This window comes from Thermothelomyces heterothallicus (assembly GCF_042370625.1).
Source record: "Thermothelomyces heterothallicus CBS 202.75 unplaced genomic scaffold P884_scaffold_15, whole genome shotgun sequence".
NCBI classification, from domain to species: domain Eukaryota; kingdom Fungi; phylum Ascomycota; class Sordariomycetes; order Sordariales; family Chaetomiaceae; genus Thermothelomyces; species Thermothelomyces heterothallicus.
In genome coordinates this window covers 602717-807183 of record NW_027192576.1, presented here as the reverse complement: position 1 = coordinate 807183, position 204467 = coordinate 602717, and the positions used below count along the sequence as shown (strand labels likewise).

General features: G+C 47.9%; 42 protein-coding genes and 1 non-coding gene across 43 annotated transcripts; 25 read left to right on the top strand and 18 right to left on the bottom strand.

Annotated features, from left to right (window-relative positions):
• Positions 1–12530: 12530 nt before the first annotated feature.
• Positions 12531–14066, top strand: P884DRAFT_203370 (S-adenosylmethionine decarboxylase; the record flags this gene model as incomplete). Its single annotated transcript, XM_069438496.1, has 1 exon — positions 12531–14066. One exon carries the CDS (start codon positions 12531–12533, stop codon positions 14064–14066), a length of 1536 nt encoding a protein of 511 aa, XP_069296677.1.
• A 609-nt stretch (positions 14067–14675) lies between these two features.
• P884DRAFT_292955 (uncharacterized protein) lies at positions 14676–15226 on the bottom strand (the record flags this gene model as incomplete). The annotated part of the gene is made up of 2 exons (XM_069444191.1): positions 14862–15226; positions 14676–14718 (listed from the first exon to the last, which is right to left on the bottom strand). The coding sequence occupies exons 1-2, from the start codon at positions 15125–15127 to the stop codon at positions 14676–14678; spliced, it is 309 nt and encodes a 102-aa protein (XP_069296676.1). The 5' UTR covers positions 15128–15226.
• An 842-nt stretch (positions 15227–16068) lies between these two features.
• P884DRAFT_202868 (uncharacterized protein) lies at positions 16069–16571 on the bottom strand (the record flags this gene model as incomplete). Its single annotated transcript, XM_069438464.1, has 3 exons — positions 16069–16241; positions 16394–16443; positions 16519–16571. The coding sequence occupies 3 exons, from the start codon at positions 16569–16571 to the stop codon at positions 16069–16071; spliced, it is 276 nt and encodes a 91-aa protein (XP_069296675.1).
• Positions 16572–25278: 8707 nt separating this feature from the next.
• Positions 25279–26120, bottom strand: P884DRAFT_203246 (carbonic anhydrase-like protein; the record flags this gene model as incomplete). Its single annotated transcript, XM_069438491.1, has 3 exons — positions 25279–25459; positions 25609–25760; positions 25941–26120. 3 exons carry the CDS (start codon positions 26118–26120, stop codon positions 25279–25281), a joined length of 513 nt encoding a protein of 170 aa, XP_069296674.1.
• A 776-nt stretch (positions 26121–26896) lies between these two features.
• Positions 26897–29466, bottom strand: P884DRAFT_278561 (60Kd inner membrane protein-domain-containing protein; the record flags this gene model as incomplete). Its single annotated transcript, XM_069443198.1, has 5 exons — positions 26897–27406; positions 27486–28243; positions 28377–28447; positions 28529–28572; positions 29188–29466. 5 exons carry the CDS (start codon positions 29464–29466, stop codon positions 26897–26899), a joined length of 1662 nt encoding a protein of 553 aa, XP_069296673.1.
• A 370-nt stretch (positions 29467–29836) lies between these two features.
• On the top strand, positions 29837–31190 carry P884DRAFT_300785 (uncharacterized protein; the record flags this gene model as incomplete). The annotated part of the gene is made up of 3 exons (XM_069444803.1): positions 29837–29899; positions 29958–30385; positions 30449–31190. The coding sequence occupies 3 exons, from the start codon at positions 29837–29839 to the stop codon at positions 31188–31190; spliced, it is 1233 nt and encodes a 410-aa protein (XP_069296672.1).
• Positions 31191–31667: 477 nt separating this feature from the next.
• P884DRAFT_203151 (Gtr1/RagA G protein conserved region-domain-containing protein) lies at positions 31668–33014 on the bottom strand (the record flags this gene model as incomplete). Its single annotated transcript, XM_069438482.1, has 2 exons — positions 31668–32748; positions 32839–33014. The coding sequence occupies 2 exons, from the start codon at positions 33012–33014 to the stop codon at positions 31668–31670; spliced, it is 1257 nt and encodes a 418-aa protein (XP_069296671.1).
• Positions 33008–36561, bottom strand: P884DRAFT_309661 (pectin lyase fold/virulence factor; the record flags this gene model as incomplete). Its single annotated transcript, XM_069445173.1, has 11 exons — positions 33008–33505; positions 34174–34326; positions 34430–34542; positions 34583–34787; positions 34916–35127; positions 35186–35340; positions 35406–35595; positions 35688–36156; positions 36226–36311; positions 36390–36455; positions 36522–36561. 11 exons carry the CDS (start codon positions 36559–36561, stop codon positions 33443–33445), a joined length of 1752 nt encoding a protein of 583 aa, XP_069296670.1. The 3' UTR covers positions 33008–33442.
• Positions 36562–37131: 570 nt separating this feature from the next.
• Positions 37132–37413, top strand: P884DRAFT_300782 (uncharacterized protein; the record flags this gene model as incomplete). Its single annotated transcript, XM_069444802.1, has 3 exons — positions 37132–37187; positions 37247–37337; positions 37381–37413. 3 exons carry the CDS (start codon positions 37132–37134, stop codon positions 37411–37413), a joined length of 180 nt encoding a protein of 59 aa, XP_069296669.1.
• A 1836-nt stretch (positions 37414–39249) lies between these two features.
• Positions 39250–40145, bottom strand: P884DRAFT_261050 (uncharacterized protein). The gene is made up of 3 exons (XM_069441518.1): positions 40066–40145; positions 39501–40004; positions 39250–39450 (listed from the first exon to the last, which is right to left on the bottom strand). Exons 2-3 carry the CDS (start codon positions 39725–39727, stop codon positions 39285–39287), a joined length of 393 nt encoding a protein of 130 aa, XP_069296668.1. The 5' UTR covers positions 39728–40004; positions 40066–40145; the 3' UTR covers positions 39250–39284.
• Positions 40146–41181: 1036 nt separating this feature from the next.
• Positions 41182–42998, top strand: P884DRAFT_245718 (carboxypeptidase; the record flags this gene model as incomplete). Its single annotated transcript, XM_069440438.1, has 5 exons — positions 41182–41677; positions 41765–41997; positions 42080–42188; positions 42265–42546; positions 42688–42998. The coding sequence occupies exons 1-5, from the start codon at positions 41347–41349 to the stop codon at positions 42996–42998; spliced, it is 1266 nt and encodes a 421-aa protein (XP_069296667.1). The 5' UTR covers positions 41182–41346.
• A 406-nt stretch (positions 42999–43404) lies between these two features.
• Positions 43405–43793, bottom strand: P884DRAFT_270721 (uncharacterized protein; the record flags this gene model as incomplete). The annotated part of the gene is made up of 2 exons (XM_069442374.1): positions 43405–43635; positions 43677–43793. The coding sequence occupies 2 exons, from the start codon at positions 43791–43793 to the stop codon at positions 43405–43407; spliced, it is 348 nt and encodes a 115-aa protein (XP_069296666.1).
• A 734-nt stretch (positions 43794–44527) lies between these two features.
• P884DRAFT_309655 (ASST-domain-containing protein) lies at positions 44528–46695 on the bottom strand. The gene is made up of 2 exons (XM_069445172.1): positions 46023–46695; positions 44528–45906 (listed from the first exon to the last, which is right to left on the bottom strand). Exons 1-2 carry the CDS (start codon positions 46591–46593, stop codon positions 44759–44761), a joined length of 1719 nt encoding a protein of 572 aa, XP_069296665.1. The 5' UTR covers positions 46594–46695; the 3' UTR covers positions 44528–44758.
• Positions 46696–47695: 1000 nt separating this feature from the next.
• On the top strand, positions 47696–49853 carry P884DRAFT_292947 (major facilitator superfamily domain-containing protein; the record flags this gene model as incomplete). The annotated part of the gene is made up of 5 exons (XM_069444190.1): positions 47696–48131; positions 48201–48718; positions 48787–49108; positions 49174–49316; positions 49455–49853. 5 exons carry the CDS (start codon positions 47696–47698, stop codon positions 49638–49640), a joined length of 1605 nt encoding a protein of 534 aa, XP_069296664.1. The 3' UTR covers positions 49641–49853.
• A 369-nt stretch (positions 49854–50222) lies between these two features.
• Positions 50223–51538, bottom strand: P884DRAFT_226156 (kinase-like domain-containing protein). Its single transcript, XM_069439644.1, has 3 exons — positions 50985–51538; positions 50393–50919; positions 50223–50337 (listed from the first exon to the last, which is right to left on the bottom strand). The coding sequence occupies exons 1-2, from the start codon at positions 51457–51459 to the stop codon at positions 50507–50509; spliced, it is 888 nt and encodes a 295-aa protein (XP_069296663.1). The 5' UTR covers positions 51460–51538; the 3' UTR covers positions 50223–50337; positions 50393–50506.
• Positions 51539–53433: 1895 nt separating this feature from the next.
• P884DRAFT_226153 (uncharacterized protein) lies at positions 53434–54556 on the top strand. The gene is made up of 2 exons (XM_069439643.1): positions 53434–54127; positions 54260–54556. Exons 1-2 carry the CDS (start codon positions 53570–53572, stop codon positions 54392–54394), a joined length of 693 nt encoding a protein of 230 aa, XP_069296662.1. The 5' UTR covers positions 53434–53569; the 3' UTR covers positions 54395–54556.
• A 1357-nt stretch (positions 54557–55913) lies between these two features.
• P884DRAFT_245704 (uncharacterized protein) lies at positions 55914–60608 on the top strand. The gene is made up of 4 exons (XM_069440437.1): positions 55914–55997; positions 56075–57666; positions 57743–58839; positions 58900–60608. Exons 2-4 carry the CDS (start codon positions 56168–56170, stop codon positions 60327–60329), a joined length of 4026 nt encoding a protein of 1341 aa, XP_069296661.1. The 5' UTR covers positions 55914–55997; positions 56075–56167; the 3' UTR covers positions 60330–60608.
• On the bottom strand, positions 60609–64338 carry P884DRAFT_285865 (uncharacterized protein; the record flags this gene model as incomplete). The annotated part of the gene is made up of 8 exons (XM_069443792.1): positions 60609–61622; positions 61752–62181; positions 62346–62391; positions 62460–62526; positions 62622–62745; positions 62958–63472; positions 63663–63850; positions 64147–64338. The coding sequence occupies 8 exons, from the start codon at positions 64336–64338 to the stop codon at positions 60956–60958; spliced, it is 2229 nt and encodes a 742-aa protein (XP_069296660.1). The 3' UTR covers positions 60609–60955.
• Positions 64339–66870: 2532 nt separating this feature from the next.
• On the top strand, positions 66871–68573 carry P884DRAFT_202902 (uncharacterized protein; the record flags this gene model as incomplete). The annotated part of the gene is made up of 4 exons (XM_069438468.1): positions 66871–67161; positions 67213–67679; positions 67811–68098; positions 68165–68573. 4 exons carry the CDS (start codon positions 66871–66873, stop codon positions 68571–68573), a joined length of 1455 nt encoding a protein of 484 aa, XP_069296659.1.
• Positions 68574–68945: 372 nt separating this feature from the next.
• Positions 68946–69471, top strand: P884DRAFT_300772 (GTP cyclohydrolase I; the record flags this gene model as incomplete). Its single annotated transcript, XM_069444801.1, has 2 exons — positions 68946–69095; positions 69163–69471. The coding sequence occupies 2 exons, from the start codon at positions 68946–68948 to the stop codon at positions 69469–69471; spliced, it is 459 nt and encodes a 152-aa protein (XP_069296658.1).
• P884DRAFT_261035 (uncharacterized protein) lies at positions 69434–70538 on the bottom strand. The gene has a single exon (XM_069441517.1). It carries the CDS (start codon positions 70332–70334, stop codon positions 69522–69524), a length of 813 nt encoding a protein of 270 aa, XP_069296657.1. The 5' UTR covers positions 70335–70538; the 3' UTR covers positions 69434–69521.
• Positions 70539–73586: 3048 nt separating this feature from the next.
• On the top strand, positions 73587–74195 carry P884DRAFT_300770 (uncharacterized protein; the record flags this gene model as incomplete). Its single annotated transcript, XM_069444800.1, has 2 exons — positions 73587–73975; positions 74093–74195. 2 exons carry the CDS (start codon positions 73587–73589, stop codon positions 74193–74195), a joined length of 492 nt encoding a protein of 163 aa, XP_069296656.1.
• Positions 74196–74902: 707 nt separating this feature from the next.
• P884DRAFT_300769 (uncharacterized protein) lies at positions 74903–75328 on the top strand (the record flags this gene model as incomplete). The annotated part of the gene is made up of 2 exons (XM_069444799.1): positions 74903–75066; positions 75130–75328. 2 exons carry the CDS (start codon positions 74903–74905, stop codon positions 75326–75328), a joined length of 363 nt encoding a protein of 120 aa, XP_069296655.1.
• A 34000-nt stretch (positions 75329–109328) lies between these two features.
• On the top strand, positions 109329–110841 carry P884DRAFT_261034 (uncharacterized protein). The gene has a single exon (XM_069441516.1). It carries the CDS (start codon positions 109415–109417, stop codon positions 110744–110746), a length of 1332 nt encoding a protein of 443 aa, XP_069296654.1. The 5' UTR covers positions 109329–109414; the 3' UTR covers positions 110747–110841.
• A 1634-nt stretch (positions 110842–112475) lies between these two features.
• P884DRAFT_203296 (kinase-like domain-containing protein) lies at positions 112476–113625 on the top strand (the record flags this gene model as incomplete). The annotated part of the gene is made up of 3 exons (XM_069438494.1): positions 112476–112565; positions 112711–113370; positions 113440–113625. The coding sequence occupies 3 exons, from the start codon at positions 112476–112478 to the stop codon at positions 113623–113625; spliced, it is 936 nt and encodes a 311-aa protein (XP_069296653.1).
• Positions 113626–115515: 1890 nt separating this feature from the next.
• Positions 115516–116104, bottom strand: P884DRAFT_300766 (uncharacterized protein; the record flags this gene model as incomplete). Its single annotated transcript, XM_069444798.1, has 2 exons — positions 115516–115835; positions 115894–116104. 2 exons carry the CDS (start codon positions 116102–116104, stop codon positions 115516–115518), a joined length of 531 nt encoding a protein of 176 aa, XP_069296652.1.
• Positions 116105–120260: 4156 nt separating this feature from the next.
• P884DRAFT_309617 (uncharacterized protein) lies at positions 120261–121963 on the top strand (the record flags this gene model as incomplete). The annotated part of the gene is made up of 5 exons (XM_069445171.1): positions 120261–120437; positions 120544–120580; positions 120645–120712; positions 120767–121140; positions 121270–121963. 5 exons carry the CDS (start codon positions 120261–120263, stop codon positions 121961–121963), a joined length of 1350 nt encoding a protein of 449 aa, XP_069296651.1.
• A 1720-nt stretch (positions 121964–123683) lies between these two features.
• Positions 123684–125508, top strand: P884DRAFT_245691 (P-loop containing nucleoside triphosphate hydrolase protein; the record flags this gene model as incomplete). The annotated part of the gene is made up of 2 exons (XM_069440436.1): positions 123684–124888; positions 125001–125508. The coding sequence occupies 2 exons, from the start codon at positions 123684–123686 to the stop codon at positions 125506–125508; spliced, it is 1713 nt and encodes a 570-aa protein (XP_069296650.1).
• A 1698-nt stretch (positions 125509–127206) lies between these two features.
• On the top strand, positions 127207–127725 carry P884DRAFT_203390 (uncharacterized protein; the record flags this gene model as incomplete). Its single annotated transcript, XM_069438500.1, has 1 exon — positions 127207–127725. One exon carries the CDS (start codon positions 127207–127209, stop codon positions 127723–127725), a length of 519 nt encoding a protein of 172 aa, XP_069296649.1.
• A 248-nt stretch (positions 127726–127973) lies between these two features.
• On the top strand, positions 127974–128834 carry P884DRAFT_278545 (uncharacterized protein; the record flags this gene model as incomplete). Its single annotated transcript, XM_069443197.1, has 1 exon — positions 127974–128834. One exon carries the CDS (start codon positions 127974–127976, stop codon positions 128832–128834), a length of 861 nt encoding a protein of 286 aa, XP_069296648.1.
• Positions 128835–129711: 877 nt separating this feature from the next.
• P884DRAFT_t113 lies at positions 129712–129806 on the top strand. The gene has a single exon. It is a non-coding gene; the product is annotated as a tRNA-Ile (tRNA).
• A 1660-nt stretch (positions 129807–131466) lies between these two features.
• On the top strand, positions 131467–132598 carry P884DRAFT_278544 (uncharacterized protein; the record flags this gene model as incomplete). The annotated part of the gene is made up of 3 exons (XM_069443196.1): positions 131467–131711; positions 131754–132183; positions 132230–132598. The coding sequence occupies 3 exons, from the start codon at positions 131467–131469 to the stop codon at positions 132596–132598; spliced, it is 1044 nt and encodes a 347-aa protein (XP_069296647.1).
• Positions 132599–133720: 1122 nt separating this feature from the next.
• On the bottom strand, positions 133721–136514 carry P884DRAFT_203030 (fungal-specific transcription factor domain-containing protein; the record flags this gene model as incomplete). Its single annotated transcript, XM_069438473.1, has 3 exons — positions 133721–136111; positions 136249–136286; positions 136352–136514. 3 exons carry the CDS (start codon positions 136512–136514, stop codon positions 133721–133723), a joined length of 2592 nt encoding a protein of 863 aa, XP_069296646.1.
• Positions 136515–139077: 2563 nt separating this feature from the next.
• P884DRAFT_203169 (uncharacterized protein) lies at positions 139078–142354 on the top strand (the record flags this gene model as incomplete). Its single annotated transcript, XM_069438483.1, has 2 exons — positions 139078–139287; positions 139364–142354. The coding sequence occupies 2 exons, from the start codon at positions 139078–139080 to the stop codon at positions 142352–142354; spliced, it is 3201 nt and encodes a 1066-aa protein (XP_069296645.1).
• Positions 142355–142657: 303 nt separating this feature from the next.
• P884DRAFT_203292 (P-loop containing nucleoside triphosphate hydrolase protein) lies at positions 142658–143774 on the top strand (the record flags this gene model as incomplete). The annotated part of the gene is made up of 2 exons (XM_069438493.1): positions 142658–142956; positions 143042–143774. 2 exons carry the CDS (start codon positions 142658–142660, stop codon positions 143772–143774), a joined length of 1032 nt encoding a protein of 343 aa, XP_069296644.1.
• A 191-nt stretch (positions 143775–143965) lies between these two features.
• On the bottom strand, positions 143966–146035 carry P884DRAFT_270702 (uncharacterized protein; the record flags this gene model as incomplete). Its single annotated transcript, XM_069442373.1, has 1 exon — positions 143966–146035. The coding sequence occupies one exon, from the start codon at positions 146033–146035 to the stop codon at positions 143966–143968; it is 2070 nt and encodes a 689-aa protein (XP_069296643.1).
• An 860-nt stretch (positions 146036–146895) lies between these two features.
• P884DRAFT_226128 (glycosyltransferase family 21 protein) lies at positions 146896–148886 on the top strand. The gene is made up of 2 exons (XM_069439642.1): positions 146896–147287; positions 147350–148886. Exons 1-2 carry the CDS (start codon positions 147178–147180, stop codon positions 148842–148844), a joined length of 1605 nt encoding a protein of 534 aa, XP_069296642.1. The 5' UTR covers positions 146896–147177; the 3' UTR covers positions 148845–148886.
• Positions 148887–149201: 315 nt separating this feature from the next.
• P884DRAFT_278539 (SGS domain-containing protein) lies at positions 149202–150680 on the bottom strand (the record flags this gene model as incomplete). Its single annotated transcript, XM_069443195.1, has 1 exon — positions 149202–150680. One exon carries the CDS (start codon positions 150678–150680, stop codon positions 149202–149204), a length of 1479 nt encoding a protein of 492 aa, XP_069296641.1.
• Positions 150681–151146: 466 nt separating this feature from the next.
• On the top strand, positions 151147–152246 carry P884DRAFT_226123 (NO signaling/Golgi transport ligand-binding domain-containing protein). The gene is made up of 2 exons (XM_069439641.1): positions 151147–151512; positions 151611–152246. The coding sequence occupies exons 1-2, from the start codon at positions 151304–151306 to the stop codon at positions 152059–152061; spliced, it is 660 nt and encodes a 219-aa protein (XP_069296640.1). The 5' UTR covers positions 151147–151303; the 3' UTR covers positions 152062–152246.
• Positions 152247–152473: 227 nt separating this feature from the next.
• Positions 152474–152900, bottom strand: P884DRAFT_278537 (Apc13p protein-domain-containing protein; the record flags this gene model as incomplete). Its single annotated transcript, XM_069443194.1, has 2 exons — positions 152474–152815; positions 152898–152900. 2 exons carry the CDS (start codon positions 152898–152900, stop codon positions 152474–152476), a joined length of 345 nt encoding a protein of 114 aa, XP_069296639.1.
• Positions 152901–156632: 3732 nt separating this feature from the next.
• Positions 156633–157795, top strand: P884DRAFT_35134 (uncharacterized protein). The gene is made up of 2 exons (XM_069445850.1): positions 156633–156652; positions 156942–157795. The coding sequence occupies exon 2, from the start codon at positions 157102–157104 to the stop codon at positions 157588–157590; it is 489 nt and encodes a 162-aa protein (XP_069296638.1). The 5' UTR covers positions 156633–156652; positions 156942–157101; the 3' UTR covers positions 157591–157795.
• Positions 157796–199661: 41866 nt separating this feature from the next.
• P884DRAFT_270696 (uncharacterized protein) lies at positions 199662–200466 on the top strand (the record flags this gene model as incomplete). Its single annotated transcript, XM_069442372.1, has 2 exons — positions 199662–199805; positions 200005–200466. The coding sequence occupies 2 exons, from the start codon at positions 199662–199664 to the stop codon at positions 200464–200466; spliced, it is 606 nt and encodes a 201-aa protein (XP_069296637.1).
• Positions 200467–201148: 682 nt separating this feature from the next.
• On the bottom strand, positions 201149–201598 carry P884DRAFT_203391 (uncharacterized protein; the record flags this gene model as incomplete). Its single annotated transcript, XM_069438501.1, has 1 exon — positions 201149–201598. One exon carries the CDS (start codon positions 201596–201598, stop codon positions 201149–201151), a length of 450 nt encoding a protein of 149 aa, XP_069296636.1.
• Between the last annotated feature and the right edge of the window lie 2869 nt (positions 201599–204467).

Below are 204467 nucleotides of genomic sequence, written 5' to 3'. Positions count from 1 at the left end.
ACCGAATCCCTCAGACGGCCTGCCTGCCTGTCCCGCTCAATCCACCTTCGTCTGAACCCTTTCAGAAGAAGTCTGAGCTGGGTTCGTCACATCTAGTGACTTTGTCATTAGGAGGAAAGGGAAGAGCTTCCTACTATACGCGTCAATAATTATAAGTAGCCATTACAATCTATTAATCGATTTAGGATAGTTAAATAAATCCTAGGCTACTTACCAGAACAGGTATATAGACTTCTGCTCTAATAGTCTTCTTAAAATGACCTTAGTAGTATAAATATAAGCGTAGCTCTTGTACTCGATATACACTATCCCCTTGATATAGACGTTTCTAGCGTTATTAATAAGTGCTTTTAACGCTTCTAGTCCAAGGTAGCTAGCTCTTAAGTGCTAAAGATCCTTAGTATCCTCTCTTATAGTAGGTATTATATATATATATAACCTTCTACTATATATAGTAAATATATTCTATAAGGATATATAAACGTTTATAATACCTACCTTATTAATAGAGATATAGTCTAGGAAGCTCGAGTAATAGGAAAGTAGCTTATATTTAAGGAAGGTAAGATTATACTTATATTCTAATATAACGAACCTAACTTAGACTTCTTCTAAAAGGGTTCAGACAAAGGTAGGTAAAGCGGGACAAGTGTACAGGTCGCCTAAAGGATTCGGTAAAGCCAAAGGGTTTACGATAACACTAGAGTTATCTCTCTTACAATAACCAACGATACTAGTATAAGTACTATAATTATAAGGTAGGTTACTATCACTAGTGAACTCCTAGAGTCTACTATAACAAGTAACTATCTATATATATATATAACCTTCCTAGATCATCCCGATTAGTCCTTGGTTAGTGATCCTAGTAAGCCGCTTACCGCGATTAGTGACTTTACACTAATCTTAGTGATCGTAAGTCAGTATACGGTAGAGATCGTAATGCTTCCTTCGTTATAATTAGTTCCTTCTGTCCTTACGGCTTGATTAGCCTGTCCGTACCGGTGGCCTAGGTAGCATCTACATATATATTTCTATAACATGATGCCCTCCCTCTAAGGCTTTCGACCCGAAAGCCCTCTTAGGCCATTTTAAATAGTACTAACACCCTCTTATAACTTGCTTCTATGAGTTCCCCCCCCTTATTCCCTTCCGCCGTTCACTATGGCTGACCGTGTAAAGAAACGCTATCGTGATATAACGTATAAACGTCGTGTCTTAGTTGCTATGATTAAGCGAGACGGTTCTAAAACCATGCCGTGTTCTAATTGTTAGCGTGTAACGCCTAAGAAGTGTTATATCATGTTAGGAAATTCTAAGAGGTATTTAAATTGTATATGTAAAGGAAAGTCTTGTAATAGGCCGAACGTAGTAGATTCCTATAAGTGGCTTCTATTTGTCTTCTTGTTTCCATTCTAACTTGTTATAATGTTATATAACTAGTATAAGCAGGATAGGCTAGAGGAGGAAATTTTGGTAGTAGAGGATCTGCTTTAGTAGACTTTAAGCTACCTTATACGTCTATATCGTCAAAAACGAATATTATATAACCAAAGTGACAAGTTCGTTTGTCAAGGTATATAAGGTTTAGATAAGGAGGATAAGGTAGTAGCCCTGATATCGGAAGAATAGGATTTAATAGGTTAGGTATAGGCGTCGGATACCTTTAGTATGATTAACTAGGAAGTAGTTAGCTTGTCCCTAGGGTTGGCTCCTACTGGTACTTCTTCCTTTTTAGACGCTGGTTAGGTTCCTAAGTCGGCCCCTATAGTTAGTTAGGGTTCCTCTAGTAGAACTATTCTAATTTCTTAGGGTAGTTCAGGTTCTTAACCGGCTCCTATAAGTTATCTTCTAGTCTAAAATCGAGCTATTTAACTAGATACTATAGTTCCTTATTAATAATATATAAATCTAGAATTTCTTCGACGTCCTATTCTTCCTCTTTATCTTCTACTTCGATGTTTATAGCGATCTTGGCATTCTTTGGTACTAGTTCGAGAAGTGAAATATAAAAAACATCTATTTATAGTTATATAGATGACGGTAACGATAGTTAGTAGTTAGATGTCAAAATTCGTTCTTTGATAATGAAGGGTCTGATCTTCTTAAAGTCTAGCTTTGTACTTGGTCGTTTGGTTCGTAAATTTCGTAAAATCAAGTAGACTTTGTCTCCCCTCTCTAGGCGAGGTCCCTCGAGCCTATATTTGTCGTAGTAGGTCTTTATTCTGGTTCTAACAAACTCGAGTTCCTTTTTAAGCTTCTTATATAGTATATACATTTGTTCTACTTTGACTACTACTCTTGGCATTATAACCTCTGGTCCTTACCTTAGGTCTGCTTTATATCTATAGTTTGTAAAGAACGGTGTAACTTTGGTCGTTTCTATTGGTATCGTATTATAGGCGAGTTATACCGTTAGTAATAGTATAACCTAGTTATCTTACTAGTAGTTAACGTAAGAATAGAGGTACTATTCGATAACTTGGTTTAGTCGTTCCGTTTGTCTGTCCGTTTATAGGTGATACGCCGTTAATAGTTTGCTATTGACGCCTAATCGTTATATTAATGCTTACCAGAACTTCGATACGAACTTCGTATCTCTATCGGTGATCTATTCTTTTGGCCAAGCATATACTAATGTAACTTGCTAATAGACTACGTCTACCAGTTATTTAGCTATCTAGGATTCCTTATATAGGAAGAAATATACCTATTTAGTCAGGCAATCTACTATAGTAAGAATACTATCGTAGATTACTCCTATAGCCGTGTCCTTAGATTCTAGTAGTTTTATAATAAAGTCTATCGTAACTAAACTCTATAGTTTGTTAGCTGTTAGCAGTGGCTAAAGTAGCCTATACGGCTTATATCGTGCCATTTTACTCTGATTACAAATGTCGTAGTTCCGTATAACTTCCTTAACTCGTACCATTAGCTATAGAAAGTCGTAATGTTTTTTAACCTATATAATAGTCTTCGTAACTCCTTTATATCCTCCGAGTTTCGACTTATAAAGCTCTCGAATTATTTGTAGCTACTAATCCTTATTATAGATATATACTTTGCCTTAGTACCAGAGTTTCCTATCTTTTTCTTCTACTCTGTCAGGTACTACTAGTCTAGGTGCTGCCTAATATTGTGCCTCGTTGATCCTTTCTTCTCGAAAGATTGTATAACATTCTAGGAACAAGTTAAGTAGATCATCTTCTATAGGTGTTTACGTTTTGTAATATAGCGTTCTGTCTATTCATTCCTTGAATAACGGTGGCGTTATTTCCATTTGTCCTTCCATATAATCCATTCGTTGGCTTAAAGTGTCCACTTGTACGTTCTCTTTGCCCTCCTTATAGTGGATCTTAAAGTCGAATTCTATAAGGAATTCTACCTATCGTATTTGTCGTCTATTAAGTTCTTTTGTCGTTATAAAGTACCGTAAATTTTTGTAATCTATATATACTTATACTAGTTTAATTATACCACTGAGGTATGGTTACTATTCCTTAAAAGCTTTGATAATTGTAAGTAATTCCTTATTATAGATTAGGTAATTGAGATAGGGACTATCGAGCTTTTTTAAGAAGAAGGCTATAGGATATAGCTTCCCTTGTTTGTCTTATTATCCTAACTATCCTCCGATAGCGTAGTCTAAAGCGTCCGTTTCTACCTCGAATAGCTTCTTAGGGTCTAGTAATACTAGTACTAGATCTTTAGTAATAGTATTGTAGATCTATATAAATGCCTATTCGTGTTACTCTTCCTATTAGAATTCGGCGTTCTTCTTGGTAAGTTCGTATAATAGTCGTATAATCGCTTTAAAGTTCCTAATAAACATCTGGTAGAAGTTTATAAACCTGATGAAACTTTGTACTTCTATAATTGACGTCGGTTATAGCTAGTTCTTGATAGCTTTAACCTTTGAAGGTTCTATCTAGATTTGTCCTAGGGATATCTTATATCCTAAAAATACTATCTTCCTAATATAGAATTCGCTCTTTTCCTTATTAACTAATAGCTTGTATATATATAACGCGTCTAGTATTACTTTCATATATTTCCGGTGTTTGTCTATTATCTTAGAGAAGATAAGTATATTATCGAGATAATATACTATAAATTTGTCAAGAAAGAGTCGGATAGCTTGATTAATTAGGGCTTGGAACGTTGCTAGCGTGTTCGTAAGTCTAAATGGCATGATAAGGTACTTGTAGTAGCTATAGGGTATCCTAAAGGCCATTTTCTACTCGTCGCCTTCTTTGATCTGTATATAGTTATAGGCCGATAGCAAGTCAAGACGTGTAAAATATTAGGCTCCTACTAACTAATCTCAGAGCTATAAGATTAGCGATAATAGGTATCGGTTTTTTACAGTCTGTTCGTTAAGTTACTAATAGTCGATATATAACTATAGCTTTCTATCTTTCTTAGGTATAAATAGGATTAGGTAGCCTGCTAGCGATGTCAATAGGTAGATATATCCTCTTCGAAGGTTCTCTTCTAAATATCGCTTAAGTTCTTTATTCTACGTCTAGCTTGTATAGTAGATCTTGAAGAACTTTAGTCACGCTCCTTCCTTAAGCTTGATCTCGTGATCCTATAGGCTATATACTAGTAATCCTTCTAGATGTTTTAGTTCGAATGCTAGGTGTCCTTTATACTCCTTTGGTACTTCCCTAGTCTTATCTTATTTCTCGGTTTTCTAATAGTATATAAACTTGGTTCTATCTATAGCGATACTAGCGATTTCCCCTATTTCAATCTACTATTTTAATTATAATGTTCTATATTTGTCAATAGAGAGAACAGCTATTAGCGGTTTAGCTCGTTCCTCCTATTATAATGTCGATATCGTTATACCGCTTCTTCTAGAGTCTGTAGTGGTCTATCTGCTACTACCCGTCTCTTACGGTAGATCTATAGAATATACCTCTTCCTAGGCACCTGTCTGTTACGATCCTTGTATACTTCCTATTACGCTGGTCGAATATAACTCCGTTCGGGGTCGTAGGTAGTTACTATTCTTCTAGCTAATGTCCGGGTCGTAATCTTCATACTATAATAGTCCTAGTATTATATCTTTATTATTACCTATATCTATAATGTCGAATGTGACCGCTATGGTCTTCCCTACTATAGTAATATCGATCGGTTCTGTCTCCCTATATACCTATTACGTTAGGAACGGCCCCCTAACTATACCATGTTTCTGTTTTACCTTCTAGGGTATCCGTAGTCGATTTACTAGTGCTGGTAAGATCAGGTTTATTTCCGCTCTACTATCTACTAGTACAAGCGTTTCGTGCTACTTCTATTATACCGTTATCTATAGTCGCTTGTCTTGCTATTATAGTCCTAAAATTGTAGCAATTTCCTATATTTCTGCTAGGAGGTCTCAGTATAGTAGTCTCTTGTACTAGTTCCTCCTATACTATATTACCACTTGCCATTATACTAGTGTCAATGGTTTTCGGGCCCCTTGAAGGGCCCTGACCCGTTTCCTAGGTCGGTGCTAATTTCTTCGAGCGTTCGTCTAGTAGCAGCTTTGTCAATCATGCTTATTTCTATAAGCTATTACATACTAGCGGTTTCCTACTATTAGGTCTGTTCTATTTTCCGTTGTATATACTATAGCTTTATCTAAAGCTCCCGAATCTGCGATTTCTTTTCGTCCGTATGATAGAGATAGTCGTTATTCTAGTATAAGTCCTATACGTCTCGTCCTATTCTGTAGTGCCTAGGCTAGGCTCGTTTTGGAACTACTATAATGCCTTCTAGATCGCGGGCTTCGATCTTCTAGAGTAAGTTGGCTACTCTATTTCCTATATCGTAGACCTATTCTATAGGGCGGAGGCTTCTATCCTTATTTCCTCGTTAGGTTAGCTAGTGATTGTTCTTAAACTTGTTATAGAAATGATATCGGCATTTATATACTATATATTAAAACTAGGGCACCTATATATATGCCTTATATCGCGGGTGTAGTCGTATAGCATTACCTAGAAGGTATTAGAATTCTTTCCTAAACCCTTCCTACTATATATAGACTATAGGTACCCTAGTGCTAAGGTAGGAATATTTCTTCTAATAGTTTTCCTATATACGTTTATCTTTTCTACGGTTCATACGTATAAACTAGTACTCTAGGTTCTATGTATTATAGCTAAGTTACTAGTCATCAAAATACTTAACGTAGCTATTAGGTCTATTATATATCATAGGCTATTCTCCTTTGATGGTTTCTATAATACGTCAGAGTTCCCTTATCTCGTCCCTTATCTTATCGCTCTACTAGGCAAGTCAAGTTAGGCATTTATCCTGTTCGTATAGTTCTATATTAAGCCGGAAAACTTCATTACAGTACTATTCGATTCATTCCTAGAGGAATAGAATATTAGGTCTAGGTCTTTTGATTCCTTAGGTATCGGTTGTCTATAATCTATCCCGCCTCTATATAACTATAAAACCCTATTACCTTAAGGCTAGGAGAATCGAAATCGATAGTATATACTCTCCTACTATATCCTATTTGGTAATACCTGTTTCTGGATCTATAGTAACTAGCTTAGAGTATAGTATCTGTTCGTCTTTGCTATCGTTGTCCGTGTCATTGTCCCTGTTTTCGTAGCTCGTAGCCGCTATTTCGATGACATCCTTAGTTTCGTCGATAACCGTAGTTTCCTTTCCTAGGACTAGTTTCTAGCCTCTCTTTGGGCTTTGGTATTCCTGCTTATAGTGTCCTTTCTTTCTATAGTTATAGTAGGTAACGTTAGTCTTGTCTTTAATTGTCTTCTTCTTGTCCTACTTTTATGCTATATCTATATCTATAGCTCCGGGATATATCCTATATATAGTACTGACGTATACTCGCTTTTTCTTGTTATTAGCCCTGACTAGGGTTCCGCTTACTTGACCTTGTTTCTACTACTCCTGTATATAGAGTCGATTATCAATCCTAATAGCCTATATAATATATTTGTCTAGAGTTTTAGGCCAATTATACTTATATAGCTTGTCTTTGACCTTTTCCTTTAAGCTATTATAGAATAGTTATATTAATACCTTGTTATTAAGCTAAGACTTAAGTATATCTTACCTAAACTATATAGTATAGGAAGCTATTAACTTAGTCTACTAGAGATTAGTAAGCCTTTCTTATATATAAATCTTCTTGTCTTTATCGCTAAAAACCTTCTAAAGCTCTTCTTTAAAACGGTTATAGGATTGAAAGACTACCTATATAAACGTGTCTTAGTCGTCTTTATCCTCTTTAGTAAGATAATTATTCTATATAGGCTTAAACTATCTAAGTGCCTTGCCCTCTAGTCTTATAGCTATATAGAGGACTTTAGCTTTGTCGTCCGGAAATTTATTATCGTTAAGTCAGAAGTAGGATCAGAGGTTTGTCAAAAACCTTATAAGATCCTCCTTAGTTCCTCTATATTTGCTAGGTAGCTCGATCTTAATACGGCTTACTTTGGCGGTCTCGAGTGCCTTGATTTTGGTATAGGCCTCGTTAACCAGTTTCTACGAGTGTTTTTCGCCGTTTTCGAGTTCCTTGATTTAAGCTTAAGTAGCCTTGTCTCTCTAGTCTAATTCCTAGATTCGCTACTAGAGTTGACTAAGCTAGGTAAGTAGCTATTTGGCCGTGACGTTAGTAGCTATATCGATATCAAGGTCGAAGTTACCTTCGTCCTAAACCATAATAGAATAAAGGGAGTAATAGTAACGTATAACAAACCTAACTTAGACTTCTTCTAAAAGGGTTTAGACGAAGGTAGGTAAAGCGGGATAAGTATATAGGTTGCCTAAGGGATTTGGTAAAGCTAAAGGGTTTATAATAATATTAGAGTTATCTCTCTTATAATAACTAACAATGCTAGTATAAGTATTATAATTATAAGGTAGGTTATTATCACTAGTAAACTCCTAGAGTCTACTATAATAAGTAACTATCTATATATATATATAACCTTCCTAGATCATCCTAATTAGTCCTTGGTTAGTGATCCTGGTAAGCCGCTTACCGTGATCAGTGACTTTACACTGATCTTGGTGATCGTAAGTCAGTGTACGGTAGGGATCGTAGTGCTTCCTTTGTTATGATTGGTTCCTTCCGTCCTTACAGCTTGATTGGCCTGTCCGTGCCGGTGGCCTAGGTAGCATCTGTATATATATTTCCGTAACATCTAACTCACGAAGAATAACGTTATTTTCTAGTATTCCGAAATATAAAGAGTAATCTAAGCTATAGTACTAAGCGCCTACCTTAAGTAATAGAGCTTCTAAGATAATATTAATATAGAACCCTTCGACGATAGCGATATCCTTAAGCGTTAGGCTCTCGATATACAGTCTATATAGTCTATCTAGAACGTTCTCGATTACCTAAGTACCCTTCCTACTAATAGGAAAGGTCGTCGTACCTGCTTTAACGAACTTAGGATCTTCTACTTTAATAAACGTCTCGGATAAAAGGAACTTCTTATCATTAACCAAATAGATTGTACTATATAAGTCTAGTAGAGTACTTTCCAAAAGAGGATAGTACTATAGAGTAATTATATTAAACATCCTATAGTAAGTTAAGTGCTTACTAAGTAGCTGAAGGCTAATAATTAACATATTAAAGGAACTAGGGTATCTTACCCCTAATTACCTAGAATAGGATAGCTCCTCCTACTTAGCGATAAGTTAGTTTTTTAGTCTAGCCTACTTCGGCTTATTAAGCTCCTAGCAAATCCTCTTATACTCCTTATTAGAAAGGTATAAGCGTTACTTATTACTATAGATAGCTTACTTAAGCATATAGTAGTCTACTAGATCCTATAGATATCTTAGACGCTTATAGGGATATTTTATATTATGCCATTAACCACTATAAGAGTCTCTATACGAGTCTCTATCTCTCTCCTTACCGCTCTTCTAAGCTATAGGAAGTATTAGTATATAGGTTATTAAGAAGATTCTATACTTCCGAGAGACTTTAGGTTATATATTATTATTAATTAGGATCTCGGCTATTATAACAAAGGAGCTAAGCTCTAGAAGTAGCTTTCCTAGGCTATTAGTAACCTCGATTTTTATCCTTTTATATATTACCTAAGCTAGTAAGATATATATAGTAATAGTATTAAGAAAGGTATAAAGTCCTTATATACCCTATACTTCTAGGATATTATATTAGATAGCTTACTAAAAGGCGATATTAAAGTTATAAATCTAATATTATAGATTAACTCTTAAACGCTTAGCTATATTAAGACTAGCTATATATTATACTATAACTATCGTATAAAGCATTATAATAAATAGTATAAGTATAATACAAAGCGCCTAGATAATTCTCCTAATAAGGTTAATATCCTTCTTCCTATATACTTTTATAGCTTTATAAAGTTTAGGATCTATAGTATATACTAGCTAGCGTTATAGCTATCCTATCTACTTACTAATGTCTAAGGTATATACGATATTCTTATAAAAGGAGTCTTCTAGCTATACGAATTTAGCTATAACGGCTATATCTAAAGGCATCAAGTCTCTAGATATTAAAGGTAATAATCCTCCTTCTTAGAGTTACTCCTAGGTCGCTAGGATGAGGTTATACCTAGCTTATTTACGAGTCAGGCGCTCCGGAACTTCTAGATCTAGCTCGTAGTCGCTATCAGGGTCAACAAATCCCTATATACCGGCGAATTTAGCCTACGACTATAGTTCGATATACTATAAGTTCTAGGAACTAGGCCTGGTAAGGTATATAGAAGTCTTAACTAGGATCTCGGACATGATAGACGCGTCGTCAAATGCGTATAGAAGCAGGGTATAAGTGTTTATAATAGAGGAAGCTACTACTAATATTAAAGATATGTCGGCAGAGGAGTAGTCAAGGCGCCGGGCTTATAACTGCCGAACGTAGTGGGAGCTCCGGGAGCATTGAAAGTAGTCTGTAGTAGGTGGCTGTACGAAGGAAAAGAGTGCCTTGTTGAACTATCTACAAAGGAGACAAAAACGACTGATATTTATAGACAAAGGAACTGGCCAATGCGTTGGCGACGACGCCTCATATGCTGTGGCACGTATGTGGCTAATACTCTTAGAAGCTCCATAGCTTCTGACAGTATTGAAGCAAGAGCACGGCACAACAGTAGTCGTAGAATCGCAGGTATCGCCTTGTAGCCCCCATTGATTATACAATATTCTTCCCTCAGCATAAAAGTCCGAGAGAGGAGGCTACTGTAGGTGTACAAAAGCTTGTGACCCCAAGGACGCCCCGATAAACAGAACAGAGATTAGGGCAAAATACTCCTTTCCTCGCCGTACAGCTTTTTGTCAAGGGACCGTCACATGTCAATCGCCCCCTCGGGTTGCTTACGGCCCTAACTGCCTGGGTCTGTATCCCGAAGGATGGCTCTGTTCCAAGACGTCACCATGGTATCCTGGAAATGGGAGACTACGCAAACTCGTCCTTGTTCCGCCGGAGCTACAAGAGTGTGTACCAGACAGTGCCTAGAAGAATACCATTGACATACTCTGGGACAATGAAGCGTGGTCTATCTCTAGAGGTGACGGAGAACAGCATAGACAGTTAAACATAGGTACATTGCGCTGGAAGGCAGGGTTTTGGCGTCCTTAAGACTTACGTTTCCTCCATTCTTGATGAGGTGGTCGCCACGACGGGTGCCTCTTCGTGCCGCGCTAGAAACCGATTACTGTCAGAGGGACAGGGCTTGCTCAATTGTGCGAAACGGAAGATTAGCTGTGATGTCATGAAGACGAAACCAGAACGGTCGCTGTGTAGATGGGTCCCGGGAAGGGAAAGGGGGGGTGGGTGGGTGGTAAGGGAGACAAAGGCACCGTAGGTCATGTTGTCTGTTATTCGTGGACCTCTTCTAATAAGTCAAGGAAACAACTCCTCCTCGCAATTGAACCCACTGGCATCCTATGTGCCGTCTAAAATCACACTCTCTCAACTTTTATTGTTTCCACGGCGTTTCCCGACCATGGGTGCACATACACTACTTAGAAACTATTCCGATTGCTGTTTCGTCGGGGTCGGCAGGAGCACAGAGAGGCAAATGCTGTGTAATCTGCATTTACAGTATATACGGATTACATACACCGACATGTAGGGACTTCTTCAGGCGCCTCTGCAAGGCACCAACGGTTTGAATCCCGCATCGCCTGAGTCGTCAATTGAACATCCCTGTCTGACGTTGGCCAAGGCTGGGGCTTTCCACTTGCAGGTGTTCGGGCCCGGAACCCGTTGACCAGTTAGGGCGGCTACCTGCGCGAGATTTGCTGGAGCCCGGCCCTTGCTGTTGGGGCGGTGAGAGAGCTGTGGAAGTCAGCTGCCTTAGGCAGAAGTCGCTCAGAAGCGTATTCCGTACAGTATCTGCGCAAGAACGGAAGCTTTGTGAATAGTAAAAAGAAAAAACAGGGTTTCCGAGGTAAAAATCAGAAGTAATGTAGCGCATCACACGTCGCGTGACTTCTGTCGAGACCGCCTCTTGAACGATGGGACGAGGTCCCGGATACCCCACCATGCCGTCTTCCCGAAGTTGTCGCACACAACACTACCGTACTCTTCTGTAGATCCACTTGCCGCCCGATTCAACCAAGTGTGGAACGAACCCAAAAGCCCCGCCACACCCTTGGCCCACGATTTTTCTTGCCCCGCGAACGAAGCCTTTCCAACCTCGATCATAAAAATTGTCAAATCGCGATTTTTCTCGGCCTGTAACTGTTTTCTTCAATCTTCGTCAGACCCCCCATTCTGCCGATAGCCGAGTACGACTGTTTCCACCGCATCAGCTAACCAATTCGAGCGACGGCTCCCACCAAGGTGCGTTTCGAACCATCACTTCGGCCGCACACTGCCTCTCGCGGCCCAACTGGCTGTCAAAAGCCGCGCTCAGACGACCAAGGGCCCGCTACTGCCATGCTGAGCGCCTTTTGACCAACACCTCTCCCGCCGTGCATTGTCTCGTGCTGGATTTTGTGCGTCATTTTGCTTGCTCTCTCGGTCAATGACCGCAATTGATCTCCTGCGCTTTCTATCCAAGCCAGCAAAGTGGGTTCCCAAACGAAGCCCCCAAAACAACTGCCGTGATGCTGACCATCGAATCTGCAGGCCTCGATAACACCACCCACAAGCCAGATCTTGCTCCCAATACAAATACCCTCGCTTAGCGACCGCCCAGCGCAATCCACCTCGGGCTGCACTCCTCGCCGATACGCGACTAGAGCTGTCGCCGCAACCGTAACCACGGCTCAGTCGAAGCGCAAGCCCAACATACCGTTCACAAAGATTTACCCCTTCACCGTCCGCGGCCGACCCCCCTAACGTCCCCTTGGAGACGTTTGACCACTACACCTGCGCATTGTAGCTGGCGGCGCCAGCATTCCTAAGGACACCACATCCTGTGGGCCTACTCTCTCAAACGAACGCCGCAAGGTTCGTTTGAGCGGCAGCTAGTGTCCCGCGGACGCTCCCATAACGATCGGCACGTTTCAAGCTTGTCCTCGAATCGACGATGGTTAACCACGAGATCCCCGACAACAGCACCTTCTCGCCCGCCCCGGGAAGCCTCCAGCTGACCATCAACCACGATGTCGCCGCTGACCTAGACTCGAGCAACGCCTTCGAGGGTCCCGAAAAGCTGCTCGAAGTCTGGTTCGCCCCAGGACCCGATGCTTTGCCGCCTAGCGTCAAGGAAAGCGGTCTGAAGGCCGTCACCCCGTCCACATGGGAGGGGATGCTTGACATGGTCAACTGCAAGGTCCTCTCCATCGTCAAGTCCGACCATGTTGACGCCTACCTCCTCTCCGAGTCCAGCATGTTTGTCTTCCCCCACAAGCTCATCCTCAAGACTTGCGGTACCACGACTCTACTGCTTGGCCTGCGACGCCTCCTGCGCATCGCGGCTGTGGATGCGGGTTTCCCCTTCCACAACGCCGCATCCATCGATGACATTCATGCCGCTGCGACCCCGCTCCGTGTCTTCTATAGTCGCAAGAATTTCTTGTTCCCTGACCGCCAGCAGGGACCGCACACGAGCTGGAAGGAGGAGGTCAAGTTCCTTGACGACACCTTTGAGAACGGCAGTGCCTACTTAGTTGGGCGCATGAACGCCGATCACTGGTATCTGTACATGACGGGGCCCCCGAGTGCCACGCTGACGCCGCCGTTGACCCCCCGTTCGAGCAACAATGGCAGCCCCACTCGTAGCTCCAAGATCCCGACCGGCATTGTGTCGCCGTTCAACGGCATCAGCGATGCCCAGACGGACGAGACGCTCGAGATCCTGATGATGGATCTGGACCCTGAGCTTGCGAAGCAGTTCTACCTGGAACAGGCGAGTGCGGTCGCCGGTGAGCGGGTGTCTGCACAGGCTCAGGAGGCTCGTCGCGCCGCCCATGAGAGCTTGGGGGACATTGATTCGACTGTCGATGTCTTTGCCAACTGTGGGGAATCCGACATCTCGGGACGGCAGGCAGCCGATTCTGACGTCACCGCTGCCGAGGCCATGACCACCGAAGGGCATGCCCTCGGCACCGTTGTTTCCGAAACCTGCGGTCTTGCTCAGATCTACCCGGTTTCGGACTATCCCGATGCGCGCATCGACGCCTATCTCTTCACGCCATGCGGTTATTCCGCGAACGGTGTAGTTCCTGCACCCACCGCCAGCGCCGATGAGCAGGGCAACAAGGCCGCGCATTACTGGACTGTTCATGTGACGCCTGAGCCCAACTGTTCGTATGCATCGTTCGAGACGAATGTTCCGAGCCGTCAGAATGGGCGCCGGGCTTCGGACACGATCCATCAGGTTGTCGACATCTTCAAGCCTGGTCGCTTCACCGTGACGTTCTTCGAGACCAAGAACAAGGTCGCGGAGGAGGGAGGTGGCGCCAATGGAGTAGGTGTTGACAAGCGCATGGACGACGTCAAGGGATACCGCCGCATGGACCGCATTGTCCACGAGTTTGACGACTACTATCTGGTTTTCCGTTACTTCGAGCGTGAGGGGTGGGCTGGCAACAAGAACGCCCGAGTGGGCGAGGACTACTAGTTTTGGCCCCAGGGATAAGGGGTGCGCTGGCGACAGGTGTCACGAGCCACGATATCGTTCGCTTTAACGTCGAATTTCCCGCTTTCTATCGTTCAGCTCCATTTCGCTATATTCTCCGCCCCACTCCTTTCGTCTCTGTCCTCAGCTCACTTTTGCAGTTCCTGATCGCTCAGTAGTTTTTAATATCCGCTCTTTGGTATCATGAAATGAAGTATCTCTATCACGACATTTTTGGCTTGGCGATCCTCAAAATTGTCATATTGAGTTTGCATCCAGTCGATATCTCACTACCGCGCCTTGCTCGGGCGTCCGGCCTCTGATTGCAAACCTTAGAGGGACCTACCCTTCGGCTGTAGCGATGAAGATGGTTCTCCACTGAAAGTGGCGAGGCAATTTTCACCTGGAAATCATTTACGCTGTTTTCTCTAGCTGGCTGTCCGGGGTTGGTCGGACCTTTCTGACCGTATCACGTTAATCTTGGTATAATTATATGTTAAGAATTCCGCCTCAACGTTCGGTATCTGCTTTGCTGCTCCTTTGTGATCAGCTCGCCTTCGTCTCCTCGCTTTAAATATTGAGCAGTCATCATCAGGAAACAAATATAAGAGCCTATGTCGTTGTCGAAAACCGGTACTCCTTGGTTCCTGCTCGGCTAATTATCCCATGTCGCTATTATTTGACGAAATCAGTGGAAGAGAACATAATTAGCAGATTTGGCGGCAAGGAACCGTTTTCAGCGTTGGCCGGCACTATGTTGAGGGGCGCGACGGACACAGTGGCAGGTTTCCAACGTACCCTCTCCAGTTGATGCTTGCCCCGTGAGCGAGAGCCAGCTCCATGCTCCTGATCCGACCGACCGCTGCACCCCACAACATTGCTAGCGATCCCTTGGGGTGCACGGCGTCGGCGTCGTAGAGCTGATCGTTGAAAATCCAGTTATGTATCCGGCAGGTGCGGGACAAAGCAGCAAGGGTGGTAACCGCCCGTTCATGGCCAAACCCGGATATGTGGTAACCGATTTTTCGCAGAAGTACTGGGGGTAGGGTCGTGAACGAAGCCATCGGCAGTGTGGTTAATGTAGGTCAGAGGTCACAACGCTTTGTCGAGGTAATAGATTTGCAGACAGCTGTGATCCGCAGCGGCGGACGAAGGTACGGATAGGACTTTCGAAGTCGGGACGTAATTACTACAGCAAGTAGGATCGAAGACGCGTCTGCTCTAGAAGCATCACCTCATTAATTAGCGGCTGTCAGCTCTGTCGTTGCCGGCGCGTTCGGGTTGCGGGCGTCGCGGTTGCTCTTGCTAATTAATTACCTAAAAGAGTGGGAGAGGTTGCTTTTTCAGACCACCATGATAGCTCCTTATTATAGGGTAAGCAATATTGCCTGAACAGGAAGATACAGTACATTTGGTCCTAACCTTGGACCGAGTTTCGTGTTCTATGGTCTCCTGCCAGACTCGCAACAAAACTTCTGACTCGTAATCGTTAAACCTCAGTATTTCACAACTCCTCAATAGCCGAAATCATTTGAGCAGGAATTGCATCGCGATGGGCATCTACTACAACACACCCACTGTCGGGTCACGGGCCTTATGGGAGGCCACGTCTCTCCATAGCTTACTGTCCAGCATGCTGGAGTAAATCGCGATAGCAATCCTTGGCTGCAGGACGGTGACAAGAATCCGGGAGGTCGGTCACATTCCTACCTTGTTGACTAATTACAACAAGTGTGAGGGGAGCAGAAGGGGAGCGGGTATTACCAAGTAGGCCGTAAATTCAGGATCTGTCTGTGCCGGTCACAACGCCTTCCCGAGAATTCCTCGGTTTCTTTCCGCTCAATGGATATGGATGGCTCGCGTTGATCTCGCGACAACAGGCAATTAACTATTATGCCAAACAACTCCCAGATGAATGGCCCAAGATTCCGCCAACGCCACCAACCGCCACCTCTGGTGTTAAACTACTAAGACGGGATATCATAAAAATCAAGACAGGAAACTTTCACCAATTCAGAATATTGAACAAGGTCTTCTTCGGATCTCCCTCGGTGTCGATATGGAAGTTGCGATTCCTCCTCGCCATCGTCTCTGGTGTATTTTGTTGTGAGAAGGAGCGGTTGATTGCATCCGATTGCTTCCGGAGCTGGGTTCGGACAAAAGCGGCAATGCCCGTAGCTGTTTTGCAGCTTGGGTTAGTCTTCTGTACTTGTATTTTTTTCCTCTTCAATCTGGACAGAGATCTACCCCGGGACCGGAGAATGGTACAGCGAGTAGACTCGGGGTTTGGATAGGCAAATTAATCACAGCAAGACACGTGGGGCACTCACCCACTGCGCCAACGAGGATCAACCTCGGGACGATACCGGGAGGTGTTCCTCTGCGGTGCTGGTCAGAACTCTTATTTTCTTGAGATCGGAAAAAGGGCCGAGGTCCGGAATGGAATGGCACTCACTTCGCCACTGAGACGCCTGGGTTGTTCTTTTGCACTGCGGCAGCCAGCCGCATTGTTGGAGAGAAAGGACGCCGAAGTGACATGGTCTTTGCGGTTTAGAAACTTGGATTAAGGTAGGTCTTGCTCAGTTGCGTCGACCTGCAGTGATACAGACGAAAGAGAGCGTTTAATTAATAATATTTGAGTTCTGAGTTGTCTGACAGTTCGTGAAGCAGTTCGGCACGCCAAACTGGACGATTTGGGTCCTTAAGTAGGAACGGTATGCTACGAGCTTCAATCACTGGACCCTGGAACTTGGATTTCGCCAAGACAGCACTTTGTTGGTCGATCTCAGTTGTTGGATGATTGAAGGCCAAGAATCGAGTGACCATCGCGGCGCCTCGGGTAGAATCGCACGATGGTGGTGCGATCTGACCTAATTATCCTTAACCTCTTGGTCGACCCGAACAAAAACCGCCATCGCTTACAGTTCCGGTCCACGCCTGGGCCCGGAAGACGTTATGGACGCCATCACAGCTGATGGAATGCAATTTTGATCACCCAGCCTCCCTGGTCCCACCAGGAAATCTAGCCCCCTAAAAAAAACGATTACCTCACTCCAGCCACGGCCGCCGCGACTTCGGAAAAGTCTTAATTATATTTTAGGATACCTGAAGCTTTTGATTATTTGATTAAGTTTTACTTACAGTTTCCGCACCCTTGATTTTTTTTTTGATTTTGTTTTACTGCCAGGCCATGTTCTTTCAATCAAGCTCGAAGCCACCGCGCGGGTGTTAATTACATTCTAAATCATTATTATAATAAGATGCCCGAATTAATTACGCTGCGACCTTTCCACGAACCTAAACTCCCGCCGCAACCAAAATACCTTTTGAACGATAATGTAGTCATAATTTTGAAGGGAAGATTGCGCCCTCGCGCGCATGGCTCCGGCGGGCCATGGGTGAGCTGGGTGAGTACAAAATACTCGCCGCTTGTTGATGGCGCAAACTCCCCTTATGCATTGTGAGGGTGATTAATTAGAACAAAGCAATCAGGACATTCCCTAATCTAGCAGAGTCATTTTTACAGAAATCCTGTTTCTGCGCTGCACTTGCAACTGACGGCAACGACAACATGGAGACTGCCGCGATTGTAATCGACTCTTCGGAAAATCTCGGATTGTGTCTGTATCAGCGGTAATAATCGCCGACTCAAGAAAACCACGACAGATAGTGCCGAACGCAGTGATGAGCTTCCGGGAGCGTTAAAAGCAGTCTGTAGTAGGTAGCTGTACGAAGGAAAAGAGTGCCTTGTTGAAACTATCTACAAAGGAGACAAAACAACTGATATTTATAGACAAAGGGACTGGCCAATGCGTTGGCAACGACACCTCATACGCTGTGGCACGTATGTAGCTAATACTCTTAGAAGCTCTATATAATGTGCTAGCCTTATAGCAACTATAGATAAGCGTATAATGTTTTATTTAACTACCTTAAGGGAAGAAAGAGGAGAAAGTAAGTACAGGTGCCGAAAGGGGTTCCGTTTCCTAATATAGGGGGTACGTACATACTCCGGTTAGGGCCCGGTTAGGTGTCAGGTTAGAGCCTAACCAGGTCCTAAGCACGTGCCCCACGAACGCCCCACAAACGTATATAGGTCCGGTCCGAAACCGGGCATAGCCTGTTATCGATTAGCCCAGGTAGAGCCTAGGCCCGTGACATACCCCCCCTCTTTTTCTGGTCGGATGCTCGGGCGTATAGGCATCCGTAAGATTGTATACTATTATGATGAGGGCATAGCCCTAGAGACTCCCCCCCGGCCGAAGACCGCGAACCGTAGTACATGTAAGGCAGTCCTTACGCCTATATTCGCCGCCCTGGTGCGTTCCTTTACCACGATCATAGAGGCCGTACAGGCTAACCGTTCCCCCGCCCGGCTTGCCTTCTCCCCTGCCTAAGCCACCAACTCCCGTCGCTATAGCGACGACCACGCTATAGTTACGCTCCCCTATACCCCCTCCTGCCGCGGTAACGCCCTCCCCGCCGCCTCTGACCCCGCCCCTGCCCTATAAGCTGCTAGGTAGCTTATATACTATACTATAGTGTAAAATAATAATATACTATACTAGATATAGTATATAAATAAGAATATATCGACCTTAGTCAATACTAATACTACCCTTGTTACCTATATCTTAGGTATACCTTTGCCTACGTCCTAGGCCTATTATACTACTGTTATATGCCTTATACCTGTCCCTATCGACTTTAACCGTGCCTATACCTAGCGTTCTAGCTCCCTAACCAAGCGTGTACTACGCCTGGTCTATGACCGTAAGGAGCCTACCCTTATAGCTCCTAAAGATATAGTAGAGGAGGAGGAGGAGGTTAAGTATTTAGGGGAGGATAAGGAGTAAATGCGTAGCAAGTTATTATTATATATATTTATTTTATAGTTAGCTTAGTTAGTATATTTATAACGTGGTTATTACCTATCTACCCTAGGTTTGCCTATATATATAGAAATTTTAGATTATTTGCTTATATATTCCTCTATATTTTCTCTTTATAACCGGCCTATTATTTAGGTATATATCCCCCTATTCCTATTTAAAAGTATTAAGCGCTTTGGTATTCTCTAAGTTTTCTAGTAGTTCTTAAGTTAGGGTATTATATCCCTTCTACTTTATTAATATATTATAGCGGTTTCCCCTCCCCCTTATATTCTTAGTTATAAGAATCGCTTTTACTTTATATTTCTCTTATAGTAATCTATCTTATAAAAGTTCTAATACTAGGCTAGGGTAAGTATCTAATATATATTATAAGGGGAGTAAGTTAGATATAATACGCTTAACTAAATTAATATAAAAGGTAAGGTATAAGCCTTAGGGGATATCTAAAGTAATAGTTAGTAATATTAATATTACTATTACTCTATATTTAGCATTAACCTAATCGAGTTTCTAACTTAGGTAGTTAGTTTTAATATTATATAGGGATAATTATACTTTATCCCTTACCTTAAACCTTTTAGCTAGACGTTAAGATCGATTAGCGTTTTCTTATTAGTATTACTATATATATACGATAGTAGCTTAGGTCTATTCTATACCTTCTTTTAGGTAGTATAAGAAGTTAATAGCTTTCCTCTATAAGGTCAAAGTAAGAGTATCTAGGAGATTAGTAAACTAGATAGGACTTATATTATAGCTATAGAGGAGGTAACTTACGCTTGTTCTAGTTATTAATAAGTTACGGTTATTAATTATAAGCTAGTATACTAGAAGATATTTAGGCTAATTATACTAGGCAAAGGAAATAATAGTTTATAGGATAATCTATACCTCCTAGTTTATATATTCTATACCTCTGTCTATCTAGGGGTAATATACTATCGATAGTAACTATTTGATCCTAATAATCTTATAGAGAGAAGTCTAGAACTAGCTAAGCTAGTCTAAGCTACGGTTAGTAATAATCTATATTAGAAAGCTATAAAACCGCTACTATATATCCTAGAACCGGAGGGCGTATACCTTAGCCCCTATTAAAGATATAGCCTCAAGCTAGATATATTTCGATAGTCGATTAGTAATTATTATAAGGTAATAGGGTAAGTTCTTATCTTATACTAAGAGGTTAACTATAAAGTCGATAGAAATCTATTTCTAGAAGCGGTCGGTAATAGGTAGGGGTTAGAGGAGTCCTTATTATAGTTATTATAATATCTTAGCCCTTTAGTATATATAATAGTTCGTTATAAACCGCTTTGTATTAGAGGATATAAGATCCTAATAATAATCCTATTAGAGTATCTTAAATAACCTATTCCTCCCTAGGTAACCTAATATAGGAGAGTTATAAACTTACTAGAGGATAATAGTAATAAATGATTCCTATATAAGGAGCTAGAGTCTCCCTTAAAACTAAAGAGTACCTTATATACTTAGGGAGTAGTCTATAATCTAGGTTTACACTATATTTACCTCTTTAGGGAACTTCCGGGCCTTATCTTAGATAGCCTAGAGTTGGTATATATAGTATTTGTCCTTAAGAACCCCCTCGTCCTAGAGGGATATAAGCGAACTATCTATAAAAATACTACTCCCCTTAGGTAGGTTAGACGCTTTTGGTAACTCTAAGATAGTAGAGGTATCTAATTAGATAGTAGGAAGGAGTTATATAGTATACTATATATCTTTAGGGAAATCTTACTTATAATAGGAGAGGGTATTTAGATAGGACGCCTATAATCTAGGGTAGTAGTAGAGCTTAAAGTTAAAGTAAGAGAGTATCTTAGCCTATTAGGCTTATCATTTACTAATTAGGCAGGGCTAGGTAAAGTACTTAAGATTCTTATAGTTAGTTAGGATTTAGAAAGGGGTTAAAATACTATAAAGTTCTACTAACTAGGCCTTTAAGTAGGAGATAATTATAAGTAATTCCTTATTATAGATCGTATAATTCCTTTTAACTAGGGTTAATTTTATAGAATAATAGGCTATAGGATATAGAATCCCGTCTTCTCCCTATTAGAAGAGGCATCTATTAAGGGCCGTTCTAGAATAGTCTACCTTAAGAACTATCTCCTGCTTAGGGTCCTATTATACTAAGATAGGTTCTAAGATAAAGGCTACCTTAAGGGTATCAAAGGCCTCCTACTCCTCCCTTCCCTACCGAAACGGGGTATTCTTATAAGTTAACTATATTAAGGGTATAGTTATCTTAGAGAAGTTAGGGATAAAGTTATAGTAGAAGTTAGCGAACCCTAAGAAACTCTATACCCCTCGAACTTTCTATAGTACCTCCTAATCGCAAATAGTAATAAGCTTCTCGGGGTTAGGACAAACTTAGGTACCGGCCTTAATAATATAGCTAAGGTATTTGACTTCTTTTATAGTAAATATATACTTCTTAAGGTCAAGAGCTAACCTTACTACCTATAGCCTCCAGAGAACTTCCCTAACTCGTTTTATATAGTCCTTTCTACTACCTACTATATATATTAAGATATTATCGAGGTATACCGTTATAAAGTCTCCGAGTATTAGGCTAAGAGCGTTATTAATATATCGCTAGAAAGTTATAGGTATACCTACTAATCTAAAGGGGTAGACTAGCTACTTAAAGAGTCTAAACTAGGTTCGAAATGCTATTAAATGCTTATCTCCCTCTATAATCCGGATATAGTAGAAGGCCGCCCTAATATCTAGCTTTGTAAACCACTAAGCCCTAGCTAAGGAGTAGAGAGTCTCCTTGATTAGTAGAAGTAGGTATCGATCCTACTTTGTAATCTTATTTAGGGCTTGGTAGTCTATATAGAATCTATATCCCCTATCTACCTTCTTTACTAAGAGGATAGGAGTAGCGGCTAAAGAGGAACTCGCTTAAATCTATCCCTTATCTAGTAGATTAATAACCTATTTCTAGACCTCTAATAGATAATCTTATAGTATATTATAAAGGGGTCCCTAGGGGAGTTTAGGAATCTTCCTATTAGGACCCTCTTTTAACTTGATATAATAGTTGGTAGCGCTATAATATAGGGGTAATCTACTAGCCTTCTCCTTATTAAAGAGGTTAGCGAAGTTACAAAGCTCCTCTAGTAGGGTTATCTCTAGTTCTAAGCAGTTATTCCCTTTTTCTATTATACCCCTATCGAGTTTATACCTTAATTCTAAGATAATTATCATTTCCTAGATACTTATAACTAGGAAGGTATTAGAGGTCTTCCTTTTCCGTGCTCTCTAGACTAAGCCTATAAAAACTATACCTATAATTTAGGAGATTCCTATATTTCTAATCTATAAAGAGACTTCCTAGACAAATAGTCCTAGCTATACCCTAATCTCTAGGATACTAGTACTTATATCTAGTTTAACTTCCTAATATTATATCTATAGAAGACCTAATATAATGTCCTATACTAATCTAGGGACTATATAGAATATAGCCTAACTCTCCTATCTATTAATATTTATTATAATATAGACTATTTAAGTGATCTTCTAGTTAGGATATACCCCTATTATAATACTAAAGGTATAAGGGGTTAGTAGATTAATTTACTTAAGTCTAAGCTTCTAATATACTTTTTTATTAATAATATTATAACTAGAATATCTACTATCTACCTAAGTATTTATAAAGCTAATAGAGTTAAGGAAGACTAGGATAAGAAAAGGGGGTCTATCTATTTTTCTATTAATCTCTATAAACTCGCTTTTATAGTAGTTATAGTCTTCTAGCCCCCTTATAAGACTTTGCTTAGGGGCTATTCTTTTCCCTACTCCCTATCTTCCTCGTTAGATAGGTTACTATCCTCTCTTTCTTCCTTAGCCTCTAGGGAATAAACATTAGCCCTTGGCTAGTCCTACTATACTAGTCTTCTAGTAGGGGTATATTTATACTTAGTAATAAAGTAGCCCCTCTATCCGTACTAGATATATACTCCGGCTACCTATCGTACTATATATACCTCCTAGCTAACCTATTTCGCCTATAGGACGTCTCCTCTATATCCTCTTAGTTAGTCCTTATTAAGACCCTTCTTCTATAGGTTAGTTCGTGCCAAGTTAATACCTATTATTGGTATATCCCTATTAATATCCTTCTCTCTCTATAGCTTAGAGGTTACCTATCGTCTTTATATCTACTAGTATCTATTACCTAGGTAGAGAGCCTTAAGGTCTATTATAATTTTATAGTATCTCTCTACTATTACTATATAGTTATCTTAGGGAATTCCTTATCTAATAGCTATATACTTAAGTCTTAAAGAGAGATATTGCTATAGTTTAATTAGGCGTATCTTGTCATTCTAAAGGAGACTACCTACCTTTAAGAGTTTTACCTTAAATTAAATAATAAAGGTAGAGAATAGCTTATTATCTCTCTATTGTAGGAACTCGAGCTCTAATAGGGTAACTATCTTCTTATAGGGGTTAGAAAAGACGCTCTTAAGGTATTAAAGGAACTAGGCTAGGTTATATCTAGTCTTTAGGCTAGTAGATTTATAGTATACTATAACCTAAGTCTAGACCTATCGTATTAAGTTTCCCTAGATAAAAACCTACTAGTTATAGTTAGAACTAATAAAGTCTTTGTCTACTATAAGGATATATTCTATTATACTCTTCTAGGCTATAAAAAGTTCCTTCTTATTATTAAAAGGTTCTCCGGTTAGGAGGCGCTTCCTTTAAGGCCGCTATCTCTCTAGGGACATTCCGACCAAGTCAGGGGTTAGTATAGGTTAAGTCCGAGACGCCTAGAGGGAGTCAATCACAGCGTTCTACTATACTACCGCCGCTTAGAGGGAGTAGACAAGTTCCTATAACTCTACTAAGCTTAAAGGTATATATACTCTAGATTCTACTATAACTAAATCGTCGGTCGTTTGCTTAGGAGGGTTACTATTAACAGAAGGTAGTTAAAATGTAATATACTAGCCTTATAGTAACTATAGATAAGCGTATAATGTTTTATTTAACTACCTTAAGGGAAGAAAGAGGAGAAAGTAAGTATAGGTGCCGAAAGGGGTTCTATTTCCTAATATAGGGGGTACGTATATACTCCGGTTAGGGCCTGGTTGGGTGTTAGGTTGGAGCCTAACCGGGTCCTGAGCGCGTGCCCTATAAACGCCCTACAAACGTATATAGGTCTGGTCCGAAACCGGGCGTAGCCTGTTATTGATTAGCCTAGGTGGAGCCTAGGCCTATAACACTCTATAGCTTCTGATAGATAGGATGGAAACTAGAAGGAGAAACTATTAGTAAGCTATTTGAGTAATAGGTAATGATATATAGATATATATTATGTAGAATTGTGCTAATAAGCCCCTTTTTTCATGGTAGGGAGTTTATAATTGTTATAAGATACCTAGACTTTCGAGGGAACCTTGTAACTAAATAGTACTCCGTAGTTAGACTTCTAATAGGTAGCTATACAACAGGTAGCTCTTTGTATAACTCTCAAAATAACTAGAATACCTAGGAAACTGTTCTATATACCAGAACCCGATGTATATTAGGTACCTGTAAAGCAAAAGCGACGCCACAATTGCCCGCCAGCAATTGTACCTTAAGTATAGCCATAGGTATTCTGACACACCCCCCAGATCGAGGAAAGTGAGGCTTGACTTGATCTGCCTCATACGACTCTTCGTTCGTGACCTACTAGTACTCCCCATCGGATGTGCCCCGGCTTTGCACTCCATTCATTGAGGACCGTACCCACTAGTTATAGCACTATACTCTTCTAGGATATACCCGCGCCTCAGTATTCCTAGAGTGCTAAACTTGGTCTTCGAGTATGATTCGAACCTGGGGCCTCGCGTGCAATCCTGGCTTGTGTACGCCGAGGAATTGCGATGCTCAGACCGCTACGCCAACCGGGCCCATAACTGTGAAGCAAAAGCGACGGCGCAATTGCCCGCCAGCAATTGCACCTTAAGTATGGCCGTAGGTATTCTGACAGTGCCTCATCGATCGCATTGCATTTTGAATTGACTTGAAAATCTTCTAGGCTGAGCTCATTAAATCCGTAACCTGTGTGTTTGCGCCGGCATTGGAGCGGTTTGCCTAATGACTTGGTAGTACATTCCTACTCCTCTAATGGGGCGGACCATTCGATGGGAATAGAGTGCGGTTTGCAGTGTTGTTACTATATTATGGCACGAGACCTGGCGCGGAAGCCAGTCTTTCAAAAAGATAAATCTTCCCCCCAACCAAAACTCCTCGCCGAAACTCAAATAAGCCACTGCAATCCAACTTAATTAGACCACACGCCTCGTCTTCCCAGTCTCGACCTCGTAAATCCACCCGCTGATGGTCACCGACTCCGGCACCAGCTTGGACGCCTTCAGAAACTCAACATCGTTCTTGACTGCCTGCTCGAGCTCGGGGAAGGGCAAGAAATCGATCTTCCTTTCCCTGAGTTCCTCAACCGCCGCTTGTCTGAAATTCCCATCGTTAATTAGCCCGAGGGTTTCTTACCGAAACTCAGAAGTGTGACACGAGTTTGCACAGGGCACTCGGAGCGGCAGAGCCCTGAAATCATAGCAGAAGAGAAAAGTATACAAAAAAGAAAAAGAAAAGAAACACACCCGAGGTTCTTCTCCACGATGCCATAGGCATCCTCGTTCTTGAACGTCAGCATGCCGCAACCGGTGTGCTTGACGAGCACAATCTCATTGGTGCCCAGCAGCTGCTCGCTGATGATAATGGACCGGAGCCCCTCGACCGCTGACGCACCCGCCTGTTAAACTGTCAGTCACAAACCCTTTCCCGTCAGCGTAGATATGCACATGCTCCAGGCCTTGCCCTGTGCTCGCAACCGGCGCAGGCGGGTGCGCGCGCGTGTAACCACCGGGAGACCGGTAGAACAACAATGTATATTAACCGAGAGAAGAATACAAGGGAGGGGACATCATCTCACATTGCGGATGACGTGGGCGTCGCCCAGCTCAATGCCAAAGGCTCGGGCGGGATCGATGCGAGCGTCCATGCAGGTGAGGACGAGGTACTTCTTGGCCGGCGGCAGGGCGAGGTGGCCCTTGTCGAAGGAGGCCGAGTAGCTGGCCGAGGCGGCCTCGACGTTCTGCTGGATGGCGCTCATTTCTTTGAAAACAAAAGAAGGGGAGTGGGAACTTGTTGGCGTGGTGTACGTATTATAGGACAGCACAGTACGGCGGCTATGAAGGCGCAGATACTCGTAGGCTGAGCTGATGCAGCTAGTGAAGCATGGATATACTTGTCACGGTGATGGTAATAAAAGATAAGTCGGACGAAGACGAAGGATGGGAGAGACTGGTTGAAAAGGAAAGTACAGCTGAGGAATTCAGCAGCCAGGTTTATATTATATAATTATCCGGATCAAAAACCCGCCGTCGTCGCCACCTTTCCCTTGAAGCCGTCCAATCCCATGTCGTTTCGATACAGGAAGGTAGGTTGGCTAAGGAGGTTTGTTACTTTGATCTGGAGACGCAGCTCGCTACCTAGTACCGTAAACGAGATGACGTGATCGGAAGATCCCCCCATCTCCCCTCCTATCACTCGCGCGCTAGAATCGTCTCACAAAGCCACCCCATGTCATCATTTACTAATCGGTTAATGCGCCTTGCATCCGGATGCTGGGTTCGGTTTCTCGCCGTGGGTTTAAGAGAGATGGGAAAGAGGATAGGAAAAGGAATACACAACCCTCCTAGCGTGGGGACGAGAAACCCGCCGGTTTGGTGTTCGCATAATATACAGACTACAGTACAGATGGGTGGGGGGCCGTATCCCTGCTGCAGGCTCGGCCAGGAACGGATGCCGCCCCGTGACGCCGTGACTCCCCCAGATGCAATCAGTGTAGCAGCACAGATTAGGCCTTTTCGTTTTGAACACTACTACTCAGTGCCGCTCTCCCTTGTTGCGCTTCTGCAGGATGCGCGCGACGATCTTCTCCTTCTCCTCGAGGGCCCGCCTCTCCTCGTACTCCCGCGCCGCCCTGAGGGAACGCTCCGCCGAGTCCTTGTTTGCGCGCTCGTTGAGCTTCTCCTTGGCGTCTGCGAGCGTAGACTTGAGGCTCGCAAACATGGTCTCGGGAGCAGGCGGCGGGGTAGCGTGCTGCGCTGCGGCGATCCTCGGGGCCCTCGCGTCGAGGACGCGCGGCGCTTGCCAGGCCGCGGTGGGGCGCGACGGAGGGCCCGGCGCGGTCAGCGGCCGCAGGCCGACTAGCCGCCGGAACCACGGTTGGTGCATAAAGTATGCCTGAATCGTGTGCAGGAGAGACGAGAGGAAGAAGTACCAGGTGAGGCCGGACGGCAGGAACAGGGCCACCACGGTAGAGATGGGCATGACGACGAGGCTCATGATCTTCATCATCTTCTGCTGCTGGGCGGCCATATAGGGCAGGGGTATCTACGTATCTCGCGCGGTTAGTAAAGGGCTTTCATCCTTGGGTTGCTGTACCAAACGGGGTTCTTAAGAGTTGACAAACCCTCATGCCCATGGCAACGATGATGCCCGTGGCGATGGGCAGAATAAACAGCGGATCGGAAGCTGTAAGGTCGGTGAACCAGAGAATGCCCCCGGTCTCGAACGAGGGAACCGGAAGCGCGGACATGCCCTTGATGAGGCGGAACATGCCGATACCGATCGGAAGCTGGATCATCGGAACAAAGTTCTTCCACAGCGAGTAGCCCGCTGCCTTGTTCATCAAGGCGATCTTGGCCCTGGCCTCGGCGCCGGCGAGATGGTTGCCAGTGACCAGCACCCGCTTCATCTCCTCGGTGGCGGCCTGGTACCGCGGGTCCTTGAGCAGCTCCTGGTACTTGATCGAGTTCTCCGACGCGTCAAGGGCCGGCTTGAGCAGGGCCAGCCTGATGCCAACGGCGACCACGGCGATGGAGGCCCACCAGGGGAGACCGGTGTAGACGTAGACCGACTCCAGGATTGTCTGCATTATCGAGGTTGGGCCCCAGCCGTACTCCAGCCCGAGCGTCTTGAGGAAGCCGATCTGCTCGGGAATGTCGAGTAGGTCGCTCCCCGTGAGGTTGACCGGCGTTCCAGTGAGGTCGGAAAGGCTCGAAGCATCGGGCGTGGTCGTCGGGGCAGCTGTTGTCGACTGGGTGGAGGCATTGCGGGCTTGATGGCGGGTATAGATAAGGTGTTGAGAAGCAGCAGCGAGAGGCATCGGACCGCCTATCCTCCTCGCCGTTGTTGGTGCATGCAGGGTCGTTCCGTTATTGCGCAACGCTGTCCCGAATTGACGGGAGAGAAGCCGGGTCGAAGTCTTGGGAGCCGCCTGAGTCCGCTGTGTCAGTGTGCAGTTTGTTGGAAAACAAATCGCTGAAGAAAAGAATGGAACAGGAAGAAGAGTGAGACTCACGGCCCTCGCAAGGCCCAGCGCCGGGTTCGAATTTGAACGGAGAAGGCCCCTGCTGGAAAGCATCTTGTCTGCTGTTGCTGTGTTGGCAGGTGCGCGGTCGCAAAGGGTCCCGTCGCGGGCCAAAATTTCCGCGTTCCTGGGCGCCGGTCAACCGGGCACGTTGGAAAGTTTTAAGCGGGTCTCGTCCCGGCTGGCCCTTGGCTGGCCCTTGGCTGGCCCGAGCCCGCCAAGCATGAAGGTGGGGCACTCCGAGGGTAGTGTAGTCATTGCACTTGACCTCTGGGGAAGCTTAGGGTCCAATTGCAACTGTTGTGAAGGTTGGCAGATCCGATTCCGCAGCGATAGTAAATAGGTATTTTATGGCCCTCGGGGTTATGTACTGTACTTGTACAGAGAAGGAGTGCAACCCAAAACACCGGCCGCCTACCACCCTTCACTACCTGCAAATTGCTATGTGTGATTACAAGTATCTGCAAGTACGGAGTACTCGCTCGGCAAGAGTCCCGTCCAGTGCATCCATAGGACCCACAAGAAGCGCTGGTTGTCTTCTTATTGCTGTGGACTAAAGGGTGTGTGATGCCGGGTGCATCCATCAGAGTCGTGGTGACGGCACACTCCTCAAACATGCCTGCCCTTCATTCTAAGGTTGTCAGGTCATCAAGTTCGTTTCTCCGCCTTGGTTTCTCCACAGCTTCGATTCCAGGACCGATGGAATGTGCCTGTCGCCTCGAGACCGGGAAGACCTAGAGGGATATTAGCCATGATGTCTTTTTGAGGCTGGTGCCTGGGGACGGTTGCAGGCTTGACGCACCCTCGTGTTGCTCCACCCTAACCTGAACGCGGCCTCGTGCGCAAAGAGCTCGCCGAACCCCAGCATCATGCCGTTGATGAATGGAAGGAGGAGATTGATGGCGGCGCCGCGGATGATGGACCATATCGTGGGTGGCTGGTAGAGAATAACGGCGGGGGACGGGGACGAGGACGAGGGCGGCGAGACCGACTGCTCTTCGTGACGCGAGTACTGCTCGCTATCGGACCGTATCGTCACTCCGGATTCGGCCATGGGATTCGGCGGCTCATCGGATGCCATGTTTGGGGCTGTAGTGTCAATGCGCGACACTCAATTTGTTGGTGTTGCTGGTGACGGGATGTTTCACGCCGACCCCCAGTGCTCTGACGACGAGATGCAGGTCACACCGAAACTTGAGCTAGCGTTAAGTGGTCCAGGCGTCTCGGAACCTTTGCAGTCCCTGGATTACGTAATGGTTCTGGCGTGCGCCGGTTGGCGGGGCTCCCGACAGCAATGACGCGGGGCAGCCTTGCTGCATTCGTCGCCCTGAGCTGCCTGATCTCGAACCAAACTGGACAACAAATCAAGTCGGAAGTTCGTGCTTTCCCAAAATCTTCACTTTTTTGATCGGCATCCTGAACAGCTCAAGACCCTTAACGCCACTCTCGAAATGGCAGACCATGATACGTTGATCAGCAATTTTTGTGAGCTGACGGGCGCCTCGACGGAGCAGGTAAGCTCGTCAGCTTCGGCGATTGCGCGCATCTCTGGGCACCCGCTGACTATCGCAGGCCACAGAATATCTGAGTGGCAGCAAGTGGGACATTGACTCGGCGGTGACTGCGTACTACACAGACTTGGAGGAGGGCGAGCAGGCCCGGAATTCCACCGCCGCGGCCGCGGCACCCGAGCCTGCATATACCGGTCCCCGAACGTTAGACGGCCGTCCGGCGCCTGAGTACGCCACTGCCTCTTCGTCTTCGACCTCAAAGAAGCCACAAAAGCGCACTGGCGTGGCAACGCTCAGCTCTATTGGCGGTGGTAACAGCCACGACGATTCCGAGGAGGACGACGATTATGACGACGAGGACGACGAGCGGCGTGGGCCGAGGGACCTGTTCGCTGGCGGAGAGAAATCCGGCTTGGCCGTACAAGATCCAGCTCAGCGCTCGTCTGACCCGCGGAAGCTGATTAGTGACATTGTTGCCAAGGCTCGATCGTAAGCATTGCTGATTCTCCTCGCTCTTTCCGTAGTTTGCGCGCTAACGGTGAGCTTGCACAGAAACGCCCGGCAGTCTAGCGAAGAACCCGCCGGTCCGTCGAGAAGCAGGTTTCGCGGCGTGGGACATACACTTGGCGGAGATGGCGTCGAGAGCCGCGTGATTCCCGACCCGCAGGGCAGCCCGATCCCCACAGCGACCAGCGAAGGTCCAGTGCAGGAGCGCGTCCTGCACATCTGGAACGACGGCTTCAGCATCGACGATGGAGAGCTGCGGCGTTTCGATGACCCCCAGAACCGGGCGGACCTGCAAATGATTCGGGAAGGGCGGGCGCCGATCCATCTCATGAACGTGCGGCTCGACCAGCGTGTGGACGTCAAGCTCCAGCAGCACAACGAGAATTACCGGCCTCTGCCCAAGGTTTACCGCCCATTCAGCGGCACGGGGCGGCGGTTGGGAAGCCCCGTTCCGGGCGAGGCCGCGCCAGCTCCGCAACCGGTATCCACCACCGCAGCGACGGCGAGTACGAGCCAGGCCCCTTCCACCGGTGCGGACGAGTCCCAGCCGACCGTCACGCTGCGCATCCAGCTTCCGGACGGAACCCGTCTCCCGGCGCGCTTCAACACGACTCAGACGGTGGGCGATGTCTACGACTTCATCCAACGTTCCTCCCCTTCCCTCGGCGGCCGAGCGTGGGTCCTCTCCACTACATTCCCAAACAAGGAGCACGACGATAAGAGCCTAGTGCTGGGCGAAATGGCCGAGTTCAAGCGGGGCGGTGCCGCGGTTGTTAAGTGGAAGTAGGCGTGTGAGGGAGGCATGGAACACTTTGCCTTTTTGGTGGCAGGAATGTCTTTCTGTTTCTCTGGGCCGTGGCGTTGGGATGGTTTACCGATAAGTAATAGATGAGACAACCTTACACATTGATCTCTGGCGTGGGGCGAGAACGCTCCTGCTCATGGCACCATCAGCAGATATGAGAAGATTTTGACCGAATGACGTAACGATACATCGAGAGAGAGAGAGAGAGAGAGGGAGAGGGAGAGAAAGAATCATGCCGAGAGATGACGGTGATGACCATCGTGGCTACCTCAGCCGCATCACCTAATATACGCTAAGAACCCTTTAAAACACCAGGAACGCCGACACCGTGGTATCACAGCCCGCCGTGGCAAAGACAGAAGCGTACATACGTATCCCCCAGGCCAGCATCCCCTATTCTTCATCTTCATCTTCTCTCTTCCCGTCTTCCTCCCTGCCGGAATCCGAGCCGAATCTGTCTCAGCTCTCCTGGGCCCCCACTGCCGCCTCCGCCCCGTAGCTCGACGGGACTCCTCCCACCGGGGCGGGCGCTCCGGTGGTGGTGGTGGCCACCTGCTGCGGCGCGACGACGGGCCCGTCGAGGAACCTGAACCAGGAGCGGGCGGCGGCGACGTTGAGCTTGGCGCTGTTGAAGCGGGCCTCGCCGGGGGGCATGCAGACGAGGATGTAGGTGTTCGTGGTGAACTTGGTGGCGAACATGCTGAAGGTGGCGCCCATCTTGTACTCAAAGTCGGAGAACTGCTCGGCGTTGCGCGGGGTGCCCGTGTACTTGGAGCACGTGTGCTTCCAGCTCTTGAGGATGTTGCTCATGCGCTCGAACCGGTCCCCGTACGGGTTCCGCTCCCCCTCGGGCGACGTCCAGCGCGAGACGACCAGGAACGAGGTCCGCTCGAACAGGAGGATCTCGTCGGCGTCGATGGCCAGCCCCAGCGACGCCAGCTGCGTCTCGATCACCGCCAGGTTGGGCACCAGGTCGTGGATGATGGAGGCCCAGGCCTTGTACAGGGACTGGTCCCAGATGGAGGTGGCGAACAGCTGGAGGCTGACGGGTGGTTCTAGCTGGGTGGAAGCGGAGGGGGAAGGGGATGTCTGTTGTTGTTGTTGTTGCTGCTGCTCCTGTTGTTGTTGTTTTTGTTGTTGTTGTTGACCGCCGGCGCCCTGTTCGGGTCTTTGCTTGTGCATGATGGCGAGGGCCTCGCTCGTCTTACGACGGACGAGGGCGGCGCGGTGCTCAAAGACGTCCTCGCGCGTCATTGGCTGGATCAGGTCCATCTTGTGGATGAGCACAAAGACCTTGGCCTCGCGCGAGTACTGGATGAGGGCGCTGATGATGTTGACGTAGGTGGCCAGGTCGCGCTCGATGTCGCGGCTCTCAATGTCGAAGACGTAGATGAGCACGCCGACGTTGCTGAAGACGTGGGCGCGCTGCTGGGAGAGGTAGTTCTCCATGAACGCTTCCTGGCCACCGCAGTCCCACAGGTTCAACGTCAGGTTTCCCAGGAACTTAACGTGCGACAGGTCAATGTCGATCGTGGCGCCCCTGTTGTTTGACGTTAGCGAGCCGTTGCCGGTGCCTTTACGCTCGAATTGTTACGGCAACGACAGGAGAACATAAGAGAGTGCGGCTCACAGTCGCCGGGTGTCCCGGGCCAGGTAGTTGCTGAAGATGATGCTGCGCATACTGGACTTCCCGGACCCGCTCTTCCCCATGAGCAGCACCTTCTGCTTCTTGACCTTCTTGAGCTGCGCTTGAGCAGGCGAGGGGCGCATCGGGTCGACGCCAGCCACCGCCGGCGAGGCGCCCATGTTGTTCTCGTATTCCGACATGGTGGCTGGTCAACTCATCGGGACAGAGATTGGCTGGGGAAAGAAAAGTGGGGATGATTTTTTGTTTTAAAAATGGTGCAGCGTATGTGTGAGGCCGGCGAGTGTGGTTGTGATGTTGAGAGATGGCCGTGTGTTGAGATAACCGACCAACCGACCCTGGAAGCCAGGTCGGGTTGACGAAGTATCAGGCCCACAGCGGGGCACCAACTCCCCAGTTCCACGGACCACCTGGGGCACCAAGGCCGTCACTCAGCGATTGGGAGTTCACTTGCGGAAAGAACTGCCAGGTGAGTCGGCTCACGTGATTCCCTGAACGGATGCCTTATGTTAAATGACCTGGCACTCGCGTATTGCCATTATCATCCGTCAAGCAAAAACCAAGGAAATGGAAGCATTGAGGTTTTGGGCTACAAATCCAGTGAGTCGTCTTCCAGTTCGGGGAGCTGGCTGCCGAACAGGGTTAGGGTCAGCTGTTTCCAAGCAGTGTCTAGGTAATTTACCTTTGCCCTTAGGGTCCATTGCAAGTACCCTCTCGCGCTGAAAAGCATATTAATTAAGTCGGACCCCCTGTTTTTAGGCCACCCCCCCTTTGGGCCACTTAGCAAGTCTTGGCACCTACACCTACCTATCATCTTCAACCTTCCATACAACAGTCTGTTCAACCCACCACAATATAGGAAGCCTCTGAATCTATACTTTTTGACCTGCTCTCTTTAGCTATAGAGCCCTCTATACGGCCAGCTTTAACCTGGGCCTGGTAGATCTATTCAATCGTAGCAAACTACTTATTTAGATCCCTAACTACTCTCCTGCTCTTTGACAGCTAGGCTACCTCTAATTATACCTTTAGGCCTTTGTTTTCTTATTATAACTAGGCTAGTTAAAAGTCCTTCTAGTTAAATGCTTTTCTAACCTTCCTAAATAGGAGCCTATATTAGACTAGGGTAGGAAGCTCTTAGTATAACTAGAGGGCTATAGGATATAGATTTGTTTTTCTAGTTCTAATAAGTTATACTATATATACTAGATATAAATAAGGGTACCTATCTAAGGGGTATAAGGGGAGATAACAAGGTAGAAAAGAAATATAATAAAATAATAATAATAATAATAATAGTAACAAGTACTCTTATAACACGGAGATCTGGCTCCAATAAGGATGGAAGTCGACAGCAAGGTTATCCGCCGACTTGGTCTTATAGCCGTCCGACTCAATCATGTTGGTCGCCCCGATGGTGATGAGGTTGTGGATCCGGACGTGCTCAAAGTTGTCGTTGACGAGGACCAAGCTCTGCTGACAATTCATTGTATCGACTAAGGGGGGGGGGCGCGCCGGGTGTTGTTAGATAGAGGCTATGGCCGTCATGAACCGAATCCAAAAGGGAACAACGTACCACAGTCCTGAGTGTATGTCGTGAACCAAGAATAGAGGCCCGCGCCGGCGATGAAGACGTCGGTCGAGTTTCGGACGAGAAGAGCCCATGAGGCATCACAGCCAGAAGCGCCACTGTTCTGGCAGTCATATCCCCAGTCACCGGCGAACTTACCAACCGTGTCAGCAAACGGTGCCGGTGGCTTGGGGGTGGGCTGGTAGTAGGGCGACTCCGTCTGGATCATGCCGGCAAACACATTCCGAGCCTTCCAGAAGTTGTACTGGTACATGACGGCGTGTTCCGAAGACGTTCCGTAGAGCCAGGTTGCATCAGTGCTCTCCACAAGCAGGCCGCGAGCCACATAGACAGACATTTGCACCTGCGTAGCGACGGAGTAGTCAGCCTCAACTCTTTTTTGTTGCCTTCTGCGTAGAGCCGGAGAAGCAAGATAGGGTGAAATTGGAAGAGGGGGGTAGATAGACGCGGGTTCGCCGCGAGGGACTTTACCATGTTGTTGTTGTCATCCTCCCAGCTCGGGTCGTCGATATCATGGTCCGCCAACCAAAGCCAGACGTTATCCAGCAAAGCAGATGAGGCCGGGGTGATATGCATCATCAGACTGCCCACGCTGCAACCGCTGTTCGTCCCGGAGGTGGAAGGGGGGCACTGCTTTGAGGTGAGTTCTGTGCCCTCACCACCACCGAGACGGACGTGACTATCTGTTTCAGGTGTCAGTCAGCAAATCGTCACGGCCGTTGAGGAATCCAAATGGCCTACCCCACATGGCGGCAGCTCCAGGCGAGCTGGCCTTGATGTTCCACTCTACGAACACGGCACCGGGGGTTGGTCCCTTGGAAGTGAATAGGAGATCCTGTATCTCAACACTCCCCACGTCGCCACGTTTGCCCACTCGAACAAGGGGGCGCGGGTTCCTGCCGTAGGGTAGCAACCACGTCAGCGCAGACTGGGGATGAGGGGCGAGGAACAGTTTGCGCACGAAGCATCACCGAAGTTGTTTCCCGAGGCCACCAGTTGAGACCAGGCCTCCCCCACAATTCTCGCGCCCGCCGGGATGGTGATTGTGTCGGTAAGGATGTAGGAGCCCGCATCCACAAAGATGATCTTTGAACCCGCATTGTCATCAAGCGCCTTTTGGAAAGCCGCCGTGTCACCAGTAGATCCGTCGCCTGAGGTCGCGTCAGTTCCCAGAACAAGATGGCCACATCGTTAGAGGTAAGAATGGAAGAAACTGTAGGGTGGTTAGTGCCTGGCTGCATACCCCTGGCGTAGTCCTTCATGTGAACAAAGGAAGCGGCTCCCTCGTTTTCATATTGAGGTCTTGCCCTCTCAAAGAATGGCAGTTTCGGAAGACCCGAGCTCGAAGAGCCAAGGAGAGACTTTTCGCGGTCGGTGGTGAAAGTCATGGAAAGGGAGTCGCCCCTGACTCGCCCGTCCGAGTAGACGGGCCCGAGAACCCATGTGTCGACGCTGCCCACGCTGGCCGAGAGGTACACCTTGCCCTGAGTGTCCACGACCGGATTCTGGACATTGTCGAAGGCAACATTGTCAAGCGTAATACCAGTAGTTCCCTTAGCCAGCTCCTTGGTGGCCGGGAATGTCAGGATCGCGGTCCCCGTGTTGGTGAATTTTGAATCCAGCAGTAGAATGGACCCCGTATGATGGACGCCATCCTCCGAGACGAGTTTGAATCCAGTCGTACAACCGGAGATGTCGATGCTCTTCCAGGCCTAGTCAAACGGAGGGGAGTAAGTAAGCCAGCGTCCCGAAACCTTAGTCCACGGTGGATGGCCACTCACCCAGGCCCAGTCCCAAATGAGCTGCACAGCGGTTGCGCAGTTTCTGAACTTCAGCCGCTGGGCCGTGAATTGCTGGCTGCCACCATCTGTAAACGCTGGTTAGTACCTTCACACTGAAGTGAGACATGTTCGGGCAGCCCGAGCTGAGGCAGGGGCAAGCGTACAGATGCCAAAGTTGCCACCGTTGAACGTCAAGTCACTCATGACGCCGCCGCTCCCATTTTCGGCAACTGAGAGGCTCGTTGGTCACTCACTGCTCCAGACCAATTTAACAGGTGCTAACTCGGAAGACTCACAAATGGCCTGCTGAGTGGTCGGGGGAGCGCCGGGGGTCATTCGGCTGTGTCATGACTCGATGGGTGAGCTTGCAGGTCATGTCGGATATTTAATTATTAATTAGGGGTGCTCGTACGTTGCCAATCATTTGTGTCCCAAAAAGAGCGTATATTGTGCTGGAAACCAGGTACGTGCCTTTTCAAGAGAATGTTCAGTTACTAATGCGTAACCCCTCACACATCCCGAGTTTTGCGAGTTCGCATCAAAACTTTGCATGCACACTGTCAAAATCCTCCTTCATGACCGCCGCCCGAGTGCGCCGTCCCTCAGAAACCAAATCCCTCCGCCAGTTTCTTTCACGCGTCGCGACTTGCGGCCAAACTTGCCTGATTACACAATGCCGCGCAGGCGGTTAGCCAACCCGGCGACCCGATTCACCTTTTCTGCAGGGCGCTGGCACTTCTCTTTAAGCTCGCTGTCTTGATCTTCCTCATTTATATCAGCAAAACGCTGGGCTACTCGAACGGCGTCAGATTCGCCGGTGTAGGTCCGCTTCCGCCGCTGTTTCTCCGTCCGCGCCGGCTAACATGATCCCTCTCAACGCGTAGGTCGTCTGCGCAATCTTGCACGATGCCAGTCAAGTGGTGGCCCTCACTGATCGTCATCATCATCATCGGCTGCGCCATGTCCCCCCTCCGTGTGTCGTCATCTTCGATATTGTCATCCTAATCCTCCTGGGCGCGAGCATTGGGTACGACTTTGCCGAGGCCTTGTCTCACCTTGACAAGCGCGCCGGTCCCTTCTACCGTGCTCTCCTCGACGACCAGCACTACATGGTATATACGATGCTGTGAGCTCTCCATTCTAACGCACTTCCAGTTGCGCCACCAAGCCACTAATGCCATCTCCTAGGGCGGTACACGGAATTCTTATAGGTGTCTCCCTACGGGACTTTCGCCTTCAGGCCCGCCTTGAGGATCGCCTGCCGTCCGCCGATAGCTCTGTCTGTCAATGCCACAGCAGGCGATGATATGCGCGACGAACCGGCGAGGCGGGGCGATATGGAAGGAGTTGAACTGCGAATGAGGTAGCTAAGTTGCTTCCCGACGGACTTGTGTTATTATACGCTTCGCAAAACGGATCCTTTCACCTCGGCTTGCTCTCTTTCTTGCTCGAACCTCGTGTGAAGTACATTGCTTCCCCCCAGCCCCGTGGCCGTCTATCAGACGTTGTGAATGTCGTGTATCATCCTCCATATAATGCGAACCCCGAATCCCATTCTTGATCAACTCAGTCGCCGCCCGGGACAAACGCGGAGAACAGCGAAGAAAGGGGTAGGAGACAAAGAAGGACAACAGGACAGTGCTACACGGCCACTTTGAAGCCGGGAAATTGGAAAAGCCAGCAGACAACAGGTCAATAATACAGCCTAGATGATGGAAGTTATATATCACCGACAGTGGCGGGCTCAGATGCTACCCCAGAGCGTCCATTCGACAGGAAAACTCCCGGCCCAGATACAACGACCGTTTATACCCACACACACCATCCCCACGTCACCATCCTCTCACTCCTCTCCCTCTCATATACCCCAATCAGTTTCCACACAACCCAAGCAAACCCAACCAGGACGGCGACCGCCGTCCTCCCGCCCACCCACTCTGCCCTCTCCAAGTCCAGCGCCGACACCCTCACGACATTCACCAGCGACGTTCCTGTCGCCGGCCGCGGCTCGACATGCCAGAACACGGTGCCGTCCTCAAACAAGCCGTCATACCCCAGCTTGACCTTCTCAAACGGATTCGGCGGGAACTAGAAGGCTCCCCCGCGCTCGGGCTCGGGCTCACAGGCCCAGAACACGGCCGGGTAGGGCACGGATATGGACGAGTAGCCGCCCTCCGCGGGGGCGAGGTAGCGCAGGTAGAGGGGGATCTGGGCGGTCCATTCCTTGTTCTCCTCCTTAACCCTAAGAGCCCCACTGCGGCATGACATACTCGGGCGCTTCGAGGTCGACGGGCTGGGTCATGTAGCACAGGGCGGTGAGGTTCTTGGAGGCGAGGAAGAGCGGATCCGAGAGCTGGTACCTGTTAGCGAAGATGGCGCGGGGCAGGGTGAGGTAAGCGCAAGGGGTGCGACTTATAGCCATAGTCGAGGAGGGCGTTGTAGGGGACCTTGTACTCGTCGATATATGCATTAACCTACACGAAGGTCTAATTAGTTGGCGAGCGGGTTGATCTTGACGATGCCGCGCTCGTCGACAGACCTCGATGACGCTAATGTCGCCGCGCTACCCGCCCTGTCACGGCACGGCCTGCGGGCGCTGCCTTCCATGATGTGACAGCTCTATAGTGCAGCCAGTGGTTCGATCTGTCGGATTGAATCATTCGTACCCTTTTGACGGGAACATGGCGTAGTGGTATGGCTGCACATTGCGTGCCGTGACAAGAGCCATCCTTGGGCTTCTTTGTCTCGTTGTCCACAATCTCGGCAGGTCGACATCCGGTGCACGCAAGAAAGAGGTAACATCCCCACAGATTAATACGATGCCGCTCCCGAGGGAAAATCCTCGTGTCATAAGCGATATTATACGTGAGGAGAACCAGCAGATCGTTCCAATCGGCTACTTCCTTGCCGAGCACGTTAGGCGGTCGGAGGCCGTGTTTGCGTATAAGTTCGGTATCGTAGAACTGCAGCGTGCTAGTACGGTAGCCGTAGAAACATACATAAGTTTGCTCTAACTTTTTTTACCTCCTTACTATTATTAATATCTATATACTACCTAGCTATCTAAACGTATAGTTACTTATACTTATGGAAATACTGCCAGGATATACCCTACAAAGTATATTCAATCTCTTATATAGGTGGTCAAGGAAGTCTATCGCAGTCGCTCGGTCTGCTATTTTGATTACGTCGAGCCATAGCCCTAACCTAGCAAAGTTGCAGTACCTTGCTCTTGGTTAGCGACCTACCCGGCGATAGTAGAGAAGGATACCTACCTCTTCCACTTCCGTAGTACGCCAGCAATGTTAGATTTCGTATAGTCGGCATCCGTAGGCTTGATGAAGCGAATCTTTCGTAATCTCTCGCGGCGCGCGGTGCGCTGCGTAGCCGTGAGCGGGACCTTCTGCTGCTTGGCCTCTCGCCGCTGAGCCTCTTGCTCGGTGAAGCGTTTGATGAAATCAGCATGATGGCGAGCTCCTCCGCTAGGGCGGGCGGATGCCATGCTGTCGGCTGGGCTCGTCGCGGGGGAGGAGCAGGAGAAGAGCTGGCTCCGAGAAGTAAGAGAACAGGGGCAAGAGAGTCTGTCGCTTTGGCGGGAAGAGTCGAGCAACTCGCGGAATCCCCGGGAGACGAGCGAGCCATTTTAACTCGGTGGCTATGGGAGCTATTTTTGGCTCTCTCGAGGCCGGCGGTTCGGATTCTGGGTGAAGGAAACGGAGAGTTGGAATCTGAATATTGCCCTTTCTGGCTGTCTCTGATCTGGTGATGCTCTTCCCTGGCTAACTAATTAATACTCCTTATGATCACGCAATACCTCGCTACCGTAGGCCCTTGACTTACATATAGGACGATAGAGCCTTGTGCGACTGACTGCACCTAGGTAACTGAGTACGTAGCGATCGCATCCGTAATGATACGGGTCTGCCGTTGATGGCTAATTATTAGATAGGTTTCGGCCTAGGGCAAGATTGATCCTGAATGCAAAGTAGTAATTACTTAAGTAATGGAGGTCTAGTCCTACGTAGTGTATTATCAACCCCATGTCTTGACTATTCCTTTCGCAGGCAATTGTAGAGTGAACTATGTTACCAGCGCATGTATGTAATCCGTACATACATACAAATCATTATACCTAATTACCTCGGGAATCGATACCTCTCATGGCCACAGTTCAGCTGGCACTGGTCCGTAATTCCCTACAGAACCAAACGTCACCTGAACTCTTATATGCTCGATAAAATCAGTTGCCATGAAAAAAAAAGTTTGATACTTTGATATTCACGTTGTGAACTCGAGGGTTAATTAATTATGGCCGTACTTTCTCTGGCTGCTACCCCCTCCCCCAGGTAGTACTGCTGTCTGCTATTGGCACCCTAGATAAAACCAAAGTACGGTAGCGTGGTTGATTACGGGAGGTAAAATCAAGCGCGTATGGAAGTACCTAGCTAAAGCGGCAGCTGCTGACATGCCCAATCTCACTCTGTTATATACGGTGAAACGGCGGGCTGCGCCCCATGCGGAAGGTCACCCCTGAATTGTCACCCGGGCGGGAAGAACGGTACTCCGTACTTGGCATGTAGTACATTGCATGTGCTACATGCAGGCAGTGTTGTGCGAATAGTGATGGGCAGTATTTTGCAGTGAGCCGCTTGTCCCTCATAGAGCGCGCATCATGCCTGACGGGGGAGGGGGGGACCACTGAGATCTTCATCCTGTCGGGAAGGTTACAGCGATCACATGGCGTGTACCACGGCTGAATTCCCCGAAACGGCAGTTCATCTGATGCGCTCAACCCTGCTCGAATCTGCCGCGGCAATTCGCCAGATGATCATTCCCTTCACCTATTAGTACTCCGGTATCCGCTCGGCGATTGGTTCCCGCGATCGCCCGTGTTGCAGTCCGGAATCTGTATCTGCGGCGTGACTACCAGGGTGTAGTATAGGTACACTACGCAATAGAAATATAAAAGAGAAGCGTATTTTGAGGCGGGATGCCGTGTCACACAGAAGCCGTGGTGATCTCATCTTCCACTTCCGCCAACACGCAAAAGAAAAGGGGCGAAAAGAAGAAAGAAAGAAGGGAAGAAGCTACCAGGAGAGACGGGACCGTCTTGCTGCCAAGATGAAGTTGAACTTGCTCGTTTCGTCCGCCCTTCTGGCACTTGCTTCGGCCGCGGCCGTGCAATCGCCACAGCAGCGAAAGTCCTACGACGGGTACAAGGTCGTCCGTCTCACGGTCGGGAAAGATGCGGCCAAGGTCAACAGCATCATCGACCGCCTCGGCCTTTCTACGTGGAAGGGGAAGGTCCGGGCCGGTGCCGTGGCCGACATTGTGATCCCGCCCTCCCAGGTCGACGCATTCGCCGCCGAGACGGCCGGCATGGAGGCCGTCACGATGCACGAGGACCTGGGCGCGTCCATCGCGGCCGAGTCGACATTCCAAGTCTATGCCGGTACGTGACCGTCACACAGCAACCAATCTTTTATTTTCTTTTTCTTCTTGTTCGTTTCCGTATGCCCGCTCACAAGTCGCTTCTCAGCCGGGTCCGCCAACGCCACTTGGTTCCAGTCATACCACAGCTTCGACGACCACGTCCAGTTTCTGAACGACCTCCAGCAGCAGTTCTCGACGCAGGCCGAGATCGTCTCGTCCGGCAAGTCTCTGAACGGAAGGGACATCACCGGCATCCACTTCTGGGGCAAGTCGGGCAAGGGGAAGCCCGCCGTCGTCTTCCACGGGACCGTCCACGCGCGCGAGTGGATCTCGACCATGGTGAGCTAACATAATTACGTTCATCCAAGGCACCGATGAGAGATGAATGATTTGCTAATATAAATATCATATCATAACCTAGGTCGTTGAATACCTTGCCTACTACCTGCTCAACAACCAAGACTCTGCCGAGGTCGCGGGCTTCCTCGACAAGTACGACTTTTTCTTCTTTCCATTTGTCAACCCTGACGGTAAGTAAACCTTGCCTGTCTTGCGTCGTTGAAAATCTTATCTTCTTGGTCAGTCGGCTGATGGTCTCCATGCCAGGCTTCGTCTACACCCAGACCAACGACCGGCTGTGGCGCAAGAACCGGCAGAGCACCTCCGGTAGCAGCTGCATCGGCCACGACATCAACCGCAACTGGCCCTACAAGTGGGACGTCAGCGGCGGCGCCTCGACCAACCCCTGCGCCGAGGACTTTAAGGGAACCAAGGAGGCCGACGCCCCGGAGACCCAGGCCCTCTCCGCCTGGCTGAAGAAGACCAAGGAGAGCCAGGGAATCAAGCTGTTTATCGATTGGCACTCGTACTCGCAGCTCTTCATGACTCGTAAGACTCCCCCCACACCTCCGCCCCCCTCCCCCCAATTTTTTTTTTTTTTTTTTTCAGTTGTTGTACGCTCTATTATTCTAGGGAACCTTTAGGCAGCTAACATGATGAACCCTTTTCTTCCTTCCCTTCCCTTCCCAGCCTACGGATACTCGTGCACGGCCGTGGCGCCCAACAACTCCGAGCTGCAGTCCCTGGCCCAGGGCGCCGCGGCGGCCATCAAGGCGGTGCACGGCACCAGCTTCAAGACGGGCCCCATCTGCTCGACCATCTACAAGGCCACCGGCAGCAGCGTCGACTACGCCAACGACGTCGTCGGCGCCGACTACGTCTTCACCGCCGAGCTGCGCGACACCGGCAACTACGGCTTCGTCCTCCCCGCCAGCCAGATCCTGCCCAGCGGCGAGGAGACCTACGCCGGTGTGCGCTACCTGCTCCAGAACATGAAGTAATTAATAATGAATGGGCGCGGCCGGGAGTGCCATTTCCGTGTCCCCGGGGCAGATAATGTCCGGAGTCCCGCCAGCGTCCCCTTCCCTCCCCCCTTTTTTTTGTCACCTTCCCTGGCAAGCCCGGGAATTGAGTTACAAATATCTGTGCCGAAGAAAGGGGGGAGGGAATCTGGCCGTCCGCTTGCTGGATGGCTCCATGGCCGAGATTTAACCAATCATTTATGGATATTCTAGCTTCTACAACAACAAGAGAGGTTTCAGGACTGATATGACCGCCCTTCCTGCAATTATTATCCGCTGTTCCATGATCTTGTCTACCAAATCTTCTCTTCTTTACAAACCCACTCCCCACCCTCTCCAGGAAGTCAAACGTGGCCCGCGTCGGCGTCAGTGTTGCTGTTGCTAATTATTGCTTCGGGTCCTGGTCGCGGCAGTGGCTGGAGTTGGCCGTGCGGTCGAGGTCGCCGGACCGGGCCAGCTCCGTCAGGGGGCGGAGGACCTCGGTCTGCACGTTCGTCTGCACGACGTCGTACGCGTCCGGCTTGTCCGGCGCTCCGTCAGGTTGGGAGAAGTCCGCGCCGTCAGGTCCGCCAGCCCAGTCCACGGCGTCGATGTTGCGGTCCACCCTGAGCTGCAGCTGAGCCACTTGGTGGCCGCGGTGTCGATGCTCATGCTCACGCGGATATCGAGCTGGATGCATGGGCGTGGCTCCGTCGTCGTAGGAGATGCTCTCCTCTTCCGGAATGCCGAAGCCGCGAGCGGTGTGCCGCTATCATAATAATTATACGACGCCATGATCTTCCCTTGCGGCCGATTTGCGTTTTGGCTCCTTCAATTGAACTCCCAAGGTAATAGCTCGACCTCACGGATCACAGCAACATGACTCCGGGCGCCATACACCATTATATTTATAGGCGCTAGAATGTCAATATCCCGTGGGCCACGCGTCTTGCTTCGCGGATAGGCCGGATGTAGGTCAACAAATATCCTATAGCCCTCCGTGACAGTAATGGAACTAATACATAATTACAAAGGTATTATCCAACGTAGGAAGCGGCCGGATATAACTCACAGGCTCGACTAGCAAGTGAAAAGTCAAGGGTCATCTCCTGGAGGATTGACTGCTGTTACTGTAGTAATTACACTTCGTGCACCCTCTCAGTGTCCTGTTACATCTCGTCCGTTGGTTTAGTCTCCTAACTGGGTAATTAATTATCGTAATAACCAACGCAGGGGTGTCAGCATGCTTATAGAGTGGAGCAAATCGGTGTCGTTGAGCGTATTCAGGTGGCAGGAAAAGCTAATACGCTAGAGCGGCCATGATTTGTAATACCTCCTCAGGACGGCTACTTAGAAAAAAAGGCTGATGATATAAAATCATGTATTAATTAAGCAGATTCATATCGGGCGTTGCGCGCCGCCGATCTTTGTGCCAATTGCTCCGAGCTGCCGGCTACGGTGGACCTTAACTAGCATAATTAATTAAGCAAAACGAAAACGAGCGTGGTATTGTTGAAACACTATGCTAAGTACTATCCTTTGTTTGCTGCGGTGAGAGGTGAATGAGTGACGAAGAGCTTATCGAGAGGCTTTCGGGAAATAATAATAATAATAATACGGTGCAGAGGGCGAGGAAGTCAGGGTAATAATCCAGAGATGAAGGAGATGTTTCCTCCTTGAGAACCCGCGCCTGGATGTCACTGCAAGAGTTGGACACCCGCGCTTCGCCTTTTCCAGATGAAAGAGAGGGTTGCGGCGATCTAGAGCTCTTTGGGGAAGCGGAAGCGGAAGACCTTGAGAATTGCATACTCCTCCCAGCGGCTCCGGAAGGGGCTAGCGGCCAGGGTCTTTTGCTCGTCAGACATGTCAGGATGCTCGTGCGAGCCGGCGCCGGATCCCGGCCTGTCCGAGGAAGCAGGGAGGACCTCCGGCTCGACGGCCACCTCGCGCGTCGCCCGCAGCACCCTTCCTTGCTTGTCAACTGCCTCGGCCGCGACGCGTCCGGCTACCCTCTTCCCGCGGGGGAGATCCAGCCGCGTCTCGAAGCTCGTCCGCTCGGCCTCGCCGAGGAACGAGCGGGAGCCCAGCTCGTCCACCACCTCGAAGAAGCGCCAGACCGCCGTCTCGGTGTCGCCGTTCCAGCTCACGTAGACCGAAGTGCCCTCGTCGCCCTCGAGCGCGACGACCGCCGGCTCCTCGCTCGGCAGGCCCGTCCAGTTGAACCGGAACGCGCGGTAGTTCTCCACGCCCACGCCCAGCTCGCCGCTGTCCATGGCCGCGTGGAAGATAGGCTCGCCCTCGGCCGTGTACTCGGTCACGGCCCCCTCGGAGCCCCAGTTGACCAGCACGTTCCCGTTGGGCAGCACCTGCGCCGACCCCTGGCTCTTGGACAGCAGGTCGTATCCACTGGGCGGGTAGTAGACGTGCACCAGCTCGGCCGTCCACGCGCGCGTGTCGAGCCGCAGGATCTTGGCGCTGCTCCGGTCGGCCGTGTGCACCTCGTGCCCGCCGCCGTGCTCGGTGCCGTGCGCCGAGTTGTCGTACAGGCTGATGACCTCGACGCCGTCGTCGCCGTCGCCGGCCTGCTGGAGCCAGCGGGCGTGGTGCTGAAAGCAGAAGGTGGTCCCCTCGCCCATGGTAAAGTCGGACCGCTTGCCGTTGAGCCGCCAGATGATCTCGCCCGTGGTGCCGTTGATCTTGTGCACCGCGCACGCGTCCCGCGCCGAGATGAGGTAGTTGCCCTCCCGGTCCTTGTCCACGCTGTTGATGTGGAAGTAGTCCCACGCGTCCGACGAGTTGTACCCACCGCCCGCCTGGCCCGGGTTAATCGGGAGCACGGCTTCCGAGGGCGGCACGTGGTCGAGGCTGTGCCATTCGAACAAGAGGCGGCCAGTGGCAATGTCCAGTTCTGAAGTTGGGAGTTTTGAAGTCAGTAACTTTGTGTTGATTTTTGGGAGCAAGACCTTCAGTTGTTAGGGTCCGGCTTGGAGGAAGCAAGTGAGTAATTAGGAGTAATTAACTGACCCTGAAACATGGCGTCGACAATCCATTGTTGTCCGGGGCCCGCTCCCCAGGCGGTCAGGTCGCGGGGCACGGGCTGGTAGATCTGGATCAGACCGGTCTCCTCGTTGATAACGTGAAACTCGTGCTTGTCAACCAGCTTGTGGTTACCGGCGCGTAGCTCGCGGATGGTCTCGTAGTGCTGATCCATAATGGTGATGTGGCCGTGGCCGTGGCCGTACCCGGCGTTGTGGTCGCCCTCGAAGCTAAAGAGCACATCTTTGCCCTTCCATCGAGCCGCCTGGAAGTTGGTGGACCAGATGCTGTAGATGCCGTAACCGGACCAGACCAAGTCCCCGTTGTCGCGGAAGATGTAGGGTCCCGCTTGGCGCGGACCGTGCTGCTCGGTGGGGGTGTCGGGGAACCCGGCAAAAGGAGCCACAAAGAGATATCCCTTCTCGACATCCTTGGTTGCCGGGATGGTAATGTTGAGTCGGGGTGGCGCAAGGTCCGGCCGGGAGCGGAACTGCCAATCGGCACATGCCGGTCCCAGGAGCAGGGACGCCACAGCAAGACGGGCCGCTGTTCTCATCATGATGCCGCTCGGTGAGTTGCGCTACGTGCGTCAGCCCGCCATTGCCTCCATCTTGTTGAACAATAGGTACATTCACCTTTGTCTAGCACACGCCCCTAAAACCAAATAATCCACAGTCCAGTTTCCTCCACTTTCCTGTCACAGATAGATCGTTGGTTGTGTTGGAATGTGCTCGATTGCTCGGTCGGCTCTGGGGAACGAGAAATGAGTGCGGGTGAAGGGATGCTCAAGAGATCTGGGAAGGACCGCGTCCTTTTAAGCTTCAAAAGCCGCTGGGGTGCCGTATTCCGAACCAGGAGGGCTGAATCTGGAGCAAGAGCACGCCATATGAGGCTCATATGGTCAACACACGATGCTTCGTCCTTCTTCGTGCTAAGATGTTCATGTCAGACGTCATCGGTGTGTGACACGGGATGATCTGGGTAATAGTATTGGACAGGGTTGGCCTTCCTTCTGAATGTCCGAGAGGGGCACCAGGCTTGCCCAAACCATTCATTCTCGGAGAAACAACGCCTGAAGCTATTCGTCTCCTGTGTAACAAGCCTCACGTCCACCAAGAAACAATGAATTGCTTCTCCTTGCAACTGGCCAACAGAAAACAGTAAGCGACAACCCCTGAAGTCGCCATTGGAGATGATGATGGCGACAAGACGGTCGTGTCAACACCCCGTTGGTTGACCCAGAAGGGCTTCATTGTCGAGCGGCTTCCGGCAAGAATGTCAGAGGCAGACCGCCGTGCGGGGTGAGTGCCGGAACCGGAGCAGACAGACGGCATAGGGCCCGCAACAGCACTGGCGATCCTGTTAGCGGCCGATATGTCCTCCGGAGTGCTGGGGGTGAACTCGGCGTGAGTCAGGGGTAAAGACTGCAGTGGCGGGGTTATGCATCTAGCAAGTATTGACCCTGACCGCTCGACGGCACCAAGCAACCGATGCAACGTTCGCCCCCAAGCAAAAAAAAAATTGAAAAATGATGTTGAAGAAAGGGGAGAAAAGAGCCTGCCTCTGCTTTGCTGTCGAGCATTTTCTGTTAGTTCTTGTTTTTCTTTTGGGCTCCTCCCAAATTCTCCGTCGTCTTCTATCGAGTCGAGACAACGGGAAATATGCCATCTTCTGACGCCGATGATTCGGTCCCGGTTCCTCGCGTGCGAGAGGATCAGCCGCTCCTCCGGGCACCAGAGGAGGATTGTTGGAAGCCACCGAGAGGGTTCATATGGATCCAAGTGGCGATCATGTCCAACGTCTTCCTCTATGGCTTTGACGGAACCATCACGGCAGCGACGTACGCGGTCATCAGCTCTGAGTTTGATGCGGCCAATACGGCGTCGTGGTTGACAACCTCATACCTGGTAACGAGCACGGCTTTTCAACCTCTGTACGGCCGGGTGTCGGATATTTTTGGGCGCCGGCTCTGCTTCTTCATTTCCACGACTACCTTTGCCCTCGGGTGTCTTGGTTGTGGCCTGGCCGGCAACATTGTGCTGCTCAACTGGATGCGCGCGCTGACTGGGTTCGGGGGCGGAGGGTTGATGACAATGGGTACGTGACGCCCTATATAACTTGCTGAGTCCAGCGAACCGCCGAACGAAATCCCTAACGCGGTCCAAGCCACGATCGTGAACTCGGACATGATTCCGTTCCGCAAGCGCGGAATGTACCAAGCGTTGCAAAACGGCATGTTTGGCTTCGGCGCCATCTGCGGCGCCTCGTTTGGGGGGTCGATCGCTGACGGCGTCGGCTGGCGGTGGTGCTTCAACCTCCAGGTTCCGATTTCCATCTTTGCCCTGTTTGTCGGTGCCTTGGTCATCAATAACCCCGAGGGAGGCTTTCACTTGGGCCAGGGTTTCAAAGATACCTGGGCGAGGGTGGACTTCACTGGTGCCTTGTTGCTGGTGATGGCCATCTCGCTGCAGCTTGTCGGTCTGAGTTTGGGTGGCAATGAGCTTCCATGGGCCAGTCCGTGGGTCATTGGCTCGCTCGTGGCCAGTTGCGTGCTCCTTGGCCTCTTCTTGGTGGTGGAAGCAAAGACTCGGGCCATCCCAATCATTCCCCTCCGACTGCTGAATGGAAAGCTGCCTGCTCTGACCCAGTTCTCCAACATTTGCGTTGGCATGTCCGCGTACGCAGTAAGTACCTATTAGGCGTCCGTTGCCGAACAAAGTCGTTCTGGGCAGACGTTCTCATGCTGGCACAGTACCTGTTCAATCTGCCCCTGTTTTTCCAAGTCGTGCTCCTCGACTCTGCGACGACCGCAGGGGCGCGCCTTGCAATCCCGTCCATGGCGACACCAATCGGTGGCCTCATTGCCGGCATTGTCATGTCGAGGTGGGGAAAGCTGTTGACACTGGTCAGGGCCGGGGCCGCCCTCATGGTGTTTGGAAATGCTCTAGTGACCTCGCTTGGGTTTCAAGATTCTGCCTGGAAGTACTATGTGTACATCTTCCCGGCAAACCTAGGCCAGGGAATCGTATATCCTGGCATTCTCTTCACCTCGCTTGCCACTTTTGATCACGCAGGTGAGAGGCACTGGATTCGACGAGAACGGGAACCTGGAAAGTGCAGGCTGCTGACTGGTTTGCAGACCACGCCGTTAGTGCGTCGACCGTCTACCTGATCCGGTCGTTGGGAACTGTATACGGCGTCGCCATCACTTCTGCCATCGTGCAGACCACGCTCAGCGTCCGGCTTCCGGATGCTTTGGGCGAAATCTCGGATAAATGGAGAGTACGCCCTTTTTCCTTTCAGCGCGATCCAGTTTTTTTTTTTTTTTTTTTTTTTTTTTTTTTTTCGCCTTCCTTGGCTTATCGAGCAATTTGAGAAAAGGTGAGAAACTGACTGAAGGGTACAACACACGGCGATTAGGTTATCGACGAAATCCGTCACTCGGTTTCAGCCATCAGGACACTTCCTCCGGATGTGCAGCTCAAGGCGCGGCTCGTCTACTACGACGGGCTTCGGTACTCGTTCGCGACATCAACAGCTGTTGCCGCCGCCGCCGTGTGCACTGCCCTCTTCGCCAAGGCAAGGGGACTTCGAAGCACAAAATGATGGTTCCGACGGGTGAGGCGAACAACGGTGAGGAGATGATGTCCTGATCCCGCTGGATCGAGAGCGAAAACCAGAGTGCCTTGCCTAAGTGGTAATTAATTATGTAGCGAAGTATGCAATTCAGCAAATTTAGATAAAAATGGGTTAAGCTCCCAAACTTTGTGCTTCTGGTTGCAGCGGTGCCTGCCTGGTCACCAGTGAAACTGATGACGGGGAGCGGAACCTGCTACGTTTAGATTGGTTGCTTTGTTGGAAGGAAGGATGCTGTTGTCCGATTCCGGGTTCTAGTAAGTTCGATTATTAGTAGAGCAGCTTTGGGCTTCGGCGTTCGCTCGGGCCGAGAGGAAACAGCCGCACACTATGGATGAACGAAGAGTTCCAAAGAGAAAGAGTCCCGCTTTGCTCCACGGAAGCTGTCCAAGCAATGATGTTCCGTGCACAGCCACCATCCAGCTGAGCGGTGGTCCTCTGGCGCGGCCAACTTAACCCTCAATTACTGAGACACCTACGGGCGGTTAGGTGTAATTATGAGGTACGTGTGTACATACCTCCGTATAACTATACTGTATGTCCATACTTTCCCTGTCTTTGGATTCTGCCTGGCCGTCTTTTGGGTCGCGTTGTGGTGGCGGTCACGTTCGTCATTTCGGTCGCGTAATCCATTTAGTGGGCATCTTGACCAGCTACAGGTCATTTCCTTACGCAGTAATTAGCGCTTAACGTTAACTTTACCGTGGTGGCCGCCAACGTACAGTTTCGTCCCATGCATCAAGTAGCCAGGCGCATCTCCTCAAAACAGCCACATGAATTACGCATCCTCAATATCATCGCCTCCATCCACAGTGATCACCGACGTTGGTTTACCATCAGAGATTAGCAAGTTGAAACCGCAGCCAGGGGAAGTAAACGGCTTCGTCGGACAGCGGTTCGATAATATCTGGCAGGTAATGCTGCCGCCATTGCTGTTGATCCGTGCCGCTCATGCCAAGGTTCGATGCCATATCGACCCACTTTGCTTTGCACCATTCCCAGTACGACGGATACCATCCAGCCTGAGCCCAGTCAATGACGGCGGCGACTCTGGGATTCGACCCCTCGGTTACGAGGATGTTGCAGGGAACTAGGTCGCCATGGGTGAACACGATGGATATCTGTCCGGAAATATCTATACCACATTTGGACTGGAAGGCGTGCACAGGATTGGGGTCTTGCCAAGGACCGCGCAGCGTTTTCCTGTCTTTGACAGTAATGTCGTTGAGCGGCAGTCCGCCAACCGCGCCTTGAAGAGGTCATCAATATATTAGCCATGACCTGACCTAAGCCAACTTGTGTCGTCCTGCTTACCAATATAAATGTCTCGTGGGTCTTGTTTCAGACCTCTCCACGCCTTCACCATGCCCTTTAACTCCTTACAGAGAGCACGTTTCTCCCCTTCGTTCAGGTGTCTCCAGCGCGTAGCCAGGGTCGGAGCGTCGACCAACGCCATGTAAATGAAGCCCTGGCCATCATCCTCCGCCCACCCAAATACCTCGGGCACGGGTACGCGGCCTTGCAGGTGCTTGAAGACGTATCGCTGGGCTTCAAGCTCGGCTTGGGTAACGAAGCGGCCGTATTTGACGAGCAGGCCCAGTTCCGGAATCTTGACAGGGGGAGGTCCGTTCGGGTCAGTTGCATCGGGGTGGCCAGTTTTTCTGTTGCGTTCTCGGATGCTCGCCGGCGAGGGAAGCGGCTGCTTAGGATGGGTTTTTGTGAATTGTGTCTCGCGAAAGAGTTTAACCTGAGCCGAGGCGGCCGAAGTGGGAGTGCGTATTACCGTCATGGATGCGGGACTTGGTGAAAACACCAAACGGTACGAATAATTACTCGCAAGTTGCACGCGCGACCTGGGAGGTCAACTAGTCTTGATTGACGCACAAGTGAAGACGTGCAGCAAAGGATAAGTACTAGAGGCATCGATGTGGGTAAATATCAATCCCTGGTCTTTCGTTAGTGCAATGTGCCTCAGGCACAGGCAAAAGGCATCAAAGGATTGCCACACACATTTAGCGCCCCACCCCGATGCGGCTTACCGGCACAGGGAGCTTCTGTACGTACAGTCCCTAGGTACATAGGTATGCACGATATAGGGACAACCTGTACGGATCACAAGCCTCAGTAATACCAGGCAATCGATACTTACATCCGCAACCCATAGATATGAACATTGTATGTACGGATTACTTGCAGGGGTTGTGCTGATTTGACGGGAACCCCCGGTTGGTTGTTGTGGTGGACCGGGCCCCACTAATGTTCCCGGCCCCACCAGGGTTGCAGCCACCCACATTTTCTCTACAGGGTGGCCCTTGGTCCTCAATCAACCAACTCCAGAGCAGAAGATACGAAGATCGTTGATTTACGCATCCATCCATCCATCCATCCATCCATCTACCACAGTTGTTGATGCCATGGCCTTAAATCGCTGTATTTCGTTCATAATCAGCCGTTAAACTGACCAAACTCACTTAGTAAGGGACGACATTAGGCAACCACTATCTGTAACCACTTCGAAAATAGGTAGTTACATATTAGCGCAGGTGGCTCAGCCGACCGCACCCCCAGACTTGGACCCAACATTGTAGATGCCTTGCATCCATTAGTAACCTCAAACAAGCCGCCAATCCATGTAGTCGCTACACGAGGTACCTTTTACGAGAGAACAGATAATTAACATTACCTGTCTAACTTACCACAATATACATAATTCGGGTAATAAATGATATGTGATCCGTAATTACACAACGTAGGTACCAAACAAGGTGCTTCACCTAATTTAAGGTACGGTACCTAGGTAACTTACTTGTACCATAGCCGCCCAGGAACGTGTTTCGCTACGAATCCCCCACATACCACTTCGTAAAGTGTTGGATAAGAGGCAAAGATTAGAGGCAGAGACGCCACCAACAAGTGGTTATTGCTGGCTGTTTCCGATGCTTTGTGTTTAGGCAGCTGACAGAGCTCCCTAGCCGTATCAGGTTTGGGGCTGAACTCAGCATTCGGGGGCTGAGAGGATTCCATGTAGATTAACTCATAGCACCTTATCAAGAGGACATGTGCTTGACTCAAGGTGAGGTAGGCAGTCTGTCTCAGTTGAATGGAGACGGAGCTTGTTACAGGAGTTGACTAACAGTGGGTCAGATTCGACTGACCCACCAACAGGAAGAACGGACCAGGGTTCGACATGTATGAGCATCAACACATTTTATCACCACTTCTGAGGCTCATACGAGAGTTCCAGGAGTGCCTGCCACAGCGCTCATACCGCTGTGGATAGTTGACCATTGCAGCACATCTGACCGTGCTGTAGCAGAGCTTTGCCAGTGTCAAATACCCCAGGGTACATGGAAACAACCGGACCCAACAGTGGAATGCTTCCATATAGGATCATGTGGGTTCATATCTAATGACTGTGCCTCAAGCCGCAAATTTCGGCAAGTTGATGGTGGCACTACCACAAATCTGTGGTCACAGGCAAGTCTCAGGCGTAATCCCTCGAGAATTGCGGCCCCCCGTCAGGTCAAGCACTTCTATTTCGGGCACGAGTGACCATGGTCGCAGGAACATTCAAGGGCCGGCCAGGTTGCCTCAGACAGCTTGTTGGTGCCACAACATGTAGTAGATGGCTCTGTTATCTGGCTCGGTGGGCTCTCCGTCAGAGCGGCGGGGGCCATGATCAGCAAGTTTTCTATATAATTAAAGGCGGTATTCTCTGTCTTTCCGAGTCGTCAATCACATTATCTCAGCTGCTTTCCATCAGTGCTTATCGAACAAATTCCCACTTGTCCCTTCATTCAGAGCATCGGAATCACGGTCCGGGACTTGCTCCTTCTCCTGCATACCCAAGAGATCCCTCGTCGTCCGCTCGCAACCTGCTCTACGTAATTTACTTAATCATGCCCGTCAATCAACGTACTCACAGCGGGAACAACAGCCGTTCCAACAGTCCGCCCAAGACGACAACCCACACGAAACCTGGTACGGGAGGTGGCGCACGCCCTCCTCCGCCTCCACCTCCACCGGCTCCGGCTCCGGGGCCAGCTCGCAACATTTCCAGGACCGTGGAGCCCCTGGATGTTAAAGATGCAGGACCTGCCGGCTCTCTCCTTTTATCTCTTGCGATATTCAGTGGCTACCCGTTCAAGGACCACTGGGGCTTTTTCATTCATACGTCCGCTGCTTCTAAGAAAGGTATCTTTCTGCACGCAGCTGGCGACGTGAGGCACGGATTCACATTTGAGATCAAACGCAACCTCGACTTCACCAAGACCTCCAACCAACCAACGCTCATCAAGCTTCAATGGGTCAAAGGCGAATACTTCAGCACTGACATGTGGAACCGTGGGGAATACGTCGTTGAAACTCCCGGCAGTCACAAGTGCGAATTCGAGAGAATCGCCAAGGGGGTTGCCCCGCCGGGCAAGACTCTGAATGCTGTTGACGACCTGGCTCCGGTTTGTCTTCCCCGCTTTTAAACCGCCTCCTTTCCTTCTCTCCCCGTTCTTTTCTTCCCCTGATGCGTTGTCCAGTATGACTGTGGGATTATGAAAACTGACCTTCTTTTTCTTACCCCTTTTACCTTCTAGAGTGCGACGAATCCGCCCAAAAGAATCACGCAGGAGAACTGCCAGACTTGGGTCGTTAAGGCTGCCGAGGAACTCTGTAAAAAGGACGTCTTGAAGCGGGATGTTGTGAACTACCTCCAGCAAATTAAGCAGTAGAGCACATTCGTTGGAAATAGTCGGAAGAGAAGCCCATGGCGGGACCATGGTATCGAATATTGGGTGTAGATTCCCTTAAGCGGCTGGGCAGTTACCTACCTAGGATGTGTCGGCAGATTGGCTGGGCTGGTCGACGCCTGAAATGAACTTGATTCATTTAAGTCCATTTTTTTGCTTCTTCGAGGTGCAATCAGAACGCCATGCATAATTAGGTACTCCTTTGATCTGTATTCCGTCTGCCGTACGAATATCGAGCATATCGTTCATAGTGATATCCACGATCCCCCAGCCTATTCACAACCTTCTCAGGCACTCAGCAAGTTGGCTGCGCATTGCAAGCCGCCTGACCTATTCCCTGGCCCGGTGTCGAGGTCTCGAAACGATTTGGGACGTAATTACGGGCCCACGGGCCCTGTAAAACAAGGTCCAGGTCCCTCTGCGACCGTATTTCCCAAGGATCCCAGGTCCAGCTTCTCGGTGGGTATATATGTAGTGTATATATATATATATATATATATCCAGTCTCTAAACTCCCATTCCTATTTCGGAAGCCGCAGTTCGAACAGTGGCCCCTTCACCATTCGCCCGCGTTCAGTCTGGCGTGCTCAAGAAGCTCGGAAGGCTCTAACCTAATTAAGCCCCACATGCGTCGTGACTTTTCCTAACAGCTCTTCTCTCTAGGATGCATGCACGAGATTCGTCTGCTGTAGCTGGCGGCCAGGCCCCAATGTAGGGGCTGACAACATCAAGGTTGAGAACAATATGGAAGACTTTGGTTGACGACGTTGTTGTTTAAATATAGTACCCATATATATACCCGTTGCGCGGCTCGGACTACCAAGACTAAAACACTGATGAGCGACTAAGGTAATTTTGCGCGGGCATGCAGCTAACAAGGAGTACCCGCAGGCCAGCCAACTCTCCGTCATCGAGGACCCGATGTAGGTTGGTGAGGGGGCTTCGCGACGGCCACAGTAGCCGGAATGCCAGCGTACTGTCAATACTGTCAATACATACATACGGTGCCTTACCTGCCCGCGGTCCAGGAGGTGCCATACTCGAAACAACCAACCCGCACCTCCCAATTGGTGGTACCTGAGCCAATTGCTGCCTGCCTGCCTCGTTCCTGCTGCTCGGGGACACCAGTTGCCCAGTGGAACATTGGCGGCCCACCTACATAGTGTAAGGTCCCCAGCGCTTGCAAGCACTCCAAGTCCAGTTTGGTGGGTGCCTCCTTTCCAATTCGGTCGCTCCAGCGGTTAGTGAGGCAGAGGCGGCAGCGTCATAGCCAACCAAATAAAAAACGAATGGCCGCCATCGCTCCAGGCCGACGCAAGGGAATTGGCCCCTCAGCGCAACAACCCCACCGATACCCAATGGGACGGGTGCGCAATCGCCCATTCGGCGCGACGGCGGCGCAGCTCGTGCCACTGCCTCGACACATGAAATATGCGGGGCCAAGCGGATTGACTCGTCTTCACTTCTTTCTTGATTGTTGCTGGCTGCTGGTGCCTCTTTCCACGTCGAGAGATTTGCACGGTGCAGAATGCCTTGCGCTCGAATGGTCGGTTGGTTCCGAGACCTGAGAAGGTGTTTTACTGTGGTAAGCAAAGAAAGAAGAAAAAAAAAAAAAGCCCCGGCCCTGTAGGCCATTTGAAAGGAGTCATTGACCCCATCCAGTCCTTCTCATCACCTTAACAATGACGGACACACAACTGCCGGCAACTGGCCTCGCTTGAGCCTTCCCCAGTTCTTCATCCCGGCGGCGATGAGATGGAGATGGAGCACGAGATCAAGCAGGCCACACAACTCCTCCAAGCCCAGCGGGCGGTCGACCGCGATGAACAGCCTCTCGCCTGGATTCGGAACCGCTTGTCATCCCAGGCTGGCACGGTATACACTCCCCGCGAGGTGAACAAGGTCCTCGCCGAAGTCGTCGAAGCCGATGGCTCGGTCGGCGTCGTCAAGGCTCTCCTGGCTCTGGGCGCCGACGTCAATTTCGTCAGGAAACGGCATTCCAGCACCTGGAATAAGCTCACCCACCGCAACCAGCCGAGCGAGAGGAACAACATCCTCATCCGAGCTGTTACTCGATGTCGGCCCGAAACCGTCCACGCGATCGCCGCCCACGCCGACCAGGCCAATTTGGACAGCGCCCTTCACCACGCGATCGCTAGGGGTAACCTGGCCGTCGTGGCCGCCCTGATGGAGCATGGTGCCAGCCCCGTCCATCTCCATGATGACTTCCAAGAGGTCGTCTTCCACGATCAGCTGCCGCTCCTCAAGGTGCTCTTATCAGGTCATCATCTACCCTGCCTGGCCTGCCGCTCAACAGGTCTTCGAATCGCCGTCGAGAACCGTTCCGTGGAGGCCGTACGCCTGCTTCTCGAGCACTGGGCCGACGTCAACTACGGCGACGCCGTCGCACTGACCCGGGCTGTTGAGCTGTTGCGCCCTGATCTGGTCTCTCTGCTCCTCTCCGGTCCAGTCCAACCCTCATCTCGCTCTCTCGATGCTGCCGTTGGGAAACTCCACCCTTTGCTTGGAGACCACGAGACTGGGCCGAATCGCGAGATGCTCGAGTTATGTCTGGCCGCGGGCGCCACCGGACCCGAAACCATCCGTCTAGTCACCGAGGGTCTTATCGACCTCGTGAGGAGGCGGCAGACGCATCTCATCGGCATCATTTTGCGGTACAAGAGAGCGCCGGGCCAGTTTGAGGCTGCTGCCCTCATCGAAGCGATTCGGGCCGAACACATGGATGTTGTGGCGAAACTGCTCGAGTTCAAACCATCCTCGACCAGCCTGGCCATCGCCATCTCGCAAACCGTGGGGGTAGGCGGACCACAGTTTCGTTACGAAGCAACTCACCTCCTGATCCAGTCTGGTGCCCGGGGCCCCTGTGCCGGCGAGGCCCTCGCCAAGACGGTTCATTGCCTCGTTGCCAACATGAAGCGCGGCGACAAGGCGAGCATCGAGCGGGATACGCGCCTATTTCATCTCCTCCTTCACGAGGGGAAGGCAGACGTAGATTGGGGAAAAGGGGAGGCTCTCCAGGTTGCGGTCCGATCGGCCTCCGTGGGACTCGTCGAGGAGATCTTGGCCAAAGAGCCCTCGCCCGAGTCGCTGGGCACCGCACTAAAGTGGGCTATGGATATCCGGGATGGGAACAAGAAACAGGTGCTCGTTGAAATGCTTGTTCGCCGCCGAATCGACGAGGATGCCGCGGGAAACGCGCTCGTAACCATATTTAAAACAGAACCTGGCAACGCGTGAGTGTTCCCCAAGCACTTTCAGCCCCTCAACCGAAACCGGCCACTACACTTAGCATGGCTGACAAACAGATAGGCCTGTCGCCGAGCTCCTCCTCACGCGCGCATCGGTCAACTATAATGATGGCGAGGTCTTCATTCACGCCATTCGGAACTTCCGACCAGAGACCTTCCATCTGCTCCTTGGTCAGGGCATCGGCTATAAGGCACTATTCACTGCAGTCACGGAGGGATTGAAAGCGCCGAGGCCGGATCGAAAGCTTCTTTTCGGAGACCTTGTGGCGCGGATGCAGCTCGATCACCTCAACATAGCGCTTAAGCACATCGTGTTGGAGCACGACAGCGATCTGGACGTGGCGAGGATGCTTCTCGACTCGGGCGCAGAGCCCGCGTACGAGGATGGACTATGCATCAAGCACGCTGCTTCAATGCTCAATCACGACCTGCTCAGTCTCCTTTCGGCGTACTTGGCTCAGCACAGCAGCATCTACACGCAAGCGCTCGCGGCCATCATCAGCCGTGGCAAGCAATGGATCGCCTTCGAGCACGTCGAGGTGATCAACATCCTGCTCCAACATGGCGCATCTGGGCACATTGCGGGCAAAGCCATGATCGATGTCGTTGACCAACTTGTCTGTCAACCGTCCCGAGCGGACCTCGCCGATACCTTTCTGCGCAAAATGTTCGCCGCCAACGTTGACGTGAACCACGAGAACGGAAAGGCCATCAGCATTGCTGCTAGCCGCGGAGACCTCTTCCTCCTTCGCCTGCTGCTGGCCAACGGTGCTACTCCGTCATCCGCCACCCTTGCACTCACGGCGGCCATCATGGCCCATCATGACGAGCCACTGCTGCTCCAAATCGTAGGCGTTCTCTCGGAACAGGAGACGGCCGTACCGGACTTCAACAGATCCATTCCCGGATTGCCGCCCCCCATCTTTCAGTGCCTGAAAGCATACGGGCACTCTGTAGTTGTGCTCGACAGCTTGGTTCGAGCCGGATGCCGGCTAGAGACGACCGTCCCCATGCAAGTATTTTCACACCATGCCCGAGACAGGAAGGACAGGTCGGTTAGTTCGGAGATGGAACCTGTATCGGTTCTCATGTGGGCCTTGCTCCAAGAAGAGGGCCTTATCAGCTTGCCTGTCATAGCGGCTCTCATTCGTCACGGGGGTAAGTCCGCCGTTGCAACAAGCACCTCTCTCTCTCTCTTGGCCCAGCTAAACATCGCAGCTGATCTCTCGTACACTACACCACTGTCACGGACGACACCGCTTCTAGTGGCAGCAAAGTCTGGCCGAATCGACATCGTGCGGTTGCTTCTGGAGTCGGGAGCAAGAATCTCGGTCAAGGACGCCCTTGGTCACTCGGCGCTCTTCTATGCCTCACGTTCCGGGAATGCGAAGCTAGTGGAACTTTTGCTGGGAAGCAAGCCGCCATTAAATGACGGCAGCTTACACGAGGCCTGCCGCGGGTTCCACGTTCGGGTGATGCAACTTCTCCTCGAGGCCGGTCACGACGCCAACTTTAGGTCGATCAAGCACGGCGGACGCACGGCTCTGGGAGAAATTGCCCTACGGGCCGCTCCCCCAGCCGACGTCGCGATTGCGGAAGAAGCGCTCGACCTCCTCGCGGCCGCAGAAGCCAGCCCACTTCTAAAAGTGGACGGGAAAACGGTCATCTTCCTCGCTCTCGACAACGAACATAACGAAACCATCACCAAATTGCTTCTTGAACGGATGCTCTACCGGACACTTAACAGCCTGGAAAACACGTACCAGCACGGTACCCTCCACTACTCGCCAACCATGTACATCGCCAAGGGTATCCTCCTCGGACCTCCGTCGGAGATCCTCCTGCAACTGCTCAAGGCGCACGGCTGCGAAGACCGTTACTACGCCACAATCGAAGAGACGCAGCCGCACGATGCGGTCGGGCTCCCCGAGGAGATCCGGGACTACGAACGCGAGAGACGCGCCCGCGAGCGCCAGAGGCGGCTCGTGGAAGAAGAGCACGCAAGCGCGATCCGCCGCGAGCGCGAGAAGGCGGCCGCGGTCGCCCAGCTCGAGGCCGACAAGCACCACCACACCGTCCAACAGCGCGAGGAGCTGTCGCAACAACAGCGGCGGCACCGCGGGCTCGACCACCATCAGGCGATCCAGATGAAGGCCGAGAAGCATCACGCCGAGGCCCAGATCAAGCTCAGTGCGGCCGGGGTGCACTCGAGCATCCGGTGGCAGAAGCACGCCGACGACCTGGCCATGCAGGCCCAAAAGCGCGACGCAGACCTCGCGCACCGCCAGGCGTCGCACCAGCAGCGGGTCGAGCGGCAGCGCGACGAGGCGGCGCTGGAAGCCGGGGCGGACGAGCTCCGGCGGGCGCGCGAGGAGCAGCGGCAGCGGCTGACGTACGAGAACCAGAAGATGGTGCAGGAGTACGAGATGCTCTGCCGGCGCAGGCAGCTCGAGCGCGAGGCGCTCGACGCCCGCGTGGCCGGGGCGCGGGAGAAGCACGAGATGAAGATGACGGAGCTGCGGTCCCACCGGGGCAACATCATCGGGCAGGTCAACCTCGAGGAGCTCAGGCGGTGGCACGAGATCGAGCGGCGGATGAAGTTGGGAGCGGCACCGATTGCCGTCGAAGGCAAGAAACTGTTGGCTTGAATTTCTTTCTTTTTTTCTTCCTTTTTTGCCTCTCTTCTCCTTTCCTTCTCTATTATCATTTCTACTTTTTTGTTATGTTTTGAGCATTTTCAACTTTCAAGATGGCTACGATGATGAATATTTCTGATGAATGTCCGTAAAGAATGGAGGCTTGGAGTTCTCGGTGATTTACCAGGAGAGTTTTCGGAAACCAGGCGTTGGATACCAAGGAGGTAATGAGATGATAAGGATTGGCTTTACAAGAGCGGAATGGAATTCTGGTTGCAAACCATCTACATCGGTACTTTCAATTGGATTACCTCTGCCAATAGCAAATCGATCCTCCGCCTCGTGTCACGATGCGCAGCATTGTGCTCCCCTCCAGCGCCACGACCAACGACCGCTTTCTTCTCAAGACTCGGAAGGGACCGCAACTGTGCGTCCCTGAGCACCTTGGGCAAGTAAAGTAGCCTGAGGTGATACCCTGGATTCCTTCTTAGGCCATTTGTAGCCAAAATCTGGCCGACATGGGTAACTGAAGAATCTCCAAATAATCTCCAGATCTGCGTTTCTTTACGACACACGCAAGCGCAAACGGGGCACTAATTAATTAATTACCTCCGACCTCGGGTCAGTCTCGTCGTGTCTCAACCATCCACCTCAATATCCTCAGCCCTCTTCCACCCGCTGGGCGCGTCGCTGTCGAGGAAGCAGCTGGTCCCGACGACCTCGCCGGCGCCGCAGAGCATGGGGCCCATGCTGCCCGTGTCCCAGCGGAAGGGCGTGATCTTTTCAAAGTCCCACTCGAGCTTGTCCAACATCATCTGCTGCTTCGTCCGCTGGTCGGCACCTCCTCCCGCCGCCGCCGAGAAGGAGGAGCTGTTGACGTCGACGTCCATCGGCCCGTTGGGCCCCACCGTGTTCAGCCAGCCCGGGTCGCTCCATGGCCGGCAGAGGGCGAAAAGCAGAGTCAGGGAGAGGTCGGACAGGTCCGGTGGCGGAGTGGTCGGCGGCGCGGTGAAGAGGTACTCGATCGGGTGCGGCTCCGGCTGCTGCTGGTTTTGTTGTCGGCCGTCGTCGACATCTGTTGGCTGGGGAGCTCCGGCGGCGGCGGACAGCAGGCTGTCGTAGATGCCCGAGAGGCGGACGCGGAAGCGCAGGGCGACGGGGTCGATATTGCCGCAGTAGCCGAGCACCTCGATGCACTGGCGGGCGCGCTCCATGTCCTCGGCCCACGGGGACGGGGGGAAACCGCGCAGCTGTCTCTGGGCGACCGAGTGCAGGATGACGACGCAGGCCGTGTGGGCTTGGAAGCTGCGGGGGAAAAGACAAAAGGGAGGAAAGCAGGTCTAATTAGCGAGGAAAAGAAAGAAGAAGGAAAATGGGAATGAGAAAAGAAAGAAAAAACGACAACAAAAAGGACGGGTAATTAGACGTAATTACATGACGATCCAGCAGCGGCGAAAGACGCCCTGCTCTCCGAGGAGCAGGCTGACGATACGGGCGGTGTCGCGGGCCGAGGTGACGCCCTGCTCGACCAGGCTGACCAGGTTGGGCTCCTGGGCGGCCGAGGAGGCGAGGTCGCGGCCGGTGCGCCGCAGGCGGACGCAGTGGGCGGCGATGCGGCGGTAGACGAGCATGAAGGCGCCGTGGTAGAGCAGGTGCAGGTGGTAGATGGACCAGCGGACCGGCGGGGGCCAGTCGGTGCGGCACAGGCTGCGCAGCTTCACGGGCTCGGGCAGCTGCTCGTGCCACTCCTGGAGCTCCCGGATGATGCCGTCCATGCCGAGCGCCGTCAGCTCCGGGACCGCCAGGTGGTTGCGCAGGATGCCGGCCTTGAGCAGCACGATCTTGGGCATCTCGCCCTGGACGACTGCGCACACGGGGACCCCGGGGAGGGGGGGGGACGGGCCGGGGGAGAGCTGGTGGTTAGCAACCCTGTCCTGTCTGCCTGTCTGTCCGACTCGCTCGCTGACCGGGAAGAGAGAGATGTGGAACGGGTTCCGGAGGGTGTAGGGTGTAGGTAGGATCACTCACGCTCGCCCAGCTCGGCGCTATAACTGTCTTCATCCTCCCCGGCGACCTTGAAGCAATCAAGATTGTTATTATTAATTAGCGAGCCCCAACTTCTGTGTGATGTGTGCCACCTACCGGAAGCCGTCTCGTAAACTCGCCGTCGTCGGCTCCCGAGATGTATCCGAGCGTCGAAGAGAGCCAACTAGGGGCACAGATCGTTAGCACAGGGAGGAGGAGGTTTCTGCGAAGTGAAAAGAGGAAGAGAGAAGAGAAAGGGGGGGGGGGGAAGGGACTTGCTTGGAGAGGAAGACGAGGACTCTCCAGGTTCTCCGAAAGTCGATCCACTCCTCCGACGAGACCTTGGAAGGGTGACAAACTCCGGTGTTCTGGCTTTGTCTCTTGGACATTCCGAGACCGACCTCTTTTGAACATTAATTAATTATTAATAGCGACCGGAACACTCCGCCCGCCAATCCCCCCCGGGTCACCCTATATCAGCCCTTCTGGTCTAATAATATTTGCGTATGATGGAGATGGGCTTTTTTGAATAAGAAAAAGAATCAATAAGAAAAAGAAGAAAGGGAGGAGGAAGAACAAAGAGGTAGGCAAAAAAAAAGAAAAAAAAGTACTCACCAACATAAGCCAGGGCGACGGTGGCGTTGTCAAGGACGTTGTACATTGCGTAAAGGGTGCAGACCTTGATGGTGTCGAGGGGCCTCTCCTCCATGAGGTCGGAGAAGAAGCGGCGGCTGACGTGGTGGAAGATGTTCTCGAGCCCGCGCTGGAAGGTGCCGGCGTTGTAGAGGATGCCGACGGCGGCGACGGCGTAGAGGCAGCAGAGCTCGAGCCGGCGCGAGGTGTCGGGAGGCTTGCCGTCGTCGACGCCGAAGACGGCCGTGTGGTAGGCCTCCATCTGCCTCTGCGTGTAGACGTGGAACAGCTTGCCCGTGGACCCGAAGAAGCTCCGGACCCCGGCCCAGATCGTCTTGGCCCCCGGGAGCGGGAGGTCGAGGTGCAGCAGCAGCGAGGCCGAGTCGTCGCTATTAGGCAGTGGCCGCTGCTGCTGCTGCGACTGGGACAGGCACCCGCTGCTGTTGCCGCTATTAGTGGAGGAGGAGGATCCGGAGGCGGCGGCGGGAGAGGTGCTACTGTCAGACGACGAGTTGGGCGACCGACCCGGAAACGAGGATTCGGAGGCGTCAGATGGGGGGGCAGTCGTTATCGTCATCGTCGTCGCCGTCGTCGTCGCCGTCGTCGTCATCGTCGCCGCCTGCCGTGCGGAGCGGTCCTCGCTCTCCCGCCCAAGTGGCCAGCAGAGGGGTCGGGTCGTGGGCCGACGCGCGGATGCGGTCCAGCAGCCGCTTGGCCTCGGTGTAGTCGGGCGCGACCAGGTCGCCAAACAGCTTCTCGAGTTCCTCGAGCCGAGCTCGTAGGGCAGCCTGGCGGGACTGGCCGGCCTCGCCGTCGTACCCACAAGGGGAGTTCCGAGCAGAGCAGCTCCCGCACTTGGGCCGGACGCCGTCGCACTGGTCGAGGTGGAAGAGAGTCAACAACACCCCCCCATCCCGTACTCGGCACATTGGGAAACGGGGGGAAAAAGGGGGGGGGGGGGGGAGGGAAACGAAAAGCAAGACAAAGCGAGGCCGACTGGGCGTGTATGTAGGTTATTTATGTCTGTATGTAAGCATGTATGCACATGTACACACATGCACGGGCATACACGTACATAGATACGACAAACATACCCTACATAAATATGTTTACGCCCACGTGTGTCCCTCGTCCTGGAGTGGGACTGGACTATTATGGTGTATCCTGCAACGTGTGACTTTCTACATACCTTGGCCTTGTTGCGGCGGCATGTATGGCATGCCTGGATCACTGCTTTGAGCCTCTTTGTCAGGCCCTTCGAACCCAACCACGGCGGACCCGTGGGCCCGGAAGACAAGGCGCCGGTTCTCGGTCCCTTGACGGGGGCCGGTTGGATGGTACGATAAGCCGGCGGGGGAGCCATGATGAAGCTCGGAAATGCCCAACCGTCTTCGAACTGGTGCCTTTCCTCCTCTTTTCTTGGAATGTGGTCTGTTATTAATTATGGTTGCTGTGATGTGGTGGTGTGGTGTGGTGTGATAAAGTGTGCGTAAGATGGCTAATTGTGCGGCGGATGGGACGTGCGGCGGTTGAGAGTCTGGTAGTGAAGGAAGCGTGTTGTCCTAGGTAATTAATAATAATGTAGAGCCTCGGTGCTTTGCTGTCAGGCGCGTTGGCGGGCATCTTCACACCCACCAACAAGTCGGGGAGCCGCGAGTGAGAACAGAGAGATTTGGGTCAAATAATATGCAAAATAAGCTCGGAGGCGGGAACACCCCCTCTTAATCCTCCCGGGGGAGGGGGGCAAGGAGAAGCGGAAGGGAAGGGGGTTGACAGGGCTGAACCAGGGGGAATGTGTGTCCCGTACGCTAATGTGCTCGCAGTGGTGTATGCACCTATGTATGTACGTGTATGTATGTCTTCGTCTTCGGGTGACGGCTCCGTGTCGGTGGGACCGGGGAATGGAGCGGAGAGCTTGGGGGAGAGCTCGGGGGAGGGGCTGACCCAAATCTGACTTGACTGCGGGAGCTGGGGGAGAGGGGGTGGGGGGAGCAAAAGCAATTAAGGGAAAAAGTCACCGACACGGCAGCCGAGACCTGGCTCTTCGTCCCAGCATCCAGAAAAGGGAAAATGGCAGTGGGACATGCATGAGCAGACCGGGCAACCCTAGACGAGGTGAGTGTGTGTGTGTGTGTGTGTGTGTGTGCGTTCTGGTGTCCGAGTAGGGCAGGTGCTGTAATTATGGATAATCCTCCCTAATCCTTCGCCCGGTTACAGAACGATAATTGGCGCCCAACACCAAAAAACTTCGGCCCTTCATGGACCACAACCTAGCGGTCTGCGATGGGGATGACGCCCAATTACAGGGCGCATACGAAGTAGAAGCACAGGGTCTGGCACATCCACGGTGGAAAGCGCTAGTACTGTAAATATGTAATACGTACAGAGAGAGAGGGTATGTTCGAATACCCAGCGTATGTATTCTGTAATTCGTATGGTCTGTACTCTGTACCACAAGCCGGGCGAGCAGTGATTCTCGCGCAACCTTGGAAGTGCCGGGCGGTCTCCGAGTGTGTTTGCCTGGTGCCTCATGTCAGATACTCGGTAGCATCATCGCGGGAGGTAGCGATTTGGATTATATTATGGCTCTTCCCTGTTCCGCTGAGGTGACAATTCTGTGTGGCGTACGGATTATATATGTACAATACACAATTACATACATACACAGGCTACGGAGTACTACGGACGTGAAATATCATGTCGCTGTTCCATCCTATCACACCAGATACAGACAGAAGCAAAGTCCTACTCTCGCGTACGGATGGATTGCACTAGTCGAGAATAGGATTCGTCAAAGAAAAAGAAAAAGCAGATGAAAAGAAAAAGCAAAACAGAACAGAATTCGATAGAATTCAAAACAAGTCGCAATTTTCAAAGGAAAGGACAGAACTGAAACGGAAACCGGCGAACCGGACTCGCCCACCGGCGCCACCCCGTTCTCGGCTGCCCACTCCCGCGCCCGGGTCCGCGTCGGCAGCAGACCCGTCCCCGTTACCGTCGCCGTCAATAACCGGTTCTCCAAGTGGGCTCCGTGAATAGCAGCAAGCGATCAATAATTATTACGGTAGCGCAGACCTGATATCGCCAGCGCTGTCACCAGTCAAAGTGGATTGGATATGTTCTTAGTTAATTAACCCCCTTAAGCGGGCTTCTTGCTCCGCTACTGCATAGGAGTGGCCTCATTGCTAATGCTCAATGGTAGAAGACATGTATAATTAACTCCTAGTGTTTACCCCTTAGGAGTTATAATTATTGATTAATTAGGGGATTTCTTAGAGCGCCATATAGATGTCGACAGCATAATTAATTACGGCTTCGATTTTGTAGATATAGATACTAGTTGCACTTGGCCGAATGTTAACAGGGTAATTAATTAATTATTAACTAAACCCAGGCCGATCTCTCCGCACATCATTTTGTCCCCGACGTCAGGCCATCCCAAGTGGTCCCTAACCGGCGCGACCGCTTTCGTCATGCTGATCGAATGGAAGACCCTGAATGGGGCTACAAACACGGGCCACTTATTCAATTATCACTGCATTACTTTACCTAGCTAGGTACCTAAGGGGGGCAGACTTGTCCATCTAAACGGAAAGTAGCATTACTCGGTAGATTGTCCGTGTTGGAGAAACAGTTTCCCAGTGTGGGGGACCCGAATATTAATATGCCAATGAACCTGCTCGCCACAGTTCAAGACCGAGCACCGCGAATAGTCTACGGAATATCCGCACGTTTGCCTTCGTCGATTGTGAAACCCTCCTTCACACTACGGCGACGACGAGTATTAATACAGCAGTCCATCCGACGGCAGCAACAGCAACAACAACGAAGTATTCGCACGACAGCTACCGCCAGCGCCACCAAGAGATTGTCCTTGCTCTTCCGCATTCCCGTCATGGCCCCTCCCGTCGAGCGGGACCAGGCCGTGCCGCTGCTGCGCGCCCATCTCACGCCGCTCCCGCCCTTGTCGGAGTCGACGGCGGCGCTCACCGACTTCGTGTCCCACCTCCTCCGCACCGGCGGACGGGAGGAGCCGAGGATCGTGCTGATCGGCGACGCCTCCCACGGGACGTCCGAGTTCTACGAGGCGCGGGCGGTGCTGACGCAGCACCTGATCGAGCACCACGGCTTCGCCATCGTGGCCGTGGAGGCGGACTGGCCCGACGCCGAGGCGGTCGACCGGTACGTGCGGTACCGGCCCGAGCCCGGGCGCGGGCCCGGACTCGGGGCGAGCGAGGGAAAGGGGGCGGGGCCGGAGGGGGAGACGGGCAAGGCCGGGCGCGAGCCCGCCTTCCTGCGGTTCCCGACCTGGATGTGGCGCAATCAGGAGGTGCAGCGGTTCACCGAGTGGCTGCGGCGGCACAACCTCGGCCGGGACCCGCGGGCGCCCGACGCCGTCGGCTTCTACGGGCTGGACCTCTACTCGCTCCGCGCGTCCATGAGCGCCGTGGTCGAGTACCTGGACCGCGTCGACCCGGCCATGGCCGACGCCGCGCGCGAGCGCTACGCCCGCATGAGCGTCTGGGCCGAGGACCCGCACGAGTACGGCCTCGAGGCCCTGGCCGCCGGCTTCCAGGGCTGCGAGAAGGACGTGGTGCGCGTGCTCCGGGACCTGCTGGCCAGGCGGCTCGAGTACGCGGCCGAGGGCCCGGACGGCGACGAGTTTCACAGCGGCGAGCAGAACGCCCGCGTGGTCAAGGGTGAGTGTGTGTGCTTTGTTATTACCTATTAGTTAAATCCCATGACGGAACACGGACAGGAAACCATAAGAGGCAAAAGAACATAAACAAACACAAGGAGGGAGAGAAACGGGGAGGGGGTTTGGTTCTAGCAAGACCAGTACTACTAACAACAGCAATTATAAAAAAAAAAAAAATCAAACCACATTTCGCAGATGCCGAGCAGTACTACAAGGCCATGTATTACGGCCGCGACGAGTCCTGGAACCTGCGGGACCGGCACATGTTCGAGACGCTCGTGCGCGTGCTCAAGCATAGGAGCCGGGACGGGCGGCCGGCCAAGGCGGTGGTGTGGGCGCACAACAGTCACCTGGGGGACGCGCGGGCGACGAGCATGGGGTGGTCGCGCGACGAGCTCAACGTGGGCCAGCTCTGCCGGGAGGCGTTCGGCAGCGCCGGGGGGCAGCAGCAGGAAGGGGGAGGGGGCCGGAGCGGGAGCGGGAGCGGGAGCGGCGGCGGGTTGGTGCTCAGCATCGGCTGCAGCGGGAACACGGGCACCGTCGCCGCCGCCCGCCGGTGGGACGGCGACATGGAGGTGATGCAGGTCCGCCCGGGTCTCCCGGGCAGCTACGAGGAGCTCCTGCACGCGACCGGGATCGAGCGGTTCGCCCTGGACCTGCGCCGCGGCCACTGCGACGACGAGCTGCGCGAGGCCCTGGCGCGCAGGCGCCTCGAGCGCTTCATCGGCGTCATCTACTCCCCCCGCACCGAGCGCCAGTCGCACTACTCCTCCGCCGTCCTGCCCGACCAGTTCGACGCCCTCCTCTGGTTCGACAAGACCAGACACGTCGGCGCCCTCGAGGTCCACCAGCCTCACGTGCCCCTCGAGTACGACGAGACCTGGCCGTTTGGCTTGTGACAGGCCGTAATTATTCATCGACTCGGGAAAGCAAAAATAACCATAAGAAGGAATTTTGTTTTTTTTTTTTTTTTCGCTGCTTACGTGAGTTGACGTATCATGAATGCTTTCATCTCTTCCCCCTCGATGTATCGCGTTCAATTACAGCGGGAGAGATATGGAATTTCCCTTCCAAAACTCAAGGGTTGAAATTGTATCGAATATTACAGTCTAGGTACAGAACTTCCATAGCGCGACACCAGGGGTTTGTGAAATAATTATTAGTCACTGTTCTCCTTTAGGCAGTGGTACGCGAGCAGGACTTGACGAGTCTTCTGCGCAAGCAGCAGAACGACTCAACAAGATGCACAACGGCGTGAGAACCATCCTCGAATGTGTCGTGAGAATCCCACTCGATCTGGACTCCTCGACACGCCCGACCGATACGCCAAGGCGCTCCTGTTCTTCCCCAAAGGCTACGGGGTGAACCTCAGGGATATCGTCAACGACGCCATCTTCCAAGAGGACCACAACGAGATGGTCGTTGGCAAAGACATTGACATCTTCGGTATGTGCGAGCACCATAATTATGCTGCCGTTCACCGGAAAGATGCACATCGGCTACATCCCCCACCACTCCGTCATTGGCCTGTCGAAGCTGGCCCGAATCGCCGAAATATTCAGCCGTCACCTCCAGATCCAAGAGAGGCTGACCAAGGAAGTCGCGAATGCCCTCATGGAGGTTTTCAACCCGCGAGGCGTGGCTGTGGTCATGGATTCCAGCCATCTATGCATGGTCATACGGGGCGTGGGGAAGTCGACGGCGACAACCATCACTAGTTGCGTGACGGGCTGTTTGCAGGCGGAAGAGAAGACGAGGAGTGAGTTTCTGAGTTTGGCTGGCGTCAACCACAAGTGAAGACGGATGTTTGCTTGAGAAGGTTCATATACTTATCCCAGAGGACAGAACTATCTACCTCGAAGTTTCTGCCCAATTCCAACGACGAGCTTGTTAGTCTTGCCATAGGCACGCAGCCAATAGAGCCTAAGCGCAGTGACGACAACCATAAGAGTCCAACGGTCACCCATCTCCCCCGAACCACCGGCCCGCTTCAGCTCTAGTGTGAACAAGTGGTTCAAGGACATCACGTTGCGAAATAGAAGCTTGGCGAGTATTTCGGTCTCCTCTTGTGCCGAAGGAGTGGGCGAAGGCGAAGCGGACTGTGGGTCCGGCCGAACGAGGATGAAGCCACTGTGGGCGTCACCCGTCCCAACCTTCCTCCACTCAAATTGCTCACGGCATTTCATCTTGGGGCCAACCTCGATGGTGAAGCGAAACGAAACGGCGCCGTCGCTAGTCTTTGTGGCATACATGATCTCGGTGATCAGGTCGCGAGGGTTCGCTTCAAGGTCCAGCGGCGGCAGCATGATGTAACTCTTAACGCTGAAGGTCGCTATGAGAAGTGGTTCTCGAGCTTCGTCGCCCGCGGCCGCCAGGATAGGGGCGTCGGTGCCCGTTCCGTTACGTAGGTACAAGCCGGGTCTGAAATGAAGCGGTCCTCTAGGGGTGAAGCCATGATGTACATCGACGAGATATAGGAGATCGTTCTTGGCCGCGCCGCAAAGCTTGAACGTATTCAGTGCGTCGAGGACACCAGAGGGATTTCCGTAGAGGTTGAGGACTGGAGGGAACGGGCGATATCCAACAAAGGCCGCTGGTAGCCTGCTCGATACCCGATGAAGGTCGTCATCTACCGATGCTCTGGCTTCGTCGTCGCTCATAATGTGCACTCTCAATGCGCGACCTGGCCGTGTAAAAAGATGTGGGAAAATGAAGCAGCCAAATCGCTAATTAAACGTCGCTCCTGGTGCTAAGATGTCTCTGAACCCAGTCAAAGCAAACGTGAGAACAGGTTGAGGAGAAATCGAGCAGCACGCCGAATTAATACTTCTTCGTGGGAGGGGGGCCGAGACGGCGCTCGGAGGCATCAGATGATCGCACCCAAACCTGGTTGCCGCTGCAGGGAGAAACTGCAGTTGGTGCTATGTATGTACATACATACAATATAAGCGATAATTAGTAACACCGGCGAAATTGGCCTTCCCTCTTTAGAAACCCGAGCTCGGCAACGGGCAACCCCGCCCGCGAGTTCCGTAACGGGGAATATTCGAACACGGCCCGTTTACGCCGTTGAACCAACAGACCTAGACCACTTCAACCCAGGCCAGTTGGAGGAGCCAATACAGATATCTACCTTACCCGCCCCCACCCACAATAACTAATGGAAGTTAACTACCCGCCCTGCGGCCAGGCGTTAACCCCCTGCTCGCGTCCTGAGGGTGGTGGTAGTAGATGGTTTCTCGTCTATTAGCTACCCTCCAAGCGGGTCTCAGACGTGCCTACGACGACGGTAAGGCATAGGTACATTTTGGTGACCAGGGAAACCATAACGATGCTTTAGGCAAGGCTTAGATGAAAACCCAGTCGTTTGGTAATCCATTTCCATCCCCCGATTAGGACTACTCCCTAACCGGCCCATTTCCTCTACACCCCTGCCCCATTTTCCCTCCATGGTTGCCTCGAGGGCCCTTTCCTCCCGAGGTTGTCCCGCCGCCGGATTCGTCCTGAGGGTGTTCAGGACTCCTGACCAATGTACACTTGGGGACAATGCAGGCACATGGGTAGAAATCACAACTCTTAGCGATAGATCTCGCTTTGTGAGAGGTGGTAAGAAACCCTGCTTGTCTGGCCCGAAGTCTCGGCGAGTGAGGTGGAGCCCATGTAGGATGTTGGTAGTAAAGGCGGCTGTGAGATGACGGATGGCTAAGAGGAGTAGGGCATATCCCCATCGGTGAAGAGCAAAGGTAACCCTGTTCGAAGTGCTGGGGCTCGGACTGTTGTCCGCAAGACGTAGCCTGCGAGGATTGCCCTAATTAGATACGGAAGATGGCACGCAGTCGCTGGGCAAACGGAGTAGAGCTCGGGAGCTTGACCACTTTTCTTTCCCAAAAAAGGACTGCTGTTGTGTGATGTGTAATAATAAGTGCTGAGGGAACTAAGAAGTGGTTGAAAGAAAGGCACAGAACACTCCTTAGCCCAAGGGCAAGAATGACGCTGGCCAAGTGTAGAATGGATAAGATGCACCGAGTGGCATCGAGCTGCTGTTAAACAGCTAGGTAGAAGAAAACGGTGGCAAGGCAGAAAACAATCAAGGGACAAGAAGCATAAGCTGCTAAAATCAACCAGAACGGTAGGCGGAGGGCAAGGAAGGCGAGCATTTTGATTTAGAGACGTGTTGAAGCGGTGGTGGGATTTGAATTCGTGCTCGGGGACCACATGTTCGCTGATTGCGCATAGAGTTGACGGAGTATTTCCTTCATGAATCCGGATGTATCTTCGTATGTGAAGTCGCTGAATTCTTCTCACTCTGGGCGAACCGGGGATGACCGGCCTCTGGTCGCAGCTTGCTGGTCCAGTTTGCAAAGGTCCAATCGCCGATGCGGCGGTTGAAAGGCTCGTTAATCTTTTCTCTGTCAAGACAAAGTGGTTCGAGCAGAAGAGGGCATACGGGCGTTGGTACTTAGAAGCAGCTGTCTATGGAAGCCGATCTCCCTATAACGCAGTTTCGTTGCAGGTAGAAGTCGAGCCATCTCTTTGGACAGGGGGAAAGGAAATGATAGTTCTGACAATATTGTGCTGCAACTTGCGATTACGGTGGTGGATATTAGGCGCGGGGATTGGCTTTGATGGGACTCCGAGTTTCTACGAGTTGTCCCTCTTTCTTGCTCGGGATTCCCGACATCAACTGCTGGCTGAGCCCCCCCCCGGTCCTAACCCAGATGATTCTCCAGCTACTACCCCTTGCGGCCTTGCCTAAGACCTTGCCACGATGCAGTCTGAGATGTCGAGACTTTCCGCAATACGGGAAAGTTGTCGTATAGACCGAGGGGGATTTTCAGAGTCGGTCGTGACTACAGATTCACCATTCGCTCCATCGCTGATCCCGCTTGGAGGTTTGATATCATGGCGCTTCAGGATCGTGCCGAAACCCTGAGAACCTCACTACGGGCACTACAACACCACTAGTCTGAGCCTCCGTTGGATTGTGGCTACACAGTACGGCACAGGCACGAAAGCGAAGCTTCAGGGAGTCAAGCGCACCGGGTCACCTCCCAAGCTACGCTGACGTAGCCTCGGAGCCGAGACGGAGATTGAAGGAGACCGGAGAAATCGGAGGAAGCGGACGGTCCCCTCAAGCTTGTGCTGTCCTCGTACCTCTCCACTCCGGGAACACTACCCCTGGGACCTTTGGTCCTGACAACTCAAAAGCGAACCTAAAATCCTATCATCGTACCAACGTGGTGCTTGGTGGAGGTTGCGGATGTTCCGCGGAACGGCTCATAAAATCAAGGGGCGGAGAGCATTTATGACCTCCCGTTGTATCTATAGCTATATAGCGTCCTTATATCAACCACTGCTTGAGCTAATTAATTGGCTCGTAGTAGTCGGCATACACGGCGGCACCTACGATTGTCACAACTTCGATGCAAACGCAACAAAGGGTGATCGTGTGAGCGGCCGACTCAACGTCACCTAAAGTTGGAGGGTTCAGTAATTATGCATCGTTGCCTAATTAGTGGTGCCCCTTCATCTCCACCTTTGGCCACACCCAGTCAGGGGAGAATCAAACAAGGGTCCGGCGTTGGTCATTAGCTTGCATTCTACGATACTACTAGTAATCACTGTATGTAGTAAAGCGGGCGACTAATGAGAAGCAAAAGTCTTGACGACGAGATTGCACGGCCGGTACGTCATGCTCCCGTAGTCAGTCCGCTACCCCTCAGCTAGAGAAGGTGAGGACGTGCCACAATGCCTGTGCGGTATTATTATATCACATAAGCCCACTCTCATCCCTGACCTTCTTGCTCGGTCTTGTTCTATTATTCCGTACTCTTGTCTCTTACTACTCGTCTCCCCTGAGAGGAGAGGAACCGGAAAGCGAAGACAAAAAGAATAAAAATATCATTCAGCAAATGGCCGACTCCAGAAACCGCGAGCGCGGCCTCAGGGCCGCCCTCAACAACCCCCGAGTGTCCGAGGAAGCCAAGCAGCACGACCGCGAGCTCCTAGAGAGCGAGTTTGGTGAGCACATCGAGCCGTCCCAGCCGGCGGAGCCGCAGCCCCGACGGCCGTCCGCCGGTGCCGGCAAGAAGAGCTCCTCGACCGGGCCGCCCTCGCACCCGCACGCGGCTCCCGCTCACCACGAGGGCGGCCCGCCGTCGTCGACGGGGACCGAGAGAGGCCACCCCGCCGGCGGGAGGAAGGCAAGGAGGGCCTCGATCGGGGAACCCGGCAGCGGCGACACGGGCGGCGGCACCAGCGGCCTGCAGCAGATGGTCGACGAGAAAGAAAGGGGAAACGTGTGAGCAGCGCCCTCTTCCGGCCCAAACACCCTGGCGTGCGATGGTGCGAGAGAAAAGAGACACGGGGAGAGAGCGAGGGAGACATGAAAGCCGTGCTAACAGTCTCGTGTGTGTAGGATCCGCGGGCTAAAGGCTGCGCTCAAGAACCCGCATGTCTCGGAAAAGGCCAAAGAGGCGGATCGGGAGAAGCTGAGGGCCTTGGGAGAAACGGTTGAGTAGTGTGGTTGGGTATTTCTGGGTATAATTACGTGACTTGTCTGCCTGGTCATAATGTCCCGTGTAAATATGCCCAGTTTGTGCGTGAATAACTGTATTGTTGTGTCAAAGCTGGGGGGGGGAGTTTTTGGTATAATTATTATTTGTATTTACGTATTTTTTCTTTTTGTCATACTAACTAGTCCACACTGTAATCAACTCAGTCTTTACAACATAGGACATCCACAGGAGCATGCGGGCAGTGTGCCCGGCAACGTGGGTCCAGCCGGATCGGACCGACCGGACCCGCGAGATCGGCGCCGGCTCCGCCTCGCTAATGGCCGCCGAGCATATTCGAATGGTTTTTGTGGTACCTCCCAAGAGAAGACGAGATTTAGAAGCGAATGCGCGACGAAGTGCTCTACAAATTTGGGTTCTGGTGACCGGGACATTGGCTGCCTGGGGGACTGTGTAGGTCCCTCAGCACGTCAAGCCGGACGATGCAGTCAATCCAAGGATAGAAGACCCACACTAAACGTCAATTGGACTGGACGATCGGGCGATCCAACGGGATGATATCATAGAGGCGCGAGAGAGAAGCCCACCTCATCAATATGCCACAAGTGCATATAATAATAAACGTGCGACAAGGCGGCACTATGTACATAGATAATTGATCCACAACCGTTTAGTTGCAACGACGGTGCGACAGATAAGAGTTCCAAAGTAAAATGCAGCACGTCGAAGTCTTCCATCTCTGGTCCGAGTCCGACCGCCCGTCCTCGTCCACCTCGTCCTCCACCACCAACACTCCGCCACCGCGGACGCCGTCACCACCACAACAGAGATCCAGCGAGCGAAGAAGCAGCAGCGTCGACAGCGGCAACACCCTCTCGTCCCCCGCCCGCTCCCCTCGTCACTAATATTACCTACCCGCCGACACCACCCGCCCCGTGAGGATACCGCTCCCGGCCCTGGTCGCGGCCGCCGCCCACCACCAGCACCAGGACGGGCACCAGCACCAGCAGCCGCAGCCCTCCTTCCTATCGCAATGGAGTCGGAACTTCCCCCCAAAGAGCAGCTCGCTGCCCAGGCCGCCGAGGGCCGCCCAATCACCCAGTCCGAAGCCTCCACCATCGCCTATTATGGTAGACTAGGCTTACTAGGGTTCCAGCCCTACCAGAGTTACAGCCACCCATATCTTCCTACAGACCAGCCCTATTAGACTTCTTCCTTCTTCTACAATCGCCTATCGCCAACATCGTCAACGATAGCAGAGATATAAAGACCGCTCAATATATCTATTTCCCCACCAATAAGTTATAAGCCCTCTTCGGAGGCTCTTACAGTTCTTTAATACTCTTCGAATTATAGCTACTTCTAACCATCAATAGCTTATAGATTTACGGTTGTCGAAGGGAATTCTAACGGCTCGTGTGTACTATAGCCATTTCTAACCACCTGTAGATTTGCAGCTGTCGAAGAGAATTCCGACAGCTCGAGCGAACTATAGTGAAAACTATTAAATCTATTTATTACTTTCTTCCTTTACAAAAGCTCTGCTAATTATTTAATTCTACTAATAGATCTTTATCTAATAGGCGATCATAAAGGTCATCTCTATTAAGGAACGGCTTCCCTTTAAAATAATTAAAGGAAACCTTATTAAGAATATAAAGAATGTTAAGGAGTACCTATAATATAATATCTTAAGCAAGTCACTAGATATAGCTTCCTAATAGGCTTAGGCTATTACTTAAGAAGTAGTTAAGAGTAGTAAGTCTCTCCTTACTACTTATACTAGTCTTTACCTAGATAGCTTTTAATCTAAGTCTTTATCTAATTCTTAGAGAGAGAGGTAACAAGCCTTATACTACCTTCATTACCTAAGCGTAGCCAGACTTTCTACTAATATAAACCCTTTACTAATAGACCCTTGCTCTAACAGACTAGTATAAGAGTCTAGGCATAACATTTTAAAAGCTCTTATTTAGACGGTTATCCTATACTACTAGGCAATATCTTATAAACAACTATAACGATGTCAAACATCCCTATAATGACGGAAGAAGAAGCCGCCTATTACAGCATACGGCTGTCAGTAGGTCAGATCCGACGGACCTACCAACAGGGATAATGAGCCAGGGGTCATAGATATATATTTAGACAGCATCCCTAAGTGCCTCTGACACTTAGAAGAATCAACACATCTTATCACCACTTCTATAGACCTATACTAGTAGGTCTAGGAGTGCCGCCCACGGCGTAAATACCGCTATAATGTCGTATCTTATAGCTAGTCCGAGCTATAGTCATTTATAGCTATCGAGCTATAGCAAGTAGTACCTACTACCGGTTCGAATCTACGATCTTTGTTACTATTCGCGTTTGAACGCTATAGGAGACTATTTACCTAAGTCAAGCGATTATATCCTTCTGCTCCGAGTAGACGCCTAAATGGTCAAAAACGATAGTAATACTAATACTATTAAGAATTAATAAACGAGTCTAAACTATAGTAAGTATATTAGACCTATTACTTTATTATTAGGAACGCCTACTAGTGTTAGGTTTAGAAGCTTTCTCTAATAGACCTTTGACTCCTTAAGCTAGTAGTATCTCTCGAGGAGGCTAATAGCTACTTGGTATATACCTAGGATTTTTATAACTACCTAATAGATAAGGATTACCTAGAATCGTAGACTCTTAATAACTATACCCTAAGAGGACTTGTTAGGTACTTTATAAAACTCCTTCCTTGCCTCTCGAACGAAGCTCTTATTCTACTATTACTACTAGTAGTAAGAACTATAGTAGAAGTATAAGTTTAGGAGGAAAGCTAGTATAGGAGACCTTTAGAGACCCCGAAAACGTTAAGTCCTAAAGACCTAGTTTAATAATTTACTATACTATTAGAAACCGCCTTATAAAGGATAACTCTACCTATAGGCCTACTAGATCTACTAGAGACCCTAAGGCTTAAGCTAAACCTAATAGGTCTAAGTAGACAAGGTAACTAGATATTAAGTAGACCTATTAGGGCTACTTAGTCTATAATTATAACCGATATACTAAGGGAACTTCTAGAAAGGGAAGAACCCTAGTAGGGACCTTTATAAAACCCCTAGCTAATAGTCTAACCAATAGGAGGATCGCTAATAATAATACCGATATTAGTAGGGGATAACCCTATAAGGGGATATATACCCCTCTTATTGCTAGACCTAATAGAGGAAACGATTATAAGACTGCTCTAAAGGGCGATAGTCAGACTTCTTTGGAATGCTATAACTAACTAAGTAGATATTGGTTCCCCTTAGCTATAGCTAATATATATAGCGCTATAACTAGCGATAGACTAAGCCTAGAAGATTACCAATATTAGCTTACTTTAGCTAGATACCGACTAAAAGATTACTAATGGCTAGCTAATCTTCTATTATAAAAAGATCTATTGCTATACTAATATTAATCTCTAGATCGAGTATATCTATAATATAGTTAGAGGAAACGTTTCTAAGGAGCTTCTTTTATAAAATAACCTATAGGTATTATTTTATAGGTTAGCCTTATAATAGTATAAGTAATAACTGTCACTAACTAAGAAGGAGACCCTATACTTAAGTATAGAGATATAGCTCTAGAGGATTAAGGAACGATTCGGCATCTAGTTTAACTAGGCAGGTCAATAGCTAGTTTAGAATAGCTATACCAAAGACGACCTAGCCTTAGGCAATTCTATCTATAAATTCGCTATAGACCTCTTCTACTATACCTAAGTCTAGGGAGATAAGATAAACTACTAGCTCTTAACTAGACTCTAGTTAGTAATGACTCCCTTACTTTATAAGCTCTACCCTAAGCTATACGAGATAGACACTATTAACTAATACCTCCTTTATACCTCTAAAAAACAGGAAGCCCTTTTAGAGGAACTTAGAGCCGAAAAGAGGTTAAGGAAGGTAGCTATATTTAATGTTAATAATACCTTAGATAGGACTAGCGGTAATAATAGTAATAATACTAATAAGGAATAAGCTAATTAGTTATATACTAACCCCTAAAAGGGTAGTCAAAGTTAGCAGTACCAAACTAACCGTTATAGGAGAAGGGAGGAATAGAAATATAGGTATCTCCTATAAGAGGAGCGATTCCAAAGCTATAACTAAGAGTCTTGACCAAAGGAGTATAACGACCAAGTCAGAAATAGCTGCCTATAAGGCACCAGAGCTTAGGAAAAGGGTAGATATAGTGACTAGAATCCCTGCTTTAGACGGTTCTATCACTATAACTAGAAGCGTATTAATAAAGATAGTACCTACTACTACTATAACACCATGGTAGTATCTAGCAAGGATAAGAAAGCCGAAGCTAAATACAAGGAGCTTAAAGCCGCTAGCTATCTCCTAATTAGCGACTATAAATCTAAGACTAACGGAGATAATAGTGATAGAGAGGCATACTTCCTTAGTACCACTAAGGAAGATTATATCTAGGAAGACGGTAATGTCTATAGGCTTTACAAATAGTCATTCGCAAGCCAAGGAACGTTATATCGCCACTTATATCAGGATTACGGAAAGAAACTATACCTACCTAAACTATCGAAAGAGGACCTTCCCTAGGTAGAGCAGGACTTCGCAAAAGGAGCGGCTATACCGTTAGAATTAACCAAGGAACCGTAATAATAGGAAACCATACTCCTTTCCTTCGAACCTAGCCAAGTAGTAGAAGCTAACCCGAGTATAGAAATACCCTTCTACCGGCTAAAGAAGACGTCTTACCTATATATTCTGGTTTAAGCTAACCTAGGAGACCAGACTATAGACATCTGTTTCGATATAGGTAGTTTAACCAACCTAGTTAACTAGATATAGATTACCTAATAGGTAAAGAATCCCTAATAGATTAAGGGCAAACCCTATACCCTTAAGGGAGTTAATTCAAAGACTAGGATTAGTAAATAGGTCGAATTTGACTTCTATATCCTAGGGGAGGCTAGGAATATATCTATTAACAGGTATATCTATATTATAGCCGATGTCATTAATAAACTTGCTCCGAAGATACTACTAGGTACTAATTTTATAACCGTTTATAGTATTAAGATTGACTTTGTTAAGGGTATCTATACCTTTAGATTATTAGCTAATATAAAGGTCTATAGGGATGTTATAAAAAAGAACCCTAAGCCTATCTCTTAGAAAGTTACCGCCACCTAGCATACTATCGTACCTATATACTCTACCTAGCTACTTAAGATATACTTCATTCTACTACCTATAACCTCCTAGAGGATAAGTACTTTTATTTTACCACTAGCTAAGAAGGAATCTAGGATGCTATAGTCACCTAGTATACCCCTAGGGTAGTAATCGTCTGAAATGACACTAATACCCCTATAATCATCCGAAAAGGGGATAAGGTTAGCTATCTATTAGAATACTTAGGAGAGGACACTGCTATATAGATTAGTATGACGGATATAGAAGATATATAGGCTAAGGTTTAGGATAGAATTACCGAGTAAGAGCTAAAGAGGAGGCTAGAAGAAACCTAGTACGTATATTACTAGGAAAAAGCCGATAGTGACTAGGAACTTCTATTACCAAACAGGACAAGTTTTTATACCCCGTTATATAGTATTGAGAAACCTGACGACATCTCGGCTATTAAAAGCAAGGATAGCGTTAGTATTACTAATGTAAACCCCGAATTTATACTTAAGGTAAAGAAACTTCTGGACAAATATAACCTTTACTAGGACAGGGGAATTGTACTAATGCTGGAAAACCAGAAGATATAGATCAATCTGGTTAATAGATGGTAAAAGCAAGTCTGTATAGTTAGACTATACCCGATAGGGCTTGAAAACTATAAAGCCCTTGATAAGCATTACGATTAACTTTAGGCATCTGGAAGATTCACTTTTATAGATAAACCTACCCTAATTATATGCCTAGCCTTTATTATATAGAAGAAAGTTTCCGAAAAGCCTAGGGTAGAGGTTAAGAAAAGCCGAAGTATAGTTAACCTATAACCGTTAAATGTAATCACGGTCCTAGATATTTATCCCCTACCTGACTAGGATAACATTATAGCTACTATAGTCAGTAACAAATTCTTTATAGCCTTAGATATATTAGGATTTTTCTACTAGCTCCCTATAGCCAAGGAGTATAGCGACTATATAGTCGTTATAAGCTACTATAGCCTAGAAAAATCAAATATAGTACTTATAGGTTTTGAGAATATACTAGCCTTTATATAATACTATATAGATAGACTTTTCCTAAAATATTACTATTTTATTAGGGTATATATTGACAATATTATTATCTTTAGTAAAACCAAGGAAGAACACCTTAAATACCTATATACCATTTACGAAATCCTTGATAAGGCTTATATTCATATTAGGGTGCCTAAATCATTTATAGGCTACCTGGCTATAAGGCTCCTTAGGTATATTATAAATAGCAAAGGCATCGCCAAAACCAACGACCGTATCGCCACTTTCAAGAAGCTAAAGTTCCTAGATACACTTGATAGTCTAGAGCACTACCTTAGAATAGCTAGTTAGCTTAGGAAGGGCATTCCGTGGTTTGATACAAAAGCAAGGCTACTTTAGGCGCGAAAGACGGCTCTAATAGCTATAGCACGGAAAGAAGGAAAGCTTGAGCCCGGAAAAGCTAAAAGGGCCTAGAAAGTGGTCACTTCTACTATCAAGTTTACCCTAACTAAGGAAGAACTTAAATCCTTTAGGTTACTTCAGGAGCACTTATATAACTAGGAGTTTCTCTATTACTACCGCCTAGAAAAACTACTATTCCTTAAGTTAGATACCTACTATAATAGCTATAGTATTATTGCTTTCTAGCTTAAGGGCGACTAGGATAGTAAGAAAATCCCTAGTAAGGACATTCCTTTAAGCGAAGTATAGCCTATCCTATTTATATTAAAAGCGACCACTAATGTAGAAAAGCGCTATAGATCTATAGAGGTAGAAATTACTATACTTATCTAGGTGATTAGGAAACTCTAGAAGATAGTATAATAAAATATTATTATTATTATTATTATTAGTCCTACACCGCTATGCTAATAAGCATGCCGGAGCCTCTCTAGTTATATACAAAGGAAACCGTGCCTAATAGGCTGGATAAAAACCTCTGTCCCTCCTTTAACGCCCGATCTGGAATACTAATACACTACAATGAAAAGGAGAAGTGGCTAGAACAGCCCTAAAGAGGCCTTCCCTCCCGGTCTAGCCTCCTCGCAAGGCGGTATTCCGGAAGCCTCCCTAGGTCCATTAGCCACTGTAGAACCCTCCTTGCCAAACGATGGTTACGGGCCCCTATACCTCGTAAAACGAGGTCTAGGTCCCTTTGCGACCGTATTTCCTAGGATTCCTACGTTCGGCTTCTTGGTAGGTTCAGTATAATTAAATAGGCATCTAGTTAATGTCCTTACTAACTATACCCTAATAAAAGGGATAGTAAAGTATATATCCCTAATTACGATAGATCTAGCTAAGGCTAACCTGAAACCAGTAAACATAGCTAATTATCTGTTAGGATTTAACCTTAATATCTTTTATATCCCTAGGATACTAAATATAGTACCTAATACGCTGTCAAGGTTACCTACCTAGGAGTAGGATAATCCAAAGGTTAAGAATAGCCTAGTAGACAAGCTTAGAGATATTTAGAGCGATTACTAGGACACTAATACCTTTATAATAGATATAACTATCATAGAACCGGTACTTAGCGATAAATTCAGGGCTAGAATTATCGCTAGCTATCCTAAGGACCGGAGGTATAGACCTATCTACTAAGCCCTCTACGAAAACAAGAAAGACTTGGTTAGAAATGACTATATTAGAGCTAGAAACCATAAACAGCTAAAGCTACCTATAGGACCGTTCAAACTTACAAACGGGCTGCTCTTCTATATAGACTTTAATAGCATTAGAAGACTTTATTTACCAGAAAACTATATTAACTAAGTCCTTTAGATGGTTTATAATAATATATACCATTTCGGTGAAAATAAGATAATAAATGAGCTTATAGCTATTCATTTCTATAAGAAGGCCTAGAAGGTTTTAAAGTTTATATAGCATTACAAGGTATATTAGGCAAACTTAACTAACTATAACCTATCACCAGGGGAACTCTAGCTAATTCGTACCTAGCTAATACCATTCTATACGGTAGCTATAGACTTTATTACCGATTTATTACTAGCGCTAACTACTAGCACCCTCTGGTCACTCGAAGGCTATACCCTAGCAGACACCCTCTATACCGTGACCTATAAGTTTAGTAAGAAGAAGCTTCTCGTAGCCGGCCGCCGGACGTATATAGCCAAAGAATAGGTAACGGTTCTTCTAAGGACCTAGATATTTACCGACTAGGGAATACTAGCCTAAATCATTAGTGATCGTAACCCTAAATTTATATCTGACCTATAGAAGGAAATCTTCTTATTGCTAGGAACCAAGCTACTATTTTCTATAGCCTACTACCCTTAGATTAATAGATAGTCCGAACGGATAAACCAAACTATAGAAATCGCCTTACGGATAAACTTTATAGTAAATTCTAACTGCTTATAGGTTAAAATCCTACCGGCCTTATAATATTACCTTAATAATACGCTAGTCACTAGTATTAGGAGGTCCCTAAATAAGCTAGTATATAGATTTAAACTATACTTAGTACTAGATATCCTAAGCAAGAAAACCGCTAGAACTAGCAGGTGTAAAGCCCTAGAAATCCTACGTAAGTAGTACTAGGCCAAAGCTAGTGAAATGATTAATCGGGCTATAGTACTAGCTAAACTATAGTATAACTAGAGATATATACCTACTAAATTCGAAGTTAGGGACACCGTTTGGCTACGGCTATATAAAGGATACTATCTGCCTAGTAAACCTAATAGGAAATGGTTAGCCTAGAGAGTAGGACCATTTAAAATCAAGCGAAGGGTAGGAAAACTAGCTTACGAGCTGGATTTTCCTGAATCCTAGAAGGTCTATCCGGTTATATCCGTCGCCTAACTCTACCACGTTAAACAAGGTCCTGATCCGTTCAAAAGAACTATACTACCGCTATAGCCAATCCTAGTTAATAGTAAGGAGTACTAGAGGATCGAGAAGATTATCGACCACCGTATATATGGAAAGAAGCGCCCGAGGGTTAAATACCTTATTTGCTAGCTCGGATTTGACGTAAAGGACGATTAGTAGCTTCCCTAGAGTAAACTAGAGGCTACTTCTAGCGAATTGATCTAGGAATATATAAATTACTATTAGATTTAACCGCTACCTAGAAAGAAACGAGGCTGACCCCCGAAGTAGAAGACTTCTAGCTAGACCTAAGGTATTATACCTAGCTAGGAAGAAGCTAAATAATACCTAGAGATATATACCTTTAATAGGCTACCCTAAATCTATTTTAATACTAGAAAACCCGTTACTATTCCTTATACTATTGTCTTTATTACTACTTTTATTTCAAACTCTACTATTTACTATATATAGGCTACTTTAAACCATATATCTAGCTTAGTTAACTACTAAACAACCTGACTATTTAGTAAACAGGGCTAAATAGCCTACCTATTTAGTATAATAGGGCTAAATACTAATAGTTTAAGCCTTCTTTTATCCTATCTTTAAAAGCCCTGCCTAAAAACTATAAAAACCCTAGATTTCCTACTATTTTCTAGTTTTTCGAACCTCTTTAATTCTTCTATAATTTCTTTAATAACTACCTTCTTTTCTAACCTTCAAACCCTCTAACGCCAGCCTTTTCTATCAATGTAACTATATAGCCATCGCCTATAGCTTATATACCTCTATTTCTATCAAAAGGAGGCCCTAGAGAGTATTTTCCTACTACCTTTTGCTTTATCCTATCGTATATATAAGAAAACCACTCACTTTCGCGACTTTTACTAAGTTTTGTCGACCTAGAATAGCTTAGTTTCATTAGTTATAATAGCTAAGTCTAGAAGCAAGGCTAGAAAAAGCGACAAACAGGCTACTAAAGGTACCTAGGGTTCTATAGCAGCGGTAGTAGCTATAGTAACAAGCCTAGCCACTAGAAACGAGCCTCTGGTTAGCTAGTAAGATATACCTGTATTATAGTCGGTAATAGCGACCGAAGTAGCTAATACCCTGGCTACTACGTTTATACCTATTAATCGGCGGAAGAAGTAGATAGCTATAGAGGCGTCTAACTAGGTATAGGCTATACCTACGCCTATACTAGGTATATACTCTAGCCCTATAAGCGAAAATAATACCCCGGCAGATAGTAATGTCTAAGATCTCCTTAAGAACCTAGATATAATATTAGAAAGCAGTATAGGCTTTACAGCCAACCTAGGTACCAAGGAGAAATTCCGTAATAACCTAATAATAGGTAGCCTAGTCCGAGTATGCTATAAAGAGGCGGCTATAGCCTTTAAGGGCAAAGATCCTAATATACCATAGTATAACCTATAGTATATACCCCCTTAAGTCACCAATGCCCCTTGTAGTATCACCTATAACACTTTTAGCCCTCTATACCTATAGTTTTTAGAGGATATTATAATCAAATGATATTATTATTATTAATCCTACACCGCTATGCTAATAAGTATACTAGAGCCTCTCTAGTTATATACAAAGGAAACCATGCCTAATAGGCCAGATAAAAAACCTCTGTCCCTCCTTTAACGCCCGATCCGGAATACTAATACACTACAAAGAAAAGGAGAAGTAGCTAGGACAGCCCTATAGAGGCCTTCCCTCCCGGTCTAGCCTCCTTACGAGGCGGTATTCCGGGAGCCTCCCTAGGTCTATTAGCCACTATAGAACCCTCCTTGCCAAACGATGGTTACGGGTCCCTATGCCCTGTAAAACGAGGTCTAGGTCCCTTTGCGACCGTATTTCCTAGGATTCCTACGTTCGGCTTCTCGGTAGGTTCAGGCACTAGATAACCAGGTGCTCCATAGTCTCCCTCCCTTGGCTGTAGGCATAGTAAGGGGTACTAACCCCCAGGACTTAAACCCTAAAAAGGAAGTCACGGAGGCTAATAGCCCCTGTACAGGCCTATACTAGTAGGGAGCTCTGGGCCTTCGTTAGGCCCTGGTGCCTTTATAGGCCTTTCCCTGTAAAAACTAGGCGCGGGGGGTCCTTGTCCGATACACGCTATATCCTCTTACTGGCTTAATCGGCCCTGTAACGGTTACTCTAGCTAGCTATTATAGCTAGTTCCGTAGCCTATAACCTTCTTTATAGGGTTTATAGGGGGGGGTAACCCTCTCTATAGCCTTCCTAAACCTACTACCGGACTATCGACCTTGCTACCTCTAGGGCTATAGGCTTTGGCTCCTAGCCCCTTGCCCTAGTCCTTCTCTTCTAGAACCTCTAGCTAAGCCTATTATAGGCCTATTAGATAAGAGCCCTCGCGGGGACCTAGGAGGCCCCTAGGCCTACTCCGGCCTATAGGAGTAGCTAGTCGAGTTTAGCTTCGAAGTTAGCTAGCCTCTTGTTAAGATAGAGGTCGAGGGGTAGTACCTAGGCTTCTATCTCAAGGCACCAGGTAGGGGTAGCCTTATAGACCCTAGTAACTACTTGGAAGGCCTTATATTAGGCCTTTAATAGTTCTCTAGTAGGGCCTTCTAGCTTGCCCCCTGGCTTAGTAGGCTTGTAGAAGTTTAAGGCCTTATAAGCTAGGGCGCTACGGATATACTTAGTATAGACCTTGTAGGCCTATAGTAGGCTAGGGCCCTAGGTCTTCGTAGCAAGCCTAGTGAGAGCAAACTCCTAGGTTTCCAGCTTCTTGGCTACCTTTGCGTAGTAGGGGCCCTACTATAGCCTCTAATCTAGCTAGACCCCTAGGAATCTAGCCGACTTCGAAGGGGCTATAGTAGTAATACCCCCTCTAGGCTATAGGAGCTCTAGTGGTCGCGATTACTATTTCCGGCCCCTGTTGAAGTAGATAAGTTCGTACTTTTCCAGGGTAAAGGCTATACCCTAGGTCCTTACCTACTATAGGTAAGCCTCCTAAGCCCTCTATAGCTAATCATTATAGGCCTCCTTAGCCCTCCTAAAGGCTAGAAGGTTAGTATTATCGGCAAAGCCTACCAAACTGACCATAGGGCTGGCCTAGTAAATAGCCTAGTAGAGGGAGGCTATATAGAGGATAAATAGTATAGGGGAGAGGGGTAACCCCTAGGGGACCCCGGCCCTTACTACTATATCCTCTATTTTCTAGCTATCGAAGTAAAGGATAGCTACCCTATCCTATAGCTACTCCCTAACCTAGACTATTAACTACTTCGGGAAGCCCTAGCTCTGTAAAGTGGTTAGTAGCTAGGTATGGTTAATAGTATCGAAAGCCCCTAAGATATCGAGCTATAGGAGGGAGGTAGCTACCTTGTACCTCTAAGCCTCCTAAACCTAGGCCATAACAAGCTAGATAGCTAGTTTGGTAGACCTATATTCCTAGTTACCTATCTGCTTGGCTAGGAGAAGCCTATAGGCCTCTACAACGGCCGTTACCTTCTAGGTAACTATAGCCTCTAGTACCTTACCTACTATTAGTAAGAGCGTTATAGGCCTATAGCTACTCGGGGTAAAGTAGGCCTATAGGGGTTTGCTAGGCTTATAGAGGACTACTATCTTAGCCCTTTTAAACTGGGCTAGGAAATAGCCGAGCCGTAAGCTCTCCGAGGCTAGTATAGCTAGTATCTGGTAGAGCGGCCGCCTATAGGCCTTTAGTAGGCCTATAGGGAGGAGGTTCTCCCCTAGGGCCTTCCATAGGGCCGCTCTAGCTAGTACTACCCTAATATCGCCTACTATAACCTCCTAGCTCATTTTAAACTTCGGCTCCTAGTGGTCGTTTAGATCTGGGTTATTAATATCCGATAGGTCTACTTCCAGGTTTGGAAAGAACTTATCGGCTAGGGCCCTAGCCTTCTGTTAGTAGGTTGTAAGCCCTCCTTTAAAGGCTAGGAGCTTTAGAGGGTCGACCGGTAGGTAGCTTTATAGCCTTGCCTACTACTCTAGTCTCTATAACAGGTCCGGCCGGTTGGTTGCCTCCTATAACGTAGCTCTCTAGCTCTTGGTCTTTGCGGCCGTAATAGTCTTAGCCTGGTCCCGTAGGGCCTGCCGAAGTGCCTCCTATATATAGGGGTTTAGGGTGTCCCTATAGGCCCTCTCTACCTCCTTAGCCCTCTTCCGGGCCTCCCGAACCTCCTTCGTCTACTATCGAGCTCGTTTACTACCTATACTAGCCTTCTTTACCGGAGCCAAGACTATAGCTATCTCCTTAAGGGCCTCTATAAGCCTATCGAAGGCCTATAGAAGCTCCTCTAGGCCCTAGAAGATAGGCCTGGCCGGGGTCGATGCCTACCTACCAAGCCAGAGTAGGAGGTAGGCTACCTCGGCCTGTATAACCTCCTTGTCTAGGCTCTTCTAGTCCTACCCTTTACTAGCCGGTACGGGCCTGTTAGTCCTCTAGAGGGAGACATTTAGGGCCTATAGGTAGTGGTTAGACTTCCTACGTTCTACGATATCCCTATAGGTTGCTTCTAGCCTAGCCAAGGCCTAGAATAGGTCTATTATAGAAGGCCGGCTGCGTTGGTCCCCTTAGGGGGCCCTAGTGACCTAGCTATATAGCATTTATAGGTCGAGGTCCTACTAGTCCGTAAGGCTAAGGAGGTCCCTAGCCCCTAGGCTAAGCCTATTAAACAGGTCCTAGACCGGGTGGTAGAGGTTGAAGTTACCTATAGGAACTAGGGGGTAGATTGGCTAAGGTAGGGCTAATAGGTCCCATAAGAGGGCCTACTCCCCCTTGTTATTATAGACTAACTAGAGCTCGAACCCCCTCTCTCCTAGGGTCAGAAAGGTTACCCTATACTAGTTCTCCTCTACCGAATAGTCCTACTAGCCGACTAGGAACCGTTTAGCTACTAGAATAGCCGCCTTACCCTTTAGCTTATGGACTAGGTAGTATTTCGAAGCCCGGAGGCAGTATGTTAACCCTATAGACCGGTTAATCTACGGTTCCTAGATAGCTAGTAGGTTGTATTTAGCCTCCTCTAGTAGGACCTTAAGGGCCTATTTGTTACTTTAGGTATTCTACTAAAGGACCTTAATTTACATTTAAGGTAGCTAGGGTAAAGGGCGAAGGCATAGTAGTAATAGGCTTTATAGCTATTGCCCCCTTAGCTGGTTATAAGAGGGAGGGGGCTCTAGGCTATAGAAAGGAGATACAGGTCTGTTAGGCATCGAATAAGGCATTCCTAGCCGCCTATTAGGCTAGGGTAGGCCTCTTATAAGGGCGTTTAGCCCCGGTTTAGTAGTGGTTATCGTCCTCTAGCTAGCTATTAAACTTAAAGGTTACCTTCTAGTATAGTTGCTCTAGTGGCTAGAAGGTTCGAGGTCTATACTAGTAGGCCTCCCTAGCCCTCTCCTAGGCCTTGACTTTCTTCGGGCAGCCCCTATACCAGGCTATATAGGGGCCCCTATAGGCCGTATACCTATAAGGGAGTTAGTTAGAGTAGGTAGGGTACTAGGCCTCCCTAGTCTTCCCTCCCTCACTATAGGCCTTTACGCCGTAACGGCTATAACAGGCTAGCCACTAGCAGTACCATTAGGTATAGCTAAAGCTCTAATACCTATAACACTACCTTAGCTCTAGAGCATCCTAATAGGGTTCGTAATCTAGCACCCGGGCATCCTAGACTATACCCTTATTATAGGCCTTCCAGGCCTCCTCGAGGTCCTATAAGCCTAGGAGTACCATAGCCTACTTCCTTTATAGGCTCTTTAATAGCTGGAACTTAACCGTTTTGATCGAGTATAGGCCTACGGCCCCCTTAAAGTCTTATTCGCTAACCCCCTATAGCTCCTCCTTCTAGACTCCTTTAGCTAGGACTATAAAGGCCCTACCGACCTCTCTAGCCTCCTCTCCAAAGGCTATAGCTATCTATCGCTTGTTAGTTAAATACTAATCCTTGGTAGCCTTATCTTTAAAGACTACTACTATATCCCTACTTAGGAGCTTCCTAGCTACAACAGCTCCCTAACGGCTAGAGGCTCCGTTAACTACTTAGACTATCTCAGCCAGGGTTTAGGCCTTAAGGTCCTCCTATAGGCTTACATTCTATATCGTAACCTCCTACAATATAACGAACCTAACTCAGACCTCTTCTAAAAGGGTTCAGATAAAGGTAAGTGACGCAGGACAAGTGTACAGGTCGTCTAAGGGATTTGGTAAAGCCAAAGGGTTTATAATAACAGAGTTATCTCTTCATAGTAATACGATGCTATTAGGGGTACTATAACTATAAGTTACTATCACTAGTAAACTCTAGAGTCCACTATAACGAGTGACTATCTACATATATATATAACCCTAGTGATCACTCCTAATCACGGTAATCGTAAGTGATCGTATAGTGGTGATCACCCTGATTACTGGTAAGCGCAGTAATCATAGCGCTTCTCATGTTATAATTGGCCCTTCCGTTCCTTCGGCTTGATTGGTCTGTCTGTACCGGTGGCCTAGGCGGCATCTGCATATATATTTCTGTGACACGATGCCCCTCCTTTAAGGCTTTCGACCCGAAAGCCCTCTTTAGGCCGTTTCAAATAGCGCCAACATCCCTCGCGATCCTTATATATGTTTTTCTCCTTAGCTCCTTATTGTCCTTTGTATTGTTAATTATACTATCTAACGTGTATAGGTCCTAAGTGTCTATTCGTCGTAAGCGTCTAGCTTAGTTTATTTCTAATCACGGGTTTATAGTAATAGTATGTTCCTATTATGTAGAATATAACCGAGTATATAAAATAATTAAAAAATCTTGTTATTACGAGGCTTACGTACGTTAGGGTTATACTTATAATGGTTCTAGTGTTCTAGCTTCTTCTTATAAGTTCTCGTCCCCTTACAAAGGTATATTACTAATTATAATATAGTAGATTATATTATATGTAAGTAACATCATTTAAAGGCTAAAGAGAAAGAGGCTAAAGCCTTGCTATAAGAATATTAATGTAAAGCTTCTAAGGTATTAGCCTATTTAACTCAGGTTCGTAAGTAAGGAGAGTTTTTAGTAAAGAAAGGGGCAGACATAGTTACATAGGGTTTGTCGAATCTAGACAAATTAGAGGCGGTAGAGCAACAGGAATCGGAGGTCGTTCTGGACATATAGCTTAATGGTAGCGTCGACGTTGTTAACTAGGGCGCCGTCTTCGATTCTATCCTAGGTTTGCCTTTAGCCGATCTAGGTTCTATTAATAGAACTGTTCGAGTTTCTTAAGGCAGTTCAAGTTCTTAACTAGTTCCTATAAGTTATCTTCTAGTCTAAAATTAAGCTATTTAACTAGGTACTATAGTTCCTTATTAATAATATATGAATCTAGGATTTCTTTGACGTCCTATTCTTCCTCTTCGTCCTCTGTTTCGATATTTATAGCGATCTTGGCGTTTTTTAATGCTAGTTCGAGAAGTGAAATATAAAAAACATCTATCTATAGTTGTATAGATAACAATAACGATAGTCGGTAGTTAGATATCGAAATTCGTTCTTTGATAACGAAGGGTCTGACCTTCTTAAAGTCTAGCTTTGTACTTGGTCGTTTGGTTTGTAGGTTTTATATAATCAGATAGACTTTGTCTCCCCTCTCTAGGCGAGGTCCCTTAAGCCTATGTTTGTCGTAGTAGTTCTTTATTCTAGCTCTGATAAACTCGAGTTCCTTTTTAAGCTTCTCGTATAGTACGTATATTTGTTCTACTTTGACTACTGCTCTTAGCACTATAACCTCTGGTCCTTGCCTAAGGTCCGCTTTATATCTGTAGTTCGCGAAGAACGGTATAACTTTGGTCGTTTCTATTAGCGTTGTATTATAAGCGAGTTATACTATTAGTAATAGTATAACCTAGTTATCTTACTAGTAATTAATGTAAGAATAGAGGTACTACTTAATAACTTAGTTTAGTTACTCCGTTTGTCTATTAGTCTATAGGTAATATACCATTAATAACTTACTATTAACGCCTAATTATTATATTAACGCTTGCCAGAACTTCGATACGAACTTGGTGTCTCTATTAGTAATCTATTCTTATAGCTAAGCGTATACTAATATAACTTGCCGATAGATTACATCTACTAGCTATTTAGCTATCTAGGACTCCTTATAGGGAAAGAAGTATACCTATTTAGTTAGGCGATCTACTATAATGAGAATACTATCGTAGATTACTCCTATAGCCATATCCTTAGATTCTAGTAGTTTCGTGATAAAGTCTATTATAACTAAACTCTATAGTTTGTCAGCTGTTAGCAGTAGCTAAAGTAGCCTGTACAGCTTATATCGTGCCGTCTTACTTCGATTATAGATGTCGTAGCTCCGTACGACTTCCTTAACTCGTACCGTTAACTATAGAAAGTTATAGTATTTCTTAACTTGTACGACAGTCTTCGTAACCCCTTTATATCCTCCGAGTTTCGACTTATAAAGCTCTCGAATCATTCGTAGCTACTAATCCTCGTTATAGATATATACTTTGCCTCGGTACTAGAGTTTTCTATCTTTTTCTTCTACTCTGCTAGGTACTACTAGTCTAGGTATTACTTAATACTATACCTCGTTAATCCTTTCTTCTTAAAAGATTACATAACATTCTAGGAACGAGTCAAGTAGATCATTATCTACGGGTGTCTATATTTCGTAATATAGCGTTCCGTCTATTCGTTCCTTGAATAATAGTAACGTTATTTCCGTTTATCCTTTTATATAATCCGTTCGTCGACTTAAGGGGTCTATTTATATATTCTCTTCGCCCTTCTTATAGCGGATCTCAAAGTTAAATTCTATAAGGAATTCTACCTATCGTATTTACCGTCCGTTAAGCTCTTTTATCATCGTAAAGTACCACAAATTCTTATAATCCGTGTACACTTATACTAGTTCGATCGTGCCACTAAGGTATAGTTGCCATTCCTTAAAAGCTTCGACAATCGTAAGTAGTTCCTTATCGTAGATTAGATAGTTAAGATATAGTCTATCGAGCTTCTTTAAAAAGAAGGCTACAGGATATAACTTCCCTTGTTCGTCTTGTTATCCTAACTATCCTCTGATAGCGTAATCTAAAGCGTCCGTTTCCACCTCGAATAGCTTCTTAGGGTCTAGTAGTACTAGTACTAGATCCTCGGTAATGGTATTACAAATCTACGTAAATGCTTACTTGTATCGCTCTTCCTATTAGAACTTAGTATTCTTCTTGGTAAGCTTATACAATGGTCATGTAATCGCTCTAAAGTTCCTAATAAATATCCGGTAGAAGTTCGTAAATCTGATAAAACTTCGTACTTCTGTAACTAACGTTAATCGTAGCCAATTCTTAATAGCTTTAACCTTTAAGGGTTCTATCTAAATTTATCCTAGGGATATCCTATATCCTAAGAATACCGTCTTCTTAACGTAGAATTTACTCTTTTCCTTATTAACTAATAGCTTATATACGTATAATATATCTAGTACTACTCTTATATACTTCTAGTATTCGTCTATTATCTTAGAGAAGATAAGTATATCGTCAAGATAATATACTGTAAATTTGTCGAGAAAGGGGTAGATAGCTTAATTAATCAGGGCTTAGAACATTACTAGCGCGTTTATAAGTCCAAATAGTATAATAAGGTACTTGTAATAGCTATAGGGTATCCTAAAGGCCATTTTCCACTTATCGCCTTCTTTAATCTATATATAGTTATAGGCCGATAGCAAGTTAAGACGCGTAAAATATTAGGCTCCTATTAACTGATCTTAGAGCTATAAGATTAGTAGTAATAGGTATCGATTCTTTACGGTCTGTTTGTTAAGTTACCAATAGTTAATATATAACCGTAGCTTTCTATCTTTCTTAGGTATAAATAGGATTAGGTAGCCTACTAGTAATATTAACAGGCAGATATATCCTCTTTAAAGGTTCTCCTCTAGATATTACTTAAGTTCTTCATTCTATGTCTAGCTTGTATAGTAGATCTTAAAGAACTTTAGTCATGCTCCTTCCTTAAGCTTAATCTTGTGATCCTATAGGCCGTGTTCTAGTAGTCCTTCCAGGTGTTTCGGTTCGAATGCTAGGTGTCCTTCGTACTCCTCCGGTACTTCCTTAGTCTTGTCTCGTTTCTCGGTTTTCTAATAGTATACGAATTTGGTTCCATCTATAGCGATGCTAGCGATTTCTCCTATCTCGATCTACTATTCTAGTTATAGTGTTCTACATACATCAACGGAGAGAACAGCTATTAGTGGTTCGGCTCGTTCCTCCTATCGTAATGTCGATATTGTTATACCGCTTCTTCTGGAGTCTATAGTGGTCTGCCTACTACTACCTATCTCTTGTGGTAGATCTATAGGATATGCCTTCCCTTAAGCATCGTCTATTCGTGATCCTTATACGCTCCCTATCTCGCTAGTCGAATACGACTCCATTTAGGGTTATAGGTAGCTACTATTCTTCTAGCTAATGTCTAGGTTATAGTCTTTATACTATAGTAGTCCTAGTATTATATCTTTATCGTTGCCTATATCTATAATACTAAATATAACTACTATGGTCTTCCCTACTATAGTGATATCGATCGGTTTAGTCTCCCTACGTACCTATTACGTTAGGAATAGCCCTTTAACTATACTATGCTTCCGTTTTATTCTCTAGGGTATCTATAGCTAATTTACAAGTGTTGGCGAAATCAGGTTTATCTCTGCTCTACTATCTACTAATACGAGCATTTCGTACTGCTTCTATTACGCTATTATCTATAGTTGCTTGTCTTGCCGTCATCGTCTAAAGATTACGGCGATTTCCTATGTTTCTACTAGGAGGTCTCGATATAGTAGTCTCTTACGCCAGTTCCTCCTATACTACATTACCACTCGCCGCTATATAGGCATTAATGGTTTTCAGGCCCCTCGAAGGGCCCTAACCCGTTTCCTAGGTTAGTATTAACCTCTTCGATTGTTTGGCTAATAGCGGCTTTATCAATCGTACTTATTTCTACGAGCCATTAAGTGCTTATAGCTTCCTACCATTAGGTCTATTCTACTTTCTATCGTACGTATTATAGCTTTATCTAAAGCTCCCGAATTCGCGATTTCTTTTTATCCTCGTAATAAAGACAATCGTTACTCTAGTATAAGTCCTATATATCTCGTCCTATTCTATGGTACCTAGGCTAGGCTTATCTTGGAACTACTATAATGCCTTCTAGACTCTAGGTTTTGATCTTCTAGAGTAATTCGGCTACTCTATTTCCCGCGTTATAGACCTATTCTATAGGGTGTAAACTTCTATCCCCGTTTTCCTATTAGGTTGGCTAGTAATTGTTTTCGAATTTATTATAGAAGTAATATTAGCATTTGTATACTATATACTAAAACTAGGGCACTTATACGTATACCTTATATCAAGGGTATAGTTATATAACATTACCTAGAAGATATTAGAATTCTTTTCCGAATCCTTCCTACTATATATAGACTATAGGTACCCTAATACTAAGGTAGGAATATTTCTTCTAGTAGCTTTCCTATATATATTTATCTTTTCTACGGTTCGTATATATAAACTAGTACTTAGGGTTCCGTACGTTATAGCTAAGTTACTAATCATTAAAGTGCTTAGTATAATTATTAGGTCTATTATACGTCATAAGCTATTCCCCTTTGATAGTTTCTACGATACGTCAAAGTTCCCTTATTTTGTCCCTTATCTTATCACTCTACTAGGCAAGTCGAGTCAGGCATCTATCTCGTTCACGTAACTCCATATTAAGCTAGAAAACTTCGTTACGGTACCATTCGATCCGTTCCTAAAGGAACAGGATATTTAGTCTAGGTCGGTCGACTCCTTAGGTGTCGGTTATCCACGATCTATCCTGCCTCTATATAATTATAAAACCCTATTACCTCAAGACTAGGAGAATCGAAATCGGTAGCGTATACTCCCCTGCTATATCCTATTTAGTAATACCTATTTCTAGGTCTATAGTGACTAGTTCGGAGTACGGTGTCTATTTGTCTTTGCCGTTATTATTATATTCGAGCCTGTCTATGTCGCTATCCCTATCTTTATAGCTTATAGCTACTACTTCGACGATGTCCTTAGTCTTGTCAATAACCGTAGTTTCCTTTCCTAGGACTAGTTTCTAGTTTTTCTTTAGGCTTTGACATTCTCGCTTATAATGTCCTTTCTTTCTATAGTTATAGTAGGTAACGTTAGACTTATCTTTGACTATCTTCTTCTTATCCTATTTCTATACTATATCTATATCTATAGCTCTAGAATATATCCTATATAAGGTACTAATATATGTTTACTTTCTCTTGTTATTAGCCTTAACTATAATTCTATTTGTTCGACCTCGTTTCTATTACTCCTATATATAAAGCTAATCGTCGATTCTAATAGCCTATATAATATATTTGTCTAGAGTTTTAGGCTAGTTATACTTATATAACTTGTCTTTGACCTTTTCCTTCAAGCTATTATAAAATAGTTATATTAACGCCTTGTTATTAAGCTAAGACTTAAGTATATCCTATCTAAACTATATAGTATAGGAGGCTACTAACTTAGTTTATTAGAGATTAGCAAGCCTTTCTTATATATAAATCTTCTTGTCTTTATTACTAAAAACCTTCTAAAGCTCTTCTTCAAAACGGTTATAGGATCAAAAGACTACCTATATAAATATGTCTTAGTCGTCTTTATCCTCTTTAGTAAGATAATCGTTCTATATAAGCTTAAACCATCTAAGTACCTTGCCCTCTAGTCTTATAGCTATATAAAGGACTTTGGCTTTATTATCTGGAAACTTATCGTCATTAAGCCGGAAGTAGGATCGGAGGTTAGTCAAAAACCCTATAAGGTCCTCCTTGGTTCCTCTGTACTTGCTAGGCGGTTTGATCTTGATACGGCTTACTTTAGCGTTCTCGAGCGCCTTGATTTTAGTATAGGCCTTGTTAACCAGTTTCTACGAGTACTTTTCGCCGTTCTCGAGTTCCTTGATTTAAGCTTAAGTAGCCTTATCTCTCTAGTCTAACTCCTAGATTTGCTATTAGAGTTGACTAAGCTAGGCAAGCAGCTGTTCGGCCGTAACGCTAGTAGCTATATTGATATCGAGGTCAAAGTCACCTCCGTTCTAAACTATAATAGAACAAAGGGAGTGATAGTAACGTGTGACAAACCTAACTCAGACCTCTTCTAAAAGGGTTTAGACGAAGGTAAGTGACGTAGGACAAGTGTATAGGTCGTCTAAGGGATTTGGTGAAGCTAAAGGGTTTATAATAATAGAGTTGTCTCTTTATAGTAGTATGATGCTGTTAAGAGTACTATAATTATAAGTTACTATTACTAGTAAACTCTAGAGTCTATTGTAATAAGTGACTATCTATATATATATATAACCTTGGTGATTACTCCTAATTATAGTAATTGTAAGTGATCGTATAGTAGTGATTACCTTGATTACTGGTAAGTGTAGTAATTATAGCGCTTCTTATGTTATGATTGGCCTTTCTGTTCCTTTGGTTTGATTAGTCTATCTATATCGGTAGCCTAGGCGGTATCTATATATATATTTCTGTAATATATAAGGCCTATAGTAGCACTACCTTAGCTAATAGTAGGCCTCCTTAGGGGCCTGTTGCCCCCTGTTATAGCCCTATGGCTACCTACGCCTAGGTAGGGCGAGGGGTAGCCTTAAGGGCCTCTTTAAGCCCCTTTTTGACTTCCTTGGCTACGAGTTCCTATAGGTTTAGAACTAGGCCTATAATAGCGGTTATAAGGCCCTATAAGAGCCTATCGGCGAGGTCTAATGCCTTGCCCTGTTTAGGGCTTGGTATAAGGTTGACTAGTTACGTGACAAGACCCCTTAGCTCCTTGATATCCGGGGTAGGGCAGGCCTATAGTAGGCCCCCCTTTGATTGGCCTGAAGCTATAGGCCTCCCTACTTAGTGGCTTGGCGGTAGGCTTTAAATCGACGTTACGTTTAGGGGCGCTAGGTAGTCTGTATAGTGAAAATTTTGATAGTCGTGTAAGGTGTAGTCGGATTGTAGTTAGGTCTGGTTCCTATGCCTGTGATGCCTGTTATATACCTGTAATGGCTTGCGCGCGGTTGAAAGTGGTGCCGTTGGATAGCGTTTTTCGAGAGCTTTCTAGCGATGGTAGTTTCGTATGTTTTGGTAGGGTGTCCGCGAAGATACAGGAGAGGCATTCCCTAAGGATATATTTCCTATCGAATAATATTACGATAGTAAGACAGGCACTATAGCCTAAGTCTCTAGAAGTGTAATTAATATAGTCTATATAAGTAAGAGTAAGTATAAGGTAGTTTGCCTACTAGCTATATACTACTTTATTAATAGCTATTAGTTATAAGGAGAGTAAATAATAATAACTAACTATAAGACCTTCTATAGTATAGATAAGTGTCACGATTTAACCGTATAAGGTAACCCGACAAGGTATATAGAACCAATTAGGAAACCATAAGACCTAAGGACCAATCAGAAAGTAATCGCAATAATCGTACTTCGATCAAGGTAAGCACCTAAATAATGATTAAAGGATCGTAGCAACGATTATACGATCAGAATCTAAGGGAAACACTTAGGAATAAGAGAACTAGACAAGTATATTAGATAGCTAGTCACTTGTTCTAGTAGACTCTAGAGTTCACTAGTAATAGTAACTTATAATTATAATACTCTTAATAGCATCATACTACTATAAGAGACAACTCTATTATTATAAACCCTTTGGCTTTACCAAATCCCTTAGACGACCTATACGCTTGTCCCGCGCCACTTACCTTTGTCTAAACCCTTTTAGAAGAAGTCTAAGTTAGGTTTGTCACACATTGCTATCACTCCCTTTGTTCTATTATAGTTCAGAACAGAGGTAACTTCGACCTTAACATCGATATAGCTACTAGCGTTACGGCTAAATAGCTACTTACCTAGCTTAGTTAACTCTAGTAGCAAATCTAAGAGTTAGACTAGAGAGATAAGGCTACTTAAGCTCGAATTAAGGAACTCGAGAACGGCGAAAAGCACTTATAGAAACTAGTTAACGAGGCCTATACTAAAATCAAGACGCTCGAGAACGCCAAAGCAAGCCGTATCAAGATCAAACTGCCTAGCAAGTATAGAGGAACCAAGGAGGACCTTATAAGGTTTTTAACCAACCTCCGATCCTACTTCCGGCTCAATAATAACAAATTTCCAGACAATAAAGCCAAAGTCCTCTACGTAGCTACAAGACTAGAGGGCAAGGCACTTAGATAGTTTGAACCTATATAGAATGACTATCTTACTAAAGAAGACGAAGACGACCGAGACGCGTTTATATAGGTAGTCTTTCGATCTTACGACCGTTTTAAAGAAGAGCTTTAGAAGGTTTTTAACGACAAAGATAAAAAGATTTATATATAAGAGAGACTTGCTAATCTCCAATGGACTAAGTTAGTAGCCTCCTATACTATATAGTTTAGATAGGATATACTTAAGTCTTAGCTTAACGATAAGGCATTAATATAACTATTCTATAACGGCTTAAAGGAAAAGGTTAAAGATAAGCTATATAAGTATAACTAGCCTAAAACTCTAGACAAATATATTATATAGGCTATTAGAATCGACGATCGGCTCTATATATAGGAGTAATAGAAATAAGGTCGAATGAACGGAACTATAGTTAAGGCTAATGATAAGAGAAAGCGAGCGTACGTCAATACCTTATATAAAATATATCCTAGAGCGATAGATATAGACGTAGTATAGAAGTAGGATAAGAAGAAGACGGCTAAAGACAAGTCTAACGCTACCTACTATAACTACGGAAAGAAAGGACACTATAGGCAAGAATGTCGAAGCCTGAAGAAAGACTAGAAACTAGTCCTAGGAAAGGAAACTATAGTTATTGACGAGACTAAGGATATTGTCGAAGTAGTAGCTACGAGCTACAAAGACAGGGATAGCAATATAGACAGTCTCGAACATGATAATAATGGCGAAAGCGAATAGACGCTGTACTCCGAACTGGTTACTATAGACCCGGAAATAGGTATTGCTAAATAGGATATAGTAGGGGAGTATATACTACTAATTTTAATTCTCCTAGCCTTAAGGTAGTAGGGTTTTATAGTTATATAGAGGCAGGATAGATTATAGATAACCGATACCTAAGGAGTTAACCGACCTAGACTGAATATCTTATTCCTTTAGGAACGGATCGAATAGTACTATAACGAAGTTTTCCGGCTTAATATAGAGTTATATAAACGAGATAGACGCCTAACTTGACTTACCTAGTAGAGCGATAAGATAAGGGACGAAATAAGGGAACTCTAACGTATTATAGAAACTATTAAAGGGGAACAGCCTATAATATACGATAGACCTGATAATTATATCGAGTACTTTAACGATTAGCAACTTAGTCATGACGTATAGGACCCTAAGTACTAGTTTATATATATAAACTACGGAAAAGACGAACGTATATAGGAAAGCTATTAGAAGAAATATCCTTACCTTAGTATTAGGGTACCTATAGTCTATATATAATAGGAAGGATTCGGAAAAGAATTCTAATATCTTCTAGGCAATGTCATATAACTATACCCCTAATACGAGGCATATATATAAGTGCCCTAGTTCTAGTATATAGCATACGAATACCGATATTACTTCCGTAACAAATTTAAAAACAATTATTAGCCGACCTGATAAGAAAACGGGGACAGAAGTTTATACCCTATAGAATAGGTCTACGACGTAGGAAATAGAGCGGCCGAATTACTCTAGAAGATCGAAACCCGGAGTCTAGAAGGCATTACGGTAGTTCCAAGACGAGCCTAGCCGAGGCACTACGGAATAGGACGAGACATATAGGACTTATACTAGAGTAACGATTATCTTTATTACGAGGACGAAAAGAAATCGCGAATTCGGGAGCTTTAGATGAAGCTATAGACTATACGACGAAAAGCAGAACAGACCTAATAGTAGGAAGCTATAAGTACTTAATAGCTTACGGAAATGAGTACGATCGACGAAGCCGCTATTAGCCGAATAATCGAAGAGGTTAGCACTAACCTAGGAAACGGGTTAGGGCCCTTCGAGGGGCCCGAAAATCATTAACGCCTATATAGCGGCAAGTGGTAGTGTAGTATAGGAGGAACTAGCGTAAGAGACTACTATATTAAGACCTCCCGGTAGAAATATAGGAAATCGCTATAATCTTTAGACGACGACGGCAAGATAAATGACTATAGATAACGGCATAATAGAAGTAGTATAAAATGCTTATATTAGTAGATAGTAGAGTAGAGATAAATCTGATCTCGCCAATACTTATAAATTAGCTATAGATACCCTAGAGAATGAAACGGAAGCATGGTATAGTTAAAGGGCTATTCCTAATATAATAGGTATATAAGGAGACCAAACCGATCGACATCACTATAGTAGGGAAGACTATAGCAATTATATTTAGCATTATAGATATAGGTAACGACAAAGATATAATATTAGGGTTACTATAGTATAAAGATTATAACCTAGATATTAGCTAGAAGAATGGTAACTACCTATAACCCTAGATAGAGTTATATTCGACTAGTATGATAGGGAGCATGTAAGGATTACGAGCAGATAATGCTTAAGGAAAGGCATATCCTACGGATCTACTGTAAGAGACAGGCAATGGCAGATAGACTACTACAGACTCTAGAAGAAGCAGTATAATGATACCAATATTACGATAGGAGGAACGAGCTAAACCGCCGATAGCTATTCTCTCTATTAATAAATATAGAGCACTATAATTAGAGTAGTAGGTTAAGATAGGAGAAATCGCTAGCATCGCTATAGACGGAACCAAGTTCGTATACTATCAGAAAACAGAGAAACGAGACAAGACTAGGGAAGTACCGAAGGAGTACGAGGGATACCTAGCATTCGAACCGAAGTATCTAGAAGGATTACTAGAATACGGCCTATAGGATTACGAGATCAAGCTTAAGGAAGGAGTATGACTAAAGTTCTTTAAGATCTACTATATAAGCTAGACATAGAACGAAGAACTCAAGCGATATCTAGAAGAGAATCTTCGAAGAGGATATATCTGCCTGTCGACATTGCTAGTAGGCTACCTAATCCTATTTATACCTAAGAAAGACGGAAAGCTATAATTATACGTCGACTATTGGTAACTTAACGAACAGACCGTGAAAAACCGATACCTGTTACCGCTAATCTTACGGCTCCGAGATTAGTTAGTAGGAGCCTAATATTTTATATATCTTGACTTGCCATCGGCCTATAACTATATATAGATTAAAGAAGGCAACAAGTGGAAAACGGCCTTTAGGATACCCTATAGCTACTACAAGTACCTCGTTATACTATTCGGACTTATAAATATGCTGGTAACGTTCTAAGCCCTAATTGATCAAGCTATCCGACCCTTTCTTGACAAATTTACAATATATTATCTTAATAATATACTTATCTTCTCTAAGACGATAAACGAATACTAGAAGTATATAAGAGCAGTGCTAGACATATTATATATATATAAGCTATTAGTTAATAAGGAGAAAAGCGAATTCTACGTTAAGCAGATGGTGTTTTTAGGATACGAGATATCCCTAGGACAAATTCGGATAGAACCTTTAAAGGTTAAAGCTATTAAGAACTAGCTATAACCGACGTTAGTTACAGAAGTATGAAGTTTTATCAGGTTTATAAACTTCTACCGGATATTTATTAGGAACTTTAGAGCGATTATATAACTATTACACGAACTTACCAAGAAGAACGCTAAGTTCTAATAGGAAGAGCGATATAAGTAAGTATTTATATAGATTCGTGACGCTATTACCAAGGACCTAGTACTAGTACTACTAGACCCTAAGAAGCCATTCGAGGTAGAAACGGACGCTTTAGACTATACCATTAGAGGATAGTTAGGATAATAAGACGAACAAGGGAAGCTACATCCTATAGCCTTCTTTTTAAAGAAACTTGACAGATTATATCTTAACTATCTAATCTATAATAAGGAACTACTTGCGATTGTTAAAGCTTTTAAGGAATGGCAATTATACCTTAGTGGTATAATCGAACCAGTATAAGTATATATAGATTATAAGAACTTGTAATACTTTATAACAATAAAGGAGCTTAACGGACGACAAATACGATAGGTAGAATTCCTCGCGGAATTCAACTTTGAGATCCGCTATAAGAAAGGCAAAGAGAACGTACGAGCGGACGCTTTAAGCCGACGGACGGATCATATAGAAGGACGAACGGAAATAACGCTACCGTTGTTCAAGGAACGAATAGATGGAACGCTATATTACGAAACGTAGACACCCGTAGAAGATGATCTACTCGACTTGTTCCTAGAATGTTACGTAATCTTTCGAGAAGAAAGGATTAACGAGGCACGATATCAAGTAGCACCTAGATTAGTAGTACCTAGTAGAGTGGAAGAAAAAGATAGAAAACTCTAGTACCAAGGTAAAGTATATATCTATGATAAGGATTAGTAGCTATAAATGATTTAAGAACTCTACGAGTCGAAACTTAGAGGATATAAAGGAGTTACGAAGACTATTGTACAAGTTAAGAAATATTATAACTTTCTATAGTTAATGATATGAGTTAAGGAAGTCGTATGGAGCTATAATATCCATAATCGAAGTAAGATAGTATAATATAAGCCGTATAGGCTACTTTAGCTATTGCTAATAGCTAATAAACTATAGAATTTAGTTACAATAGACTTTATTATAAAGCTACTAAAATCTAAGGATATAGCTATAGGAGTAATCTATAATAGTATTCTTACTATAATAGATTACCTAACTAAATAGGTATACTTCTTTCCCTATAAGGAGTCCTAGATAGCTAAATAGCTAGTAGACGTAATCTATTAGCAAGTTATATTAGTATATACTTAGCTATAAAAATAGATTATTAATAGAGATACCAAGTTTATATCGAAGTTCTAGTAAGCGTTAATATAATAATTAGGCATTAATAGTAAGCTATTAACGGTATATTACCTATAAACTAACAGATAAACAGAGTAACTAAACTAGGTTATTAAGTAATATCTCTACTCTTATATTAACTACTAACAAGATAACTAGGTTATACTATTACTAATAGTATAACTCGCTTATAATATAATACTAATAGAAACGACCAAAGTTACACCGTTCTTTACGAACTATAGATATAAAGCAGACCTTAGGCAAGGATTAGAGGTTATAGTGCCAAGAGCGGTAGTCAAAGTAAAACAAATATACACATTATATAAGAAGCTCAAAAAGGAGCTCGAGTTTATCAGAACCAGAATAAAGAACTACTACGACAAACATAGGCTCGAGGGACCTCGCCTAGAGAGGGGAGACAAAGTCTATCTAATCGTATGAAACCTACGAACCAAATAACTAAGCACAAAGCTAGACTTTAAGAAGGTCAGACCCTTTATTATCAAAGAACGAATTTCGATATCTAATTACCGACTATCGTTACTATCATCTATACGACTATAGACGGATGTTTTTTATATTTCACTTCTCAAACTAGCGCCAAAGAACGCCAAAATCGCTACGAATATCAAAGCAGAAGATAAAGAGGAAGAATAGGACGTCGAAGAAATTCTAGATTTATATATTATCAATAGGGAACTATAGTATCTAGTCAAATAGCTTGATTTTAGACTAGAAGATAACTTATAAGAACTAGTTAAGAACCTAAATTGCCCCGAGAAACTTTAGCAGTTCTACCAAAGGAACCCTAATCGACCGAAAGCGACAGACCCGAAACTAACCCGAAATTGGCTAGTAAGGATAGATCTAAAGGAACTTCTAGATATATAGAATCCTAAAGCTATCCGAAATCGGCAGATAAGCGAGACGGGGTCAAAGAAGACATAGTAACCCTAGAAGCCTCTATTACCACCGCCGCTTTAGCCTCCTTACGTTCCACTCGCTCTAACTCCTCTACACTATCAATACCCTAAGCAATAGCTCTTATTATCTTCTCAAGAATCGCGGCTAGAAGATAGTTAGCACAAAGAGTCGATATAGTAGGCTTAGACTTCGACTTCTTTCTTATACAATTAGTTATCTTGACAACATCATAGAAGAAGAAAGGAGGGGGATAGAGGAAATATAACTACCTATAAGAAGGAGGGGGGTATTAACGCTATTTAAAATAGACCTAAGTCTTTCAAGGACAAAAGACCTAGGGGAGGGGCATCGTATTACGATTTAACCATATAAGGCAACCCGACAAGGCACACAGAACTAATTAGGAAACTACAAGACCTAAGGACCAATCAGAAAGTGATCATAGTAATCGCACTTCGATCAAGGCAAGCACCTAAATAATGATCGAAGGATCGTAGCAGCGATCACACGATCGGAATCTAAGGGGAACACTCAGGAATAAGAGAACCAGACAAGTATATTAGATAGCTAGTCATTCGTTCTGGTGGACTCTGGAGTTTACTAGTGATAGTAACTCATAATTATAGTACTCCTAATAGCATCGTACTACTGTGAGAGACAACTCTGTTGTTGTGAACCCTTTGGCTTTACCGAATCCCTTAGACGACCTGTATGCTTGTCCTACGCCACTTACCTTCGTCTGAACCCTTTTAGAAGAAGTCTGAGTTGGGTTCGTCATAATAAGGATAATACTACTAAGATTCCCTATTTAGAGGCCAAATTTGCCTTTATCAAGATCAAGGGCAATATAAAGGTAATATTATTTAATGTTATTGTAGGTACCTCTATTATAGTTAACCTATATAAAGCTATTAATAATGATAATGACTATATTATACTAGCGCTATTTTTCGCTAAGTATTATAAGACCTTAAACCTATAGGGAGGATTCTAGCCTTGTACTATTAACGGCAATATAATATATAAGATAGGGGGTACCTATATAGTTATATATACCTAATATATTAGTGAAACTAGGTAGGTCCCTGTCGATATAATTAACGTATATTAGTATAAGTAGCTAGCTAACGCCTTCCCTAATATTCCTATAGATAAGGATACTATACCAACTCTATTATCGTTAATCAAGGTTACTATTACCAAGGTATAGGATATAGTAAATAAGAAGAGGCCTCTAATACTACTAACCACAGGCTAGGCAATTCTAACGCTTAAGCTAACCAACTTCCTATCCTACAAATCAGATATAACTTAACTAGAGTAAGACTACCAAGAGTCCGGCCCTACTAACGCTATCTAAGATATGACTATGTACCTATATATATATACTAGCTTACCTATAGCTATACTATAGGGTACCAAGTAATATAACGAAGAAAGTATATCGGTCGTTAATAAGACTACAGCTAATACTACTACTAGCCCGACGGCTTAGGCCTTGTTACGGCTAGACTCGACGCTCTAACCACCCGAGCCTACGCCTTAGCCTACTATACCTATCAGGCACGTATAGTATAGGGCACCTATTGGTAGATTTGCCTATAGGACTAAAAGGGATCCTAAGGACAAAGAGGAGGAGGCCGAGTCCTAGGGCAGGCTTAATAATACATACGTTACCTTTAATAGCCTTGGGGAGGCCGAAAATACCCTTGTAGGTATAGAGTTTAACCCTTTCACTAGTACTAATATCATTAAGTCTAGCCTGCTACATCTGTCTATAGCTATAACGATCAGACCTATCAAGGACTACCTTACCTATACCTACTAGGAATGCTATAGTAATAAGGAAATACTTATCTATACCTACTACTAGATCTACCATTTCTACTAGAAGGCTAATAATAATTTATATAAGGCTAATATAGCTATATATAGCCTTAAGAAAAAGCTAGAGAATGTGTATAAGGCCTACTATACTATTAGTATAATATCTACTAGTATACTAGAGCCTAAGGAACTACTAGTAGCCTATATCTATATATTAAAGGGAGATAATAATACCTTAGTTAATAGTTACCTATTTAAACTTAGCTACCTTTACTATAACCTAACTAGTTACTAGGGCCTATACTTAGTACCTATATATATTATTATAGCCTATAGTACTACTAAGGATAATAAGACTAATAAGGACTTTACTAAATACTAGTACCTAGCTACTAAGGCTAACCTTCTTAATATAAGTCAGGCTATAGTCTAAAGGCAGGATAAGGCTATTAATAACGTCAAAAAGGACCTTAACTAAGTTAAGGAGGAGCTTAGGCAACTAAAGGAGGCTTCTACGGTTATAAATAATAACTATATAGCTACCCTTAACTAGAGGAAGGGAGTAGATAAGAAGATATAGCAGCTAGAAGAAACGATCGCCCGGCTTACCAAGCATACTATAGTAATTACTATACTATAGAAGGCTTCTAAGAGCTAGGAGCCTATAACTTGCCTACTTCCGCCGGCTACCACTAGACGCGGTACTCCCCTAAGCTCGATTACTAGGCTAGTAGCATACCTACCGCCGCCCGTAGCTACTGGCTAGAAACGCCTATGCTCGGATATACTAGTATAGGAGAGCCCCTCGTATAAGAGGGCCACTAGTACGGTCTATAGTAACTATACCCTGGTTAGGGACACCTAGGCTAGGGCTAGAACACTTATACGGCCCCCTTAGGAGCTTCTGTCTATAGTGTCGGCATTTATCGCAAATTTGGGAACTACTAGGAAGAAGGACTAAGGGATAGATGGATTTAACAATAGGAAGGATAAATAGGACACTTACTAGGATTATTACTATAGATAAATGACTAATATATTTACTAAGTTATAATAGGTCGTTATATTTTCCTTTTAAACCCTAGTACCTATTATAGTATATAGCTATTAGTAGGTTAGATCTAACGGACCTACTAATAGGGATAATAAGCCAGGGGTTATAGATATATATTTAGATAGTATCCCTAAGTACCTCTGGTACTTGGAAGAATTAACGCATCTTATCACCACTTCTGCAGACCGTACCAGTTGGTCCAGGAGTGCCGCCTACGGTGCGAATACCGCTGTGGTGTCGTATCTTGTAGCTAGTCCGAGCTGTAGTCATTAGCAGCCATCGAGCTGTAGCACCGCCTACGAGATTAGGCGACTCTAGAAAGAGAATGAGAAACTCTATAAGGCGGTCACCGTAACTGCAAACGATAACCGACGGCTCAAGTTCCCGGAACCACCCCGATATGACGGCACGAAGGGAACCCTACGGGGTTACCTCACCCAGATGAGGGCTTACATCCTCTATTACGGCAGTGACTTGCCTGAGGAAGCAGACAAGGTCATGTGCGTAGCAGCCTTCTTGACTAGGGATGCCCTCATCTGGTTTTAACCTTTCCAGAGGGATTACCTTGAGAAGGGGCCCAACGGTTGCGACCCTGATACGAAGGATATCTTTTCGAGTTTTGCTACCTTCGAGAAGAAGCTTAAGGCAGCCTTCGGAGATCCCGACGAGGAACGCATTGCAGAGCAGCAGTTGTACAACCTCCGCCAGAAGGGATCAGCATCTGACTACGCCGCGAAGTTTCAGCAGATCAGCTCACGACTGAACTGGGCGGATGGACCTAAGATGGTCGCATTCTACCACGGGCTGAGAGACGAGATCAAGGACGAACTCGCTAAGCAAGACCGACCTAAAGAGTTCATGGTCTATATCGCAATGGCAGTCCGCATCGACAATCGACTGTTCGAGAGACGCATGGAGAAGCGAACTGGACCAGTTCGACCTCATCGAGCTAACATGGGTAAATGAGTTCCTCCACGCCAAGGAAACACCTCTTGGGGAACCCATCGTGGACCCATGGAACTCGACGCGACACAGCACCAATCCACGAAGAAAGGGATTGAGTGCTTCAACTGCGGAAAGCTAGGGCACTATTCCAGAGAGTGCACCAAACCACGACAGCAGCAGAAAAAGACTCTGGCTACGATTAATCGAGCCCCCGGCAACGGTAAGCCGCAGGGCCAGACCGGGCATAAATCGCCAGAGCAAGGACCCGGCACCCTGGATACGAAACCCATCCTCGGAACGGTTGCACTGTTGGGACGAGACGAGTACCCAACCGAGAAAGAGGAGGGAGAGCACGAACAAGCTCTGAAGCACCTGGCGGGCGCAAAGGGCGCTGAACCCTCGGGAGAAGTATGCGGCAGCGAGAAAAGCATCGCCCGCATGGTCGCAGCAACGAGACCGCTGACGACGGATCATCTACACGTCACGGTAGAGATCAACGGAAAGTTCGCTGAAGCGCTCCTAGACAGTGGAGCACAGGGAGACTACGTGTCCCCAGAGTTCGCAACTTGGACAACGAGACGAGGAAGGACGACTTCACCCCGTCGCTTTCTACTCGAAGAAGGTCAATGGACCTGAGCTTAATTACCAAATCCGTGATAAGGAACTAGAACAGTACCTCCGATGCTATGTCAACTACCTACAGAACGACTGGGTACAGCTGTTGCCGTTAGCGCAATTCGCATACAATAGTGCATTCAACGAATCTACGAAGAAAACACCAATGTACGCCAACTATGGGTACACGCCTACGGTATACGGCGAAGCTAGGGAAGCAAAGGATGCCCCTGCAGCCACGAAGGCGGCCGAACAACTCAAACAGCTGCATGAAGAACTCAAAACAGACCTCCAATTCATCCAGCGACGCATGACAAGATACGCTGACAAACGAAGGATGATGGGACCATCCTTCAAGGAGGGAGATAAAGTCTACCTCGCTCGTAAAAACATCAAAACAAAGCGACCAAGCGACAAACTTGACTACAAACAGATTGGACCATTCAAAGTCAAGCGAAAGATTTCAGACACTAACTACGAGCTGTCACTGCCACGATCAATGCAGATCCACCCCGTTTTTCATATCTCGCTTTTGGAGCCAGCACCACCACCACGGGCACAAAACGGTCAAAGAACAGGCCGAGGTTGCCCCGTGCCAAGTGGATTCATCGGAACCTAATCATTTGCCGCCCCCACGACTGCCTAAACCGCCCCAAATTTCGTCGCGTCCAACCACCACTTCACCGAAAACAAATCACGCGACAGAAGGAGTTGCTGTTGTTATTAGACCCTTTTGGCCGGCCAGCCTGGCCAGCACAAGGAAATTTCCTTTTTCTTCTTCATGATGGACGAACCCTCGCAGTCCATGAAAAGGCGGCTCGACACGAATCTCGAGACCTCTTCATTACCTGCCGCGAAACGAGCACGACTATTCGAGACGAACCTGCAGCAACCCGCGCCGAAGCGCCCTAGAGCCTCGTTTCTCGAACACCACGTCGGACCGACCGACACCATTTCCGAGTGGCTCGAGTCTGTCGGATCAGACCGAGAAAAACGCTGCCGGTCAGACAGCTACCTTCACCACTCGAGCGACGACCCCATCTCGAGAAACCTCACGAGATCAGCACCGCAGATGGCCTACAACCGGGATGCCGATGGGTATGCTCTACCACCGACGCCTCGTCCATCCTCCGGATCAGTTGCTCTGTCAGACGCCGGCTCGAGTCGATCGTCAAGAGCTCTCGTTGAGGGCCCTCTGTACCGAGACCTGAACTTGGCGTCGAACCGTGTTTACATGCGCGAACGATACGAGCAATTCCCCGAACATGTTTCCAGCCTCATTGATCACGTCCGCCGGGATCGTGAATCCCCGGGACCATCACTCGAACAGGTGTGGCAAGACCAGGACCTCACTGCCCTCGAAACAAGGGGGCTCGACGAGCCAGAAGTAGAAGACTACTTCAGGGACAGAATGTTCCCCAAACCCAAGCAAGGAGACAGCCTACAGCGCACCGACAGACAGCCGATGTTAAGGCACGCTGTCCCTAACTACGGATCATCACTCCGAATCAGCAACCCGACACCTGACATGCTGTACGGATACAGTCGTCATCACGCATTTCCCGACCAGCAGACGCAACTCATCTCGATGGGAGAAGAGCCAGTGGCCAACAACCAGGGATTGATGTACCCATTCCTCGTCATTGAATTTAAGGGCAACGGCGGAGATCTCTGGGTAGCGACAAACCAATGTCTTGGAGGATCCGCATCTTGCGTCAACATTGCCGAACGCCTCAACGATCGACTAAGGAAGTGCAAGAACAGCAAGGTCAAACCAATTGACAGCACTGCATTCAGCATTGCTATGAACGGTACTGAAGCACGACTCTATGTCTCATGGAAGGACAGCGACTTGAACTACTACATGCAGAAAGTCGACAGCTTTCTACTCCAGAAACCCCAGGACTACATCGAATTCCGCAAGCACGTCAAGAATGTCATAGACTGGGGGAAGGACAAGCGTTTGAAGGAGATTCGAGAATCATTGGACACTCTTTTGGAAGAAAGCCGGAAGCGAGCTCTCTATATAGCCGGCTTTAACCTAGGCCTAGTAGATCTGTTTAATCGTAGCGAACTGCTCATTAGGATCCCTAACTACCCTCTTCCTCTTTGACGGCCGGGCTGCCTCTAACTATGCCTTTAGAGCTTCGTTTTGTTGTTATCACTAAGCTAGTTAAAAGTCTTTCTAGTCAAACGCTTTTTTAACCTTCCTAAATAGGAGCCTATATATAAAGAGATACTAAGTCTTAGTAGACTAAGGTAAGAAGCTCTTAGTATAAGTAGAGGGCTATAAGATATAGTTTTATTTTTCTAGTTATAATAAGTTAACTAACCATGCCTGCCGTCAGCAGGGTTATACCTATTAGTACCCGGTATAGGCCCTCTATAGTTCGCCACCGGCGTGTTTAGGTTACATTTGTAATAGTAGATTATAAACAGGCCTCTTAGGGTACTATAGATTAGATACTAACCTGCCAAGCTTAGAGGTCGGGTAACGACTTAGGTATCTTACTTTACATACCTACCTAAGGTACCTAGTTACCGTATGTGTTTCGCTAGGTCGTGCTATAGTCCCCGTCTGCTTAAACACCTTGAATACCAGCCCAAACACGTTCGGGGCAGGTCATGTTGTCAATCAGTCAAGATTCCTAGGGCCTTGGGCCTCCAGTGTTGGAGAATCCAGGACCTTAAAACATCGACCTGAGACAAAGTCGGACAAACGTGGGGATGGCGTGGAGAAGTGCGGCCATGCTAGGTACCTATAGCGTGCACGAGCATTTATATGAGGTACCTTACTGTATATACATACTTTACCAACGCATGTAATCCGTACTGTACATACATACATACTTACGCTATGTACCGAGCACGCTAGGGACCCGCCCCGACCCGGCGGCACAGCAGCACTAACAGCCTCATAGGCGATCCATGTCAGACCAGCGCTGGTTACTGACTACTGCTAAACTTTTAAGGGAGAATAACTCAAGCACGGCACAAACTACGAGACCATGTTTCGAAAACATTACTTCCAGAGGCACTTGTTCACTTATTGCTCCAGTTATATAATGCAAGGTGTGTAACCCGAAGATACTATACGTATAGTAAGGTAGGTATACAGATTTTGCGGTATGTATGGTACATTACATACAGTACAAGGTGCACTCGTGGATATGCGATGTCTATTGGCATCATGCACAAACGTGTTTGTACCTTATGTAGACATAGTCCCATCTCAGCTTCACCAACCTGAGCTGAGGATTGCTCCTAGGGCCACACAAGCTGGTGGACGTGGGGAATGTGGCCTTGACAAGAGGCCCGGCCAGCAGCGGCCTCGTTCCACAAATGTTTCGCATAATCGCTCCCGGCCGAAGCTGGAGAAGTTTTCGTGATCCACGCCATTTCACACCACTCTCTGGGACCTGCCTGCATACATCCCTAGCCACCTGAACTCCGTATGGCTGGTGTAGAAGCCCAGGCGGCATGGCGGGTTGAGCGGGTATAAATGCAATAAACATGTAGTCCGAACAACCCTCTTTTCCCGTCTTACCAGATCATCACAACCTCATCCTACCTTCGCGTCCTTGCTTCCAGTGAGAGCTTTGCGGGCTGGCACCGCAGTGGCTCATTTCCTTTCGCTTTCTCTCTCTCTCTCTCTCTCTCTCTCTCTCACCCTCTGTTTTTCTGTCTGGCTGTTTGCGTGTCTGTCTCTGACCGCTGCTCCCTGCCTGTCTCTCTCTAATCTTATATCTCAAACCGCTCCCTGCTACGTCATACATCTTAGCGCGTTGTGATTACCCGTCCTCCTATTCCCAATGTCCCGATCCAAGAACGAGAACGAGACGATGTCGCTCAGGCTCATCAACGACGATGACGCGAATCTCTATCAACTCGACAAAAAGCTAGGCAGTGGAGGGTATGGTACAGTTTACCGGGTGATCGACCGTAGAACTGGCGAGGTAATTAACATTGAACTACCGCCTCCCCCCCCCCCCCCCCCCCGGGGGCCTTCCCACCTAATTGCAGTGCTGATCCCCCCAGCCGGACATGAGTAGTACTAACATACCTCGCCTGCCTTAGAAACTGGCTTGTAAGGTGCAAAAAGTGGAAACCGACCACCAAGCAGGCATGAGAGGACGGGAGCTGGTAGTCTGGTTGGAGGCGAGTCGCGGAACACAACACGTTGCTCGCCTGCGCGACGCCTCGTACAACAGGGAAACGAAGTTGCTTTTCGTCTACATGGATCTTCTCCGCGGCGGGGATCTCTACGATTTTACGTATGGTATTCTAGATAAGAAAGACCGGCATAATATCGTCCATCCGTTCCTCGTTTTCCATCTAGCCTGCGAGGTGGCCTTTGGGCTCAACGAGATTCACGCAAAGGGCATCATGCATCGGGACCTCAAGCTCGACAACGTCTTGCTTACCCACAAGCTTACCCCGCGCATGAACACTGCCCTGTGTCGATTGTCATGCGGGGAGATGCTGGACACCAAGGACGAAAAGAATATCCAGGAGCTGTTCGACATCGTGTTTCGGAAATCTGACCGGGACGACCCGTTAGCCCTCTTGACTGATTTCGGCCTCTCACGAAATCTCAACGACGAGAACCTGAGGTCAAATTACACCGTGGTTGGGATGAAACCCAAATGGACCAAAGGCATCAGCGCTCCCGAACTGGTTCACCACAATCATCAGTCACTCATGGCCGATATCTACAGCTTCGGCGTCCTCGTCTACGTCATGTGCACAGGGGATTGGCCCAGGGAAGAAGACCCATTGAAGCAGGAGTTTAAAGATATATCCAAGTTTTACGGCCATGAATTGCAGAACCTCGTCCATAGCTGCCTAAACCACGATCCCTTGCAGCGCCCAGATTCAGAGGAGCTGATCCAAAAGCTCTGGCCCCTGAGGATTGCGGCCGCAAATAGGGTCAAGTATCATCTGAAGAACCTATCAAACTACAAACAACACCTGCAGCAAATCATAGAGTGAGCAACAGTGTGGCACGAACAAAACGAGAATGGGCCGCTGACATGGTTGGCAGTGATCAAGAGTATTCGAATCAGGTGAGAGAGACGGTCAAGAAACGTCACGATGATGCAATCAAGGCATGGCGGCACGATATTGCTATATGGAAGAAATATCAAGAGGAACAGAAACGCCTCGACCAGCTCCGCGAGCAACATCTCCAGCAAGCCAGGTACGGCGGCGGCGTTCCGCAGCCCGCTGTACAGGCACGAGACTACCAAGGCGACAGGGACGCACGTGAGGAACGGCCGAGGTATCCGGATCCTCGGGACGCACGTCCTCGAGACGCACGTGAGGAGCGGACGAAGTATCGGGATCCTCGGGATGCACGTGAGGAACGAACGAAGTATCGGGATCCTCGGGATGCACGTGAGGAACGCACGAAGTATCGGGATCCTCGGGATGCACGTGAGGAAGGGACGAGGTATCCGGATCCTCGGGACGCACGTCCTCGGGACGCACGTCCTCGGGACGCACGTGAGGAACGGACGAAGTATCGGGATCCTCGGGACACACGTGAGGAACGGACGAAGTATCCGGATCCTCGGGACGCACGTGAGGAACGGACGAAGTATCGGGATCCTCGGGACGTACGTGAGGAAGGGACGAGGTATCGGGATCCTCGGGACGCACGTGAGGAACGGACGAAGTATCAGGATCCTTCACGAGCCCCAAGAGATCGTTCGAGAGGCCCGAGGGACCCAAAGAGGGATCGGTCAAAAACCCGGAGGAGTCCTTCGAGAGGGCCCACAAAGGGTCGCACCAAGGCGGTGTACGTCGACGATTTGGACACGAGGATGGCCGAGATGCATGTGGACGACAGGCACACCAGGACTAGGCGGGAAAAGCGTGCCGACGACATTGACAAGTATTATACCTATATTACCCCCGGCGAAACGTCTCATCATGCCGGCAGAGCGCGTGATGACCGCAGAGGGAATGCTGGCTATGTTTACGACGACGAGACGTATCATCATGCCGACAGAGGGCGAGGTCGCCGTTGATGACCTTGGTGCCTTTGCGCGCGGGACCAAAGAATGATGAACGCCAAGGAGCAGTTTGCGAGCGAGCTATTAAATCGAGGCGGGAAGACGAAGGTTCAGGCATCCTAGCAGTGCTACAACGGAAAGACGCAGCGGTTGTGGGTTCGTGGGCTTGGGTCTCAGGGGCCCCCCAGGGCTTCTAACAACGCTCCCACCGCCGATCCAAAGTTGTAACTAGTATATCCTTCCGTGAAGCTAGCAAAAATAGGACCTGCACCGCTTCCTACCCTCTTAGACTCTTGGTTATCGTGCTGTGGTGGAGATGTTTTCTGTGGAGCGGCCAGGTTGTACAGTAATTAATTACTTGTGCAAGGGTCCAAGTGATCACATTGTGTCAGCTTCGCTTTCACCACCTCGTCTAGATTGCTCATCAGCACGCAGAGCAGATATGGACATATTAGTCAGAATCCAGCTGCGTTCAAGCTTCAGGGATTTCATGGGAGTCTAGACACGTTAAAGCGAGTCTTTGGCTCAGACAAGTAAGGTTTCCCATTAATAGCGCAAACCTCCTCATTGAAACCCAGTGATGATGGGCAGAAGATGATGCGAATCCGCGACATAATATGGGCTGGTCTTTCTTGTTCACAGACTTGATGGGATTAAATGTAAGGTGGACTTCGTAAAGAATGGCAGGAATCTGCCAGGAATGACAGGCTTTCTCGGAGCCCCTTGGGTTGGTTTAGGGGTGCCCAGGTACTCGAGGTAGGTACATACATTTGGTGATCGGTTCCGTGCTTCCTACAGCAAGCTGCAGGCCTCGGGAACGCCAACTACTTCTTCTTTCCCTGGGCGTTCTCGATTAATTACAGTTTCATCCAGTATATTGCGCAGCAATGCCGTCATGATTCTGGACCTTGTCCGACGTCAGGGCCCACGGGGCGCTGTCCCAGCTCCTGCCGCTCCGCCGCCGGACAGCTTGGCCGTCTTGCGCGGCAGCGGCCACGGCAGGTTGACGACGTAGAACTGGCCGAGCAAAGTTGACGTCAAAGTGCCGGTCGATGCCGTCGCGGTCGAGGCCGAACTCGTTGGTGTTGATGCCCGCCGACAGCAACCAGGTAGGTAGTCGAGCCGGCCCCGTCGTCGTCCCCCCCGGAGTCGCTCCTCCCGCAGGCGCGCGAAGACCTCGCAGACCTGCGCCAGGTCGCCCATGTCGCATTCGTGCCCGCTCGACCTGCGCCCCCCCGGCGACTCGGCCTCGATCGTCGCCCGCGCATCCTCCCCTCCTGCTCCTGCTTCTGGTTGACCATGAGCATGCGGCAGCCCTCGCCAGCCAGCGCTCGCGACACATCGAAGCCAATGCCGAAGGCGCCGCCTACCGCCACGGCAGTGCGCCCCGACTGGCCGTCCGGCTGCACGGGTTTCGGGCCGAGCCCGGTGGTGAACTGAAGGACGGACTGCATTTTCGTTTTTTTTTTGTTCATTCTTTGCTTTTCTTCAATTGTATTTTTTTTGTTTTATTAACTATCTTCCCTTCTTATTTTATCGGGGAGTCTGCCTTGTGTCCGTTCGGGAACACTCTCTGAGTGTTGTGGTTCTAGAACGAAATAGTACCAGTAGGATATTTGCTTGCGCCGGTTCTGATGTCCACGACTCAGGAGTAATGTACAACCCTTCCGTCAGGGGCATGGTTTTAAGGAATAATCAGCATTGGTTTTTATCGGAACCAAAACGGAGAACCGGCTCCCGTTAGGGAACCACGGCCAGGATGGTAGGCTATAAGGGCGCCCAAACCCGGCCACAGTTTTCAATGCCAGGAACAAGCGCGGCCATGGTGACCTTCACTGGCCGTGAAGGTGTAACAGTCGCTGACCGGTTTTCAGGGCCCCGTTTATGACATCACCAATCACCTTTGATAATCCTTGTGGCGACGCTCTAATCAGCAAATTCGTCGGGACAGCATAGGAAGCTTCCAAGAATCTGCTGCGTTTGGGGTTATGACAAAATAAAGAAAATATTCCTTTTGTCCTTATATGTGGGTGGTTCGATGCCTATTAATAATATGATTCAGCATCCATTGCCAGTGGGTCAGATCTGACTGACCCACCAACAGGGATGATAGACCAGGGTTCGACATGTATTTACTTGTAGACAGCACCTCCAAGTGCCTCCGGCACTCGGAACAATCAACACATTTTATCACCACTCCTGAAGGCCCATACCACTGGTTCAGGAGTGCCGGCCACGGCGCGAATACCGCTGTGGTGTCGTACTATTGCAGCCTTCTGAGCTGTAGCGATTGCAGCCACCGAGCTGTAGCAGTTGTGCTGCTTTACGGTTGTTCTCGCTATTGGCCAACTCGTATTTCCTGGCAGCCCAGTGAAATTCACACGTGGGACCTCTAAGCTGGCTTACTGGATAATGGCGACCGTTAAGGTAGTGGAGAGGTAATGGAGAGCAAGAATCATCGCATTGGCTGGTTTCTGATGGAGTTCATGGAGATAACGATCCATGGATATACTTCCAAACAGGGAACTTCCCAACATCTCAGCAAGTGACTTGTCTATCTGGAGATTGTAGTAATTATATATGCGAAATCGGGGGTTTCAAGGCTGGAGGTTTCAACTCAGCTGACGACTTCTCTGCTGCAGCCGGCACTCACCTGAATGTTGCGGCGTAGCAACAAAGCACGCGTACCAGTCCTCGAAGCTGCTGCACTCGTTTCGACTCTGGTAAATCCTCGAAGAGCACTTCGCAGTTGGCAATGTGGCATAATTAGCTCTCCAACAAAGGGCGCGGTAAAGCCCCCGAGTCTTGTACTACAACAGCCAGGCAGTGTGGGGCAAAACTCCACTACTAGTACCTTAGGTGTGTAACTCCGTATGTACGAGGTTACTTCGTACTGGAGATCGCGTTGCATAGTTTCCGCAACGATGTCACGGCGATAGGATACACAGAGGTCAAAGGATGCATGATGGAGATGCATATAAGCGTTGTAACATGCAGGACCTTCAAGCAATTGGCGGCTTTTGTCACGCAACATGATTTGTTTCTACTCAGTACTTTATATATGAACTATATGAATAAGGTAGGTACATACACACATACCTTAGGTACCTAGTATACCACGGAGCACTGAACTTAGAACGAAGTAGCGCAGTTAGGAAAAATGGAACGCGCTAACGAGCGACCGGTTAGGAACCTGACATGATCGTGTGCTCCACCGATGTGTGTTCTTGCGTACGGAATACACTACTCAGTGCCCCTGGCAACATGTTGCGCATTAGCAGGTTAGGAGCAGTCGCGGTGACCTCTCCCAGGGCCCTTGGAGACCGAATGTAGCATCGCTCTTTGGTACATGACATGAACCACATAATACTGCGGAGTATATAATTACATGGATTTTTGGAAAAGCCGAAGCAAACTCTAGTAACGAAGGCGGGCTCTCATATTTGAGTTGCCATCAGGACACACTTTCTCAAATCTAGCAAAGTTTTGGGTCTTTCTACGAAGTACCAACTCCATAGTCGCGAACGGAACAATGCCGTTCATCACCTCCGCCACGGCTTCGTTCGGCGCACCACGGCGCTCGGTGGGGCCTCGGGCGGCTGGAGCGTGATGATCCTGGTGACTGGCAGGAGCAAGATGGGGCAGCAAGGCATTGGCATACGTGCTATTTACATGGCGCGGCTATCGAGGAGAAGAGGGGACAGGTTATATCTTTGATATTTTTGTATATCCGTACTTCATCGGATTGATCTGGAGACGATCCGCACAGACTTCGCAGATCCTGTATACCTAGTTCTTGTGATCGACGATAGCAAAGAGGAAGAGCAGGGTCCACTGCAGACCCGAAGTGCTGCCCGTACTAGTACGGATTATATAATCCGTACTATGTTGTCTCGGGTAAATCAGAGCAGGGTCCACACTACACTACAACCGAGACACATGTGTAACCGCGGTTACACAGTAGGTGCCTCAAACAGGGTATCCGTGGGTAAAACGTTGTGTACTCCAAGATACCAACACGCCATACTCTGTATAGGGTGCACTGATATACAGGACTATGTACGGATTACTTCCTTGAGCCTGGACGGCACTTCTCGAGATGGCGTGGTGCAAAGTAATAGTAGAAACCAAAAAACCGATAACGTTAATCCTCGCGCAAAACTTTCCGCGATTAGTATTCGGTACAGTACATATACTACACATGTTCTGAGATTCGCGGTCGCCAGGCACTGCTGCTGATCGTTTCCAGCTTTGGTCAAAGCCCGGCGCTCTGGCCCCACAAGGGCAGAATCGTTGCACACACAACCTGCAAACTCCTTTTTCTTGCAACTGCAGGTACGGATTACAAGAAACGCGCTAACACTCCGAAGCACCGGAGTACTGCACTACTGTACATTGTTACACGCAACCCAAATTCTCACAGGCTTGGCGATACATTTCTTACTACGGCCCTGAGCGGCAACATGACGATGTGCACCTTAGATCCACCTCGCTCCTCACGCACAGATTGCCGATCGCCTTTGAGTAGTGTACACTACACTAGTGTAGTTAACCCGGAGGCTCGGACATGTGGGCAGGTGAGACACTACTAACTGCCTTGTCAAACCAGGCATGCAGGCCCCTCCTATCGGCTACACTATTGAGCCTCGACGTCGAAGATCCCCCGCAACGCCCAGACGGTGGGACAGCCGAGTGTCCAAAGCAGCCGTGGCAAGCTCGGTAGGACAAAGGAAACCTCTTGTGATCGAAGCGTGCACGAAATACATATACCAAGGGACATAGCCGGCAATGCCAGCGACAAAGCAAGTTAAGGGGCACTGACCTCTCGGCTCTCCGCCGATAGCGCGCTGTAAGCCTTTGCAATACCACGTGGTTGAGGAGCAAAAACAATAGCCGCCGGCAAGCTGTTGCATCATCGGAGGTCCACTATCGGTGTGGACCGTGACTGGGTCTACCGCAAAGGAACAGTAAGCTAAAGCTCGGCGAAACTTGTCACGATCTCCTCCCCTCCCCCCCAAAGCGAAGAAATCTCCAGGAGGCTCCGCAATGGCTCCGCAATGGCTTCGACGTCTGCGGGCCTCGTTCTGTCTTAGCCTGGCCCATGTCTCCAGACAGCGGACCTCGGGGGTCCAGAAGCCTCAAATTCATGGCAAATTGTCAAAGACCATTCGCCCTGACCTCATCAAAATGCTTGCGAGGGGTTCCCTGGCGATCGGCATACCAGTTCGCCCGGTCATCGCGTGTTTTTAAAGTGCTACTGTGGGTAGACATCCCACATGGGCGTTTGATGTCAGGTTCTTGGTCGTTGTGGATTCCAGCACGGCACTAAGCAGTAGTTGTACAGTACATCACTTTGCCATTTCCTCGGGCAAGGCAGTAAAAAAAAGAGGCGTGATCCGGTGGTGAAAACCTCTCGCGCCTGGTCGCGCGACCTCGTGATTTTCCTTATCCGTCAGCTTCCGCCCGTTCCATCACCTCAGCTGGGGTTCAGACCAACGCCGTTCCCTATGTTCCGTCTTTGCAGATATTTTCGCCGACTCGCACCCGCCGCATCCCTTCCCAGGATTCGCGCCCGCATTGAACTCAGAACGTTGGCGGACCGATCACAACATGGCAGGGTCAAGTCCGCATCCCGAGCTGGATGACGAGGCGAGAGTCGTCGAGATCATCGCCATCCTGTCCGTGACGAGCATCCTCTCAACCCTGGTCGTCGCCTTGCGCTGCTACTCCCGCGCCGTCATCCTCAGATCTTTTGGGTTGGATGACGCCATCATGGTTCCGGCACAGGTATGGAGCTGTTCATGTTGGGTTTTGGCCGAGGAACATTTGTATCTTTTTTTTTTTTTTTTTTGGTTGTTGTTGTTGTTGTTGCTAACTGGCGTGATCCATCAAGATCTTGACGCTCGCATCTGCCGTGGCAATCGGACTTGGTACATACACCCAAACATGATTCCCAGCTATGCCAAAGCCTTCAGAGAAACTGATCGCCGCTAGAAACCAAATACGGCCTCGGCCGCCACCGCTGGGTGATATCTGACGAAGACTTCATCTCTTATATGAAGGCAAGACGCACCAGCGGATATCCGGTGGGATCGACCACACTAACCCGCCCGCAGTCGTTTTACACCTCCATCATCGTCTACAACGTCGCGGTCTGCCTGACCAAGATTTCCATCTTGCTACAGTATAAGCGCATCTTCAACAATACCATGCTCCGCAAGATCATCGCCGCTGGCCTTGTCTTCCTGACGTGTTGGGGTGTCATGCTTTGCTTCCTGCTACCCATGGTCTGCATGCCCGTCGCGAAATTTTGGCGCCCTGAAATCGACGGGTTCTGCCTCGACAGCGGTACCATTTGGTACGTCATGGCGGGCGTCAACGTGGTGACCGACTTCTCCCTCTTCACCATGCCCATCCCGGTCATCAGCTCGCTGCAGCTGCCCAGGAAACAAAAAGGCATCCTTTTGATCGTCTTCACCCTCGGCATCTTGTAAGATTCCTTTCCGTTCTTGAGAGCCCTCCCCTCCCCCCCCCCCCCCCCCCCCCCCCTTCTTTCTTGTGGATCCCACGAAGGCAGCCGAAACTGACTTGGGAAAAAAAAAAAAAAACCGCCCCTCAGCCCCTGTGCCGTCTCCATCTACCGCATCACGACGCTCCACGCCGCCGCAAAGTCCACCGACGTCACCTGGGACAACGTCAATGCCGCGACCTTCTCCTTCCTCGAGCTGACCGTCGGCGTCATCACCATCTGTCTGCCCACGCTGCGGCCCGTCCTCGTGCACGCCATGCCGCACATCTTCGGCTCGCTGCTGCGGTCCGCCGGCCACACGGACCCCACGGGCCCCACGGGCGGCCGTGCCAGCCGCACCCCGTTCGGAGGGGGCAGCAGCGTGCTCGCAACCATCCGCGGGACCGCCGGCGGCGGTGGTGGCGGCGCCGCCGCCGCGGCCACCGCCGCGTCGTCGTCATCCGGCGGGCCCAACTCGCTGTTGAAGAGCAACACGCTGCGCGGGTCGGAGAGCACCGAGGGGCTGCGGCTGTCGGACGAAGAGACGGTGCTGCCGCGCAGCCGGCTGGACAACGACATCGAGTTCGGGGTGCTCGACAAGAAGCTGCACGGCCCGGGCAGCAAGAGGTACAGCGTGAGCGTGGTGGGAGGAGGGTGGGGGCCGCCGGCGAGCAACGGCCAGCCGGGCGCGAGCGACGTGGAGCTCAGCGGGATCAAGACGACGACGGTGGTCACGCAGCAGGTGACGTTGGCGGCCCCGGAGGAGGAAGAGGGGAAGAGGCACAGGGTGACGGAGACTGTCTGAGGAGGAGGGGAAGTGTGTGTGGACTGACTCGGACAAGATCTACGGACCGATCCTTGTGCATAATTACTTTTTGTTTTGAGACATTCTAGAGATACCCAGGCTTCAATGTATGTCTTGTAATCATCATTTTTCTCATGACAAAGGAGAGCTGTGCGCCAGTCTGAGCTCGGCCCCTACCCCTTCTTTAATTGCGGCTGAGCGGCGGCCTTGCGTCGAATGCAGTGCGAGGTTCACTGTCCTCGATGTTGCCGCTTCTGCTGCTATGCTGGATGACGCAGTCCATTTGCTTCGAGCGACATGTTTGCGAACAGTTTTCCCTTTAAGGGTACCCTGGGCAAAAACCCCTGATCATCATGTCCTCCCCCGGCCCGATAACACTACCAGTTCCTGTCCAAACGGCTTAGAATTGTCGAGGTGGACATGAGTCCAGAGTCAAACGTTGGAAAAGGTCTGATTGAGCATGCATGGTCCAAGCTAGTGCCGCCTGGCACACAGCTGGTGCCGCTGTCATCCCGTCGCAACTCTATACTGGCGGAGAAGGGCTCCGTTGTGCAACGTTGATTCACGTACCTCGAGAGTTCGGATGGGCGGGGTAGGACGGAAAGCAGATCGGAAGGTCAGGAACACAAAGACAGGCAGAGGCTCATTGGTCGAAATTGCAAAGAGAAGGAGCGAGAGAACTCCCAAAGCGCCATGTGGCCAAAGCAAGGTCCTTCCTTCCTGGCAACTTACCAAACACAAATCGCTTAATTCGTCGTTGCTTCCATAATCAGCAGTAACTCATTTGGGCTCGAACTTGGGTGCACATCATACGATTTGCAGGGGCTTGGGGCTCGTAACGTGACTCATTCTACAACAATAGTAGAAAATGCGGCTTACAGTTGGCAGGCAAACGGATTGCATTTAATTGCTTCATCACAAACTGCGTATTTTCTCTCCTATTTTTGTCTCTTTCTCTTGTTCTTCGTTTTATCTTATTATCTTACACATTGTGTAACTGCTGCCGTTTCCATCCCATGATTTAACGCGGTGCCTCTTGTGCCGAGCATGTTGCCGTCTTTCAGTGAGGCAATACCTATCAAGTTACGAAACGTAAATGCCATCAGACGCGGTAGGAAGGCCGCTCTCCGACTTGAGCCTTGCTAGCATTGACGAGTTGTTTTAGTTAACGAGTGCCTCCTTCTATGCTATGGACAGATCCTAGGCTAGAGTGGCAGGCATCTGCAGCCGCTTACCCGTCTACCCTGCGCACTGCGAGTGTAGGTTTATCTCGTGCTCACTGCTACTCAGTCTCTTTGGCAAGTTGATGTACAATGTTGTTACACAACAGAGTTAAGAGAATGAAGTCGCTTGTGAGCGGCTTGATCCGCGAGCCAAGCCTTGCCCCACTTGCGATAGCAGCCTAATCGGCCGCAGAGCGAGGGCCTTCGGCCATGCAATCAATTCCCCAAGTGGAAATTTCAAAGAAAGTTGCAGCCAAAAGGTTGCATATCTTTTTTCTGCACGTACGCCTCCAGACTGCAGCAAACCTCAAGACAAGGCCTGCTTTTGAATTCGCAGGCCAGATTTCGATCGGGCACGACTCCGGCCCTTCTTTATGTTTTCATTATCTCGCACATTCTGGGTTGCAGTGTACTTCCCGATTCGTTGCCAAAGCGCCGCCACATTCCGAGTCAGAGTCAGAATCAGCAAGCCACTCTTCGCTCGCACCATCGCAACCATGGCTGCCGACGAGGGCGGTCGCGTTGCATACGCGGAGTTGGAGGGCCGTTTGAACTCGCAGCTGCTGCAGGCGCTCTCAAAACACGGCTTCCACTACATGACCCCGGTGCAGGAGAAGGTTCTCCAGCGGCCCGTATTCACACAGGACGCCCTCGTGCAGGCCAAGACGGGAACCGGAAAGACGCTCGCCTTCCTACTGCCGGCCCTGCAGACCCTGCTCGAGGCGAAGGATCTGGACGTTTCGTGCGTCGGCCTCCTCGTGCTGGCTCCGACCCGCGAGCTGGCCCAACAGATCAAGGGCGAATGCGACAAGCTGACCGGCGAGTGCTCCCGGCCGCTGGAATGCCATATCGCGGTCGGCGGAAGCAGCCGCCACTCGCACCTTACCAGATTTCTGAGGGGAAAACCCGCCATCCTGGTCGCCACCCCGGGCCGCCTGCTCGACTATCTGGGCGAGGAAGCGGCCCGGCAGAAGCTGGCCAAGATTCGCTGCGTCGTGCTCGACGAGGCCGACCGCATGCTCGACGCCGGCTTCGCGCCAGCCCTGAAGCAGATCCTCGAGAAGATCCCGCCCAAGGCCCAGCTCGGGTGGCAGGGCATGTGCTTCAGCGCGACGGTGCCGCCGGAGATCAAGAAGATGCTGCCCATGGTGCTGAGCAAGGACCACGTGCGCATCTCGACCATCGACGAGAACGAGGCGCCGACCATCGACACGGTTCCCCAGACCGTTCACCCGGTCGGCTCGGTCGCGGACGTCCTGCCGACCCTGCACTCGGTTCTCTCGTGCGCCCGCGCCGACAACCCGCGGCTCAAGGCCGTCATCTTCTGCCCGACCGCCCGCCACGCGGGGCTGCTCTACCACGTCTTTGGCCACACGGGCGGCGCTGCCCCGCCCAAGTTGCCCGTCTTCCAGATGCAGTCGCGCATGTCGCAGCCCCAGCGCACCCGCACGGTCCAGGAGTTCAAGGAGACGGACCGCGGCCTGCTGTTCGCGTCGGACGTGGTCGGTCGCGGCATGGATTTCCCCGACATCGACCTGGTCGTCCAGGTCGGCGTGCCGAGCGAGACGGACCAATACGTTCACCGGGTCGGCAGGACCGGCCGCGCGGGTAAGAGCGGCGAGGCCGTCATGATCCTCGCCCCGGAGGAGATGTGGTTCGTCCGGCAGAACCCGCAGTTCCCCATCGAGGACGGGGGTAAATTGTATGTCTTTCCCCAAGCTATTTTTTTTTTTTCGTTCCTTTAATTTACTCGTCCCCACTAACATTCTTCTTCTCCTTCTTCTTTCTTCCTCCTTCTCTTCCCATTACAACAGCACCCACCCCAAAGCGCATCTCTACCCGTCGGCAGAGATCATCCAGTCCGCCCTCGCCAAGGTGCCGCAGCAGACCAAGATCCAGGCCTACGTGGCCAACCTGGGCTTCATCAACTCGCTCATGCGGCGCTACGGGCTCGACCAGGCCGGCGTCGTCGCCCTGGCCAACCGCTTCGCCGCCGCGTTCGGCTGCGGCGACGCCCCGCCCGCCCTCAGCCCCGCCACCGTCGGCAAGATGGGCCTCCGCGGCGTGCCCGGGCTGGTCGTCGAGGGCAAGGGGCTCGTGGTCGCCGGGAACGCCAACCCCGCCGGCAACGCCGGGAAGGGAGGAGGCAGGGGAGGGAGGGGCGGCGGCTCCTCGTCGTTGTTGTCTACGTCGTCGCGCGGCGGCGGCGGCGGGAGGGGGGGTGGTGGTAGGGGTGGCCAGCGCAGGAGGCAGCCGCAGGGGGCGGCGGCGGGTTCAGGAGCCAACGGTGAGGAACCTAGCCGGAAGAGGGTGCGGAGGTGACGGTCGTCATGTTGATCGTCGGGCCATTCAGGCGTCGCTTGATTGTTTTTTTTTTTTTTTTTTTTTTTTTTTTTTTTTTTTTTTTGTGGTTGGGCTAATCTCAAGTGTGTCTGTTAGGTGACGGTCGTGTCTAAGGGTCCATGGGCATCCTATGATGGTTAGCTGAGGTACGGTGTATGATACGTGGACGACTCCGATGGACTTTGCTGGGAACCAGCTGGGCATTATGGGTTGGATTGTGTCATGTTAATTATAGAACTGTTTTTTTTTTTTTTTTTTGGAGTTTGAGGCTCTCAGGATGATTGTCGAGCACTACGCCTTGTGCTGACCGGCGTAAGGACACACAGGTCTTTCGGTTGTTCAGCCAGTACCTTGGTCCGCTGAGAGGGGTTTGCGGAAGAGCCTCAATACCTCAAGGTCACGACCCCGCATTGGGGCGCCGAATCTTAGGCTCTGAGGTTTCCGTCAATCGTGGCCAGCGCGATAATTAAGCATCTTGCGGCTCTCAACACTCTGGACCCTTCAATCAACAACCACGAGGCCTCTCGAACGGCAGCTGAGGCTCTGTAGCTACCAAGCCTCTCCGTTTCTCCTTTCTGACTCAATCACGTGTAGATCTAGGCTCGGAATGCCAATGAGACAAGGGACGGTTGGTGCTGTCATACCCGTGGGCTCTGTATGCCTGGCTCATGGCCATGACGTTGATTATTCTTTTAGGCCCCACTTTTAGCCAAAGATGCTGGCGGGGATACCTGGGTACATTACCTGCTCCACGTATACACATCCACAGCCTCTCTTCGTTGCCCAAGGTCGATCAGGTAGAAAGGGAAGGGGAATTACCCCCCCGCCCCCCCCACGGGGGGGGGCCTAAGGGTTTGGGCTGCTGCGGAGTTGGAGTAATAATCGGTAGGGGAACACTGGGTGTTGGATGGAGAGAGGCGTGAATACAGAGGTAAAGTGGGGGGAAGAGAGAGAGGAAGACAGGAATTATTTTGTTGGTTCGTTTTGTAGATCTCTTCCCGCAGTCTGCAGGACACGCTGACACTGCTCCATGAAGCGGGAACAGCGACAGTCTTGTCCTGCACCTCGCCTCACTTACCCACTGCTACGCAATGACGTATCTACGTATGTACCTCGATCACGGAAAGAGACAGGGGTTGGGCAGGGTTTGGTGATACTGACCTGCCTAGGTTCTGACAAGAACTGTTTTAGGTACTTAATTAGTTGCGGTACCTCGCGCGAAGCGAACTACGGCCCGTCGGGCTATCCGAGCGTTTTGAGCCGCCTTTTTGCCAAAGCTCCCCCTCGAGGTTGCACAAAACGATAGTTCACGCGCGGGAAGCCCACCACTCACAGCGTGCCGATACCCTGTGTCATCGGCGGCAGTGCGCCATAGCGAGGACGTGGCGTATCATGAGGGGTAATGAGGCTCGGGAATGAGGCTCTCAGACGACCCTTCAACTGAGACAATCGAGAAAAAAATTTTGGGCGCTTGCCTTGATGGCATCTCGTCGCTGAGTACCTAGGGAGCGAGGGCTAGATGATAAATAATTAGTTATTATCTCGGCCATGGCGCACAACGGAAGATAGTAACAATCTCCCCAACCCACTCTGCCTCCTGCCTCCCGCCTCCCAAGACAGCACGATCACGCCGACATCAGCACCCGATATAGCGAGATATTAATTTGCTTCAACACAATGGCCGATCCCCTGACCGTGATAGGGGGCATAGCGGCCGTCGTCCAGCTCGCCCAGGCCGGGAGAGACTTTTTCAAGGTCCTCCGCCAGTTCGCTCGCGATGCCGGCGGTGCCGCCCCCGCCGTCAAGCGTTTCGCAGGCCAAGTCCGAGCCTTCTCAGGCGCCATCGAAGTTGCCGAACGGACCTTGGCTTGCTACTGCATGGAGAACCCCGGGTCTCCGCTGGTGTCTTACATCCGACGCCACAAGGTGCTCCAAGATGTCGACAGCGAAGCAAAGTCCGTCCGGGCCCATCTCTTCATTCTCCGGGACAAGGTCTCGGACATGCATACCATGCCGTTGATACTGGCGAGCATTCAGTGGACCTTCAAGAAGGCCGAGATCCTGCAACTGATTCCGGAGATGGAGAATGTCAAGACGACGTTGGACTTGTTGATAACCACTTCGCTGCTCGAGACCATGAATCGGAAGCTCGACAGCGCCTTAGACACCAACCACGAACTTCGGAGGCAAATGTGAGTCCCACTGGATCCGCCGTGTCTGCCCCTCCGTCCGATCAAGGCAGTGTAATAACTAACATGTTTAAACGACGCAATAATCACAGACGCCAGCTGCGGCGTATCATTCGACGCCAAGCCAAAGCCCTGCGAGAACTGCGCTCACAGCTGCAACAACAGAGGTCTCGCGCCCGGGGCTCCGCGTCCTACCGCTCGGCTGGATATAATAGTTCCAAGCCGGGAGGGCCGTTGATGGAGCTGGCTCACAGCATGTACACACAAGGAGCCGTTCCCGACTCCCCTCCCGAATCTCCCAGACCGTCGCCGCCGTCGTCTGGTGCCGATGGCCAGTTGCTGGAGCCACGCGGACTCCACAGCCCGCCAGGGCAGCCGAGGATGGCGAGGAACAGCAACAGCAACAGCAACAGCAGCGGCGGCGGCGGCGGCGGCGGCAGTGGCGACAGCAGCGATACTACCGCGCCCAGATCCAGTCCCGGCGGCACGGGGGGGCCGCAATCTCGCGAACCCCCCACCCGGGCCCGTAGTGATAGCCCCGTCACCGCCCTCGACCACCCGGCACCGTCCTCTGATGGGACGCCGCCGTCGCCGCCACGTCGGAGCAGCCCCCCCAGACAACGGGGCGGCGCGGCGTCGAGCGTCGTCGTCGCCGTTCCGGAGCATCAGCAGCAGCAGCAGCGGCCGGCGGCCGCGGGCGCGGGCAGAGTTCTCCGGTACCGCGACGGGCTGGTGGACGGGAGCATCTACGGGTACGCGAAGAGCGCGCGGAGCAGCTCGCCGCGGCACTGGCACGACGTGGCGGCGGTGCTGGCGGGGCGGCTGGAGGCCAACGTCATCTCGCTCCGGCGGGCGCGGGAGCTCGACCTGGAGGTGGAGCCGCTGCGGGCGGGCGAGGAGGGCGCGGCGTTCGACTTCGGCACGGGGGCGCCGCCCGGGCGGAGCATCGGCAGGGCCGTCTTCGTCTTCAAGACCCTGAGCCACTTCCACCCGCGCCATCCCGTCATCACCGTCACCTGCGACGTCTGCGAGGACTCGCCCGTCGGTCTGATCCTCGGAAAGCCGTTTGTGGAGGAGCGGGAGCGCCGATGGCCCAACGATCCGTCGGAGGGTTGATTCAATCTTATTAGGTACCTTGAGCTCACAGCTCAGTTAACTATGGGGAATGCTCCCTACACGCATTCGCAATTTCCTTTGTGTACGGATGTATATATATAACCCTCTTTTTCCTCTTTCTTATGTAGTCTATTTAAAATGCATGTTTATTCTCTTCTCTGATCGAGTCTTACACCTAAATTACCTTCCATACTAATTAGGTCTGCACGCTTTTGCGGCTGGGATGGGAGATGCCTAGGTAGGTATACCTGTACGAATCGTATGTAGAATAAAGCTACATCTGATATCACTTGCCTCTGCCGGATGAAACCCTTCGGTTTTCTCCGCTCAGAGCTTACGACACAGCCTAGTTCCGGTCTCGATCTGCTCTGCGTTCGTCAGTGCTTTCGACGGTCAGGCGGCGGTTTCTCGGAGTACAACCGTTTCGTGCACTACCCGCTTTTAGTCTCACACCTCGGCGCCTGGCAGCTCGCCCGCGAGTGGGTGTGTTAGAACCGTTTCGACTCCGGCTCGGCGGCGGGCCGCCTACCGCCATGATCCATTTCACCATGCGCTGGCTTTGCCCCTGCGATGAATTGCCGGGCGTTGTCGGCTTTCTCTCGCCGAACTGGCGGGAACGGCGGCGGAAGAAGAAGAGCAAAGGAGGAAGAAGGGGTAGCAAGTTAGATCAGATCTATGCACCGCTCTGTACTGTTAAAATTCTTTACTCTAGTGTATTTCGTTCTTTTTTGCGCATTTGTTTTTCCTTTTTTTTTTTTTTTTTTTCCTTTGAGCTGTTTCAATATACTCCGTATCATGTTGCTCCTCTAAGCAAACATCCATGTTGCAGGGACCTAGTAGGTGGTGTAAGGAAAGAACCCATCGCCCAATCAGGAAAGCCCGGTTAGCTCAGCTGGTTAGAGCGTCGTACTAATATAGCTCCTGCTATATTAAGTGATGCGAAGGTCAACAGTTCAATCCTGTTACTGGGCACTCTCTTTTACTGGGTAATATTCTTTTGCCCTGGGTGCTTCGTGTTTAGCCTTCAATTTTGTTATTGACGAGGATGTAAACTAGAGACCACCATACTAATCGGAATTTCATGCCTCTCTGCAGTCTCAAACAAGTTGAAGATGGCTCTCTTCCCAGCGGCGAGGATATGTGACCTGAGGAGCCCCAAAGAGACTGAAGTGGAGTGGAATTCGCACGAAGGCTGAAGATGACACGCAATAAGCGCCTGAATTGTCCGGAATGATGAAACAGGCCATCTGTACCGTTGGAAAGGATACACTGTACGGATTAGAGTTTAAGACATGCCCGAGATCCAAGGTATGGCTCGGACGTTGGCGGCCAGGGACGGTAAAAAACCGAGGCTCTAATCTAGTGTGGCGTAACAGGCTTGTTTCACATGAGGGAGAGATAGAGGAGTAATTAATGAATGAGTTCAATAGCTCAAGTTCATATCCATCTGGGCAATTAGACACAACCATGATGTAGGGTACTTGCGCAAGTTTCGAACTGAAGACAAAGTGAGGCTGAGTGCCTCCTTGAAACCGTATGAAAATGTTAGATTCAAGAGCGCCATGCAAGGAAGCTGCAGGGGGAGCGTGGGAACAAAGGAAACCATGTCATGGCTCAGTCACAGGTTCCGGCACCCTCCAACGTCAATGGCGGCGCCGAGCAAGAGATGCCTTCTTAATAATACGACACACCGCTTCCAACCTTGGCAGTCAATCCTCCTGCTCGTTAAGTTCAACACCCACTCTCCGCTTTGTCAGCTCACTCGCGTTATTTATACTCGGATTTACAAAGCGTGATGGAGAGCATAATACACCACGCCCCATCCCCGCGCCGTCGAGCCATCTCTGGTAGGCGTCTCAGTACATCCTCCCATTGGTCGATTTCCTTTTCCATCGAATCCCATGAGAACAAGAAGTCAGATCTGGAACGAGTTACCAAGAAGCCCGATTTCTCTGGATTCTCCTGGGAGCCTCGGGTGGCCTCCGCGAATGCGTGCTTCTTGGTGCCCGAGTCGCCTGCATCACCTGTTTCACCCCGAACGGTCCCGTTGCTGCCGCAGACGCAGACCGAGTTGAGCAACAAAGCGTTAATTAAGCTTTCATCTCGGCTCGACTGACTTGATGGATAATTAATAGTACGTGTCAGAGCTAGCCCGACCCTTTGCATGTCGCGTGGTCCTATATTAATTATCGTCTTGTTTTCATTTTTCTTGCCTTTGCATGTCTCGTTCCATGGATTTATCTGGATCGAAAGCTAACTTGTTATCAACAAACTATGTCTTTGGGGTTATTTAGCTTTCTTGATCAGTTATCCAGCCGTACCGTTCACGGCACCATCCGTTGTTCTTCCTCGGCTTGCACACAACACACGAACAACGCGGTTGTTGAAGATGCCACAAAGGAGGCTGCTTCGCAGAACGCCCACATTTGTCCATAGCCATTCCTTTGATCAGAGTAGATGGCGGGTCATGTACATATATAATCCGTTCGTCTTGAACTCCAATCTGAATACCTCGCTCAACCCGCAAACGGGACTCAGCAAAACTATCGGCACCAACTGCGACCTCTGACATACTAGGTACCTAGGTAGCATTACCTCTATCCACTACTTACTTACCAGGTGCCTCCTTGCCATGACCATGCCCACCATCTACAGCAGAGGAAGCAGGAGCAGGAACGGCGGTATCGCCACCAGCCCGCCCGCGGGCTTCTCGTTCGACCGGGCCGAGGTCATCTACCAGCACGCCGACCGGGTCGTCTGGAAGGTCGGGCGCAGGTACATCCTCAAGCGCACCGACTTTGTCGACGACTCCGAGGCGGCCACGCACCGGTTCATGTGGAAGCACACTCCGATTCCGCTGCCCAGGCTCTACGGCGAGTGGGTGTCGCCGCCGCCGCCGCCGCCGCCGCCGTTGTTCAGGGGCCCGGGCGGCCCCTCCCGCCAACGCCGCTCCCACCAACACTACTACTACTACCTTCTGGAGGAGCGCATCCCGGGCCAGACGCTCAAGGACTGCTGGGGCCGGCTGAGCCGGGCGGACGCGGAGGCGATCGCGGAGCAGGTAGCTGGCTACATGGAGGAGCTGGCACGGTTCCGGGGCCGGCGCATGGAGACCGTGACCGGGGCTCGGCTGCCCAACAACGGCTTCAACCCGCGGCCCGAAGACGCGCGCGAGCGGCTGGCCGGGCGGTGGGCGACCGACGACGACGTGTTCGACGGCACCTTTGCCCCCGCGCTGCGGCGCCGGGGCCTGGGCGAGGCGGTGGTGCGGGCGTGCCGGCGCACGATGCCGCGGTGCGAGGGGCAGCTGGTCCTGACGCACGGGGACCTGTACGTCGGCAACGTCGTGGTCGACCCGGACCGGGCGCAGGTCACGGGCCTGATCGACTGGGGAGATGGCCGGCTTCTGGCCCGAGTGGTTCCAGTACGCCCGCATCACGCACGGCTGCGGCCGCGACGACGGCGAGTGGAAGCGCGTGCTCAGCCGGGCCTCGCGCCCCCGCATCCGCCAGGCCGACCACGGCCGCGTCTGGCTCGACGCCGTCATGCTGCTGCTCTACCAGCCCGACAGCCTCCGCGCCCGCGCCTGGCTGCGCCTGCTCTTCCGCTACCAGCGCGGCGAGGTCGGCCGCGCCGCCCTGCGGAACTACCAGAACATCGACGGGAGCGACATCGGGAACCACCTTGCCGTCTACGAGGCCATCCTGAACAACCGAGGCGGGTTGGGAGATCAGGGGTACTACAGTTCGGCTTTGCGCTGCTAAGTAGCATAGGGTGGAGCAGAAGCAATCATAACTAAGCTCATCACCTAGAGAGTGACATATGTCTTCTGCCAAGGTAGGCCTTCTTTTACGCGGTTAATTATATTTACAGAATAGATTACCACACACGAACAACGCGGGTATGTGCATCCATGCTTTTCAAACTCTCACCAATATAATGTACAAGAGCTAGTACTCCACCAGCCCCCATAGTTGTCCAGCGAGGTAATAGGGAATGACTCGCCGAGGGTGGATGCCGATCTGTACTGGGCCTTGCGCGATGGTGGTATCTGGCCAAGCTAGGCGGGTAATTATGTGACGCTCGGTGGTCGGTACCACGACGTACGCTCGGATGTTGGGTCCTCGTCGGCTGTATTTGCCGCTGTTCACAACACGCCACTTAGTGTCAACACCAGGACGTCCAATATCTCCATTATATCGCGCGACATTGAACAGACCTGGAAGGGAGTGGCACACATGGTGGGGCATGACCGATAACATCGTCCCAACCGAGGAGAAACTTTTGGCGCATCTCCCCGAACCGGCAGCCGCTGAAGGTCTCAGTGTGACGCCCTACGTCATATACCAGTCTATACCATCCAACATTCCGAATGGGTTGAGGTTGAATGGCGGTAGCGCACTAGACCCGAAGCGGGAAGATGGGCAAATCATGATCGTGTACAACTCACTATGAGCAGGGCCAGTGCGGTGCTCGATGAGTTCAGCGAAGGTTCCAGAGAGTTAGTAGCAAGGCTCAACGCGCTTGCGGCGTCGCACAGCGCGAAGCCCACGAACGGCTACATCTACATGCACCATGTGGCCATGACTGCTGTGGTCGAGATCCTGCTGAATTAGCTTGATCGAACTCTTTCAGAAACTTTGACAGGTGACAGTGAAACCTTCCCAACGCCTTACTTACCTCATCATATTCAGGGTGCAGAGGGCGGGCGAGCTCACTTGTTGCCTCAGCGGGGTAGCACAGCGACTACTCGTGAGGGACACAAAACGGCCTGCTTGATTACTGGGTTCGCAGCCCTATTAGGCTTAAAAGGTCGATACCGCAGCCGACCAACAAAGCTACACTGCCTGGTCATCCATCGAGGTTCCTGGGCAAGGAACGGTTGATCATCCCGCGGAGTTGAGGAGCATCTCTTTGCACATCCTCAGCCGCACTTGCGCTTCCTGCAGTAGCTCGGAATGCGCCTCGGCAAACACCGATCTTAAAGCATCAAGCAGGTCCGGAAGGCCATTTCGCAGGCTTGTTACTGCATTTTCTGTGAGCTCTGGGAGACTGGCAATCTCGGACAGATAGGCAGCCAGACGTTGATGATCGACAGGTAAAGGTTTGCCAGGCCGGAATGAGGTCCCCGATTGGCTTCTGGGCTCGTGAAGCGAGTCCTGGCGACTGACAGCCCTCACAAAGGACCAGATGCTCAAAGCTGCGTAGTACATAACCCAGGGGCGGTGCGGGTCCGGGTCGTTGCGGCAGGAATAAATGTGAACCTCGGGAGGCGGAATGATGACGGCTCCCGATCCAATATCCGACCGATCGCGGTCGACCGCGCTCGCACCGCGTCGTGGATCAACCAATACTCGGTGAAGAAGCCGAAAAGCGTGCAGGACAGCGTGGCTGGTCGACGGCAGAGAGGTCCAGACTCTCGTGCGAGCGACGACATTGGTGTAATCTCTCACCGAAACCTTCCTCCCCAGTAACCGCTTTGCGCCGGCATAAACCTGACAGTCGACGATATCAACGTGCAAGCTGATGTGAGCGAGGTGGTAAAGAACAGCTGCGCTGTGAACGGGTCCATTCGCACCCTGGGCATCGATAAGATTAGGGTTTCCCGTTGCTCCCTGAGCAGCGTCGAAGCTGTGCTTCCAATCGTCAAATGCTTTCAAGAGGATCTTCTTCCAAGTCTCGTGGGTTTCAGTAGACGGCGCGCTCAGGTCTAGCCACTGAAGATGCGTCTCCCTGTGGCTGAGATGCCAGCCGACACTGAGGAGGCCAGACATGATGATCATGCGGCCAAATGAATGGGTCTTGACCTCCTTGCCATGCAGAGCACGCTTCAGGCCATCAAGAAATGATATTGGCTTGATTCCATACATGCGCAAGTTTTGATCGAGCTGCCGTACCGTGTCTGGATTCGAAGCTGTCCACATATTGTCGTCGCAAGGTAGTGGAAGTCGAATCTCGTGTGGCGCCATGTCTGCTGTGTGTCCGAACATGGCGGCATGGATGATGTCCATCATAAACGCAGCAAAAACAACCCGGTGCATCGCCTCGGTCTCAGCCCATCGACACCACCAGGTGTGAGAATCCAGCGCACCACCCTGCGGCTGATCGGCTGACGGCGCCTCGGGGGGTGACTCGCTCCCGGAACGGCCAATGAGGGGACTTCCACGGCGGAGGAGCGTGAGTGCAACGGTATGGTAGATGTGGGCTCGCTCATGAAGTCTTCGAGACGAGTACATTTTTTCGTAAAACTCCAGCAGCAGTAATGCTTGGGAAACCCACAATGAGACCGGAGGTTGTGCTTCCTCAGCAGTCAGGATTTCGGACCTAACTCCAAGTATGATCATGTCCGCGAAGCCTCCATAATCAGCCAAGTTCCCTGTCGAGTCCCTGGTTCTCAGCGAGACGGCGCCCAAGGAGACCATGACCATGAGCAGGAATATGGAGCATCGGTTGCACGAGAAAGTCGGCTTGTGCACAATAGGGAGGCGAGGGGATACGCGGTCCCAGTATTCCTGCAGGCAGTCACGCATCATCTCCAGGCCTAGGGCCGGGATATCCCCGTTGCTGTCATGCACGAGGTTCGCAACGAGGGGCTCGGCTTTGGGTTGTTTCTGGCGAAAGACCCGGAACCAGCGAAGTATCTCCTGCCGGCGAAACTCGGAGAGGAGCTCGTCGGTTTCGGCAAGGCGGGTAGGAGTCTCGAGCTGAGACTGTCCGCTTGTCAACGATTCATAATCGTAATGGATGTTGTTGTTGAGCGTTGACTCTAAACCGCCGTCGATAAAGGGAACATGAGAAACGTTGAACTCGCCGTATGGCGCGTGTGGGTTGAACAACCACACGGCGAAGTTCTCACGGGACATGTCATCGGACTGGAACTCGGAGTTATGGTAAGGCACGGAAGCCGACTGCTCCGTGATCCTCTGCTCCTGCTGGGGATAATAACCGGGCTTGGGTCGGATAATGTTGCAGGCCCCAACATCGGGAAGCTGGGCCTGCCAGCTGGAGTGTTGGTGCATCTTTCGCGGATCAGGGTTCGGCAGGGACGGAGATGGCTGCGAGCTGGTATCCGGGCCAAGCAGGATGGCGGCGTCATGCGGAGCACGAGGAAGGAATGGGCGGGCTTCGGTGACGGGGGTTGGCGACAAGACGGTAGCCGGCGGCGAAGAATCCGTTGTCGCACTGAAGCTGGGCATGCGGTTTCTAGGTATGTAGGAGGCGGAATGCCGTTTCCTATGCCGCGCTAGCAAGTCTGCTCTCACAAACTTTTGTTCACACTGCTCCCCGGCGTCAGCGAGTCCTACGCCTCGTGGGTGGGATGGATGTTGGGAACGGAAGATGGTGACAGAGCGGGGCAGCCATGGCATCTGAGCAACCCATCCGGATTTGAAACAGGAGGAAAGAGAGCGCGTACCCCGTCAATGTCGCAACGGTAGATCTCCTTGGGCGCATCTATATAAGTGGGGTTAGTTGCGGGTCCGTAATCCTCAATGCATTGACAAAGAGGCAGACCATACGGTTCAACTGATGTCGCTGGAGGTGTTCGGCCCTCGAATAAAGCTTGTCGCAACCTGGATAGTCGCAGGCAAAGCGGCGCGGGGCTCCCTTCCTGCTTGCGCGCTTGTATGTGCCCGATCCAGCAGGTCGGATTGGGGCCTGCGCCGTCTGCTGAGACTCCATGATTCTTGAAAATCTGGGCGTGATGCGCGTGCGTGTGCGTATGTGTGTGAGTGCGCGTGTGTGAGAACGTGCCGCGCCTGTCTCGGGGGATGCGGATGTCTCTCGGGCTCGTACGTCCCGTGTGGGCGGGAAGGAGCGAGAGAGCACCTATGTAGGCCGCGATGCGCGCCTATCTGCAGAGGTCAAAAGACATTGGGAGAAAAGTTCTTGCTAGGCGGACCAAAGCAAATTGGGCAACGTGAGGTGTCGAAGGTTCAATCATTCCGCATGAAGCAAAGAGCTCAGAAAGAGGTCAACTTCCCCAGAATGCGCGATGGGGGCCAAGCAACAGGATCCCCCCACGCTCATCTCCACACCCCACTGTGCTCAAGAGGGCCCCCTTCCGCGCTTGGACATGGGAAAGCGCGGCTGTCTCGTCGAAACAGGAAAAATCTTACGGATAGAAAGAAAGCACCCCTGTCGCGGGTGCCAAAGCTCGAAGGACGCTGCAGAAGACAGCACTAGCTTGGAAGGTGCACGGTCTTGGGTGGTCGCTGATAGTAACACTGGCAGTCGGTGGATGGCGAGATTGAAGGCTAACCAAGAAGGCTTCATTCCGTCCAAGAGGGGTAGTGCATTGGAAAGAGAGCTCAACCACTCGCTCCGAACCCCAGATCTCACCCTTTGTTAGCCGATTAGGTCTGGCGATTGGTAACAACCCGTACACTATCCAGAGCCCTCGCGTAGGGTAGGAGTATACTACTTACAGTATACACTAATTAGTACCATGAACTGAGCACTTCATCCACATGTCACCAGGGAGGAAAGCGCTTACTTCTGGCAGCAGCCGCTGTCCCGCGTGGGGGTTGCCAGGGGTCGCGCCATGGGAGGTAATTTTGGCCAGAACGTGGATCGAAGACATTAATATCTGCGGGGGTCGATTCCTCCCGCTGCGTGTCACTTTCTTTCACACAACCCAAGGCGAACTTGAAATTCCGCGGAGCAACCTCTGCCGTTGTATATCAATCACACGGTTTGCACGAGCAGAAGCAAGAGTCAACCGCAGCCGCAACAGCAAACTTCACCGAACCGGACAAACTCGCGATGACCCAACTCACAACGCATCCGACTAGCCACAGAATAATTAGTCGGTAATCCGGACTGAATACATATTAACTACACCACTTGAAGTCTCCGATGTTCAGCCAACAATAGCCTGCAAGCTCGATCCTAACCCTTGGCTACGCTTACGATGTCAAGTTGCTGTATGAATTACGAATTAATATCGTTGGCAACCATGCCTAATTAATCTACAGAATACTTTGCACTTGTATAATTATTTGCAAGTGAAACCGGCCGACCATGCGAGTGCCTTTCATCGTCAGCGTGTTAAAATATTCAGCAATACTGGTATTTCCTCACCCAAGGTGACATTACTCTTCAAAACCGAATAACATTCTCTTAACGATGCCATCCAGATTTCCAGAGCCCGAGTTCTCGCTTGAGTTCCTTGTATTTTAGGCTCGACTGGTAAATTAAAGACACGACCAGCACGAGGTTTCTGACATCTTGAACTATAGAAGACTATTATCCGCCACTGTGGCGCGGCTTGGAAGACGGCATCACGTTATTATAGGCCATTGTGCATAAGATCCTCGACTCTCTGTTGTCTTTGATTCTTCCAGTACGTTGATTGACTTCCGAATGTTTGAGTGGACGCCGAACCAAAGGTGGATTTCTGGGGCACTCAAGGGGGATAGATGCCGTTCGTCCGCAAGTTATGTTTCGCTCATCAGCTTCGGCTCACACTTTTGCACTCAGCAAGAGGTAAACAGACGGTTTCAAAAAGTTGAAGCTCCTCTTCCTGTGCAATGCTCTTGTTCCGCAGTAGCCTCTCATCGTTTTCTCTCTCTTTTGCCCCAGCGTTACTATCACAGCACTTCATCGTCCATGCCCATACGCAGTTAGCAATGACAAGAAATAACTGGGGAAGTCCTGCATCAAGTCTTTTAGTGGTTTTAGCTCTACCGCGTACCTGAGCTTACGTCGACAGTCGTCGGCCTCATTGGTTGCCGTTGCATTCCTTCAATGCCAAGGTTGTTTAGTGCCTGTCTTCATGGTTTCACCTTCCTCTTCAAGCAAGAACTCTCGATGAACCGCGCGCGGTTGGGGGGCCATATCCCCGCTTTCGTTGGCTTTCGGCGGGCTCTGGACCTTGTGCCTCTTACGCGCAGTAGACTTTTTTGGGCCACTGACTCTCACGGCAACCCTGACAACCACGCGGCTCACCCACGGCAGCCACGAAGCTTGTCTGCTGCTGACGCCGACAAATCTAGTGACTGGCCGAATAGGTTCTGCGTTTCTTTCATTGAACGCTGCTTACACTAGCTGCTTTCTAGATATGACTCCTAATTAGCTTCCTTCCGTGGTACCCCATCATGCACACCCACATCCCCAAATCGCAACGAACCAACATCGCGAATGGCATAAAACCCCAAGCCCATCCACCACTGAGCTTTAAAGTCCTCTGCCCAAAGAAAGCATACCCTAGCGAATCGTGCGTGCACAAGCTGCACAAACGGCAATGGACTTCTCTGGATGCCCCGACGACGCCTCGTTCGGCCCTGCTGATCACGGCTGTCGGGGCGACTTCGACTTCACCATCAAGTTCGAGAAGATCTTCTTCTCCATTATTCCCCCGCCCGTATTCGTCGCATTTTCTCTGGCTCGCATTGTCTATCTCGCCCGAAAACCAGCGACAGTGGGCGGTGCGCTTTTACGGACGGTAAAGCTTGTGAGTTTGAATCGGCCGGCGGCTGGCTTCGGATCTCCAAATGCCGATGAATGAACTGATCACTAACATCGTACAGGCCGCCATCTGCGTCTTCGGCGTCCTCCAACTAGCCCTTCTCATTTTGAGCAGCACACAGTCTGGCAGATTTGGCGCCTTTTTCATCCCTGCGGATGCGCTGACTCTACTGTCCGTGGTTTGCACGCTCCCGCTGTCGTACTTGGAGCACTCCCGCTCGCCTAGACCATCCATCCTCCTGAGCGCCTACCTCTTCGTTACCATCCTCCTCGACATTGCCCAGGCGCGCACATTATGGCTAGCTTCGACAAACTCAGATGAATTTGCCTACTCTCGCGTCTTCACCAGCTGCGTGGCATTCAAAGCACTCATCATCATTCTGGAATCACATTCAAAGTCTCGCTGGATCCGCTGGGATGTTAAGGAGCACAGTCCGGAAGAGACCACTGGTTTGTACGGTCTCGGTGCATATGTTTGGCTCAACAAACTCTTCCTCGCCGGCTACCGCAAGATCCTCCGAATCGACGATCTGTTCCCTCTCGACAAGGCCATGACCTCTGAAACGCTACATACCAAGCTGTCTCACCACATTGATATTTCCCGGTTTCGTGGCAAAAAGCACGGTCTCGCTCAAGCCACGGCAAGAGCTTTAGCGGTACCACTGTTGCTTCCGGTTGGGCCACGCATCGCTCTCGGCGCCTTCCAGTTCTGCCAGCCCTTTCTCATCAATACGCTGCTGGAGTACCTCAAGCAGCCAGCTGGCCAGTCACCCACGAATATTGGTTATGGGCTAATCGGTGCGACCGCCATCATCTATGTTGGAATTGCGGCTTCAAACGCCTTATACTGGTATTTTCAGGGGCGCGCCATGTACATGGCCCGCGGCCTCTTGGCCACCGCTATCTACCGCAAGACAACAGAGTCGCGGTCCACGGACTCCGACGATTCTGCTGCCCTGACATTGATGAGCGCAGACATTGAGCGCATCATTATCGGATGCCTGAACCTCCATGAGTTCTGGGCCAACACGATCGAGGTCGCACTGGCATGTTGGCTGCTCTCCCGCCAGATCGGCCCCGCCTCCGTCGCTCCGCTGATCGTTGTCTCCGGCTGCGTCGTCTGCTCCGCCATACTGGCCCGGTTTACCGGGGCCCGACAGAAGCGCTGGATGGAGAAGATCCAGAAACGCGTTGGCTTGACCTCTACCGTCATTGGCCAGATGAAGCACCTCAAAATCTCGGGACTCGCTGAGACGGTTCAGGACGCCATTCAGTCGATGAGAATCGACGAGCTTGAAGCGGGCTCAAGCTTTCGAAGGGTGATTGTCTTCGCCGCCACTGTTGGGTACACCCCTCTGTTCTTGTCACCCGTCATGGCTTTCGCCTTCGCCTCCCGGACCCTGGACGTTACCACCATCTTTACGTCCATGTCCTTTATCATGTTGCTCGCCGCTCCCCTGGGCGTTCTCTTCCAGATGATCCCAAACCTCCTCGCAGCCTTCGCTTGTCTAAACCGCATCCAGACGTTCCTCGAGCAAGAACCCCGCTTTGACTTCCGTTCATTCTCAGGCGTAGCTGGGGAGAAGAAACCCTTGGCCGAAGAGAAATCCTGCCAAACGGTACCCGAGCAGCCGACAGCAAAAGTCTCGATCACCGACGGAAGCTTTGGATGGGAAGTTGGCAAAAAGGGTCTACGCAACATCAACCTCGAAGTACCTGCCTCTCGCCTTACCATCGTTGTGGGGCCCGTCGCGTCCGGAAAGTCCACACTCTGCAAAACTCTCCTTGGCGAAGTCCCAGTGTTTCAGGGACGAGTGACGACGGCATCCAGCTATCGCAAGATTGGGTACTGCGATCAGAATCCTTACTTATTCAACGCCACCATCCGCGAAAACATTCTTGGGTTTTCACCTTTCAACCAGGAACGCTATGACGAGGTCATTGAAGCAACCATGCTGCGGCCGGATCTGGACCTTCTCCCAGAGGGCGACAACACCAACATTGGCAGCAATGGAATCACACTTAGCGGTGGTCAGAAACAGCGCGTGTCCATGGCAAGGGCCCTCTACCTTGACACAGATTTCTGCATATTTGACGATATCCTAAGCGGTCTGGACGCCGACACCGAGGAGGAGGTGTTCCTCCGCGTATTCTCGCCCGCCGGGCTTCTCCGCCGCCGAGGTGCCACGGCGCTTCTCTGCACACATTCGGTTCGACACCTTCCGCTGGCGGACCATATCGTCGCCCTTGGTGCAGATGGGACTATCGTCGAGCAGGGTTCCTTCAACGAGTTGATGGCAAATGAGAGGTATGTCACTGCCCTTGGCGTGGAACATATCGACAGATCACGTCTTCTGGGAAGATCTTCCCTCATCGAACGTGCCTCGCCGAAGCAAGACCCTCCCAAACCGATATCTGCAAAGCTGCCCGCTGTCTCTGAAGAGGCGGAAGGGGCAAGAATGACAGGCGACTGGGCAGTGTACCGCCACTACTACGCACGTATCAACGTGCTTCACCGGATAGGCCTCTTGATCTTTAGCATTGGCTGGGGCAGTCTGCAGAACGCTGGCACGGTTTGGCTCACGTTCTGGTCCGAGGGCGTGTCAGCTGCCAATCCGCCTCACTCCAACTCCTTTTATAACGGGATATATGCCGTCTTCCAGGTCGGAACCCTCGCTTCGCTGTTCGCGATTGCATATCTATGCTTCACCTCGATGATCACTGTGTCTGGGGCGAAGATGCATCAGGAGGCCCTAAAGACCGTCATCAGTGCGCCGCTCCGTTTTTTTGCAACGACCGACGCCGGCATCATTGTCAATCTCTTCTCCCAGGACATGACCCTCGTCGACGGCCAGCTCCCTCAGGCTTTGCTCAATCTGCTTCTTGGAATCTTTGAAACCCTCGGCTTAGCTGCTGTGATTGCCACATCGTCCCCTTACGTTGCTATCACCTATCCATTCTTGGCCATGATACTTTATGTTTTGCAAAAGTTCTATCTTCGCACCTCTCGCCAGATCCGGTTGTTGGATCTCGAGGCGAAGAGCCCTCTTTAGTAAGTTTCAACGCCTATCCGCTGCCCGTGAAAGAGCTGGAGCTAACCGTCCAGCTCCCACTTCATCGACACCATCAAGGGCATTGCCACATTTCGCGCCTTCGGCTGGGTCCAGGACGGCATCAGTCAGACTTCTCGGCTGCTAGATACGTCTCAAAGACCAGCATATCTGCTCGCAATGATCCAGCGCTGGCTGGCTCTTGTCCTGCAGCTCGTAGTAGCCGTCCTGGCCCTCTGCGTAGTGACACTCGCGACACAGCTACGCTCTAATACCGCTCTTACTGGCGCCAGCTTGGTCGCGCTCATGTCGTTTGGGGAACAGCTGGCGCTTATCATCAGGTTCTACACGGATCTGGAGACGTCCATCGGCGCTGTCAGTCGGCTAAAGGCGTTCAGTGAGAATGTCAAACCGGAAAGCCGGGAAGGCGAGACTCTAGTGCCGCCAGCAGAGTGGCCGTTGCATGGCGCCATCGAGATCAACGCCGTGTCAGCAGCCTACGGTGACAGTGGGGATGAGGACACAGCCAAAGACCTCGCGCTGGACAACTTGAACTTGACCATCGCTCCGGGGGAGAAAGTTGCCATCTGTGGTCGCAGCGGCAGGTTCGTTCCCACTTCCCCCCTCCTTGTTGTCCCCCTCCTTAAACCCACCCACGAACCTTTCATTTCTCGAACTGACACCCTCCAGCGGCAAGTCTTCTCTCCTCCTCCTCCTCCTCCGCCTCCTTGACCCCTTGGCCTCAACGACGACAGTCCCCACACCGGACGAAGAAGAGGGAAAAACGATCCAGCCCAAACTGGCCCCCCTGACGATAGACGGCCTCCCCCTCCACGCCGTGTCCCGCCCGCACCTCCGCCGGCGCGTTATCGCCCTGCCGCAGGAGCCCGTCTTCCTGCCCTCAGGCACGCCGGTCCAGACGAACCTCGACCCCGACCACAGCGCCACAGCGGCCGACTGCCGCGCCGCGCTGGAGGCCGTCTCCCTCTGGCCGTTCATCGCCTCACGCGGGGGCCTCGACGCGCCGCTGGCACCTGACACACTCTCGCAGGGGCAGAAGCAGCTGTTTAGCCTCGCGCGGGCCATTGTGCGGCGGCGGGTTCGGGCACGGGAGAGTGCGGCCGAGTTCGGGAGCGACTACTGTGGCGATCTCAGAGACGGCGGCGTCTTGCTGCTGGACGAGGTCAGCTCGAGTGTGGACCAAGAGACCGACGAGGAGATGCAGCGCGTGATAAGGGCCGAGTTTGCGGCGTACACTATCGTCATGGTCAGTCATCGGCTGGGAATGGTGATGGGGTTTGATCGGGTGGTGGTAATGGATGCTGGGAGAATTGTGGAGAGTGGGCGGCCTGGCGAGCTGGTTGAGAGGGAGGGATCCAGGTTTAGAGAGCTGTGGATGGTCGGGAATGGAGGCAAGGGATAGCGATGGCGCTCTGGGCAAAAAGATAACGGGTGAAACGTGACGGGGAACTCAAACGAAAACCGATTCCTATCGTTTTGGATCAACGAACGCCGTGATACCCCATGATATACTTTTATACAAAACAAATACAAAACAATAGAGCATTTCGACCCCAACGCCACCTATGCACCCCGCGCTTTCTCTTTTTTTCATCAGCGGTTTCTGTTGACAGAGAAACGCCGAACCATAACCTCCCGAATGGTGTATTTCTTGAGCGCCGCTGCGATGCCGCCCCGCTGCATCTCCTTCTCAAACACGGCGGGCGGGGGCAAGTCCACATAAACGAGCACCAGGCTCTTGAGCACATGTGAGAGGACCCGGTTGACACCCATCAACCACGACCAGGACCGCTTCGGCTCCTCATGGCTATATCCCTCCCAAGCCGGATCCGAATACGCAGGCATGACCATGACGCCAAACTCGCTATGGTCGAAGACAGGCCCGCGCTGATAGAGGATCCAGTCGACGCCAAACTTGATGCCGTGGCGGGGAACCCAACCCAGAGAGCGGAAGTGGTGGTACACGGCGTAGTTCACCAAGAACGGGTCGTCAGGTCTGAGGTCGGAACTAGCCAATCGAGGGGGGAAGTAAGAGTGTGCCCGGAAGAGTTGTAAAAGGTGCTCGGTGGAAATCGGAGAGCCTGTCACAGGGTCCACCACTTTGAGGGCGCCGAGGGAAAAGGCCAAGAAGAAGGCTTCCTCGGGTGCGAGCTGAAAGTGTTCTCTGTTGACAACACTGGTAGAGGTATCCTGGGACACGTCGGAGGTGCTACTCTTGCCAGGCGCGGCAGCAGGAGGAATAGGAGAGGGTACCTCCGGCTCAAGAGTCGCCACTCCACCACCGTTAGGTAGTGCTGAAGAAACGATTTTCGACGAAAGATCAGCCGAGCGACCCGGACTTGGCGGGTCAGAGCGCAGGGACGCAGCAGACTTAACCGTCGGCGAGAAGCGAACACTCTTGCGGCGCTCCTGGGGTTGTGAGACATCGCCTTCCAAGCCTGGAGCTGATGAATCCGAGGTGGGCCCATCTGAAAGCATCGAAGGAGGCGAGCTCCGTTCTTCGACAGACTCATTTTCGGCGGTGCCATTGATGAACATCTCGTCCACGTCTTGACTGGCAACCGAGGCACTCGCCTTAGATACAACCCCGTCAGCGATCCCGTTGGTAGAAGGCTGGCTATCAAAAGCCTTTGCATGGCCATTCGGGTCTAGAGCTGTCTGCAACACGCGTTGGTCTGGAGCACTGGTTTCCGACTCAGAGACGGCAAGCCCTCCAACGGGCCTTGACACCGGTCCTATCAGCTCCGCGTTAGAATTAGGAAGCATAAGAAGTTCAGCCGGGCCAACTGGCGGCTTTGGGTCAAGCGGGTGCTTGCGAAGTCGATCAGATATTGATCCGTCTTCTGGACACTTTGGTTTTGCAAGAGAGTTAGGGAGGGCGAGCAGTTCTGCCGGGCCAACAGGCGGTTTGAAGTCCCAATTGCGGGCATGGCTGGCGGGCTGGGCACCCACATGTGGAGACCGAGCAGCTTCAGCGGGCGCGGCCTCTGCCGAGGTTCCTTCCACAGTGCCTGCCGGTTCTACAACAGTAGAGTGGGCAGAATTGGCAGATGTATCTGCTACCTCGGCGGGCTTGCTAAGCCCTCCGGCCAACTTGCTCGATCCGCTATCAGAGGCCTGAGAGGCGGCCTCTGCCAACCTCTGCCTCTCAATAGCTTCCAATTCGGCTTTCGCTCTCTCCCACTTGGCCAGACGGCGCTCCTCTCGCCGCATCTCCGTGCGTGCCTCGCTGACGGTCTTGCCTTCCGGCGAGCCCCGTCGGGCCAGCTCTCGCTTGAGCCAGTTTGGCTCACTTCGACTGAGGCTCCCCTTTCCGTAAAAGCCTTGCTCCCAGAGCGCGCGTATCGACGATTCGTCTCTGACATGCACCGAGCGCGTTTCCGGGTCCCACACGCCAGTGTGTATAACCGACGGCTCGCGTGGCGGAGGTCGCAAGACATGGCTCAGCCAAGTATAGACCGAATGCAGCAGCGAGATCGGATTACTCGGGTAAAATGTGGGGAGGGGAAAGGTCCGGATTGGAGCAGGGAGAGCGTAGATCTGGTGTAGTGCCGGTTTGGTGGGTGACGCACGCTCCCCAGCGGCTACGCCAGAACTCTGGTTGCTGGCCATCGAGGCCCCTTCGCTGATCTTGGCGGCGACGGTGCCATTGGCGGCAGCCATTGTCGTGACTGTTACGGTTTCAGTCATGGCTATTGCGGTTCATGTCGACCTAAGGAGCGCGATGTTAGCTGCCTCACGCCACGCATCCGAGCCAAACAAACAGATGCCGACTTTAAGAGTAATTGCTCAGATACCGTTGTAGTCTATATAAATAAAGGACTTTCATCGAGCGTACAATGAAGTACATTGCTCTAAGTACCAGTATTCGGTGTCATCATCGCAATTAGGGTGGTGGGGAGGGAGGGAGGGAAGGAAGGGAGGAGGAGTCATGGGCGCGTGGCGAGCCTTTCGTCAAATTTGAGAGATACACGAGGGGCATCTCTCAATCCCACTTTGGCCAATGTGCTTATACTACCGCAGAGGCCGTGCGTGCCCCTCACTTGATGGCATCGCTTCCATCGAAAAAAGCGTGCCAATGAGGCTTCCGCCGGAGACTCAAAAGATATCATCGAGAGACCATGATGAGGAGAGCTCTACTTACTCGAGAGAGCAACACCCCCATTTGCTGAGAGAAGGTAAAATCCGGCCGTCCTGCGTGCCGGGAAAGCCAGCTGGAGGTGCGGAAAAGGCCGAGGTGTGGTCCAAAGGATCCTGCTCACATTTGGAAGGTGTTGCTGGTTGTGCTCCAAAAGCTTGCCAGAAGCTTGAAAAGTGGGTGATCCAGGTTTCGCAGATTTTTGAAGCGGCAGAAATCTCTCGCTTGGCCTGATGACTGAGGCACTGCCTCCACAGCTCCCAGAACGGCGGGATAAGTGGGGCAACGAAAACGGCAAACGGCACAAGCATAACTGGCTCGTCCCCAAGGTTCTTGTCAAGGGCGCGACGGGTGACTGTGCATTTCTCCAACTTTAACAGCAGAACGTCCCGGAGCGAACCCAACCCACCATTTCGACCCCTCTTCACCTCGTGGATGAAAGCTAGTAACCTTCCCGAGGGTCTTCCTTTCGGGAATTCGGTTCCATCGGAATAGAAAATCTTAATTCACGATTTGCGTTCCGAATTTGCCGCAGCGTGCTTGGACTCTCATCAGCGCCCCACATGGATTTGCGGTCAATCCTATTTCTTATTTCTCGCACGTCGCCGAACTTTCCGTCGTGCCAGATCCTTCCGGTCCGCGACCTGTTTCCCTCGCCCAAACAGCGATGACTGCTGGCAATGATCCGATGTCCATAGCAGTCCAAGGCGCAGCCTTGGTCAGCTTGATCTGGAGCTGTGCCGTCTTCCTCGTCCAGACCATCGGGATCACCCAGCTGTACGGGCCACTACTACTACCCCTACGCACCGGCTCCCAATTGCTGACATTGTCCGCTTCAGCTACCGTAGTCACTCTTCTCCGCGTCCAAAACCCGTGTCGCCTTCCCTAGGAGATGGAGAGGCACCTCACGTCACGATAATCAGGCCTGTCAAGGGCCTCGAGCCTTGTCTCTACGATTGCCTCGCGTCGACCTTTCTGCTCGCCTACCCGAGGTCCAAGCTGACTATCTACCTCTGTGTCGCATCCACAAAGGATCCGGCATATCCGCTCCTCCGTAAAGTGGTGTCAGACTTTCCAGAGTTCGACGCGAAGGTGCTGGTCGAGGAGGATGACCCCGTGCTTCATGGCACAGATGGCCATGTCAACAACCTGGGTCCGAACCCTAAGATTCGCAACATGAGCCGTGCCTATCGCGAGGCAAAAGGCGACCTCATATGGATAGTGGACTGCAATGTCTGGCTTGGGACCGGCTCTGCCGGGAGGATGGTCGACAAGCTCTGCGGCTTCGGGCCCAACGGCACGCGAACAACCCCCTACAAGTTCGTGCACCAACTGCCGCTCGTTGTCGACATTGACACACCCAGAACCGCAGAGCAGCAAAGCCTGTTGCCGAAAGACGCCAGCCTACCTCAGGCGCCCAGAAGCCCGCTCGACTACGGCGGTCGCCTCGAAGAGATGTTCATGTCGACCAGCCACGCCAAGTTCTACAGCGCCATCAACACCGTCTGCGTCGCCCCCTGCATCGTCGGCAAGAGCAACATGTTCCGCAAGTCGCACCTCGACTTCATGACGGACCCGTCCCGCAACCCGGTCCTCTCCGCGTCTGACGCCGGGCGCGGCCGCGGGCTCGACTTCTTCTCGTCCTACATCTGCGAAGACCACCTGATCGGCGACCTGATCTGGCGCTCGCCCGCTCCGGACGCCGCCGCCGTCACCTACAGGAACCACGGCCTCGTCTTCGGCGAGGTCGCCATCCAGCCGACGTCGGGCATGTCGGTGGCGGCCTACGTGGCGCGCCGCGTCCGCTGGCTGCGCGTGCGCAAGTGGACCGTCCTCCTCGCCACGCTCGTCGAGCCGGGCATCGAGCCGTTCCTCTGCGCCCTGCACCTGTCGTTCGCGCTAACCACGCTCCCGTGGGTCCACGAGAGGCTCGGCGTGCCCCGGACGTGGGGCGCCATGGCGGTGATCTGGGCGTCGACGGTCACGGCGTGGATGGCGCTCGATCGCTGGTTCAGCAGCATGCTGCACAGGCTGCAGAGCGTCGAGGTGGACGCGAACACGCCCTGGTTTGCGCTCGGCTCGGCCCGCAGAGGCGGCATCCCGCGGCGACCCTTTCGTGAGTGGTTGGTGGCTTGGCTGGGAAGGGAGACGCTCGCCTTGCCCATCTGGACGTGGGCGGTGCTGCTGGGCACGACTGTGAACTGGAGAGGCAAGCAGTTCAGGGTCCGCATGGATATGAGCGTCGTGGAGATTGAGGGCCAAAGGGCCCCGCCTTCGGCGCCGTCCGGGGACGCCAGCCGTCCCGACTCTCGTAGTAAACACCGCATAGACTAAGCTAGACCCTGCGATCTTAGTAATATACCCATAATTGTAGCTCTTTAAAAGACTTGCATACTGCGTACATGACAATCTCCCAACATGCCACATCACGGAGTCGGATGACTCCTCACCACCATTATCACATTCCGGGAAATATGAACTTCGCGCTTAGCAACCTCTGAAATTGTCCATCTAAAAGGTAGAGGCATAGACTTCGTAATTTCTCTCTCCAACAACGCCTTAAAGGACCCCCGAACCCCATGCAAGCCCAATTAAATACAGCAAACAGCAGCAGCCAGCGCCTTTCCCCCTAAAATGTGAAACCCCGTTAAGTGATGAGAGGGAGAAAAGAGAAAGATCAACAGTCCGGCTTCACTCCCACTTCTTGGCCTCAACGCCCTCGGGCGGGACGGTCTCGACTTTGCGATCCTTGACATCGTTCCAATCGGTGCTGAGCGCCGTCCCGTTGCTCTCGATGAAGCTCTTCATCATAGCCCGCTGTTGCTCTGGCGTCGCGCCCTTGTAGAGCTGCTTAAAGAAGTAGTTGACGTCCTGCTTGTCAACATCGTCCTCGGCCTCGGCTTCACCCAGCTTATCCCAGTTCTTAGGGCCCGAACGGCTGCTCGTGGGGTAGGCTGGGGCGGCGGAGGTAGTGGCGGTCGTCGGTGGCTGAGCAGCAGGTGGTGAAGAGACTGAGGCCCGAGATGCGCTCTCCGGCTGGTTGGCTGAAGCGGTCGTCGATCCCGGACCAGCGCTGGTAGTGAGTTCTTCCGAAGCGGGGCCGATCTCCTCCCGACCCCAGGAACCCCATTTGACACCGGGTGTCACCTTCTGGAGGACTAGCTCGATTTTCCGAGGTGTAACGGCATAACGAGACTTGGAAGGATCGATTCGTCCGCCGAGGATAATCGTCGACGTGGCTTCGCGGTCTCCGGGCTTCACGTAGGGAGCCGCTGCTCGAGGAAGCGGCGAGATCTGGATATAGTTGTCGGAGAACTTGACGTCTAGCTCGTCCTTATTGGCATCCTTCACAAACAGAGAAACTGTGACGTTGTTGTTGGACTGATAGAAATCGACCCTGAGCTTGAGCTTCTCGTCGGGGACGATTCCTGGGGCGGGCCCGGCGGGCTCGGCCTTATCAACATCCATGGCATCATCCGCCAACTCGACTTCTGGCTCCGGCTTCTGTTCCGTCTTCTTCTCCGCCTTCTTCTGAGGTCTGTCCGGGATCTTCTTCACACTGACTTTCCGACCGGCGTGGTCATTCGGCAACTTCTCCATGGCCCCAAGAACCTGGCTCCTCCAAGTATATGCCCTCTTCCAGTCATTCTCAAAACCCGTCTTTGGGGTGCCCGCCGAACCCCCTTCGCTTCCGCCCGCAATCCCAGCAATCCAAGTTGCCTTGTTGTCCTGGCCTGGTTGGCCCTTCTTATCGGCCACGGCGGCCTCGTAGGTCACGGTGTAGTTGCCATTCTCATCAACATTCTTCTCGACGCCGTCATCCTCGCGCGCCGGACGGCCCTCGGCCAGAAGCATGGCCCACCTGGCGCAGCAGTCGGCATCTGCGTAACGGCCGAGCTTGAAGTAGAGGACGGAACGACGATATTGCGCTTCGATCATCTGCTTCCGAGAATTTCCAGAGCCGCGCTCCGCTGCGATGTGGTATGCGAGCGCGGCATCGTCGAGCGCGGCGTCGTAGTTCTTCAGTTGCTGGTGTGCCTGAGCTCGGGCAAGCAGCCAGGCAGGAGAACTAGAGGACTCGAGGGCCTTATCCAACAGTGGTATGGCACCTGCAAAGTCCCTGTTCTGGACGGCTTCCATGCCCTTGTGGCCGAACGTTGTTGCCGACATTGTGCGTTCCGCTTGTGGAAGTTGTTCTAATGGTGGTCGGAATCCTGCGGGGTTATCCGACGATAACCTCACGATTCAAAAAGTGCGGAGGAGAGTGCTCAGCGGCTGAACAACTGATGGATAACACAAGATGTTGTAGACTCGAGCAGATCAGGACCTCATGGGGCAGTTTGCTCTCTACCAATCGGAGGCAGGAGCGGAATAATACTCAGTCACAGCTCGAACAACTTTGGCTGGGGCTAATCAAAGGTACTGTATGTAGAAAGTTGGTGGAAATCAGCAGAAGGCGGGGTAGCTCTTTCTGCCACTTCCATGCTGGACTTCAAGGATAAGCATTGAGCATCCGTGTGCCTGGGGCATTGACCGCCTTCCCGAATTAGATAACTAGCATGCTACCACGCCCGGCTAGTCTTGCTCCTCTTCGTTCGGCCTTGTGAACGCACAGCGCACTCTAGCGGAAGGAGGTGGGTACCGTGTGTTTCCGCCCGGCATTCAGGTCTCTCCCTGCCAAAACGCCAAGCTACATTCCGCGACATCAGCCCCGAGTAGCACGGTCGACGGCACCACTCGAACTGGCGGTCTCTGGTTGAGCAGCTGCAGCAGCAACAGTAGCGGCAGCAGCAATGTCGCATTTAGTAGGCTCCGGCAAGACCGCAAGCAGCAAAGAGCAGGCGGGCCTGCGCTACCCGTCCAATGGGAAGACTATTTATCACCGGCCGCTCAACCGCACCAAGAACGCCGAGCTCAGCCAGGCGAGCTTCGCGTACCTCTTTTCTGAGATGGTAAATTATGCACAGCGGCGGGTAACAGGCATTCAGGAGCTCGAGAAGCGGTACGCCGACCCCTCTGCGTCCCCCCTCCCTTTTTTTTTTCGCCCATCCCCATCCCCTCTTGCTCCTGCAAAGCTAACAAAACTCAAACGCCATCCAGCCTCAACCTCCAAGGCCACCCCATCGGCCTCAAGCTACTCGACCTCCTCCTGACCCGCGAGCCGCCACGGTCCCAGACGCGCCCGCTGACCATCATCGCGCTGCTGCACTTCATCAAGATCAACCTGTGGACGCACCTGTTCGGGCGGCAGGCGGACCGGCTCGAGAAGAGCTCGGACCCGGCGGCGCCCGACGAGTACATGATTGTGGACAACGAGCCGCTCGTCAACGCCTACATCAGCGTGCCGCGCGAGATGAGCCAGCTCAACTGCGCCGCGTTCGTCGCGGGCATCGTCGAGGGCGTGTGCGACGGCGCCATGTTCCCCGCCCGCGTCACGGCGCACAGTGTCGGCGGCAAGGAGGAGGGCGAGATGTGGCCGGGGAAGACGGTGTTTCTGGTCAAGTTCCAGCCCGAGGTCCTGGAGAGGGAGGCGCTGATTGGGAAGGGTTGAGTGAGGACGACGGCGATCAAGTGCATTACACCTTGATTAGACTCGGGTGGTTCTGGGCATGATTCTATTCCTTGGCGTTTGGGGTTTGGGGGAGCAAGCTCGGTTTTGGTTACTTTAAAATGGCCCATTGATATCATGTTGCAAGAGGGAAATTGAGACAGAAGTAGAAGGCAATGATGAATATTCCCGGACTAGCCCGCCTAACAGAGAGTGCGCCCTTGTCCCTTGATCCCCCAATGATGCTAAGTCCCTAACTGCGAGTGACACCGAAAACCCGAAAAAAAACAAAAAAAAAAAAAAATATTACTTGACCAAACTCCTAGCAATGCACGATGCACCCCACCAATGAAGAAACAAACGACGAGAACAAACCGATCGCTCTGCCTCCTCTCTCTCTTTCTCTCTCTCTCTCTCAACGCGGCAGGCCTTGGTACTGACTCCCACCCCCACCGCCCCTCTGCTTTGCCCCGGGTCGCCGCTTCGGCAGCACGCCCTGTGCGGGACCACGCGCCATCAGCTCGGAAAGCCCCAGGTCCTTCCAGGCGGGCTCGCGCGCCTTCTGCGTGGCCTTCTGGACCCCGTAGGCGGCGTGCTGGTCCGGCACCACGTCGTCTTCCTCCTCCGGGTTGATGGGCTGCAGATCCGGAGGCACGAAGACGTCGTCCTTGGGCAGCTTGTCCTTGCAGAACTCCTCAAACAGGTCCGCGTGCTGCGACTGGTGCATGTGCACGTACGTGAAGCAGGCGTCTTTATTCTGCGGAGGATGTAAGCGCGGTACGTGAGAGAAAAAAAAAAGGGGGGGGGTGTATTTATCCGGTGTTGTGGAAATAGGTTACCATTGTGGAGGCAATGGGCGCGTGAGAGAACGAGTCAGGCGGAGTGATGTTCTTGGAAAAGTCGTCGCTGATGAAGGTCGCTGGGACGGAGTTCGTGCTTGAGCTCAGTGGGATCCGCGAGTGTGGAGGCGTCAGGGAGCGGCTTGATACGCTGGGACGCGAGCTGTTAGCGTCCTCCATCTTGGCACAAATCAATAAGGTTTTGTGGGGAAATGTTGTGGCGTTAGTGGCTTGTTGTTCGGGATTGAGGCGTTGCAAGTGTCTCAATTCAGAGCACAACGACGAATCCCACAATCCCTACTCCACGTGTGCGATTCTCTTCGATTTCTCTCACTTCTAAAATGTTAAACACTAAGTGACGTTTTGTCTGAAATGCTAGCATCATATCAGAAACTAACAGCCTAACAGCCCTTTCCCATCTCCGTATCACGACGGGGCTCAAGTTCTTATTTAACTCTGATTTCCATGAGGTTATATGTTTTTGCGATTGTATTTACTCTGCACTCCGGTTGCCGATTTAGTTCCGTCTCTTAAACACTCGAGGTTTGGAGACTAGAGAGGGAGAGAATACTGTGAAGCAGCTCGATGGCGTAATGCAAACCTCGCCGATCTCGCTTCTCGAGGACCGAGGGATGTTATTCCTCGTACTCTAGGTCTTCTTCGGTTCCATGCTTCCAATCCCTGGCCCAGTTCAGGACCGTCCAATTGGCAGGACTTGTATCTTTAAGCTATCCGCGGCACGGATTTTGACCTGTAATATCTGATCCTTTCTGCCAAAACCAGATGCGGATCAGGATCCGTCTCCAGTTTTCCAATTTCAGGCGGATAGATAATACACGGTTCGCATCGACCAGCATGCCCCGCCATGTCACACGTCTCAGGTAACCTGATGTTTTTTGGCGAAAAGATTCCCGTGTCGGAGCAGCCGGCATGTGCGTGTCGTCTAGAGGACGATCCGTGTCTGATAAGATGTTATGAAGAGCTTTGTCAACAGGGCGAGGACCACTTTGCCTCCAGAGTGCATCTCAGAATGGCATCACTCTGAGCTGTTGTGAGCAATTGAGTGATTTACTACCGTAATTTATTAGGTCCAGCTAGTTATTCTCATCCTCGCTTCCGATTCTAGCATGAACGCCTCTATGTTCCACCCCGTTCTCTAGGTAACGTACCCTCTCAGTGCTGATTTTGTTTAATTTCACAATCATTACCATAGTTTACGATTGAACGGATTAAGAATCTTTTTTTTGTGAGATACGTTTTCCGCTTGTTGTCCATGCGCTATTATCTAAATCGGAAGAACCCAAGTATTAGGAGCTTCCGACTGGTACATTGCACGGTAGCTACCGTATCTGTAGTTACCGTCCGATTGAGGTCAACGTGCGCCAGCCAAACATCGGATCTCCCCTGAAAATGTGCGAGGGTGGCAAAGGCGGCCTTGGCCGAGAACCAAACACAAAAAGGCTTAGCGGGGAAATAGAGATGATGGTAGCTTCGAGCCATACGTGGGCTCGTCCCTTAATCCCATCTATCGTCCATAGTTAGAGAGCGCGGAGCGTTTACTCCTGACGCGGAGGCCTCAACGCGCCTGCAGCCTCTTCCTATACCGAGCTCTAATCTAGCATTGGGGTAGGCACACGCTACTACTTAGAAAGGACGCTAAAAATTGCGCCAAGACGCTCTGGAAGTCCCCTGGCTCAGATCTTGCCACCACTGCGTAATCCGCGCGTAACCCCCCGCCGCGCTTCAAAGAGTTGCACCTTAGCTCTCAGTCGAATGGGCCACGAAAAAGGTGAAGCTCGTTAATTAGCGCGCCTTTTCGTGTGCGGTGCTTCCCGCCCTTTCTGCCAGGGATCTCGACGGCTAACCCCGCAGCGCTACAAAACCAACCGAACCCAAAAAGGAACAGCGCGAGCATACAGACGAAGCCGCCAGGGCTGCTTGGTAACTCACTATTCCCAGATGAGATTTGATGGTGAGGGGGCGGAGGGGCTCTGCGGGATCGAAGGGGCTGGAGGGGGGGAGAATCCTTCAGTTTTGGTGGCAATGGCAGGGCAAGTTGAGAGTACTACCTACCTATATATAACGTTATACGGACCGCATAGTAGTAAAACACTGCAACGCACTGCAACGGTCGGATTAGGGTTTTATACAGAGTCCTACTCCGTATGCTTGGTTCACGCATGTCTGTGCCCGTACAAATGTATGTACTGTATATATACGTAGCATGCAGATACATCCCTTCCTTCAGTACCTATCCCTTGGCCCCGCTGGTGGATGCGAGGCTAAATGGAGCCGGGGAGCCCAGTAGTTACACTAGCATTTGGAAGCCTGCTACGGGGAGACGACTTGCGACGATCCAACTAGTTAACTAGCTTAGCAATCTCAACAGAGTTCAGGATACATGGCGATTCGTTTTGTACCCTTATCCGTACCTCGCCCCAGTCGACAGATGTTCGGGTCATAGACTGCTCTCACGTTGAACTGACCGCCAAATCATACCAGATCTGCGTCTTACAGCACCCCTAGCACACACTAAGCTATGGAGGTGCTTGGCATAACAAGCTGCCGGAATTGATCCGAACAGGACTGGAATCACCCAGCTTGTCTGCACTTGGCACAACAGCACTAGCAGGCGGGGTTCAGTTGGAGTTGCGCCGCAATGGAGCTACATGCATGGCATACCATGTTGTTACGTACATAACTGTGCGTTGTGTTGTACCCGTGCTTTACTAGTACGTACATAAGTATTTCCCGTAAAGCTCATACACACAGAAGGGTCATTTGGTATATGCGTTTATCAGCAGCACCGTTGTTGGCGGATACAATGCATCCTTCGCCACCTACACGATAAGGATGTCGAGTCCAAGATTTGGTCGCTAAGGTTGGAGGAATTACGGCTTGTTTGCGCCTCTTAAGCAGTCAGGTGTCACCGCCGAAAAATCAGTCCAGTATTCCGGGACAATGGGCGGCCCAAACTCGTGGCCAATCCCATCTTGGCTCGTGCTTAGAAGGAACGTTAATTAAGTTACGGAGTATTCCGTATAGCAGCCAAAAAAGAAGCGACCGGAGGCTGGGCCCGCTTGGCCCGCCTGGCCCCCAGGGCTGTGTTGGAAGCCATCCGTCCGGTGGGGTTCAATCGCGGTCCGCGTATTATCTGTGGCCGCTCGTCACAGCCTGATATGTTGATGTGCGCATCATTCTAAGGCCTCACTGGGCCCAAGCTAACGGGTTGCAAGGAGCCGCCCTGGCGCGTCGCAAGCTTGGTTGATCTCCCAGCGATCTTCGTTAAGCTCTTGCTGTTGTCAAAAGGAGGGCTCCGTCCGGCTCAGCTCGCCAAGCCAATCAAGCTCTCGCAGCGCAGCCGAGAAAAGAAAGTGGACCGCGCGCTACACTAAGCTCGTCTTTCGCATTGCATGCTCCAGGGGTAAGTGGGTACGAGCCCAACTGCGGGCCACGGCTAATGCAGCTCTCAACCCAGTTTCTGGAGCGGATTGGCTGCGCGTCTGGGCCTCCACAACCTTGATTTCCCAGGGTACGTACCGGGTCAAACTGTGCTCCCTCTTCCTTTTTCACTCCTCAGTGACCCAGGCGTTCTTCCTTCTGCGATCAGTCCGCCGCTCTGATTCACCGCTCCATCTCTTTCGGGGGACCGAACCAGAAGGCGCCGATCGTCACAACAGCTTGGGTCTTTCGCACCTGCAGTGTGCGGATTTCCGCAACCTTTGACATATACTAATTGCTCAATCTGTTCGGCTGTCCGTTGTTCATTTCTCACCGAGTCTGCTCGACTCCTTCTGGAAAGGGGTTTCGAGCCCACCAGCTTTCTATTCATCATCCACCGCGGATTGGTCTGAAACCTGCTTGCCGTGCGCCCACCGCGTGGCTACGTCCGCTGTTATTTCTTAAGGCACACAGGAACACGAAGCACAGCCATTGTACATGTGGTCAGTGGTTGGTCCGATGGTTCCTGCCCTACACCAACGGCGATGGTCATTTTTGGCGGCGTTTGTTCCACACATTGGCTGACGCTTCCAGGTGTTGCAGGTTTACGAATCCATCTTAGAGGACTCATTTTCAAAGGGCATTGCTTTTGGACCGACGTATCGGTCTTTTGCTCATACGGCCATTGCTTTGATATAATTACTTCCTGGCGCGGAGATTACACTGTTCGTCGCTACGCGTGAGCGCGCCATCTCTCGGCACCATGGCTTCAGGCTCCGCGCAGGACCCGGCTTCTCAGCCGGGCATGGCCATTGAAACCAACACTCTCCAGCACAAGCCCTCCCAAGACACGCTCTCCCAACCATTCCCCGCTTTCGATGAGAAGGAGGCGCGATATCCACGGCGCTCAGATATCTCAACGCCCGCCACGGTCCGCGCAAACCCGTTCGACACCGACGTCGAGGCATTGCCGGTTGCGACAAACGACTCGAAGCGGAAGTCGGTCGAGTGCACCAAGGGAGGGACCGACTGCCAGGTCTGGCCCGGCAAAGACTACTGGAAGCGGAAGGCCAAGGCAGCCAAGAAGAAGCGGACGAGCTGCAACTGTCTGGCCAGTCTGAGCAAGCGCAACCGCATTGCCGTCAAGATCCTCATCATCGTGTTCATTGTCGGCATCGCGGTGTCCGTGGGCTTCGGCGTCAGCAAGCCGCTTGGCGCGGGCATCTGGCGCAGTGAGACGCAAAACAACTGAGCCGCCCCCGCTTCACTCCGCGCGGCACTGACTCGAAGGGGGGTTGAGGTCCGGATCACCTCTGTACCGATCGCGGGAGGTTTCTCCTCCCCCTCGAGGGCGCCCTGTCTTCCACGGTCAGTTCCGGTTCATTATCCTTCCATGTCCTCGAACACTGCGTTCTGCGACACAACAATACGAAACCGCTGCCCCATTGTTTGTGCGCCGGACACGCACACAAGATCGCCCCCCCGCTGCACCATTCTCGCGCTCCCCGGGAGCACTAACTATACCTTCGCAACACCGGCCGGTTTGTTGCATCGCTCGATGTCCGGGGCACGCAGCCCTGTGTTTCCTAATGTGTTCCCCCTCTTTTTTCCCTCTTTTTTTCTTGGTCTACGGAGCATCTTCAAGGCGTTTACGGGTTCCATTCATGACATGACGAGGACAAACTCTGATTTCGTTATCCGGAGCCGCCACACAACAGCAGCTGGGCGGTAGGCAGCTTCAGGTCCAATAGCTACATAATAATCACATGCCAGAGATGGGAGATTCCGGGACATCCGTTGAGAGTATAGCAGATAGTAGAGGGGTTTGTTTGCGGGACTCGAATGCATGATTGTGTGACGGCGCAACAGAACTGTGCTAGGTCGCCAGTGTCAACAGAATCAAACTTGTTTACTCTGAGGCGATGACAGGCTTGTCACGCCTCGGTTCTACGCGCCTTGTAGTCCCGACGTTTTGCTACGCGCAGGTTGTTGTGTCTCAGGTGCCGCGCTACCAGTGGAGAGGTTTAGGTTCGAGCATTGGCAACCCATTGGCGCGACTACTGCAATCCAAGACATGCAAGCACCGAGACATGCTCAAATTGACAGATGAGCTTGGTACGTGATATTTGCCAGCGAGACTCCGGGGGACTCTCTGCCGGGTCGATCCTCTGGGCCCGCAACGTTGCCATCTCACTGGGCCAAGCTTCACAGTAACACATGCTTCACTGCCGAACGCAGTGATGAGCTTCTGGGAGCATTGAAAGCAGTCTACAGTGGGTGGCTGTACGAAGGAAAAGAGTGCCTTGTTGAAACTATCTACAAAGGAGACAAAAAGAGTGGTATTTATAGACAAAGGGACTGGCCAATGCGTTGAACAGCCTCATACAGCTGTGGCAAACGCGTGGCTAATACGCTTAGAAGCTCCACAGCTTCTGACACACCCCCCAGTTGAACGCGGTAGTCGTTTAACTACACTTTGTGGTAATACTATTCCTGGTGTTATATCCTTTGTCGCTCTTACCTCGATAGCTCCTTTAGGGGGCCTGCCTTCCGTATTCGGAAGTCTAAAAGAGTCGAGTATGGTGGAGCGATTCCTTTGAAGCTATAGTTTAAATATAGCCATCGTAACCGTAGTAGCGATAGTATTACTAGTTTTAATCGTAATAATAATAAGATGACGCCTCCTACGCTTGAATCAACGGATGACTTATTAGATACGCCTATCGTGAATATTACGATAGCTAGTAGGTCGACTTCTACTCCTATAATGCCTCGAAAGCGTAAGTGTGCTAAAGCTTCTATACTATGAGTACTCCTTTGTTCTATTACTAATTTTGTAGTGTTTTAGCAATCCTAGTAGATCTAGTGTTTTTAAGCGAATTCGTATGGTTTAGTTCCTTCTAATTGATTTAATAGCGACTCTATTATAGTTTTTAACACTCTACTAGTTATATTAAGATCGTTCGGGCTAACTAAATATAATAATATTAAAGCTAGTAAGCTTTGTAAGGTGCCCTATAGAATATATATATGGTTAGCTCTAATAGGATGTTCCTTTAGTAAATATTATAATTATTCTAGTATTAGCTCTTACTATTATTACTATACCTATAGTTACTATAAGTATAAGAATATATATATTAATTACTTATATATCTAATAGCTCTTATAATACTTATATTAATTAGAATAATCCTATTTCTTATATTAGGTTAGTAAAGGATTTAACGAAAGCTCTATTAGATGGTACTAAGGCTTCTATAAGTCCCTAGATCCTACCCTCTACCCCTAATATATAGGTAAGACAGAAGTGCTAATAGTTATACATAGGATCTTAAGAAGTTATATATAGTTCTCTGGAATGACCTTAAATGTGCTAGTATTTCCTCTAAGTAAGTTAAGGATAATACAGAGGAGTACGAGCTTGATAAGGCTAAACTCGTACGTTTTATAAAGATTGCCTACTCTATATATAATATTTTCTATTAGTTAAGCAAAATCAAGGAGGGTTGTAAGGCTTGAGTTAGCGTTTCTAATGACGCGTTAGGTATTATATCATTGCCTGGTAAGGATAAAGGCAAGGGCAAAGCTATTAATCCTAGTAATAGCTAATAATAGAAGGTTATATAGATATATTTAGGAGTACTAGGTGGAGTACTAGATAGTATCTTAGGTACTTATATATATGCCCTAGTCTATTTTCTTAAATTTAACTTATTTGCTACCCCCTAGTTACGTAAGCCTATAACTAACATCCTAAAGATTAAGGAGTACTCTCTAGCGCTTAAAAGCTTATTAGCTAAGTCGTTTTATAAGCCTATCTACTAGTATCTAATTAGTTAGTAGATATACTACTTTGAACGTTCCTTTTGCTATTTCCTAGTGTAACTATATATTATAGATATCTATATACTATAGGCGAGTATTGATATATTCGTTCTTAGCTATCACTAGTCTAATCGTTTGCTAATTATCGTAATAGATATTCTAGGGTTCTCTAAGCTTAAGATCGATATCTGTAAATAGCCTCTTAAGCGCTATAGCCTCTCTTGCCATAAGGGAGAGCGTTAGAAGTTCTGCTTTAGTGCTTAACGTTATAATGGTATCCTAGCATAATGCCTTCTATATAATAGGACTGCCAAATAGGAAGAAGATATATCCTTATAACGAATACTATATATCTAGATCATCTATATACGAAGCGTCCCCTATAATTATAAGTATTAGACTATCTAGCGCTTACTTAGCTCTATACTAAATTAATAAGTAAGAGCTCCTAAATAGATATCTTACTACTCGCTACACCTCTAACAAGTAGTCTAGCCCTAGGTTAGTCAGGTATTAGGATAGTACTAAATAGGCACATACGACATCTAGATATTATTATTATTATTAATCCTATACCGCTATGCTAATAAGTATGCCAGAGCCTCTCTAATTATATACAAAGGAAACCATACCTAATAGGCCAGATAAAAACCTCTATCCCTCCTTTAACGCCCGATCCGGAATGCTAATACACTACAAAGAAAAGGAGAAGTGGCTAGAACAGCCCTAAAGAGGCCTTCCCTCCCGGTCTAGCCTCCTTATAAGGTAGTATTCCAGGAGCCTCCCTAGGTCTATCAGCTACTATAGAACCCTCCTTGCTAAACGATAGTTATAGGCCCCTATACCCTATAAAACGAGGTCTAGGTCCCTTTACAACCGTATTTCCTAGGGTTCCCACGTTCGGCTTCTTAGTAGGTTTAGGCACTATATAACTAGGTGCTCTACAGTCTCCCTCCCCTAGCTATAGGTATAGTAGGGGGTACTAACCCCTAGGACTTAAACCCTAAAAAGGAAGTCATAGAGGCCAATAGCCCCTATACGGGCCTATATTAGTAAGGAGCTCTAGGCCTTCGTTAGGCCCTAGTGCCTTTATAAGCCCTCCCCTATAAAAACCAGGCACGGGGGGTCCTTGTTAGATACATACCATATCCTCCTACCGGCTTGGTCGGCCCTCTAACGGTTGCTCTAGCTGGCTACCACGGCTAGTTCCGTAGCCTGTAGCCTTCTTCGTAGGGTCTATAGGGGGGGTTAACCCCCTCTATAGCCCTCCTAAACCTACTACTAGACTGTCGACCTTACTACCTCTAGGGCTATAGGCTTTAGCTCCTAGCCCCTTACCCTAGCCCTTCCCTTCCGGAACCTCTAGCTAAGCCTATTATAGGCTTATTAGATAATAGCCCTTATAGGGACCTAGGAGGCCCCTAGACCTGCCCCGGTCTATAAGAGCGGCTAGTTAAGTTTGGCTTCGAAGTTAGCTAGCCTCTTGTTAAGATAGAGGTCGAGGGGTAGTACCTAGGCTTCTATCTTGAGGCACCAGATAGGGGTAGCCTTATAGGCCCTGGTAACTACTCAAAGGGCCCTATATTAGGCCTTTAATAGTTCCCTAGTAAGGCCTTCCGGCTTACCCCCTAGCTTGGTAGGCTTATAGAAGTTCGAGGCCCTATAAGCTAGGGCGCTATAGATATACTTGGTATAGACCTCGCGGGCCCGTAGTAGGCTAGGGCCCTAGGTCTTTATAGCAAGCCTGGTTAGGGCAAACTCCTAGGTTTCTAGCTTCTTGACTACCTTTACATAGTAGGGGCCCTACTATAGCCTCCAGTCTAGCCAGACCCCTAGGAATCTAGCCGACTTCGATAGGGCTATAGTGGTAGTACCCCCTCCGGGCTATAGGAGCTCTAGCGGTCGCGACTACTGTTTCCGGCCCCTATTGAAGTAGATAAGTTCGCACTTTTCCGGGGCAAAGGCTATACCCTAGGTCCTTGCCTACTATAGGTAGGCCTCCTAAGCCCTCCGTAGCTGATCGTTACAGGCCTCCTCGGTCCTCCCGAAGGCTAGAAGGTTAGTATCATCGGCAAAGCCTATCAAGCTGACCGTAGGGCTGGCCTGGCAAATAGCCTAGTAAAGGGAGGCTATATAGAGGATAAATAGTATAGGGGAGAGGGGTAACCCCTAGGGGACCCCGGCCCTTATTACTATATCCTCTGTTTTCTAGCTATCGAAGTGAAGGATAGCTACCCTATCCCGTAGCCACTCTCTGACCTAGATTACTAACCACTTTAGGAAGCCCTAGCTCTATAAAGTAGTTAGTAGCCGGGTGTGGTTAATAGTGTCGAAAGCCCCTAAGATATTGAGCTATAGGAGGGAGGTAGCCGCCTTGTGCCTCCAAGCCTCCTAAACTTAGGCCGTAATAAGCTAAATAGCCAGTTCGGTAGACCTATATTCCCGGTTACCTATCTGCTCGGCCGGGAGAAGCCCGTAGGCCTCTATGACGGCCGTTACCTTCCGGGCGACTATAGCCTCTAGTACCTTGCCTATTGTTGGTAGGAGCGCTATGGGCCTATAGCTACCCGGGGTGAAGTAGGCCTATAGGGGTTTACTGGGCTTGTAGAGGACTACTATCTTGGCCCTTTTAAACTAGGCCGGGAAATAGCCGAGCTATAAGCTCTCCAAGGCTAGTATAGCTAGTATCCGGTAGAGCGGCCGCCTATAGGCCTTTAGGAGGCCTATAGGGAGGAGGTCCTCCCCTGGGGCCTTCTACGGGGCCGCTCTAGCTAGTACTACCCTAATATCGCCTACCATGACCTCCTGGCTCATTTCGAACTTCGGCTCCTAGTGGTCGTTTAGATCCGGGTCGTTAATATCTGATAGGTCCGCTTCCAGGTTCGGAAAGAACTTGTCGGCTAGGGCCCTAGCCTTCTATTGGTAGGTCGTAAGCCCTCCTTCGAAGGCCGGGAGCTTTAGAGGGTCGACTAGTAGGTAGCTTTATAGCCTCGCCTACCGCTCTAGCCTCTATAGTAGGTCCGGCCGGTTAGTTACCTCCTATAGTGTAGCTCTCTAGCTCTTGGTCTTCGCGGCCGTAATGGTCTTAGCCTAGTCCTATAGGGCTAGCCAAAGCGCCTCCTACGTATAGGGGTTTGGGGTGCCCCTATAGGCCCTCTCTACCTCCTTAGCCCTCTTCCGGGCCTCCTAAACCTCCTTTGTCTACCATCGAGCTCGTTTGCTACCTGTGCTAGCCTTCTTTGCCAGAGCCAAGACCGTAGCTATCTCCTCGAGGGCCTCTATAAGCCTGTCGAAGGCCTATAGAAGCTCCTCCGGGCCTTGGAAGACGGGCCCGGCCGGGGCCGATGCCTACCTGCTAAGCCGGAGCGGGAGGTAGGCTACCTCGGCCCGTACGACCTCCTCGTCTAGACTCTTCTAATCCTACCCTTTACTAGCCGGTATAGGCCCGTTAGTCCCCTAGAGGGAGACGTTTAGGGCCTATAGGTAGTAGTCGGACTTCTTACGTTCCGCGATCTCCCTATAGGTTGCTTCTAGCCTAGCCGAGGCCTAGAGTAGGTCTATTATAGAAGGCTAGCCGCGTTGGTCCCCTTAGGGGGCCCTAGTAACCTAGCCATATAGCGTTCGTAGGTTAAGGTCTTACTAGTCTATAAGGCTAAGGAGGTCCCTAGCCCCCAGGCTAAGCCTGTTAAATAGGTCCTAGACCGGGTGGTAGAGGTTAAAGTTACCTATAAGGACTAGAAGGTAGGTTGGCCAGGGTAAGGCTAATAGGCCTCGTAAGAAGGCCTGCTTTCCCTTGTTATTATAGACTAACTAGAGCTTAAACCCCCTTTCTCCTAGGGTTAGAAAGGTTACCTTGTACTAGTTCTCCTCTGCCGAATAGTCCTACTAGCTAACTAGGAACCGTTTAGCCACTAGAATGGCCGCCTTGCCCTTAGGCTTGTAAACTAGGTAGTATTTCGAGGCCTAGGGGCAGTATGTTAACCCTATAAACCGGTTGATCTACGGTTCCTAGATAGCTAATAGGTCGTATTTAGCCTCCTCTAGTAGGACCTCGAGGGCCTGTTTATTGCCTTGGGTGTTCTACTAGAGGATCTTAATTTACATTTGAGGTAGCCGGAGCGGAGGATAGGGGTACGGTAGTAGTAGGCTTAACAGCTATCGCCCCCTAGGAGGGGGCTCTAGGCCGTAGTAAGGAGATATAGGTCTGTCAGGCATCGGATAAGGCGTTTCTAGCCGCCTGCTAGGCTAGAGTAGGCCTTCTACGGGGGCATTTGGCCCCGGTTTGGTAGTGGTCGTCGTCTTCTAGTTGGCTACTAAACTCGAAGGTTACCTTCTGGTGTGGTTACTTTGGTAGTTAGAAGGTCCGGGGTCTATACTGGTAGGCCTCCCTAGCCCTCTCCTAGGCTTTAACTTTCTTTGGGCAGCCCCTATACCAGGCTATATAGGGGCTACCACAGGCCGTATATCTATAAGGGAGTTAGTTAGAGTGGGTAGGGCACTAGGCCTCCCTAGTCTTCCCTCCCTCCCTGTAGGCCTTTATACTATAACGGCCACAACGGGCCGGCCGCTAACAGTACCGTTAGGTATAGCCGAAGCTCTAATACCTATAGCACTGCCTTGGCTCTAAAGTATCCTAGTAGGGTTCGCAGTCTAGTACCTAGGCATCCCAGACTATGCCCTCGTTATAGGCCTTCCAGGCCTCTTCGAGGTCTTATAAGCCTAGGAGCACCGTAGCCTACTTTCTTTGTAGGCTCTTTGGCAGCTGGAATTTGACCGTTTCGATCGAGTATAGGCCTATAGCCCCCTTGAAGTCTTGTTCATTAACCCCCTATAGCTCTTCCTTCCGAATTCCTTTGGCTAGGACTATATAGGCCCTGCCGACCTCCCTAGCCTCCTCTCCGAAGGCCGTAGCTACCTATCGCTTGTTAGCCGAATACTAGTCCTTGGTAGCCTTATCCTTAAAGACTACTACTACATCCCTACTTAGGAGCTTCCTAGCCGCGATGGCTCCCTAGCGGTTAGAAGCTCTGTTGACTGCTTAGACTATCTTAGCCGGGGTTCGGGCTTTAAGGTCCTCCCGTAGGCTCGCGTTCTGTATTGTAACCTCCTATAAGGCCCGTAACGGCACTGCCTTAGCCGACGGTAGGCCTCCTTAGGGGCCTGTTACCCCTGTTACGGCCCTGCGGCTACCTACGCCTAGGTAGGGCGGGGGGTAGCCTTAAGGGCCTCTTTAAGCCCCTTTCTAACTTCCTTAGCTACGATTTCCTATACGTTTGGAACCGGGCCTATAATAGTAGTCATAAGGCTTAGTAAGAGCCTATCGGCGAGGTCTAATGCCTTGCCCCGTTTAGGGCTTGGTATAAGGTCGACTAGTTACGCGACCAGACCCCTTAGTTCCTCGGTATCTGGGGTAGGGCGGGCCTATAGTAGGCCCCCCTTTGATTGGCTCGAAGCTATAGGCCTCCCTACTTAGTGGCTTGGTAGTAGGCTTTAAATCGACGTTGTGTTTAGGGGCGCTAGGTAGTCTGTACGGTGAAAATTTTGACGGTCGTACGAGGTTTGGTCGGGTTACGGTCGGGTCCGGTTCCTACGCCTACGGTGCCTGTTGCGCACCCGCAACGGCTCGCGCGCGGTTGAGAGCGGTACCGTTAGATAGCGTTTTTCGAGAGCTTTCTAGCGATGGTAGTTTCGTGTGTTTTGGTGGGGTGTTCGCAAAGATGCAAGAGTTCCGGTAGGTATATAGGTTTTCCGACATCTAGATATAGTATAACTATATAGTATAGGATTGATCTAACGAGCTCCTGATACTCTTTGATCTATATATTAGTAGCGCTCCCTTTAAACTTCTTTAGTTCTTTATAGCTTAAAGGAGTTAGTTTATATACACTAGGTGTATCTAGTTCGTATCTTCTTACTACCTTTCTAATATATTAGTCGTAAACTAACTATATCTTATATATAGGTCGGTTTTAAATCACCCTAATCCTAAGGAACTAACTAATATCACCCTACTTATAGATGTCGTATGACAAACCCAACTTAGACTTCTTCTAAAAGGGTTTAGACGAAGGTAGGTTAAGCAAGATAAGCGTATAGGTCGTCTAAAGGATTCGGTAAAGCTAAAGGGTTTATAATAATACTAGAGTTGTCTCTTATAGTAGTTAGCGATACTTGGTATAAGTACTATAATTATAGGGGTTACTATCACTAGTAAACTCCTAGAGTCCACTATAACAAGTAACTAGCTAGCTATATATATATATAGTTATCTATCCCTCTTCAATAGTTATTACTAGTACTAGTTCTCCTTTTACTCCGTGATTTCGCGTTATCGACAGTAACATATTATTATCACCGGTGAAGACCTTAGTCTTGGCGGTGATAATCTTCTGATTGGCCCGTCAAGTGATTAGCTGTCGGAATGTCCCGCGTCCTGGCTATAGCCTACTAGGCCGTCTATATACTTATCTGTGATACGATGCCCCTCCTTCGAGGCTTTTGACCTAAAAGCCCTCTTAGGCCATTTCAAATAGTGCTAATAACCCTTACTTATAAGTACTATATTCTTCCTATTTCCATATTATAGTTACTATATTGATAAAATGCCGATAGAGAAACGGAAGTCGTATTCTATATATTACTATACTTCCCTTACTTAGAACATTACTAAGAACGGTTTTATCGTTATACCTTGCTCTTAGTACGTGTTATAAGGCCTTGTCTATAAAATAATTGCTTATATAAAACGTTATAAAGCCTACATTTGTCGAGGTCGTTCTTACGATGGTTCTAATATACCGTTCTCTTCTTATAAGTACGTTGTTATTTTTTTTTTTTTTTACTAGTACGATTCCTAATATTTGTTCTAATAGACTATATTCTCTAGGAGTAGCGTCATATTAAGGATGCTAAACGCTATACCGAACTTAAGCTGGATAAATCCTAATACCATCTAGAGGAAGCCTAGTATAAGTTGTCTAAAAAGCTTATATAGCTCTAGTATCTTCGTTAGTAGAAGGAGTTTTTAGTAGAGAAAGGTACCGATATAGTAGCGTGTAATCTATCGACCTTAGACAAGTTAGAAGAGGTTAAGCGGCAAGAGACGCTTACTATACCTATGATATAGATTAATGATACCGCTAATACTATTGACTAGGGCGCTGTCTTTGGTTTAGTCCTAGGTTTTCCTTTGGTCAATCCGGGTTCTGCCGGTAGAACTATTCTAGTTTCTTAGGGCAGTTTAAATTCTTAACTAGTTTCTATAAGTTATCCTCTAGTCTAAAATCAAGCTATTTGACTAGATACTATAGTTCCCTATTAATAATATATAAATCTAGAATTTCTTTGATGTCCTATTCTTCCTCTTCGTCCTCTACTTCGATATTTATAGTAGCCTTGGCGTTTTTCGGTGCTAGTTCGAGAAGTGAAATATAAAAAACATCTATCTATAGTTATATAGATAATAGTAACGATAGTTAGTAGTTAGATGTCGAAATTCGTTCTTTGATAATAAAGGGTCTAACCTTTTTAAAGTCTAGCTTTATACTTAGTTATTTGGTTTATAAGTTTCGTATAATTAGGTAGACTTTGTCTCCCCTCTCTAGGTGAGGTCCCTTGAGCCTGTGTTTGTCATAGTAGTTCTTTATCCTGGTTCTAATAAACTCGAGTTCCTTTTTAAGCTTCTCATGTAGTACGTATATCTATTCTACTTTAACTACTACTCTTGGTACTATAACCTCTGGTCCTTGCCTAAGGTCTGCTTTATATTTATAGTTTATAAAGAATGGTATAACTTTGGTTGTTTCTATTGGTATTATATTATAAGCAAGTTATACTATTAGTAATAGTATAACCTAGTCGTCTTACTAGTAATTAACGTAGGAATAGAGGTATTACTTAATAACTTGATTTAGTTATTCCGTTTATCTATCAGTCTATAGGTAATATACCGTTAATAGCTTACTATTAACGCCTAATCGTTATATTAACGCCTACTAGATGTGACAAACCCAACTCAGACTTCTTCTGAAAGGGTTCAGACGAAGGTAAGTGATACGGGACAAGTGTACAAGTCATCTAAGGGATTCGGTAAAGCCAAAGGGTTCACAACAACAGAGTTGTCTCTTCACAGTAGTATGATGCTATCAGGAGTACTATAATGTAAGGAGTGCGTTACTATCACTGGTAAACTCCAGAGTCTACCAGAACGAGTGACTATCTACATGTATATATAACCTTCCCGGATCACCTTGATCAGTCCTTGGTCAGTGATCCTGGTAAGCCGCTCATCGCGATCAGTGACTTTACGCTGATCTTGATAATTGTAAGCTAGCGTACGGTAGGGCTTACAGTGCTCCCTACGTTATAATTGGTTCTTCCCGTCCTTTCGGCTTGATTAGCCTATCTGTGCCGGTAGCCTAGGCAGCATCTATATACATATTTCTGTGACACGATGCCCTCCCTCTGAGGCTTTTGACCCGAAAGCCCTCTTAGGCCGTTTCAAATAGCGCTAACTCCCTCTTGTAACTTGCTCCTATGAGTTCCCCCCCCTTACTCCCTTCCGCTATTTACTATAGCTGACCGTATAAAGAAATGCCATCGCGATATAACGTGTAAACGTCGTATCTTAGTTACTACGATTAAGCGAGACGGTTCCGAAACTATGCCGTGTTCTAACTATTAGTATATAATGCCTAAGAAGCGTTATATTATATCGGGAAATTCCAAGAGGTGCTTAAATTGTACGCGTAAGGGAAAGTCTTACGATGGGCCGAACGTAGCGGATTCCTGTAAGTGGCTTCTGTTTGTCCTCTTGTTTCTGTTCTAACTTGTTATAGTATTATATAACTAGTATAAGTAAGATAGGCTAGAGGAGGAAATTTTGGCGATAGAAGATCTGCTTTAGTAAACTTTAAGCCACCTTATACGTTTACATTGTCAAAAACGAATATTATATAACTAGAGTAATGAATTCGTTTGTCGAGGTATACGGGGTTTAGATAAGGAGGACAGGGTGGTAGCTCTAATATCGGACGAATAGGATTTAATAGGTTAGGCATAGGCGTCGGGCGCCTTTGGCGTGATTGACTAGGAAGTAGTTAGCTTGTCCCTAGGGTTAGCTCCTACTGGTACTTCTTCCTTCTTAGATGCCGGTTAGGTTCCTGAGTTAGCCCCTATAATCGGTTAGGATTCCTCTGGTAGAACTATTCTAGTTTCTTAGGGTAGTTTAGGTTCTTGACCGGCTCTTATAAGTTGTCTTCTGTTCTAAAATCAAGCTATTTAACTAGATACTATAGTTCTCCATTAATAATATATAAATCTAGGATTTCCTTGATGTCCTATTCTTCCTCTTTATCTTCTGCTTTAATATTTATAGCGATCTTAGCGTTTTTCGGTACTAGTTCGAGAAGTGAAATATAAAAAATATCCGTCTGTAGTCATATAGATAACGGTAACGATAGTCGGTAGTTAGATGTCGAAATTCGTTCTTTGATAACAAAGGGTCTGACCTTCTTAAAGTCTAGCTTCGTACTTGGTTATTTGGTTCGCAGGTTTTATACGATCAGATAGACTTTGTCTCCCCTCTCTAGGCGAGGTCCCTCGAGCCTGTATTTATTATAGTAGTTCTTTATTCTGGTTCTGACAAACTCGAGTTCCTTTTTGAGTTTCTCGTATAGTGTGTATATCTGCTCTGCTTTGACTACCGCTCTTGGCACTGTGACCTCTGGTCCTTGCCTAAGGTCTGCTTCGTATCCGTAGTTTGTAAAGAATGGTATGACTTTGGTCGTTTCTGTTGGCGTTATGTTATAAGCGAGTTATACTGTTGGTAATAGTATAACCTAGTCGTCTTATTGGTAGTTAACGTAAGAGCGGAGGTATTGCTCGATAACCTGGTTTAGTCGTTCTATTTGTCCGTCGGTTTGTAGGTAATATACTGTTAATAGCTTACTATTAACGCCTAATTGTTATATTAATGCTTGCTAGAACTTCGATACAAACTTGGTGTCTCTGTTGGTAATCTATTCTTATAGCTAAGCATATACTAATATAACTTACTAATAGATTACGTCTACTAGCTATTTAGCTATCTAGGACTCCTTATAAGGAAAGAAGTATACCTATTTAGTCAGGCGATCTACTATAGTAAGAATACTATCGTAGATTACTCCTGTGGCCGTGTCTTTGGATTCTAGTAGCTTTGTAATGAAGTCCATCGTAACTAAACTCTATAGTTTGTCAGCTATTGGTAGCGGCTGAAGTAGCCTATATAGCTTATATTATACCGTCTTGCTTCGATTGTAGATATCGTAGCTCTATATAACTTCCTTAACTCGTACCGTTAACTATAGAAAGTCGTAATGTTTCTTGACTTATGCGATAGTCTTCGTAACTCCTTTATATCCTCCGAGTTTCGACTTATATAGTTCTCGAATCATTCGTAGCTATTGGTCTTTGTCGTAGATATACGCTTTATCTTAGTACTAGAGTTTCCTATCTTTTTCTTCTACTTTGCTAAGTACTACTAGTCCAGGTACTACTTAATATTATGCCTCGTTGATCCTTTCTTCTCGAAAGATTATATAACATTCTAGGAACGAGTCGAGTAGATCATCTTCTATAGGTGTCTACGTTTTGTGATATAGCGTTCCGTCTATTCGTTCCTTGAATAATAGTGGCGTTGTTTCCGTTCGTCCTTCCGTGTGATCCGTTCGTCGGCTTAAAGCGTCCGCTCGTACGTTTTCTTTACCTTTCTTGTAGCAGATCTCGAAGTTAAATTCCGTAAGGAATTCTACCTACCGTATTTGTCGTCTGTTAAGTTCCTTCGTCGTCGTGAAGTACTATAAGTTCTTATAATCCGTATACACTTATACTAGTTCGATCGTACCACTAAGATATAGTCACTATTCCTTAAAAGCTTTGATAATCGTAAGTAGTTCCTTGTCGTGGATTAGATAGTTAAGACGTGGTCTATCAAGCTTCTTTGAAAAGAAGGCTATAGGATATAGCTTCCCTTACTTGTCTCGTTATCCTAACTATCCTCCGATGGCGTAGTCTGAAGCGTCCGTTTCCACCTCGAATGGCTTCTTAGGGTCTAGTAGTACTAGCATTAGATCCTTGGTGATGGCGTCGCGAATCTATATAAATGCTTACTTGTATCGCTCTTCCTATTAGAACTTAGTGTTCTTCTTAGTAAGCTCGTATAATAGTTATACAATCGCTCTAAAATTCCTAATAAACATTTGGTAGAAGTTTGTAAACCCGATAAAACTTTGTACTTCTGTAACTAACGTCGGTTATAGCCAATCTTTAATAGCTTTAACCTTTAAGGGTTCTATCCGAATTTGTCCTAGGGATATCTTGTATCCTAAAAACACCGTCTGCTTAACGTAGAATTCGCTTTTCTCCTTGTTAACTAATAGCTTATACGCGTGTAATACGTCTAGCATTGCTCTTACGTACTTCCGGTGTTTATCTATCGTCTTAGAGAAGATAAGTATATTATCAAGATAGCATACTATAAATTTGTCAAGAAAGGGTCAGATAGCTTGATCAATTAGGGCTTAGAACGTTGCCAACGCGTTTATAAGTCTAAATAGCATGACGAGGTACTTATAGTAGCTATAGGGTATCCTAAAGGCCGTTTTCTACTCGTCGCCTTCTTTGATCTATATATAGTTATAGGCCGATAGTAAGTCAAGACACGTAAAATATTAGGCTCCTACCAACTGATCTCGGAGCTGTAAGATTAGTGGTAACGGGTATCGGTTTTTTACAGTCTGTTTGTTAAGTTACCGATAGTCGACATATAACTATAGCTTTCCATCTTTCTTAGGTATAAACAGGATTAGGTAGCCTACTAGCGATATCAATAGGCAGATATATCCTCTTCGAAGATTCTCCTCTAGATATCGCTTAAGTTCTTCGTTCTACGTCTGGCTTATATAATAGATCTTAAAGAACTTCAGTCATGCTCCTTCCTTAAGCTTGATCTCGTGATCTTATAGGCCGTGTTCTAGTAATCCTTCTAGATGCTTCGGTTCGAATGCTAGGTGTCCTTCGTACTCCTTCGGTACTTCCCTAGTCTTGTCTCGTTTCTTTGTTTTCTGGTAGTATGCGAACTTGGTTCTGTCTATAGCGATGCTAGCGATTTCTCCTATCTTAACCTACTACTCTAATTGTAGTGCTCTACATTCGTTAACGGAGAGAATAGCTATCGGCTATTTAGCTTGTTCCTCCTATCGTAACGTCGGTATCGTTATACTGCTTCTTCTAGAGTCCGTAGTAGTCTATCTACTACTGCCTGTCTCTTGTGGTAGATCTGTAGGATATGCCTTCCCTTGAGCATCGTCCGTTTGCGATCCTTGCGCGCTCCCTATTACGCTAGTCGAATATAACTCCGTCCGGGGTCGTAGGTAGCTACTATTCTTCTAGCTAATGTCTAGGTTATAGTCTTTATACTACGATAGTCCTAGTATTATATCCTTATCATTGCCTATATCTATAATGCTAAATATAACTGCTATAGTCTTCCCTGCTATAGTGATGTCGATCGGTTCGGTCTCCCTATATACCTATTACGTTAGGAATAGCCCTTTGACTATACTATACTTCTATTTCATCCTCTAGGGTATCTGTAGCTAATTTACAAGTGTTAGCGAAATTAGGTTTATCTCTACTCTACTATCTACTAGTACGAGCATTTCGTGCTGCTTCTATTATGCTATTATCTATAGTCGCTTATCTTGCCGTCGTCATCCAAAGATTATAGCGATTTCCTATGTTTCTACTAGGAGGTCTCAATATAGTAGTCTCTTATACTAGTTCCTCCTATATTACGCTACCACTTGCCGCTATATAGGCGTTAATAGTTTTCGGGCCCCTTAAAGGGCCCTGACCTGTTTCCTAGGTCGGTGCTAACCTCTTCGATTATTCGGCTAATAGCAGCTTCGTCGATCGTTCTTATTTCTATAAGCCATTGAGTGCTTGTAGCTTCCTACCATTAGGTCCGTTCTGCTTTTCGTCGTATAGTCTATAGCTTTATCTGAAGCTCCCGAATTCGCGATTTCTTTTCGTCTATATAATAGAGATAATCGTTACTCTAGCATAAGTCCTATATATCTCGTCCTGTTCCGTAGTACCTAGGCTAGGCTCGTCTTGGAACTACCGTGATGCCTTCTAGACTCCGGGTTTCGATCTTCTAGAGTAATTCGGCCGCTCTGTTTCCTGCGTTATAGACCTATTCTATAGGGCGTAAACTTCCGTCCCCGTTTTCCTGTTAGGTCGGCTAGTGATTGTTTTCGAATTTGTTATAGAAGTAATATTGGTATTTGTATACTATATACTGGAACTAGGGCACTTGTATATATGCCTTATGTCAAGGGTATAGTTATATAATGTTACCTAGAAGATATTAGAATTCTTTTCCGAATCCTTCTTACTATATATAGACTATAGGTACCCTAATGCTAAGGTAGAAATGTTTCTTCTAGTAGCTTTCCTATATACGTTCGTCTTTTCTATAGTTTACATATATAAACTGGTACTCTAGGTTCTATATGTTATAGCTAAGTTATTAATCGTCAAAGTATACGGTATAACTATTAGGTCTATCGTACATCATAGGCTATTCCCCTTTGATAGTTTCTATAATATATTAGAGTTCCCTTATTTCGTCCCTTATCTCGTCGCTCTACTAGGTAAGTCGAGTCAGGCATCTATCTCGTTCGTATAACTCCGTATTAAGCCGGAAAACTTCGTTACGGTACCATTCGATCCGTTCCTAAAGGAACAAGATATTCGGTCCGGGTCGGTTAACTCCTTAGGTATCGGTTGTCTACGATCTATCCCGTCTCTACATGACCATAAAACCCTACTGCCTTAAGGCTAGAAGAATCGAAATCGGTGGCATATACTCCCCTGCTATATCCTATTCGGTAATGCCTATCTTGGGGTCTATAGTAACTAGTTCGGAGTACGGCGTCTATTCGTCTTTGCTATTATTATTGTGTTTAAGACTGTTTATGTCGCTATCCCTATCTTTATAGCTTGTAGCTATTACTTCGATGACGTCCTTGGTTTCGTTAATGACTATAGTTTCCTTTCCCGGGATTAGTTTCTAATCTTTCTTTAGGCTTTGACATTCTTACTTATAGTGTCCTTTCTTTCTATAGTTATAGTAGGTAGCATTAGACTTGTCTTTAGCCATCTTCTTCTTGTCCTACTTCTATACTATGTCTATATCTATAGCTCCGGGATATATCCTATATAAGGTACTAACGTATACTTGCTTTTTCTTGTTATTAGCCTTAATTATAGTTCCGTTCATTTGACCTCGTTTCTACTATTCCTATATATAGAGCTAATCGTCGATTCTAATGGCCTATACAATATATTCGTCTAACGTTTTAGGCTAGTCGTACTTATATAGCTTGTCTTTAACCTTTTCCTTTAAGCCGTTATAAAATAGTTACATTAATACCTCGTCGTTAAGCTAAGACTTAAGCATGTCCTATCTAAACTATATAGCGTAGGAGGCTACTAACTTGGTCTATCGGAGATTAGCAAGCCTTTCTTACGTATAAATCTTCTCGTCTTTATCGCCAAAGACCTTCCGAAGCTCTTCTTCGAAATAGTCGTAGGATCGGAAGACTGCCTATATAAAGGCGTCTCGGTCGTCCTTGTCTTCCTTAGTAAGGTAATCGTTCTACGTAGGTTCGAACTATCTAAGTACCTTGCCCTCTAGTCTCGTAGCTACGTAGAGGACTTTAGCTTTGTCATCCGGAAACTTGTCGTCATTAAGCCGGAAGTAGGATCGGAGGTTTATCAAAAACCCTGTGAGATCCTCCTTAGTTCCTCTGTATTTGCTAGGTAGTTCGATCTTGATACGGCTTACTTTGGCAGTCTCGAGCGCCTTGATTTTGGTATAGGCCTTGTTAACTAGTTTCTACAAGTGCTTTTCGCCGTTCTCGAGTTCCTTGATTCGAGCTTAAGTAGCCTTATCTCTCTGGTCTAACTCCTAGATTCGCTACTAGAGTTAACCAAGCTAGGCGAGCAGCTGTTCGGCCATGACGCTAGTAGCTATATCGATGTCAAGGTCGAAGTTACCTCCGTTCTAAACCATGATAGAACAAAGGGAGTGATAGCAACGTGTAACGAACCTAACTTAGACTTCTTCTAAAAGGGTTTAGACGAAGGTGAGTGATGTGGGACAAGTGTACAAGTCGTCTAAGGGATTCGGTGAAGCCAAAGGGTTTATAATAATAGAGTTGTCCCTTTATAGTAGTATAATGCTATTAGGAGTATTGTGATGTAAGGAGTGCGTTACTATCACTGGTAAACTCTAGAGTCTACTAGAACGAGTGACTATCTATATATATATATAACCTTCCCGGATTACCTTGATTAGTCCTTGGTTAGTAATCCTGGTGAGCCGCTTATCGCGATTAGTGACTTTACGCTGATCTTGATGATCGTAAGCTAGCGTACGGTGGGGCTTATAGTGCTCCCTACGTTATAATTAGTTCTTCTCGTCCTTTCGGCTTGATTGGCCTATCCGTGCCGGTAGCCTAGGTGGCATCTATATGTATATTTCCGTGACACTAGAACTTCGATATAAACTTAGTATCTTTATTGGTAATCTATTCTTATAGCTAAGTATATACTAACGTGACATACCAATAGATTACGTCTATTAGTTATTTAGCTATCTAGGATTCCTTATATAGGAAGAAGTATACCTATTTAGTTAGGCGATCTACTATAGTAAGAATACTATTATAGATTACTCCTATAGCTATATCTTTAGATTCTGGTAGTTTCGTAATAAAGTCTATTATAACTAAACTCTATAGTTTATTAGCTATTAGCAGTGGCTAAAGTAGCCTATACGGCTTATATTATACCGTCTTACTTCGATTATAAATATCGTAGCTCTATATAACTTCCTTAACTCGTGCCGTTAGCTATAGAAAGTCATAGTGTTTCTTAACTTATACGATAGTCTTTATAACTCCTTTATATCCTCCGAGTTTTGACTTATAGAGTTCTCGAATCATTTATAGCTATTGGTCTTTATTATAGATATACGCTTTACCTTGGTACTAGAGTTTCCTATCTTTTTCTTCTACTCCGTTAGGTGCTACTAGTCCGGGTGCTACTTGATACTATACCTCGTTAATCCTTTCTTCTCGAAAGATTACGTAATATTCTAGGAATAAGTCGAGTAGATCATCTTCTATAGGTATCTACGTTTCATAATATAGCGTTCTATCTATTCGTTCCTTGAATAACGGTAGCGTTATTTCTATTCGTCCTTCTATATGATCCGTTTGTCGGCTTAAGGCGTCTGCTTATATATTCTCTTTGCCTTTCTTATAGCAGATCTCAAAGTTAAATTCTATAAGGAATTCTACCTATCGTATTTATTATCTATTAAGCTCCTTTATTATCATGAAATACTATAAATTCTTATAATCCATATATACTTATACTAGTTTAATTATACTACTAAGGTATAGTCGCTATTCCTTAAAAGCTTTGACAATCGTAAGTAGTTCCTTATTATAGATTAGATAGTTAAGATGTGGTCTATCGAGCTTCTTTAAAAAGAAGGCTATAGGATATAGCTTCCCTTGTTTGTCTCGTTATCCTAACTGTCCTCTAATAGCATAGTCTAAAGCGTCTGTTTCTACCTCGAATGGCTTCTTAGGGTCTAGTAGCACTAGTACTAGATCTTTGGTAATGGTATCGCGAATCTATATAAATGCTTGCTCGTGTTACTCTCCCTACTAGAATTTAGCGTTCTTCTTGGTAAGTTTATATAAGGGTTATATAATTGCTCTAAAGTTCCTAATAAATATCTAATAGAAGTTTATAAATCTAATAAAGCTTTATACTTCTATAACTAACGTCGGTTATAGCCAATTCTTAATAGCTTTAACCTTTGAGGGTTCTATCCGAATTTGTCCTAGGGATATCTTATATCCTAGAAACACCGTCTTCTTAATATAGAATTTACTCTTTTCCTTGTTAACGAATAGCTTATATATATATAATATATCTAGTACTACTCTTATATACTTCTAGTGTTTGTCTATCGTCTTAGAGAAGATAAGTATATTATCAAGATAATATACCGTAAATTTGTCGAGAAAGGGTCGGATAGCTTAATCAATTAGGGCTTAGAACGTTACTAGTACATTTATAAGTCTAAATAGTATAACAAGGTACTTATAATAGCTATAGGGTGTCCTAAAGGCCGTTTTCTACTTGTCGCCTTCTTTAATTTATATATAGTTATAGGCTAATAGCAAGTTAAGATATATAAAATATTAGGCTCCTACCAACTGATCTCGGAGCTATAAGATTAGTAGTAACAGGTATCGGTTTTTTACGGTCTATTCATTAAGTTGCCGATAGTCGATATATAACTATAGCTTTCTATCTTTCTTAGGTATAAATAGGATTAGGTAGCCTACTAGCGATATTAACAGGCAGATATATCCTCTTCGAAGGTTCTCCTCTAAATATCGCTTAAGTTCTTTATTCCATATCTAGCTTATATAGTAGATCTTAAAGAACTTTAGTCATACTCCTTCCTTAAGCTTGATCTCGTGATCCTATAGGCTGTGTTCTGGCAATCCTTCTAGATGCTTCGGTTCGAACGCTAGGTGTCCTTCGTATTCCTTTGGTACTTCCCTAGTTTTATCTTATCTCTCGGTTTTCTAATAGTATACGAACTTGGTTCTATCTATAGCGATACTAGCGATTTCTTCTATCTTAACCTACTACTCTAGTTATAATACTCTACATTTGTTAACGGAGAGAACAACTATTGGTAAATTAGCTTGTTTCTCCTATCGTGTCGTCGATGTCATTATACCACTTCTTCTAGAGTCTATAGTAGTCTATCTACTACTACTCGTCTCTTACGGTAGATCTATAGAATATATCTCTTCCTAGGTACCCGTCTGTTGTAATCCTTATATACTCCCTATTATACTAGTCAAATATAACTCTATTTGGGGTTATAGGTAGCTACTATTCTTCTAGCTAATGTCTAGGTTATAATCTTTATACTATAGTAACCCTAATATTATATCTTTATTATTACCCATATCTATAATACTAAATATAACTATTATAGTCTTTCCTACTATAGTGATATTGATTGGTTCGGTCTCCCTATATACCTATTATATTAGAAATAGCCCCTTAACTATACTATACTTCCGCTTTATTCTTTAGGGTATCTATAGCTAGTTTACAAGTATTAGCGAAATCAGGTTTATCTCTGCTTTACTATCTACTAGTATAAGCATTTCGTACTATTTCTATTATACTATTATCTATAATTGCTTATCTTGCCATCGTTATCTAAAGATTATAGCAATTTCCTATATTTCTGCTAGGAGGTCTTAATATAGTAGTCTCTTATACCAGTTCCTCCTATACTATGCTACTACTTGCCGTTACACTGGTGTTAATAGTTTTCGGGCCCCTCGAAGGGCCCTAACCCGTTTCCTAGGTTAGTGCTAACCTCTTCGATTATTTAGCTAATAGTAGCTTTATCAATCGTACTTATTTCCGTAAGCTATTAAGTGCTTATAGCTTCCTACCATTAGGTCTATTCTGCTTTCTATTATATATACTATAGCTTTATCTAAAGCTCCCGAATCCGCGATTTCTTTTTATCTATATGATAAAGACAATCGTTACTCTAGTACAAGTCCTATATATCTTGTCCTATTCTATAGTACCTAGGCCAGGCTCGTTTTAGAACTACTATAATGCCTTCTAGATCACGGGCTTCGATCTTCTAGAGTAATTCAGCCGCTCTATTTCCCATATTATAGACCTATTCTATAAGGTAGAGGCTTCTATCCTCATTTCCTTATTAGGTAGGCTAGTAGTTATTCTTGAACTTATTATAGAAATAATATTAGCATTCGTATACTATATATTGAAACTAGGGTACTTATATATATACTTTATATCGTAGGTATGGTTATATAGCATTACCTAGGAGGTATTAGAATTCTTTCCTAAATCCTTCCTACTATATATAGACTATAGGTACCCTAATACTAAGGTAGGAATGTTTTTTCTAATAGTTTTCCTATATACATTTATCTTTTCCATTATAATATACTAGCCTTATAGCAACTATAGATAAGCATATAATGTTTTATTTAACTACCTTAAGGGAAGAAAGAGGAGAAAGTAAGTATAGGTACCAAAAGGGGTTCCGTTTCCTAATATAGGGGGTATATATATACCCTGGTTAGGGTCTAGTTAGGCATCAGGTTAGAGCCTAACCAGGTCCTAAGCGCGTACCCTATAAACGCCCTACAAACGCCCTATAAACGTATATAGGTCTAGTCCGAAACCGGGTATAGCCTGTTATCGATTAGCCTAGGTAGAGCCTAGGCCTGTAATATACCCCCCCTCTTTTTCTAGTCAGATGCTCGGGTAGGTCTGCCTAGTATCACTATAGTGATAGGTCCTACGTGTACTAGCGGTCTATATATATGGTCTGGCTTTGTTTAGGTCCTGTATAGGTCCTGGTCTTTGTTTTGATGTTATATAGGTCCCGGCCTTTATTCGAGTTCGAAGTAGGGCCTAGTCTTTGTTTAGGCCCTATACGCGCTCCCCTAGCCCTACTCTCCGAATATATATAAATTCCTCCTCTCCTTCCCTCTGACTCCCTCTTCCTCTCTCTTATAACCTATACGCTCTCCCCCTGCCTCTGCCTACCTATACTCTATTTTGTTACCTACTCCTATATTATACCCCTAAAAAATTTTTTTTTTTATTTAGAATGTCTACTGCCATCGGCTTACTTAGTAGTAGTAGTGGTAGCTACCGTCCTAGTAATAATAAGAACAAAGATTATAATATAAGTTTTCCCTTTTATTTTCCTAACTATAGTTATAATATATGTATCCTAAGTCCTTACTAACTGCTTAAATTTTAGTATAAAAACTAGAACATTTCTCTTAGTAGGTTTACCGTCAAGGGTAACTCCTCTAATAAAGAGTTTAAACTCTTACCTAAAAAAATATAATATTATCTTAATTATATTTGCTATATTCTAAGTAGTAATAATATTATATATATCCCTAGTTATAGCGTATCTTATATAATATACCGTTCTACCTATAATCTTTATATTTAGGACCTATAATTATAGGCAAATAATCTATATTTATATATAGGTATCTATAAGATTATATATTATTATAATAAGGGTATAGCCCTAGAGACTTCCCCCTAGCTAAAGACTATAAACTATAGTATATATAAGGTAGTCCTTATACCTACCTTTACTACCCTAATATATTCCTTTACTATAATTATAGAGGCTATATAGGCTAACCGTTCCCTTGCCTAGCTCGCCTTCTCCCCTGCCTAAGCCACTAACTCCTATCGCTATAGTAATAACTACACTATAGTTATACTTCCCTATACCCCCTCCTACTACAGTAACGCCCTCCCTGCCGCCTCTGACCCCGCCCCCGCCCTATAAGCTACTAGGTAACTTATATACCATACTATCATATAAAATGATAATATACTACGTTAGATATAGTATATAAATAAGAATATATTGACTTTAGTCAAGACTAATACTACCCTTATCGCCTATATCTTAGGTATACCTTTACCTATGTCCTAGGCCTACTATACTACCGCCATATGCCCTATACCTATCCCTATTAACATTAACTACGCCCGCGCCTAACGCTTTAGCTCCCCTACTAAGCGTATACTACGCCTGGTCTACGACCGTAAGGAGCCTGCCCTTATAGCTCCTAAAGATATAATAGAGGAAGAGGAGGAGGTTAAATACTTAGAGGAGGATAAGGAGTAAGTATATAACGAGTTATTATTATATATATTTATTTTATAGTTAACTTGGTTAGTATATCTATAACGCGGTTACCGCCTATCTGCCCTAGGTTTACCTATATATATAGAAATTTTAGATCGTTTACTTATATATCCCTCTATATTTCCTCTTTATAACCGGCCTATTATTTAGGTATATATCCCCCTATTCCTATTCGAAGGTATCGAGTATACTAGTGTTTTCTAAGTTTTCTAGTGGTTCTTAAGTTAGGGTGTTATATCCCTTCCACTTTACTAGTACATTATAATAGTTTCCTCTCCCCCTTGTATTCCTAGCTATAAGGATTACCTCTACCTTATATTCTTCTTATAGTAATCTATCTTATAAGAGTTCTAATATTAGGCTAGGGTAGATATCTAATATATATTATAAGGGGAGCAGGTTAGATATAGTATACTTAACTAGATTAATATAAAAGGTAGGGTATAGGCCCTAGGGAACATCTAAAGTGATAGTTAGTAGTGTCGGTACTACCATTACCCTATATTTAGCATTAACCTAGTTAAGTTTCCGACTTAGGCAGTTAGTTTTAATATTATATAGGGATAGCTATACTTTATCCCCTACCTTAAACCTTTTAACTAGATGTCGAGATCGATTAGCGTTTTCTTACTAGCGCTACTATATATATATAATGGTAGCCTAGGTCTACTCTATACCTTCTTTTAGGTGGTATAGGAAGTTAATAGCCCTCCCCCGTAGGGTCGAAGCAGGAGCGTCTAAGAGGTTAGCAAACTAGATAAGACTTATATTATAGCTATAGAGGAGGTAACTTGTGCTTGTTCTAATTACCATTAAGTCATAGTTATTAATTATAAGCTAGTATACCAAAAGATGTTTAGGCTAGTCGTACTAGGTAAAGGAAATAATAATCTATAGGATAATCTATACCTCCTAGTTTATACATTCTATACCTCTGTCTATTTAGGGGTAATAGGCTATTAATAGCAACTGTTCGATCCTAACAATCTTATAAAGGGAGGTCTAGAATTGGCTAAGCTAGTCCGAGCCACGGTTAGTAATAATCTATATTAGAAATCTATAAAACCGCTACTATATATCCCGGAACCAAAGTATATATACTTTAGCCCCTATCAAAGATATAGCCTCGAGCTAGACGTATTTTGATAGCCGATTAGTAATCACTATAAGGTAACAGGGTAAGTTCTTCTCTCGCGCTAGGAGGTTGACTATAAAGTTGATAGAAATCTATTTCTAGAAGTAGTTAGCAATAGGTAAGGGTTAGAGGAGTCTTTATTATAATTACTATAATATCTTAGCTCTTTGGTATATATGATAGTTCCTCGTAAACCGCTTTATATCGGAGGATATAAGATCCTAATAATAGTCCTATTAGAGCATCTTAAATAACCTATTCCTCCCTAGGTGACCTAATATAGGGGAGTTATAAACTCGTTAGAGGATAGTAGTAGTAAAGGGTTCCTATATAGGGAGCCAAAGTCTCCCCTAAAACTAAAGAGCACCTTATATACTTAGAGAATAGTCTATAATCTAGGTTTACGCTATATTTACCTCTTTAGGGAACTTCTAGGCCCTATCTTAGATAGCCTAGAGTTAGTATATATAGTATTTATCCTTAAGAACTCCCTTGTCCTAGAAGGACATAAGTAAGCTATCTATAAAAATATTACTCCCCTTAGGTAGGTAAGATGTTTCTAGTGACTCTAAGGTAGTAGAGATATCTAATTAGATAGTAGGAAGAAGTTATACGGTATACTATATATCTTTAGGGAAGTCTTATTTATGACAGGATAGGGCATTAGGATGAGACGCCTATAATCTAGGATAGTATTAGAGCTCGAAGTTAAAGTAAGAGAGTATCTTAGCCTATTAAGCTTGTCATTCGCTAATCGGACAGGGCTAGGTAAAATATTCGAGGTTCTTATAGTTAGTTAGGATTTAGAAAGGGGCTATAATATTATAAAGTTCTACCGACTAAGCCTTTAAGTAGGAGATAATTATAAGTAATTCCTTATTATAGATCGTATAATTCCTTTCGGCTAGGGTTAACTTTATAGAATAATAGGCTATAGGATATAGAACCCTGTCTTCTCCCCGTTAAGAAAGGCATCTACTAAAGGCCATCCCGGAATAGTCTACCTCGAGAACTATCTCCTTCTTAGGGTCCTATTATACTAGGATTAGCTCCAAGATAAAGGCTATCTTAAGGGCTTTAAAGGCCTCTTACTCCTCCTTTCCCTACTGAAACAGGGTATTCTTATAGGTTAACTATATTAGGGGTATAGTCATCTTAGAGAAGTTAGGGATAAAGTTATAGTAGAAGTTAGCAAACCTTAAGAAACTCTATACTCTTTAAACTTTCTATAGTGCCTCCTAATTACGGATAGTAGCAAGCTTCTTAGGGTCGGGACAGACTCGGGTACCAGCCTTAATAATATAGCCAAGGTATTTAACTTCTTTTATAGTAAATATATACTTTTTAAGGTTAAGAGCTAACCCTACTACTTATAGTCTCTAGAGAACTTCCCTAACTTATTTTATATAGTCCTTTCTATTACCTACTATATATATTAAGATATTATTAAGGTATACTATTATAAAGTCTCTAAGTATTAGGCCAAGGGCGTTATTAATATATTATTAGAAAGTTATAGATATATTTACCAATCTAAAGGGGTAGACTAGCTACTTAAAAAGTCTAAACTAGGTTTAAAATACTATTAAATACTTATCTCCCTCTACGATCCGGATACAGTAGAAGGCCACCTTAATATTAAGCTTTATAAACTACTAAGCCCTAGCTAAAGAATAGAGAGTCTCCTTAATTAGTAAAAGTAGGTATCGATCCTACTTTATAATCTTATTTAGGGCCTAGTAGTCTATATAGAATCTCTATCCCCTATCTACCTTCTTTACTAAAAGGATAGAAGTAACGGCCGAAGAGGAACTCGCCCAAATCTATCTCTTATCTAACAGATTAACGACCTATTTCCGGACCTCTAACAGGTAATCTCGTAGTATATTATAGAGGGGTCCCTAAGGGAGTTCGGGAATCTTCCTATTAGGACCCTCTTTTAACTTGATATAGTGGTCGGTAACGCTATAGTAAGGAGGTAAACCACTAGCCTTCTCCTTATTAAAGAGGTTGGCAAAGTTATAAAGCTCCTCTAGTAGAGTTACCTCTAGTTCTAAGCGGCTATTCCCCTTTTCTCTTATTCCCCTATTAAGTTTACACCTCGATTCCAAGATAGTTATTATTTCCTAAATACTTATAACTAGGAAGGTATCGGAAGTCTTCCTTTTCTATACTCTCTAAACCAAGCCTATAAAAACCGTACCTATGATTTAGGAGATTCCTATCTTTTTAGTCTATAAGGAGACTTCCTAGATAAATAGTCCTAGCTATACCCTAATCTCTAGGATATTAGTACTTATATCTAGTTTAACCTTCCGATATTCTATCTATAGAAAGCCTAATATAATGTCCTATACTAGTCTAGAGACTATATAGAATATAACCTAACTCTCCTATCTATCGATATCTATTATAATATAGATTATTTAAGTAATCTTCTAGTTAAGATATACCCCTATTATAATACTAAGGGTATAAAGGGTTAGTAAACTAATTTACTTAAGTCTAAGCTTCTAGTATATCCTTTTACTAATAACACTATAGGTAGAATATCTATTATCTACTTAAGCATTTACGAAGCTAGTAGAGTTAAGGAAGACTAGAATAAGAAAAGGGGGTCTATCTATCCTCCTACTAATCTTTATAAACTCGCTTTCCCGGTAGTTATAGTCTTCTAGCCCCCTTATAAGACTTTGCTTAGGGGCTATTCTTTTCCCTACTCCCTATCTTCCTTATTAGACTAGTTACTATCTTCTCTTTCTTCCTTAGCTTCTAAGGTATAAATATCGGCCCTTAGCTAGTTCTACTATACTAGTCTTCTAGTAAGGGTATATTTATACTTAGTAATAAAGTGACCCTTCTATCTATACTAGATATATACTCTAGCTGCCTATTATATTATATATACCTCCTAACTAACCTATTTCGCCCTTAGGATATCTCCTCTACGTCCCTTTGGTTAGTCCTTACTAAGACCCTTCTTCTATAGGTTAGTTCGTACCAAGTTAATACTAGTTATCGGCGTATCCTTATCTATATCCTTCTCTCTCTATAGCTCGGACGTTACCTATCGTCTTTATATCTACTAGTATCTATCGCCTAGGCGGAGAACCTTAAGGTCTATCGCGATTTTATAGTATCTCTCTATTACTACTATATAGTTATCCTAGGGAATTCCCTATCTAATAGCTATATACTTAAGTCTTAGAGAGAGGTATTACTATAGTTTAATTAGGCGTATCTTATCATTCTAAAGGAGACTACCTACCTTTAAGAGTTTTACTTCAAACTAGATAATAAAGGTAGAGAACGGCTTATTATCTCTCTATTATAAGAACTCGAGCTCTAATAAGGTTACTATCTTCTTATAAAGGTTAGAAAAGATGCTCTTAAGGTATTAGAGAAACTAAGCTAGGTCGTATCTAATCTTTAGGCCTATAGTTTCGTAGTATACTATAACCTAGGTCTAAACCTATTATGTTAGGTTTCCCTAGATAAAGACCTATTAATCGTAGTTAGAACCGATAAAGTCTCTATCTACTATAAGGATATATTCTATCGTACTCTTCTAGGCTATAAAAAGTTCCTTCTTACCGTCAAAAGGCTCCCTAGTTAGGAGGCGCTTCCTTTAAGGCCGCTATCTCTCCGGGGACATCTTAACCAAGTCAGGAGTTAGCGTAGGCTAAGTCTAAGACGCCCGGAGGGAGTCGATTATAGTGTTCTACTATATTACCGCTGCCTAAAGGGAGTAGATAAGTTCTTATAACTCCGCCAAGCTCGAAGGCGTATAAGTCTAGTGTTCTGCTATAACCGTGTTATTAGTCATTTGCCTAGAAAGGCTACTATTAACGAGAAGGTAGTTAAAATGTAATATACTAGCCTTATAGTAACTATAGATAAGTGTATAATGTTTTATTTAACTACCTTAAGGGAAGAAAGAGGAGAAAGTAAGTATAGGTGCTAAAAGGGGTTCCGTTTCCTAATATAGGGGGTGTATGTATGCTCCGGTTAGGGTCTGGTTGGGTGTCGGGTTGGAGCCTAACCAGGTCCTAAGTGCATGCCCTACAAACGCCTTATGAACGCCCTACGAACGTATATAGGTCTGGTCTAAAACTAGGTATAGCCTGTTATCGATTAGCCTGGGTAGAGCCTAGGCCTGTGATATCTATAGCTTATATATATAAACTAGTACTCTGGGTTCTATATATTATAGCTAAGTTACTAGTTATTAAGATGCTTGGTATAGCTATTAGGTTTATTATATATTATAGGCTATTCTCCTTTAATAGTTTCTATAATATATTAGAGTTCCCTTATCTTGTCCCTTATCTTATCACTCTATTAAGTAAGTTAAGTTAAGTGTCTATCCTATTTATATAATTCTATATTAAGCCGGAAAACTTTATTATAGTACCATTCGATTTGTTCCTAGAGGAATAAAATATTAGGTCCGGGTCTATTAACTCCTTAGGTATCGGTTATCTACAATCTATCCTACCTCTATATAACTGTAAAACCCTACTGCCTTAAGGCTAGGAGAATCGAAATCAGTGGCGCGTACTCCCCTACCGTATCCTATTCGGTAATACCTATTTCTAGATCTATAGTGACTAGTTTAGAGTATAGCGTCTATTTGTCCTTGCTATTACTATTATATTCGGAACTGTCTGTGTCGTCATCTCCGTTTCTATAGCTTATAGCTACTATTTCGATGATATCCTTGGTTTTGTCAATAACTATAGTTTCCTTTCCTAGAACTGGTTTCTAATCTTTCTTTAGGCTTCGGCATTCCCGCTTATAATGTCCTTTCTTTCTATAGTTATAGTAGGTAACATTAGACATATCTTTAGCCATCTTCTTCTTATTCTACTTCTATATTATATCTATATCTATAGCTCTAAGATATATCCTATATAAGGTACTAATATATATTTGTTTTTTCTTATCATTAGCCTTAATTATAGTTCTACTTATTTAACCTCGTTTCTATTATACCTATATATAGAGCTGATTATCGATTCTGATAGCCTATATAATATATTTATCTAGAGTTTTAGGCTAGTTATACTTATATAACTTATCTTTAACCTTTTCCTTTAAGCCATTATGGAATAGTTATATCAACGCCTTATTATTAAGCTAAGACTTAAGCATGTCCTATCTAAACTATATAGCATAAGAGGCTACTAACTTGGTCTATCGGAGATTAGTAAGTCTTTCTTATATATAAATCTTCTTGTCTTTATTACTAAAAACCTTCTAAAGCTCTTCTTTAAAACGGTTATAGGATCGAAAGACTACCTATATAAACACGTCTCGGTTATCCTTATCTTCCTTAGTAAGATAGTCATTCTATATAGGCTCGAACCATCTAAGTACCTTGCCCTCTAATCTTATAGCTATATAGAATATATAGTAGGCTCTATTAGAAAGAGCCTCTCTTACATCTTCGCGAATACCCTACCAAAACGTACGAAACTACCATCGCTGGAAAGCTCTCGAAAAACGCTATCTAACGGCACCACTTTCAACCACGCGCGAGCCGTTACAGGCATGCAATAGGCATCGCAAGCGTAGGAACCGGACCCGACCGCAACCGACCATACCTCGCACGCCTATCAAAATCTTCACCATACAGACTACCTAGCGCCCCTAAACGTAACGTCGATTTAAAGCCTACCGCCAAGCCACTAAGTGGGGAGGCCTATAGCTTCGGGCTAATCAAAGGGGGGCCTATTATAGGCCTGCCCTACCCTAGATATCAAGGAGCTAAGGGGTCTTATCACATAACTAGTCGACCTTGTACCAAGCCCTAAACGGGGCAAGGTACTAGACCTCGCCGACAGGCTCTTACAGGGCCTTACGACTACTATTACAGGCCTGGTTCTAAACCTATAGGAACTCGTAGCCAAGGAAGTTAAAAAGGGGCTTAAAGAAGCCCTTAAGGCTACCCCTCGCCCTACCTAGGCATAGGTGGCCGTAGGGCCGTAACAGGGGGCAATAGGCCCCTAAGGAGGCCTACCTAGGCATAGGTGGCCGTAGGGCCGTAACAGGGGGCAATAGGCCCCTAAGGAGGCCTACCGTCAGCTAAGGCAGTGCCGCTATAGGCCTCGTAGGAGGTTACGATACGGAACACAAGCCTATAGGAGGACCTTAAAGCCCGAACCCCGGCTAAGATAGTCTAAGTAGTTAACGGAGCCTCTAGCCGCCAGGGAGCTATCGCGGCTAGGAAGCTCCTAAGCGGGGATATAGTAGTAGTCTTTAAGGATAAGGCTACTAAGGATTGGTATTTAGCTAATAAGCGATAGGTAGTTATAGCCTTTAGGGAGGAGGCTAGGGAGGTTAGCAAGGCCTATATAGTCCTAGCCAAAGGAGTCCGGAAGGAGGAGCTATAGGGGGTTAGCGAACAAGACTTCAAGGGGGCTATAGGCCTATACTCGATCGAAACGGTCAAGTTCCGGCTACTAAAGAGCCTGTAAAGGAAGTAGGCTATAGTACTCCTAAGCTTATAGGACCTCGAAGAGGCCTAGAAGGCCTATAACGAGGGCGTAGTCTAGGATGCCTAGGTACTAGACTATAAACCCTATTAGGATGCCCTAGAACCAAGGTAGTATTATAGGTATTAGAGCTTTGGCTATACCTAACGGTACTACTAGCGGCCGGCCTATTATAGCCGTTATAGTGTAAAGGCCTATAGCAAGGGAGGGAAGACTAGGGAGGCCTAGTGCCCTACCTACTCTAACTAACTCCCTTATAGGTATATAGCCTATAGGGGCCCCTATATAGCCTGGTATAGGGGCTGCCCGAAGAAAGTCGAGGCCTAGGAGAGGGCTAGGGAGGCCTACTAGTATAGACCTCGAACCTTCTAGCTACCAGAGCAGCTATACTAGAAGGTAACCTTCGAGTTTAGTGGCTAGCTAGAGGACGACGACTACTACCAAACCAGGGCTAAACGCCCTTGTAAGAGGCTTACCCTAGCCTAACAGGCGGCTAGGAGTGCCTTATTCGATGCCTAACAGACCTGTATCTCCTTTCTATAGCCCGGAGCCCCCTCCCTCTCGTAACTAGTTAAGGGGGCAATGGCTATAGAGCCTACTACTACTATGCCTTTGTCCTTTGCTCTAGCTACCTCGAACGTAAATTAAGGTCCTTTAATAGAATACCTAAGGCAATAAATAGGCCCTTAAGGTCCTACTAGAGGAGGCCGAATATAACCTACTAGCTATCTAGGAACCGTAGATTAACCAGTTTACGGGGTTAATATACTGCCCCCAGGCTTCGAAATACTACCTAGTCTACAAGCCAAAGGGCAAGGCGGCTATTCTAATGGCTAAACGGTTCCTAGTTAGCTAGTAGGACTATTTAATAGAGGAGAACTAATATAGGGTAACCTTTCCGACCCTAGGAGAGAGGGGGTTTAAGCTCTAGTTAGTCTATAATAATAAGGGGGAGCGGGCCCTCTTATAAGACCTGCTAGCCCTACCTTAGCTAACCTACCCCCTAGTTCTTATAGGTAACTTTAACCTCTACTACCCGGTCTAAGACCTGTTTGATAGGCTTAGCCCGGGGGCTAGGGACCTCCTTAGCCTTGTAGACTAGTAGGACCTTAACCTATAAATGCTATATAGCTAGGTCACTAGGGCCCCCTAAGGGGACTAATACGGCTAGCCTTCTACAATAGACCTACTCTAGGCCTCGGCTAGGCTAGAAGTAACCTATAGGGATATCGTAGAACGCGGGAAGTTAGACTACTACCTACAGGCCCTAAACGTCTCCCTCTAGGGGACTAATAGGCCTATACTAGCTAGTAAAGGGTAGGATTAGAAGAGCCTAGACGAGGAGGTTACGTAGGCCGAGGCAGCCTACCTCCCGCTCCGGCTTAGCAGGTAGGCAACGGCCTCGGCCCTAGCCGGGCCCGTCTTCTAGGGCCCGGAGGAGCTTCTATAGGCCTTTGACAGGCTTATAGAGGCCCTCGAGGAGATAGCTATAGTCTTAGCTCCGGCAAAGAAGGCTGGTATAGGTGGCAAACGAGCTCGATAGTAGACAAAGGAGGTTTAGGAGGCCTAGAAGAGGGCTAAGGAGGTAGAGAGGGCCTATAGGAACGCCTTAAACCCCTATATATAGGAGGTACTTCGGTAGGCCCTATAGGGCTAGGCTAAGACTATTATAGCTACGAAGACTAAGAGCTAGAGAGTTACATTACGGGAGGTAACTAACTGGCTAGACCTATTATAGAGACTAGAGCGGTAGGTAAGGCTATAAAGCTACCTACTGGTCAACCCTCTAAAGCTCCTAGCCTTCGAAGGAGGGCTTATAACCTACTAACAGAAGGCTAGGGCCCTAGCTAATAAGTTCTTTCCGAACCCGGAAGCGGACCTATTAGATATTAACGACCCGGATTTAAACAACCACTAGGAGCCGAAGTTCGAAATAAGCTAGGAGGTTATAGTACGCGATATTAGGGTAGTACTAGCTAGAGCAGCCCCGTAGAAGGCCCTAGGGGAGGACCTCCTCCCTACAGGCCTACTAAAGGCCTATAGGCGGCCGCTCTACCAGATACTAGCTATACTAGTCTTAGAGAGCTTACAGCTTGGCTATTTCCCGGCCCGGTTTAAAAGGGCTAAGACAGTAGTCCTCTATAAGCCTAGCAAACCCCTATAGGCCTACTTTACCCCGGGTAGCTATAGGCCTATAACGCTCCTACCAATAGTAAGTAAGGTACTAGAGGCTATAGTCGCCTAGAAGGTAACGGCTATTATAGAGGCCTACAGGCTTCTCCCGGCCGAGTAGATAGGTAACCGGGAATATAGGTCTACCGAACTAGCTATTCGGCTTGTTACGGCCTAGGTTCAGGAGGCTTAGAGGTATAAGGTAGCTACCTCCCTCTTATAGCTCGATATCTTAGGGGCTTTTAATACTATTAATCACACCTGGCTACTAACCACTTTACAGAGCTAGGGCTTCCCGAAGTGGTTAGTAGTCTAGGTTAGGGAGTAGCTATAGGATAGGGTAGCTATCCTTTACTTCGATAGCCAGAAAACAGAGGATATAGTAGTAAGGGCTAGGGTCCCCTAGGGGTTACCCCTCTCCCTTATACTATTTATCCTCTATATAGCCTCCCTCTACTAGGCGATTCGCTAGGCTAGCCCTATGGTCAGTTTGGTAGGCTTTGCCAATAATACTAACCTTCTAGCCTTTAGGAGGGCCAAGGAGGCCTATAACGATTAGCTATAGAGGGCTTAGGAAGCCTGCCTATAGTAGGTAAGGACCTAGGGTATAGCCTTTGCCCTAGAAAAGTGCGAACTTATCTACTTTAACAGGGGCTAGAAATAGTAGTCACGACCGCTAGAGCTCCTATAGCCTAGAGGGGGTACTATCGCTATAGTACCTTTAAAGTTAGCTAGATTTCTAGGGGTCTGGCTAGACTAGAGGCTATAGTAGGGCCCCTACTACGTAAAGGTAGCTAAGAAGCTAGAAACCTAGGAGTTTGCCCTAACTAGGCTTACTATAAGGACCTAGGGCCCTAGCCTACTATAGGCCTACGAGGTCTATACTAAGTATATCTATAGTACCCTAGCTTATAGGGCCTTAAACTTCTATAAGCCTACTAAGCTAAGGGGTAAGCCGGAAGGCCTTACTAGGGAACTATCAAAGGCCTAGTACAAGGCCCTTCGGGTAGTTACCGGGGCCTATAAGGCTACCCCTATCCGGTACCTCGAAACGGAAGCCTAGGTACTACCCCTCGACCTCTATCTTAATAAGAGGCTAGCTGACTTCGAAGCCAAACTCGATTAGCCACTCTTACAGACCGGGGCAGGCCTAGGGGTCTCCTAGGTCCCTACAAGAGCCCTCATCTAACAGGCCTATAACAGGCTAAGCTAGAGGTTCTAGGAGAGAAGGGCTAGGGCAAGGGGCCAAGAGCCAAAGCCTATAGCCCTAGAGGTAGCAAGGTCGACAGTCCGGCAATGGGTTTAGGAGGGCTATAGAGGGGGTTAACCCCCCCTATAGACCCTATAGAAAAGGCTATAGGCTATAGAACTAGCTATAGTAGCTAGCTAGAGCAACTGCTAGAAGGCCGACCAAGCCGGCAGGAGGATATAGCGCGTGTCAGACAAGGACCCCCCGCGCCTAGTTTTTACAGGGGAAGGCCTATAAAGGCACCAGGGCCTAACAAAGGCCTAGAGCTCCCTACTAGTATAGGCCTGTATAAGGGCTATTGGCCTCCGTAACTTCCTTTTTAAGGTTCAAGTCCCGGGGGTTAGTACCCCCTACTATGCCTGTGGCTAGGGGAGGGAAACTGTGGAGCACCTGGTCGTATGGTGCCCGAACCTACTAAGAAGCCGAACGTGGGAATCCTGGGAAATATGGTCGTAAAGGGACCTAGACCTTGTTTTACGGGGTATAGGGGCCCGTAACCATCGTTTGGCAAGGAGGGTTCTACAGTGGCTAATAGACCTAGGGAGGCTCCTGGAATACCGCCTTGCGAGGAGGCTAGACCAGGAGGCAAGGCCTCTTTAGGGCTATACTAGCCACTTCTCCTTTTCTTCGTAGTATATTAGTATTCTAGATTAGGCGTTAAAGAAGGGACAGAGGTTTTTATCCGGCCTATTAGGTACAGTTTCCTTTATATATAATTAGAGAGGCTCTGGCATGCTTATTAGTATAGTAGTATAGGATTAATAATAATAATAATAATATAGCTATATAGAGGACTTTAGCTTTATTATCTAGAAACTTGTTATTATTAAGCTAGAAGTAAGATTAGAGGTTTATTAGAAACCCTATAAGGTCCTCCTTGGTTCCTCTATATTTACTAGGTGGTTTAATCTTAATATAGCTTACTTTAGTATTCTTAAGTGCCTTGATTTTGGTGTAGGCCTCGTTAACCAGTTTCTATAAATACTTTTCGCCATTCTTAAGTTCCTTGATTCGAGCTTAAGTAGCCTTGTCTCTCTAGTCTAACTCCTAGATCTGCTATTAGAGTTAACCAAGCTAGGTAAGTAGCTATTTAGCCGTAACGTTAGTAGTTATATCGATGTCGAGGTTAAAATTACCTTCGTCCTAAACTATAATAGAATAAAGGGAGTGATAGTAACGTATGACAAACCTAACTTAGACTTCTTCTAAAAGGGTTTAGACGAAGGTAGGTTAAGTAGGATAAGCGTATAGGTCGTCTAAGGGATTTGGTAAAGTTAAAGGGTCTATAATAATACTAGAGTTATCTCTTATAGTAGTTAGTAATACTTGGTATAAATACTATAATTATAGGGGTTACTATTATTAGTGAACTCCTAGAGTCTACTATAACGAGTGACTAGCTAGCTATATATATATATAGTTATCTATCCCTTTTTAATAGTTATTACTAGTACTAGTTCTCCTTTTACTCTATGATTCCGCGTTGTTAACGGTGATATATTATTATTACTAGTAAAGACCTTAGTCTTAGCGGTAATAATCTTCTAATTGGCCTGTCAAGTGATTAGCTATTGGAATGTCCTACGTCCTGGCTATAGCCTGCTAGGCCGTCTATATGCTTATCCGTGACACATCGTAACGAGCTTTGATTCCTTCTATTACACGCTTAGCCGCTATAGCGTTACTTTTATAGAAGAGGACTAGGAAGTCGTTAATATAGAAGATTAGGATAATATACTTATTATAGCTTAGGAAGAGGTACTTCTCTTCTCCTAATAGCTCTATTCCAAGTTCCGAAAGCGTTTTATAGAACTCTATATACTATAAGAGTAACAAGTCTCTTAAGCCGTATAAAGCTCTTCGTAACTCTATACATTTTCCTAGCTACTTAAATCCTTCTAGTAGTTTATAGATAATAGGATTATCTTCTAGTCGTTTGGCGTTAAGGAACGCTTACGCTATATCGAACTATTTAACTTCTAAGTTAAAGTATACTACGATCGCTATCATTATATAGAATGATTACGCCACTAGAGTAGCTATATATGTACTTTCTACTAAGCTAATATTTTATAGATCTCCTTATATATAGATTCTCGCCTTGTACTTTTCTAAGAAACTGTCCTTGTTAAACTTATACGTAAATACCTATTTTAACGGTATAGGTCGTGCTTTCGCCTACTTACGTAGGATGATCTTCTATGTTCCCCTACTCTCTAAGTTACGTATCTCCTTGCAAGCTATATCTTTAAACTATTATCCTAATAGGTGATTATACAGGTCTTGCTAGTTATTAGGAACGTAAATAAGATCGTTGACGTGCTAACGTGGCTTATTTAAGGCTGCTCTAAGGCACGTAGCATCCTTCTATTATATAGCGGTAGCAAATACCATATATACTGTTTGTATACTCTGGTCCTCTAGGTAAGCTTCCTATTAATTAGGTAGGTAAGTCTTATAGAACTGTCGCTAGAGTTCCTTCGTTATATAGATAAAGGAGTAGTAGTAATTAACCCTCTCTTTGTTTTATAGCCGTTCGCTTGACTATATAGGGTCCCTAGGTATATAAGCCCTCCTCCTACCTCTGCCTCTCCTCGTAAGAGGTTACCAAATAGCTTCTCCTTTACTTCTACCTTCTAGAGGATACGTTAGTTAATCTAGACTTTACTTAACGCTCTATTTCTCTAATATAGCTAGGTACGATATATTAATAGTACTATCCTAAGCTCCTAGCTCTTCTATCTACTTATTATATATACTATATTCTTCTATAGAAGGTATTCCTCTACTAGATTTGGCGGCTCCCCTACTCTCCCTAGCGTCTGGTTAGCTAGCTAGCAACTAGGAAGGCCCTAATTTAAACCCTCCTACTTCCTAGTAGATATCCCCTTTACTAGCTAGCGCGGGGTATGCTACTAAGGGCTTAGGTATATATTTAGGGGTTAAGAGTCCTTTAAAGCTCTCTATCTACTTAGTAAGTTCGTCTACTACTTACGTCTCCGCTATAAGAGCCTCTAGAACTAATTACTCGCTTATAGGCTACGTATCGGAGAGCTCCCTTACCCCCGAGTCTTGACCCTATTAGAGAGGTTAGTCTACCGCTAGACTCTCTTATAATAGAGGTAGCCAAGCTACTATAATAGAGTCTTCTACTAGTTAACAGGTCTATAACATTGCTTCCTAGAGAAACTTAGTATCCTAGGAATCTTTATTAAGATCGAATTGATTAATTTCCTAGCTTGCTATCGCTAGCGACAAGTCTATTAGCTACTCTTTGCCTAGACGGTAGAAAGTCTTCTTATCGAAGCGAACGTTACGAGTTATAATGACCCTATTGAGCTCGGGTATCTAAACGCGATAGATATTAGATATATAATATCCTATAAGATACCCTATTAGCCTATATAGTAATACCTTGAAGTCCTTTATATGCTACTTAGCTTCCCTATCCTTATAGAGGATATATACCTGATAACTATATATAAAGATACCGCTCTAATCCGGGTATAAGTCGCTAGTTAATGTAATTGTTAAGCTAGGTTTATACTAGCAAAAGTACTATTTAAACTAGCTATGGAGCACCTTATTAGGAGTTCTAAATAAGTAAGTATAGCTTAGGCTTATTATATATAAGTATGCCGCTGCTTGTATACTTTCTAATTAGAGCTTCGTAGGTAGATTTACGCTATTAAGTATCTTGATCGAGTATAAGATTAGTTCTTGCCTTACTCACTCTACTAATCTATTAGGCTTGTAGGTATATAAAGGTAAGAGTTTAAGATTAATCCTACTCTCTGCTACCTAAGTCTAGTAGTATATTAGCGCTTGCCCTATTAAACTAATTATTATAGTATTATTATCTTACTTAATCTTATAGATAGCAAGCCTATATTAGCATCTTACCTAGCTCTCGAAGTTCTAGATAACTCCTATAATTTAGTCTAGTAACTTCGTTATTAGGAGGAAAGGGAAGAGCTTCCTACTATACTCGTTAATAATTATAAGTAGCTATCGTGATCTATTAATCGATTCTAGATAGTTAAACAAGTCTTAGGCTACTTACTAGAATAGGTATATAGACTTCTACTCTAGTAGTCTTCTCGAAATGACCTTAGTAGTATAAGTATAAGTATAGCTCTTGTACTTAATACACGCTATCCCCTTGATATAGACATTTCTAGCGTTATTAACAAGCGCTTTTAATGCTTCTAGTCCGAGGTGGCTAGCTCTTAAGTGCTAAAGATCCTTAGTATCCTCTCTTATAGTAGGTAATACTCGTATATATAACCTTCTAGTGTATATAGCGAACACGTTCTATAAGGATATATAAACGTTTACAATACCCGCTTTACTAATTAAGATATAGTCTAGGAAGCTTAAGTAATAAGAAAGTAGCTTATATTCGAGGAAGGTAAGATTATACTTACGTTCTAACTTATAAAGAATAACGTTATTTTCTAGTGTTCCAAAATGTAGAGAGCAATCTAAGCTATAGTACCAAGCGCCTACCTTAAGTAATAGAGCTTCTAAGATAATATTAATATAGAACCCTTCGATGATAGCGATATCCTTAAGTGTTAGCTTCTTAGTATATGGTCTATATAGTCTATCTAGAACATTCTCGATTACCTAAGTACCTCTCCTACTAATAGGAAAGGTTATTATACCTACTTTAACGAACTTAGGATTTTCTACCTTAACAAATGTCTTAGGTAAAAGGAACTTCTTATCGTTAACTAAGTAGGTCATACTATATAAGTCTAATAGAGTACTTTCTAAAAGAGGATAGCGCTATAGAGTAGTCGTACTAAACGCCTTATAGTAAGTCAAAAGCTTACTAAGTAGTTAAGGGCTAATAATTAATATATTAAGGGAACTAGGGTATCCTACCCCTAACTACCTAGAATAGGATAGCTCTCCCTACTTAGCGATAAGAATATTTTTTAGTCTAGCCTACTTCGGCTTATTAAGCTCCTAGTAAATCCTCTTATACTTCTTATTAGATAGGTATAAGCGTTACTTATTACCATAGATAGCTTACTTAAGAGCATAATAGTCTATTAGATCCTATAAATATCTTAGACGCCTATAAGGATACTTTATATTACACTACTAAGTATATAAGTCTCCGCCTCTCTCCTCCCTACTCTTCTAAGCTATAGGAAGTGTTAGTATATAGGTTATCAAGAAGATTCTATATTTCTAAGAGACTCTAGGTTATATATCGTTATTAATTAGGATCTTAGCTATTATAATAAGGGAACTAAGCTCCGGAAGTAGCTTTCCTAGACTATTAGCAACCTTAACTTTTATCCTCTTATATACTACCTAGGCTAGTAAGATATATATATTAATGGCATTAAGAAAGATATATAGTCCTTATATACCCTACACTTCTAGGATATTATATTAGATAGCTTATTAGAAGGTAATATTAAAGTTATAAATCTAGTATTATAGATTAACTCCTAAATACTTAACTATATTAAGATTAGCTATATATTACGTTATAACCATTATATAGAGTATTATAATAGATAGTACAAGTATAGAGCGAAGCGCCTAGATAATCTCTCTAATAAGGTTAATACCCTTCTTCCTATATACTTTTATAACTTTATAGAATTTAGGATCTATAATATATACTAGCTAGCATTATAGCTATCCTAACCACTTACCAATATCTATAGTATACATGATATTCTTATAGAAGGAGTCTTCTAATCACGCGAATTTAGCTATAACAACTTCTTCTAAAGGTATTAGATCACTAGACATCGAGGGCGATAATCCTCCTTCTTAGAGTTACTCCTATAACGCCTAGATAAGGTTATTCCTAGCTTGCTCACGAGTTAGGCACTCTAGAACTTATAGATCTAGCTCGCGGTCGCCATTAGGGTTGATGAAGTCCTATATACCGGCGAATTTAGCCTATGACTATAGTTTAATATACTACAAGTTCTAGGAACTAGGCCCTATAAGGCATGTAAAAGTCTTGACTAGGATCTCGGACATAATAGATAGATATATTGTCAAATATATATAGAAGCTAGGTATAAGTGTTCGTAATAGAGGAAGCTACCACTGATATTGAAGATACGTCGGCAGAGGAGTAGTCAAGGCGCTAGGCTTATAACTGCCGAACGTAGTGATGAGCTTCTGGGAGCATTGAAAGCAGTCTGTAGTGGGTGGCTGTACGAAGGAAAAGAGTGCCTTGTTGAAACTATCTACAAAGGAGACAAAAAGAGTGGTATTTATAGACAAAGGGACTGGCCAATGCGTTGAACAGCCTTATACAGCTGTGGTAAACGCGTGGCTAATACACTTGGAAGCTCTACAGCTTCCGACATTCACAGTACATCCAGGCCCGTGGTCGAAGCACAATCCCTCTGTGACTCAAATGACACTGACATCTTTCGAAGACCCGGTGACGTGTTTTGTTTGAACCAGGCCGGTGACGTGACTCCGCTCGTAGCACCGCACAAGAACACTAATTAATTACGGCACCAATTCCTGACTATTTGGGTTCACACAGGCAAGTAGCTGTGGCGTGTAATAATGCGCTCGCTTCCGGATTGTTGTCTCCGCTACTTTTCTTCAGGCCCTGCGTACATAGAGTAATCGCTAATTCCACTCTCCGCGTCCTGCGGAGATATTTCCTTGGCATGGCGCCGAGCTGTGGCCATGTTAGATTCACAAATTTTTATTTTATTTGGGAGGTTGAAGGTTGCTGCTGCCTGATTACTGCACTGCTTTGTGGGAGCATTGATGAGAATAGGTACGAATGTCGAAGTTGCTGCGATGGAAAGAAATTGAATCGTGGTCAGCAAGTCCTCCGTAATTAATTACAAGTTCTCGACAAACTCATGGGAGCTTCAATCGGCAATCACTTCGCAGGGAACTAACCTAAGGGTGCCTTTCCCCAAATAAATAGTAGCTACTAAACCAATCGCTTGAGCGGCTTGATGATTCGTCACCTAATTTCTCCATACTTCGCACACAGCGCTCTAAACTATTGGCCTGTCTAAACCACAGCCAATGTCATTGTGTTGGGCGGCAAAAGGGATGTGGCCAGTGCCAAGTTCAGCTCGGCTTATTATGGTGGGAAAGTCAGCTCTGCACTAATCACCCACAGCTCTGACAGCCCTTTGAACTTTCCTCCATCAAACCAGCTATCCCCACCCCCTAGATGAGCCCAGAGTTTATTCAGCCTCTGAGCCTTGACGACAGAATCAAAGCCGGTCCATATCAGCGCAAGCCGTAACTGTTACCAAACGCCGCCGTACACAGCACCACAAGATTAATTACCTATCATCCTCGCCTGGCCAAGACTTTGACGCCTTCTCGCACTGTCAGTTGGATAATAACTCGTGAAACTATTACTTACCCAGAACCAAATATCCGGCAAACAAACAGAGCGGCACGCTCCTGAGTCAGCCGGTACTCCTGAACAGCCTCAACCCAACCCAAGCTCGACACTTCGACCTTCCAACTCCACGTGACAGCCACGAACACCCCGAGAGACATAAGCTACCTAAAGAAAAAAAAAATGGACCGCACGGCAGACGTACACGCCATCCCGATGCCTAGTATCCCCTTCCACGTCTACGTCGTGTCGGCCCTCTTGGTCTGCTCGCTGCTGGGGTCCCAGCTGCTGGGCATGTGGCTGACCGGCTTCAAGAAGCCCGTCGTGGTAAGGGCAGTATCGGATCCGCCTACCGAGAGATTAAAGAAGTGATTTGGGTGGGACGGTGACATGTTGGGGGGAATGGGAGGTTACGGGTCTGGTTTTGTCGGAACCCAAAACGGAGAACCGGCTCCCGTTAGGGAACCACGGCCAGGATATTTGGTTTTAAGGGCGCCTGCCACAGCTTGCCTTGTTTTCGCCGAAGCCGCTCAACGAGCGAGCCAGCCAGGCCGTGGCACATCCGTGCAATGCCCACCTCGTCTCCATCTCCAAAGACAAGGTACCTGTTCTCGATGTTGGGCACGTTCGGTCGGCGACAGGAGACAATGCCACATTGGCGATACTTGGGTGGTGCGGCGACATTTCTGTTGACGGCAGCAGCATCTCTAGAACCGATTGCTCCTTCGAGATCGACCGAGAGACCAACATCGCAATGTTCTACGACAAGTCTCACAGCCAGACCAGCCAGGTCTTTGGCGAGAATGCGGTGCCGTTCGAGCCTGGACGCTTGCGCAAAGTGGTTGTACAGAAAGGTTTCAATACCATCATTGGCATGGGCGGGGTCGGCCGCAACCTCGTGCTCTTCAAGCTGGACTGGCACTACGCTCCGGACGACGTGCCCGACAAGGTCAAGGAGCGGCGTAGCAGCTGCGTTCAGGATAATTAACCCTCGTCTCGCGCGAACTGTTGACGAGGCTGACACAAGAATGCCGTCCAGAATGGAGACTCGGATCCATACGCCCGGTTCCCGGCAGCCAGAGATGAGATGGCAGCCGGTGGGCAATTCTCTCGGGGCAGGCCAGTATGCTACCGTTTACAAACCCGTCGACCTCGACTCAGGCAAGATGATGGCGGCGAAGGTGATGGGCAATGTTGAAGCGTGAAGTAATTAGAGATTCTTGCAAGGACCAGCCACGTAAGCATGCATGCATACAAAAGCCTTCTACCGCGGGAGGATCCCGAACTGACGCCCCATTTAGAGCCATATCGTGGACTATAATTATATAGTTCCAGTGGGAGGACCGTCTTCTTCTTTCATTGTTGGAAAAGCAAATGCGAGTTGGCCTTAATTAGTGTGCCTACTTTGTTGCCTCGGCGAGTCCCTCCGCGGCGGCTCCCCTTCCACGCCTCACTTCAAGCCTCCTTCAGCCCAAAAGCCATTGATTAATATCCCCAACAACTATCGTACGCTTCGTGTGGGAACTGGAGAGAAGAAATCGGACATTGGAGTTAATTACGGAGAGTGTTGCAAAAACCGTTTCCTCCTTTGCTGCGTCAAATAATTAATACACATTTGATGAAAAAGGAAAAAAAAAAGGTAACACGGAGGAAGTCTGATCATAGCAGTGCTAGGCCAACGAAAACCCCTGATCATCTGCCAAGGGCGATGATGTTTCTTTCTGGGAGTCATCCGTTGCCGCCGCCGTGGCCGTCGAGGACCAAGAGTCGGTGCTGTCGGACCGTTTGGCGCTCAAGCTCGAAGACGATCCGGAGCCGAGGAGGGTGGACTCGGGGGAGAGCAACGGGGTGTTCTCGGACGGCCCGGCGGCGCGCCCGCCCTCGCTCTTGGCACCGGGCCCGTTACCGCTGCCGCTGCCGCTGCCGCTGCCGCTCTCGCCTCCTTCTTGGGAAGGCGATTGCGACGTCGGGCCCGGCTGCCGGCTCGTCCATCGGTCGGCCGCGAGGACCAGACAGAACATGACGATGCAGCAGGAGACGACCACGACCAGGATGACCTCTTGCTGCCTCATGACGGGAAGGTCATCCATGCCGGGCACCCTGGTGATAATAGGCGCCATGATGGTGAGAGAGGGGTGTCTGTGAGCAGCCTAAGTAATTAATAGGTGTTTGATTTCAAAGCCGCAGCTGAGGTCCGGTGCCTGGCTTTTTGCCTTCCGTAAGCAGAAAATAATGCCCGAAGAAGGTCGAATCGTCAGCCGTATCCCGCGTGCCGAGCCTCTGAGAACGTTAGGGCGTTGGTTGACTTGAACCCGGGAATTTTCCAAGTGCTTAGTGAGGAGACGATGTTTGTGCCGTCGTCAATCAGAAAGTGCTGCCGGCTCAGTTGTACCGCCTAATTATTCGGGTTCCGAACACACGAGTCGAAATCGCTAGACAGAGTACCCTCTATCCGGACCATTCTCAACGTGGCTCCTCAGGACGGTCGATATGACAGCGAGGTGAGCGGGAAGAGATAGAATGGCATCGTCGGGATCCGCAAGCGGGCCTCGAGACGGAAATGATAAAGAAGGGAAAAAAAAAAAAAAAAAAAAAAAAGAAAAAAAGAAAAAAAAAGAGAGAGAGAGAGAGAGAGAGAGGCACAGCCCCGCGGTCCGAGAAGTAATAGCGCTTAGTCGCCCGCCCGAGGAGCAAATGGTGGAGATGCTACCTGGATAAAAAAGAGAAGAAAAAAAGCCCAGACAAGGCTGAGATGGGCAATAGACTATGGTGTGTGGCACAAGCGGGGAAGAATGAGCGTCCCAAGCAGACGAGAACGCCTGACAAGCAAGAGGGGCGACAAATGGCTGCAGTGTGAATGCCGGGGTTGCTTAAGTCGTGCTTATGAAAGCCAAAAAGGGCTTTGCTTGGGCCAGTGCGAGGAGAGAGCCGCCGTGGGCCCTTTTTTTTTTTTTTTTTTTTTTTTTTTTTTTTTTTTTTTTTTTTTTTTTTTTTTTTTCGCCAAGAGGATGATTAAACGATAAAAGGAATGAAAGGGCTGCGTAATTAAGGCAAGCTGGCCTTTTAATTATCACATGCATGCGTGAAGTAATAAAACACTAGAGATGCTGCGTGGACATACATACATGAAACATGGTATTAGTTTTAAATGTAAGGTAGACACAACCTCGAAGAGCTGCAATTCACCTACAGCCAGCATGTTAATTATGCAACGGCTGATGTATTGACCTGGGACTACGGAATGGAGTATCGCTTGGAAGGGATGGTCGGCCTGAGCGAGGTTATACCTGAGCGAGGTTATAGGTGAGCAAGGAGAGTCGGGGCTGGGGTAAAGCAGTGAGGCTCTCATACGCTGAGTCGTTCCAGTTGTCACGTTGCACCTCTTTAATTATAGTACGGCTTGCCGTTTTGTGATTTCTCAAAATAATAGAATTGGCACATCACAACTTGCTCTTCGGGGAGCGAGGTCGTGCTGTGGAACAGTCGAGGTAATTGGTGCTGCAATGCACGAGAGCTGAGAGATAATATGAAGATCTAAATAGTGCCGCCGTGATCCTTGCAAACGGTACGGTCAGGTTCTCGCCCAATGTTGGATGACGTGTTTCAATACAACACGGGAGAGGTAAATTTACCAGTTCGCTTTGCCGAGGCAGGAAGAAAATGGCGATACTTGCTGGCTGGTATAATAATTGTCACTTTCCTGGGACCGTAAACATTCATCGCCTAATATGGAGTAGGTAGGTAGGTAGCCACCTGTAATATTGTACGTAATTAGGTATGTATCTGCAGCGGTAACAATCCCATCGTGGCACAAGGAGGCTTTATAGAAGGACTATAGGTTAAAATGCACATGGCCACCGCCGTGTCCATCTCAGATGAACATCTTCTAATATACTTCAGGCGGCAAGGCTCTCTCCTTGTGTGCCTTGAGAGTGCACCTCACATGTTCATATAGTCGGCTTATATATTCGTGTAATTAATTAACGACCAATCTTGCCTACCTCCTGATTAGCAGCAACGTTTAAAGACATGATTTTGTGATTAAATAATAATTATCTAAAGAACCCGCCATCCTGTACCATCCTCCTAGAAACCCCTCTGTCTAGCTTGAGAAGCTAGCTTTAGCAGGATGCTCATCTACCGTCGACCTCCTAGGTAATCACCTCCATTCACTCACCCAGGTTTAACACCTTCCAACGTAGAATAATTACACAGAAAGCTCCCCGATAGGTTGCCTCGATAATGCAATTCCTATTACCTATCAGGTTCTACCCCAGAAACGGCCCTAAAGATATAAACATTTAAGTACATTGTTAATTATTACTATTACAGCATATAGCTATTAGTAGGTCAGATCCGACTGACCCACTAACAGGGATAATAAGCTAGGGGTCATAGATATATATTTAGATAGTATCCCTAAGTGCCTCTAGTACTTAGAAGAATTAATACATCTTATCACCACTTCTATAGACTATACTAGTTAGTCTAGGAGTACTACCTATAGTATGAATACCACTATAGTGTAATATACTAGCCTTATAGCAACTATAGATAAGTATATAATGTTTTATTCAACTACCTTAAGGGAAGAAAGAGGAGAAAGTAAGTACAGGTGCCGAAAGGGGTTCCGTTTCCTAATATAGGGGGTATATATATACTCCGGTTAGGGTCCGGTTAGGCGTCAGGTTAGAGCCTAACCAGGTCCTAAGCGCGTGCCCTACGAACGCCCTACGAATATATATAGGTCTGGTCCGAAACCGGGTATAGCCCGTTATCGATTAGCCTAGGTAGAGCCTAGGCCTATAATATACCCCCCCTCTTTTTCTAGTTAGATACTTAGGTAGGTCTGCCTAGTATTACTATAGTAATGTGTCACGGATAAGTACATAGACGGCCCGGCAGGCTGCAGCCAGGACGCGGGACATTCCGACAGCCAATCACTTGACGGACCAATCAGAAGATTATCACTGCCAAGACTAAGGTCTT

Excerpts from the sequence above, each read along its gene's own strand:
- P884DRAFT_261050 (XM_069441518.1), bottom strand. The coding sequence starts at position 39,727 with ATGGCATCCGCCCGCCCTAGCGGAGGAGCTCGCCATCATGCTGATTTC. Across the intron at positions 39,451-39,500 it reads GTACTACGGAAGTGGAAGAG|GTACTGCAACTTTGCTAGGT; the intron begins GTAGGTATCCTT and ends ACCAAGAGCAAG.
- P884DRAFT_309655 (XM_069445172.1), bottom strand. The coding sequence starts at position 46,593 with ATGATGAGAACAGCGGCCCGTCTTGCTGTGGCGTCCCTGCTCCTGGGA. Across the intron at positions 45,907-46,022 it reads TGTCGACGCCATGTTTCAGG|AACTGGACATTGCCACTGGC; the intron begins GTCAGTTAATTA and ends TCCCAACTTCAG.
- P884DRAFT_226156 (XM_069439644.1), bottom strand. The coding sequence starts at position 51,459 with ATGACGGTAATACGCACTCCCACTTCGGCCGCCTCGGCTCAGGTTAAA. Across the intron at positions 50,920-50,984 it reads CCCACGAGACATTTATATTG|GCGCGGTTGGCGGACTGCCG; the intron begins GTAAGCAGGACG and ends GACCTCTTCAAG.
- P884DRAFT_226153 (XM_069439643.1), top strand. The coding sequence starts at position 53,570 with ATGCCCGTCAATCAACGTACTCACAGCGGGAACAACAGCCGTTCCAAC. Across the intron at positions 54,128-54,259 it reads CTGTTGACGACCTGGCTCCG|AGTGCGACGAATCCGCCCAA; the intron begins GTTTGTCTTCCC and ends TTTACCTTCTAG.
- P884DRAFT_245704 (XM_069440437.1), top strand. The coding sequence starts at position 56,168 with ATGGAGATGGAGCACGAGATCAAGCAGGCCACACAACTCCTCCAAGCC. Across the intron at positions 57,667-57,742 it reads AAAACAGAACCTGGCAACGC|GCCTGTCGCCGAGCTCCTCC; the intron begins GTGAGTGTTCCC and ends ACAAACAGATAG. Across the intron at positions 58,840-58,899 it reads GGCTCTCATTCGTCACGGGG|CTGATCTCTCGTACACTACA; the intron begins GTAAGTCCGCCG and ends TAAACATCGCAG.
- P884DRAFT_261035 (XM_069441517.1), bottom strand. The coding sequence starts at position 70,334 with ATGAGCGACGACGAAGCCAGAGCATCGGTAGATGACGACCTTCATCGG.
- P884DRAFT_261034 (XM_069441516.1), top strand. The coding sequence starts at position 109,415 with ATGATGGACGAACCCTCGCAGTCCATGAAAAGGCGGCTCGACACGAAT.
- P884DRAFT_226128 (XM_069439642.1), top strand. The coding sequence starts at position 147,178 with ATGACTGCTGGCAATGATCCGATGTCCATAGCAGTCCAAGGCGCAGCC. Across the intron at positions 147,288-147,349 it reads ACCATCGGGATCACCCAGCT|CTACCGTAGTCACTCTTCTC; the intron begins GTACGGGCCACT and ends TGTCCGCTTCAG.
- P884DRAFT_226123 (XM_069439641.1), top strand. The coding sequence starts at position 151,304 with ATGTCGCATTTAGTAGGCTCCGGCAAGACCGCAAGCAGCAAAGAGCAG. Across the intron at positions 151,513-151,610 it reads ATTCAGGAGCTCGAGAAGCG|CCTCAACCTCCAAGGCCACC; the intron begins GTACGCCGACCC and ends AACGCCATCCAG.
- P884DRAFT_35134 (XM_069445850.1), top strand. The coding sequence starts at position 157,102 with ATGGCTTCAGGCTCCGCGCAGGACCCGGCTTCTCAGCCGGGCATGGCC.